At 34.0% G+C, this 232,325-nt stretch overlaps 14 protein-coding genes and 2 long non-coding RNA genes across 17 annotated transcripts; 1 reads left to right on the top strand and 15 right to left on the bottom strand.

Moving 5' to 3' along the window:
* Positions 1 to 557: 557 nt before the first annotated feature.
* On the top strand, positions 558 to 221,764 carry LOC135846624 (kinesin-like protein CG14535). Its single transcript, XM_065365825.1, has 20 exons — positions 558 to 1,133; positions 38,044 to 38,165; positions 49,773 to 49,854; positions 57,269 to 58,059; positions 179,164 to 179,356; positions 201,004 to 201,219; positions 201,307 to 201,400; positions 204,420 to 204,617; positions 211,681 to 211,887; positions 211,995 to 212,133; positions 215,697 to 215,859; positions 216,101 to 216,965; positions 217,047 to 217,186; positions 217,285 to 217,411; positions 217,508 to 217,630; positions 218,383 to 218,606; positions 218,765 to 218,901; positions 220,829 to 221,014; positions 221,140 to 221,252; positions 221,407 to 221,764. The coding sequence occupies exons 2-20, from the start codon at positions 38,050 to 38,052 to the stop codon at positions 221,472 to 221,474; spliced, it is 4,182 nt and encodes a 1,393-aa protein (XP_065221897.1). The 5' UTR covers positions 558 to 1,133; positions 38,044 to 38,049; the 3' UTR covers positions 221,475 to 221,764.
* Positions 14,689 to 16,181, bottom strand: LOC135848320 (uncharacterized). The gene is made up of 8 exons (XM_065368216.1): positions 16,042 to 16,181; positions 15,902 to 15,958; positions 15,679 to 15,777; positions 15,492 to 15,575; positions 15,319 to 15,417; positions 15,185 to 15,226; positions 15,015 to 15,032; positions 14,689 to 14,938 (listed from the first exon to the last, which is right to left on the bottom strand). Exons 1-8 carry the CDS (start codon positions 16,079 to 16,081, stop codon positions 14,775 to 14,777), a joined length of 603 nt encoding a protein of 200 aa, XP_065224288.1. The 5' UTR covers positions 16,082 to 16,181; the 3' UTR covers positions 14,689 to 14,774.
* LOC135848364 (uncharacterized) lies at positions 17,894 to 19,646 on the bottom strand. Its single transcript, XM_065368265.1, has 7 exons — positions 19,619 to 19,646; positions 18,794 to 18,901; positions 18,645 to 18,722; positions 18,460 to 18,558; positions 18,334 to 18,375; positions 18,226 to 18,243; positions 17,894 to 18,110 (listed from the first exon to the last, which is right to left on the bottom strand). Exons 1-7 carry the CDS (start codon positions 19,644 to 19,646, stop codon positions 18,004 to 18,006), a joined length of 480 nt encoding a protein of 159 aa, XP_065224337.1. The 3' UTR covers positions 17,894 to 18,003.
* LOC135847815 (uncharacterized) lies at positions 19,897 to 21,764 on the bottom strand. Its single transcript, XM_065367535.1, has 9 exons — positions 21,672 to 21,764; positions 21,543 to 21,584; positions 21,450 to 21,464; positions 21,223 to 21,321; positions 21,050 to 21,127; positions 20,885 to 20,986; positions 20,756 to 20,797; positions 20,643 to 20,660; positions 19,897 to 20,559 (listed from the first exon to the last, which is right to left on the bottom strand). The coding sequence occupies exons 1-9, from the start codon at positions 21,721 to 21,723 to the stop codon at positions 20,411 to 20,413; spliced, it is 597 nt and encodes a 198-aa protein (XP_065223607.1). The 5' UTR covers positions 21,724 to 21,764; the 3' UTR covers positions 19,897 to 20,410.
* LOC135848002 (uncharacterized) lies at positions 22,493 to 23,960 on the bottom strand. Its single transcript, XM_065367767.1, has 9 exons — positions 23,804 to 23,960; positions 23,658 to 23,702; positions 23,549 to 23,563; positions 23,374 to 23,472; positions 23,211 to 23,282; positions 23,038 to 23,136; positions 22,917 to 22,958; positions 22,800 to 22,817; positions 22,493 to 22,719 (listed from the first exon to the last, which is right to left on the bottom strand). The coding sequence occupies exons 1-9, from the start codon at positions 23,865 to 23,867 to the stop codon at positions 22,589 to 22,591; spliced, it is 585 nt and encodes a 194-aa protein (XP_065223839.1). The 5' UTR covers positions 23,868 to 23,960; the 3' UTR covers positions 22,493 to 22,588.
* Positions 24,315 to 31,535, bottom strand: LOC135847654 (mucin-17-like). Its single transcript, XM_065367287.1, has 10 exons — positions 31,464 to 31,535; positions 31,340 to 31,390; positions 31,241 to 31,255; positions 31,062 to 31,157; positions 30,919 to 30,987; positions 30,714 to 30,812; positions 30,598 to 30,639; positions 26,885 to 30,512; positions 25,058 to 25,315; positions 24,315 to 24,966 (listed from the first exon to the last, which is right to left on the bottom strand). Exons 8-10 carry the CDS (start codon positions 30,312 to 30,314, stop codon positions 24,446 to 24,448), a joined length of 4,209 nt encoding a protein of 1,402 aa, XP_065223359.1. The 5' UTR covers positions 30,315 to 30,512; positions 30,598 to 30,639; positions 30,714 to 30,812; positions 30,919 to 30,987; positions 31,062 to 31,157; positions 31,241 to 31,255; positions 31,340 to 31,390; positions 31,464 to 31,535; the 3' UTR covers positions 24,315 to 24,445.
* LOC135848232 (transcription factor mef2A-like) lies at positions 32,023 to 34,726 on the bottom strand. The gene is made up of 9 exons (XM_065368071.1): positions 34,592 to 34,726; positions 34,476 to 34,514; positions 34,371 to 34,385; positions 34,182 to 34,277; positions 34,018 to 34,095; positions 33,815 to 33,919; positions 33,704 to 33,745; positions 33,604 to 33,621; positions 32,023 to 33,531 (listed from the first exon to the last, which is right to left on the bottom strand). Exons 1-9 carry the CDS (start codon positions 34,635 to 34,637, stop codon positions 32,282 to 32,284), a joined length of 1,689 nt encoding a protein of 562 aa, XP_065224143.1. The 5' UTR covers positions 34,638 to 34,726; the 3' UTR covers positions 32,023 to 32,281.
* On the bottom strand, positions 67,280 to 68,749 carry LOC135848149 (uncharacterized). The gene is made up of 9 exons (XM_065367954.1): positions 68,611 to 68,749; positions 68,451 to 68,495; positions 68,326 to 68,367; positions 68,137 to 68,235; positions 67,980 to 68,060; positions 67,792 to 67,890; positions 67,679 to 67,720; positions 67,558 to 67,575; positions 67,280 to 67,461 (listed from the first exon to the last, which is right to left on the bottom strand). Exons 1-9 carry the CDS (start codon positions 68,666 to 68,668, stop codon positions 67,427 to 67,429), a joined length of 519 nt encoding a protein of 172 aa, XP_065224026.1. The 5' UTR covers positions 68,669 to 68,749; the 3' UTR covers positions 67,280 to 67,426.
* On the bottom strand, positions 114,824 to 116,395 carry LOC135847939 (uncharacterized). The gene is made up of 6 exons (XM_065367680.1): positions 116,175 to 116,395; positions 115,893 to 116,060; positions 115,668 to 115,815; positions 115,449 to 115,560; positions 115,107 to 115,349; positions 114,824 to 115,016 (listed from the first exon to the last, which is right to left on the bottom strand). Exons 1-6 carry the CDS (start codon positions 116,248 to 116,250, stop codon positions 114,891 to 114,893), a joined length of 873 nt encoding a protein of 290 aa, XP_065223752.1. The 5' UTR covers positions 116,251 to 116,395; the 3' UTR covers positions 114,824 to 114,890.
* LOC135848007 (uncharacterized) lies at positions 117,671 to 119,391 on the bottom strand. The gene is made up of 6 exons (XM_065367772.1): positions 119,039 to 119,391; positions 118,757 to 118,924; positions 118,533 to 118,680; positions 118,315 to 118,426; positions 117,986 to 118,228; positions 117,671 to 117,895 (listed from the first exon to the last, which is right to left on the bottom strand). Exons 1-6 carry the CDS (start codon positions 119,112 to 119,114, stop codon positions 117,770 to 117,772), a joined length of 873 nt encoding a protein of 290 aa, XP_065223844.1. The 5' UTR covers positions 119,115 to 119,391; the 3' UTR covers positions 117,671 to 117,769.
* On the bottom strand, positions 120,585 to 125,441 carry LOC135847994 (uncharacterized). The gene is made up of 11 exons (XM_065367758.1): positions 125,259 to 125,441; positions 124,991 to 125,170; positions 124,710 to 124,857; positions 124,489 to 124,597; positions 124,141 to 124,380; positions 123,372 to 124,034; positions 121,621 to 121,788; positions 121,397 to 121,544; positions 121,179 to 121,290; positions 120,850 to 121,092; positions 120,585 to 120,759 (listed from the first exon to the last, which is right to left on the bottom strand). The coding sequence occupies exons 1-6, from the start codon at positions 125,323 to 125,325 to the stop codon at positions 123,900 to 123,902; spliced, it is 879 nt and encodes a 292-aa protein (XP_065223830.1). The 5' UTR covers positions 125,326 to 125,441; the 3' UTR covers positions 120,585 to 120,759; positions 120,850 to 121,092; positions 121,179 to 121,290; positions 121,397 to 121,544; positions 121,621 to 121,788; positions 123,372 to 123,899.
* Positions 136,705 to 139,136, bottom strand: LOC135848443 (uncharacterized). Its single transcript, XR_010559349.1, has 5 exons — positions 138,964 to 139,136; positions 138,695 to 138,862; positions 138,464 to 138,611; positions 136,994 to 137,236; positions 136,705 to 136,904 (listed from the first exon to the last, which is right to left on the bottom strand). It is a non-coding gene; the product is annotated as an uncharacterized LOC135848443 (long non-coding RNA).
* Positions 142,540 to 144,226, bottom strand: LOC135848017 (uncharacterized). Its single transcript, XR_010559296.1, has 5 exons — positions 144,104 to 144,226; positions 143,831 to 144,013; positions 143,358 to 143,511; positions 142,838 to 143,279; positions 142,540 to 142,755 (listed from the first exon to the last, which is right to left on the bottom strand). It is a non-coding gene; the product is annotated as an uncharacterized LOC135848017 (long non-coding RNA).
* Positions 146,311 to 147,850, bottom strand: LOC135848805 (uncharacterized). The gene is made up of 6 exons (XM_065368831.1): positions 147,762 to 147,850; positions 147,489 to 147,674; positions 147,203 to 147,347; positions 147,047 to 147,123; positions 146,687 to 146,964; positions 146,311 to 146,612 (listed from the first exon to the last, which is right to left on the bottom strand). Exons 1-6 carry the CDS (start codon positions 147,826 to 147,828, stop codon positions 146,481 to 146,483), a joined length of 885 nt encoding a protein of 294 aa, XP_065224903.1. The 5' UTR covers positions 147,829 to 147,850; the 3' UTR covers positions 146,311 to 146,480.
* LOC135847993 (uncharacterized) lies at positions 157,926 to 159,658 on the bottom strand. The gene is made up of 6 exons (XM_065367756.1): positions 159,572 to 159,658; positions 159,277 to 159,459; positions 159,044 to 159,191; positions 158,553 to 158,661; positions 158,215 to 158,463; positions 157,926 to 158,126 (listed from the first exon to the last, which is right to left on the bottom strand). The coding sequence occupies exons 1-6, from the start codon at positions 159,636 to 159,638 to the stop codon at positions 157,995 to 157,997; spliced, it is 888 nt and encodes a 295-aa protein (XP_065223828.1). The 5' UTR covers positions 159,639 to 159,658; the 3' UTR covers positions 157,926 to 157,994.
* On the bottom strand, positions 160,743 to 162,982 carry LOC135848613 (uncharacterized). Of its 2 annotated transcripts, XM_065368548.1 has the most exons (3): positions 162,887 to 162,982; positions 162,574 to 162,695; positions 160,743 to 162,418 (listed from the first exon to the last, which is right to left on the bottom strand). In XM_065368548.1, the coding sequence occupies exon 3, from the start codon at positions 162,406 to 162,408 to the stop codon at positions 160,897 to 160,899; it is 1,512 nt and encodes a 503-aa protein (XP_065224620.1). In that variant the 5' UTR covers positions 162,409 to 162,418; positions 162,574 to 162,695; positions 162,887 to 162,982; the 3' UTR covers positions 160,743 to 160,896. The 2 variants fall into 2 exon arrangements, with proteins under 2 accessions (XP_065224620.1, XP_065224619.1); XM_065368547.1 differs by lacking the exon at positions 162,887 to 162,982 and having other exon boundaries at positions 162,574 to 162,877.
* Positions 221,765 to 232,325: the final 10,561 nt, after the last annotated feature.

Genomic DNA, 232,325 nt, shown 5'->3' with positions numbered 1-232,325 from the left:
GCGACTTTATAGTAGTGGTAATTTGGGATGTGTTTTTGTAATGCTAAACGTACATAAGACTGCGTATTAATATACTGTAAGTACACGTGATCGTGATTAATATTTTAAGAAAATCCTCGCCGGCGAGCTTCCTTCATGTACTTATTATTACGATACCTCCCAATTTAATACCCTGGTATGTAAAAAAAAGAAGAGTACGTACTTAGGTATACCTTAAAACAAAGCAAAAGTGAAAAAAATAAGACGAGAACTAGTTTTAATTATTAAACATTTATGTAAATTTTTCTCGCACAGGTTACCTTGATCTGTCAACGAGTTCATTGTTCTGTCAAACTGCATTTAAGTACCGTTTCTCACGTGTGTGATAAGAATCCAGGTGAGGAAAGGAGGGGGGGGGCTTGATGACGAATGCTCAGCGTTTGTGTGGATGAGAAGAGGGAAACGAAAAAGATGAAATAAATTTCTGAAATATTCCCCTCCCTATGCACCTCGTGTTTTTGCTTCTGCTCCTGCAATGGTACTAAAATGCATTACGCTTACGCTTACTGCATCGCGAAGTGTGGAAATGAGAGGAAGGTTGAATGCTATTTTAACTCGAACCGCGATCGCGACCCACCCGACCTTTCTCCCTTTCCATTCAGCAGTCCTTTTTCAGTTTTCTCGCCATAGCGTGAAAAAGTATGGCTACTTAAAGTCAAATGCCAGTCTGCATTACGCGTACCCCCTCGATTCACTTGTCATGTTCCGGTTTACTTAACGTTTTCTTTATTACTTTCCGTTTCGATTGTTTTGTAAAAGTTTTCTTTCTTTTTTTTACGTTTTTCGACTCTGTTTTAAATTATTTTTTCGCGTTTTTTTCTTCGTTTGGTTTGTCGCTCTTTTTTTTTTACCTACTTGTTTCGGTCGTTTGTGTCGTGTGCTTGTTTGTGTGTTGCTTGTATTTTTACTTGTGTGGAATTAACATTAGTTGGGATTTTTTTTAAAATTCAGTGCGGTGTTTTTTTTTCTACATGAATTGCGATGTGTTGCAGGCGATTGTGTTAATTTTAGTACGAGTTTGCATCTTGCTACTTCTGGAGTCGAGTTCCTGAATCCTAGTGATTGACAATGATGTAAAAGAAGTTTAAAATTTGGTGAGTTGGTTTTTTTGATTCTTAGTACCTAATTTAAAAGGTGAAGGGGTTAGCCATTCTGCATAATTATTTTAACGAACGTTATGTTGATTGTTAAATGATGAGAATTTGACGTGTAAATTTGAAAAGAGTAATCTTCATTTCATATTGAGAAATTTATGAAAATATGGGAAATTTAGGGTGGTTCATCGTATACAGGGTGTCCCATAAATGAGGTGTCGAAAAATGAAATTGTCCAATGGTAAAGTTTCACTTTCCAAACTTGGCTTTAAATTTCTCAAAAACAAAATTTCTTAGATAAAGAACTGTATGCTCTGCAGTTCTGTTTTTTTCTTCATTTTTTTTGTGAACTTCTTAATTTTACCCATTAAAAAAATAATAAAAATAGACAAAATTAATTTTCTACCTAACCAAAAATTAAATGCAATTATCTTCTTTTTTTTTTTTTTTTTTTTTTTTTAGAAATTATTTGAAAATATTTTGAGTAACAATTGTTTGGGAAGTTGTCAATAAAACCTACATTGATTGTTTGCGGGGAAAACCTGGCATGTTGAAAATACATGGTGTCTACCAGGTGATCAAAGTCATCATAAAATCATATTTTTGGCCAAGAATTATTGTTGAATTGACCTGTCAGGTTACTGAAAAGGACCATAAATAAATTGGTGAAAAATTGGTATAGGTACTTAATTAAGCAAAATTTTGAAAAATTGCTTACTTGAAATGCCACAAAAATCGAAAAATAAAATGTTCAGTTACAAAAAAAATGGTACAAAATTATTTGTGAAAAATTCCATAAAAATCATTCATCAAAGTTGAATTTGAAATTTTCGTAATTTTACAGTTTAAAAAAGTAGTTCAAAAGTGAAAATCGATTTGTTCATCCAAAGGTCATCAAGATGTCATTTTTTCTTATATTTTCGATTTAATGGACACCTTGAAATATGATAATTTGTTCTAATCAAAGTAAAGAACTAAGATTAAGAATACATAAATTTATATTTCATTATTTCGACCACCGCAGAATCGATAAGCAGCAACTTTAATCCGTTTTAGGAATTTCCTGAGTTTTGCCGATTTTTTACGTTTCGAAAAATTTAATTAAAATAGCCTAAATGACATTCAGAATTGGCAAAATGAGATTGACTGTGAGTAGCATTCTGGGAACCACTTTGATTGATTCCAGTTCAAATCCAATTTTTTTTCGCAATTATCCATCTCTAAAAATATTATCAAAATTTAGCTGGAATTGAGACTTCTAAATGATTCGAAATTGTTATTAACAATTTGGAAGATTGAAAATTTGGCGCAGATCAAATTTTAGCCTTGTTTTTCAACTTCTGGCGCTAAAGTCGATTTTTTGATTTTTGGTGAATTTTTCAAAATCAAAATACTTATGGAACAAAAATGTGAAAAAATCAACATTTTACCATTTGTTTACTTAGAAAGCTTGAATTTGATATTTACCCTAGTTTTGAGCCCCTCTCCTCTTGATTAAAAACAAGTGTACACCGTTTCGAGCATTGTAGAACCGCCAACAGATTTTTGGATGTTTGAAATTTAATTCCCAAAACTTCACATAAGGTAATAAAGTTGTAGGTAATGCTTTGATTTAGGTACATTAAGTAAACTCTAGTTTGAACCTACTGAGTTAACTAGAGATGCTTTTAAGTTGTTATAGAGCACACTTTTCAAATTTCCAACATCCCAACTTCATTATATTATGTAAAAATTTTTGAATGCGTATTTCAAATTTCTAAAATCTGCTGAAGGCTCTAGAATTTCTCAAAACCGTCTGAAACCGATCTCAATCGATTCGATGTAGTGAGTCGAAAATCGGAAACAAAGAATTTTAGATTTCTAGCTCACAATCAGTTTAGTAAAATATCGATTTTTTCACATTTTTGGCTCAATTTGATTCTGACAAATTTGCCTAAATTGAAAAGTAATTGGCTTTGTCCGGGTCAGAAATTTTTCTGCTGATTATGTAATAGGATAAATCCATTGTTTGAGTAGAAATTTGAAAAGTTGTGTTTTGTGTACGCTAAAGCCTTATGAGCTCACAAATTTTTTTTGGAATTTTTCCAAGAATTCTGAACACTCATTTTTCTGATCATTTTATACATTTTTTTTCAAAATCCGTTTGTAGCCTTCTTCAATTTACAAGTTGGGTAAAAGTCCATTTGAGTTGATCTTCTTCATTTTTTTATGTACCTATCTACTTGAGTAAAGTAGTTTATCTCTTGCTTTAGTCAAAACTGAATTTTTTCTTTTTCAGCTTTTTTCCCCTTAAAAAATCAATTTACTTACCCTATTTGATCCCAGAAATATGAAAACCTTCATGGGTCATTCCATGTCAAATCGGCGGATTTTTGCACGATAGGTCTTCGATTTTTTTTTTTTTTTTTTGATCTGACCATATGTAGAGGTCATCAAACAATGACGAATGACGCAAACCGGACATTTTTTATGACAGAGCTATGGGGCTTAAAAGTTTTTCAAAATGGCCAAAAATGTAAAATTTCAGTTGCAAATAGCTCCGGTTGTAAGTGGTATAAAATTTTGAACTTTTTTTTCAAATTGTAGTACTTTGACAGGGAGTGTTGCCGCTTTCAAAAACTTAAAAATACTTATTTAAAAACTTATACTTAATTTAGAAAAAAAATAATAAGTTTGGCACTTATTGCAAAAAAAAAAAAAAAAGGAAAGAAAGAAAACTAAAAAATGAAAATTGTTGCATTTTTGAGATATTTTATCTACCAATGTGTAAACGAACATGTGAAAAATCCCCCCCCCCTAATTTGTAAACGAATTGTCGAGAAATACCATTTTTCGTTCTACAATTTTATGAGTGAAACATAATGAAAAAATTTCGCCGCCGTTTTGAATAAAAGCAGAAATCTAAAAAATGAATATTTTTGCATTTTTGAAATATTTCACCAATGTAGACAGACATAGCAAAATCCCCCCCCCCCCCACCAATTTGTCGATGAATTTTCAAATCTTCTGGTTTGGCATGGAATGACCCCATGCAAAATTTTTTCTGTAAGCCAAAAAAATTACTCAATTTTCATTCAATTTATATTTTAGCTATAGAAAGATAACGTTTTTTTTCAAATACCTACTTACCAAATTTAGTCCCTAATCCAGAATTTGTCCCTTTTTGGTTCCGAAAAGATATTCCTTGAGAACCAAATTTTTGAACCCCCTCCCCCGAATTTTTGAAAAACACCACATCCTCTTTTAGCACCCAAATAGAATTGAGTATTTTTGTGTAATTTTTACATTATCGAAAAAAAGTTCAAATTTGAAATTTTTAACGTGGGAGCGGGGGTGAAGCTGTGGCGAAAGATTGCTGTTCATTTCTCATCGTTTTGTATCAAATGAGATTCAAAAAATTTCAAAATGCTAGAAAGTTTGGCAGGATTCTACGACGTCTCCTGGGTATTGAAGTATTAATCCTTTGAGAATCCTCCCTCCAATTACCTCTACGACGTTGTAAATTTGATAAAAATCTGATTCTATCCAGAATAAGATTCGTATAACTCGCGATTCGAAATATTCCGAAGTAAATACCCGCCACCCTCGAATTATTCCACCAAATCTCTTCCGGATCTCCGCGAATGAAAAATGATTTTTTTCACGCTATATGTCATCGCAGCACCCAGTCCCAGTCAAATCGCCTATATTATGCTGAAGCCAAAATCGCTCATTTCAGCTTTACGTTTCGCAGTTCGAATTGCCGTCTGTCGAACACCATGCGCGGAAATAAATCGTCGACTTCCTCTCCATATTACATATCGTATAAACGTTTAACGTAGACGCAGCCGCCCACCGTACATAGAATGAAAGGAATTACAAATGTGAAAATAAAAAATCCATTAAAAGGCGATCGTATACATATATGAATGTATACGAAAGCAGCTTTGTTTTATGTGTATGTGTGTTATGCCATGTACTATATCTATGTACACTCTTATATGCTATAGGCGCAAATACACGCATGCATACGTTACGTATACAACTACGATGAGAAGACCTGCATAGCACGGGGCAATCTCGCCTGCATTGCATAGTATACACGTTAGGTATATTTTGGCTGCTCATTGGCACGTTTGGAAACGCGTAAACGCAAGTACATTTATGTGTATGGTAACATAGACGTATACGTAGAGTATTCTAATTTCGAGCCATACGTGTTAAAAAATAACCTTTTTACGAGTCATTGGTCTGAGCGAATTTACGATTTCAATACACCCAGCAGTGGGTAAGAGGCGATGTTGTACATAGACACATACATATGGGTAATGGGTGCTACCTACTCATACCTATCTATATGATGTAAATACGAATTTGAATCTTGAAATTGGCTGGCTTTGATGAAGACAAATACCTTAAATTTTTTCAATGGAGGGTGCATGTTTTTTTTCCATTGATACCTTCTCAAGCTGATTTATGTAGAATTCAAAGTATATACTTCAAATAAGTAGCTCATCTGAATTAAACATTTGTCACAAAAACTTTCTCCTTGATGAGTTGATTTTTACCTTCGTCTGAAAAAAAAAATGAAATATTCATATACCTGCCCATGGTACCTACCTACTCATTCGAGTATTTCGATAAATTGCCACCAAACATGGCGATTTTATAGAAAAATACGAAATTGATATCTGCGATGAGAAAAGTACCCGTAATATAATGGTAAAACATCTCGAGCCCTTTTAAGGTACTCGACTTTTGAGTGGAATTGCCTTCCTGTCTCGCTCACTCACCCCACATCATCGTCCAATTTTACACCAACGCCTATACCGCGACGATGAATGAAACAATAGGAATTGCAATTTGGCAAATGTTGATACGTTTTTTCTCTTCTCTCGAGTACTCGACGATAAAAGCTTTCTTTTTAACAAGTAATTTAACCTCGAATATGTACTCGTACTTTGCACGTCGTTCGTCTCGATTTTTAAATAGGAAAATAATAAGCTGGATAATTGCGCGTGTGGATTCCAATTGCTCGGAAAATTTCCCATTATGGCGTTGGAAAAGTTATAAGACTCGATGCTGCTTGCGCAGTAGATGTATCGACTGTTGACAGATACATGTGTTAATGTAATTATGCCAAGATTATTTCGGTCAAGTCTCTATCTACGTATGCATATTCATTGGTTCGTCGAGGTCTTAATCTTCTTATGTACGATCGTGTTGAAATTTTAATACTAGCTGGAGAATTTGATTTGCTCAAGTACGAGGAGATCTGCGTATCAAATCTGTACTGCTGGAGTGTTTTGTGATGTGCGAAGATACGAATTTGACAAATCGTCGCGATAAGAGGTCGCTAATAGTCGGTTTAAATGGTATTTGGCAAAGGTTCTACGTGTGCGATGTAATGTTCTATCGAGAGTAAAATTTTGGCGGATTTTTGATTTTTTTTCTCTGGAGGTATGCGAAGTATTTTTTTTTTCAAAAGTTGTAGTCGATTACAGAATTCGAATGTTTTTTTTTTTTTTAGTGAAGAAATTTAATTTACGAGTAGATACGTGTAACAGGGTGCTGAGCAAGTCATATGTTGTGTTGAAAATGGTGTAAAGCTCCAGAAGTTGACAAAGTCAATCTAAAAATAAAAGCGATTTCAGGACTCGAGAATTTGACTCACAAGAGGATCTATTGAACTGGTACTCTACGATTTGAACAAAATCAAACTAGATTGAAAGAACACATTGACTTAAAATTTCCCTAATCAAAATTTTGGTGCTAAAGTGTATCTGTAAATTTTTGGCGAATTTTTGAAAATTCAAAAAATTGAAAAAAAATTTGTTGTAAGGGAGTTTTTTTAAACGTTTTTATGAAATATTTTTCCAGCAAAGTAAAGCTATGCGAAAAATTTTTCAATCCAACTTCCATCACATCACATGAACATCCACCAATTTTGGGCCATTCTGAAGCTTCCAGCGATTTTTCAATTTTCTCCAGAAATTTCAAATTGCTTGAAAAGGCCAAAAATGAATTTGATGACTTATAACTTGATTGGTAGTTATTGGGCCCCCTTCTACTGTTTTAGGTGGTGACCGTGAAATTCCAGGAGTGTCAGTTCAAAAGTGAATTTTTGACCAATTTTTAAATTCCAGAAAAAGTGGGTCCAATCGAATTTTTAAAAAAGGTTTATATTATAATGGCCGGTTTTCTCAGCAAGATAATCGTCGGTGAGTTTATAAGATCACCTAACTCGAAAACAATCTGAATTTGACCTTTTAGGAGTCTCCTGCGAGTTTTAAAATTTCTCCACGAAAGTTTTAAAACGCTGTAGAAGAATCAAAAATGAATAATCAATTTTGAACTCGCACTCCTATAAGGATTCGAGTCTGTTTTTTTTATGTTCTCAAAATTATTACGAGTACATAGCCTATTTACCCAGATGAAATGAATTCTAGAAAAAAACTACGTGAAAATTACGAACTTTTGACGATGGAAATCAGTTTTCATACCATTCTGGATGAATTATTTATTTTTTAAAAAATCCAGTTTCGTATTTTTGGGCTTCAATTGACCAGTGGACCATAAACAAAATATTTGAATTTTTAGTCGCACTATTGCCCGATTTAAAAATTACCTTTCCCTGGTTCCTAAACGATCAAAAAATTCGCTTGAGCGTCTGAAAATCTGAAAATTTGAAAATCAATGTTATCGACAATTCGACATTGCTTTTCAACGTGAGGATCAAAATATTGAAACATGGTATGACTTAAAAAATATATAAAAACGTGACACGATTTTTCAAAAAGGCAAGACCTACCTAGGTACTCGTAAAGTGACCCGTAAAAAGAAATGTGAAGATCAGTAAATTTTTAGCTCGTGATTAATTTCTCATGTGTTCTCAAAAACGACTGAAAAACTCCCTCCAAAAAAATATATAGTTTTTTTTCTGCCCTTTAATTTGACCTACCATTTGATAAAATTCGGAAAAATGCTCGTAGTACATGAGGTTTGAGATGGGAATATTTAGGCAAAATTTTCACCTAAAACGCTGGCTGAAAAATTTGGAAAGGTTTCCATATCTAAATATTGATCTCTATTTCCCTACACATCTCAGAAATTCCAAAATTTTTGGTCTAATTCTTGGCGATGAGTAAGCATAAATTTTTTTTGTGAAATCAACATCTTTTCGGATAGAAGGGGGGGAAGAATTAGTTGTTCAATTCTGCATACGTACTCTAATTTCCCCGCTTCGAAGAAGAAAATGAAAAAACCTATTTAATTTTTAAGTACCTAGTTCCGAACTAGGCAAAAATGAACTTTGATCTTTTCTAATGTCCTGAACGTGATAATAGGCAACTACATATAAGATCACCTAAACAAAAAAATTTCAACTTGAAAAATTTTCAAATTTTGAACCCCTTTGGTAGGGTCATTTTGTTGTGGTCTCTTAGACATAATTTTTAAAATTGTCTACTCGTATGTATGTACTTGTATGAACTTTTTCAGATCTGTGTTGAGGATCTATCAATTTTTCTCAACTGGGGATACTTACCTTTTTTGTTATTAAAATGTATTCCTTTTCCAATTAAAATATCTTTCCTTTTTTCGTGCTTTATACAGCTTGTTTTTTAAATTTCGAAAAACGTATGTTTTTATTCAAGTTCCACTGTTTGAACTGATACCACATAATTACCTGCCTCATTAAATCTTACACGTAGGTATCGTAATCTAAAAAAGTGCATTTATATGCTAATTTTGAAAATTACTCTCATTGGCGCATTCAACTTATAGTTATATGGGCACTTTTGATTACAAATGTGTAATTGTGAGGTCTGATGTTCTTACATTCGGTGATATTCCCAGTTTCATACCTACTGAATTACGAAGTAGGTATTCAAATTCATGTAGGTAGTATCGCTGCGGAAATAATTAAAAAATTTTTTGGTGCGGAATAAAAAGTATTGTATCATTTGCAAGAAGGGCCAAAAATACATAATGAACTGCAACTGGATGAAGTTTTCCCACGAGTTGATTTTTATAGGCTATTATAGGTAAATTACGCAGTTTTTACAGATGTTTTTATTTCATTTTTTTTCACGAACCACCAAGTATGGAATATTTTTTGAAAACATCATTGAATTTTTTCAGTGTCTGTTGGAAAAAACACGTTCACTTTTTTGCTCAATTTTTGAACACATTTTTTAAAAACTGTGACAGGTAGTATTGGAATTTTTCCAATAATGCGTTCTACTTTTATCGTTTTATAGCTCGAATGATGATTTTTATTTTGTTTGAAAAAATTCGAAAAACCGCTCATTCCGATAGTAATATTGGAATGAAATTCGTAAAATAATCAGCTTTTTTAAATTGAGAATAATCTAGAAATTTAAGCGAAACGTACTACGGCATTTACTTAATTCAATTTATTCGCAATCAACTTGCACATATTCAAAACATCTAAGCTAATTCTTACTTTGTATAGACACTCTAGTGCCATGTACCCCGAGCTGTATCACCACTGTTTTTCCACTTTTCTGCCATATTTTCTGCTTTTGTTAGAGAACACGTATCTTCCAAAATGTGTGGCAAAGCTGAAACAATAATGGGTGATGGGTATTGAATAAGTACATTAGGAATGAAAAATTTTCTACCAAGAAAACGTGATAATAAGTTTTACTTACAAACGAAGTATATATGATCTGTAAATTACCAGAAAAATTTAGTATTTTCAAGCAAGGACAAAGTTAGGCTTAATTAAAGGTTTGTAGATGTATAAATTTTATGAAAGTTTCATTTCATTGAACATCTAGTGTTTATTTATATGGAGCTACCCACTTTTTCAACAAATATAACACTTACCACTGCATTCGCCTGTACGTTCTTTAAAAATTGCTGCATATTCTGAAAATTTTTACCAAAAGAATTAAGAAAACTTACTTATTACAAATTTGGTACCTAGCTACATACCTATTTAAAATAATGATTCGATTTATTTTTGATTAGCTTACTTAGTAGTTGTTTTTGTTTTTCGTCGGTACAGATAGGTTTTAACCACTGAGAAATCTTTTTAAATACAATCTCAGCTGCTAGTTCCATGTCTCGTAGTTCTGAGGAAAGGTCACGTGTAAATATCGTATTATCGGACAGTTGTATAAAATTTAAAATATTGCCTACTTACTTCTTCTGAATATTTCATCCTCTGTATTCATTTTATTGAAAGAATGTAAAGATAAGCTATTCAATATTGACTCAGCTTTTGATTCTGAGATGAACAAAGTACATACCTGTTACATTAGTAAACTTATATTATTTATGAGTGGTTCATTTCAACAATCGTTTTGCTCACTAAATTCATTTTCTGCCAATTGTCCGTAAGGTCTTTGTAGAATATTTTTAAAATTTTCAAATAACTCCAAAGTTGTACTTTTGTAGCAAGTTAATAAATCTAAAACATTGAAAACACTTTAAATTTATTATCGTACGTACATACTAGAAACCAATTAGTACTTGAGTTTGTTATGATTCGTATGTACTTTGAATCGCCTTCGTGTCTATATTTCGTTCTGAATTTTCCTGAAAATTTTCGCTTTGCGATTGATGTATCAACACTGAAATTATTTTCAACTTTAGGTAATAGAATCTCGAGATGTGTGAAATTGACAAATTCTGTACTCACCAATTTGGGTGCCATTTATCGGCACGACAGATTAAATCATCCGAACGACAGAAAAAAAGTGTTTTGCACGACAGATGCTAACGTCCCAAAATCACTTTTTTAACGACGGAAACAGTTTTCAACAATCGCACGACAACAAAAATTGAAGTGCACGCCAAGAAAATCGAATGAACGCCAGTGTATGCCCGACAAATAGAATGAAATGCATCGACGACTTTAGGAAATGAACGACGACATAATGATAATAGCGACGAATTTATTCACAAAATCACAGGCTATAGGTGGATAAATATGGTGAATTTGCCCTCGAGAGCTTCAGGGTTGATATTTGCATGGAAGGTGGGTACTCTTGAGCACCTTCCGTCAGGTAAGTTTCAGACCCCCAGACCCCTCCCCCGTTTTTGAGAAACCCCCCGTTTCTGAAATTACAATAAAAAAATTTTCTCAGCCCCATGTGAACCGATTTTTTCAATTTTTTGGCATGTTGTAAACATCCATAAGAGGTATCCCCACAAAAAATGTCAATTCCCTCCCCCCATATTTTCCCCTCAAAATGGCGTTTTTTAATTTGTTTGCCTGTTTTAGCAATGATCATGATTCAGCACAATTAAGTGTGTTTTTAACCCCTAAAAAACATATATTTTTTTTAAAAAAAAATTTTTGGTGGGCCGTGGTCAAAAATTGAAAAAACCAACAGAGGGGGGTTAAAAATGGATTCTGGTGTAAATTATTGTTTTTGGTAAACGAGGTATCGTTTCCATATGAATCGAACCCCCCGAACACGAATATGACGTCCAATTTCATGTTGCCCTCATCCACACCCCTCCAGTGCCCCTGCCCCCACCTCAATTTTTACTATATTAAGAATTGAGCTATTTTCATAATGTTGGTGTCGTTTCCATATGAAACGAACACCTCGAAAACGAATATAAAGTGCAATTTTATGCTACTCGCATCCACACCCTTCCAGTGCCTCTGCCCCAACTCAATTTTCACTATATTGAAAGTTCAGATATTTTCATAATGTTGGTGTCGTTTCCATATGACTCGAACACCCCGAACACGAATATGAAGTCCAATTTAGGTAATGTTATACGTAGTTCAATGTATGTGTACTGAGCAGGTACCTACATCGCCAAAACTTCAGATATAACTATTCAACAAAGACATGAATGAAACGAAAATGATAAGATATCACTTATTGAAACAAGCGTACCATTCATTATTCGGTAATAGTTGAGTATTTAACTACCACTTTTTTTTTGCAAAAATCGTGTTGAAATGATGTGAATTAGTATCCTGACGAAGAATTTATTCATAATTACTCGGACAAGTTGAAGAATAATGAATAAATTCTTCGTCAGGATGCTAATTCACATCATTTTAACACGATTTTCGCAAAAAAAGATGGTAGTAAGTTGAAGAAAATTGGTAGTTAGATTCCTATAAATCAGGAATTTCATAAGTATCTAACTACCAATTTTCTTCAACTTGTCCGAGTAATTTTGAATAAATTCTTCGTCAGGATACTAATTCATATCATTTTAACACGATTTTCGCAAAAAAAAGTGGTAGTTAAATACTCAACTATTACCCATTATTCACAAATACTGCTCCATTCATGTTCACTAATTCAAACAAGAGGACAAAAATTTGGGGTATCGGGCAATTTAAATAATTTCGTCGGGGTTTCCCATGTTCGTCGTGCATTCCCTTTTTCATGGCGTGAATTTTCTATGCTAGTCGTTCAAGGTCTGTCGTTCAATGCTGTCGTTTTAATGACCAAAACTGTCGTTAAATCCCTGTCGTTCAAAAACACGATTTCGTCGTGGGATTTTTCTGTCGTGCAATTCACTTTTTCTGTCGTTCAATTAAAGTTTTCCCATTAACAAAAGGTAAAGAGTTGAAGAACTAGATGGCATTTCAGATATTGATATTAGGCACGCTTTTGAATGATAACCGAGTCGTTTTGTTAAATTGTGCCACGGATGCGCGAGTTATGTATTATATAGGTACTATTACAATGGGCTATATAATACGTATGGGTTTCAATTACTTTGTTTGTGCGGATGAGGGATAAGGCTGACGTGAATATTTTATGTTGGGCAAAAAATTACAGGTGATTTGGGTTGTTGCGGAGGAATTATGTGTTAATAGTTGAAGAAATTTATGATGATTATAGGTTCACCTTTTCACTTTTGGTATGAATTTTGTTCAAAAATTTTTGTTTGAATTTTTCGAATAGCTCTTATTATAGGATGAGTATAATTCGCTGATTTAGTGATCATTTGAAATTGTAAAGGAAAGAGATGGTATGTCGAGCAGAATTTTGTGATTTCATAAATAAAAAGGACTACTCGGTTCAGTAATTCCTTTGAAAGCTGTTCTGACTATGAAATGAAGTTTCACTTATTCTTCACTCACAGCTCACTCGAGTTTTGAAAATGTTTTGGCTGGGCTCTTTTTTCTTTCAATTATTTTTTTGAAAAAACGTTACTTACCTGTACTTATGCTGAAAAAATAACCAAAGTGAATCATTTGGGAAGTTTTTGTTGAAAAAAAAAATCCATTTTGGTTAATTTTTTTTCTTTTATGCTTTTGTGAGGAAAATTGGAGAAAAACATGTGTACTATAGGTATCCGAGAGGTTTGAATATTGCAAAAATGCTTTCTAAAGCTGAGTCAAAATTTCACTGCCAAATCTGTAATTAAGAAATGGCTGAATCATAGAGTCAGTTTTATTCATTGATTCGGCAATATTAGTTCAATATTTATATTGAGTGATTAAGGAATCAATTACTTATTTCAATTTATTAATTCAGTGATTTTATTGTGACTTCTGATTGATTCGGTGAACATATCATTACGAGTATCTACTGATTCAATATTCAAGGTGATATGTGTGCGATTGAATTTAGAAGTTGTGCGATTGAATTTAGAAGTGACGCCGAATTCGTAATCCAGGGGGTAAAAAATATTCTTGATGTCTGAAATTGGTTTTTCTGGATTTAATCATTTTCAAACTAGAATTGAATTTTCTAAGAAATTTGAATTTTGAAAAAAAAACAATGTGGCCTGGGTGAAGTGAGAGCAAAGCTTTTTTTGAAAATTTATGATTTAGGAACTAAAAAAATATCCTTTTTGGTGTCTGAAATTATTGATTTTTTGGATTTGATGTTTTTCAGACCTAACTTGAAAATTTGTCTGAAATTCGAATTTTGAAAAATACTTAAGAGTAAATTGGGGAAAAAACTCACGAAAATTCACAATCATTCAAGCAATAGGTAACTAAAACGTTATTAATTTTTGATGTGTCAATATAAGTACTCGAACCTACGAGTTCATGTATGTTTTTTACGTGGAATTCTCACAAATCTGGTTTGTGGACGTTTTTTGAATCTTTTTTTAAAACACTTTTTCAGATTCCAACTACAGACTTTCAAAACCTTGAAAGTCTTCTCTCTTTAAGTAAACTCAGTAAAATCCAAAATCCATTTTCAAAAGCTTGTCTGGGCAGATATAATATTGAACATATGAGCTACAAATTTTCTTTAAAAATTCAGAAACAAATATTAGGTATCCACTCGCTTGTGAGAATCATTACGAATGTCTTAATTTCACTCGTTTAAAATTTCACAAAGTGGGAAATTTCCATCGTGGAATTATTTCTTGAAAGCATCGCGTTAAATTTTTTCAATGTCAGTTGAAAAAACACGTTCATTTTCTTACACAATATTTTATATGAACATATTTTTCAAGAACTGTGACAGGTACCAGTGAAAGTTTTCCAATAATGCGCCCTTGTGATATCGTTTATATAGCCTAATTGATGACTTTCATTTTGTTTGAAAAAATTTTAAAAACCGCGCTAATGCATAGCCACGATTTTGTACCGAATAAGGAATAATGACATTTGAAAAACATTTATTTCTACCTAATTAATTTTACATATTATGCTAAACATTTACATTCAAAGCATCGAAACTGTAATCCTCAATTATTTAAAAGTTGGACTTTGTTTTTCAATTCTTTACTTACTTGATCTACATAACCACTGTTTTTCCACTCGGCTAACCTACTCGAGGGTTCATTTTCCGCATAACCTTTTGTCCCTCTTTGTGGACACGTTTTTTCCAAAACCAAAATCATTGGGGAATCTGGAAGAATGATTGATATTGGATGTAATGAGAAATTTTTTACCAAAAAAATTGAAAAATATATTTTATTACTCACTGGTGAGGTAATCATGATCTGTAAATCAATAGAAAAATTTAGTATTTTCTCGGATGGGTAAAAATAGGCTTTATTTAGGTTGACGTTTTAATTTGTAAAAGCTTTACTTTATTAAGGATCTAGATAGTTTATTTATGTAAAGCTACCTACATTTTCCGTATTATACTTACCACCGCATTTAGCTTTATGTTCTTTAAAATTTGCTATATATTCTGAAACATTTTATCAAAGGAATTAGAAGAATTCGTCGCTAATGTACTTATCTAAAATAATGACAGGATTAATTTTTTGATTCGTCGCTAACTTAGCAGCTGGTTTTGTTTTTCGTCGGTGCAGGAAAATTTCAACCGCCGGGAAATAAATATGAATCCGATCTCAGCTGTTCGTTCCATTTCTTGTAGTTCTGAGTGTGAAGCTCGCGTGTAAATAATTGTATTGTAGGTACAACAGTTTTATCAAATTAAAAATATTGCCTACTTCTCCTAAATACTAGATCATCTAAACGTTTTTCATTGGACAAAAGTAAGGATAAAGTTTTCAATCTTGACTCAACGCTTGATTCTGATCATGAAATGAACAAAGTACGAGTACATATTATGTATTACGTAAGTAAGCACATATTTTTTATGAATGTGTCATTTCAACAATCAAGTATTTCACTCACTGAATTCATTTTCTGCTATTTGTCCGTAAGGCCTTTGAAGAATGTTTTTTAAATTTCCAAATAGTTCCAAAGTTACACTTTTGTAGCAGGTCAACAAATCTAGAAGAATCAAAAACTGTTTTATTTGTTATCTTAGTAACTAGGTATGAACCCAGTTACATAGTTTGTTAAGAATATCTACTTCAAACCGCCGTCATATATGTACATACTCGTATTTACCTACCTGTATTTCGTTCTGAATTCTCCTGTAAATTTTCACCTTGCGATTGATGTATTATTACTGAAACATTATTTCCAACTTCAGAATCTCGAGATAGGTATGTGAAATTAACAAATTTTGTAGATACCTACTCAAGTACTCACCAATTAACAAAAGGTAAAGAGTTGAAGAACCACAAGGCATTTTAGATATTATTGATATTAATCGCAGTTTTAAACGATAGCTCAGTCGTTTTTCTATTGATGCCACGCATGCACGAGTTATGTACCTATTATATACCTACCTTTACCTACTAAAACAATGCGCTATAATACGTACATAATTGTGTGTTTCAATTACTCTTTGTGCGAATGAGGGATGAGGATGACGTAACTATTTTCTCTTGTGTAATTGCAATATCTTTTAAAAAATGACAGGTGAAGTTGACTTTAGTGCGAAGGAATCGTGTATTTTTCAGTTGGAAAAATTAATGGTATGTATGGCCTTATACATTCTGGCCGAAATTTTACCAAAACATTGTCATTCAAATGTTTTAAATACGTACTTAATACTAACGCTTCGTTCATTTAATGATAATTTATTGATTTGTTTTTTGTACTTTGTCGCCTAGCTATTGATTTTTATCCTTGAATTTTGTTTTGAGATCTCAAAGGCAAGGATTGATCATTTCCATGCCTGACTATTCCCTAAATTTGTTCCTGAATTTTTGTTTTTCAGTGAGTGAAATAGCCAGTTTTGAGTTGCTTACACTTCGCACCTCGGGTGTAATAAGGTGACATCTCAAAAAAATTGATTTTGATGTTTTTGCATTTTTGGGGCTTGTATGACCCCCCTCAACCAAAAATAACACTTTGAGTTGGGTACATTATCTAGATCATGTAAAAAACCCAAATGGCCTAACTCAAAATCCCAACAACATTGCAAATTGTTTGGAGTTATAAGGTGACATCTCAAAAAACTCCACCTTTTTTGAGCAAATTTCGTACGTATACAAAGTGTTAACAAACAGTTTTGATTGTTTTGAATGTTTGTCAGTTAGAAATAGTCACAAGGAGTGCATTTTTTATTGGTTTGTACCAAATGGAAAACATTTTTTAAATTGATCACTTTTCAGAAAAATGAATTTGCACATATAATGAAATTTTAGTTTTTTGAGAAAAACTCAAAAACTAAGCACTCTAGAAAAAAACTAACGACATAATGTCGATTGAAAATTTAATTCTCTACAACTTTGTTAACATGAAATTTTTTTGGACGCTTCCTTCCGCCTCCATATCAACTTTAATGAAAGGTTCTAACTCAAAATGTTTTCCAAACATTGAAATATTCCCTCTTTAAGATTTTATTTTTCAAAGTGTTCTTATGCTAAATGAAGGTAGGATACCAGATCTTTAAAATGATGTGCTATTCATTCCTCACAATTAATTATAAGTTGATAAAAATAATGAATCAAGTTTTTAAAAAAAAAGAAAATCACTCTCCTGTAAAATTTCACTTTTTTGAGATGTCACCTTATTACTCCCGAGGTGCGACTTAATACTGACAAAATTTCTCCGTAAAGTCAGAGAAAATCACTCAATCAATAACTTTCATCATTACTTACTCAAGCAGTGATTTTATCATGATTATTGATTAGATATAGATACAGATTGCGTCAGTATTTCTGTCGTACTCAATGATTTTTTCTTAAAACTACTTTCGCTGTGAAATTAGATGCATAATAATTTGTTTCAATTTTTTCCCATTTTATCTATTTTTTCCAAAAAACTTCTCGTTTTCAAGTTTATAAAAATTGTTCAGCTGCATTCTCAATGAATGCTGCAACTTTAGCAGTGAAATTTTATAACTGCCGTGTCAATCAGAACTCACTAGAATACCACAATTTTGATCACTTCATTTTCATCAGCGAAATGGCAAAAACTTTCTGATTCGAGTTCGAACTTAAAAGAAAGAAAGAAAACTCATTTTTGAATTGAAAAATGCAAGTTTATCGTGCTCAATTTTTTTTCGTTTTGCTTATGTTACAATTTGTTGGAATTTCCGAAGAAGGGTTATTTCTTCAAATGAAAATATTCATAAGCTGATTCAATTACAAAGTCATCGAATTACTGGTCTATCGAGTCTAATAGATCGTCCTGCAATCCGTGAATACTGCTTTTCCAGGCATATGGAGGTCTGGAATAACATGCTGTCTCCAAAAGCATGATAGAAACTGAAAGAAAAATTTATCATTACCAGTGATGTACCTATTTATAGCTACTTAAACTTACTTATAATATTATCTCTTATTCAAAAAATTCAGTTTAAATTGAAATTGTTTAACTCACTGCTGAGGTAGTCAGGATCTGTAATCAGTTGGGAATATTATTTTCACGTCAGAATAAAATGTACCTAGATACTTTTCTCTTCAATACAATACCTACACCTACACTTACCTCCACATTTATCTCTACCTTTTCTGAAAGCTTCAGTAATTGCTGCCAGATTGACAAAATATAAATAATTTGTAACATTTTAATTATGTAAATTTTGTTTGATAATTATTATTTTGATCGGCGTACTCATTAGTTTCATTAATTTCTCGTCGGTACAATGATAAGTAAGCCATTGTCGAATTGAGCTGATCCCTCTAGCAGCCACTCGTTCTGCTTCTTCCAGCCCTACACAAATTGTAACAGTAAAATATATAGATAGATACTTACGTATTACATAATAAATAGTTCAAACAAAATTTTAAATTGCGTACTTTTTTTGAATAATTTTTGATCTGTTTCATCATTGCAAAAAAAAGAAAAAAAATTTGATCTTGGTTTAACCTTGGATTCTGAAATGAAATACGAATATACTCGTACAAACATTACGTGTTCATCAAGGTTTAAATGTGTTTCAATTTACTGAATTCGTCTTCTCCAAGTTTGACGTAAAGTTTGTCTGACACCTCTCTCAAATTTTCGAATAACTCCAATGTCAGAGTTCTGTAGCAGGCTAACGGATCTATTATTTCTAAAATTTATGAAAGGTGTCGTTTTGATAGATTTTTTTTCTTTTAATCGTATACCTATGGATTTAAATCGAAAATTCTACATACTAATAATTGATTATAATACTTGTATCTACCTTTAGGTTTCCAATCTGTAAAAAAATTTCAAACGTGTTAAAATAGCTTATGTACCTACGAGCATTACGTAATTTTTCTATCTTTTGGGATTAGTACCTACTACCTACTTACATTTGTCTCTAAAAGTTTGCCAGAAACTTTGACTTTGAGATTGATGTATTGTCACTGTAAATGAATTTTTCAAATTTAAAATCTTAAAAATTTACCTACCTATCTACCTACCTACCTACCTACCACACTTTTTTTTACATTTGTTTATACTGGGGGTGTATAATTGCCAGAATTTTTACACCCAGTTTCGAGGAGTTAGTTTAGATTTGGTTTGACAGATTTTTTTAAATACATATCTTTTTGCTTACCTGTCAATACCCAGAGAAAAAAAAACAACAACCGAGTCATTTTAAACACACTGTAATGAATGATTACCTATTCAATTGTTCATTTAAATAAATATGAATTATTATAACACTTGTACGTCTACAGTTGCATGCCTTTGCAGCAATGCGGCGTTTTTTTGAAGGGTATTCCTCCTGTCGTTTATTCGATGAAAAATATGTAGCCTCGCGTAGTTACGTCTCCATTTGTTGCATTAATTGTCGAACTAACGACGTGTTTCACATTTGTTAACATATTGCATCGATATATAGATGGATAGCTTTCATTCGGCTATGCTTTGATGATTTTGTTAATGTGGATGAAAAACAAGGTGGTTTTTTAGATAGCTGTAGAAATGATCCACGAAAAATAAACCTTACACTTGCGTAATTGTCAAGTTGACTACAAGAAGAGTTGAATATTTTGTTGTATTGTGGACAAATTAACAATGCACGTATGATGTAAAAACGAACTTTATTTCAGTTTATAATTTTATTGGGAGAAATCCAAGTTCAAGAAATTTGCTAGGATATTGAAATATGTACGAGAGATTTTCACCAATCTTAATTATTTGCGTATCTAAGTTGAAAAGAAGGTGCAATATCAATTTTTCACCCCACAGATTTGAAAAAAAATGCTTCAAGGATGTTTTTTTACACATTTTTATCGAGTTGGAAAATTTTTTAGGTACAGAAATCTCAAAAAATGTACAAAAAATTCAAACATTATGTTTTTTCCTTTCATTCCATCTGTTTTAAACTGTGCAACTGAACGGTTGAAGTTTTCAAAATTTCTTTCGGGAACTGGTACCTATGTACTTTAGTAGTTCAAAAATTGAAATAACTCCCTTTCTTGACTGTACAGGAATTTTAACTACTCGTATCTAATCTACTGCATGGAAATGATTAAAATTTTTAACGAAATAAGGAAGAAAATACCCCCAAAATTTGGTGTTTTAGTCTATTACAAAATTCAAACACATAAATTTACTAATGTTTTTATAATACGTTAAATAATCATTAGATATGCAGCCTGCTTGATCTAATCCAAGGATTTTTTATATCATGGTTACTGCTATCTTCATTGACAGCCAAAACAGATGCCGAATCGTCTGTATTTGATTTTTCACTTTTATCCATACAAGTCTGCTCCAAAGCTGTGATGGCATCTAGAAGTTGAAATTACCGAATTTTTAAAAAGAATCTTTCAAAATTAATATTTGAGTTTTTATTGAATAGGTAGATTACTTACTATTCAAATAATTCAAATCTGTAGGTACATGTTGAGATGTCAATTATTAATTTTTTACGTTTTATTTTTATTACCATACCTACTTAATACTTAATATGTAGTATACTCTTTACCTCCACATCCAGCGCTACCTTTTCTGAAAGTTTTGATATAATCTGTAAAAAAAATATTTGTAATTGGGCTCATGACTTACTCATTTGAAATTAAAAAATTAAAAAATATTGGTTTTCAAGTACACCTACGTTCTATTCGTTGTTGTTTTTCGTCATCACAATTATTATCCAATAGCCATTGATTTACCTTATTAATAGTTCTGGTACCTATTTCTTCTGCTTGTTTCATCCCTGTACAAAAGAAAATGTGAAAATCAAGCACATTTTACAATTTGAGAAAAATATTTCTCTTACCTTCGGTGAATAATTCGCGAAATGGGCCATGTTTAGTGATTAAAGCCGTAGATTCCGATCGTATCTTAATTTTGTACCCTGTCATAATGCAATGCACATAACAGGTTAGGAAAAAAAATCACAAGTAGCCTACCTAACGAAATAAATCATTATCATCTGATGCCATTACTAACAAAGTTCTTTTTCTTCATCTTGAATGTAATTTTCATCGACCTCTTTTTTTAAATTTCTAAATAATTCCATTGTCACGCCTTTATAACAATCTATAGATCCTGTAAAATTCATAATGATTTTCGTACAAGTACCTACTCATTTTTTTCACTCAATTTAATGCCTTATTAAGTTTTTACGCGGAGAATACGTATTATTGAAAGTTGATTTTAATCCAACGTAACAATACCTCTGGGTGTTATAGCTGAAATAAAGTAATCATTTCATCATTGCGAATGAAAAATTGGTCAAATCACTAGGTAAATACTTATTAAGCACTTACTCTGATAATCCCACGAAAAAATTCCCTCGGACTGATGCAGAGCTGGAATTTTTAAATTGATTAAAAAACTTTTAATTTTTCAAGAATTTCAATGAAATTTGTCTGGTTACTTTAATTTAATTTTCTTACCTGCGAATAATGATAAGAGAGAAAACAATGATAATGAAGTCATGTTATACATTTGAGATGAAGTGTTGGTAGATGAGTAGAATATTCTCAAATGGTGTTCATATGATATGAAGTACCTTATTTACTATTTGTTCATACTTTTTAATAGTCATTCGTTTGCCCTTGTATAGATCATCGATCAAATAACTAATATATCTATCACACATTTTTTGATGTCTGCGCTATATGATGTTGATTGTCATATTTTGTTAGTGATAAAAGTTGAATTATGAAAAAAAAAAACAAAAAAACATCACAAAATATGACAACAGATCAATTTTATTGAATTAAATACCTATGTACATATTTGAATTCAATACTTTGTGGTACGAATACCATCTTTTGTAATTTGTGAAACATTTTTTTTCACAGCTTCATTCTTATTTTCGTCTAAAAAACTTTTTTTGCAGGAATAGGGGGCAGTTTAAAAACTGATCGACTGTATGGGAATTCAAAAAAATGGGCCTTTTGAAAATTATGTTGGTTATCAAACTTCGTGGCAGTAGAAGCTGTGCTATTGGTTAGGTACGACGGATTAGGAATTAGGATGTTCTTATTTCTAACTAGATCATCATCGAATTTTTCACCCAGAAAAATTTAGGAAAATATGAAATTAATACCTAATGGGGTTTTAACTATGGCCAAAAATTATGTTTTTCACCATGCGCGGATCTAACGTAATATCCTTCTATGATAAATCTATAGGTACCTAGATTTGAGATATCAAATGATTTATGGCACCATCATAAAACAAAGCTCCTTTCAGAAATGATCAAATTCAATGAAATGCTAAATGATGTATTCATACATAATTATGTGTAGGTATTATAATTTCTGCTACTTTCGGGAAAAATGTTTACTTAATTCTACATGATAATCTATTTCCTAGCCCACCAATCGGACATATCATTAACGCCATTCCGGGCAAAGAGGGATTTAATATCGCTGTCATTCGAAATTCCTTTTTTCTTTTCTTCTTCACAAGTCGTCGCCAAAGTAGCTACAGCTTCTGAAAGTATAAGTTTTTGTGCTACAAAATGAACCAAGTCCACCTATGCGAGTCATTGAAAATTGAAATAGGTTACTCACTCGCTAGAAATTCAGAATCTGTAAAAAATTTAAATATTTCAAAAAAGTGGTGATAAGTTACCATGATAGGCACTAGTTTAGTACATAGTTTCATTAATTTTTCATTTCAACACATACCCCCGCACCAAGTAATTTGTCTTCTAAAAGTTTGGATAAATTCTATGAAAATTGTTTAGAATAAACAAAGAATATCAATCTCAGGTTTTGAAGTGCTCGAAATTAAAAATAATTCTCATACCATTCACTTTTTCCTGCTTTTCGCTGCTGCAGTCATAGGATAAACATCGATGGACTTTGGTGATCACTTTTAAAGCTATTTCTTCTGCTTGTTTTTTTCCTACCACAGATGCCATGTTTGGATATGACTTTGATATTGATTTTTTCAAATTAAATGAATGAATTTCAACATACCGTTCTCAAATAATTCGCCATCTTCCTTAGCAATAATTTTATAAAATCCGGATCTTGTGACAATTTTGGTCTCTGAAAATTTGATAAATGAAAATAGAAGTTTAATAGAAGCACTGTGTATTTCAAATACAATACGTATTTAGCCAGTAGTTGTGTTATGTACTGAATTCGTTTTCTCCATCTTGAACACAGTATGTTTTGACCACTTGTTTCAAGTTTTCAAATAACCCTATAGTTCTGTCACTGTAGCAAGCCAATGTATCTGCAAAATCAATTTTTATCATGAAAAATGGATCTCAAGGAAGTGTCGCTTGATTAATTCTTTGAAAAATACTCACCTTTAGGTATCCAATCTGTAATATAAACGATAGGCAGTTGTGTTACAATTATAGAAATGAATTGATTTTTAAAATTAAATTGTGAGGGCAATGTGTAAAATCAATTTACCAATGTATCGTTCCCAATGTTTACCCCCATATGATTGATGTAACACTGAAACATTTACATGCAGTTTCCTCCTTCAAAAATTTGATGATTCTTGGAAAGTATGTACTGTATCATCAAAGTCAAAAGTTTTATATGTATCTACTTACTGAGAAATGACAACATCAGAAATGGTAAGGAAAATGTATTCATTTTGTACAAATAAGCGTACATCAGTTAGCTAGACTGGCAATGAAAATTTTTTGAAATGCTGTGAAGTGAATCCGACAGAATTTCATATCATGATAATTCATTTTTTGAAGGAAAAAAGCGGGTTTTTGAATCAATAGGTAAGTATTGTTGTATGATGTGTTGAGCGGTGTGTGTGTGCCATGTTTAATGGTTCTTTTAATGCATATGTTGATAGCTAGCAATGCCATATTTTTGTATAATTAAAATGATTTATGAAAAACTTGTTTGTGAACAAGTATGGAGGAACAATGAGGTGTGTAACTTATGGTAAACGAATTACCAAAAATGTTACTGATAAAAGTACACATTCAAAGATCCTGCTTTGAAACTGATTACTGAATGTTTTACCAACAATGTGAAATGGGTATACTTCTAAAAGTTACTAAGATTCCTCATTTTAAACTCAAGATAAAGAAATTAAGGCTCATATGTATTAACGAGATTTTAATGAATAAGAATAGAATATATGTATGAGTTGACAAACTGCAGATATAAAATCTAAATAGGCATAAAGATTACCAAATATATGTATTTATTGCATCTAGAGGATCGTCTTTATTTTAAATCTCAAGATGACCATCTTCTTCATTTTGAGACTCAATTAATTTTTCAATAGTATTGTGATCAATTGAGTAACCATCATTCAATTCATCTTTTCTACCTTTGATTGTATCTTGGGCTGTAGATTGATTTTGCTGTACATCTTTAGGTCCTTTTGTTTTATTGTCAGGAGTTTTTGAATGAGTCGTCTGTTTGGGAGTTGATTCAGCTTCTAAAGACACATCATCTTGAAGTGTGGGCTGGTTCTTTGAAGAATTTGGGGTTAAGGAGTGATTATTTGATGATGTGGTAGGTATCTGGGCCTTTGATTCATCAGAAACTAGGTTGGTAGGTGTTTCTTGGAGTACATTATTTGGTTCAGGTTCAGAAACTGGGTCAAGTTTTTTAGATTTTTCAGAGGTGGGTAAATCATTCTGAATAAGATGATCCAGTCCTTGACTCACATTTTTTGCTTCATTGGAATTTTCTGAAGATAGTGGTGAGGAAATTGTTTCATTATGATCAATCTTTTGTGTGTCACCTATAATATTAATTGAAGGTGATGAATTGTTATTTTGAGTAGGTAATTATTAAATTTAAATAATCTTTCAATAAAAATCGATCATTCTTACTTGAATCATAGTTGCTATGATCACTTGCATCAGTTATAGGTGTATTAGTGTCTAAGATACCAGCACTGCTTTCAATTCCATTGGCCAAGTTTTCTTGATTGTCTTCTAGACCATCTTTAGGAAAGGAATTTACATTACCAGTTTCAGATAAATTTTCTAAGGCATTGTTGTTTGAAGGGTTGCCTATTGTGTCATCATCAGTTTCATTTTCATTTTTTTCAACATTTGAAGGTGATTCTGATGGTTTATTCTCATTCTCTGTGAGCATAGAATTTAATAACTTATCACTTTGTGGTTCAAGGTTAGTATCACTATCTTTTAAAGATGTCATGCCATCTTAGTCCAGGAAAATTAGATGAAAAAAAAGGGTCATTGGGAAAAATGGGGGAGAAAGCTGAATTTTGGTATACTGGTCCATTTTTTTGTGCTGAACACGAATCCGATGAGTCCCCGGTCGTCCCTGGTGTGCGTTCTCCCCTATTGTGGATCTAAGCCCCCCAAAACCAGTTTTTTGCAATTTTCTCCCCCGCATTGCATTTTAGCGAGAAATCGGTGGTCGGATAAGAATCTACGTCAAATTTCCGATCTAGTGATATATCAACTTTCTTTCTACCCCCAAGGGGGGTGGAACCACAACCATTCAAAAAAGGGGGTTCCCCAAAAAATACATAAGGGCTATAGGCGCCTAAGAGGGATGAAATGGTCCCCAAAAGCGTTTAACATGAAAGGTGGGTACCATAGAGAAACCTCTGCGCAAAAAATTTCAGATCCACACCCCCTCCCCTTTTTGCGGAACCCCCCTTTTTTGAAATTTCAGTAGCACTTTTCTCAGCCCCATTTCAACCGATTTTGAAAATTTTTCTGGAAGTTATGTATATCCTTGATAGGTATCCCCACAAAAATTTTCAACCCACTCCCCTCATATTTACCCCTCAAAATGGTGTAAAAATGTGTCTTAGGGAGGGTTGGGGTAAAATGGGAATTTTGGGGAAAATAACTAAATATTAATGAACAGGGTGTCATTTTCTTATGATTCGATACCGCTGAGCACGAATATGACGTCAGATTTTTTGTTACACTCATCTAGCCCTCTCCAGAGCACTTGGCCCCCTCAAGTTTTACCATTGTTGAAAAGCATTGAAAAGTTGAAAAACGCTATTTTGAGGGGTAAATATGAGGGGAGGGGGTTGAAAATTTTTGTGGGGATACCTATCAAGGATATACATAACTTCCAGAAAAATTTTCAAAATCGGTTGAAATGGGGCTGAGAAAAGTGCTACTGAAATTTCAAAAAAGGGGGGTTCCGCAAAAAGGGGAGGGGGTGTGGATCTGAAATTTTTTGCGCAGAGGTTTCTCTATGGTACCCACCTTTCATGTTAAACGCTTTTGGGGACCATTTCACCCCTCTTAGGCGCCTATAGCCCTTATGTATTTTTTGGGGAACCCCCTTTTTTGAATGGTTGTGGTTCCACCCCCCTTGGGGGTAGAAAGAAAGTTGATATATCACTAGATCGGAAATTTGACGTAGATTCTTATCCGACTACCGATTTCTCGCTAAAATGCAATGCGGGGGAGAAAATTGCAAAAAACTGGTTTTGGGGGGCTTAGATCCACAATAGGGGAGAACGCACACCAGGGACGACCGGGGACTCATCGGATTCGTGTTCAGCACAAAAAAATGGACCAGTATACCAAAATTCAGCTTTCTCCCCCATTTTTCCCAATGGAATGCTATTTTTCCTGGACTATCTTCAGATGTTGAGATTCGTTCTACTAAATTTATTGGTTCTAATGAGGATTGATTAGGTAGTGAAATTAATAAATTACCTATTGAAGTTTCATCAGAGTTTTCTAATCCAAGTTGACCTTCTAGTAAAGAGTTACTTGGTTCAGTTTCTGTGATGATTTCAGGAGTTATAGTTTTCCCCTCAACTTCAGGAAGGTTTTCTAGAGAGTTGTCATTTGTTAAAAGCTCCTGGGTGTGCTTATCTGGGAGAGCATTTGTACTTTGAGGAATACGTTTATCTACAATTTTAACATGTGCATCTGTTTTTCCCCCAACATTTTGTTTTAAAGAATCATCAGTGGAAAGAGTTGAATCGTCCTTAGGGGAATAATCAATTGCTGAGGGCTCTAATTGATCCTTTATAGTAGAAATGGATGAATGATCAGATACTACTTCTTCATTTTGAACTTGGTCTTCCAAATCAAAATTCTTGCCAGAATCATCTGGAAGGTCAGAGTTGGTAGCTAGTAATGCAGATTCATCCTTAAGCTTTTCTTCTGAGGCTTCTGTAATTGTAGACATTGAGTCTGGAATGATTTCCTCATTCTTTACTTGATCTAATGAAGTATTAGTATCTGCACTTGATGGTAATGACTCACTCTTAGATGCTTCTATTGGCAATGAACCAACATCTTTGAGTAATGTAGGTTGTTGCTCAAGCTTTTCTTCAAAAGGCTCCGGGATTGTTGGATTTAAATTCTCAGCTGAATTACTTGAAACCATTTCTTTCTTTGTATCATTTACTATAGATGTATCATCTGTTTGCTTTGCATCAACATTTTCTGCTAGAGTGATTTCTTTATCCTGGACTTGGTCCTCTACTATGCCATCAGTTGGAGATGCAGATTGTTCTTCTAATTTTTCTTTAGAACCTTCTGTAATAGAGGTATCAACATTCTCACTAGGATTAGAAGTATTATCTGAAGTAATTTCCTCATCTTGAACTTGATCCTCTAATATATCATCAATTGGAGATGCTGATTGATTGTCCAGGTTTTTTTCAGAGTCTTTTACAATATCAACATTAGTATTCTCTATAGGAGTGGAAACATTATCTGAAGTAATTTCTTCATCTGGAACATCAGCATCAGTAGTTTCAGTAGGAGTGGAAACATTATCTGAAGTAATTTCTCCATCTTGAACATCAGCATCAGCAGTCTCAGTAGGAGTAGAGGTATTATCTGAAGTAATTTCTTCATTCTGAACTTGACCCTCTGTTATGTTATCAATTGGAGATGCAGATTGATCTTCTAGCTCTTCTTTAGAATCTTTCATAGTACTAGCATCAGTATTCTCAGAAGGAGTAGAAGCATTATCTGAAGTAATTTCTTCATCCTGTGCTGGACTCTCTAATATATTAATTGGAGATGCAGATTGATCTTCCAGCTTTTCTTCAGAATCTTTCATAGTATTAGCAACAGTATTCTCAGTAGGAGTAGAAGCAATATCTGAAATAGTTTCTTCATCTTGAACTTGACCCCCCAATATATTATCATTTGGAGGTACTAATTGATCTTCCAGTTTTTCTTCAGAATCTTTTATAATATTAGCATCGGTATTCTCAATAGGAGTGGAAACATTATCTGAAGTAATTTCTCCATCTTGAACATCAGCATCAGCAGTTTCAGTAGGAGTGGAGGTATTATCTGAAGTACTCTCTTCATCCTGTACTTGATCCTCTATTACGTTATCAATTTGAGATGTAGATTGATTTTCTGCCATCTCTTTAGAATCTTCTTTAATATCAGGATCAGCAGTCTCAGTAGGAGTAGAAGCATTATCTGAAGTAATTTCTTCATTCTGAACTTGACCCTCTGTTATGTTATCAATTGGAGATGCAGATTGATCTTCCAGCTCTTCTTTAGAATCTTTCATAGTACTAGCATCAGTATTCTCAGAAGGAGTAGAAGCATTATCTGAAGTAATTTCTTCATCTTGAACATCAGCATTAGCAGTCTCAGCAGGAGTAGCGGCATTGTCTGAAGTAATTTTTTCATCCTGTACTTGACTCTCTGTTACCTCATTAATTGGAGATGTAGATTGATTTTCTGGCCTTTCTTCAGAATCTTCTTGAACATCAGCATCAGCAGTCTCAGTAGGAGTAGAGGTATTATCTGAAGTAATTTCTTCATCCTGAATTTGACCTTCTATTATATTATCAATTGGAGATATAGATTGATCTTCCAGTTTTCCTATAGAATCTTGTGCAAGAGTGTTATCAATATTCTCACTGGGAGTAAAAACATTATCTGAAGTAATTTCTTCATCCTGTGCTGGACCCTTTAATATATCATTAATTGGAGATGCAGATTGATCTTCCAGCTCTTCTTTAGAATCTTTCATGGTATTAGCATCAGTATTCTCAGTAGGAGTAGAAGCATTATCTGAAGTAATTTCTTCATCTTGAACATCGGCATCAGCAGTCTCAGCAGGAGTAGAAGCATTATCTGAAGTAATTTCTTCATCCTGTACTTGACTCTCTGTTACCTCATTAATTGGAGATGTAGATTGATTTTCTGGCTTTTCTTCAGAATCTTCTTTAATATCAGCATTAGCAATCTCAGTGGGAGTAGAAGCATTATCTGAAGTAATTTCTTCATCTTGAACATCAGCATCAGTGGTCTCAGCAGGAGTAGAGGCATTATCTGAAGTAATTTTTTCATTCTGTACTTGACTCTCTGTTACCTCATTAATTGGAGATGTAGATTGATTTTCTAGCTTTTCTTCAGAATCTTCTTTAATATCAGCATTAGCAGTCTCAGTAGGAGTAGAAGCATTATCTGAAGTAATTTCTTCATCCTGAACTTGACCTTCTGTTATATTATCAATTGGAGATGCGGATTGATCTTCCAGTTTTCCTGTAGAATCTTGTGTAAGAGTATTATCAATATTCTCACTGGAAGTAAAAGCATTATCTGAAGTAATTTCTTTATCCTGTACTAGACTCTCTGACATATCATCAATCGGAGATGCAGGGTTTTCTATGTGATCTTGTGCAAGAGTGGTATCAACATTCTCGCCAGGAGCAGAATTATCTAGAGCAATCCCCTCATCTTGGGCTTGATCCTCTGAGGTTCCAGCAGCTAAAGATGCTACATGGTCTACAAGTCTCTCTTCAGATGTTGTGGGTGTTGAATTAGCATTTTCAACTGGAGTAAGATCATTTTCTGCATTCAATTTTTTTCCCTTGACTTGATTTACTAATTCATCATTAGTTGGTAATATAGACTGATCCTCAATTTGCTCCTCAGTAGAAGGCTCTAAAAGTGCTGGATCAACATTTTCAATTAGAGTAGAATCATGATCTGAAATAATTTCTTCATTCTTTGCTTCATCTAATCTCGCTGCTTCATCAGTTAGTGATGCAGGTTGATCTTCAAATTCATCTTTCAAGTCTTCTATGGGAGCTACAGGTGCTAGATAAGTCATGTTCGCCTCATTTTCAATAATGGGGGATGTGGGTGCTTGCATAATTTCACTGTATTCCACTGTTGTAGGATTCTTTGGTTTGTGAATTCTTTTATGATTTTGAAGAGGTATAGATTGTGGTTCAGAGTAAATTTGACGTATGCCTTTCAACCCCTCTAAAAATAGATTGGTTGGTATCAAAAATTATTTTTTTCAAGTTTGATGTGTTAAATTCAGACTTACTTTCCATAAATTTTTCATCTAAAAAAAAAGTGAATGAGTGATTAGGCGATGATGGTTCATTTTTTATTGATTAATTGTAGTAAATTTTTTTCATTTTACTCACTTTCACATCTTTTCCTTGCATTTTCAAATTCAAATGTAAAGTCTAAAAATGTCAATTTTTTGAATTTTTTGCATCTTTTTAAATACTAAAAACATTGAGAATAATTTTTTTTTCACCTTCTAGTTTTCTTCTTACAACTGATGGGAGTTTTCTACTGAAGCATTTTTGAAATTTTTGTAAAATCAAGTTCCCATGCTTTTGAAGAGCTTTGTATTCTGTAGGATTTCAAAATATAATCAGAATCTTATTTGCATAGGTACCCATCTGCTGAGGTATAGTAATTATTTCACTTCAGTGTGAATGGTTTGAATTTATACTTACTGTCACTAAATCCAGTTCCAGTCTGATATTCACAAATATGGTGGAGGAAGAACTTGCTCTGTACTCCATCTTTAAAATGTTTTGAATGTGATTACTACTTGGAAATTCTTACATAAAATATATTTAAAGAAAAGAACACTCACTGTAGTCATTAATTTCTTTATCTGCACAGTGAGGTCTCAATTTGCTTAAACTTTGAAAATAGTTGTTGCCTTCAATTTGGTAACATGCTACACAACCTTTTCAAGCATTTTTTTTGGCGAATTATTAATATCTATTCAATTACAAAATGTTGAATACCTAATATTTTGCATTACTTTACCTGGTGGGGTCCAAACTGAAAAAAAGTTAACATTATTTAGAAGAAAAATCTTACTCAAGTATCATTTTGTCAGTTAATAACATAAAAGTAATCTCATACTTAGATTATTGATTCCACTGAATGTTACAAACCCTTGAGTAATCTGAGCAACTGCAAAATTGAATATTTTTAACCTCTCAACATATTTGTTCAATTATTAAAAACACCTCTGGAGAAAACTTACTCTGATATACTAAGGCAAAAAATAATGTAAATTTCATCATCTTGAAAGCTTGATAATGCCACATACTGTACTTATTGAGGTGTTCTAATACCTTCTATGTCATATATGGGAAAGCGGTACCTTTGTGAATGAGTTTTATTTTATTACCTATCAATTCTCATGGTTTATGTCAACTGTTCTTCTGTCATTAATGTGCCATAAAGTATTGTTTATGTGTTGAAAATTGGAATTACTTGCATTTTTATAACCAAATGGGGAATCCTTTTTGAAAGGCAAAGAAGTCATCTATGTAACTACTCATTGAATTGGAAACCATTCCTACCTACTGGTATATACTCACTTTTCCAGATAAGGAATGATTTTGATCTGCCATTGGTGCGGAGAAATACTAATCACATGCCTTCATTTTAGTTTTCCAGCGTTTTTTAAAAATGAAAAAGCAGTAATCTGATCAGATTACAATATTTCTTGAATCAAATTTAATGTGACCAGATCACAGTTTTGTTGATATGATTTTCTATTCAAACCTAGACAGATTCAATAATTTTTCATTATGAGACATTTTAAAATTTGAATGATTTGATTGATTCTATATTGCAGTGTCGAAATTTATTTCAAATTCACTCAAATTCAAATGATTTTCAATTTTCATCTTCCTGAGTGACTGATTCAGGTAAAAAATTGAAGTGCAACGATTTGTGCGAGTCTAATATATTTTTTTGGATAATTTATTCAGTTGAATTTCATACATAAATTAATTGTAATTTTTATAGAATTGTTTACATTTCGTGAGTACTCCATATTCATAAATTTTAGAATTAGAACCAATAGGATGTTTGTCCCAAACCTAGATTCAGAGACTGATTCCCAACAGTTGTAGTGGTAGTGCTAGGTGCCTGACCATTTGAAGACACTGTTGGTGTTGCACTTGAATTATTTATTTGATTTCCTTGTGATGTGTTACCAGAGGCGGAGGCTGACAAAACATTTTGTTGATTATTTGGGGAGGTGTTCAGTGATGTGTTACCAGTGGCAGATGCTGACGCAACATTTTGTTGGCTATTTGGGGAGGTGGTTATACCACCGCTATAACCTATTAAACCATTCAGCAACGCTCCAGGATCAGGTAATAATGAAGCTGGGGAATTCGGATCTGCAGTTTGAGGGGTATTGGAAATTGAATTTTGAGAAGGGTTGGGAGGTGGTGTGATACCTCCTTGAGTATTGGGAGAGCCACTTGATAAGCTGCTGGTTGCTTGAGAATTAGTTGAAATATTTTTATCAGGAGGCGGAGTGGTGATTTGGGAAGTATTGTTTGGATCTGTAGGTGTTGTGTTGTTTTTATTGGGGTCAGATTGTGGAGGATTGGTGTTGTTTTTATTGGGGTCAGAAGGTGGAGGATTGTTATCTTTAGACGTATTATTTTGTCCTGTTGATGGTGTTGTGTTATGTTGATTAGAACTTGTAGTCAGTAGGTTATTTCCTCCTGGTGTTGTACTGTTGGGATCTTTGGATGGTGGGTTGCCATTTCCTTTTGTAGTATCAGTGGAGTCTTTTGATGTGGTGGTTTCACTTTGGTTTGCAGGTGGTGGCGAGTTATTGTTTTGAGTTTTATTGTCTGCATCTTTAGGTGGCGGATTGTTGTTTGCTTTTACCGCATCAGCTGAAGTGGATTCTTTAGCTAAGGTTGCACTGCTTTGGCTAGAAGTGGACAATGAACCACTGCCTGGAGTTATATTATTAGAGCTATTAGATGGCTGATTGTTTCCTTTTGCAGTGTCCATAGTATCTTTTAGTTTTGTGTCATTTTGGTTAGTTGGAGGATTGTTTCCTTGAGTTACATTATTGGGATCTTTAGATGTTGCATTGCTGTCTTTGGATGATGTATCACCTGGGGTAGGATTAGCTGGTGGTGGCTTGTTATCTGGAGTAGTATTTGTGGAGTCTTTAGATGGCGTTGGACTCGAAGCAGTTTTAGCTTGATCTTGATTTGTCACACCATTTGCATTAGGAGTTGATGGAGGTATTGGTACATCTGAACTCAGATCTTCGAAATACTTAATGTCATCTATGTAATATAAAATTATGTTAAAAAACATTCAATGGTGTGTCTTGTATTTATTAAGTTTTTCTTTCTTACTTTCCAGGTATTTCACGTCTACGAAAAGAAATAAATGTTCGGGATCATTTTCTTATTGAAATAATGTACCTAATTATGATAGAAATTGTTTACTTCTTACCCCCACACTTCTCTCTGTCTTCATCAAAATGAGTGGTAAAAGCTGCAAAAGTAATGTCAAGAATGATTCTATCTGTCAATTTATTAAAATATGTTTATTAAGATTCATTACTTTTTATATTCGCCTTTTTATCATCATTGAAGGATTTATCGTCAGCTTGACATTTTTTATAAGCTGCAAGTGCAGCGGCGCCTTTAGTCTGCATTTCCGGAAACTCTACACATAAAAGGTTATAGGATGAAAAAATGTACATACTTACTTAAAATTTTTCGAAGTATGCACTGCGGTGAGCATAATGAAAATTTGCTACATACTCTCCTTGTATATGTTTCCTGTGACGTAATGGTTTTCACAAATATTATACACATAATAGGCACGTCTCGGAACAGTTGCTGTAACATTTTTAATACCTATTACATTTCACTACTTCTTAATATGAAAACAATTACCTTGGTAGTTTAATTTTTAGCAGATTTACCAAAATCAGCCTTTTCTGTAGTTGCACAATCTGGCCATATTTTGTTTAAGGCGTCGAAATATTCCAAAGTTGTAGTTTTGTAACAACTTATACATGCTGTGATAAAATTTTTTTCTGATTATTATCCTATTCAGTTTGATTTTGAGTTACTGATTGCCAATAGCAGATTTTGCACATTATCTTTCTTACTTTCAAGGTTGTACACTGCAAAAAAAAAGTACATACACATTTTAAAAAATTCAAAGTCAAGAAATTGATAATTTATTCAACATTATCGCATCGTGATCAACTTACCAGTTGAAACAAAACCAAGACATCGATGTAAATGAATAACTATTGAGAAAATTTTGAATGTTACTCAAATTTTGCAAAATTTACTTAGATCAAGAAAAAATTCGCAGTTCACTTACCCAAAAATATTGAAACGATGCAATATAACGTTGCCATTTCTTTCATCTTTTCGCGTTTCTGATTACTTGTATATCTCAATTATTACAGTGACGGAATGAAATTTGAAGTTTTTTCAATTCAAGTGAAAGGGCAGCAGTTTTCCTGAATAAATTTTCATATAGAATTTTATAGCCAAATTTTCAAAACATGTACCTAGGTACAATTTATTGTTATTCTTTATTACAATCGTTTTCTGACAGGAAAACTAAAATTTATGGAGAAATTGTCTCGTTAAATGATGATTTACAAGCATCTTTGATGTTTATTTCCAATTTATATTGTCGAAAGTTCACGAAAGTTCAGTTTTTCGGAAAGTGGTTCCTAAAATATGGGTTGAAATATGAGAACAAATATTGGAATGAAATTTCATCAATGGCTCAAAATTCGTCTGAATTAAATATTTTCCAAATCATTGAAAAAATTTCAAAATTTTGAGTCTTGAGATCGACCAAATTCTTCAATTCTCTAATCGATTGATTGGAATCACACAGAATCATTTCTAATGAATTGATAGTGAAAGAGAAAGCAGTGACAGATATTTTCATTGTAAATATGAACAATTGAACATATTGTGGAATTTTAAAGTCTTCCTTTCTTTAGCCGTAATTTCATTAAAGAAATTTGAATAAAAATTGCTTATAATATAAAACATCTGAATAAAGTCGAATTCGAATGAGGTTTCGTTACCTATTCAATTAATATGAGAAAATGATTGTTCAAGTTTTCCGAAAAACATACTGAAAACTTTTTCAAGTGAGTATTTAATAAAACATGAAAATATTTGTGATGAATGATTTATTTAGGTATTCATTTACTATTTCATCAGATGAAAATGAACTGAAAAATGTTTGAATAAAAAATTGTATGAGTAGGTAAATAGTCTTTAATGGGTGACCATTTTGAAAGGATGCTTACTGCCAAAACATGAAATTTTCAAAAAATCTTAGGTATTCAGTTTTTCGTTTCTCAGTTTCCTTAGTGCGAATTAGTCCAGTTCAATTTGAAAATAAAGAAGTAAACAATAATTTTAGGACATTTTTATTAACATCGTTTGGAAGAGGAAAACTCTGAGCGAGTACCAGAATTTATACGTATTTTGGAATACGATTTTATGACAATACGCATCCTTTCCACAGTCTTCGTAATTTAGGCGATTATACTGCTGATAAGATCAACATTTTCTGGAGTTATTCCCCACACTGCTTCTGCTACTCCAGTGTTGGGTAACTTATCCCAAAAATTCTGAAACTCCGCTAAAAAAATTGTTGAATAGGTAATCTATGCATTATTTTCTTTCGATTGTTCATTGATGTGTATCATTCTTACCAGTCAAATGGTCTTTACCTGAGAAATATAAATTTAATTTCAATGTTCTATAAAAATTGACGAGTCTTAAAATTGTGAGATGGACCATCATTTGCTTTTTTTGAAAATGAGAGGTGACAAAAATTATGAAATCTTTTTAAAACTTACGAATGGTGAGAAGTTCTGGTCTGCTGTAAAATATTTACCTAAAGGTCCTGTAGGAATTTCAAAAAAGTTTTGTAATTTTGGTTCGAATTCTAAAAAAATTGTTTGCTCTCTAAAAAAAATAAAATGTTGAACATTTTAAAAATTTTATTTCTTTGAATTTTATTGTTAAAAAATGAAAAATTTTGAAGTTTATTAAGATGGTGAGAGGGGGAGGAAGTCAGCTCTCTAACTTGAAATTCTTATCATTTTTTTTTTCATTCTCGTTTTCAACTGTCCTAAAAAGCAAATGATGCCCTTTTGACATGTGGACCTACTTACTTCCGCATTTATCTCTTGCAATTTGGAATTTCTCCCATGCATCTATAATCAGGAGTAATTGTTGAATTTGATAGATTTGTTGTAAATTATCACAATAATCTACATATACAAACCTTTGATGGCGCTTTTTCGACCAAAATCCATGGTTGGTATGGCACATTTTTCAAATTCTTCCAACACTTTTTTTGCTTGGGCTGTCATGATCTTTAAACCTTTATGTTAACAAAGTTGTAAAAAAATAAGCTCTGTCTCAAACATCCATTCTAGGTAATTTGATATGTGGACTCACGATTCTGATACTCTTTTTCATTGTCTTCTTTACATATATGAAACATGTAGTATGAGGTGCTTCCCAGGGCTTCTGTAAAATGAGGCTTTTGGTTGTACTGAAGAATATAATATTCAGGATAATCTTTCATGTCATTTTGCGAATCGACTTACTAAATTTTGTATATTTATTTTTGGCTTCCGCGCAATCGGATTTTAATGAGATGACACCCTTTAAAAAATGTTTATCCGCCGATTTGATGCATGCCACGCAACCCTTTCTTGTGCACATAGAAACCTCGTATGAGTAGGTAAGGTACATTATAAAGTACTCGTAGTTTAATATGGGTAATTACAATTACATTGTATGTTGAGAAATACCTGCTGGGGTAAAATCTGAGAAGAAAAAAACATGTTCGAAGGATTAAAAATTTACATTTTTGTTTCTCGTTTAGCTTAATGTACAACTGCTAAATACCTTTTACAATCTACTTACATGTAGATATCCTTCAAAGCTGCGAAAAATCCTTCTCCGAGTAAAAATTGTGTTGCTGAAATTGAAACATTATGAGTAGAAAATGGCAAAAAAGTACTAAATCCAAATTTCAAACAAACTTACAAAAGGATGCAAAAATTATGATAAATTTATACATATTGAACATCTCCATGATTTAACATCTATTTTCTAATTTAAACTTCACTCCAATAATCGAAGTCGTAAAATAGCTCGTATGCGAAATTACCACTCACACCATAACCGTATTGTACACTGCAGCGTGCAGATCACACGAGTAATTAATTTTTTACGTCGAAAATTTCGCAATTCATGACACAAAGACGAGTCGTAGTCGGGGATTTTTCAAAGCTACCCCTCTTTTTAAAAGCGTGTACCTAGCAGAGACCACATTAAACGCACACTCATTGACGGTGTCCGTACTTTAACTTTAATTAAGAAGATTTTATAATATGTATTTACGATCGAACTCAGCAGGGTTGAAGTTGACTCATACGGTCGTAAAAAGTGTCGAATCGTTTGAAATCCCTAAACAAATGTATTTATATATCTATTGTTTGAATGGGGTGTGCGGCTTTGACTCGATACTATAGGGTCGATTTACACTCTCGCTCGCGTTGACGGAATTATGATACAGATGTAGTTTTTTTTTCAAGGATCAGAATCAGGCGTGAAATTAAGCGTTTGTTTGTCGTAGAAAAGCGTAGGTGATGTAGACTATTAAACCGAATTTGTTGGACAACTAGATGGATTTTACTTGTTAGGGTCGGATTACTTGCATACCTACGTTACTGGTTGAACTTTTTGGTTTATTTGTTTGTTTTGTTTGCGGTGTTGCAGATTTCTATGGAAGCCGTAGAACGCAATTGCCACGTTACCGAGTATCTTCGTTTTAAACGCAGAAGAGTACCTATTCCTGTTTTACCGCCTAGAGTTCCTGTTTGTGTTGAGAAAAAATTTGGGTAAGTTTCTTTTTTGATTTTTAATAAATTTTGGAGTGCTTTTTCGTGTGTTTTTTTAATCGAAATCAACTTGATCGGTTGAAAAATTACCCATTTCGTTTTAAAAATAAAAATAATTAGGCTATGTGTGTGCTTGCTCCATTACTGAAGGGACTGTTGAATGAAAGCTGGAGCCATCAAATTTGAAGTCAAAATAATAGAACTATAAATTTACGCATGAAGATCTCGTTTACGTTTCTGACTATAGAATGCAGAAATTCCAGTAGAATGATAATTAGGGGGGGGGGGGTAATTTTGATCTCATTGAAATCCATTTGAAGGGAAGATGAGATCATATGCCCAAGTATTTTTAGAATACTAAAAATTAGTCTTATTTAAAGATTTTTTAAAACTGAATAATTCAATTATATTTGGGTTATGTGAATTGTAGGAAGGGAAAGAGGAAGGGAGTTGAATGCTTAACATTTTGAAAATCAGCATTCAACTCATTTTTGATCATTTTGTCGTCGCTGACCGCATTGATTCGTTTGATCCTGAAATCAGAAAACCCTTGAAAATCAAACATTACAGAATTCATGAAGGGGGGAGGGGGAGATGTGTGTCCCAAAATTGTTGAAAACGGTGAAAATCCGTCAAATTGAAGTATGTATTATTTTTATTAAGATATATAATTGAGATTTTCTGTTTGAGATTCAGAGTATTTGGATGACCTGGTGAAGGGGAGGGAGGTGCAATGCTCTAAAATTTGGAAAATCCGTATTTCTTGTTTGCTTTTTGGAAGAATGTTTCCGATCAGAAAACAAAAGACGTAAATATTTCATGTAGATTTACGGTGAGAGGGTCCTGGGATTGGCTTTGTGAGGGGGAGGAGCGTAAATCCCCTAAAATGTTGAAAACCAACAAATATTCCTTCGTTTATGATTTTTTTTTTGCATCGAGTTTTTCTTTTCTGAAGATTGACCTCAGAAAGAGGTTACGAAAAATTATCTACTAAAAATTCATTCAAATCAAAAATTTTGTTGACTCGTAAATTGAAATAGATATACTTACCCACTATGTTCGTATTGTTCGTATATTTTGAGCATGGGAGACTACAGGCAGGCAAAAGGGTAGGAGTTCAAATTCTTCAAAATTTTGTAATCAACAATTTTCACTCTTTTCATCACCATTTCGACTTTTTTTGAACCTAGATCAGAAATTACGTGAAAAGCGAACCTCAGAAATTAAAGTTTCATCTTGTAGGAGTTCATTTGAGAAGATTTTTGTGTTGCAAAATTTTCAACGTTCTCAACAAAATTTGTACATAGTAGGTATTTTTAGTTGTTTTTACTTGAATTGCTTTCCAAATTGTGGGGAGTGGACTTGAAACATTATTCAAAATTTTACTTTTTTAGAGCCTTCGGCAAGTTTTCAAAATTTTCCAAAAATCTCCAATCGCTCAAGAGGTATCAAATTGAACTTCTAAAACGCTCAAGAGGGTTCCCAATATAAGCTTTGACCAAATTACTGATTAAAAAAGTTTAGTTTTGGCCTCTTCTAGAGTGATTGGAAGTTTCTGTAGAACATTGGATGATCGTTAGAGGGTCAAAAAAATTTTAAATTGCGATTGTTTTCGAGTGGGGTGATCAAGTGGACTTACCAGACGGTATCTTGCCAAAAAAATTGCTAATTATGTGCTTCATTCATGATCTTGATTTTTGAACTGGCATTTTTTGAATTTTTTCGGTAACCAGCTAAAACGATGAAGAGGACTCCTAATAATCATCGACCAAAATTATGGTTTTCAAAATTCATTTTTGGCACCTTCCAGGATGATTTGAAATTTCTGAAAAAAAATTGAAAGATCTCTGAAGGCTCCAAAATATTTCCAAAAGTATAGTACCTAGTACCTACCTAGTTGTTGATGTGTGGGAGTTGAAGTGAAGGAATTATTCACATTGGTTCATTTTGTTCCAAATAAACTACACAATTTATTGTAAAAGTTTAAAAATCACCTTATTTAACCCTTTGGAGGTTCTCTAGGTTTTCGGGTTAGAAAATTGAAGTGCCTTAATGAGTGTGATAGGGTACCTCGCCCAATTGGCCAAACCACAAAAAAGTCGAGCTTTTGATGAAAAGTTTTATAGGAAAATGAAAGTTTCCAAAAAACACAAATGTGACATTTCCTAAAAAAAAATTGAATGTATGCAGAATTTTTTTTGAAAAAATGAACCAAAAACATGTGTCAAAAACATTGAACAAAAGCACTCTTTCAAAAAATGAAATAAAAATTGAATTGGAAAAAAATAAAAAAACAAGGTTGAAAAAAAGTCATCTGGCAGTTCACAAATTCAGCGAGAATCAAATCTTGTTGGCAAAAATGCCTTTGTTTAAAGCATGAAGAGAAGAAAAATCTATGTCGCTAAGAGAGGATTTTTTATCAAGTCATAAAATCTTTTAGGAAATTGAGCCGAAATATGGGACAAAATTTAGCGAAATTGCGAGCTTTCTCGCAGGAGGTAACTAATTATAAAAACATTTTCGCCTTTATTCACGAGATGTAGCATAGAATTTTCTTTCATTTTGGGAAAAAATGAGTATTTTATCACTTATTGGAGTATAGGAATATGAAGATGAAGATGAAGAGAAATAGTGAACAAAAACACAAATCCACAGCGTAAACTAAATGAAAGACTGAACTCGTAGATGAATTTGGATTTTTATTTAGTATTTTTACCATTTCTCTTCATCTTCATCTTCATATTCCTATACTCCAATAAGTGATAAAATACTCATTTTTTCCCAAAATGAAAGAAAATTCTATGCTACATCTCGTGAATAAAGGCGAAAATGTTTTTATAATTAGTTACCTCCTGCGAGAAAGCTCGCAATTTCGCTAAATTTTGTCCCATATTTCGGCTCAATTTCCTAAAAGATTTTATGACTTGATAAAAAATCCTCTCTTAGCGACATAGATTTTTCTTCTCTTCATGCTTTAAACAAAGGCATTTTTGCCAACAAGATTTGATTCTCGCTGAATTTGTGAACTGCCAGATGACTTTTTTTCAACCTTGTTTTTTTATTTTTTTCCAATTCAATTTTTATTTCATTTTTTGAAAGAGTGCTTTTGTTCAATGTTTTTGACACATGTTTTTGGTTCATTTTTTCAAAAAAAATTCTGCATACATTCAATTTTTTTTTAGGAAATGTCACATTTGTGTTTTTTGGAAACTTTCATTTTCCTATAAAACTTTTCATCAAAAGCTCGACTTTTTTGTGGTTTGGCCAATTGGGCGAGGTACCCTATCACACTCATTAAGGCACTTCAATTTTCTAACCCGAAAACCTAGAGAACCTCCAAAGGGTTAAAACTGATTTAAAATTTTTTAAAAATGACAGAAATCTGTCAAGAATTTAAAAATGAATTTTATGTCTTGAAATCTTGTTTATAGAGGTTTTAGGACATACTCTTTCGATCTGGTTTGTTTTCATTCAAGTCAACGTGTGTCTGTTCAAAAAGTTGCCTTGTTGCATAATTTCATTTTCCTCATCGTAATACGAGAAAGATTCGAGTGAAATCGCTCTGTTTTCCCTCCAAATAAAGTTTTCCACAGAACATCGTTCTCGGTAAAAATCCACAGATAGCGTTATCGGTCCGCAAGAAAAACTTTCCCAGTTACCGTTGAATTTTCCATTTTCCATTCATTTCAATGAAGCATTTTAATATGAAATTCCAATAAGGAATTTTCTCGTGTGCAAGTACATAACTTGGAAAAAAGAGCAAAAAAAATGTACCGGTGCTTGGAAGTTCAATTCGACGAACTGTATGATACGTTGGACTTGATGTACGCTTTTCTTGTATTTTTTTTATTCGTTTAGGATGGTCGTTACTCGAGAGTATAGCGTAAGGCGCAATCGGAAAAACATTTCTGTTCATTATTCCGAATGCGTTCGTTGATTCGAACTACGTTTCGTGTTATCGAAATAACGTAAAACGAAATTCGGATGGTAATTCACTCGTTGCTGGTATAGTATTTCGCACCCTTTTTTTTTTGTTCGCGATAAAAAATATTTAAAATAATCGAATAATCGAAAAATCAATTTGGCAATATCATCTTCGTTCGTTGAGCATTTATTGTGCGGATAGGTATTTCGTTATTCACAATACCTAAGGTATAATGGCACACTACATCTCCTTATTCGTTTCGTCAAAAATAAACGTAGAAAAAAATGCTTCAAGTGCCTTTACATACTACCTATAAGCGAAGCGAAGCGAATGAATAAAGAATAAGAATATAAGAAGGAAAAAAAACAAGGTACTTACCTTTAAACATAGAAATGGAAAATATCAAACGATCCGACAAATTTTTATCTTTACAGTACAGCATTGCTAATTAAACAGCGAGTATTTAAACTGCACAGTTTAATTTAAGAGGGCTTCAAAATAAGGACATTATGGTCGTCCAGGGACATAAGAAGTACTTCGGGGATCGTCCGTAACGAAATTAAGTCGCAACCAGAACAAATTAAAAGTGGAAGAATTTTCCAAATAAAGCGATCCTTGTCGGTGGAAATTGTTTTGAACGTAGGTACAGAGCTTTCCGGTGTCGAGGGCGCGATGCTGTGTAATTTTTATGCCAGAGGCGTACTATTCTTGTAATCAGCAGAATTATTTCGAATGCGGCCATATTTTTCTATATATAGTGTTCGTGTTATTGCTCGAGTTTTCAGTTTGTGTATATAATATACCACGTAGGTCTAACTCGACGTCTCTCATTTCTTCACTCGATGCTACGTCTTTGTGCTTTGACGAAGGTTCGCGAAAAGGTGCGAAAATTTTATTAAACGACGTGAAAAGTTTGAAAGGTCGAAAGCGTATCGTACCGGGTACGTTTCAGGTGATTGAGTAATTAATTTGTCTTCTCGGTGAAGTTGAGCGGTTTGCGGCACGCCGGATTCTACCATCAAAGGGTATTTTATGTAGGCTACTAAGTCCTTTTAATGGTTTTTAAACACCGGCTCGCAATTAATGATACGATGCTTGATTTAAATGGCTGGCTGTTTTGCGCTTTTCCTGGGTGTCCTTAAAGGGAGAATGATGTCTTTTTTCGGGTGTCCGATGAAGCTCGAAAGGAGTCATTTTTTTGCTTTGGTTTGTGCTCGAACCTTTTTGCGTTTATTTATTAATTACGAATATGTGGAAAATGTGTCAAAGTTTTCTAAATTTTTGTGGTTGTATCGAAATATGTACATGTTTTTTGGCACATTGAACACGTTTCTGGTACAAGCAAAAAATGAAAGGGACTCTCCGAGAGAGGAGTTATAAAATTATTAATTCTTTAAATTTTTCAAAACACGTGCTTTTGGACCCCTGAAAATTTTCTGACGATTATTTTCTACGAGAAATGAAAATGGGTCTAGAAAGAGGATCATGAAATCTGCCATTAGGGTGAGAATAGTTGGTAGATTAGTATGTACTTGAAACTCATATCTCAAGTATTTCGCCTCAAACCAATCTAAAAGGATTTAAAACCTGTATAAAATGGACCAACATCACGCCTTTGCGATCACTCCGAATTACACCTCGATCAGCAAATTTTTATCTGCAACAAACCCTCGATTATTTCGCTTTCTCGGTACAACGGCGATAACTCTATACTCTTGACCTATTCCAGATCTGATCAGTGTATACGGAACATATCCTCTGAAAAGCCTTTTAATTCGATTTCTCCATTATTTAAAACGAGTTGGAGCTTTGGAAAAAACCCACATCGCTCCGACGTACGCCACATTCTATCGCCCTTATGCACGTAATAGCTTAGATCTTATATTCAGATTTCTAGATGCGAAAATCCAATCTTAAATCCGAGAAAAAGTGAAGCAGGGTTGTGTAAAGGTCGTAAAAAAACGCATCGTTTAATGTATCCACTATACGTAAACGTATCATTGTAGTCGTCGTCGCTTTTCAGTCAATTCTTTAAAGGCACCTCGTGTATACGAGAAGGAAACAGCGATGAGGGAGAAAAAAAAACCTCGTTTTTAAATAAAGGCTGCGAGATTACCGAGCACGTTGACTTTTCATACACACCGCATACACGCGCCGGCACACGTGTTGATGAATCCGAGATAAAAGCCTACGTATTTATGTAGAATGCAAAAGATGCGTTTGCAGTTCGCATTTTGCAGTCAATAAAGCCGCCCTGAAGTCAGCTCTCGAGAATACGGTATTAAGAAAATCCAAAGGATTCGATTCCACTCGAAAGTCGAAACGAAATTAATTAAAGTTAATCTGATTATAATTACTTGTGTACGATTCCAATTAGCAATTTATAAGCCGCAATTCGTTGCATATTTTGATTACGGTTCGAGAGAGAGAGAAAAAAAACAGTGACAGATGAAAGTAAGGGAAAGGAAAACGGTTGAAATCTGTTCTTTTTTTCCAATCCAGGATATCTGATGGGAAAAAAGAATACCTAAAAAATTAAATAGGGTTTTAGACGAATTTTTTCAACCATTTCTGCGACTATTGTACTGCTAAAACAACTGGTTTTTTTTTTTAGACTTTAGACTTTGGAACTCCTAGCTATATTTATTTAATGGTCTGTCACTTTTTCGTGAGAACAACCTATGTACTTGTACATAGTAGGATAGATATAGTCCGACATATGACAATAGCCCTTATTGCACCCCCCCCCCCGCGATCCTCCGGGACATCTTTTTTCTTAAAGGGGACATCCTAAGGAACATTTTAAAGCAAACTTGCCCAAAAAAAAGTTGGCCCAACTTACAAAATGGCGGCCATTTTGATTGACAGGTCAGCCGAAATCGCAGATTTTGCGTTTCTACATAGGATTTGCACGAAATTTTTCAAACCTTACATCAAAAGATCATGCAAAAATTTATCACCTGTCAAAATTTCAAGTGCTAAAGTGCGTTTTTCGATTTTTGGTGAATTTTTGAAAATCCAATTTAGGCCAAAAATAAAGGAAAAAATCAAAATTTCACCAAATTGACCAAGAAAACTGAAATTTGGGATATATCCTATTTTCCACATGCCAAATCGATTGGAAACGGTTTCAACCCGTTTTGAGTAGTTCTGGAGCCTCCAGCAGATTTTTGAAACTCGAAATTCCCACAAAATTCCATCAAATTGGAGTTGTAAAGCTGAAATTTATTCTAAAAACTAATTTCAATACGCTACGAAGTACTGCAGGTCAATTTCGAGTCGTTTTGGATCCTCCAGCGACTTTTTGAAAATTCCTGAAGCCTCCAGCAGATTTTCGAAACTTTAAATTTTCATTTTCACAAAATTTCATCAAATGAAGATAGAAAGCTGAAATTTACTCTACACTCCAATTTTAATACCCTCTGAAGACGACTTCAGGTGGGAAGTTTCAAAAATCTACTGGAGGCTCCAGTAATTTTCAAAAAAGTAGCTGAGGGCTCTAAAATGACTTGAACCGGCAGGGGGGGGGTGCAATTAATCCTATTGTCATATGCCGGACTAATAGTCTGTATAGTAACTTTTTGAAAATTTTTCCCTCATATTTTCTCAGTTTATTGTAAATTGAAACATTGAAAATTTTGTATTTTTTTATGAGGGGGGGGGGGGGGATTGCAATCGTTGATTTTTTCCAGAACTCGATGAGAACCCTTATAGATAATACCGAAGGCGAAGACGAAAAAGTTCACTAAATTTTTATTCGGCTCCTATTGAAGGTAGAATAAGACTGATTTTTTTTTTTTTTTTGTTTGAAAGCTCTCAACGAGTAGATAGGTAGTGGATGAATTGTAGAAAACTGTAGCGAAGGGAAAATTTCGATTTTCGGAGCTACAAATTTGGCGAAAAGTAGCCCTAAAATCAATATGAAATATATTTTGGAAAAATATATATTTTTTTATAAATTGAATTTTATCCATAAATCGAAAATTTGAATTGATTTAGTCTCATAGGGGCCGAGATGATATCAGATTTGAATTTTGAAAAAACGTTCAAGATATTCCAAATGGAAAAAAAGGTATCTTGATTTCGATTCAGCAGATCATTGAAGATCTAGTCAGTACTCACTCGATATTTAAATTCTTGTTTTGAAATTTGAATGTGACGACGACGAATTTTTCAGACTGTTTTTCAACACTTTTGTCAAAAAAAGTATCCAAAAATTCAGTTTTCCACTTGAATCAAATTTTTTGGATCACAAGTGTAGACAATCTTTGAATGCACGAATCAATTTTGAACATTTCTCAAAATGTTCGAAAGATTCCCGTAAGATTTTTATTTTACCAGGAATTTCAATTCAATGTTCCACAGTTTTTTAGCCATCGAAAAAAATCTACTTGGGTGCCTAAAATTTTGGATTTTGTAATTTATTAAAATTTTCTAGTACCTTTTTGGGAAGTACTGTACGCACCCAGTGAAAAGCCATGAAATCTGCTCAAAATCAATTCCAAAAATCAAATTTGTAGGAAAATTAAAATTGAGAATGAGAATACATATTAATTAGCAGTTTTTTCAAAATAAGTACAAACTTCCAAGAACTGGCCCCTTATTTTCCAGCGATATGATTTTTTTGGGAAGTCTTTTTTCTTTCAACTTCAAAAATCTATTTTAATTTTAGTTTCGAGTGTTTTTTCTTTTGATGATGAAAATCATTATTTTGTAAAAATGGGAGGGAGATATTTATAATCTGTATTGTCATTTCAACGTCTATTCCAAAGCTCCAAATTTTTTCACAATAATTTCTGTCTCAATGTTGAGAAAATTTTCAATAGTTCATGCCCAAAAGGATGAGAACAAATGAGTTCAGATGATTCTTCAAAAAGTAACTTACTTCTTTTTATTTTTTTTCATGTGCATTTGAAGAGTGATATTCCAAAACTCGCTTTGTCCATTTTTATCAAAGTTGGGTTTTCAGTGGTACTTGGTAGATGAAGTATTAACTCACATTCCTACATCATCAACCTACCAAAATGAGGTGTTAAACTCACCTAAATAGCCAATTCACTAAAAATTAAAAAAAAAAATAATGTTTAAAAACGCGCTTTGTCCATTTTTATTGAAATTTTTTTCAGCAGTATTTAGTGGATGAAATGTATACCTACACTCCTACATCATAAATCCACCCAAATAAAGTGCTAAACTCGCCTAAAAAGCCAATTTACCCGTTTAAAGGGAAACTGTTTTCCCTCTCTCCTGAAAAGTTGTGAAAATGGACAAAGCGAGTTTTGGAATATCACTCTTCATTTGTTTTTTTTTTCTAATTTTCAAATGTCATCAGAATTTGTGAAGTATCGTTACTGTTTTTAGTGGAAGGGGAAGGGGGGGGGGTTGTAAATCGAAAATTTGGCTCTAGAAATCAGCTACTTATGAGAATAGGTATATTGCATTTGCATTATTTCGATCTGTCGAATTTTGATCAATTTTTCTATGATTCACTTTCTCTACAAAGCTGAAAAAATTATCAATTATTATATTATCCTTTCCATTGTGAAGGGTTCAAAGTGGAGAAGGGCCGAAACAAGTTTTTGAATCAGACAAAACTATATCGAAAGCACGTAAAAATAATGTATCACTGACCAAAATTTCAGATGCTAAAGTGCATTTTACGATTTTTCGTGAATTTTTGAAAATCTTTGGGTAATAAATGAGGAAAATCAAAACTTTTCTGAATTGATCTAGAGAGCTGAGATGTGTAGATACCTCATTTGTGACCCCTACCCTCCGTTTGAGAGCCTCCTGCAGATTTTTGAATGTTGAAATTCCCCCAAGATTTTACCAAAATGAAGTTGAAAAGCTACGTACAATTTACTATGTAACCTATTTTTAACATACTGAGTTCACTGGAGGTGGTTTCAACTTTCAAGCCGTTTTGTAGCCTCCAGTGACATTTTGGAAATTCCAATTCCCCAAGAAACGCCATAAAATCTGTGAAAATCAACTTTAGCGCGTGTATGCTCTCGATTGGTGCTGGTTGATGACCCACTTCACTGATTACTCACCATTTTTCTAAAATCATAATTTTGCCAGTTTGGATTTTGGAACCATACTTTTGTACTTAATTGAAAAGTTTTAGAATTCTGGAGACTAAGTACAGGTAGGCAACCTGCAAGGAAATTACTTTTGGGCCGGTGGGAATGCACGCTGGACCGGCAATCCGGAGGGCCTGGGTTCGATTCCCAGGCTGGGCACGAATTTTTCGTACGTTAGATGCATTAGAAAACAGGTCAATTATAGGTCGGTAAAAGAAAAGAGACTTCTTCTTATTTGAATTCTGGAGACTCCAAAAGGGCTTGAAACCATCTATAATCGACTCGATATGTTGAAAATAACTTGGGAACTGAATTTCAGCTGTTTACTTTAAACGCAGGGGAACAATGAATTTTTCCAGATAGTACCCTTCTTTTTGAATTCTAATTTCAACTTGATTTCGCGATTTTGCATCCTCCATTGGTGTTCCATTCTTATGTAGTTTTAATCAAAATTTGTCTAGGAATCCGATAATGTTTGAAGCCTCTCATCTCTTCCCTCAACATCTCCCAATTCGTGATCAAAATTATGAAAAATCACAAATTGAATCAGAAGTTGAAAATTGTGATTTTTCCCGGAAAAAATCCGGCCCTTCCTGCTTCTCTGCGACGCTTTCTTTTTCTTACAATATAACATCGTTGTGTTATTGGATGGCTCCGATTCTCATTTACTGATTACGATCCAAAGTACGCTCGTTTTTAATAACGAGCCGTATTTGCGCATCGTGTTCTTCATAGTCTGAGTCCGGGATACGGAAATTTACTTAATTCGAGTCGTTCGGCGTAATGCGAACTCGAAATAAGTTTGCATTTTAAACGCGGTTAAACGTTTTTCGCCACGGATAGTACTCGTATAATTGCGCATTAACCTATCAGAATATTACGAGACGCGATACTGGTCGTAGTATGATTTTGCCCGGACGCGGACGCAGGACGCAGGACGCGCGGTAATCCAATGAGCATATACCTAAGCGAAACTTTAGCGATATATTTTTAAATTCTCCATCTCATCTCCCGAGAGAATAACCCGAGCAGTACTTAGCGTTCTTTGTATCTTACCTCTACGTTGTACTACTAAAGCTGATAAAGTAAACATCGTAGTATAATCAACGATGAAGCTGGATTAGCTTTTGAAAAATTCATTCCAAGTTGGGCGAGTACTATTAAAGATTCTTTGGTTGTTTAACGCTGCGAAAATACAGACTTAGGTATCTCTAAGTTTTAAGGTAGATATTATTACATCTACTTATTCGAGGTAGGTATTTCTAATAACCTCCGCTACTACGTTCTTCGCCATCATCAGCGTGTACACGAATCGTAGAAAAAGTGATAATTAGGAACAGAATGACGTAAATTACTACCCAAAGTAATAAACTCGAAACACGATTGCTCTCGGCGACTGTACCACTTTTCGGCGTACCCCTACCATACCCCTTTCGTTGCCTTCAAAATTCTGCCCGAGCACTTATACTATATTAGTACGCGATACCGTAATTAACCTTAAGAAATAGAGAAAAAAAAATTAGACGGGTAATTCGAGTAAGTAATTTTTCTTTAAACGTCGACTTAATTCGTGTTTTTTGCCTTTTCTTTTTAATACAGAATTTCACGCCCAAATGAAGCCGCAGCACGCCTCCTTTACGAAGACGACGTCGCCGTACAACGACAAACTAACCAAAATTCGGTACGTATATCAACACACAAACACACACAAATGTTACGTTAAAGTAAATAATGACTGGGTGGGTTACCTACGTGAAAAAGAATCAATTTTCGTTACTAATTAGATTTATATTTTGGCAATTACTAATTCTCTGTGGAAAGAAAACAGTGAAAGTTGCTAGAATTTTTTTTATCGTGTAACCCTTGGCCTTTTTTCTTCCCAAGTGGTATCTCCCATTGGTATTAGGGTAGGTATGATTTAAAGCAGATATCGTGGGATCTGCTGCTGGTGGTGGTGAAACGAGCACGAGCACGTTTAACGCACACAAGTCGTATAGTCATCATCCCCAATCATTGGTAGACTACCACTATGCTATGTTGTATGTGTATGTGTACTAAGGGTGGCGCGAAATCGACGATGCACCCTGTGTGTTAGTCATTTTTGCCATGCTATAAATCCACAGCTTGGCCAAGATTTAAATCAAATTTACAACGATTTAGGATTTTCTCGGATATCTATACGCCGGTCTGCTGGCGACTGTCTTATTTTATGGATGGTGATTTTATGGGTGGTATTTTTTGTCACGATACGACAAGTGCTCCGGATACTGCTTTTACTACTTTAATCGGATTCGAGTACGGGATTAATGCGTTTAGATAGATATGAGAATTTAGTATAAGTGTATGGTTTTGTTTTTCGATTCGATTCGATGCCATATGAGTAGGCTGGTCTTGCTCTGAAAGTCGAGGACAAGTGAGTTGAAGATTGAAAGTTGTGAGTATAGTTGCTTATAGGCAAAGCGTGTAATAGACGATTAAATTGTAATCGGATTGGAAAAATTTTTGTGCTGCTGAAAGAAAAACAAAGGGGCGAGGGAGGGAGGACACAGTTGTCAAATTTGAAAAATTGGCAAATTTTGACTGTCAGAAAGCTAAAAAAAAATTTTCAACTTGATAAAGGGACTATTTTGCCGAATTTTTTGGAACTTGAATTGCACATTTTGAAACATTCAAATTCTAAAGTTTTGAAACCAAAGAAAATCAAACTCCTTATTTAAAAAAAAAAAAAAAAAAAAAAAACATTTCTTAGATATTATCTTCTATAAAAATACAAATTTTCGAATGATTTCTTCCTCAGTTCGTTTAGGCCTATTTGTGTTTTTTTTCAAAGTATGACATTTCTAAAAAAAAAACCATCTGTAACCTGTTCTGACAGTACCATAAGTCGGATTACGTTTTTTTTACAGTAGAGGCAAAAATGTAAAAATAAGTCAAAATTTTGAAAAATTGTTTTTTAGCGGATTTTTATTGTTTGACATGTGAACTGTCATGTGACACAGCCACAATACGTAATTTGGCCGAAAAATGTGTTGAAAGCGCATTTTGAAGTTAGTGTCAGTCGAAAATTTGAGCGCTCAAACCTTTTAAAGCATCTGGAGGCGGAACAAAGCATTCTACGGAAAAATTACATCGAGGAAAATTGTACCTAGAGAATTAAATTTCCAATCGACGCAATGTCATTAGTTTTTTTCTAGGAGGCTTAGCTTTCGATATATTTGCAAAAGAAAGTAAAAATCGAAAAAAAATTCAATTTAAAAAAAAATTTTCTCATTTTATTTTATTTTTTTACGTTTTTATAATGCAAACGTGTTCTTATCGTAAATTTAACCTATTCCATGTTATTCTACGTACTTTCAAGTACCAGAATCCATTTTTGAAACGTTATGTACCTTTTCTCGGAAAACATCACATTATCAGTTTTCATAAATTTTTTTCTTTAAAATGCGTTTTTCTCAAAATTTTGTTTTTCAATCCTTCAACTTCAAGAAATGAAAAAAGGTGGGAAAAAATGAGCTAGGAGCCTGGGATTGGTCTCATTCGACTCGATATGATGTCTAGTTTTCAAAATGGCCAAAAAATTGAAAATGAAAAATCCGACTTATGGCCCATATTGTCAGAACAGGTCACAGTCTTTTAAATTCTAAAATTTTAAAAGCAAAAAAATCAAACCCCTCACACAATTTTTTATCACCTATAAAAATACGAATTTTTGAAAGCTTTCGCCCTCCGTTCGTTCGGACCTGTTTGCTTTTTCTCAAACCGGGAATTTCTGAAAAATCATAATTTTAATTTTAAAATTTTGAAATCAAAATACAAATTTTTGAAAGCTTCTGTCCAAATTTCTCACAAGTCATGATGGGCTATAAGAAGACCTACCTACCTATCTATAATATCAACTGGCAGAATTTGTTTTCTCATTTTTCGTTTTATTCGGCAAAATTGGTAAGTATTTTTTTCTCATATCGGTCGGAAAATTTTCGGTTGCACTCCCCCTCCCCAACAAAACCTTCAGTTTCGTCCCTGGTTGTTGAAAAATATGTATTTGACAGAGCTTTACCTGGGAAGTATCCCAACTGGCAAAAAAAAATTCGGACTAGATGAACGGGAATCGATAGGGGGACCCCAAAATACACCACCAACCAACATTTCAGATGCTGAAATTCGTTTTTCGATTTTTGACGAATTTTTAAAACTTCAATTTTGGGTCAAAAATTTGAAAAAATACAAATTCTACCAAATTGACATAGAAAGCTGAAATTTGGTTTGTACCTTACTTTTGACCTCTCAAGTTATTAGACTGTGGTTTCGAATTGTTCTGGAGCCTTCAGCGGATTTTTGCATTCTTCAGTTTTCGAAAAAATGCAGTAAGTAAGTAGGGTTAAAGTCAAAATCAGAGCCTATAAACCCAGATTTGTCATCTTTGTTGGCCATTCGATCGATTCTGGCTTCTGGCACATATTTTCAAAATCTAAATTTTAGATTTGAACTGGCACAAAAAGTCTCTGTTCGTTCCATGATTTCATAGTGCCTTTTGCTTTTTTCAAAGAGACCTTGTAACCATTTTTTTTTCAAACACGAAAACAGCTAAAATTGTCCTAAATAAGTACCATCGATGATTTTCTCTACGAAACTCGCACCCCTTCGTATTATTTTCAAAATCTCGATCCCATCTACGAACTCAAAACGAAACAGCAGATTGAGAAGTCATACAGGAAACGATAGTCGTGTTCGAGTACTTGATAACCGCTCGTAGGGCCTCATTATCGGACAATTTTAAGCCAGCTCTCGTTTAATTTCCAACCAAAAACTCGTCGCGCACTCCTTCATTACGCTGCATCAAATTCGAATCGCGTCTGAAATTCGAAACGGAAACACATTCGAGCCGGGGTAATTCTTTACAAACGTAGCAATATTGCGAGGCTTTTAATTCGGAAATGACATTTTCTTAAAATTCGATCGTCGTAGTACTCGTCGTCATCATCGTCGTCTAAGCTTAAGTGAGAGTCGATTTCGCGTTTTCGCCCTCGCTCGTTATTCGCACCCGTAGAAATTTCCAATATCTCGGCGATGATTATTCGATAAACCAACGCTGCTTAATGTCATGTTACTATCGGTTTTAATAAGAACTAACCGCGCAACCGAAAACGATTCATTAAAGTTGGAAAAAATACACCCTTCGATAGAAGACGTCTCGACTACTACGCGTTCCGAAAAAACCCTCTAATTTGATATTCTTATAGCCAGATTAACACCTTTCTAACGCTGATTTATTAAGCCGACGATTCTTATAAGTGCTTTTTCTGATCGCCTTATATTATGAAAAGTTAACCCGCTTCGTTATTTTTTGGTACGCGAAAAAAAGAAAAAAAAATGTGAAAAATAGGGAGATGTTGGTTGGCTGATATAGGAAATTTTAACACGTCGAGCGATGAGGGATCAAAAGACACGTGTCCGCAGATGTTTTTCGCATATTTGCGAAAAAATCCATTAATTTAGACGTGTCACAATAGTGTCGAGATCATTTTTAAATAGGCTTAAATAGGTCGGAGGGGTGACGTTGTGCATTTACGACAACGAGGAAAGTGCGGTGCGCAAATGCATTATGTAAATTACGTCGTCGTGTCTGAAGTCGATTCGCGTATTGACTATATTTTTTTTCTAACGCGTATGTAAGTATTTCTTTTCGCCATCTCTCCCTTTTTTACTTTGATTGTGTATAAAGGAGAACATCGCGTTGATGATTAGCAATGTATTAGAGTGGCCCTTTCAATTAGCTCGATTGATTTGAGATGGTAGTTTAGTGATGATTGATGATTGATTAAACGTAAACTTTGATGGGACGATTGAAAAGGTTTTAATTTTAACAGAGAAGGAAGATGGTGTTGCAACGATTCGACTTTTTTTTAAATGGATAAGTAGACTGAAAAGGAAGGTCCGCAGAGGATAGAAATGTGTTGAAAAGTTCAAATCTCTGAAATCAATGTAATACTTATCTACTCTACTACATTAATTGAATTAATTCGGTATAAAACTCTTTTTAAGTCAATGTTAGCAACCTTATGATGAGAAAATGACTGTTTTGGCACATTTCATTAAATTCAAGTCAAGGGAATTTTTGTTTCAAAGTTATTTTTCTCCCTATCAACGAGAAAGTTGGGAAACCGTTGACTGTCGAAACAGGAAATCATTCGGTTGGGAACCCTGGAGCAAATTTTGGGGATCACTTTACAAAAATTAGTACTTACCTCATAAATGATGGATTAGGCAACATATTGAACATGCAAAATAAAATCATGTATTTTTACGCACGTCCAGTAAGAGGCATAAAACCCCACTGACCTTGTCCCAGAGTGAAAAAATTCCTGTCGAGTTGAAAACAAGCGATTTGCAAATTTTCAATTGCTCAGTAGAACCCTAAAAGTGGTCTTGGAAATCTCCCCTTCAGAGGTACCTCATAAGCTAAAATTTTTTGTGGGTAACTTTCAACTTGAAATGAAGGTCTCTGTAGTAGGGAGAAGAGTGAGGGGAAGGAGGTGAGGCGTGGGGAGGGAATAATTTGAAATGTTATGGATTCAGGAGTACGTAAGATACCCATATATTGATTATAACGTTTTCGATGTTGTACAACCCAAATTTGACATCCATTCTGCAATTGAAGTGGAGAGAGGGGGCGAGACGTTCCATTTTGCAATTGGAATGGCGAAGCGAGGCGTGTGGAGGGGATAATTTGAAATGCGATGAGTCAGGTGCATTTATTTTTGAATTTTCTATAGGTGATTTGAAGTTTCTTGGAAAAAATTGAAAAACCGCTGGAGGCTCCAGAATGTGCCAAAACTAGTATTTGCCGATGTTTAAAAGTTCAAATTGAAAAATCATTCACATTGGTTCAATTTCCTTGAAATATTTTATTATTGATGATATTTTGATAAATATCCGTGTCTTCTGAAGCTCAATTCCAAAAAATTTTAATTTAATTTTTAAAAAAATAGTTTTAAAAAGTAATGAATTTCATTTCTTTCAAATTTTTTTTCACTTTCGCTCCTTTTTATACCATTTTTTGAAAATGCGTGCTCATCTTGAAAACTCATTTTCCTGGTTCCTGCTTTATTTTCTTGCTCTGGAATTAATTTATAGTGGTTTTGGATCCTTTTGAACTTTCCAACAGATTTTGAGATTTTTTAGTTTCCAAAAATATTTATGGAAAAAGCTTAAATAAAATTCAATTCCTGTAAACTCGAATCAACAAGATTGGGATGGTATTATTTCGTAAAATCCATTAAAAAAAATTGAAAATTTGCGAAAAAATTCGTTTTTTTGATTTAAAACATGGAAAAAAGTTTTGATTGGTGAATTTGACCCATCTGACCCCTATTTTCACGTATCCGTTGAAAAAGTTGAAAAAATCTTTTCACTCAATGACATGAACTCATCACAAAAAAAATCAAAATTCGAAAAAATTCTGAGTGAATTGAAAAAATAAACGAATTTTAAGTTTTTTGCCATGAATGTAATTTTTATTATCAACTTTTCATGAAACACATCAGAAAGAGGTCAAAATAAGACATCTGAATTTTAAACTTTTTTTGATATTGGAATGGAAAATTGAATTTTTTCGAATTTTAATTTTTGTGATGATGAGTTCATTTCATTGAGTGAACGGGTGTCTTCAACTTTTTCAACGGATACGTAAAAAAAGGATGAAATCGGTCAACTTCACCAGTCAAAACATTTTTTCATGTTTTAAATCAAAAAATCTCATTTTTTCCGCAAACTTTCAATTTTTAAAATCGATTTTACGAAATAATGCCATCCCAATTTTTTAATATGTTGTTCAGCATGAAAAGTTGTCCATAATACATATATTTTTTCAGAATTTTTGAGAGTCGGAAAAGTCGGAACAATATGAAAACAACGTTTTGAAACTTTTCGAGCTGATTTTTCGTACAAAAAAAAGTGGCAACACTGATTTTTATGATATCACCAAAAAGCCTTTAAAAACCCCCAACTATTGAAAAAAGTTCCATTTTGATAGGTATCGCGGTTATCGAGTAATCCACTGCTAAAATGGATGATATTTTAGGTTCACTGAAAACTTTGACACCCCCTAGCAGCCTTTAAAAAAGGGCTAGAGGGCTGCGATTTGCGCTATTAATCGTTCTTTTGGAAGGTTTTTCCGCAGGAAAAATTTCAAAAAAATCGCCGACCCCCCCCCTCCCCTTACCACTTCTAGGTTGAATTGATGTGGAATAACCCTTGAGCAAAGTTTTTCAAAATTTGTGTCAACAGTCTGCAGCTCAAATTCATTGGTATTTTTTGATAGGTAATTATAATTAAAATCTTCAAAAATTCGTTGGAGGTTCCACAACCACTTAAAACCACCAGCAAATCGAATTGGGAGATTAAAAATAGTACACGCACCAAATTTCTGCTTCCTATCTCAATTTAATAACATTTTGACTTTTTTCTTGGAAAATAAATCTTAAAATTTTTGAAAATTGGCTAAAATTTGAAAAATAGAATTTTGGCCGGTTACGTATTTTTTAAAGGTATTTTTCAGGTTTGGCTTGATCTAGTTTAAAAATGTCTCCCCTGTTTGAAATATCTTCTTCGTCAGAGAAATGAAGTGACCCTCGTCATAAACTTCTGTTATCAATGTTGATTTTCAATCATCTGCTCTAGAAATAAAAAGAGTCTTCTTTTTCGTATTCTTTTCTTTTGGGGGGTGGAATAGGAGGGGATGGGATGAGAGGGAGGGTAGATAGATCTAAGATCTTAGCAGTCAATACTTTTTCAATTTCTATGGAAATTTCAATCACAATTTTCTCGACACGTGCGATCGGTCATTCAATTTCTATATTTTAACGTGACGCATGACGTGTATTGTGCTGAAATTTTATTTCTGCCAATCAATCGACAGTTTGATTATAGCAATTTTCGCACTTTTACGATTAATAATAGAACAGCGAATCTCGTAAGGTTTACTTTGTTGGTGTACTTCACACACCCATAGTAATCTTTATGTGTATGTACGTACGTACGTGTAGAAAAATAACACACATCATCATCTAATCGACAGTATATTATCAATTTCGCAGATACGTGCACATAAATCACCGACACAAGTTGCCAATTCAGCTGAAGCTCCGTCAACCTCGACCACCGCCACCTCGCCATCATCAGACGATAACGAAAGGAAGACGCAGCAGACGGTAGCTGAAAGCGTACTTAAACTATACGATCCCCTCGACGACGCAGAAAGGCAGGAGAAATTAACTGCAACATCGGATGCATCTCGGTGCCGGTCTACTAATGTAGCCTCGCTTGATGAAAATGCACCACCATCATCTAGTCATCTCGTGAATGGTGTCGCGAACGGCGGCCGTACGTGTAACCGGCCTAATTCATTAAACCGCGGTGACGATGACGCTGACGAGACTCCTCCGCATTCGAACGCGTTCGCGATCCAACAGCCAGCCTGCTACGACACGTCCGCGTATTCATGCCGGCCAGTACCGAGTTTCGAAAAATTTTCTTCAAGTGCGGTGAATTCGACTAGATTCGCGATCGAGCCAATGTACATGGCTCGTAAAATCGATCTAGATATGTTGACAAATGGTGGCGGAGGTGCGGTTGCTCTCGATACCCGTGGTACTAAATTCGCTTCGTCGTATTGTAGATCTGCCTCGGAACGGTGCCCCAACGATGCTCTGCTTCACAGTTTGGATTATCGATTTCGATACGGTTTATCTAGTCTGGAAATATGCTCGAAATACGCGTCCCGGTCCCGATCCACCGACAACGGATTTGCTGCCAAAAGGGAGAAATACGCAGCGTACAGCGATCGGATTACCTATCAGGCATCGACAGCGGCTGCCTTTTTTGCCAGGTAAGGATATTTGATATTAATTTCGAATCGAACGATGCTGCGTGTAATACGCGCTTCCTCGTGTCCGATTATGCGTGTGTATGTGTTACACGTAAGACGACGTACTAATCGATGAGTAATTTATGTAGGTACCTATGCTCGAGTTACTCTCGTTAAATATTTCATCATGTGTGAGTTAAACCGGTTCTCCCACCGTTATGGCGTATTCTTTAAACTAATTATTATTGAGTGAGTGATGAGATGTAAGACGTATAAGAAACAAATGCAGGTACATACGAGTTGAACACATTTGTCGTATGATGAACGAAGGTGCATCGCTCGGTGAGATTCCTAATTTGTGTGCTTACAATGTTGGGCGCCTTTTTAGCGCTGTCAGAGAAGCGTATTCGAGAGTTGTTCGCAGCAAACATTTCAGCCAGCTGAAAACATTGAGAAGAGGATGAGTGCAGGGGGAGAAGGTGAAATTTAAATTTTTCGCTGATTTGACAGCAGTAGATTTATATTTAACGTAAGCAATCGTGTCGAAGACTGACTTTTTAAATCCTATAGAACCATTACACCCATCGATTCCAATCGAGCTGAAATTGAGCTCACTGTAAGAAGATGATCCGTCTGGCTGGCTGGCTTCTTAAGCTCATTGATGCAGCTGTTTGGCCTCTCAAGTTCATTGACCTGTCTATTAGGACTCTTAAGGTCGTTGTGCACTCTTATCTGGCCTCTTGAGGTGATTGACCATCTGTAAGAACTCTCAAGGTCATTGACCTGTGTACCTGACCAACTTCTCAAAATCGTCTGTCTGCCTGTCCGATTATTTGAGATCATGACCATCACTCAAGGTCATTATCCCCCGCTTAGGGTCATTGACCCTCACTCAAGGCCATTATTCCTCGCTTAGGGTCGTTGACCTTTACTTTGGGCCATTACTACCCCCCCCCCTGACTGGCCTCTCAAAGTCTTTATCCTACCTGTTTGGCTTCTCACGGTCGTCTGTCAGCCTATCTGATCTCTCGAGGTTGTCTGAGTGCCTGTCTATCTGTCCAAGGGGTCATTTTTTGTCCATTTTAAGAATGTAAAATCATAAAAATATGACACCTTTAATGCATCAAATTGAAATTTTTGGAACTATTGAACTGAAAAAGAAGTGATCTCGAGAACTTAAATATTCTACCATTTATAGAAATATCTCCTGCTTTTTTGCAAAAATTGTGTTTTTGTCGCAAATTTTTTTGCAAATTTTGCCATTTTGAGAAAATGTGTAAACAATTGTATTTTTTTATGCCAATATTGAATTTTGAAATTCTGAATTTGTGGTTTTTGGTCTTCCAAGATTTTGAAATTTTCTATTTTTTATGATTTTTTTTAAAAAGGGGTCAAGTCTCATCTCCAAAAAAAGTTACAAATCATGGATTTTTTTATGCTTACAATTCTGAGAAATCTTTATGAAATATCAAAAAGTCATTTTTGAGGATCTTACATTATTATAATTGCAATTAATTTTTTCTTCAGTTTCTTAAAAGTCAAACTTTATATCTAAAAGTCTGCAAAAATTCAGGTAGAAATATTTCAGAAATTGGCAATTTTTTTTCGTTTTTAACAGTCTTAACATAATTTTAAGAATTCGTCATAATTTACTTGTACATAGGTAGGTAGGTAGGTAGGTAGGTACCTACTTTAAATATTGGATCTGATTTTTTCATGTTTTTGAAAGTCATGACTTGATAAAATATTAAAATGTCAGCGATTGGTTATTTTTTCAGTTTAGGTATATCTGGTATTTGATCGTGATTTTTTTCAAGACCATCAGAGTTGGACAAAATTAAGTACCTAGAAATATTCAATATGTAATTGAATATTCAATTCACCAGAATGTTGTCAACGTTCTCAAAAGTTAGACCTAATTATGATAAAAATTACATTAGTATAATTTTTTCCAAATTTTTGAAAATCTGACATGACTAATAAAAAAATACATACCTAGGTACCTACCTATTAAATTTTTTTGTTTTTTGTACTCAAGTTTCAACTGTAAAATTGGTTTTAAATTTTTTTTGTTGGAAATTTTTGTTATTTAAAATCATTTTTGAAGTTTGAAAAGGAAATCCCGAAGGCCAAATTTTAAAATTTCTCATCATCTAGAAAATTAGTCAAGTATTATTGAAAATTTTGCAGTTCGTATATTCTTCTCCCCTCATTGAAATGTGCTGTCAAAATTATTCTCTGAGGTTCGTGTGTTATGTGCGATGACCAGAATTTTCAGATTTTTGGAGCCATCTACTCCTCCTTACTCGCCCCATCCTTCTCAAGACCCTGTTACCCTAAACACGACTGAAACGTTTGTTTCAATTTTTTAAATACTAAAATCATTATTCAAAATTTCCTTTCTATGCCCCATAGAAATATTTCCTTATGTCGACCTTACCTGAATTTTTGCATTATACGCTCAAAAAAATTCTCGAGGTCAGAATTTATGGATCAATCAATTTTTATTACATTTTGGCGTGGTTATTAGGGCCCCCATTTTTCAAGCTGAAATTGTATTTTTCAATTTTCACCCAAAATAAACTAATTTAGTTGGAATGATGAAATAGGAACTTCAAAATAAGGGCTATCTTGATGAAGGGTGAGTTTCTGAGGTGATGCAGAATTATGATAACTGCTTGGAAAAAATTTCAAAATCCATTTTTTGCGACTGAAATAGGAGAACGGGGTAGAGAAGTACCTAATTTTCGAAAAAAATTATATCCTCTGTTATCTCCAAATCTGATTACGAGTACCATTTGCTGCTGTGTGGATTCATGGATTGGAATAGAGGTAGAGAGGCTCAGGGCAAGAGTATTTAAGGATTCTAATGGCGAAAAAAATGCCAAAAAACATATTTTTTCAAAAAATTTTAAAAGTAATTCGTCTGCAATCATCTTGAAAAAAAACAACAATAATTTATCTTTTGAAATTAGACAATAGGGAATATATCGCTTTATTTAAACGTGTTTCGGATAATTTGAGATTTTTTTTTTCAATTTTCTAAAATATTAACCTCAGGTAGTCGAAAAATAATAGTGTGACATGGTAAAATTTTCAATCTACTTTCTTTAGGCCATCTTTTTTTAATTTAACTAAATTTGAATTATTATCCATAAAACGCGGCTTATCTGCGAAAAAAAGCTCGTGGTTTTTCTATTCTAGCTGAGCTTTTTTATAGCACCTAAATATTATATAAAGCGAGGAAAAAAATTCAATTCACATTCTCGCCATGGAAACCTCTACAGCCTAAAGAAAGTTCGCCACTGAAGAGAAAATTCGTTAAAATGACGCAAATTATCGTAAAAAATTGTTGCTCGCTGGTTGCACCGCGTATTAGACCGCCTCGTAACGCGTTTAAAATAAGGAAAAATAAATTTTCGCAGATTTTCACCTCGAGTTTTGGTTTCACGTTGAAAAAAAAATAATAAGAAAAAAATCTTATCCGAGCACCTGCACTTTTACAAAAACATTCGGTAAATTTTTTATCTGCAAAAAAGCACGCACCAAACGTCTACATAAATATCGAAATAATTTTCCGTAAAGAATCCCCTTTCGTCTACTCGACGTAGAAAAAATAACTACCGGGAACCAATTGTCTAATTTCCTCGTGTATAGAGAGGAAAAAAAAAGAAGAAAAGCGTATACTACATGGTATCTTGCCACAACACGAGATGATTCGCGAGATAAACAGGGGTAAAAATTGCGTTCACGCGACCCTTCGTTCGCACAGATAATTTTTAGCGACGACGACGGTGTATAAAAATCAAAGGGTTGGTTTTTTTCTCTCTCTCATTCGGTAGATAATGGCGGTGGCGGTGACGACGACATCGTAGGCATCGTCAGGAGACTCGGTCAACTTACTAAGCATTTCATCCCGAGATGCTAAGTACCTTAAGGGATCTCTCTCGTGTGTACGTTTAAGCAAACATTCATATTTACATAATTCACGTTTGTCCGGTTGTCTTATGGTATTCTAGGGGTGACCAACATGTAAGCCTTTTATAAGATAATTTCGCCAGCCCGGCCTTTTCTTTTAATTAAACGAGATTTAGCTTACGTCGTGTCGGTCGTGTCGTCATTGTACGGAATATAAATAGGTAAATCTACCCAGGCTTAAGTATATGTAAAAATAGCATGATTAATTTTGGTTTTTTTTTGCGCGAGCGACGATTTAGGAAGAAAAAATTCTCCAACGATACGTGTGTCAGCTTAATTAACCCTTCCTTCAAATATCAATTTTGAATGAAAGGGGTTTGAAATTTGACAGACGTTGTCTCGTTATATGGTGGCTTCTTTAATGAGCAGAAAAGAGAGAGTATGGTTACAAGACGTCAAACTCGTTGAGCCCCTGTTTGGATCTCAGTGGTATTTTTTGCCTCCATAAGTGAATAAAATCAAGGTGAATAATACTGAACATGAGTTAAGTCGAAATGTTGATCAAACTTCTTCAGTGGGTATCTTATTGAAAACGTGCATTCAATCTGTGAAGGGGAGAGGGGAGGGAGAGGGGAGGGGTTATTAAAAAGTCCAATGCTATATGTATGTTGATCATAGGCAAGTAAAACAAGCTCAAACCTACGTTGGAATATTTGGTTGTTGTACATTTCATAAGTCATTCTCATTATATTTTGGAGTGGGCATTTGATTCATTTTCTGATGATTAATAATTTTTCTCATGAGTCATATATTCAGTTTTTGGCAATTTTCGTCAATTTTATGTCATTTTCAACGATCGTATTGTTGAATTTATTTTCGTGATATTTCATGAGTTTTTACTTCATGTTCGCTGATTTTCATGCAAAATCTGATGATTCAAAAGTTTTACAAAATTTGACGTTTTTCTAGTTCAGTTAATTTTATATCAATTTTATGAATTTTTTTTCATATTTTTTATTCGTAATATTTTTCAATGATTTTCATGCCAATTTTGCCAATTTTTCATCATTTTTAGGACATTTTGCACAGCTTTTTAAAGATATTCTGTTGACCGTTTTTCTTGATTTTTGTGCACTTTTATGTTGATTTTATAGATTTTCTGACAATTTCAAGCAGTTTTGTTTTAACTTTGTGCAATCTTTGCAATTTTTTTCAGTTTTGAATTTTTTTCCAAATTTTTGTTATTTTTAATTTTAATACTTCGTCGTTCTGTTTATGATTTTAAAAAGCTTAGTCTGGCGTGATAATCCGTTTCAGATTTTTAACCTGTCAACTTGCCTGTCTTCGCCTCTTAAAATCATTGACCCGTCTATTCGGCTTCACAAGGTCGTCTGTACCTATTCCTATCTGGCCTCTAAAGGTGATTATGATTACCCTTCTGTCTGATCACTCAAGATCGTCTGTCGGCCTGTTTGTCTTCTTAAGGTCGTTGACCCGTATGTGTGGCTTCTCAAGGTCATCGGTACTCTTAAGGTCGGTGACCTGTTTGTATCTCTAGGTCGACATTATGTCTGCCTGACATCTCGAGGTCATTGACCCGACTGTATGAACCTTCAAGGTCATTGATCTATGTGGCTGACTAGCTTTCCAATATTGCCTGTCTGTCCTCTTGAGGTCATTGACCTGTCTGTCTCGCTTCGCAAGGTCGTCTGTACATACTACTGTCTGGCCTTTTGAGATAATTGAACCATCTGTCTGGCCTCTTGAGGTAATTGCGACCCGTCTATCTGGCTTTTTAAGGTCGTCCTTCTACCATGTTGGCATCTTGAGGTCATTGATCCGTCCGTATGACTTCTCAAGGTTGTCTGTCTACCTGTCTGGACTCTTGAGGTCATTGACCTCTCTGTCTGGCTTCTCAAGGTTGTCTGTCTGCTCTGCTTGTCTGGGCTTATATTTTTTCCAAACGCTTAAAAGTCAGACTTCTCAAGTCAAAAATTGTTGGAATTTTAATCAGACAACGTTGAATGTTGAGTGATGTATTTTTTCCAAATAATTCACAATATGAAAACTCAACATTTTTTTACTGTTCGAAAAGTCATATTTTGTTTGTTGAAAATTTTTGAAACCGGATTTCAATTAAATAGTTTGATCAGTTTCGTCTTTTTTAAAATTTGATTTTTAAAAATATCCTTCATTTCCTTTGAATTTTAACATAAAATCAAACTAATGTCAAAAATGATGACAACGTATTAAATTAGTACATTTTAGTGTAATTTTTATTTTTTTAAAAGATTTATTGATTTTTTCCAAATGCTGGGGAAATCTATTTTTTGAAATTTTAATATGATGACTTTTTCATTTTTTTATTCTGTAGGGGAGGGTGGTACACAGTGAGACATTGGATATAACTTCTAGAGAAATTAATATTTCGGAATGGTGGTTACATTAGTAGGACTGTCTTGTCATGGTGCTCCTACATGACGAACAAAAAAGTTCTGAGTTGAACAGAACTACCTTAAATTTTTGGTTTGTAAAAATTTGCATCAAAAGTAAAATTGTGCAATTTTTTGATTTTTGTGTTGTGAGGAGAATTTTTTTTTTTGAAACCGGTGCTGGGCTAAAATGCAAGTATGAAGCATGTACTTTCATAATATGATGACATTTCCAAAAAATCTCATGTTAAAAAATTTTCACATCGCCTTGAAAATATTTATCACCTTGGTACACAGTGAGACACATGTGGTGGGTACACAGTGAGACACCAATTTAGCATTGGTTTAGATGGTTCGAAAAAAAAAGATCAAAGAATCTGCACTATTTTGGCAAAAGTCATGTCTAAAACAGTAGATAAGGTAATAAAAGGTGAATTGAGTCTCCGGAAAGCAGTTCACACATATGGTATACTCGTTTACAGAGTTTCATTCAATTTCCCTTCAATTTTGACGATATAGATATACAATCATGTTTTAAATGTACTAATTATGTACCTAAGGGTACAATAAACACTTTTCAAATGTATTTAATCATTTTACATTGAGAAAAGAAAAAAAAAAGTTTGTGTCTCAGTGTGTACCACGCCGAGTACACAGTGAGACAATTTTGAAAATTTTTATTTTGGCCATGGAAAAAAATTTTGAAGTCAAATTTTTTTTTTGAAAATACTCTTTAATGCAGAAAAAAAAGCTCTTTCGAATGATATATTTGTACTTACGAAAAAAATTGGTCCATAATTGTCCATTCTGGAGCCAAAACAATTTTAACCGTCTCACTGTGTACCACCCTCCCCTATTTTTTTATCATTTTTAATTCTTGAAACATCTCAAATTTTTCAGTATTCTTATCAAATATTATCATCGTTATGCATTTGTATGTAGATTTTGATTTTTGTTTTCCCTCAAGACGTTCGAATTTCGTAAAATCGACTTAAGCTATCCGATTTAAAATACGATAGGGATCAAAAAGTGTAAATTTTAATGAAAAAAAACCTGCATACAGATCTGAAAATACGAGAGTGGCAGTTACAGTGAGAATCAAAATGTCGCTCAGTGAATTCGACGCCCCCGCATTTCTATTTCTTTGTCAAACTTCGCAACTGTTTGACGAAGTAAAAATACCGACACAAAATGTCCATTTACCACTCCAGTGAATTAAGATATTTAAATGCGACTTGTCATTCGAACAGACAAGGTATTTCAGCTTGGAAAAAAGAAACCACCGATGATATTTTTAACATATCTTTCGCATCGAACCCGTATACCATAAAGACAAAGCATCCCCAGAGGTATCTTGTCAGCAGCGAGTTATACGGTAACGAAAGTGAGGCATTTTTCAAACCAGCCAACGATATCAATCATAAGGTGTCAAGATTTCAGGTGATGAACTTGAAATGCAATTTCAATGCTATACGAGCCAGCGATTCATCATCGGTGTGTACCTACTCTTACTTCGTGCTGTGAAATGCATTTGGGGGATGGGATGTAAACTCTCACGTACGTTGCTAGTGAAAATTTTCAACACGATTTTGTAAGTTTCGATGTTGATAATTAAAAATGTAACGAGAGGAATCGAAATTCACGTGGTAGTGTTTTATTTTGAGCGAAAAAATAAAGAGATAAGTACTCAGTATGGAATATAGCTGATGTGTAAGATTGCCGAAGCGATCGTCATTGTGTGTACGATGACGTATATACAGTAGATATAGGCCTATGTATACAGACGATACATAATTTATATGCATCGTGCCCCCTTTTACTCTACGTTCTTGAGGCCTTTTTGTACATGTACGTATGACAAGCAAAGCCAACAGAAGGGAAAACTTAAAAAGACTTAATCAGATCCGGTACGTGTACGAGGATTAAATTTCAACCGTAAAACAATAATATGTAATGATTCGAACGATTCTCCAGCTTCATCGTCGTCATCGTCGTCGTATTTCTCATCGTACCTACATTGTACTAAGCCGTGATTATTCACAAAAGGAATAAATTGGGATGGAATGCGATATGTTTGGTATACGATGTATATTTTTCTTTTTAATTCGAACGCCGTTTTTGTGTTTATTTTTTCAGATGTGTAAGCATCGACGCGTGCACATTGCATAGGGTTGGTCTTGTTGGTCGATGTGAGATATTCTTGCGGTTTTGTACGGTATGGGTATATTCTGTATAGGTACGTGGTTGTAGGTCTATAGTGATTTGATATGCGAAAAAACACCTATAGTGAGAATGTCTTTGATGACAGAATTGAAAAATTTTTGCGTCTTAATTTCAATGTTTTGTTCTGTAGAATTGAATTCAGCTGAGGTGGAATGACAACGTACGATGAAAATGGTGTAAATTTTTGTCAGTTTGGTGCATTTTGTATATAGTATAGTAGTTTTTTATCTCATTCGAATGTGTAAATTATTGTGTTTCTACCCATCGTACTTTTTCAATCGTTTTCCCCTCATTTTAACCGAATGGGAAAGTACCTACGTTTTGAAAATATATCTGCATCATTGATGCATAAGTTGATGGGTGGGATCGGGAGGGGGAGGGGTCGAAGAAACTTCGGGTTGAAATGATCAGAATTTCTTTACTCAGAAGGTGTAGGTAATGACTGTAATTTCAAAAATTTCTCATTTCGATTTACAATTTTTTTTTTGCAAGTGTTCGTTGTAAAAGATATGAGACGAATTTTGAAACTTTTGAACATTTTTATAGTAAAATTAAATTTTTGGAATGGGGATGGAGTCTTTTAGAAGATGGCTTTCACTTTTCAGGGGTCCTACTACCCCATCTCGAGCTGCTTTAAATGTTTATTTAGGAATGATTAATAATATTCGAATTCTAAAATAATTTATTGGAGTAGTTTTTCCTACAATTAAACAATTAGGTGTTTTCTGACTCGGCGATTGGTAATTTTTTCAACACTCGTGTTATTCAAGGGAACAAAAATTCAGTTGCATGAAATTCTTTCTCTTTTTTCTTCTTTACTTACACGTCTGCTCCAGATTGGTTATTATAGCTGAAGTGTAAAAATTGATTCAAAATGTTCAGTTCTATGGCCTTCTTTTAGGAGCATAAGTAAGTATGTTATTAATAATTCAAATAGGCTACTCACTACCAAGATATTCTGAATCTACAAAAAAAAATCATTTTTTAATAGAAATATGAGTTATTTACTTGAGGAAATGTGATTTTCAATATATTAATTTTTTAAATTTAAAACATATCTTCAGTACCTTCACAAAGAGTGACTGCTTTTCTAAAAACTTGAATGAATTCTGTAAAAATGATTTCGATTCTCAATTTTTGTTGCAGCGCACGAAATCAAAAGAAATATTCGTGTACATACCTTCGACTTGTTGTTGTTTTTCACTGCTGCAATTAGTAGATAAACATCGTTGAATTTTTGTAATCGGTACTGAAGCTATCCGTTCCAACATTTTTTTCCCTAAAATAAAAATAATAGTTTTTATTTTTAAAATGATTCAGGTACCTTATCTAAAGAGAATTTTTTCAAATGAAATGAACCAAGCATACTCCGTTCGATTGTTTTTTTCATTGAAACACCCGGTATGTGTGCCTGATAAAGAAAGCTTTGTTCAGGGTTCACCTTGAATCCTAGAAATGAGATAATACGTAATGTAAGTCTAGGTGTGGTTACTTATAGCGTGTAGTAAGTTGTTGTGCTACTCACTGAATTCATTTTCCTCATGTTTAAAACAATTTTCGCTGACCACTTGTTTTAAATTTTGAAGCAAGTCCAAAGTTCCTGTGCTATAACAATACAATGGATCTGAAAAATTGAATAATAATTATTGCGAAATGAATTTTTTTTTCTCCAAGTTTCATCTTTGTTTAGGTGTGGATAGCTATTTGTGCCTACTTCTTGAGAGCTTGGTTAAAAGCGGCAATTGTGGTGGTTGTGCTAAAATCGAAGAAAAAGGAACTGTTAATTTTTTCTCCCAAAATATCGTATGCTTAAGTCAAAGGTGGATGGTATTAACTTACATTCGAATCGTTCCTTGTATCCAGTGCTCTGTGATTGGTGTAAAACTGAAATATTTGCGTACTTTTTTTGGTGAGAAATGATATCAGAATTAGGTAGCCTACACTAGAAATTTGACGATTTTTGGAAAGTATCGTTCATTTAAAAAAATTTTATACTTACTTGGAAAAACCAAGAAGAGAGATAACCAGGAAATTTTTGTATTCATATTACACATCATGAATATTTGCAAGCTTGCGAGGAATACCTAGTCTTGTTTATCTGATTTCTAATGTTATACTGTGAAAATGAAATGTGTCAGAGCAGGTTTTTATAAAATTTTCTACTGTATTTATTGAGGGGGAAAAAATGAAAGTTTGATGTATTGTGTACCTAACATACTTACCTACGCAGTTACGCAGATAATTATTGATTGAGTGATGTGCGCGGCGTGTATCTTGTTCTGTATTTTTTTGAAAAAAATTGTATTATCGAAATAATTCATTACTATATGTACTACATACATCTGTTGAATGAGGCTAAACGAATGATGGGGTATGCAATTTGCGCGCCTGTACCTTCTCATGATGTTACCGACAAAAAATACAGAGAAATCTGCCGTACAAATAACTTCCTTGGATGTTTTCTTACATTTGTCACGGATGAATACATCATTTGAATTGTTTCTGAACCGAGGATAAAATCATGTAGAAATTACCTCAAAATATTGTAAAAATTGTTCGCAGTCCACCTGAGTGTTCGCTAAATTAATACAAAGATGGTTGAATTGATGTGAAATTTATGGTAAGGCCGAAAATACTCGTATGACTGTGGTTGGGTGGAATAATATAAAAATTGGCTGAAATAGCACCAAAATTCTCAAATGCAAAAAAAAAACATCTTGCGCAGTTCGCAAGATCAACCGACTTTGCTCTAAATAACCCCCAGCAATTTACCAACATTTACTTACCTCAGTAATTTACCAGACATTACCTCAAAATTTACCAATTTACCCAAATTTACCAAAATTTATCAATTTACCAAAATTTACCAATTTACCAAAATTTATCAATTTACCAAAATTTACCAATTTGCTAAAATTTACCAATTTACTAAAATTTACCAATTTACTAAAATTTACCAATTTACTAAAATTTACCAATTTACCAAAATTTACCAATTTAAGTACCAAAATTTACCAATTTACCAAAAATAACCCCAGCAATTTACCAACATTTACCTCAGTAATTTACCAGACATTACCCCACTAATTTACCAATTTTTTATTACCTCATTAATTTACTTCCAAAGGTTGACACAAATTCAACAAAATAAATTACCCCACTAATTTAACAATACCAAAAATTACCACAGCAATTTACTAAAATTTACCAATTTACCAAAAATTACCCCAGTAATTTACCAAAATTTTCAACCAACTTTATTGAAAAACTGAAAATTACCCCAGCAATTTACGAAAATTTAACAATTGGAATACCAATTTACCAAAAATTACGCCATTAATTTACCAAAACGAAAATTACCCAAGCAATTTACCAAAATTTTCGACCAACTTTAATTACGAGTAATTCACCAAAAATAACTAATCATTTTATTTACTAAAAATTAATATTAATTCACCAAAAAAAAAAATTATCAAAAGTTACTGGCTACTTACCAAAAACTTAATGTTTTTTGTTGAAACAAAAATTACACTAGAAAGTTTTGAAAAATTTTGATTTTTTGTGGCAAAAAAATTTTGGACGAATAAAATTAACAAAAAAATCGACAAAAAAATTTCGCCTCTTGACTCGCGCGGGATTTGAACACCCTACCTCCGGCACACCAATCCGCAACCTTCACACCCTACCACCCCGTCTGTTTGTTGGGGGTGAGCCGTTTGCGAGATATAAGGGTTTACACAAATTTCAGCTTATCCATAACGTTGAAACACACATAAACGTTCATGTCTCCTAAACGGCTGAATCGATTTCGGCCAAATTAAAAATTTCTCTAGTTCAGTATCAAAGCAATATTGTGCCATCATCAGTTTCGACTTAAAGTTTGGAGCTTTTGAGTTCAGCGTGACACAAATTTATACATAAATTGATATATAAATAAATATATATGTATTTATATAAACTTATCTCGTTTTGCGTCATACGTCTTATCGTGATCAGCACACTTCAATTCGTCAAGAAAACCCACCCCCACCCAAATTCTCAACCATCATGACAAATACAATACCTTACTTTTCCGTTTCACGGCAAAGTCGGTAAAACAAAATACACAATATTATAAAGCTATAAAAATTCATGTTAAAGGAGAACATATTTTTGGACCAGATTTTAGGGTGGATTTTTCAAAATTATTTTCTGTGAATCATCAAATAATAACATGATAGTTGACCATTAAGATACTCCACTTGGATTTCGGTAATAATTGGATTTTTGGAAAAAGGATGGTCCAAATTTTCCTTGGAAATTTTAGTCACCCAAGATGATTTCTCAATTTTTTTATGTTTTCATTTTCAAGTAAGTAAGCAAAATGGTCAATTGTTGACAGAAACTTGATACTTTTGAAACACGAAATAGGTACCGTAAATTTTTTAATAAGATCGCTTTGAAAATCCGTTTCTATTTTCTTTCGAGTTTCCTGAGCTGAAAAACTACCATTCCAGAGATTTCCAGCTGGGCTCTTCAATTGTATCATTTCCAATTGACCTATATGTAGGTGTAGAATATCGGAAAAGAAGCCAAAATGTTGAAAATGACAAAATTGGCTATTTGCCTGCCTGGTCCTCGGGAACAATAATTTTTCACGTAATAGGTAGGTAATATTCCATTGAATAGAATTGCAGTATTTTTGTTTTTCAAAAATAGAATCTGAGTTTAAAAAAGAGAGGAAGGAGAGTATTTTTCATTTTCGAAAGAAAAATTGAAAAAATTGGTCGAGTAGGTAGTAGGTACCTTTTTGATGCAAGAGAGATTTCCAAAGTTTCTGTAAATTTTCTAAATTTTGGTTCAATGTTTACTGTTGTATTTCTTCATATTTTTTTCAAATGAAAGGGGGGAGGGTCATGAGAAATTTTGCATCCTATAGGCTTCGAAGTGTGGTAAAAATTTTGAAATTTCATCAATCGGATTTTTTCTAGTTATTAAAATTTTTTTTTTTTAGAGAGATTTGTTTCATCTAATTACCCCCTTCGACACCATTTTGAATTTTGATATTCTAAAAGCATCACAATTAGTGTTGCCAACATATTTTTCGTGCACTCTTAAGACTACCCCAAGATCTCGAGAAATTCCCAATTCCAAAAAAATCAAAAAGTCGCAAGAAAATTCAAAAAAATTTCAAAAATTTTCCTTTTTTTATAATTTGGAAAATTTATTTAATTTGAATAAAATTAGTGGGCAATTATCAAAAATCTCAGAGCAGTGTTTAGCTTCGTAAAAATTTTAGTTTTTTGGCATTATTTCTCAAAATTATAATTAAGTATGTTCTTTAATCGATTGGGTATCGAGTTTTTTGTCAATGAGAATTTTTGAAGATCAAATTATTTCACTCGTTACCAGTAAGTTACATATTTCTAGGAAAGGTTTTATTCTTGACAAATTTGAAAATATCGTATTTCAAAATTTTTCAGTTCAAAACTTCCGAAGTTGGTAGCCGGCACTCTTTTCAATCTCATTCAAGAGCTTGGAATTCCCTTTACAACGATACTCATGATGACAAAAAATCCCAAGAATTCCAAGATTTTTCAACCATGGATTTTAAAATTTTCTTCGTTATTTTCACGCATTTAAATAGTCTTACCAAAGTTTAACATCACAGTGTGCTTTTTAAATCATTCGATAAGAAAAAAATCAATATTCTCATATAAGTAAAAATTCTGCATAATAATCTCAAATTCTCCTCCCCCTCCCCAAAATAGGCCTCTAGTTGCCCACACACCAAACAGCTAACACTTGTGTGACCTTTTGAAAGTTGAATACTACATTATAATGAACCACAGTCAATTTTCCTGCAACCCTATCACCTCATCCACTATCCGGGGAAATCCCCCGACGACATTTATCTTACCACGCCAGCATCACGTAGGATCCTAGCCCGAGCGTACTCATCGCCGATTTAGTAACCACCATAGCCACATATTTATTTGGGAAATCGTTGATGTTGCTGCAACGGAAATATACATTATATATAAATCCGAGTTATTCGATTTTTTTATATTTATACCGATGGGAAAAAACCACATACATCTCGTTCTCGATCGATATTCTGCTATCGTGGTTTCATGTCACCCGTTTCTCTAAAACATGGTGTATAAATCAGGTGGTAAATCGAACTCATTCACACATCACACAGCAGACTTCACAACTGGTACTTGAGAACATGACACAGTGCTCGGCGAGAAGATCAAAAGATTGACAGGTCCTTTGATCAATGGATCAATAACGACTTTATCGTTGACAAGATACGAGCCGCGTTGAAAAAAAAATATCACCGGGGAAACCTCTCTTTGTGACAAGTGTTTTATCGAAACAAGATGACAGGGTGATGAGAGAGTACCGCCACCTACATCTACACCTCGTACCTTCACCTTCTCGCCATACACAGATGCGTTGAAAGAAAAAATACGTGTATGAGAAATTGACACTCTCAGCTCCTGTCTTTTTTTCCCTTTCGCGGTGCTTTTTGTTCAGCCGCAGTGTATTGTGTATAAGCTGAAAAACAGCCCCCCGAAAAAAAAGAGAAAGGTAATCGGTGTTTGTAACAAGGGGTTTAAAAGAACAACTTCATTACCTCGTCATTGTACAATATGTATACTTGAAGGTAATTTGATACCGAATATTTGGCATGTTCCATCGTGTGTATTTGGCTTCATATAGGTACATACATACGAGTATATTGGGCGTGTGCGCACCTTGTAGAGTGTATTACATATCGTAGGCCTACTATGTATGTAATGTACTACATGGAAGCCACATAGGCTTATATACCTTCCTGTAATGGACTACGCAATCGACTATTTGTAATTTTTTTCTACTCTTCCGGAGTTCGAATGTACTCGTGATTAAAATGTAATAAGATACCGATTGTATGGATTCGATTGCTACAGCGTGTGTGTATGTGTGTGTTTTTTTTCGTTTCTTGCGACGTTTGGAAAATGTAAATCTGCGCTGGGAAATAAACGAGACTCGATAAATTTATTTAGTTTACAACTCGTCGAGAGAGGTTTTTTTTTGCGAAACGTTGATTTTAGGTGGATTTCCTTCGAGCGAATTCGGTTATTGTCATGTATTGATTTATGGAGAGAAATGAAATGAATGAATTGATGTACTTGTGTGAGGTCGATGAGACTGAAATTCCAGAAAACAGGGCTCGCTGCGTACTCGATTACCTACTGTTTAAGTAACCCAGCCACTAAAATTACCAAAAATAACTTTCATTACTTTTTTTTTTTTTTTTGAAATTTTGGTTATCAAAGTAACTTTTTTAGAAACAATTTTCAACAGTACAATTTTTCCAAATGTTGGCCCGACTTTGCGAAGAAAATAAGAAAAAATGTTGAAAAATATCAACAGTGAGTAGTAAGTGAAAGTGAACACTTTTTCACTTGTTTGGTTATGAAGCTCTGCCTTTTGCTAAAATTGTCAAACTCGATTTTTGCTAAAAAAAAAAAAAAAAAAATAGCAACAAATGCTTTTTTTTTTTCTTTCTTTTTCCATACAGATTTGTCAAAAAGTCACGTTTTGTGCTAACAAATCGTGAATTTCGTGAAAAAGTTCTAGAAAGTCACTCCAAAAAAATGCCCAAAAGTCTCATTTTTTTTGTAGAGATCGTCAAAAATTTCCAAAAAAAAAGGAAATTTTGCAAATTTTGACAGAACATTCCCCCTTTTAGCAAAATTACTGAAAAATTCACTCTTTTCCCCCAAAAGTTAAAATTTGTTGACAAAAAAAGTCTTGCTTTTTACTGAAAAATTGCAAAATAACCCTACTTTTTTGACAAAAATTGAAAAAAAAACACTTTTTTGCCAATAATTGTCAAACAGTTTTGATTTTTGCAAAAATTGCCACAGTTTTTCTTTTTAACAAAAATTCTCAATTTTTAGGAAAATTGCCAAAAAGTTTCGCTTTTTTTTGGCAAAAATTACTTTGAAGCATTGCCTTTTAATAAAATTATTGCCAAAATATCGTTTTCTGCTAAATGTAACAAAATGTCTCGTCTTTTGTCTAATTTACCAAGTCTCATTTTTTTGCCAAAAATTGCTAAAAATTGTAAGTATGTTTTTTTCAAAAAATTCCAAAACCATTTTAAATCAGTGGGTGTGTGTTCAAAACCAAGTAAAAAACCAGTGGTAGTGACAGACACCATTTAAATCAGTGGTAGTGTTCAAACCCAGGTAAAAACGAGTGGTAGTGTTCAAACCCAAGTAAAAAACCAGTGGTGGTGACAGACACCGTTTAAAACAGTTGGTATGTTCAAACCCAAGTAAAAAACTAGTGGTAGTGACAGACACCATTTAAATCAGTGGTAGTGTTCAAACCCAGGTAAAAACGAGTGGTAGTGTTCAAACCCAAGTAAAAAACCAGTGGTGGTGACATACACCGTTTAAAACAGTTGGTATGTTCAAACCCAAGTAAAAAACTAGTGGTAGTGACAGACACCATTTAAATCAGTGGTAGTGTTCAAACCCAAGTAAAAACCAGTGGTAGAGACAAACACCATTCAAATCAGTGGTAGTGTTCAAACCCAAGTAAAAAACCAGTGTTGGTGACAGACACCGTTTAAAACAGTTGGTATGTTCAAACCCAAGTAAAAACACGGTAGAGACAGCCACCATTTTAAATCAGTGTGTGTGTGTTCAATAAACCCAAATAAAAAACAGTGGTAGAGATAGACAGCATTTAAATCAGTAGTAGTGTTCAAACCCAAGTGAAAACTAGTGGTAGAGACTCACGCCATGCCATTAAAATCAGTGAGTGTGTTCAAACGCATTAAAAAAATCAGTGGTAATGACAGATTTTCCCAATGTGTCGCTATTTACAAGAAATTGCAAAAAAAAAATTTTTCTTCAAAAATTTCCCAAAAAAAATCTCTTTTTTTTTCAAATCACAATGTTGCAAAATCAAATTTTTTGATTCTGATTAAAAACGAAAAGTTCTGTTTTTTGGTTACTAGTTGGTTACTTTTTCAAGCTTTTTTGGCTACTAAAGTTACTTTTTTTTGGAAAAAAAATGAGTGCGATAGAGCTCTGAGTAAATCACGTTCTATTTGTTTTTAAAGTATTGGCCAATATAAAACGATTGTGCATACATTGGGGTGGATCGCGAAGAAAAAATGTTGGGGGATTTTGACCAAATTCAGTGGTATGAGTCTTCGAAGAGGAGTCATTTTCGGAAATATTGTGTTTTTTCGTTCTAGCTCATATCCAACCTGCTGTGAAAAAAATAGCCCATTCAAAAAAAATACCTACGAGTATTAGGTAATTGAGATTCGGCGTCGATCTTGGCCAAACATCCAAGACCACGTATTTTAGGGTTCTACGTATTGAGTGGTTAAAAATTTGCAAATCGCGCATTTTTGAGTAAATTTGCGTTTTGAAAATTTTTTCTTCTGTAATATTTTGCATTCATTAAGCCATTACATTGAAAATTGTCATTTCTGAAACGGGGGAAATATTGCAATTATTGCCAATTTCAAAAAGTCGAGAAAATAGCCAAAAAGTTATTAAATTTTTTCGATTTTTTGAGACTAGCTTTAAGGACCAAAAAATTGGCTCCACTGCATCGTACGTATTTTCCCAGTTTCAGAAATTTATGTTTTGCTATGTTCAAAACAGCTTAGGTAAAAGTTATAGCAAAAAAAAACTCAATTTTTTTAAAAATCCCCCCTTTTTGAGGACTCATATATCTCCCTTCCAGGAGCAAGTCTGGAATTTCAATTTTTTCTGAGTGACTCTCAACTCAAAATGAACTGTTCTTGTCAGATGGGACACAAGAAAAACTTTTGGTCACTTTTTCCAATACTCACCTTCCCCCTTCACTTGAAGCACCTGTGGCACTTCTCCCCTACAACAGTTTGAAATTTCAAACACGAGACACTAAAATGAAACTGTCTCAACTGAAAATGGTCAAAATCCGAAAATGTTTTATTCGTTCGCCGCGCCTTAATGCTCATCTGAAAGCGACCAGATGAAAAGAACAAATGGTTCGCGAGCGTGAAAAAATTACTACATCAACCCTGCGCTTCGTTTTCTACCCTTACACCTCGCATATAGAATACGCGACGTTACGTAAGATTCGCCTTTATAGTATATTAAAATTCAACTGAAGCTGGGCTTCTACTACGTTGATATATCTTAATCCGGACACGTAGTACCTGAAGATTAAGTACCAGTCAAAGGGGAGTGAGATTAAACTTAATAAAGTACTAGGCTGATAAGATATAACGCGAACCGAGGTACCGTCAATGTCAAGCCAATTACTGTCACAGTCGTTTCGTTTTCGCTACACACAAACGTCCTGCTCGCCTTCGCCCCCAGCTTATGGCAGCAATACACGCCGATGCTCGATGAGAAGACAGCCTAGCAGCGAAATTTGTTGAAAGCTAAACAAACAGTGCACTGCAGCGGCAGCAGCGCGGCGAAGACTTGGAAACAATTTGCCCATTACTCGGCGAACTTTTGCTAAACAAAATAAACAAACTTAGCGCGCGCGGGTAAAAAGAGAAAAACACAAAATGCATTTGGACTAGGGAATTTCAAAAGTCTTGACAGGTAGCAGGTGATTTATGATTTTCAAAGGGGGAAGAAATGATTCAGTCTAGTTTTCAGGAGTTAAGGTAAACGACTTAGTAAAATACGGTCTCCGTTGAAATTTATCTTTTTTGTCGTTTATACTGAGAACAGCACACAGCACACGGCGGCGGCAAAAGCAAGAAAAAATGCCGACGCGAGGCGTTATAGGTTGGTATAGTAAGTATATACGAGTCGGCAATGAAGGCAGCCGAACGAGTAAGCGAGACAGAAAAGCCAGCCCGAATTCCAAAATCAGCCTTTTCTCCACAATGTAGTAACTCTCGCGAGTTTATAAATTATTTAAATGACTTCTAGGTGTGAATTTTTTATAGCATTCTTGTGATTTCAGTTGTTTTAAATTTGCCAATGCTTCCTTTCCTCCCTCTAGGGCTCATTGTTGTCGTTGTCGTTGCCGTCGTCGTCGTTACCATTTTCTTTGTGACACGATGTGTATATCGCGATGATTTTTCCATTTTATTTTAGCGTGCGTATTTTACATATACGAGATATCCGAAGAGATAAATGTATGTGAATCTGCAAGTTGCCACGCTTTTTCAGCCGAATTTCCTTATCGAAAAAGAAACCGAAGGATTGTCTAAAATTTGGGTATTATTTTCATCATCCGGAGAACTTCCCAAAACTGGACACATCTAGATCGAAAGAGCATGGAAAAAATATCACCAGCCAAAATTTTTGGCGTTGAAGTGTATTTTTCAATTTTTTTGTGAATTTTTGAAAATTTTTGGGCAAAAGATAAGAAAAAATCCAAGTTTTGCCAAAATGCTCTAAGAAGCTGAAATTTGAAATAAACCCTATTATTCAACTCGCCAAATAGATTGGAAACGGTTTCAAAACGTTTCGAGCAGTTCTGGAGCCTCCAGAACATTTTTGAAACTGGGAATTTGCACAAAAAATTGAAATTAGTTCTGCATTCTAATTTCAACATGGTGAGTCGACTGGACGTCGTCAGTTTGAAGCTCCCAGCAGTGACTTTTTAGAAATCCAGGTTTCCAAAAACTTCCATAAAAGCTGTCCAAATCAACTTTAGCACGTATACTTGAGATGGGTGCTTGTTGGTGACCCACTGGTGTTCTAGTTCAAAACTATTTGCAGGTTCCACCCTATTTTTGACTAGCTGGACGGAAATATGGTTTCGAACTGGAACACCTCGATTTTGGAAAATTGGAAAAATAATGTGTTGTCAGTCCAGTAGGTCATTAATAAGCACCAATTGCGAGACTACGTGCTAAAATTGATATGGAAAGTTTTTTGTCGTCTTTTTTTTTTGGAAAACTGGAGTTTCCAAAAAGTCGATGGAGGCTCCAAAATGACTTGAAATCTCCTGCAATTGGCTCGAAATGTCAAAAACGGGTAATAAACTGAATTTCAGATTTTTACGTCAAACGCTGAGGAAACGAATTTTTGAAATTTTCAATTATGAAATCGCAGGATAAAAATACACTTTCATATGGAACGTGCTGGTCTTAGAAAAATGGCGTGTAATCCGTCAAGTGAATCACCGACAAGCACCAATCTCGAGCATGCGTGCTGAAGTTGATTTGGGCAGATTTTATGGAGTTTTTTTTTTTTTTTGAAAAACTGGAATATTTGGGGAAATTATCTAGTTTCAAAAATTATCCGGATCAAATTGGTTCGAAACCCGTTTCCAATCAATTTGGCATGTCAAAATTGAGTATACCCCAAATTTCAGCGTTTCAAGTCAGGAGAAAAGGAAGAAGATGAGTAATCTCTGAATAGAGAATTTCAAAAATTCTTAGAACCACTGCATAGAAATGTTTGGAGATTGGAATTAAATGATAAGGTATGCCCAGTTCCTGGAGTGTGACAAAAAATGATTCAATCACTGATTTTTTTTTTGAGTAAAAGAAAAAAAGGTGAAGATTTTCAATTTCTTGAAAAATTTTTGACCCAGATTTTGGACCTTTTCTATTTCATGTTTATGAAAGAATTTTTCGTGGTCGAATAATGAAGAATTTGATAATTTGAAGGACTTTCAATTCGTTGAAATCATAATTGGCCTGGAATATTTTTAAGCCAGAATTAAAAAATTGAACTTTTATTATATTTTTTCAAAATTTTCAGACATTTTGAGAATCGTTGAAAAAATCTGGTTCCAAATAATTGTCATTTTAAGTACCCCCTAAATTAATTTTAAAATTCATATTCGCCAAAAATTCTTGAATTTTTTATTTTAAAAAATCACTTTTCTACAAATTTTGTATTTTTGCTAAAATAATGCAAAAAAAAACACCGAAAAATCATTTCTATCAGGTCATCGAACTTTCTTCAGAGGTTCTCAAAAGTCAACCTTTCGAAAACTTATCTCGATCAACACTTGAAAATTTAAAAAAATGAACTAAATTTGCAAACTGGAAGCAGTAACTATATGTCAAGCAAAAAAATTACGTTTTGATGCCAAAATTGAACCTTTTTCTAGTTTTTCAAATCGATTTTTAAAAAAATTATCCCAATCAAATCAGTATTTAAAAAACAAAAAAATGAATAAAACTTATCTCACTTAATATTCAAAAATCTAAAAATGTGACTAAATTTAAAAATTGGAAAGAGAATCTGTCTCAAAAAATACCTACTGGCTGCGAACTTGAGCTTTCTAGCCAAAGTCGACTTCTCAAAAAATTATCCTGATCAGTATTTTTTTTTAAAACAGAAAATGAAAATAAATTGCTAATATGACGCACAATCCACCATCAAAAACAGCTCATCAGCCTGTAACTGACCCGGGGTCCTCAAAATCGATTTTCTAAAAATTATGTCGATCAACACTGTCTTGAAATCGAAACGTAAACTTAATTACAAACCTTTTTACAGCATTAATTTTCTGCAAAAAAAACTACAATTTGGGGACAAGACTTGAGTTTTCCGACTTGTCAGGGGTTCTCAAAGTCAACCTTCCAGAATATTATTCCGATAAATATTTCCAAAACCCGAAAATGAAACTCAATTTGGGTACATTTTCATTGTTTCTCATCTTGGACCCAAATTCGATTTTCAAAAATTCACCAAAAATCGAAAAATGTGCCTGTAAAATTTGCCAAAAATGCATGAAAAATTTTAAAAATTGTGCAGCACAACTCAGGATAGGTACAGATATGGTTTCCTATGATGTAGGAGATTCTGGTCAGGTAGGTGCCAAGTACACCTCGGATGCAATTTCAAAAGCAAGTTTGGAAACTCGCAAAATGTCGACTGCAAGTGCTTATCAAATATTTGACCCTCTTTTTTAATCCTAATTTGGACATCTAAATTACCGATGTTCGACTTAACGCCAAACGCATAAAATTTATTTATCCAAAAAGGAGAGAACAAGGGATTTCAACGTACGAGCAACGTATTTCGACATTTCCAACTACAAAAGGGGATTATTAAATTAACCGATCTCCCAGGACCACCCTCAAAGGTTTTCCTTCTTAATAGAAAGTGTATTTTGTGTGCGAGCTTTCAACAAGCTTTTTATTTACTTTCTTATACCTTCGCTTCTTGCACGTTGCTCGTCGTCGTCGTTGTTGCCTCGTGTATAGGACTACAAATCGCAAAGTCCATGCAACAATGTTGCCAAATCAACCATCTGCACTTCTGCAGCAATAACGTTTATAAACAAATCGGAAGCTGAGAGGAAATTTTTCCGTAAAAATACAATAAAAGTCATCTCGCCACGAGCCCGATGCCTCCTGCGTCCTGCACGTCTCTCCGACTTGCAAATTATTAATAGACTGTGGGCGGTTTCGAAGTCGTACAAGTTGCTTTATTACAATCAAAAAGACAAGATTAAACGAAACTTAGCTTCCGGTAACGAATATATTGTCAAACTTCGAGAAAGTTTAATAAACTTTAGATGAACTTTTGATAACTTAAGGCAACAACTCAATTAAAATCGGCAAAACGCGCGCCACATTCCTGAAAAATTAAACAATCTGGAAACACACCAACTTGCGAGTCGTATGCTTATATTTCTATCGCGAAAACCACGCCAAGCTGCCTCACTTTTTAATACTGCGGGGAGTAGTAAAGCTTTATTATAATTATCTTCGAGACGTCGTGTTTTTTATTTCCTATTTCCTTATACTTACTCTCTCACTGCCTCCCCCTGCGTTCTCTTTGTCGCGATGTCTTCTCCTTAACCCCTGGATGGCCCTTTTATTCGAGTATTTTTCTTTAATTTTATGCCCAATGAGACCATATTTTTCGCGCCGTGTTTCCAACTAAGTCGCTCTAACTGAATTTAAACTGGCTTAAATGATTCGCCGAGGAGTACCAGTCATCATCGAGAGAGTTTTTAATGCTCGAGTATATGGATGAAATATTCCATATTTTGAAATATTTTTCCATAAAAATCTGCGTTTGTTTAGGCTATTTTGAAGTTATATACCGATCGTTAAATTAATTTTGAAATAAAACGCGAAAAGCTGGATCGGTTTTTTGATGAGAATGGGCAAATCAACTCAATATGAATTGAAGTGCTTGAAAATTTATAAAATGTCGTTCAATTAATGATCTTCTAAAGAGGATCTAAACCGTCCCTTCTCTGGATTCGACCAATTTCTAGGCAAAGCTTTTGAAAATCATCTGGGATTTGAATAAAAATTGTCAAAATTTGAAATATATTCTCCCTCTCTACCCTCTCCTTTCTAAGAGCAGTATTTCATCGTACGAGAACAATTTTTGGTAATCAAATAATCGGCATCTTTTTTAAAAAGGTATACTATAGCCGATAAAATGTTTTTATTTCGTAGTCGTAAACGATCGAAAGTATATATTTCGATATTGAACGAATTACCGAGGGTCTTTCACACGACAAAAGCTCGAAAAACGCACTAAACCGTGTGTATGAGTGTACGAGATCGTAAAAAAACATGTCAAGATTCGCATATGTCGTCGTTGTAGTATAAGGCGCAATACCCTGCGCCATTTTATGTAATCGCGATAACCATAAACCGCGTCAATGGAAATTTATTGCGAATTGTACAATTGGTCTACGATAAATCTGCGCCACGGCGAGCGTCGTAGGTAGGTACCTACTCGAGTCACGCTATTAAAAAAGCTTCTCGCGTATATGAATAAATGGCCATATATACGAGCAGCAGAGAGATTCACCTACACACATTGTCTCATGTTCTGTGAGCTCTTCGTACGTATACATATGTACATTACATACATGTCTGATGTATAGTATTTTTTTTACGACTTACATATATGTACGATTTTACTGCTTTGGTTTTTAATGAATTCGTTGACGAAGACGATGCAGACATCTTCGCGAAAATACCCCTTCACTTACTCGCTCACTCTTCGTTTGCAGTACAATTATCTTCAAGAAGGGCATTAATTTTCATTTCGTTATACGAATATGTGTACGAATAAGGTAGGTACCTAATACTGATGCAATAACAAAGGCCCTCAGATATTCTACATTCTCTGTTCTCTGTCATCTCGTTTCTGCAAATTCTTCAACGTGTCGGCAAGTTTTCGCGCCACGCTGATGAATAATGATACGTTGAGATTTTACAAGGCTTTGAATTTTGTTAGATTTGACATTCGAGGGGTGTAATGACTCGAGGGTTGCTGTATGGTTAATATTTCACACTTATTGGACTACGAAATGGTTTTACTGCTAATTGTACGTCGTCTTAGATGGCCCTGATATCGATGTGATGGTCTCAAGTGAGATGAGATACGGTAAGCCGGACGATTATATGACAGGTGCAAGGTAAACTTTGGGGAGTATTTATGTCGAAGAGAATGTAATGACAGAGCTAGGTTTGGAAATTATTCTCGAGAAGGGAACCTTTTGAACTGACAGGTGGCATTTTCCGATTTATACGAAGTCAAGCTAGATCGAAAGAGCGTGTCCTAAAACCTCTATGAACAAAATTTCAGGAGCTCGAGTACATTTTTTGATTTTTGGTAAATTTTTGAAAATGTATAAAAAGTTTAAAAAAGCTGTTTTGGGAGCGATTTTTAAACATTCTCGTGAAACATTAATTTATTCGATCAACATGAGTGTACCTATATAATACCTTTAGTTCAACAACTACCAGTTTTTGGCCATTTTGGAGCCTCCATCAATTTTTCAAGTTTTTCCAGAAACTTCTTATCATTTATGGTAGGATCAAAAATTAACTTTAGGACGTATAAACTTTGGTTGGCGATTTCTTTGCACCCTCTCGACCAAAGAAATTTCAGACTTGTTTAGCTCTCACTACAAACAATGAAAAATATACATAGGTATATCCTGTATAGTAGAATAGGGTGTACTTTATTTTGCAAAGTTGGCATTTTGTACCTCCCCCACCCCCCACAAGTTATTACCTCGAGTGAGAAAATAATTCCCAATTTTTCATTTTTTCCCTATCTGTGAAAAAAGTGGTGCCAGTAGCCCCCTAACTTGAAAAAAATCAAAATAGTGAAAAAGTTCTATTCATGAACATTTTTTGTTTCTGCGTCAGAATTTTTTTAAAAGACCCCTTTTCAAAAAAAAAACTTTCCCCGGCCCTTCAAACCATACTCTTGACCTCTTAATGAGGAGCCCCTCAAAGTTGAAAAAATTACAAAAAATGAGAATACGTAAATCAAAATCAGAGAAAATTTGTTGAAAATAACTCATTTTCACATTGGAATTTTCTACATACATGACCCCCTTTTCAAGAAAAAAAAAACATTATTGCCCCTCCCCAAATGATGCTGGCTCTCTTGTATTGAGCCCCCAAATGCGGGAAAAATAAAAAAATATGAAAAATTGATGTCTTTAGAAAATTTTTGAAATTTTTTTATTCATGTACCTACAAAATATTTCTGAATAAGGAAGCACTTTTTCAAAAAAAACTTCAAAGTCGAAAAAATCAACAAAAAAAATAAAAATTGTATAATTACAATCTTTTTGAAAATGCTTCATTTCTGAGCAGAGTACTTTTAGATAACCACTTTTTCAAGAGATACACCCTCTGATCCTCCAAATGATGTTGGTCCCTTTTTATAAAACCCCCAAAATTGAAAAAATGATTTGAAAATTTTTCATCTCTGAGCAGAATTCTAGATAATTATTTTTTCTAGAAAAGCTTTTTCTTAGTCCCCTCCCCTACAATGCTTACCACCTACACAGAGACCTGCAAAATTGAAAAAAAAAAATTTCTCAAATGGAGGTAAAGACGTCTTTTCTGCAAGGAAAGTTTCAAGTCATGGATAGATATGTTTTTTGCTTCAAACCTAAAAATGAAATCTCATTGATAGAGATTCTAAACGGCTTTTTCCAAGTTTTCAATAGTCTTATAGGGTTATTAAAAGATGAAGTCTTCCGTGAAACTTTGACATAATTTTATTACAAGCTCTTGAAAGTCAGACTTGAAATCTAGACATCCATTTAATGTTACTTCAAGGAAAAATGTCAGAAATTGGTCATTTTTCTACAAGTTTTCAAAGGGCTGACTTGATGTGATGGATTCTTCAAAATTTATTCCAGTTCTTCAAAGTTGGACTTTTTTTTTGATGGCTCACCATAGTAACACACTTTGTTTTATTTTCAATTGTTGACTATGGATCATCGCCAGTTACTTATAATTAACTTTAACTTAATTCTAACAAAATCAAAAATACAATCTTTTTCATAACTTTAACAAAAATAGGTAAGTAACTTCTTTTACTTCCCGGTGGTTAGCAGCTTGGTTCCCTCTTCAACCACTTTGCTGCTTGGATGTGCTTCAATGAGTGGTGATTGTCTGGTCTAGTGTTTCTGCCAGCTTGGCTTCCTCTTCATCTGCTTCGCTGCTGGGTTCTTCTTCAATGGTACAATGATTTGCAAGTCAGGGGTAGCATGCCTGGCCCACACATCCTATAGACACTATGTGTCTTTGATAGGCCAGATCTCACTACTAACTAGCTCCTGCTGCGTTTGGATACTTGATCATGCAGTATCGCTTTTGCTTTGCCGGCATGTCTTCACAGTTAATGCTTCACTAGCAAAGACAGAAAATGGTATGCCTCCCTGTCTAAGCAGTTTGGACTGTTCATAGAACCATTCATCTAACATCAGGGCCTGCTTGAGCGGGTCTTGAGCTTCGTTATGTCTGGGACACCTCCACATGATGTGAGGAGTATCTTCAGCTTCTCTAGTGTCACATCTCTAGCAGGTAGAGGAGTCCTTCTTCTTGGGCTTTTCGAATAGGTACTGACCTATGTCCCCATGCTCAGTCAGCAACTGCGTCACATATGTATGTACGTATTGACTACCAGTCTATTACGGAGTCTGTCCCTGATGTTGGGTATAAATCGTTTTGTCTTAAGCGCTCAGGAGTCTGTCCAGTCCACCTGCCATTTATCAATTGCGAGGTTGAGTAAAATACCCTTTTTGCTTCCTCTTAACAGCCTTCAGTGTGGCGGCTGGCAGTAGCGTGTACTGTCGTCGCCAGTCTATCTCCAGTTCAATTGTCACTGTAAAATTGTAAAAATATTTGTTGGCGATGAATTTATTCTCAACTTTTTGAAATGAAGATCGACCAAATCTGAGGATTAAAATTTAGAAGAAAAAATTTACAATGCATCAAATTTCTTTTAATTTATTTGTGTTTCTTTTGAACGTGTTGAAAACTAAGAGTGGCTTCCTTGTAATGATAGAGATTAAAAAGATGAATCCAATAGTTCTCTCAAAAAATGATGTGCTAAAAAGTTGGGATTTCTATCCGTTGAAAAAAATGTTTCCTTTGACTTTCGACCCCGTTTCGAAACTCATAAATTAGGTGCATAATTTACAAAACATTGCACTGCTTTTTCAAGAAAAAGGCCTCCTTTTATAGTATTTCCATCCCTTGTGCGCCTCAACTTGTACTACGAGTATATACCTATTTGTATTGAAATCAAGTCTACAAAATGTTCGATATGCATTTAAGCTATTCCCAATAATAGATCACTGGAGCACGGTAATTAAAAAAAGTAACGCCTATGAGAAGCTATACTACCTACCTATGTGTATAGTAAGATGAGTCGTCTCCTCGACGTTAGTCGCTTCAGCAGTAAAATACATACGCACGTATGTATCTCGATAATTTATTCATATCTCGTAATCTTTGTTTAGCTGGTTAAAGCAATACTACTAACTCGGGCCGGCATAAACATAAAAGGCCTTGGTCGCGCAGCAGTCGAAAACGTACACATAAAGTAACGAAGTCTATAAACAACAACAAGTCTAAATGGATATCGCAGAGATGAAATGCATCACCAAGGCAAAGGGACAGGGTATATCGTACAAACAGACAGAGAGAGGTATACGAGAGAGTAAATGGGAAAAGAAAATAATAAAAATAATGTAAAAGCGAAACACGGGGCTCCGATGTGTGTATGTTGTGTACATCACATAGTACCTACGTACAAAATGAAGGCGAAAGTATAAACGATGAGGGGGTCCAGGGGGGCAAACACCACCGCCACCGTATCGTATCAACGCGTAAAAGTTCACAACGTGTGTTTAGATTTATTTTCTATAAAAGAGCGGAATATAAATTTTTTCTTTAACCGTTTCACGCGATTTTTGGTTGAAATGTATTAAGAAAGTGGGAATGGTAGGAATTTTCACGTATGCTTATCCTAATATGATTTCAACCCCGAATCGTAGGTAGGTACTAGGTAGGTACTCGATGTAAATATGTATTCTTCTCTTATTTTCAATATCAACGTAAGTGTATGTACCTGCAAAAGTGAAATTCTTGTAATGAAACGAAGTGATGTGGAGGATGTGGAATCGCGGATTTAATACCGCAGACCGAATCGCGAATTGAATTTCTGGCGAATTTTATGTAAATTTTTAGCAGCAATTCGCGACCCCGTCGAATAGAAGGTTACGTTTGCTAAAATGCGAACGTGTTGACAGAAGTTAAAAATTGGCGCGAAGTGTTTGTAATCTTTTTAGCGCGTTTCAATGATTTATTTGGGGTGTTAAGTTCGCTGTGGCTCTGGCTGGTGCGGAAAATGTGTCGCTGCGTGCTGTTAAATGCCAACGTAATGGAATTTTTGTTCAATTTACGTAAAACTCTCACGACTGTTTTCACTTTAGGCGAGGGAGAAGCGAGAAAGAAATATTTTTATTAATTTGTCGAGTTGCGTTTTCAAATTTGAAATTTTTAAAGCATTCGGCGTGTTTTGGGGTTAATTTTGCACTTATTTTGGTGTGTGGGTTTTTAATTTCGTCCCAATATTTCAATATTTAATTATTGAAACGGTTGAATTTACCTAAATTTTTGGTTTTCTTAATTGTCTAGTTTTTCTGATGTTCGAAGTGTTTCAATTTTTTTCTAAATTTATGAATCAAATTTTGAATTTGGGTGCAGAAATGATCAGCAGATAAATCACAATTTCCCCTTCTTCTTTGGCCATTTTTAAGGGAATTTTTTCACAAAACGATGCTCAATAAACACTTCTTGCCCCATTTTTCAAACCATTACCTTCTCTACAAAAAAAATAATGCATATATCTTTTTGCCAAACATTGGTCATGCAATCCTGCTTTTAAATTCACATCTCCCTAGATCAGCGAAATATGTTTTTTTCCTCGCATAATTCGATTAGAAAGGGTCAAAGAGGCAGTTTTTTTCCTCCACGTATACGCGATTATTCGGCGAATCAAAACACACGTCCATGAATAAATAGAATTGTGCGTGTGTATAGGTACCTATCATGTTTATTATTTTTTTTCATCGCAACATTGACCTTTGCTTTACATTACTACCAACCGAAACGTAAATAAAAAAGAAAAGCAAAAAATGCAACCGAAAATGGGAGGGCTGCGAATCGGAATCACGATGATTTGTGTATTGCCTACGTCGACATTTAAAAGGAACCACGATGGTGTATGATTAGTCGGCAGGCTGATGTGTTATCACCCATTTGAACACGGTTGCTGGATAATTTGCCTATACGTATTTTCGAAGGGGAGCATAGTACCATAATTTACGCCTATGGAACTGAATGCTCGATAATTTTCACTTTTTCAAGTACAAATAAAGCACGTAGTAGTAGGCCTACGTACTACGTAGGGGAGAAGAACCGCCGACGACGCCTATGGTTGCAAAGAAAATACGCACCAATTTAGGGTGTAGCTTCGCTTGTTAATGAAACCGCGAAATTATATAAGGATGAATTTATTAAGTATTCAATCAGTGGAATTTTTTATTAATTTATGATCATTTTTGACGAGGTCGTTTGATCTTTCAAAAATGTTGTGTGGTGTAGGAAATGAGTTTCTTTTTATTGATTTTTTACTTTCTTGGTTGGATTTTTTTTTTTTGAGGGTACGTAGTTAAGGAGGCCTCTGCTGGGAATACCTATTCTTTTTATACTCGTACTTCTGTTGTTTTGGACTTGCGATGGCTCGTGTATTTATTTAGGATCTTCTCTTAGATGTACGTATTATTTACTCGACTAATAAAGTTTTCGGTTACCCTTTTTTTTTTCGTCCAATCTGCTCGGCTGAATTCGGAACGATACGAGAATACTTGAAATTTTTCAACGTCTGAGACTTTGAAATTGATTTTTGTTGTTGTCAAGTTTTACCACAGGAACGAATTACAATGTAATTACATACGTGAATATTTTGAAAAGTTTCGCGTTATTATATTCTCAATTCCTCCTCCTCTTATTTACATTATATTATGTATTTGCACTCAATTTACTCCATTTTGGAAGTGTCTTCCACGTGACTTTCTTTTTGTATTTTTCTTTGTTCCGAATTTACTCTGATTAAGATGGATGAAATTACAAAAAATTTTATAGGTTTTTTTTTTGGAGGCGTTGAGTCTGAATTTCAATTTACATTGCTAGGGAACGTCCGAACGTCTCGGGGTGTTCGCTTCCAATTTCAACGAAACCATGATTTTTGGAAATAGCATGGTCAGAAACCACCATAACCAAAATTTCAACTGCCCAAATTAATTTTTCGATTTTTGACAAATTTTGAAATTTAGAGAATTAAAAATGAACTAATTTCACCGGTTTATGTTTCTGAAAAAATGCGCACTTATTCAGTAAAAATGATGGAAATCACCCCTCGGATCAAATTTAATTATTTCTGACCATTTTGGAGCCTCCAGCGCGATTTTCGAACTTTTCCAGAATTTTAATGAAAATCGAATTGTGACTCATTCTTGACTTGTTTTAAGGGATTATTCACATTTGATCAGATTTCCAGGTGGACAACTGAAGTGCGTTCAATAAGGATGAATTCTTTATTCAAAAACACATCGAAAATGAGCCACAACTCGTACTCGTTTTTGAACACCTCAAATTGTTTTTCACGCATTCTGGAGAAATTTTAAAATTTTGCAGAAATCGAAAATCGCACTGGGAGGGCTCGTATCCAATTACTTTTTAGGAACCTAAGTTACTAAAGATGCCTACTATTAAAAATAACTTTTGATTACCTACTTTTTTCAAAATTTTGGCTACTAAAGTTACTTTTTTGAAATTTTTCTCAAAATCCAATTTTTTCTAATCTCAATCTTACTTTGTAAAAAAAAACAATAAAAAAATGTCTAAATCCCGCCCTTTTCAAAGTAGCCAAAAATCTTCGTTTCTTGCTAAAAATTTCTAAAAAAATGTAGTTTTTCAAAAAAAAAAAAAAAAAAAAAAAAAAAACGTTTCCCGAAAATATCCCAAAAGTCTCGCTTTTTTGGTAGGAATTGTAAACAGTTGTCAAAAGTAAAAAAAAAAGGGATCACTGCGTTTTCGACAAAAACTGCGGAAAAGTATCACTTTTTTCACCAATAATTGCCAAAAAGTCTTGCTGCAAAAAATTGACAAAACATCTCGCTTTTTAGCAAAATTGCTGAGAAATGACACGTGTTTTCCCCGAAAATTGAGCCTCCAAAAATTACCAAAACGTCCCTTTTTTAAACAAAAAGTTGCAAAATAGCCCAACTTTTGACAAAAATTGTGAAAAACCACTTTCTTGTTTTTTACTAAAATTGTCAAAGTCTTTCTTTTTAACAAAAATTTTCATATTTTGGCAAAATTCTGCTAATTGTAAATGTTGACTTTTTTTTTTCAAAAATTACCCAAAAGTCTCGCATTTTGCCAACAATTCCTAAAACGTCCTGCTTTTTGCAAAAGTTGTTGAAGTCTGGCATTTTGCACTGTTAAAAATTCCTGCTTTTTAGCAAAATTGCCTAAAACTGCTGAGAAACCCTGCCTTTTGCTAAAATTATTGTCGAATCTTGTTTTCTGCCAAAACTAGCAAATAGACTCGTCTTTTGCCTATAAAGTTCCAATTGTCTCATTTTTACCAAAAATTGCCAAAAGTTGAGGTCCATTTCAGTGGCCCCACCCATTATGTGAAATTGGATGAAACCCATGTAGATCGATTGTGCATCGTTAGTGCAGGTTAGTGCAGCTATTCCCGACGTTAGTGCAGACCCCTCTCCCCTTATTTTTAAAAAAAAACGTGGGTGGGGCCACTGAAATGGCTCCCCCACCCATAACGTAAAACTGAATAAAACCCATATAGGTCGATTGTGCATCGTTAGTGCAGGTTAGTGCAGCTATTCCCGACGTTAGTGCAGCCTCCTCTCCCCTTATTTTTGAAAAAAATGTGGGTGGGGCCACTGAAATGGCTCCCCCACCCATAACGTGAATCTGGATGAAACCCACATAGATCGATTGTGCATCGTTAGTGCAGGTTAGTGCAGCTATTTCCGACGTTAGTGCAGCCCCCCTCACCCCTTTTTGAAAAAAAATGTGGGGACGAATCACGAGAAATGATTTACGAAATATGGGCGTGAAAAATTGTTGAAAGCATTAAATTAGTTCGAGGGTTATTTCATGTCAATTCGATAAAAAAAATGCGATTTTGAAAGTCATGTCTTTCGATTTCGCCCCAATTTTTTTACAATACAATGGAGGGGGAACACCCCCACCCCCTATTTTGGGCTAAACTTTCGAAAAAAATCTGGGGCATGTGATATATCGAATTGTATATTTTTGCCGACGCTGAACACGAATATGGCGTTAGATTTTTGATTGGACCCCATGTACGGCCCCCAGCATCTTCCCAAATGGGGAAAAAGTTCAAAATAGGGGTTTGTTTGTGCGACACATGAAATAGTATGTTTTTGGTGACGCTGAACACGAATATGACGTCAGATTTTTGATTGGACCCATCCACGCCCTCCAACAATTTTTTTTGGACTTTTACCAATTGGTGGAGGTTCTGGGAGCCATGGGTGAGGTCAATTTGAAAAACTATGGCTATATTCGTGTTCAGCGAGATTGAAAACATACTCTTTCTTGTGTCACACGAGTGAAATCATTTTTTTAAGGTTACCCCCCTCCTTGTGGAGGTTCTGGGGGCCGTGAATGGGACCTAATCAATAATCTGACGTCATATTCGTGTTCAACGTCACCAAAAACATACTATTTCATGTGTCGCGTTGCACAAACCATTTTTTTGGAATGTGACCTTTTTGTGGGGTGGCCGTGAGGGTGCTAGGGCTTCCGATGAACCAAAATTGAAAAACCAAGGTCATATTCGTGTTCAGCACCTCCGAAAACATAACAGTTATTATACTACATGTTCATACTTTTTTTTTTGAAATTTGGACCCAAATTTGAGGTGGGCAAGCCCCCCCCCCACTGTTAAAATAGCTCATTTTGAAAACAATATAATTATTTTGAAACAGCATAAAAAGTTACATCTACTGTGATTTTTGCGTAATTTTACATGTATTATAGCTCGCACTTACGGCGCCATTTTGAAATTTAAAATTTCATTGAAAGTTCAACTTTCAAATTTTGAAATAGAATTTTTGTGAACTTTTATGAACGTTTTTGAATCAAATTTGGATGCCACTATGAATTGTGAAATTATTTTCGAGTCAATAAGTTTTCTAGCGGAAAAGTTATAAGCCTCTGAAGTGGAATACTTCAGGAAATTACAAAAGCAAAAGAATTAAACCCTCCCCACTGGGCTTTCGAGAGGGCTAAGGGGAAAATCATTGGTGTTTTTTTCAAGTAGTTGGGTGGGTAGGTCATGTGAAAAAAATTCGGAAGACATAAGGTCAAAATCTGGGTCGAATTGAAATGGAATGACCCCTGGACGAGTATACTTGTCCGCGGTACCGAATGGGTTAAGCAGATTTTCAACAAAAAAATTGAGGTTTACTCAAAATTTTATTTTAGAATTTGAGATTTTTTCTATCCCAATTTCAAAAATAAATTTTCGATGTAGGGATACGAAAATTTTCCAAAAAGTTTCTCCAGGTAATTTAAACATAAAATTTTAAGAAACAATAAAAAATGATTGTCTGCACAAGTTGTGACAATCACAAATGTAGAAGTGACATAATTTTCAAATCAAAAAAAAATAAAGATGAATGGTAGGGATTTTTATTTGAAAAAAAATATGTCTATATTTTGGAAATTGAGTTTCAAGTTCGTTCTATGAAAAATATAATTTTTTGTATAAATGAGATTCTATGAATTTTGAAAAAATTTCATGCATATCTAGCTGAGATATACAATAGTTCAAAGAATCTATAATGTGAAACTTACTCACTTGAGTCAAATTTCATTTTGGGATTTTGGGTCCATGTGAGATACCTACTATAGATCTCACCTCAATATACAATAAAATTTCATTCCAAAATTTTGGTGAAAATGGACTGAAAAAAGTTCCAAAATGAAAATTCCATACACTTCTGATGAAAAATAACCAGCAAATCTTATAGACCAGAGTCTGTAGAATTAAGTGAGGATGTTTTCAATCTCGCTGAACACGAATATAGCCATAGTTTTTCAAATTGACCTCACCCATGGCTCCCAGAACCTCCACCAATTGGTAAAAGTCCAAAAAAAAATTGTTGGAGGGCGTGGATGGGTCCAATCAAAAATCTGACGTCATATTCGTGTTCAGCGTCGGCAAAAATATACAATTCGATATATCACATGCCCCAGATTTTTTTCGAAAGTTTAGCCCAAAATAGGGGGTGGGGGTGTTCCCCCTCCATTGTATTGTAAAAAAATTGGGGCGAAATCGAAAGACATGACTTTCAAAATCGCATTTTTTTTATCGAATTGACATGAAATAACCCTCGAACTAATTTAATGCTTTCAACAATTTTTCACGCCCATATTTCGTAAATCATTTCTCGTGATTCGTCCCCACATTTTTTTTCAAAAAGGGGTGAGGGGGGCTGCACTAACGTCGGAAATAGCTGCACTAACCTGCACTAACGATGCACAATCGATCTATGTGGGTTTCATCCAGATTCACGTTATGGGTGGGGGAGCCATTTCAGTGGCCCCACCCACATTTTTTTCAAAAATAAGGGGAGAGGAGGCTGCACTAACGTCGGGAATAGCTGCACTAACCTGCACTAACGATGCACAATCGACCTATATGGGTTTTATTCAGTTTTACGTTATGGGTGGGGGAGCCATTTCAGTGGCCCCACCCACGGTTTTTTTTAAAAATAAGGGGAGAGGGGGCTGCACTAACGTCGGGAATAGCTGCACTAACCTGCACTAACGATGCACAATCGATCTACATGGGTTTCATCCAATTTCACATAATGGGTGGGGCCACTGAAATGGACCTCAAAAGTTGTGCTTTTTTCTGCAAATAATTCCAAAAAGTCTCACTCTGTTCCAAAAATTTGTCCGTATATGTCGCTTTTTTACCAGACTTAAGTTGTCAAAAACTTTATTTTTTGGTAGAAATTGCAAAATTCTCACTCTGTTGCCAGAAATTGTCAAAAAATCTTAATTTTTTTAGTAAAAAAGTTACACCAACAATTTTTTTTAGCAAAAATTGTGAAAAAAATATTTTTGGCACTGATTTCCAAATAGTCCATGCTTTTTAATGGTAAAACTGTACAAGTAAGGTTCTGTCGAGTTCCATTTTAAGATTTTAATTAAAAACGAAAAGTTCTGTTTTTTTAAATGATTTTTTTCTGCATTAAAATTTTTTTCCAATGTTTTTTGGTTGTCAAGTATAGTTATTTTTTTGGAAAAAAAATATATGAGTACGAGCCCTTTGCTAGAAGCTTGAGAGTGCAGGGTATTCTAAACACAATTCATTAAAATATTCATAGATTTCATTCGATTGAAAATGGTTGAAAAAATTATCAAATTGGTTGGTGCTGAATTTCCTAGGCCCTTTTTAATAGAACCTTTTCGCGAAAATTCGATGAAGATGTCAGAACGGTCTGAAAACTGCACCAATCAATTAGGGTGGTTGAAAATAGGGTGAGAACCGAATTATTGCAGTTTTCTGCCTTCATTTGATCAAAATTAGATTTTTCTGGGTGAGACAGGCCGAATTTGAATTTTCAAAAATTCGCCAAGAATCAAAAAATTAAATTCAGCCGCTAAAACTTGGTCTGGAGGTTTATCTTCTGGTCGAGATTAAATTTTTCAACATGTTGATAATGGATAAGTACGTAAATTTAGGTAGGTATCTATTACGCTATTAAAGACTCGTGCAATCGAATTTTCTTACTTTCATCTTCCCTTCCCCTCCCCTTTTTGTGCCCTTTGTATATGTTCCTTCTACTCTCATTTTTCTCCTTCTCACTTTCCCCGTACCCCAGTTGATTTCATTAAATAGAAACCACCGTTGAAATTGAGTCAATTTACCAACTCGTCGAAAAAATTACTTCATTTCGAACAAAATGAAAAAAAAGTAGAAAAGATAGAGAAAAAAATGAAACATGTTGCTCGAATTGGAATTTTTTCTCGAGAAATTCCACCTCGAGCGAATTCATTAACCACGTAGAAAGATACCATTGAAGGAGAAAAAGAAAATTAATAAAATAACTCGACTGTACACCGCGAGTATTTTTTCTCGCCACGTCGAAAGTAAAAATGTTGATGTAAAGTTAACGACGACGAAATTTTCCACCACAAATTAAACTTGTACTTTTTTTCACCTACAAAAGTGCATAAAACGAATGAGATTATACGACTGCGCGACGTCGTATCTACCGGTGAAAATATTTGTTATGTTCAAAGTACCGAAGCGAATCTCGAATTTAGTACTCGTCGAGTAAAACGATCGTTTGAACGTGAACCCCTGTGCTTTGTAGGATACCTCATGTAATACGTGCGCGTGTTCGAATATTTTTTCATCCATTTATTGGTGGTGGGCAATTCGAGTTTTGAATTTTTTTCGTTTTTGAAGGTGAGTTAAATTTTTGATTTTTTTAAAAAAAATTAATTACCTGTAAGTATGCTTTAATAGAAATTTTTTTTTAATTTATTTTTTATTTATTTTTTTAATTCTGTGAGTAAGTATGGTCAACGAACTGAATTTTTTTGTCCAAAAATCCAAATTTGTAGTTTTTTGTCTTTTTTAAATTTTTTTAAAAATAAGGACAATTAAATTCTTTTAGGTAGGTAAATATTTTTTTGTGTTTTTCAAACAGAAAAAAAATAAAAAATTTTATCTCAAAAATTTTCTGCTTGAAAATTTGTTTGTGTAAAAAAATTTGATGAAAAAAAATCATTCGATCATCGTAAATTTTTTCACAGTAGCTTTCAATCTCCTCTCCATCCCCTCCTTTTCAAACTCTTATAAAGTAAGAATATTACAAAAAAAATCCTCTAGCACAATAGCCCCCTTATTCTTATTAAATTTATTCGAAAATCTCTTCAAAATCTTCGCTAACAATGTGAGCAGCTAAAACTTGAATTAAAAATCCGCATTTGCTGCGGCAGATGGGTAGAATTGATAAAGAAATTTCAATGCTGTAAAACGTCATATACGGCTCGGCAGGCTTTTTGTTGTGTTGGGCTTATATTCTCTTTGCTCTGCAGATATAAAAAGACAATGCATAATCCCGGTCTTGGCGTTTTATATAATTACAAAAGTTACCTCGCCGAGTTTACTCGGTACCCTTGCGGTTCATTATGGATGTAAATTCGAGTTTGCATTATGAGTTCATAATGATAAGGTAAAGTCCCTTTGGTGGTGCTTGCGGCGCCCGGACGTGACTTAACTTCTCATAATTTTAATAGGCAGTGACGGAAGAAAGCTTCGGCAATGGAATAAATATCGTGTATATTTTAAGCGGATTAAACGTGTAATGCTAAGTACGAAACCTTGAAAATTTCTTAACCAGATATAATCTACAGTATATAGGGGGAAAATTGAAAAAAATAGGGTACCTGTAAATTTGACGTTTTGTGTAGGTAGGTATGTTTCTTGAAGTTAAACTAACTAGTATAATATCCGAGTCAAAGATACCTACGAGTTTTGTTTGGTTTCGAAAGATGAAAGTAAATAAGGGATGTGGATGATACGGGATGGTTTGTTTTGCTTGAGGATTAATTTAAGTGTCAAATGGGGGAAGTGGAGTCGACGATGAATGCTTAATGTAAGTAGAATGGGTTTCGAAAGATTATCTATAAGATTGTGAAAGAGATTCTAAAGCTATGTTGTGAGATCTAGATTGTTTCGTGTTGTTTATATCTCAAGAACGATTTAATGATTTGATCACTGCAGATCTTGTACAAGTGCCATTATTTTCTCAATTTCTGTCTCGTAAATTTCGTCTCGTTCAAAATTAAAATGAAAAGAAATAATTGTCTTCTGCTTTTGGTTATTTTTGCTTTGAAATTAGTGTCATTTTACTCCCTTCTTCTTTCACAACCCCTCTCCATCCACGAATTCTTATGCAATTCGCTGTCATCTGGACTATATTTTTAAACGCTTAATTACTTCGGTACACTCGAAACAGGCGAATTGGCGAATAAAAAAAAATACAATGCTGGTATTCTTAATGTGCACTGTGCACAATTCAAGATTTGCCACGGTGTACGATAAAGTCTCTATAATATTCGGACGAATAATACTAAGAACAGCGCGAATATCGACGGCGTAAAAATAAAAATTTCGCGCGAAAAACACGAAGCTTTAATTAAAATGCACCCTCGAAAATCTTTAACGAATTTTCTTAACATTCTCAAAGCTTAATGTAAACTGTTGCTTCGACAACGTCGTCGTTCTGTGTGCTGCAGTTTTATTTGTTTAATGCGACTTTTTAATTATTCATATTAATTTTAAGAACCGCCGAAATATTTTAAAAAGGGGCTAGAGATGGCGAGTAGGTGGAGAAGGGGACCGTATGGTGTAAAATATGCGAGCATGAATTGTCGAAAGAAAAGTTATACCGCACGAGAGAAAATTTTACGACAACCAGACGAGAAAGTACTTATCAGACTGGAGAACTGGAAATGTGTACCCTATGGGTTTCAATTTTACGTACAAATAGTCTGCGCTATCGGATAATTAACGAGGCGACACCAACTCTGGCGATTTGGTTTCAGAATTAAACGCATATACCAAGTTATCGAGAAATGGTTTTATTGGCGCGTGTAACGTCGGCCGGTGAAATCATCATGGTCGATAAACTTATCGGATGGCGTTTAAGTAGGAAATATTGCATTTTGATGTTAAAATCGCCAATGGGGTGGAATGTTGGGGATTTAGTGGATATCTGCGTATTAGAGAGAGAGAAAGCGAGCGAGATGTAAGTTGGATGTACCTTTTAGACGAATTTTCCTACGAGTTGAAGATGGTTCTGATTTCTAAGTTTGGCTTGAAGTTCATTAAGAGCAATTAAATTGGTGATATGAGTTTATCTGGCTGGAAAATGTTTGATGAAGATGGAATGAAAATTTTTCAGAAGGATTTGGTAAAAAAATACGAAAATTTTGTGATAGGTACTTGTAGTTCGAGAATTTTCACCAAAAAGGGATAACGAAAGATGTCAGAATTAACAGAAAAATTTGGAGTTTAAACAAAGTTATAGATGGAAAGAGTTTATAAAAATACCTCATCTGCCAAAATTAAATGTGCAGAATTTCATTTTTTGGATTTTGGGCTGTTTTTAAAGATTAAATTGGGGCCAAGTGCAAAAATCTGAATTGTGCCTAATTGGAATAGCAAGTTGAAGTTTGAGATTGGAATTTATTTTTCACTCACTTCCTCTAAAAATTAGAAGTGATTTGGAGCTATTTTCTGCAGCTCTAATTGAGTCTCCAGTAAATGTTTGCAGTTGAAATTTTCGCAATATTTCACCAACCAAGTTATACCCGAAGCTGAAATTTGGTTTGCACCATCAGTTACAATTATTTCTCAGATATACACAGATGTTTCAATAGTTCTGGAACCTCCAGCGACATTTCGAAAATAATTTCAGTTTTCTGATACCTAATGAAATTGAGTATTATGAATTAGTGACAGGTTTTAGAATTCAATCCGCCGGCAGGGTTGAAAATGTAGTTCATACAGAATTTCACTTTTTTAAATTCATCAAAATTCCACTGAGATATTTTTTCATACTCTTTTGATCTAGATTTGTTTGAATCCAAAATTTTCAAGCCATGCAGTTGGTTGCTTTTTGCTTTATCAACATTGAAATGGTTATCCTTGAAGAAAAATTTGCTAAATTCGGGTAAAAATTTGTTAAAAACTGCTCAAAAATGTTCAGATTGCTGTAAATTCTGTGCAGTTTCCTTCTATCGCAAATTTGTCCAGAATCGTCGTGAAAAATCTATTGAAAATTACGGAAAAATTGATAAAATGATACTGAAATTTTGTAAAATGTGTATTCCCCAATTGCTTTGCATGAAAAAAAAAATGTTGAGATGTTTAAAATAATGAGAATCAGTCTATTAAAATTTTGTAAATTATGAAAAAATGCGAAGAAATTTTTTTGTCACAATACTTACCCAATAATATTAGAGACCCTGTAGTAGGTCCCTATTTTTAGGAAACAATTTTCGGATCTGTTGAATTTAACTCGAACTTTCAAATAAGACCACTTTACAGATTCTCTTGATTCCAAAAATCAGAAAAATATTATGCTTAAGGTATCTTATTTGGCTCTTTTTCTCACAGAGAATCTTTTGAACTCTTCGATTCGAACGACACCAAGCTACTCGTAGATCGAAAGAGAGTATCTTAACCCCCTCCCCCTCCCTTCCCAAACCTAAATTTTGGGTCCCAAAGTTGATTTTTGGAAAATTTAAGAAATTCAAAAAAGATGTTTCAAGGACGATTTTCAACATTTTTTGTGAAATTAAATTTTTTTTATCAAAGTGAACTAATATGAATAATTTTTTCAATTCAACCCCCACCCGTGAATAAGAACTAGTTTTGAGCTATTTTGGAGCCTCCAGCGAATTTTCAATTTTCTCCAGAAATTTCAAATCACCATGGAAAAGTCAAAAACCAACTTTATGATTTATTACTAGTCGGTTCTTATTGGGTACCTTTTGATCCATTTTGAGTGGTTACCAAGAAATTCCAGGAGTTGTATACCTTCTTTGAAAATTTGAAGCCAAAAATTTGCCTAAAATGGCAGAGAAAGTGCCCAATAAGCCCCAGCTAAAGTTATGAATCCTAAAATTGATTTCCAGCCTTTCCACAGTGATTTGAAATTTCTGGAAAAAATTGAAAAATCGCTGGAGACTCCAGAGTAGCCCAAAACTAGTACATAGTTGCTGATATTTGGGGGTTGAATTGAAGAAATTGTTCACAATAGTTCACTTCGCTTAAAAAAATCGACATTTCGTGAAAAAGTTTAAAAATCGACCTTGAAACTAATTTTTTGAATTTTTTTTGAACCTTCAAAAAATTTTAAAAGATTTTTTCAGAACTTGACATTTGGGCGGGGGAAGGCTGGGGCATGATTTTTCGATATAGCCCGGTTTCGTTCAAATCGAAGAGTCAAATTCCAGTTCAAAAAGTGCCCTTGTTTGTTGGAGAAAAAAAAAACTTTGAAGTATTTTTATTTTATTTTAATAACGAAAAGTCTGCTTCGAAGATGCTGAAACTGCGAATTATTCAATCCGAAAATCTTTCAAAAACTACCCTCAAAGATCGAATAATTTTCAAAACCACCTCCAGTTTTTTCCTGCCTCATTCGAATCTATATAATAACGTAAACATCTCCAGAAAAACAATTCCCTCTTAAAGACGTTTCCATTTAAGACATTAAAACTTCTTCGAACATGTGCACTGACTGAATGTCTGCATCGACGAACACATATGACAAAACTCTCATACGAATTCCAAGATCCATTAAAAGCGTTAAAAAAAAGCGAAAAGTTTCTCGTAAGTTGGTAAGTAAGTACAATATATATCGCAGATGTGTCGAAAATTTATCCAAGACTAGCAATATTAGGTACAAAAATCACGCTCTCATGCTATGATGGTTGACGCTCGTTAATTTTCAACTTGGATGTGCAATGGGAAAACATTCCGTAGATTTACTCAAACCAGGCACACAATAATAATACCTCTATAATCCCTCTTATTTTACACAGCTGTGCAGATCATACAATATTTAAGAAAAGGTCAGTACCTAATGAAATTAAAGAGGGAAAAAATAATATGTTTTACAGTACCTGGTCTACGTATACATCTGACTATCTGCCCTGTACAGTGTACTGTACATGTTACACAGTTAACTACATACATACAACTTTCATCACGGTGTATAATAACGCTTATCCTCCTATATTGGATATTTTAACATTTCGTTATGGCGAAAAAGCTTCACTAGATTCTCTTGGACCAGAGATGTAGGAAGTGTACGGCAGTATAGCACACATTATACCAGCAATGCAACCAGGCAAAAGCTACAGCTTTTATAAAACTTTTCACCATTTTTGTGTACATAAGTATGACGTTTATTTGGCGAACCTTTTTTCATATACCAAAAGCCTAGCACGCTGTTTAATTATAAAAGTAAAATAATGACGGCTATTTTTGTTGCTTTTTCCAAAACTACCCAAATGGGTTTAAAAACTTTGCCTGGCGCGAATTTATTAATATTTTGAGTTCATTTTACAACTCCAAGTGCGCGATGCGATGCCATGTCCAACGACGCCAACGCTGAATAACCGATGCGATGGGATGCGGCGAAATTATTCTGGTAATTAGGTTTTTTTCTGCGGATGAGACGTCCGCAGCATCTTTTTTTATTAGTTTCCCTCGGTTACTGTTTTAAAATTATTTTCAAATGGGAGTTTAAAAATGTAGGCCGAGTTTTTTTTTCCTGAAGAGGGATTCAAGGGGGTGGGATTTTTCTCTAGATGGTCCAATTTTTCGAATGTTTGAGGATATTTCGAATTGTTCGGGATTTCCATGACGTACCTAACACTTTATTGTATCTCCTCCATTGAAAAAAATCTGAAGAGGGTTTGAAAGCAAACAGCTTCTTAATTCTTCTCGTTATTCGATACAAATGCAGATGCTTATGAATGATACTCGTCGATTTTATGAAAACGACATTTCTATGCTCTCTGGAAAACCGTGTACCGGGTATATTGTACCAATACCTATTCTAGTTTGATATAACTACTTGAAAAAATCAACAATCTGTGAAATGTTTTATCAATATACTCGATGTGGAAAATATTTACAAGTTTAACGATTACGATCCTAAGACGACGAAATCCGTTGCACTTTAAGTACATTTTTAAACACATTTTTCGAGCTTTTTATCGCTTCGTCGATGCTGATGTACCTACTCGTACTTTAGGGTTAGAAAAATTCTCTAGATGGGTCGTCGTACATGTATTACCCTGTTTTGCAAATAAGCTCACGTTGCTTTTAGGTGTACACGAAGTATATACATGTAATGATGATGATGAAGCAATATGTTTCTTTATCAATCATAAACATTTGCCGGCAAGACGTCGCGTAACGCGCAACCCTAATTTAATAGCGAATTTTCGTTATCTCCTAAGAGCAAGGTACGCATACGCGCTGCAATATTGTCGCCCATTTGTGTGTAAGACTTTCTCTCTCGTGTGTAAGTTACGTAGACATTTTAAACTATACGACCAAGCTGCAAATTCGTATCCGTCGACGCACTACAGGCACCTGTAACGTACATTCTGCTTTGTAAACTGCTCCTCGTAGAACTCTTCAGTCGTAGTTGTCATGTTTTTCCGGCGTAATTTCGTAAAAAGGTACGCTTTATGGATGCACAGGATACACTATTGCTACATATGAATAGGTATAATATTCCTGACTGTAATAATTACCGGAGAATAATTCGTTTCGAGTCGAGTACTGTATCTAACACGGAGGTGTAGTGCCTAGTTGCCTACCTTATTCCCCTTGAAGCGGATATTTTTACGGTCGTTTTCTCAATGATGATAGGATGTTGAAGATTGAACTTATCAAACGTCCGAAGCTTGTGACTACCTGAATTAAACTGACACAGTTTTCAATTCCTCACACCCCCTCCCCCTCCGCAGATTGAATCTAATAACGCGGCTTCGCAGCATTCAACCTCCACTCCCCTCTTTCAAGTTGGTTTAAGTTCAGTTATTCGAATACTGCTGACTTCGGAAATTTAAGGGGCTCTAGTTTGAGATAGATATGTAAAATTCCAAATTTCAAGACAAGCGTACAATGTCGAAGTTCAACTTTATATTTGAAAGTTCAATTTTGCGATGAATATTCAATTTTGTGGCCAAAGTTCAAGATTCAAGTAAAATTTTGGCCAACATTTAGGTAAAAGTTCAACTTATATGTAAAAGATCAACTTTCATGTAAAAGTTCAACGTTCAAATACAAGTTCAACTTTTGTGTAAAAGTTCAACTTTCATGTGAAAGCTAAACTTTCCTGTAACGGTTCAACTTCCGTGTAAAAGTTCAAATTTTGCATCAAAGTTCAAATTTTGTGTAAAAGTTGAACTTTTGTGTAAAAGTTCGTGTAAAAGTTCAACTTTTGTGTAAAAGTTCAACTTTTGTGTAAAAGTGTGATGAGCAGATATGCCCTGACTGCCGTAGGTGGTCACTATTGTAACTATTCCTATAGTGGTACTTCATTTTATAATAACTGGTTTAGAGGTAGCGGGGAAAGGTTACGTACGTAAATTACCGCGATCCTGGGTCTGGACCAGGATGGCGAAAAACACCTTCTTCACTACCTGTGCAAGATCTCGAGCTCTTGGTACAGTGGTCAACCGTCTAGACTATTTTAGGCTTCGGCCTCCTTGCACTTTAACCCTAAGTATTACCCGCTTGTTCGGTGTGAATTTGTGTCAATTAACGTAAATGTGATTAAGATTCAATGAATTAGCGCGATTTATGGTATTTTGGATCATCTCTCATTTGTCGACCATGAGAGTATGTACCCAGTTTCAAAATGTATTACGATATAGAGTACAGAATCGTCGTAGGTACATGGACCCCTTAATTGGAGACGATTAACGCGAATAGTTGGGTATGAGTTGGAACACTCTCCACCAATCACATTATCGATGCTTTTATTGCTAATAATGTAGAAGAGTCTCGTAAGTAGAGAACCTTTTCATATATTTTAGATATATTACCTACTTACGAGCAGAGTAAGGATTATAGTTTATGATTAGATAACTTTAATCTGGCCTGAATCTTTAATTTATTCTCATGTGTGCCAGGATTAATCATCCTGAGTAAATTCGTCCCTCGCATAACGTAATCTAGAGCTAATCAGCTATTTTATGATACCGTGTTAATTCACCTTGTGTATTTTAGAATTAATACCTTATGATATTCACGATGTATTATACAGTGCATTGATATTTATTTCATCAATAAACCTCTATAGTATTGTTGTCTCGTAACTAATTTATTGGTTATGGAGTTCAGAAAAAATCTAGTGTGTATAGTGAACCAAAGGTAATTATGGTTGCATAGTAATATGTAATCAGGTATAGGAGATTTCTCACCCCTTAGGAAAGTATTTCATGCCATCATTCTCTAAACCAAACAGTCTCATAATTCCTTCTATTACCTAATAATTCCTTATACCACTATTACAAAAGTTCAACTTTTGTGTAAAAGTTCAACTTTTGTGTAAAAGTTCAACTTTTGTGTAAAAGTTCAACTTTTGTGTAAAAGTTCAACTTTTTTGTAATAGTTCAACTTTTTTGTAATAGTTCAACTTTTATGTGAATCTTCAGCTTTCAAGTACAAGTTCAACTTTCAACTACTAAAATTTTGACTTTCAACTGAAAGTTCAGATAGGAAACATAGTTCAACTTTCGAGTGAAAGTTTGGTTGAGAAAAATTTTAAGATGAAAGTTGATTTTTGAGATGGAAATTCATGTTTTAAGACCAATTTTGAAAAGCAAGGTGGAATTTTCGCTGTCAATGGTTCAATTTTCAAAATTAACTTTTGACATAAGAATTGAACTTTCATTGTAAGAATTGAGCTTTCAAGATGAAAGTTGTTTTTGTCATACTGTTATTCAACGTTTGAGATCAAAGTTGAATCTGAGTGATAAAAATCAAAATTTTGATATGAAAGTTGCATTTTTTTGAAATAAAAATTGATTTATGAGATGAAAGTTCAGATTTCAAGATCAGCTTTGGAAGTAAAAGTTGAACTTCTGAGTTGAATGTTGTACTTTTTTAAATCACATTTTCATGTTTTATTTGAAATCAAAACTTTTCTTATGAAAATTCAGCTTTGGAAATTATTATCAATCTCTTCGAGATAGAGGTTGATTTTTTTGTTATAAAAGTAAAATTTTTGAGAGTGAACTTTTGAGCTGAAGACTGAGCAGACATGTTCTAGTTTCAGGATCAGGTTTCGAGGTGAATGCTGAATTTTTGAGAATTGAGGTACAGTTCAGCTTTTCGATTTGATGGTCAAAAATTTGTGATGGAAGTTGAACTTTGGTATAGATATAATAATTCAACTTTAAACTTTCGAAGTGAAGGCTGAACTTTCGAGCTAAAATTTGAATTTTCAATATGAAAATATAAATTTTGACGTGGCAGTTGAACTTTCTTAAAATGATTGTGGAACCTTTAAAAGGAAAGTTGAACTTTTGTGATGAAGATGGAGCTTTTAAGATAAAAATTTGAGTGTTGACATAAACTTTTGAATGGAAGTTAAATATCGGAGGTGATTTGTTGACTTTTGCGATGAATGTTGAGCTTTCAAGATGGGGAACTTTCCCATTTATGATAGTCAAACTTTTGAAATGGATGTTCAAATTTCATTTTCAACTTTCAAGGTAAAAGTTGATTAAGTTATCCGATTAGATAGGTAGATTTTTGTTATGGAAGTTGAAGTTTTGAGATGAGGCTTCTGCTTTCGAGACAAATTTCTGAGATAAAATCGAAACTTTCGAGATGTAAATTCAAATTTATATGACAATTCAACTTTCTCATATGATGGCTAAACTTTTGTGATAAAAGTAGAATTTTTGAGATAGAGCGTGAATTTTCGAGATATAATGTAAAGTTCTGAGATGAAGGTCGAATTTTTGAGGTGACAGTTGAACTTATAAGCTTTCAGAATGAGAATTTTCAAGCTGGGAGCGCTTTCAAACGCTGGTAGAAATTTTTTTCATTAAAAAAAAAATGTTGGAGCATGTGATTTTATGAACGACATGTTTTTAAGGGTGCCAAACATTAATAAATATGACCTCAATTTTTGTATTGGGCTTCAGCTTCGACCCTTAGAATGGAACATCTGACATGGATTTGATTTTTCAAAGATGAAAAGATCAGGGCAAAAAGCTTCCAAGCTCAAATTTTCAGCAACCGAAGTTGATTCGGGCCCATTTTGAGCGAAAATTGACAATTTTTGTATGAAGTCTTAATCTTTTTTTTTGTCTTACAATCTCGAATGTGTAATTCCGAAATGGATTTTGGAATTATTATTCATTTTGCAGAATAGGGTTTAGAATTTTTTTAAATATTCATCATCCCAAGATCTTATGAAATGTGTACCATACAATTTCATCGTGAATCCAAAAATGAGTTCGAACAGGTTAACATTTAGGTTTCAACATTGGTTAACTTTGACTTATGTTTTTCAGTAGATACAAAAAAAAACACGTGCCCTCCAAATAAGATAAAAAGTCGCAATATATACCTTCTACCAATAATCCTTTCGTTTTTTTTTCGCTCGCTCGTTGCTTAACGAAATATATGGTAGAAAATATAAACGTCAATACATCTTTGAAAAAAATATCCTCGCTATAAACAAACCCGTCCACAAATAATTTCACCCATGTTGACGGAAAAATGAGAAGAAAAATAACGTCAAATATTTTCTCACGAGAGATCCACAGTATCAAATGTACGTCTACCTGCATTTGTAGTACGAACACAGAAAATGAAATTTTTCTCAAATTTACAATCTAGTTTGCAGTTACCTTCAGCAGACAAACAGAGCATCTGAAATTGGCTCAAGTCATTGATGCGAACTTAGATGAAATGTGAAAGTTTTGGGTTGCTATGGTGTACGTGTACGTATAGGTATTCCCAAGTCTTACGTTAGTTTTCCATCATCGTACTACATAATGAAACGAGTCTTATTCTTTTACCGCAAGAATGTCAGTTACGTAGGAGAAAACTCATTTCGCTAGGTTTTCAAGAATAATGATGTATACTCCGTGATGGGATGAGATGAGAATGATTCGATGTTGGCGGAAAAAAGCTAATTTTTCCAGGCGAATTTTCGGCGGAGAAAAAACAGGCACGAACTTTTTTCTCGTAGGTACTCGTAGCATGATAATGATAAGTTTTGTTGTTGTTTATGAAATTACTACCTACTCGCGAAAGTAGCTTTTCATTTGGCAGTCTACACTTGTCAGTTAAATTATTCTCAAATGTGAGTAAGTTACGGAAATGGAAAAAAATTTTCAAATTCGAACTCGTTTGCAATTACGCGAAGACGAAGACGCAGACGACGCGAGGGTACAATATCGAGTCTAATTCTCCATCACGTTTTACACCATGTCTCATAACACGTATCCCATTAAAACACGTAGGTATAGCTGGAGTAAAAATACGAAAATTCGACGTGTTACACGCGCGTCCGTTTGACTATGTTCGTTTGTGTGCATATGCTCCGTTTGCTCGCTCGGTGCTTTTTTTTTAGACAGACACGTACATGTTTTGAGTTGGTTTTAGCGTGAGTCGAACGCGATGGTTGCGAAGAAAGTTGGATACGTGACGAGCAGCTAAATTCGTACCTTACTATTCATGTTGGCATTGATGAACTCGGCGGCGAAATTCTTCTAATTTGTTTCGATCCTCTTTTCGTTCCTTTTTTTTTCACCATCACCAGCCTGTTCATGTTCTTTTTCTCGTCGCGCATTTGCCATCGCCACGTAGCATAAAAAAGTGTATAAGTCAATTTTACAATTTCACAGCGAAAACTTTCCATCAATGTGAAAAGGTCTCGGGGAAATTCTAGGAATTCTCGTCATTCGCTGACTTCATCGTGTTTTATGTGGCCCGGAGCGAGAGGCGGGTTCTGCGCCAGGAGTGGAAATTCGTGCCATGTGCTGTTGTTAATTTCGCTGTTCGAGTGCAATTTGTTTTCTACTCTGAGTATTATTATGTCAATAAATGAGGTTGATTTTTTTATACGTACGAAATAAGTTATGAAGATTGAGTTTTTGGTTTCAAAAATATGTGATCTAATGCATACTTATTGTATTTTTCTTTGTTTCAGGTGAGTACAAATTTTCGCTTTGAATGGATTAGAATGCATTTCTTTATGAGAATGAAATGAGTAAGTACCTACCTAATTTAATTTCATGATCTATAGAGGAAGCTCATGCGAGTTGCTTGAAAAGAACTTATAATATGTACAACAAGGGAACCTTTTCAACTGGTATACTCTCTGATTTGAACGAATCAAAGCTACGAGGTAGTTCGAAAGAGCATGTATGCAGGGCTTGTTCTCGACTACTTTTCATGTAACTAAATTACTAAGGTTACTAAAATAAAGTTCGATTACTTTTTAATAATTTTGTATCACTTACTTACTCGAGTTACTTTATTTTTAATTTTCAAAAGTGCAAAGTTTTCCAAACGTTGGCCTCACATCTGAAAGAAAAAAAATCAACTAGTGAATCGTTTGAGATTGTAATACTTACCTCATTTTTTTTCAACTGGCTACACCTGCCTTTAACTACAATTGTTGAAGTCTCGCTTTCTACCAAAAACACCAAAACATCTAACCTTTTATCAACATTGGCAAAAAGTCTCATTTCATGTCAAAAATTGCTTAACGTTATCACCTCTTCTCAAAAAATCCCAAAAAGTCTTGCTTTTTGTTACAAAAAATTTCACATCTTCGACAACGATTGTGAAAAAATTTCACTTTTTTGCCAATAATTTCCAAAAAGACTAGGTAGCTTTGCGCTAAAACGTTCAAACCTGCTTATTGTCAAAAAAAATTTCCATCTTTTAAACTGAAATTCCCAAAAAGACTCACTGTTTTGCTAAAAATTGCTAAAAAGTTCTGCTTTTTTTATCAAATTTTTTTAACATGCCTGACCTTTATTTAAGTTACCTATTAATGTTTTGTTTTCAAAGAAAAATAACAAAAACTTTCGTTTTTTACCTATTTGTCATGGTTGCAAGTCTTACAATTTTCACTTTCTAACAAAAAATAGTTATCTAAAGTTTTTATTATTAATTGCTGATTGTCAAAAAATTGCAAAAAGGTCTCTTCTTTGACTAAAAGGTAACAAAATCTTACTTTTTAACCTGAAAATGCCCCAAATTTTCACTGTTTCACAAAAGTTTCTGATAACCCTCACTTTTGTGGTTCCAAATAGGCTGCTCTTTGCTGAAATTGTCGGTTTTGATTTCAAAAATAGCAAAAAGTTTCGCCTCTAGTCAGAAATCACCAAAAAGTCTTGTTTTTACCACAGATTGCTAAAAATGTCCTCCTTTTGGTAAAAAGTTCCCAAATAGCTCCCAAAAAATTTCACTTATGTATTTCCGAAAAATTGCCAAAAAGCCTTGCCTTTTGCTATTTTTAACAGAAATGGCCAAAAATTTTCACGTTCTTACCTTACCAAAAATTTCCAGTAAATGCCATTTTTTTGCCAAAAATTGATATAAAACTCTGTCTATTGCTAAAATTGTCCACGTCTGTCTTTCTGCCCAGGATAAAAAATTTCACTTTTTTCCCAAAATTTGTCCAAGTCTATTTTTGTAGCTAAAGCTGCCATTCAAGCTCTTTATCAAAAATCGCACGAAGCATCACTATTTTGCCAATAATTTACAAAAAGTCATATTTTTTGCTTGTTTTCAGTCTCGATCATATTTTTCTATGATTTTTTTCTGAAAATTAGTCACTTTTTCGATCTTTTTTAGTTACTAAGGCTACTTTTTTTTTCAATTTCAAGGTCTAAATTTCATTTTTGAATTTTTGGCAAATTTTTGAAAATTTAAAACATTAAAAAAATTGTTTTAAGGGTGGTTTTTAAACATTTTTACGTATGAAACGTGACAATTGTTTTGAGCGAAATGAACCAATGTTCAAAATGCTCTCAAATTAAATCCCACTTATCAACAACTACTAGTTCTGAGCCATCCTGGAGCTTCCAGCGAACTTTGAATTTTTTTCAAGAATTTCAAATCACTCTAGAAAGTCCAAAAATGGAAATTTAGTTCCTGTAACTTGGATTTATGCTTCTCAAGCACACTCTTGATCGCTTTAAGTGATTATCACAAAATTCCTGGAGCACCTGTTCAAAAATTTGACCAATTATTCTTAAAATTCTAAAAAAACGAAAAATTCAAATTTTCAAGAAAGGCATGAACAAACTCCTGGAATCTTGTGGTAACTTCCTAAAACGGTCGAGAGAGTATCCAATAATCACTTAGCAAAGTTATATGTCGGAGTATTGTTTATTGTTGGCCTTCGCAGAATGAAGTGAAGTTCCTGGAGAAAATTGGAAAACCTCCGGAGGCTCCAAAATGGTCCAAAATTAATAGAAGTTGATGTGTGAGAATTGAACTGAAAAAATTATTCACACTTGTTCACTCTGTTCAAGAACGAAATGCAAAAATCGCCCTTAGAATAGCTCATTTATTAACCCAGATTTTTTCAATGTTCAAAAATTTTCCAAAAATGAACTTCAGCTCTTGATTGGTTTCGTTCAAATCCGAGAGTGCCAGTTCAAAATATTACCTTGTTGGCCTACTACAGCCTTTCAAAAAATTGATTAAAATATTTCTGATGATCTCTCATTGATCGATCAACTCTGCTGTCGATATCATCTACAAATTGTGCCAGCTTCACGGAGAAAGTTTTGTGAATATTCCAGGAATTCGTTAGTCATTCGTTGACTTCATCGTTTCTCGGTTTGTCTGCGCTGCGTTGTGTTTTGAAAACACAGCGACGACGACGACGATGCTTTCGACTTAAATTAAAAATACTCTTTTATAGCTATAATTTAGCCGGCTTCTGTGTCACTTCACGTGATAATGCGCTATTAACATGGAATAAGAGCTCGTGAAAACGGTACCCTCTCGTACCCGATGCTCTCCCTCTCTTTTCAGAGATACTATAACACAATACGCTCTGGTGCACTATAAGAAAACTTTTTCAAAAAAAAACAACGTCGGCTCGATGTGTTTTCTCTACCATCATCGTCACTCCGCCCGCTCACCCTTCCCTCAAATGGCACGAAAGCCGACCGGTGTTGACTGCAATTACGAAAAGAGCGTAGGTACTACTTTTGATGTATCGCGCATTATTCGAATTAAATACGACTAAATACATATAGTGCATGCTTCTATGTAGGTGGTAGGTGCATAGAACCCAGAAGAAACATAGTCGTTTGAAAGCCAAAGGGACGACTCATCGTCATCGCCCAAAAGGGACGTTCCATTGTCCGCGATCCACTGAGAGGAAAAACACCGACGATGATTTCTTTAATAATAATGAAACTAGTTATTTTTTTTCGCTTTACCACCCTTTCTCAGTCCTTTCGCACTTCACCCTTGTGTATCGCCGCATCGCTCGTTCGCGAATATAACGGAGAAAAAATATCGCGTGTTTTGATAAAGTCGTTAGATACGGCGCATTTAACACAGCCCAGTAGGTTGTTATCGCATTTAGGATATTTTTATTACCCGCCACCCTCTACCCACCCCCACAGACGGTCAGGTATATATGGTTTTTTCCCCGAACGACGGATAAACGTTTTTTTTTCTTTCTAGTAGCATTTAATTGGCAACCGTTAGAGTATTTTTTTTCCTACTTCAGTGTCTTAATTCGAAAATTTTTCATTTTTAACTCGGCTGTTGGTTTCGATGTCCTGGGTGTGCGAGTATATATCCTCTCGCTCTCGGATCCCCTCTGCCTTGGCGGCGACGACGACGGTCGCTAGAGCGGCGCTTTTATTGTATTATTTTTTCTCCTCGTTTAATTTTTATTGCACGCGTTAAAAAACAACAAACCATAAATTTCCTCGTTTGCATAAATTAGTCGTCGCTGTCGCGTGTGTTTTTTTTTCTTTCGCTTTTTTTTTTTTGGTACACTGACGTGTCTCTCCAGTGCTCGGCGTGGAGAGCTCGAACGTTCGTAGTGGTTCGTTTCTCTCCTCCCTCGCGATCTTGTCGTCGTGTCGGTGTTAAATTAAAGAGAAGCAGAAGACGATTTAATTAATTAGTATTTGACGAGTGAGTCGAACTACTCGTTACCAGATGCGGTACACGAGATACTCGAATTTGAATTCTTCGAATAGTCTCGCTCGTCATAAGTATATTTTAATGGTGAAATGAAACCATTCTCAGCGTACTGTAGTATTTATAATTATTGCACAACTGTTGCATTCCCACCGATTGCCAATTCCTTCCGCGATCAAGGTCTCAGGCTCACGCCACGAAAAATAATTCTTAGTGAAATGTCAATTTTTAGCTTGATTTTTTTTAGGGGGGGAAATTAAGTTTTGTGCTCTCGTATATTTATTGGAATTTTTAGTGCTGTATAAAAAATTTGTTTTATGCCCCCAGAAACCAATTTTCATTGTTTAAACGTGCTAATTTTTCACGCCTTTCCCCAACCATCAGAATTTGATGAAAAAATTTATTCAGCTTTGATTTGATAGCAATTTGAAAAGTTTCAAGTTCAAGTGACCTTAAAATCGAAAGCTATACCTGTCGATGGGAGGAGGAGGTGAAAAATCAAGATGAAGGTATGTGCCTGCATAAATAATGAGGTCAGAAACAATCAGTAGGAAACGAGATGTTTTTATACAAGGTAATGGTTTACAATTGTGTAATTTTTTACAAAATAAAAATTCTAAAATTGAAATTAATTAATGCATAATCGATCTTATCAGCTAAAAAAGTGTAAAAAAATCAACAACAAAATTGGAACAATAAATTCATAAACTTTATTTGGTACAAATAATAAGAGACGGAACCCAGAGATTGCAATCACATAACCCAAACCAGCTAGAACCCATCGAGGTAGCAGGTACTTTGAAAACTTGCCTTGGAAAATTTTCAGCAGTAACCCATAAATTTTATTTCACTATCGGATGTAAAATTTCACGTCCGATCGAATGCCGCAAACAATTTTTGAATCCGACCACCCCTTCTCCCTCAAATTGAGAACTTTTGTGGGTAAAGTAGCTTGAGGAAAGGTGAAAAGCATAAAAAAATGGGAAAATTTTAAAATTAAGGACCGTTGACTACGTAATCTGATTCAGAATTTAACGCTCTTTCCAAGGGTGATATTAGTTTTCAGATCAGATCAACCATTCTTGTGAAATTCACGAGTTTACGTAATATTTTTGAAAAACCATAACACAAGGTAATACTTCAATTTTCTGGGTAAGTATGGTTTTTGGCTCTAAGTAACAATGTTCTTCTCATTTTTAATCGTCAGTGTTGCTCTTGTAGTCAAACGTAAACAAATATTTTATCTTGGGACTAGATAAAACTGGTTCAGATAATATGCAGAATTGCAGAATGTAAAAATATCAATGAAATTCAATCACAGTTTGGCCCTTTTTTACTATTTGGAGTCAGTTTGGCCCTAAAAATCAACACATTGGCCCTTTTTCAAAATTTTAGAATCAGTTTGGCCCTAAAAATCGACACTGGCCCTTTTATCATTTTCGCATTTTTCACCAAAACAGATTGGCCCTTCTTCCAAAACACCATCGACGTATTTTGTGCATATTTAATGTTTTTAAAAATATAAACGTTGAAAACTTAACTTACTTGTTTTATGTGAATCAATGATAAAAAATAAATTGATTAGAACTATGAACAATAGAACCCTTTTTTGAAGCATTTTTACATAAAAGTTTTGTAGAAAATTTTGCTCATGAGTAAGCTTTTCTATGCCTCTTTTTAGAGAATCGAGTACCTATTGTAGGACACGTCTAATGAAAGTAAAACAAATTTCGCTGGCAGAATTTTGCGATGTTAAACTATTTTTGATGATGACTTGTCGAAAATACGAGTAATTATCGTCAAAACATAACATGTACTTACTCCATTTTTTTTTTATTACCATTTCCAAAAATCATGGTATGTATGTTTGTACTTGCTAATTACCTCAGTACGGTGATTGCCAATGACATTGGTACTGTCCTTCGCTGAAAAAAAAGAACTCCAACTGATGGGTACAAGGAAAGAATCAGATAAGTCACTTTTTTAAACGTTTGTGTTACGACGTTTTAAAGTATCAGAATGCTCCAACTTTGAAGTGAATTTGAATTGCATAAAAGTAATGACTGGAAATATATCACACAACATCCCACAAACCACAAACACAACCTGAGGCAGTATGGGAAAAAATCGAAAGATACGTAAGTTACGAGTTGAAAAATCACTCTTTTCGTGAAAAAAATCGATAAATTAGTGTCTTGCAACAAATTGGATTGAATTTGGTGAAAATCGATTTTATGACATATGTAAAAATGAAAATTTTTTGCATTTTAAATTGTTATTGACGTTTAAATTTTCTTCCTTTTGCCTCAGATTTGGTCTCAGCTCATTTCTTTGCGTTCCTCTATTTTTTAAAGGTCATTTTTATTAGAAAAAAAAACCATTTTTTCGAAATCTAAATGGATTACATTTTTTTACTCTTCAGTATGAATTCAATTCAACCCTGAACTCATTTTTGAGTTCTTTCCCTGTACCCTTCAACTATGGTCCGTCGAAACTCCGTTCGTTCGAGTTTTTCATCTAATCATCAGCATTTTTTTGAAATAAGGCAGTGTTTGGGTTGCACATTTTAGAGGATGGATTCCCCCCTCCAAAAAAAAATGTCAGAGGATTCAATCAAGAAGACCTTCTATTTAAATGGGAAATCCATCTCCACCTCCACCCCACCAGATATTTTTTTCAGCTTCGAAAAGACTTATCAATTTTTTTCGTTTTTTGAAGCTAACAATTATTATGACTAGAAAATTGGCACCACTGTATTTCGAAGTATTTCCTCTTCCTCAGTTTCAGAAATGATACTTTTCGATGATCCGACTAAGTATCATCTGACGTGAAATATTTTAGAAGGAAATGATTTCAAAACAAGAATTTTCCCTGAAATAAGCGATTTGTAAATTTTCAACCACTCAGTGGAATCCTAAAAGTATATAGGGTGTTTCATATCATGTGGATGATGATCGTGGTTTGTGGCTGATCAGAGAAGACCATGCAACTATAACATATCTGAAAAAACGTGTTGAAAAATTGATATAGTACGTAGTTTTTACCTGTTTCCTTAAAAAACGTTGAATAGTTTTCCTCTTTACTTGTCAAACGAATGCATAAAGTAGATATAATTTTATTGCAATTTAATAACACATGTAATTTTATTTTCTTACAGAAAATGCCCATTGTATGTTTAGAATAAAGAATAAGTTTCTGTGTATCCTTTTCCCAAATAAACAGGTTGGTTTTGGGTATGAAGAGGTGCTACAGTTTCTAACAAAGTTCCATTTATGCTGATCAATGATTGGAAAGCTTTCAACTGCAGAGAACAGTACACAGATTCGAATTTTATGTTATAGACTCTAGAATGATGTCATCTAAATTCTATAATTATTAGCCATGTACTTACTTGAGATTTTGTCAAAAGAGGATATATACCGGCGGTTTGAATTTGAATAACATTTGGATATTCGATACCAGTCTCGAGGTCTAAATAAGAGCCATAAAAGGCGTAATATTCATTAATTATGAATATGATATTGAACCAAGCGTAGAGTAGAATCTCGGGTGCGAAGTATATTCCAAATCCAGGAATTCTAAAAAGCAGCAGGGCGATTTGAGGCAGAATAAAAAATATATTGTACACTGGGCCCTGCAAATCATCGAATTATTGTACGTAAAGTACCTACATATATAATATAAGTCCAGTAAAACACCATAAGTAATTAATTATAGTTTAATTGTTGCTTACGTGTGTGATCATGTAATTTACTAAAACCACCCCATCTCCTGGATGTTTGAGTCCTTCTTCGAAGGATCCATATTCAGTTTTGTAGTAATGCAAAGCGATTGATAGTGGCGATCTTTGGAAATATTTGTAGTTTTTAGATATCATTATATTTTTATGTGTTGCATTGAAGGGAATAGGTAGGTATTAGGTAATTATGTTCATCATATTGCCAATGATTACCCTTTTCCATCTATTTGATTAAAGCTTCTTCCATTCGGATCTTGAGAGACATAAGCTCGTAGCTTATGAAAACTGTACAATTCTCCACAGAGTACTCCTCCGTAAATTTTTCCCCCACTAATTGCTACGGGGTTACCATAAGCTTCAACTGGAAATAATATTATACGGATATTTTTTTTTTCGATGAAAAATGTAGCATTATCTTTTTTGGCCTATTCAACTTACACGCATATCCAGTATTTATGACAAAAAGCGGACCAAATACCCCATCTCTTAAATTGACTGGAGTTGATACGTTGGCAGGGATGGCATTTTTAGTTATAATATTTATTGGACTGTATGCTTTGTAGGGTGGAGGTGTTGATGGAAAATATGGACATGACTCCTGCGGTTCTGAAGTAAAAAATACGATTACATGAAAATATGAATGACATAAAATGCATACATAGACGTATTTTGTGCGTATTTAATGGTTTTAAAAATTAAAATGTTGAAAACTTAACTTACTTGTTTTATGTGAATCAATGATGAAAAACAAATTGATTAGAACAACTATGAACAATAAGACACATTTTTGAAGCATTTTTGCATAAAAGTTTGATGAAAATTTAGCTCGTGAGTGAGCTTTTCTGTGTCTCTTTTGGGGGAATCGTGGATCGTAGGACACGTCTAATGAAAATAAAACAAATTTTGTTGGCAGAATTTTACGATGTTAAACAATTTTTGATGGTTAACTGTCGAAAATAATTATCGTCAAAACGTGTACTCCAATTTTTTTTTATTACCATTTCCAAAAATCATGCTATGTATGTATGTACCTACTTGCTAATTACCCTAGTACGGTGATTGTCAATGACATTGGTACTGCCCTTCGCTGAAAAAGAGAACTCCAACTGAGGGGTACAAGGAAAGAACCAGATAAGTCACTTTTTTAAACTTTTGTGTTATGGCGTTTTAAAGTATCAGAATGCTCCAACTTTGTAGTGAAATTGAATTTCAAAAGTAATGACTGGAAATATATCACACAACATCCCACAAACACAAAACACAATACGAGCCATCAGAAAAAAAATCGAGAGATGCGTAAGTTATCAGTTGAAAAGTCACTCTTTTCGTGAAAAAATCGAAAAATTAGTGTTTTGCAACAACTTGAATTGAATTTGATGAAAATCGATTTTCAAGATGACATGATAATAAAAAATTTTTGCATTCTGAATATGTAGTTATTGATGTTTAAATTTTCTTCCTTTTGCCTCAGATTTGGTTTCGTTTCATTTCTTTGCGTTCCTCTATTTTTAAAGGCCATTTTTATTAGAAAAAATCAAATTTTTTCAAAATCTTCATGGACTACATTTTTTTTTTACTCTTCAGTGTGAATTTAATTCAACACTGAACTGATTGTTTGAGTTCTTTCCCTGTACCCTTCAACTGGTCCGTAGAAACTCCGTTCGTTCGGGCTTTTCATGTAAGTAATCATCAGAATTTTTTGGAAAAAAAACTGCGTATGGGTTGCACACTTTAGAGAATAAACCCCTCCCCCAAGTCAGAGGATTTGGTCAAGAGAAAAGGCCTTCATTTTGAGTGGGAAGTCCACCAGATATTTTTTCAGCTCCAGAAACACTTATCAAATTTTTTCGTTTTTTGAAGTCAACAATTATGACTAGAAAATTGGCACCACTGTGTTTCGAAGTATTTCCTCATCCTCAGTTTCAGAAATGATACTTTTCGATGATCCGACTAAGTATCATCTGACGTGAAATATTTTAGAAGGAAATGATTTCAAAACAAGGATTTTCCCTGAAATAAGCGATTTGTAAATTTTCAACCACTGAGTGGAATCCTAAAAGTACATAATTATATAGGGTGTTTCATAGATGATTTATCTGTCTGAAATTTCTCCATGTGGATGATGATCGTGGTTTGTGGCTGATCAGAGAAGACCATGCAACATAAAATATCTGAAAAAACGTGTTCAAAAATTGATATGTAGTTTTTACCTGTTTCCCTTGAAAATCGTTGAATAGTTTTCCTCTTTACTTGTCAAACGAATGCACAAAGTAGATATAATTTTATTGCAATTACAGAAAATGTCCATTGAATGTTTAGATTAAAGAATAAGTTTCCGTGTATCCTTTTCCCAAATAAACAGGTTGGTTTTGAGTGTGAAGAGGTGCTACAGTTTCTAACAAAGTGCCATTTATGCTGATCAATGATTGGAAAGCTTTCAACTGCAGAGAACAGTACACAGATTCGAATTTTATGTTATAGACTGTAGAATAATTTCATCTAAATTCTATAATTATTAGCCCTGTACTTACTTGAGATTTTGTCAAAAGAGGATATATACCAGCGGTTTGAATTTGAATAACGTTTGGATATTCAATACCAGTCTCGAGGTCTAAATAAGAGCCATAAAAGGCGTAGTATTCGTTAATTATGAATATGATATTGAACCAAGCGTAGAGTAAAATCGCAGGTGCGAAGTATATTCCAAATCCAGGAATTCTAAAAAGCAGCAGGGCAATTTGAGGCAGAATAAAAAATATATTGTACACTGGGCCCTGCAAATCATCGGATTATTATACGTAAAGTACCTATATAAGCCCAGTAAAACACCATACGTAATTATAATTTAATTGTTGCGTACGTGTGTGATCATGTAATTCACTAAAAGCACCCCATCTCCTGGATGTTTGAGTCCTTCTTCGAAGGATCCATATTCAGCTTTGTAGTAATGCAAAGCGATTGATAGCGGCGATCTTTGGAAATATTTGTAGTTTTTAGATATTATATTTTTATATGTGTTATATTGAAGCGAATAGGTAGGTATTAGGTAATTATGTTCATCATATTGCCAATGATTACCCTTTTCCATCGATTTGATTAAAGCTTCTTCCATTCGGATCTTGAGAGACATAAGCTCGTAGTTTATGAAATTTGTACTCGTTTCCACAGAGTACTCCTCCGTAAATTATCGCCGCTGGAATATCTGCAGGGGTACTATAAGCTTCAACTGGAAATGATATTATACGGATTTTTTTTTTTCGGTGAAAAATGTAGTATTATCTTTTTTGGCTTATTCAACTTACACGCATATCCAGTATTTATAACAAAAAGCGGACCAAGTACCCCATCTCTTAAATTGACTGGAGTTGATACGTTGGCTGGGATGACATTTTTAGTTATAATATTTATGGGACTATATGCTTTGTACGGTGGAGGTGTTGATGGAAAATATGGACATGACTCCTGCGGTTCTGAAGTAAAAAATACGATTACATGAAAATATGAATGACATAAAATGCATACATAGACGTATTTTGTGCGTATTTAATGGTTTTAAAAATTAAAATGTTGAAAACTTAACTTACTTGTTTTATGTGAATCAATGATGAAAAACAAATTGATTAGAACAACTATGAACAATAAGACACATTTTTGAAGCATTTTTGCATAAAAGTTTGATGAAAATTTAGCTCGTGAGTGAGCTTTTCTGTGTCTCTTTTGGGGGAATCGTGGATCGTAGGACACGTCTAATGAAAATAAAACAAATTTTGTTGGCAGAATTTTACGATGTTAAACAATTTTTGATGGTTAACTGTCGAAAATAATTATCGTCAAAACGTGTACTCCAATTTTTTTTTATTACCATTTCCAAAAATCATGCTATGTATGTATGTACCTACTTGCTAATTACCCTAGTACGGTGATTGTCAATGACATTGGTACTGCCCTTCGCTGAAAAAGAGAACTCCAACTGAGGGGTACAAGGAAAGAACCAGATAAGTCACTTTTTTAAACTTTTGTGTTATGGCGTTTTAAAGTATCAGAATGCTCCAACTTTGTAGTGAAATTGAATTTCAAAAGTAATGACTGGAAATATATCACACAACATCCCACAAACACAAAACACAATACGAGCCATCAGAAAAAAAATCGAGAGATGCGTAAGTTATCAGTTGAAAAGTCACTCTTTTCGTGAAAAAATCGAAAAATTAGTGTTTTGCAACAACTTGAATTGAATTTGATGAAAATCGATTTTCAAGATGACATGATAATAAAAAATTTTTGCATTCTGAATATGTAGTTATTGATGTTTAAATTTTCTTCCTTTTGCCTCAGATTTGGTTTCGTTTCATTTCTTTGCGTTCCTCTATTTTTAAAGGCCATTTTTATTAGAAAAAATCAAATTTTTTCAAAATCTTCATGGACTACATTTTTTTTTTACTCTTCAGTGTGAATTTAATTCAACACTGAACTGATTGTTTGAGTTCTTTCCCTGTACCCTTCAACTGGTCCGTAGAAACTCCGTTCGTTCGGGCTTTTCATGTAAGTAATCATCAGAATTTTTTGGAAAAAAAACTGCGTATGGGTTGCACACTTTAGAGAATAAACCCCTCCCCCAAGTCAGAGGATTTGGTCAAGAGAAAAGGCCTTCATTTTGAGTGGGAAGTCCACCAGATATTTTTTCAGCTCCAGAAACACTTATCAAATTTTTTCGTTTTTTGAAGTCAACAATTATGACTAGAAAATTGGCACCACTGTGTTTCGAAGTATTTCCTCATCCTCAGTTTCAGAAATGATACTTTTCGATGATCCGACTAAGTATCATCTGACGTGAAATATTTTAGAAGGAAATGATTTCAAAACAAGGATTTTCCCTGAAATAAGCGATTTGTAAATTTTCAACCACTGAGTGGAATCCTAAAAGTACATAATTATATAGGGTGTTTCATAGATGATTTATCTGTCTGAAATTTCTCCATGTGGATGATGATCGTGGTTTGTGGCTGATCAGAGAAGACCATGCAACATAAAATATCTGAAAAAACGTGTTCAAAAATTGATATGTAGTTTTTACCTGTTTCCCTTGAAAATCGTTGAATAGTTTTCCTCTTTACTTGTCAAACGAATGCACAAAGTAGATATAATTTTATTGCAATTACAGAAAATGTCCATTGAATGTTTAGATTAAAGAATAAGTTTCCGTGTATCCTTTTCCCAAATAAACAGGTTGGTTTTGAGTGTGAAGAGGTGCTACAGTTTCTAACAAAGTGCCATTTATGCTGATCAATGATTGGAAAGCTTTCAACTGCAGAGAACAGTACACAGATTCGAATTTTATGTTATAGACTGTAGAATAATTTCATCTAAATTCTATAATTATTAGCCCTGTACTTACTTGAGATTTTGTCAAAAGAGGATATATACCAGCGGTTTGAATTTGAATAACGTTTGGATATTCAATACCAGTCTCGAGGTCTAAATAAGAGCCATAAAAGGCGTAGTATTCGTTAATTATGAATATGATATTGAACCAAGCGTAGAGTAAAATCGCAGGTGCGAAGTATATTCCAAATCCAGGAATTCTAAAAAGCAGCAGGGCAATTTGAGGCAGAATAAAAAATATATTGTACACTGGGCCCTGCAAATCATCGGATTATTATACGTAAAGTACCTATATAAGCCCAGTAAAACACCATACGTAATTATAATTTAATTGTTGCGTACGTGTGTGATCATGTAATTCACTAAAAGCACCCCATCTCCTGGATGTTTGAGTCCTTCTTCGAAGGATCCATATTCAGCTTTGTAGTAATGCAAAGCGATTGATAGCGGCGATCTTTGGAAATATTTGTAGTTTTTAGATATTATATTTTTATATGTGTTATATTGAAGCGAATAGGTAGGTATTAGGTAATTATGTTCATCATATTGCCAATGATTACCCTTTTCCATCGATTTGATTAAAGCTTCTTCCATTCGGATCTTGAGAGACATAAGCTCGTAGTTTATGAAATTTGTACTCGTTTCCACAGAGTACTCCTCCGTAAATTATCGCCGCTGGAATATCTGCAGGGGTACTATAAGCTTCAACTGGAAATGATATTATACGGATTTTTTTTTTTCGGTGAAAAATGTAGTATTATCTTTTTTGGCTTATTCAACTTACACGCATATCCAGTATTTATAACAAAAAGCGGACCAAGTACCCCATCTCTTAAATTGACTGGAGTTGATACGTTGGCTGGGATGACATTTTTAGTTATAATATTTATGGGACTATATGCTTTGTACGGTGGAGGTGTTGATGGAAAATATGGACATGACTCCTGCGGTTCTGAAGTAAAAAATACGATTGCATGAAAACGTGAATGATATAAAATATAACTACATACCCACGTACTACACCTTTAAAAAGCACAATATTCGGAGTACTCTGAGCCCATCTAATTTTTGCATATTTTGCAATATTTCAACCTTGAATGCGAAATTTCGTAATTCACCTATGTTTGCGCATGTTTCCTGTTTCTCGACGCGCATTTTGTGCATATTGAATGCTTTTAAAAATAAAAATGTTGAAAAGTTAACTTACTTGTTTTATGTGAATCACCGATAAAAAACAAATTGATTAGAAATATGAACAATAAGACACCTTTTTGAAGCATTTTTGCATAAAAGTTTGAGGAAAATTTAGCTCGTGGGTGAGCTTTTCTGTGCCTCTTTTTGAGGAATCGAGTATTCGTAGCACACGTCTGTCTGATGAAAGTAAAAAAATTTTGTTGGCAGAATTTTGCGATGTTTAACAATTTTTGATGTTGACTTGCCGAAAATAATTATCGTCAAAACATGTACTCTAAATTTTTCATTACCATTTCCACAAATTATGCTATGCATGTATGTACTTCGGTAATTACCCTAGTTCGGTGATTGTCAATGGCATTGATACTGCCCTTCGCTGAAAAAAAGAGAACTCTAACTGAGGGGTATCAAGAAAGAAACACATAAGTCATTTTTTTAAAAATTTTGTGTTACGACGTTTTGAAGTATCAGAATGCTCCAACTTGGCAGTGAATTTTAATTTTATAAAAGTAATGACTGGAAATATATCACACAACATCCCACAAACACAAAACACAATCCGAGCCAGCAGAAAAAAAATCGAGAGATACGTCAGTTACGAGTTGAAAAGTCACTCTTTTCGTGAAAAAATCGAGGAAAAAATCGAAAAATTAGTATCTTGCAACAACTTGAATTGAATTTGATGAAAATCGATTTTCAAGATGACGTGATAATAAAAAAATTTTACATTCTGAATAGTTATTGATGTTTAAATTTTCTTCCTTTTGCCTCAGATTTGGTTTCGGCTCATTTCTTTGCGTTCCTCTTGGAAAATCTAAATGGACGACATTTTTCCACTCGTCAGTGTGAATTTAATTCAACCCTGAACTCATTTTTGAGTTCGTTCGAGGTTTTTGTTTGGATTGTACGTTTCAGGGGGCGGATTCGCCAACACCCCCCCCCGGATTTTATCAACAGAGACCTTCATTTTGAGTAGAAAGTCCACCAGATATTTTTTTCAGCTCTGGAAAGACTTCTCATTTTTTTTTTTTCGTTTTTTGAAGCTATTTCCTCATCCTCACTTTTTCAGAAACGATATTTTTCGATGATCTGACCATCATCTAATGTGAAATATTTAGGAAGGAAATGATTTCAGAACAAGAATTTTCCCTAAAATAAGCTATTTGTAATTTTTCAACCGCTCAGTGAAACCTTATAAGTATACAGGGTATTTCATAAGTGATCTATTTGTCAACAATTTTTCCATATGAATGATGATTGTGGTGTGTGGCTGATCAGAGAGCACCATACAACATGAAATAAATATATGAAAAAACGTGTTCAAAAATTGATGGTTTTTACCTGTTTCCCTTGAAAATCGTTGAAAGTTTTCCTCTTTATGAATTATATTTCGTAAAAATTTTTTTCTCTACATTTATTGTTGTTTTCCATCCTGGAATGTTATTTACAAAGTTGAGAAAAGTTATACTCAAGAGAATTTTATGTCTTAGAAAGTTCAGTGTAGAAAAAAATTCCTTATTCCCATCAAAATCATCTAAAATTCATTCAAAAAATGTTTAAATTCACATTTTTATTCGTATTAGGCCTATATTGTTTCATAAATTTTGAAGAATTTTAATGAAAATTTTTTTTTTTGATTTTTGTTCTGGAATGATTTTTATGACTGTTGAATTTCTAAGAAAGTTACTTTACCTATTGTTCATTTCTAAATAAAGAGTAAAGACTATGTCTATCTAAAAAGTAAAATGGAAAGAAAAAAAAACACAAAAGAAAAATTTTCATGTCAGGAACATTAGAAACTGTCTCCATGTAACCTGATAACATCATTAAAAATGTGGAATTTTTTAATATTGTCATTCACTGCCCTGATTAGAAAAGATGGAATTTCCCATAAAGCTTTTGATCAGCTATATAAATCTTTCTTTTTCCTGTCTCCTGAATAGGTTGTCTACTGACTAGTGTTCCTCCATGCACATTCTTCAGACTCAGGAAAGATTCCTCAAACTGTACGAACAGAAAATTGTTTGAATTTCAAATTAAAAAAAAAAAAGTTCAATTGCTAAAAATTGATGTACGTAATATGTGCCCATTTGACTAATTCGACTCATACCTGAGATTCGCTGATGGTATACACAGTTCTATCAGCTAATATAGCAATTGCACAAGGGTATTGTTTTCCAGTCGACAAATCTATGTACGATCCATAATAAGCGTAGTATCCGTACAAAACGGATAACTTATTGAAAGATGCATAAACAACGATTGCTGGTAAGGTTATATGTGAATTAGGCTTCCGAAGCAAAGGAAACAACGATTTGAATGGGAAAAATAGAGGACTTCTCGTGGGAGCCTGTACCGATCAATGCAAATTAATCATTATAGTGCATAACACATGTTAAATGACAATAATTTTGTAAAAAAGAAACGATATAATTATACTTAGTTGAAAAATACTTACGAAACCAATTTGAAAATATTGGATAACCAAACCATCAGAATGATTGAGAGATTCGTTAAATGATCCATAAGCCTGATTGAAGTAAATCAAGCCCAGAGTCAGTGGTGATCTGTAAAAAAGGTACAGTTTTTAGGCAAATTTCTTGGTTGAATCACCGCTATGCTTCAGCATATTTTCTCGTAATGAAGGCCCTATGCCATTAATGACCATTTTTCTTATACCCTTTTCCATCAATTTGTGTGTAACTTGAAATTTCTGGATGGTCACTGGTGTAGAAAACAACTTTGTAGAATATGTAGGTTTTATCACATAGTACACCTCCGTGTGTTTGTATTGTAGAATGGTCAACATCGTACGAGTAAGCTTCGACTGAAATTCAAACATTATGTGAGACAATTTGTAATATTTTTCTCCCTAGAGCTATACGTTGTGTAGGTAGCTTAATTGTTTTTTTGACTCTATAATATGTGGGATAGAAATTAGAGGTATGAAACTTTCTCACGAGCATATCCTGTATTTACAACTTTTAGTGGCGTTAATATTCCATTTTCTATGATTAGAGACGAATTCACGTGGATTTTGGTGGCTGTTTTGGTGATCACATTGATTGGGGAGCGTCTGTTGTGAGGTGTAGGTGCAAGCTTACTCTTAGACGAAAACACATCACATGCCGAAGGTGGAGCTTTGAAAAAAAAATTCTAAATTATCACTCCGTAGTTGGCTATTTTCAAAATTTAAAAACCACTCGAACGTAATTAAACCACACTTACTAGAAATTGCAAGAAAATGATCAAACAATGAAACAAATACGAAAATGAACACAACTTTGGGCAACATTTTCAAATACTTACTCGTGTATTAAAATTACGTTGAATTGATTTTTTTGAAATTTTACAATTTTACTTTTCATTTGCATCGTTGGTGTGTCATAAAAGCGGAAAACTGATTATCAACAAAATACAAATATGTGAAAGTGGTGGAAGATATGGGTTACTGGGTAGTGCTGGTTTCTTGGAATTGAAGTCATTTTTCATACACTCTTTTCGACTGTTATGCTGACAATGAATTTGAATTTATGTTGTTTGAATAGTTTTTCATAAATACTTGTCATAGGTACATATTTAAAAGTAATTTCTCATCAGTGGTTTGTGTTTAAAATTAAAAAAAATTTAAAACCAAAGGAATTTATGATCAAGTACGTATACCTATCTACTTTACTAAATGTTTATTAGTACGAGTCGAAAATTAATCTTTCACTCATTTTTAGTCTCAATTTGAGAATAATTATTTCAAGACGAACAGAACTCTCCATTTGTAAAATTGAAGAAGCTGCTCATGACTCCTTCAGTTTTAAATATAAACTGTCTTATGAGGGAATATTTTTTATTTTTATGACAGAATGGAACCAGAAAACTATATTTATTTGTAAATTATTAGAATCATTTTTCGAACCACTGCTCACTCAATATTTGAAGAAAAAAACAACTTATTCATTCGAGGACAAAGTACTGATGTAGTCGTTTTAAATCAGCAGGATGTACTTTCGGTTTTACTACCTAATATCTATTAGGTAGGTATACCTGTTGAAGAAAAATTGGTTAAAAAAATTAGAGATAAGAAACCAGAATTGCCTTTGTGAGAATATTCTTACTTTATGCCTGTTACCGTAATATAATAAATCACTACTTCAAAGGGGAGAACTAAGAAATACTCCGAGGAGAATAACTTACCTGGCTAGCTCAGCAGGACGGCGTTATAAGAATAGACCACAAGTTGTGGATTAAATCGACACATTTGCATACACAAAAGGCATTTAATCCGATTAAACAGTGTCCCATTGGACGATTAACACAAAATAAGAACAGATTAACATAATTCAAACAAGATTATCACCATGATTAACACGATTCACAGATTACAACGTATGTTGGTCTGAGAATTAATATATCAGTGCATCCGAGCACTTCTTTAACACGGAAGTCCATCTCTCCGGCCGAAAGAAACAGAACTACGCCAATCCACACGCTCGTAGCTGCGTCTAGGGTGCAGCTCCGAGTAGGACAACGCAGTGTTACCATAGGGAGTAATACATAATAGTACACACAGGCAGGTTAGGCATATGAGGATATAACATATGCCCCTCCGAGATTAGCTTTGATGATGAGCTTCTTCATCGGAGACAATTACGGATACATTATATACCACATATGAGCTAGAACCTGACTATGAGTAATATCATGGGTATATACTTCTGCCCCCCGTATTTTCTACGATGAGAAAATTACGAGAGAGACAAAAGTGTGTTAAATTTAGAAGTGTGACGTTAAGCGCTATTCATAACGCCGTATTGCACCAATTGGCCACCAGTAACTGGCACCCTAAGGCACCAAATCACCGACGCACCAACCAATAACAATACATTGCATTATGAACGCATACTAAACGACACAAAGACAGGATCAAAAGAGAGTTGAAGAGACTCCGGCAGGTAACACCATGTTTTGATCATAAATGGATCGAAAACAAGGGAGGGAGTGTGGAAGGCGAGTTCTTCCCTTCTCTGAACATAATAGTTCGTGGAAGGGGGGAAGGGGAGCTGTTTGTCATATACCATGATATGAAAAAACAGACGATGTTAAAAAGGGAAAGTTTTGGAGAGCCTAGGCTAAAAGTGCTAATTGTTGGGAAAAAGCTTGCACAAATGGCAACTGCTATCATAAGCAAGGAATAGCAATAACACAAATGGTTATTTGGGTTCAGAATTATCACAATGGATATTTTGAACAGACAAGGTACAACTTAAAAAGATAACACAACTTAAATTCTAACAAGTACTCAATTCCAATTTTCATTAATTCGTTTGTTCGTGTAGCTTTTTGATCGTTAAAAACCAGCTGTTGATTTGATATTCCACTGTATTGACGATTAAAAGGTTAAATATGATTATCAACTGGATCACAAAAAGAACATCCAGACTATGCAGGTGTGATACAATAACACAAGAAAAATTGTTTTTAAAAAAAAAAAAAAGAAAAAATAAAAAATTTACAGTGAGCAATCTATGTGTTACAATGCACAGAAATAAATAACAGTGGAAAGTTACATCAATAAATAATAAATACAATGTTTAGAATCAATCTTGAAAACAATAACAAAAAATACAAAAAAAAAAAAATGTTAATAAATTTACAAAGAAACATAGCATGATTACGTGTGTGAGAAAGAGAGCTTATTATAAAGCATTCTCGTTTGTAGCATTTGGTACTTGTAGAAATTGATTTTCAGAATCGAAAATACTTCTCAACAATTGATTATAATTTGAATTTTAGCATCAAAATTTCAAATTTGAACAACTGTAGGTTGTGAAGTTGTGTTCTTGGGATATTCTTGAGTATCATAACTCGTAAATATTCGATGAAAGAGGCGGGGGAAGATACATATGGGCGTGATAGTAACCATCATGTAGATTTTCTTATCTTGTTGAATCACGAATCAGCAACTTGGTGAATCTTGGTTGATAGTGGTTGGGAAAAATAAATGCCTTTTAGGGGAAAAAAGATTCACCTTATTTACTGATTTTGCTTGTTGAAATTGGAGCTGAAAAATTTCAATCTTCCAATCTCAAGGTCTGGTAATTTGATGAAAATTTACCCTTTCATCGGAAGGTAATTAAACTGAAGTTGAAAAATTTCAATCTTCAATTCTCTGAATTGAATGTGTGTTGGGACATGCAGCACATCTGTAGTTGGTAAGGTAAATTTATGATTAAAAAAAAAAAAAAATGGGAAGAATGCATTCATCATAGAATGGATTTTTGAAGAAGTTTTAGGGAAGGGTATTTTTAATTTCCAACTCGTCATGTTTTGAGAATTTGGTCTCTTCACATGGTTGAAGTATTGGAAATTCACTCTACTCTGGGCCAAAAAGCAACTAATTGTGCAAGTTTGACACCTGGATACCACATATGCGGGGCATACGTTGTATCAGGTGCATTTGTAGAGTGGTTTTTCAAAAAAAAAAAATTCTGTTTTGAATTCATTTTTGGGGAATTTTACTAACATTTTTCTCCAAGTTATTAGGATCAATAGCTTGAGGGGGAGAGGGGGTGGATGTTTTTGCCCCTGTTGATGGTTATATTCTCTCCAATCAATTCGAAAGAAAAAATTCACCATGGAATTTATTTTCAAATGAAATTGTTTGGAATTTTGGAAAACTACTGTCTGATTTTTTCAGCTGAGAAAATCTACCCTATCTTGGTTTTGAAATTTGGGAATAGGTATTGTGTTGTACCTATTTTGGCTGAAAGTAAGGTATTTTGGAGCATACGTTACATCCACCATTGGTAGGCTAAATTCTCTCTCAAAAATTAATAGAATTCATTATCGAATCAATTTTTTGAGAAAAGAATTTTGTGGGGGATTTCTGTAAGGTGAAAAGTTGCTTGTTTTGGAAATTATTTGAGTATAATAACTTGTAAATTTCAAAACGAGAGAGCAATGTGGTGTTGGTGGTTTTAGTGCCACTGCTTTCACTTCTCAGGAGTGTTATTGTTTATTTTCAGATTTCAACACGTTTCAATTTGGATAAAAATGTCTACGTGATATTATTCATCGTGTGTACATTTTCCATCTTGTTGAAATGAGAATCAGCAGTTTGGTGAATTTTTCGAGATACAATAAATACATATCTTTTCAAAATTCAACCAGTCTGTTGATTTGTCTTGTTGGATTGGGTATTGAAAAATTTCAATTTTCCCACTCAACAACTGACTGATGCGTGTTTTACCCTGTCTCTGTGAAAACAATGGGGACATTGAATTTGAAAAATTTCGAATTTCAATTTTTGGATATGACGTAGGGAGTTGAATTAAATTCACTATGGAATCAATTCTTTTGGGAATGGTTTGGGACAGGGTTATTTTCTTCAGAGAAATTACCTCACTTGGAACCAAAATGCAACTATGTGCCATTTTAGTCCCCTTTGAGTACCACATATCGGGGCATATGTTATACTGTTTGTTTTCGTAAGGTAGTCTCTCCAAAAAAAAAAAAATCAATAAATTCAGTATCGAATCTATTTTTGAAAGTTTTGGGAAAATGTCATATAGTGAAAATTCAGGATGGTAGGAATTTTGGCCTATCTTGGTTTGAATTTTGAAAATCAGTATTGAAATTCTATTCTTACCTGCTTGGAGTGGACACAAACTTCCTTGAAAAAATTTCTCGAAAAATTTCACAATGGAATTATTTTTCAAGATGGGCTATTTCAGTTCTATTGGAATCAATGGCAGGGGGGAGGGGGAAGTCCTTGCCCCTGCTGAGGGTGTTTCTTAGCTAAGTGGAATTTTTGAGCAAAGATTATAAGTCAAAAATTTGTCAAAAATTGCATAATCGCAAGTTAATGAGCCTTTTTGAGTGTAAACTCTCCTAGGAAACTCCACCCTAATTTGATGTTGGATTTAAATGACACTGAAACATTTCAGTTATCAATTTTGAGCACTCTGCTGTTCATGGTTTGGGACACATGTTATCTTGGTTACTTGGATAAATTTTCCAAAAAACCAAAAAAAAAAAAAAAAAGGAAAAAAGGAAGAAAAAAATGCATTCAGTATCGAATTGCATTTTTTTCAAATTGCAAAATTTTGAAATGATTTCTCCCAACCTATTAAAATTAATAGTTTGAGATCGTGGAAAATACTCTTACTCCATTTGACAACATTGTCACCTGGTTTGGAATTTTAATGTGGAAAATTTTGGTTCCAAAATTTTCACTGGTTTGGGAAAAATTCACTTGAAGTAATTTTCTAAGACTTGGCTTTTTGAAAATTTTCAAGTAAATTTTTAACTCGTAGTTATTTGAGTATTTGGAAAAACCTTTGGTACAAAAATTGCTCAAGATTGAGCACTTTCTGGTGGAATTCCTATTCTCAATTTGGGTGCTCGTAAATTTCAACCACTGTGTTGCAAAAAAATAGTGTCATTTCGGCTCAGTGGTTGAACTGGGGTGAGAAATGGATTAAGGGTCTTTCGCACTATTGGCTTCAGATACCTTGGTAGGGCTGAGGTGTGTGACAGAGAGCTTGCACCCCTCACAGAGATGATCGAGGATTTCAGTCATTTCTGAAATCTAACAGAGAAGGTGATGGGGGGGGGGTCAGTCAGACAGAATTCTTGCGAAAATAATAAAATATTACCGGAAATGCGTGAAAAAAGCAATACTAGGGATAAATAATATGTCTGTCAAGTTGGCGTTGGGAGCCTCGTTGACACGTTTACGTTAACACTTTGATTTTATATTTTAAAAGCATAAAATAACGATTGTACTCACCAAGTATCAGGAACTTCAGGTATCAGGAACTGTCAGCTCACATTAGAAATTAAAAAACGACAACGATTATACATACGCGAACGACACATTCTATTGTTAGAAGAAAAAAAAAAAAATCACGTCACTTGAAAAAAAAAACTTAAGATTTCCAAAAACTGGAAAACTTCAAAAGAAATCAGCATAATAAACATTTTTCACAAAAGGAAAAAAAAATGATTATGCTTTCTTACAAATAGCATCAAAAGTAAGAAGGAACACATGTATAATAACAGTGTAGGTAAAACAATTTCAAATAAAAGGAATAAAAATTATCCAACATTGGATTTGATACAAGCAGGAACACAAAAGAAATGATCGGAGAGCTCATAGCAGAATCGCTTGTTGGCTCGTGTGCTTATCACACTCACCCTACCCCGCACCTTCTAACAAACTGCCAAGACAGATGTCTCAGTGCCAGGATGGCGGCAAAATGCATAATGCGGCCTGTGCTGACGAGCTAGTCGCTGGAACACAAAGGACTACGTAGTTGTAAAATTACAACTGCGTAGTACCAGGGTTTCTCAACTTGGGGTAAAATTTGGAATTTTCAGAATTTTTGAAAAATGACAAATGCATTTTTGACTCAAATTTTCTGAAAATTGTGAATTTTTGAACAATTTTGGACACAAAATCATATTTGATGACGCATTATTCGTTGATGGGGGAAAACATTATTCAAGATTGAATAAATGTTTTTTGGAGTTAAAATTGGTGTTTTTGAGAGGTCTGAAAAATGACAATGCATTATTTTTGGCTCAGATTTCCCAAAAATTACGAATCATGGGAAAAAATACTCTTCAACATTGAATAAGTATTTTTGACTTGGAAACTTGCATTTTCTGGGTATTTGAAAAATGACCATGCATTTTTGATTCAAATTTCCCAAAAATTGTGAATTTTTGAACAATTTTGGACTCAAAATCATATTTGAAACCAAATTACTCGTTTTCATGGGAAAAAATACCATTCAACATTGAATTGGTATTTTTTGGGCACAAAACTTGCGTTTTTGAGACATTTGAAAAATGACTATGCATTCTTGGCTCAAATTTTCTCAAAATTGCAAAGTTTTTGGGCGGTTTCGAATGCAAAATTACATTTCACATTGAATTGTTCAAATTTGGGGGGAAAAATATTGTTCAAAATTGAAATAATATTTTTGAGGTAAAAATTCACACTTTTGAGATATCTGAAAAATGACAATGCAATTTTGGCTCAAATTTTCTCAAAATTGTGAATTTTTGAACAATTTTGGAGTCAAAATCATATTCGAGACCAAATCATTCGTTTGAAGGATGGGAAATTGCTAAAAATGGAATCTATTGATTATTATAAGTCAATAGATTACTCATCTGTTGAAAATGACCATTTATTATAAAATAGGTATTTATTGAACAACATGGGGAAGCTTATTATAGCTAAAAATGACAGTGCATTCTCAACTATTTACAAGGCAGTGGTGACTGTGGTTTCCATTTGTTGTTCTATGGAGTCTGTAGGGGTGTCAAAATTGACATTTGCCCCAGCTGACATCGATGGAGTGGGGATGCTGTTATTCACAGTATCGTGAGTTTGAGCAACGGAAGTTGTGGGAGATTGTACAGTGGGGGTGTTAGTAACAACACTCACCCCTGTTGAGGTACTTGGTTCTTGGTCCCAAACTGGCTCTGGGTGAATTTCAACCTGAATTTCAAGTTGATTTTCAGCTGGGGGTGTGACAGGATCGTCATCACTTTAGGATGTAGGACAGGGTTTATTTTGGAGGGGTTTCTTCATCCTCGGATTCCTCTGATGAACTGCTTTCACTATCGGAAGCATGAATTGGCTCCAGCCCATGTTTATTAAAAATTAGAGCAATGGGATTTGAGGTAGGAGGGGGGTGAGATGGGATTTTCACATGGAATTTTTCTCTGGATTGCTCAGGTTTTGCAGTATTCACAGATTCCTGAGCATCAGAGTTAGAATTCTTGGTTTCTGACTGACCAAACTTCTTTTTAGGGGTAAGGGTGATTAAAACATCATGTTCGTTGATGTTTCCACCTAACATTTTCCTAAACTGACGTTGAAGGGCAGCCATATCAGGGAGTTCAACTTCCTTGGAACCATTGTTATTATAAACTGGGGTTCCAAATTGTTGGTAGCTAGTCTTGGAGTAAGCTGGACCTGAGAACACAATAGGTACCTCGTTTTCTGGGTCAACATCATCGTTGGAAAAAAATTCCAATTTACTGATGAGTTTTTCCACAGATTGGCCATCTTCCTTAAGGTAAATTCTATACTCTAAAGGGGCTTTGCTCACCAGAAGATCGACTATGCATTCTTCAATGGCATATTTTTGTTTCATGAGGGTTTTAGCCCAACGAATCATTTGGTCAGCCATTTCTTTAGGACCTGAGGGGGATCGGAATCGTAATTCGCATTCCCTAAGTGCAGCATTCTGATGGGCTTTGTCCCAATAAAAATCAAAAAATTTCTGGATAAGCATATTGTAAGAAATCACATTCTCTACTTTGCTTCTCCAGGTGTCGGCATTTTTCGCTTTCACTGCTCCGATGAACAAGAATATTTTGTGAGCTTCCACAACATTCAAGTTCTCGAAGTATTTTTCAAATTGTGAAACGAATTCGTGGGGGAAAAATTTCCTAGACTCATCATAAAAAATACCTGCACTTTTCAGGGAGGCTGAATCAAATGGCATGGTTTTGGACTTTGGCGCATTAATAGCATTGCTGCAATTGTGAGAGCCACCAAATTGGGCTTTTTTCACTTTTGCCAGCTCCGAAGCCATCACCTGGCAGTCTGCCACGTGTTGATCCATTTTGGCATTCCTATCTTCCCTATCTTTGCGAAATTCGCGTGCAGTATTCGCAGCGAGTTCGCGGGCTTCTGAGGCTGTATTAGTGGCTAGGGTGACATGTTCCTCGGCTGTTTTGACAAGATTGTCAGCCCAGGAACTGCATTTTTGTTCAAATTTCTTGAACTGGTTGTGGGTTTTTTTAATTGCTTTGGTATTAGCAGTCAATACCTTAGCAACCACCTCCTTGTCCTTCTCTAATTCGCGAATGTACTTGTCATGTACAGCCTGGCCTGCCCTAACTTTCTTAATCATCTGCACCTGCGATGACCACGTGTCCTTGAATAATCCCAGAAGTGGATCGTTAGTATCAACGTCTTCTGGCAATTCTGGGAATTCTAGATCAGTAGTATCAGTGATCAAAGAATTCATTTGTTGTAATTGTTGGTCAGATTGTGCATTCGATTCAGGAATTACGTTTTTAATGGGCTTAATGTGGAGTGGGAGGGAGGTTTTAGCTAAATTAGTGGATTCAGAGTCGTCAGCATCGACCTCCTCTAAATCCTCTCCATCCACCTCAGAATCAAGTGGAGAAACTGGAGAATTATCCCATTTTTTGAAAAATGAGGTGTAGGAAAATGGGCTTAAATTAGCAACAATTTCAGCCTCTTGGGTGGTAGGATCGTTAGTATTCTGTTCACAAATGGAATTAGAATCACGATCCTGTGAATTATTTACATAGTTTGGGCAAGACTTTTTGTGTCTACCTAATACACAGAGACAGTGGTAGAATCTGGTTTTTGAACCAGTACTACTTTGGGTCTGAATAGGCATTTTGGGAAAAATTGACACGAGACAAAATTCACAAAAAGACACAAAAAATAAAATGCGGAAATATGCACAGTATTTAAAAGCAAAAATGAGCTAAGCAAAAAATAAATATGCACAATTTGAAGTAAATTGAAAAGCACTAATAGCAAAAACACACGTAGTGATTACCTGGAATAAATTCAGCACACGGGGCACACGAGATACACGGCAAAAAAACAACTACTGAGTTAAGGCGCAAAGTGATGAAATAAAAAGGGCGCGGCTGCATCAACAGCACAACTGGCTTGATGCGGTCGCGTCCGTTGGTGTAGGGAGGGTGAGGTAGCTCTAACAGGCCGTTGTGGTGTGATACAGCGGCTTGCAACGTGGTTAGCTAGCTATGAAACGTCCGTTGTTGTTAGGGTGGGGTGCGGCAGATACAACAGCACAATATGGCGTAAAGTAGCTACTGCAACGTGATTGGCTCGCGACTTCGCGCTCTTTCTATAACCTTCACGCTGTTTTTGGTACCAAAATTGGCGCGATCCTATGCTGGGAGGTGGCAGGGGTAGCGGAGGTATAGATTGCACCACGTTTTTGCGGCTTTAAGTAGGTTTTGACTATGCAAACCTACCTAAAACTGACGAGCACGTTTTCACATTCTCTATGACCTTCACGCTGTTTTTGCAACCAAAATTGGCGCTATCCTGCGTTGGGTGGTGGCAGGGGTAGCAGAGGTATAGAGGGACCACGTTTTCACGTTTTTAAGTAGGTTTTGACTATGCAAACCTACCTAAAATAGATCGAAGATGAAAAGAAAAAGATACTCATTTTTCAGTTAGAATCAACTTTATTTGAGTTTGAAATATTTACACACGATGGTATAAAATATCTATTATGATATTACATATGATGATGTGAATATCTGAGTAAGGTTAATATATAATAATATCAACTCTCACACTGACTAAAAATAAATTATACCTAATTTTATTGTCCTTACGAGGGGACAAACACAAATGGTTTTTTCAGTGGGAAATTTCCGCTCTTTGTTGCAATTTCACACACAATGGTGTGAAATTTCAACTGGGAATGGAAATTTAAAGGCAGATGACGAGTGTAAGTCACCAATCTGTCTTTTTCGAAGATTATTGGGCGCCAATGTGAGAATATTCTTACTTTATGCCTGTTACCGTAATATAATAAATCACTACTTCAAAGGGGAGAACTAAGAAATACTCCGAGGAGAATAACTTACCTGGCTAGCTCAGCAGGACGGCGTTATAAGAATAGACCACAAGTTGTGGATTAAATCGACACATTTGCATACACAAAAGGCATTTAATCCGATTAAACAGTGTCCCATTGGACGATTAACACAAAATAAGAACAGATTAACATAATTCAAACAAGATTATCACCATGATTAACACGATTCACAGATTACAACGTATGTTGGTCTGAGAATTAATATATCAGTGCATCCGAGCACTTCTTTAACACGGAAGTCCATCTCTCCGGCCGAAAGAAACAGAACTACGCCGATCCACACGCTCGTAGCTGCGTCTAGGGTGCAGCTCCGAGTAGGACAACGCAGTGTTACCATAGGGAGTAATACATAATAGTACACACAGGCAGGTTAGGCATATGAGGATATAACACCTTGAATATAAAGATAGGTGTATTCGAGATATGCGAATGTTGGTGAAAAACATGAATTTTTAAAAAGCTTCAATGTGACATTGAACTTACAGAAAGTGATAGGTAACATAATTACTTATTTTTAGATATTGTTTATCGGTATTGAAAATCCTTACAAGCATAAAATGTGGTAATTTGTAAATATACGTGATCATAGGTGTACAAAGCAGGTATAAGTAAGATACCTACCTAATATTTATGAAGATTCAAGTTCATTTAAAGAAATTGATACAACCTTTAAATTGTAATTCAGTTTGGTTTTTAAGAGAATAAGTTACCAAACTTGTTTTTCAACGTGGAAGAATTCGATTTTTGCTCAGAAATTTTCATCAGTGGTACCATTTTATCAAAAAATTTGGAGGGGAAATTGATTTCGAGTAGTAAAACAGAGAAACACGTGTTTTGAGACGAAAAGTCAAGATAAATGATTCGGCATTTTTCATTATAAGCATTTCGTCTTTGAAACATTTTTTCTCAAATCATATACCTTGTATTGATGACAGTGATACCAACTTACCCATAATGATTTTTTCAAAAAGACAAACGATAGCACAAAGTATAACTTTATTGAAATTTTATAACGCAGATAAATTTAATTCAGAAAATACCTATCGAATGTTTAGAATAAAGAGTAAGTTTCTGTGTATCCTTTTCCCAAATAAACAGGCTGGTTTTGGGTGTGAAGAGGTGCTACAGTTTCTAACAAAGTGCCATTTATGCTGATCAATGTTTGGAAAGCTTTCAACTGCAGAGAAAAGTACACAAATTTGAATTTATTGTTATAGGATTTAGAATAATTCCATCAAAAGTTCTAATTATTAGCCCAGTACTTACTTGAGATTTGGTCAAAAGAGGATAAATACCGACGGTTTGAATTTGAATAACATTTGGATATTCGATACCAGTCTCGAGCTCTAAATAAGAGCCATAGAAAGCGTAGTATTCTGTGATTATAAAAATGATATTGAACCAAGCGTAGAGTAGAATCTCGGGTGGAAAGTATATTCCAAATCCAGGAATTCTAAACAGCAGCAGAGCGATTTGAGGAAGAATAAAAAGTATGTTGTACACTGGGCCCTGCATGTGAATCATCAAATTATTACATATGCATACGTAAAGTAATAACTAATAAGCCTATAGTAAAAAATCGTAACTATAGTGTCATTTTTGCTTACGTGTGTGATCAGGGTCGTGCTAGATTCACCGACTCCCAGTCCAAAAGAGTCGATTCATGATTCTCATTCTTTTCATGACTCTTCAATCCCGCTCACTCTCTCAACGTCTTTCGCTTGATAAGTTGATTGATAAATGATGATTGATTAATTAATTATACTTTACCAGCACTAATATCAATTTTATTGGGTGTTACTAGTGTTTTTACTTTTTATTGAATGAATTTGTATCATTATTTCTATTCAAAATTCCTTCATTGGTCGATTTTGAAAAAACTATAACTGTTATAAACACTAAACAGGGCTCGGATTTTTTCCCCGCAAAATTAGTGGGACTGGCATAATTTTTTCGTCCCATATTGATTTTCTTTGTAAAACAATACCCATATCGTTGGAGAATAAATATTTTTACGTTTTAGGGCATATTTTGGCATTTTTTAGGGAATATTTCAGCGTCTATTTAGGGTTTTTTAGGGAAAAAATATTTGAGCTCTGATTATAAAATAGTTGTTCTTGTTCCTGGAAATAATTTCCAGAAGTTCCAACAATTACCTAATTCAACGAAATGGTAAATGGGTTTCAGTTTTCAACTCCAAACTCGTAATTCATGATTGTAGGAAAGATTATTGATTATTCAGCTATAGATTAAATTTTAAAATTTTCAGTTTTGTACCAAGACGTAAGTCGAATTTGTTGGAGCTCGAAATTGATTCCATTTTTTGGGAATCCGTTCAAAGTTTTGAAGTTGGATTGGTTTTTCTTTCAAAATTAAAAATAAAATTTCTCTTTAAATTGATCATAATTTTCTTTTCAAAAACAATTAAATTAAAATTGAATTAATTATACAGTGGTGTAGGAAGTTGGTATGGGACACAATGACAGAACTTGGAAAATTTTTCATTCAAAATATAAATATGAAACCGAATGAGTGAAAACTGACTGAAGTGAAAAGTGATGATTTGATGAACGACTGACTGATTCATTTCAAGTTTGGACTGGGAGTCGGTGAATCCAGCACGACCCGTAATGCAAAGCGATTGTTAATGGCGATCTTTGAAAATATTTTTAATTCAACATTATATTTTTATTGTTGCATAGAAACGAAATTATGTCCATCATATTGCCAACTTACCCTTTTCCGTCTACTAGATTATAGCTTCTTCCATTCGGATCTTGAGAGATATAAGCTCGTAGCTTATGAAACCGGTAAAATTCTCCACAGAGTACTCCTCCGTAAATTATTCCTCCACTAATTGCTACAGGGTTACCATAGGCCTCAACTGAAAATAATATTTTAATAGTGAATTTCTTTTCGATGGAAAACCTTTTACCTATTTCGACTCATCCGACTCATTCGACTTACACGCATATCCAGTATTTATGACAAATAGGGGACCAAATACCCCATTTCTTAAATTAACTGGAGTTGATACGTTAGCTGGGATCACATCTTTGGTTATAATGTTTATGGGACTGTATGCTTTGTACGACGGAGGTTTTGATGGAAAATATGGACATGACTCCGCCGGTTCTGAAGTAAAAAATACGAATGTCCGAATTTCGAAAATGTGAACAATGTTTATCTACTTATAAGTACTTATGTAAATAATAGTGTTGAAAAAAACAACTCACTCGTTTTATGTGAATCAATGCCAGAAAGTAAATGAATTAGAGCGAAGAACAAGACACTTTTTTGAAACATTATAGCGTTAAAGTCCAAAATACTTCTAGTTCGTGTATGAGCTTTTCACCGTTTTTATAAAAAAAAAAATTCATGGAGATCGAGTGTTGTATGACGTCTGATAAGAGCAAACGCGAAGGAATTTTTCGATGTTGAACAATTTTAAAAGTCGAATTTTCGAAGATAACAATAACAACAGAAATTTGTAGGTACCTTTTTTTATTACCATTTGTAAAAATCGCGCCATGCTCCTAGCAACTTACCTACATGTATACTCTACGTGATTACCAGTGCCATGTGACATTGATAATGCTAATGTTCGGCTTGGGAAAATTCCACTTTGAAAATCGAACAAAGATCTATCGAGATCTTTAGAGAAATTGATACGACCTGTAAATTGTACCTAATTAGTTTTTTGTGTTTTTTTTTTTTTTTTTTTTTTTTTTGAGAGAGAGAGAATAAGTTGCCAAAGTTGATTTTTAACATGCAACATTCGATTCTTTGCTCGGAAATTTTTACTATAGTTTCTACCTACCTTCTCGTCAACAAAATTTGGAGAGGAAATTGATTTTGTATTGTCAAGCTTTTTCAAAAAGACAAACGAATGTACAAAGTACAATTATTTTATTGAAATTTAATAACATAAGTAATTTTATTTTATACAAAAAATGTCTTATGAGTGTTCAAAATAAAGAATACGTTTCTGTGTATCCTTTCCCCAAATAAATAGGTTGGTTTCGGGTGTGAAGGGGCGCTACAGTTTCCAACAAGGTACCATTTATACTGCGCAATGTTTGGAAAGCTTTCAACTGTAGAGAAAAATACACAGATTTGTAGGTATTCATTGTTATGTAGGGTATAAATAGGCCGTGGAATAATTTCACGAAAAATAAAATTACTTCTGTATCTACTTACTTGAGATTTGGTCAAAAGAGGATAAATACCGGCGGTTTGAATTTGAATAACATTTGGATATTCAATACCACTCTCGAGGTCTAAATAAGAGCCATAAAAAGCGTAATATTCCGTGATTGCAAATATGATATTGAAGCAAGCGTAGATTATAATCTCGGGTGCGAAATATATTCCAAATTTAGGAATTCTAAAAAGCAGCAGGGCGATTTGAGGTATAATAAATAATATATTGTACACTGGGCCCTGTAAATCAGCGAATTATCACACGTAGGTATAGAGTAAGTACATATATGTAAGCCTAGTAAACAATCATAATTATAGTGTAAATTGTTGCTTACGTATGTGATCATGTAATTTACTAAAACCACCCCATCTCCTGGATGTTTAAGGGCTTCTTGAAAAGATGCATATTCAGCTTTATAGTAATGCAAAGCGATTGACAGTGGCGATCTTTGGAAATTTTTGTAACTCTTACGTATTATTTGTTGCATGGGAACGAATTTGTAATCATGTTTATTATCATGCCAACTTACCCTTTCCCATCTTGTAAATTATAGCTTCTTCCATTCGGATCTTGAGAAATATATGCTCGTAGTTTATGAAACCTGTACAATTTTCCACAGAGTACTCCTCCGTAAATTATTCCCCCATCAAGTGTTGCAGGATTACCATAAGCTTCGACTGGAAAATATTTTAATACGGAATTTATTTTCGATGAAATATATTTTACCTACCTGTTTTGACGACTCATTCGACTTACACGCATATCCAGTATTTATGACAAAAAGTGGACCAAATATCCCATTTCTTAAATTGACTGGGGTTGATACGTTGGCTGGGATGACATTTTTAGTTATAATATTTATGGGACTGTATGCTTTGTACGGTGGAGGTGTTGATGGGAAATATGGACATGACTCTGGTGGTTCTGAATTATAAAATACGAATACCTGAATTACGAAAATGTGAAAAAAATTTCTAGTACATACTTACTTATGCTTGTAAAAATAGTAACTATGCTTAAAAAAATCAACTTACTCGTTTTATGTGAATCGATGGTAGAAAATGAATAAATTAGAGCGAAGAACAAGACACTTTTTTGAAACATTATTGCGTTGAAGTTTAAAGCAGCCTACTTAATAGTTCGCGAGTGAGCTTTCCATTGTTTTAAAAAAGAAAACTTTTTTTTTATGGAAATCGAGTGTTGTATTACGTCTGATAAGTGGAAACGTGGGGGGATTTTTGCGGTTTTGAACGATTTTAAAAGTTATAGGTAAATTTTCGAAGATAACAAGAACTGAAATGCGAACCTTTTTTTATTGCTATTTTTAAAAATCGCGTGATTGCCAGTGCCATGTGACATTGGTAATGATGTGCTTTGAAGAAATGTCACCGTGAAAATAGTACAAACTTCTATTGAAGTGATTTTTCCTTCCAGAAATACCCAAAGATACGGAAAAAAGCTTTAAAAAATGTCCCTAATTTTTCAATAAGTCAGTTTTCTATTTCAAAGTGCAGAACTGAAACAATTCTGAAAAGTGGAGGCCATGCAGGAAAATGAAATTAGAATATCCTTGTTTGAATCTAAAGAAAGTCAACGTGATAGAAGCAGAGAGAAGGAAAGCGAAAACATCTCAGTTTAAACCTATGACTTCCCATATTTTTTCCTCTGATATTGGGATTGCCTGTTAAATCATCATCAGTCAAAATTTCCGAAGCAAAGGTGCAGTTTTTGGATTTTTGGCGAAATTTAAATTGCATTTTTGAACTAAAACAAAAATGGATTTAAAAAATCGAAATCTAATACAGCTGAAATTGAAATCAGATGTACCTATACCATATTTTTGAATCCTCTAATCTATTGAAAACAGCTTTTGCACGTATGATCTCGATTGATGCTGGTTTTTCCAAAATCGGCGTCTGCAGTTCAAATACATATTTTGTTCAGTAATTTCATTGAGAATTTAAAAAATTGGTCACATATTGTCTTGATGCTTCATTTTTGATTTTGACACATCAGCGGGTGACCCACGACCCAATATAATAAGTAATACTTACTTACTTAATTTGAATAATGAAATGAGCTTGTAATGAAAATAAATTAATCAATATTTTTTTGTTTTTGTTTCAGGTGAGTACGATTTTTGGCCTTTACTTGTCAAAAATGTGCATATACGAGTAGAATGAGTGCTGCATGAGAATGGGTGAGTCGTTTCATTTTATTATTTATGAAGGGATCTCATACCAATTTATGGAGCTGAACTATTACCTTCAGCTAAACACTTATCTTCTCACAAACCAACCTTCAAATATGAGATTTAGATCGTTTTGACATTTCATTGGAGTTTCAATATCAGATTGTTGATTCTATGACGAGATAATTTGAACCTTTTTTAGTGGTATAGCTGACGAAGTAGGAAAAAATTCATCACGGGACGGGACCATGCAAATTTCAGATTAGGTACTCGTACCTCCTCAATTTTATTTTTTGAATTTTGCCTACTAGTCATATCAAAATTTAATGACACAGGTAAAATTTATGTTAATTTTTGGCAATCAGTTCTAGAAAGTAAATGTTTGTTCACTTGTTGAAATGAGTTTCGAGACAGATGTAAGACAGTAAAATCTTTATTGCTAAATAATGAAACTGTAAACACACATTTTTGAAAAATAATTTTTCAAATACCTCTACCTAATTAAAAAAGAGTAAATATTCCACCCAGCCCTTTGGCTTTATAAATTGGTCTCTTGCCAACTTTTTGAATAGGTTGTCGATTAATTAGTTTTCCTCCATGAATATTTTTCACTTTTAAGAATGAATTTTCGAACTGAAAAAAATCAAATTTGAAAAAAAATATCAGCCTGAAAATTTTAAAATCAAAGTCGTATAATGTTTAGATAGGTAGGTACCTGTTCTTTGCCAAGTCCATAAACAATCCTATCAGCCAATATGGTAATCGCACATTCGTATTGTTTGCCAGTCTCGAAATCAATGTAAGATCCATAATAAGCGTAGTACCCGAATAGAAATGGTAATCTATCGAACCATGCATAAGCGAGGGCTGAAGGAACGATCGCCTGTGATCCTGGTTCTATGAGTAATAAGTCTGTCAAGAGTTGGACGGGAGCGAATAAAACATTATACACATCGGCCTGCGAAAATTAATACGAGAGATTCATTTGTATTACTTAATTTAAATGTAAGTAGAGTTATCAAGCCCGAATCAACATAAAAGCACTTTCATAATCAAGCAGAAAGTCTTCCTGGAGCACACCATCACGATGTTTGAGAGATTCTTCAAATGTGCCGTACTCTTTTTTGTAGTAGATTAAATTCAAAGTCAAAGGTGATCTACAAAATAAGATCGTATTTTACTAAAAAAAAAACACACAATTTTGGGTACTTTTTTTTAGTGAAAATTTTTCGCACCCTTTGCCATCTATTTGTGAGTAGCTTGAATTGTTAGGATCATCACTGACGATGAACCTTATTTTATAAAAAAGGTACTCATTGCCGCATAGTACTCCACCAAATGTTGTTACATGGGTACGAAATAAAGCTGGTAGAGTATCAAAACCTTCAACTGAAATATTTTATTTGTTTATAAGTTGTCTTACTGTACGGATTAAGTACATAATATGATATTTTGTGCTTCGAATTTGCATTTTGGGGGGGGGGACAATAAGGAGTAAAATGCTGTTTGTGGAGATCTACGTAAGTATAGCTCAATCTTGATTGAAAGAGATTTGTGTTTAGTTATGGCTTTAATCAAAGAGTGATTCAAATTGGTGAAAATAGTGAGCAAAAAAATTGAATCTCGATTTCCTTTAAAATTTTTGAGCATCAAATTAATTTTGAAAGATTAAGTACATAATAATCTTTTAAAAATTGAATTTACTTACGTGAATATCCGCTATTTTTAACTGTAAATGGAATAAGCAGTGGGTTTTTTAGAATTACAGGCGAATTTGTCTCAACTTCAATGGCATCCTTGGTGATAACATTGATCGGTGAAGGTGTAGGATACGATACATTTTTCGATGAAAACAGTTCACACGATGATGGTGGCATATGCCATCTCGAAGCTTAAAAAATAGTGCCTCTCGAATTAATAGGTATTTAGCTAGGAAAATTGCTACAAGTTTCAAGAAAAATTTTACATGAATCCTACTTACCAACATTTCTTACAGCGTTGCTAAAAAAAAAAGTGGCGAGTAACGTTAAAGCAGTTTTATGCAACATTTTAAACTTGCGCTTATTAAGTTACCTACTGATGGGACTGACTTTTGAAAGTGTTTTTTTTGTGCAGTTAGGTGGGTTATGTAATATGTAATGCTCGTTTTACATGAAAATAAACCACAAGCAAAACAGATTAGCTATCATTAACCAATATCATGAAAACGATGTTGTGGTTATGTGACTGATGGCCTTTTCTACGACGAATATTTATCGAATTTCAATTTTGAAATGAAAATTCATTTGTAGTCGCTAAAAAAGCTCGAATTTTTTGAATTTTGGTACGTGTCATTTGATAATTATTATCGTTCTGGTCAGCCTATCAAGTTCAAAGTTCATGACTTTGGTTAGTCATTGTTATATTTATAGTCGCTTTAAGAAGCCTAAAATTTCAGCAGGCTTGGGTACTTTACATATTAACAGGTTTTCGACTTTTGTATTGTCTGTTTAAAAAAAAAAAATCATCGCAAAAAGTACATTTCTATGGTTTTAAGATATTTCGATGGAATTTTGGAAAAGTTATGACGTCAATTTTACATGTTAGGGTTTTTCAAAATGGTGTTCTTTATGAGTTTTTTCATTTGAGTTCTTGAAAATTGAAAAATTATTCATTTTTAAGCTAAATTGGAGTCGGCGTCTGTTGAGATATTTTTAATGGCGTATCACGAAAATGATTTTTGGCCAGATGCAACAATTTTTATGGAGAATGATTTTCCCAAAAAATGTTTTTTTGATTTTTTAGAGATCCTACATATACTGATAAGGAAATGGTTGGGAGAGCTCCTTGCCGATTTGATAAAAACTCTGTCTGTGTAGTGTGCTCATTGCTCAGTGAAGAAGATCGTGCCTTGATTTGTCCAACGTGAGTCTGATTTGGTAATTTAATGGATAAGGGACAAGGGTGCTCAAATCTCCAAAAACCCAACTTCTAATGATTTTGTTTTCTAATTAAAGACGTTACTCTTCCAGAATTTACTTTCAAAGTGAACTAAATTTCAACTTGTATCTCTGTCAAACATTTTGCCTGGTAATGAAACAAAAATTCAAACTATGTACTTGAATGTAATTTGAGTTGCTGACTCCAAAAAGTGAAGGGACAATGTTCTATGTTTAGTATTCGAGATTTTAAGTAATGGTAAGAACAGATCGGTTAAATTTCGAAAAAATCATAAAAAACGTTCTTTTATAGTCCATTTTCAGAATTATTGAAGGAGCTATGATTGATTAAAATTTCCATGGTGCTTCAGCACCTTTAATTTGAGACATTGGCAAGAACGTGACATTTTTGCAGAGCACATGAGTTCTATATTCATCAGTTGCTTGAACTCAAAATTAAAGGTGCTAGAGAATTTTTAAAAAACTTAAAGTATTTACCTACTTACTCGTAAATTTTTCATTTGAATTTTCAATTAATTTGAGCGTTTTTAATTTTAGTTTAGGCAAAATAAAGGCTAATCAACTTGTAGAACTTTGAATAGGCACTCTACAAAAAAGGTTATGCTCATGTTTTGCCTATCTTCAAAATTGAAGGGGCCTTGATTAATTGAAATTCTCATACTCTGGCTCCTTCAATTTCAAACATGAGAAAAAATGAACATGACTTTTTTGTGGAACATTTCATGTTCTGAAAGTTAAGTTGCATTCATTTTGTCTAAACTCAGCATTGAAGGCCGCGCTTGAATTTTTTGAAAATTCAAAAATTATTAGAAATTTGACGCACTTGTAAATTTTTGAAACTTTGGGTGCTCCTCAAAAAAACTGTTTTCGGGTTTTTCCTAAACTCTCAAAAAAATTCCCTCTTTACTTTTTAGGTATTTTTATTAGAATTTTTTTTAATGGGTCAAAATATCCACTACTCGATATTGAGTGGATGAGTAGTTACTAGTTAGGTATGCATATTTAAATTCTGAAAATTCTCTCTCGAAAATTCGAAAAGAATTTCACTTCAAAATATTTCCAAAATTTATAACTCAGACAAAACGTGAGTAAAAATTCACTTGCAATACTTTACATGGATTTTGGACAATTTCAAGAGAATTTTTTTAGTGATTTTTTCAGAATTGAAATACTTTTCTCCGACTAATCAGGAAATCAAAATGAAGGAATGGACTTTAGAGAAATACCTGAAAGTTTTACTAACATAAAGCACGATTCAGCAACTTTTTATTTGATTTCTATGATGTACAAAACTTATCTATGCATGTGGTATGGCATTTGATACGGATGGAAAAATTATTTTCGCGACTTTTAGCTTAGAAATTGTGTTGTAAGTAAAAATTATTCATCCATTTAAAAAAATGTAAAAAGTCGATGAAGTTAAAATAGAGGTAACTGTTGACCTACTCCAATAGCTTGAATCAAATCTCTTTTACCGAAAGGCTTAAGAGGCAGTACATTTTCCAATACTCCTCCATCTTTGTTCTCCAAATACAGGAAGAAATCTTTAAACTGTTGAACAATATTTCAAGTTGAATAAAAATTGATAAAAAATTCAGAAAAGTGCTCTGTATTCACAGTTTTACCTGTCTTTCGCTTATTGTATGGAAAAATTTATCTGTAGATGTCATGGCAATCGCACTTTCGTATTGTTTTCCTGCTTCTAAATCTAAATATGCTGAGAAAAAAGCGTAGTAGGTACCGATGAAGGGGAAAATATCGAACCATGCGTAGGACAGGGCTGCAGGTAGAATCAGATGCGAACCGGCTTTTTTGAAGAACTTGCGCAGAAATTCGAGAGGATACATTATAGGATTGTCAATAGGAAGCTGTGACAATAAATGCGAACTGCCGTGAACTGGTTCTATAAGTTGAGTTGTAGTACAAATTGTGAACATTTAAAATGAAACTTACAAAACGAAATGGGAAGAATTGAATAACTATACCGTTGCGATGATTCAGAGCGTTTGCAAAACTTCCGTACTTGATATTGTAGTATTCTACGGATACAGTCAAAGGAGCTCTGTTGCAAAGAACACATTTTTCTCGAATAAGTATAAAAATTGGGTGATTTTTCAAGTAAGCAGATGATCGATGCATACCCTTGTCCATCTACTGTATAGTAGCTTCTACTGGTGAGATTTTTGCTCACAAAAAATTGAATTTGGTGAAATGCATAAAATTCTCCGCATAATGTTCCACCAAATGTTCCAGCTGTTGTTGGAGGTGGATTTCCTTGAATCACGACTAAAATTCAAAAATTGTTTATTAATTTATGGATGTTTTGAGAAGAAACCATTTTCAGAAAATTTGACTGCTCTGGTTTAACTTAATCTAGTGTGCAGAATTCTATTTTATAAAAAATTTCCAAAAATTATATTCTCTTACAAGCGTATCCGGTATTCTTGACTATTAATGGTCCAAGCAGCTCATTTCTTTGAACCAGAAGCGAGGACGTATTGACTAGAATGGCTTTTGATGTGTCCACATTTGTCGGAGCAGGCGTAGGATAGGGAAGAGGTTTTGTTCGTTTGATCATATCACATGTTGAAATCGAAGATTTGGATTTCCCAGCTTCAAAAATTATACAAAATTAAAACTTACAATTGGCAAATACCTAGATGGAAATTCATGCTTAAAAGTTGAAAAAATATAACGTACCAAAATGTCCTAGACAATTACTGGCGAAGTAAATGAGAGAAAACGTAAGCAAAGCTTTACGCAACATTTTGAAATATGTACTACAAGCTAGTCGTAAATTTTTTTAGTGTCTGGTTCGGTTCGAACGTGTTCTTTTCTTTTATACTCGGCCGATTTGGCCCAAAATTATGAACCAATTATCAACTATCGCCTATAAAAAAAGCTGTTAGGGGTACTGATAAACCTATGCTGAAGGACGAACTGAAAGAAAATTATCAGTGCGAAGTATGTAGTAATAAGAATTTCCTATTGCAAACTTTTCTTCCCCCCTCCCAAATACAATTTTTCAATGTCAAGAATCTATACATTGTATCAGTCTACATTTCACTTCATGTGCCCCCTTTTTTCATTTCACTTTTTTAACATGAAATTCATTTCAGTTTTCACCTCAAAACATATTATTTATCGATTATCTAATTTCACTTTTGAGCTCTTCTTCTTTAACCCTCATTTTATCTCCACTTTTTTCAGTACACAATTCATATCTAATCCACGACTATAAAGACATGTTCTTTATGTCGATTCATGCTTCACTATCCACTTTTTTGGATGTTAAATACAGAATGAGCAAAATCAAATGCAGAATTTTAGACCTAAGGGAGATTACAGATTTTTAGAGAAGGTGGGAGAATTGAAGAAGGGTAGAATCCTAAGTGAACTTTTATACATTACGAGTTGATTTTGAACTTGAGATTGGTCGATCTGAGTAGGTAAGCCTAATTCCTTTTCATAAATAATGAAAAAAAAATTAAATAAATTACCTCGTATCACTTATCATGTGAGGTTACTATTTGTATGCGTTTTTTTATCGTTTTACAATGTCGTTTTATGTTTAAAAAAATGAATAGGTGCGAAATGAAAAAAAAAAAAAATGGTTACCAACCAGTCAACCACTACTACGAATATTTAAGTATTCCCAATCAATTCTTAGAAAGGAACAAAAAAAATCATAAAGCCAACGTTTATTAGTACCTACTTCTACTTATTTTTGGATTTTTTTTTATCTTTGTAGTACTTATAGCGTTCCTTTCGCATTATAAAGATAGGTAAGTAAGGAGATTACAAAATATTACGTAATCATTTGAAAACGCCTAATATATTATTTTTCAGTCGACGTGTAGTTGTTTTATCTTTTTTTGAACTTGACCATTTAAAACTATCTATCAACTATTTTTCACGAAGCAGCTTCGATCAATTAATTTCAATTCATGAAATTTAAATTACGATTTGATGGAAAATGGCAATCGAATATGAAGTCAACATTACAGCGATAGCCTTACAAAAATTATGATAGCATTTTTTTAATACTTAGGTAAATTATTCATCTGTCTTAAGTCATGATTAAATTAAAACAAAGGTAATTGCTGGCCTACTCCAATAGCCTTGATTAGGCCTCTTTTACCGAAAGGCTGAAGAGGTAGCGTATTATCCAACATTTCATCATCTTTGTTCCGTAAAAACAAGAAGAATTGTTCAAACTATAAGTAGACAAAAATTTCACTTGAATAACATTTTGGTTGAAAAATTCATTTTGAGGTAATTCGCAGTTTTGTGACCTACCTGCCGTTTGCTCAGTACACGAAAAATTTGATTTGTTGTCATGGCAATCGCACTTTCGTATTGTTTTCCTGTCTCCAAATCTATGTAAGCTGAGTAAAAAGTATAGTAAGTTTTGATGAATGGGAAAACATCAAACCACGCAAAAGTTAAAGCTGCAGGTAGGATAATCTTTGATCCTGGTTTGCGAAGAAATTTACGCAATGATTGGAGAGGATAGAATAGAGGATTGTCGAAAGGAAGCTGTAAAATGAATACAGACTCTGGTTTAATCATTCGCCCTCAAAGATTGTATCTGATCAGATCCGGACATTCCAAGGATACAATCTGACCTAACCAGATCTAACCAGATCAAATTTTTGATTGGATTAAATTTTATTCAAACTTGATTAGATCTGACCCAATCTGATCTGATTAAACATCAACTGGTCTATGATCTGATTTAATCATTTTCCTTGGGCTTTGAAAACGTTATAATTATCATTAATCACAAAAATAGGTAGGTAGGTACTTACAAAGCGAAGTGGAGAGAATTGAATAACTATACCATTGCGATATTTTAGAGCATTTTTAAAGCTTCCATACTTAATGTTGAAATACTCTATTGATAAAGTTAGGGGAGATCTGCAAAAATATGTTTCTCTTGAGTACAAAAGATGATACTAACATTTAGTTCTTTTAGGTACATGTATAAGCAGAATAATTTTTCATACCCCTTTCCATCTATTGTATAGTAACTTCTACTTGTGGTATTTTTGCTCACGAAAAATTGGACCTGATGAAAAGCATAAAATTTACCGCATAATATTCCACCAAATGTACCGGAGGTAGTTGGTGGTGGATTTGCTTGAACTACGACTGAAATTTATTTTGTTTGAAGAAAAAAAATACCCTATACTTATTTCACACATTTTTCTTCCATTATTAATAGAATTACATGTTTTCAATTTCTTACAAGCATTTCCAGTATTCTTCACTATTAATGGTCCGAGCACCTCATTCCTTTGGATCAGAATTGAAGATACGTTCACTAATATGGCCTTTTTCGTGTCCACATTTGTAGGAGCAAAAGTAGGATAGGGCAGAGGTTTGGTTCGTTTGATCATATCGCATGTTGAAATCGAAGACGTTTTGAATTTATCAACTTAAAAAATTGTCAAAAAGTAGTACCCAAATTAGCTAAGTATAATAAGTAGGTATCGGGAAATTTTCACTAAATACTTTAAAAATATTCTTACTCAAACATTCCATAAAATCACCCGTAAAGGAAATGAATAAGAAAGTAAGCAAAACTTTTCGCAACATTTTATCCGACTGATTGTGAAGTTATTTGTACCTAAGTATCTAGTTCTGTTGGAACTTTTTTTTTCTATTTATAGGTTGCCTACGTATTTATATGGCCAGTTTTTTCGCAAAATTTTGAAATAATCATCGACTATCGCCATTAAAAAAAAACCATCAGTTGTAATGTACTGATAACCCAGTGGTCAGTGATACGAACTGAAGGAAAATTATCGGTGACCAGAAACTTCAAGTTGCTGGATTTTTTTTGTGAGTTGTAGTAGGTACATATTCGATCCCTTTGACTTTGCAAATAAATGAGCAAAATCGTCAATTGGTGGTAGTTCGAGCAAAAAATTAAAAATTTTCTGACAATTTTATTTTAGTCAACTTGGAAAAAATTCAGAATATTTAAAGAATAGGTAAACAAGACAACTTAAAGAAGAAACAATATTCTTAAAATCACAAAAAAAAATCAAAACAAAGGTAATTGTTGGCCTACTCCAACGGCTTTGAGAAGGATCCTTTCACCGAAAGGCTGCAGAGGAAGCGTATTATCCATTATTTTACCATTTTTGTTTCGCAAGTACAAGAAGAACTGTCCAAACTGCAAAAAATAAAATTTTAAGGGTCAATTTTAAAAATTTAGTGGGTCAAATGAAACACAAAGAAGATTGATATTTTTTCAAGTAACCTGACGTTTGCTCAGTGTGTAAAAAAATGGTTTTTTCGTTCCGGCAATCGCACTTTGGTATTGTTTTCCAGTCTCCAAATCTACGTAAGCTGAGTAAAAATTGTAATAGGTTTCGCTGAGAAGGAAAGTATCGAACCATGCGTAAGACATAGCTGCAGGTAAGATGAGTTTTGATCCTGGTTTTCGGAGAAATTTACGCATTGATTGGAGAGGATAGAGCAGAGGATTGTCTACAGGAAGCTGCAAAGACAGATACCAACTGTCGTAGATTCTTGCTCTTTGTAAACGTGCTTAGAAAATAGTAGATAGGTACCTACATTATTTAAAGAAATACTTACGAAACGAAATAGAGAGAATTGAAGAACAATTCCATTGCGATATTTGAGAGCATTTTTAAAACTTCCGTACTTGATGTTGAAGAATTCCACTGATACAGTTAGAGGAGCTCTATCGAAGAAGATATTAATTCTCTTACTTAATTATGAAAAATTATTTGTCTTTCGAGCAGTTGAGAATATTTCATACCCTTCTCCATCTACTGTATAGGAGCTTCTGCCTGTAAGGTTCTTACTCACGAAAAATTGAACTTGATGGAATACGTAAAATTCTCCGCATAACATTCCACCAAATGTGCTGGTAGTGGTTAGTGGTGGATTCGCTCGAATCACGACTGAAATTTAGAGTATAATCATGATCTTCAAATCATTATGTAGGTCTACTGAAAATTTCGAAGTCTCTTACGCGCACTTCCGGTATTCATAACTAATACAGGTCCTAATATTTCATTTCTTTGGTACAGAAGTGAGGATGTGTTGACCAATATAGCTGTTTTCGTATCAATATTTGTCGGAGCAAGCGTAGGATATGGTAACGGTTTCGTGCGTTTAATCATATCGCAGGTTGAAATTGAAGATTTGAATTCTTCGGCTTGAAAAATCATCCGAAATATCCGTAATTATTTATTAGCGAACGTCTACAGATTCTCATATATGAGTATGTACTAAGAATTTTGAAATATGACTTACCAAAACATTCTTCGAGAAAATTACTGCTAAAGTAAATGAGAAAGAAAGTAAGCGAAGATTTGCGCAACATTTTAAATATGACCAGTCGTAAAGCTAGGCACTCGGTATCTAGTTCTGTTGAAACTTTTTGTTTTATTTTTATACCTATATGGCCCATGTTGCACAGAATTATGACCTACCTATCTTCTACCATTACAAAAACCATCAAGAGTATTGATAAACTTGTAGTGAGGTGTGAATACCTGGAAGGAAAATTTTTATAAATGCAAAAAAGTGATCAAGTATTTTTTTTCATTTTAAAAATTTTCTGTAGGTAAGTTTTTAATCACTTTTTGATAATTTTTCAATCTTTTTTTTTTTTGCAAATTTTTATAGTTTTTGGGACATTTTTGGTGATTTTTTGTGACGTAGGAACGTTGGCATAGTTTAATGAAATCAGCGGGATTCTTTTCCGATTTTCAAAAGTATTACAAAACATCATCAAATTATTTTTTGAATATTTCATCGATTATTGGTAAATTGCAGGTGATTTTCAGTAAATTACTAGCAATATCAAGTAGATTATCCGTAATTTTGGGTAAATCACTGGTAATTTGTTAATTATTGGTAATGTTTGGTAAATTACTGATAATTTTTGGTAAATTACTGATAATTTTTGGTAAATTACTGGTAATTTTTGGTAAATTACTGGTAATTTTTGGTAAGTAACTGGTAATTTTTGGTGAATTACTGGTAATTTCTGCTAAATTACTTGTAATTTTTGGTAAATTACTGGTAATTTTTGGTAAATTAGTGGTATTTTCTGGTAAGGGACTGGTAATTTCTGGTGAATTACTGGTAATTTCTGGTGAATTACTGGTAATTTCTGGTGAATTACTGGTAATTTCTGGTGAATTACTGGTAATTTCTGGTGAATTACTGGTAATTTTTGGTAATCCCGGTAATTTGTGGTAAGCTGCTGATAAATTACTAGATTATGACATTTCATCAATTTTTTCGATATTTTGTACCCATTGTTTTTATGATTTTTTTCATTTTTTCGATGGAATTTTCGCCAATTTTTTTGACGATTTTAATCAACTTTGATAGTAATATAATATTTTAATTATTATTTTTTTGGTGGTTTAAATAGTCTTCTGAGACGTTTTCGATATTTTTTCCATTTAATTTTCTTAATACCTAGACCTACTCCCCTCATTCAACATTGTCTGGCAGGTGAATATTTTTCATAAGTTTGTTTGTTTTCTTGTTTTTTTGAAGTTGTGACGTTATTATCACTAGCGGAACATAGCTCATTTCATTTATCGATTTTTTTTGGTATTTCATACTCGTATTTGAGATTTTTAACCTTGGATTTGCGGTATAGGTACCCTTTTATAGTTTTCTAGTCGCAAGGTATGCAACTCATCAAACATAAATGTATGCAAAGAGTTTTCTGCAATTTAAAGAATTCGAGACCATCGCTGAATGTTGATACGGTTTACTTACTTGATCAAAATAAAATATGAAATCGACATTTTAGTCAACTTTATAAAAAAAAGTGAATGTTCGTGGAAGCAAAACAACATTTGACTTAGGTATAATAAATTATGAATACGTGATCAAATTAAAATAATGCTAATTGTTGCGTTAGTCTATTAGCTTTAATAAGGTCTCTTTCTCCAAAAGGCTGAAGCGGCAGCACGTTTTCCAATACTTCTCCATCTTTGTTTCGCAAATACAAGAAAAAAGCTTCAAACTGTAGAAAAATGTTTTTAAAACTTTGGTTTAAAAATTCCAAGTAGGTACCTACCTATGTTATTGCTTCACATTTTTACCACTTACTTGACGTTTGCTTATAAAACTATAAAATATTTTTGGCGTTCCTGCAATCACACTTTCGTATTGATGGCGAGTTTTTAAATCTACGTAAGCTGAGAAGAAAGCGTAGTAAGTTTCGATGAAGGGAGCAGCATCAAACCATCCGTAGGCCAGAAATCCTGGTAGGATGAGTTTCGATCCTGGTTCACGAAGAAATTTGCGTAGAAATTCTAGAGGATAGAATAGAGGATTGTCGAAAGGAAGCTGTAAAGACGAATATGAACTGCTGTAGATGTTTCCGCGAATATGTCTTACAAATCATTGAAAAATCCAAAAATACCCACAAAAGAAATTGAGTTGTATTCAATAACTATGCCATTACGATAATTGAGAGCTTTTTCGAAAGTTTCATACTTGGTGTTGTAATATTCTATAGAAACGCTTAAAGGAGCTCTATTGAGAAACATTTTGTAGGTAGTATGAAGGATGGTGATATTTTGTGTAGGAAAATGATTCATACCGTGTACTTACCCTTTGCCATCTAGTGTATACAGGCTCCTACTATTGAGGTCTTTGCTGACGAAAAATTGGAATTGGTGGAATGCGTAATGCTCGCCGCATAATATTCCGCCGAATGTACTGAAGCTAGTTGGTGGTGGATTTGCTCGAATTACGACTGAAATTCACAAATTATTGCTTCAAATTTTGAAGGAAAAACACCGCGTCAGTGCCTCAGAGGACGTCTACTCTATTTTAAAAAATTATTGAAGGAATTCCAATCCCTTACAAGAATATCCGGTATTTTCAACTATTACTGGTGTAAACAACGAGGCTCTTATGACCAGGGGTGAAGATGTGTTGACTTGAACGGCTTCATCTGTTTTCACATCTGTTGGGGCAAGCGTAGGGTACGGTAAGGGTTTTGTGCGTTTGATCAAATCGCACATTGAAATTGAAGATTTGAATTTGTCGGCTTGAAAATTAATTCGAAATTGGTGATTACTTCAGGGTGAGTACATCTTAAAATGTTCATTGAAAAATTGACTTACCGAAACATCCCAGAAAATTACTGGAAATGCAGATGAAATACAACGTGAGCAACGATATACGCAACATTGAAACAGCTAGTCGTAAAGTTACTTGATATCTGGTTCTTTTTAAACATTTCCTTTTCTAATAATATCTAGACCTACCTATGTGGCCGTTTTTTTTGCTTGAATTACCTACCCACAGCTGTAAAAATTATCAGTGGCAATGATAAAGTGGAAAATTATCAACGAGGCTGAAAAGTAAAAATTTCCTATCGTAAAACTCAATTTCCTTTCAAAAAAAATAATTTTTCATTCAAAAATGAAATTTTATCGTACTTAAAAATGATTCGAGTGTATTGATTAAAAATCAGATAGGTACCTACTTATTTTCAATAATTATTCAAATAATCAGTGAATGGTGAATTTTTTCCTGTACCTATAATTCATTTAGATCGCAATTAGACTTGAGTTTTTTGTATCTTCAGTTCTTCGCGTTCTCTTTTCCTCCAATTCTCTTTAAAAATTCTGCTTTATTTCATAAATTTTTTATCCAGAACTATTTCAATTTTTGAGTGGCTCTTAATTTGGTCATGATTGTGCTGACATGAATCTGAACTATAGATCAAGGTAGAAAGCAAGCTAAGGCTTCTAAAACTAAAATTTATAATGCTGAAATTCATTTTTAAATTTTTGACAAATTTTTAAAAATTTGAAAAGTCCAAAAATTGGCATTTTTCAATTTTTTAAAAGTAAATTATGTTTTTTTTCCTCTCAAACAAAACGAATCTGTGTAAAATAATTATTTCATTTTTACCTCCAATTCAAAACCAAACATTTTTGAGTAATTCCGGCGCCTGTAACGAGTTTTTAATTTTCTTTTGGAATTTCAAATTGCATTGGAAAGGTTGAAATTGTAAACCTTGAGCCCTTATAACTTCTATCAAAGCTAATGAGAGGTTTTCACAAACTTTCATGTACATACTTACATATTTCACTTCAAGTAAGTACATACCTTACCCAACTACGAATTTTCAATTAACAGAATTCAATATTTCTGAAGAGAAAGAGAATTAATGAACTTCTTTGAGGCTGTGGAACTGCTCAAAAATCATTGTTTCTGAGTGGGAGAGTTGATTTGGAAAGTTATTCGTGCTGCTTCATTTTTTGAAAATTCTGAAAACTTTATTTTCTTGCAAATTTTTGTTTATCTTTTAACGATGGTGTTTTGTACTAAAAATATAAAATAAAAAGATAAAAAAGGTTATAAAACTCGAAGCCAAGTAGGTACATTTATGTACTTTCGAACTTGAAAAAATTTTCAATCAATTCTTAGAAAAGTGCCAAAAAAAAAACTATATTTTAGTTTTTGTCGCAAGATATGCAAATCATCAAACATAGGTACTATGTATGTATAAAAACTTTAACTCCTCGCAATTTTTTTAAAATCTTTTTACGATGTCGCTTTGTACTGTCTAAAAATAAAAAATGAAAGATAAAAAATTACCTTTCAAACATTTAAAGCCAAGTACTTTCGAACTTAAAAAAAAAATGTCAATCAATTCTTAGAAAAGCGCAAAAAAGGAAAAATTACAAATCAACTTTTTTGGTAGTTGGTATCTTTTACGTGTTTTTGGAAAATTCTCTTTCTGTGTAATTTGCAATGGTCGTTTTGCTTGATAAGGATAAGGAACTTACCTTTATTACATCATTACATCATTGGAAAATGTGTGAAGAAATTGTTTAGTTGTTTGGTCGTTTTTTTTAGTAGGTACCTACCTGCTTGCACGGTTTAAAATATTACCATTGGTCAGTAATAATCATTTTATTCTTACCCTGTTTCGATCGATCGATTGATTGATTGATTGATTGATTGCAGATGTATTTTTTGAAAAACAATTTTCATTTCAAAAGGTGATTTTTAAAAAAGGTAGATTTCTCGGGAAAATGAAGAAAAAGAAATCGTGAAGCATATCTCTCATCAATTGATCGTGATTAATTTTTGAGACTATCTTAAGCAAAAAATAGAATTTTTATCTTAATCGGTTGTGATGAAAAAGTGAAATGTTTTCAATCAAACCCTTTTTGAGAAAGGAAGTAAGTAACCCTTTTTTGAGGCTGAATGTGAAATTATGTGTCTATTGTAATAATATGATAGGCAACCCATCAAACTTGGGTGTACTTACAGTAGGTATCAGTTAAGCCTTCGTAGAACTAACTAATAAAATTTTAGTATTGGCCTGAAGTTCTGACGGTGTTTGAATTGCACAGGGCTAAATCGAAACAGCATGCAAAAATGCATCACCAGCCCAATTTTTAAAATTGAATTTGGGCCAAAAATGAAAGAAAATCAAAATTATACATTATACATTTAACTTGTAAGTTGAAATTTGGTATGTGCTGTGTTTTCGAGCTCTTGAATGGATTAAAAACAGTTTAGAACTATTTCGAGCACTTTTTGGAGCCTCCAACTCTGTCAGATTTTTGAAATTTGAAATTTCCGAAAAATGTTACCCAATTTAGGTAAAAGTCCTTTCGCCAAACTTTCGCCAGGATGAGGCATTATCCAATGGTTTTTCACGTTTGTTCGGCAGTTTTTTTTTGAAGAGAGAATTTGATTCTGAGGCTGAGGAGAGCTAATTAGATGCGAGGGTGCGAAGGCAGTTTTGGGATACTCTTTCTGTGTATTTGATTTCTCAAGCAATAAGCATGTAAATGAAATTAGAAAAGAATGTAAGATAACAGAACTTGAATTGGTACTTTATTCGTTAATAATTACGTCATGATCATTTCTTTTGTAAGTACTTGATTAAAGCAAAGTCAAGGATTGTACAATTCCAGGAACTTTGAGAAGTTCTCTGTTATTGAATGGATTAAGTGCCTGTGTACTATTCAGCGTTCCACCTTTGGAATTTTCCATAATTGCAAACGAATCTAAAAACTGTAAAATATTTCATTTTGTAAAAGAGATCCAATTTGAACTACCTACCTACTTACTCGTTTATTTAAAAAGCATTTATAATTCTTACTTGAGCTTCGCTGATTGGAAAAATTGTCCTGGACAAGATATTAATCACTCCTTGATATTGTGTTACCGTCCCACTCTCATCAAGATCTTTATAAGATCCCAACATAGCGTTATATGAGAACAGAAAAGGTAATCTATCGAAAAACGCGTAAATGAGAAGTCCTGGAATGGGGATCTGCGTGCCTGCTTTTCGAACAATATATTTTAACACCAATCGAACGAGGAAAAATAAGGGATTGGGATATTTAGTCTGCAAATAAGAAAATAGATTGTAGATATATTTTTTTAAGCTTATTGTTCATTGTAATCGAATCGAAACTCCAATGAAGAGATACTTACAAAACCGAAGGGAAAATCTGCAACAACCAATCCACCGCGATGCTCTCGAGCTTCTTCGTATGTGCCATATTTTTTGTTGAAGTAAATCAGACTTGCAGTTATTGGTGTTCTGTAAAAAAAAGACAAGGTTTTTGAAGTCGAGAATTAAAGAATCGTTGAAACTGGGCGAATTGACGAAAAATCCAAAGAACATTTAAAAACACATCACCTGACTGATTGAGTGTTTGTTTTGATTTTTTTGTAAAATATAAAAAAATTAGGAAGCTAAAATTTAGTTTAGTGATTTCGAACCGCTGTGAAGCCTTTAGTAGATTTTTGGATTCGCTCATTCCCAAAATGAATCAAATTAAAAATTCACCAAAAATCGAACAACGAACATTTTCTCCTGAAATTCTGTCTGGGAATATGTTTTTAAATAATCTTTCAATTTTTTCTCCATTGTGCAACATTTTTTATAGGTAGGTAAGTAGGTAGGTTATGTGTAGACTTACCCTTTTCCATCAACTGTGTGGAAACTTCTACCCTTTGGATCTGGGTTTACGTAAAATCGCACTCTATAAAAAAGGAATGTTTCATTACATAATACTCCGCCATATGCTGCACCGGTATTAGGCACCTCAGGATTTCCAATAACTTCAACTGAAATATTATCATGATTAAAATCCATCTTTTCGCCAGTATGAAAACCTTGAGTATTGAAATGAATAGTAAATATTGTTCTTACGGTAATATCCAGAATTCTGAACTATGAATGGAGATAATAGAGCATTCTGTATAACCAGAGGGAATTTCGTGAGAATATGTTTAGCACGTTTTGTTTCCACATTCGTAGGTGAAAGTGTATCATAAGGGACGTCATTTTTTGTTAACAGATCACACATCGAACTAAACTCATCGCCTTTAAAAGCTTAAAAAGAGATCACAAAATTAGTACATATTTTTGTAAAATATCCGCTATTATTATTAGAAGTGAACCACTTCAAAGAAATTATAGCCAACGAAGTTCAAATCAAACTTACCAGAAATGCTTAAAAAATTACTAGAAAAATAAATGAAGAGGTAAGTTAGTGAAAGTTTGCAAAACATTGTTACCAAATGACGAAAAAGTTAACACTAATTCTCGACGCTATCCTTTTTTACATTTATACTTTTTGTAATGTTCGAGCTTTCAGAATTTCAAAAAATTATTTATCGCGAATTGATAAAAAGGTCAACGCTTGTCAGCGATGCGGGTGGCAATGGTGGCACGTTTGAACGAATCGATAGGGAGGAGACGAAACTTCATTTTACTGTTGAAAATTTATCTACAATTCAATTCTCATTGGTATTTTAAAAAAGGGTAGAAACAAAAAAATCTTGATTTTTGCAAATTTCACGAGACAAGTTTCTAGACCCCCTGCTCGTATTTTCTTGAAGTAAGGCTAAAATGTGCTTATGGAATTTTGGTATGGAAGAGGTCTTATTGTGATGAAAAGATGCATCCTTGAATATTTCGAAAAATTTGAACATAATGGTCTCTCGAAATCAAAAAACTATTCAAAATGAGCCCTTTTAGTCTATTTTAAATGTTTTGATTTGCATTTAAAAAGGTTTTCGACCTCAAAAAACTTTCCATCCAGGTATCTACTCAAAAGGAGGTGACAGGTGACTCAGAGCCAAATAGATAAGTGCTGCTTTGAAAATTCGAGCGACGAGTTACCGAAAAAAGAACCACCAACTATACAATCATTACATTTCACATGTCTCTATGACCAATTTTGTAAAATTCTGAAAATTCTTAAAATAGACGAAGAAAATGATAAAATTGAATGAAATCGACAGATACTTGTTTTAAAACAAAATTGTTCAATGATTAGGTACAAAAACCGATAAAGAAAATCTTCCTTTCGATTATCGAGAAGTCTTTGACCTGCTGAATGAACTTACTATTTTATAAAAACATGGTTACCTTTCTTTTACGTTTGTTCATTGTTGGTAGGTAAGTACGTAAAAATGTCAATTGCTTGAAAATTGAAAAAAACAATGAATAGGTCAACTTTGCTTGTAAACAAAAACAAACATTCGTAAATGATCGATTTTTAGGGTTCAGTGAAAAGTACTGCTGCTAGATGAAATATTTTCATTGACATTTTCTATCCTATTCATGTTTGACCGGTTAAACATCTTGAAAATTGGTGATCGTTTATTTCTAAACAAATAATTTCATTTTTACAGGTCATATTTTCGAATAAATCTTCGTATCTTACACATCTACATAAAAAAATACATCTATCTTATAATTAATAAAATACACAAATACCATACAGTAACTAAAGTAAATTCAGTAAAATCGCCAACTGCGCGTTCAGGTGAGGCTCCAACGACGACGATAACGAGACATTGAAATTGAAACGCAATTTCGATCGAACAAAGGTAAAAAATTCGAATTTTTCATCAAAGTTTCGTAATTTTTAGGAAAATACAATTTCAAGAATTCAGCGCAGCATGTTTGATTATATTTACTGGTCCAAAAATTTATTGTAAGTCGACTCAATATAGTTTCTATAAATTCTTGTAAATCAGCATCGCTCGGATTCGGTAGATGAACGCGGAGAACTTCACTAATGTAGTCGAGATGATATCTTGCATATAGTACCAGATAAACTCCGTGTTCTAAAAACAATTCTTTTCTGCGTTCTGCCGAAGCATACGACAAAACCGAAGTCGAAAATTCGGCGTACCATTCATTGAAAAATTTCTGGATAATTACGCCTTTATCTTGGCTCAAGAAAGCATTTTTCTGGTGATCGTAAGCTGAATTCCAAATATTCATTAACCAAATACTGCGCGTTTGACGATCTTCACGGTCAGCATTTTTCATCAAATCTTCTATCAGAATAATAAATTGCTCGTCGTCGATCCAATCCTTGACATGAGTCCATACTGACAATGCCAACTGTGGGTCGCGATATTCCATCAATTTGCATATAAAATCGACCGGAATGGAAGACAGCATCGTAGTGAGCTGATTCTCGTTCATCGTTACCGCTAATTTTTTCGGATGCACTTCACGGAGTGATGAATTTGATTGAATGAGTTGGATAGCGATTTCTATTTTATTTTGATTGCTTAAACGTCGGAAAAAGTATTCGATCGACCACCAGTAATACTTGACACCGGAACGTGTAAGCATTACCTCCTCTACAGAAGTAGCGTTTCGAAGCGTCGGTAATTTATTCATTTGCTTGGTCAATGTACACAACCAATAATAAACCAGAGGTCTGGTATAGAATTGGACTTTCTTGGTGAAATTTTTCATCAACTGTAAGAGGCCCGCATCCGGAGATTCGCATAAATCGATCAGTACATCTTTCAAAGAGAAATGGGAAGCGATTTCAAATTTTTGAGTTTTATCGATGTCAGCGATCGATACGAATTTTCGAGCACTTTTTCTATAATCGATCGTACCGTTCGAATACCACGAGCAGCATTTCAAATGAGAACGGAACATGTTAAGGTTAACCGAATACAGTATTTCGTACGCCATGTGATCTTTCCATTCGTTCATTTCTTTTCCGACTTGTTGGCACGATTTCTGGATACATTCTGCAACTGATCTGGGCAACTGTAAGGCATCCAATGAGTTCTTTACGTCGATGAAAAATGTGGTATTAAGATCGCCAACCAGCTCGCCGTCTTTGTTCTTTCTGGTAGTAGATCGCAACCGTACACCAACCTTTTCGGTTACTTTATCGCGAAATAAGACATGTTTCCATAATGATAACGCTATGTTCAAGGAGCAGATTCTTTTCAACTTCGGTGGGTGTCCATTGAACAACGATCGAAGGCTTTGTCCATCTGGCGAGGTTGAATCCATTTTGAGTAATCTGAAAATGAAACCGTTCAAGGTTCAAGAGTTATTACGTAAGAATAAGACGATATCCTCCTGCATTCAAGCGTTCGGTTAGTTCGGTATATCTAATAAGTAATAACATGGGTCATCACAGAATGGTATATTAATGTATGATTCATTTCAACTCACCGAAGAATGTAAATAACGATCTGGATCGACTTTTAATATTACTCGTATATTCGGTTACAAACACTGACGAAGACAGATTTCTTTACACGACTGGGAAGTTCGAATCATTCACGATGAACAAGCTGAAATAATAATTCATTCGTTACTTGTCAGTATTTTCATATCACAGACACAGACTTTGCACATGCTGCACATGCACAAACGATCACTGTAGACACATCAGTCATCATCACACACAATCATGACACAAACGACCAAACGAAAAACTTTCTATTTTCATACACTACTACAACACACACACACACACACATACTTCATGTAAGAAAACTGCGGAGAAACTCGATTCTTCGCCTTTTTCAGCAGCACCACTTCCTGGAATAGAATAGAATTATCAGCTCAATCAGCTGTTTAGGTTGCTAGTCGTGATGGTCGTGATAAAACAAAAAGAAGCCATTACTAGCCCCTCTCTTGAACGAAATGTTGCCTATTCTGCAGTTCACGGCGCCGATAGCTCTTGTTCATCATTACTTATGAATGTCAATTGCCAGGTGATCGTGACCATTTTATTGTTAGATAAAAATATTGGGATGAGGCATTATAGTTTCGAATTTTATCATGAGTTCAAGGTACAGGGTGCCCAGAAATATCGTGAACCCCTAAAAAAGTTTTCTGCTAAATATTTCGGTTGGTCTCAGTGAATGATAATAATGATAGCACATGATTGGTTGTACTATCTTCCTTCAATTTAATTCAACTCCCAAACATCAACAACAAATAGTTTTGGGCCATTCCAAAGCCTCCAGCAATGTTTCAATTTCTTAGAGAAACTTCAAATCGTTTGAAAGGCTAAACATGAACTTTGGCCCCGTATAATTTTGGTCTGGGCTTATTAAGCGATCTCTCGATCTTTTCGGTGGTTATCGTACAATATTCCTGGAGTACCAGTTCAAATTCAAAAGTGAATTTTTGACCAACTTTGAATAAATTCCAGAAAATGTGAAAAAATCTAAATTGAAAAAAAAACGTAGCAGCGCAGAAATTTCAAAATCAAAACCCTATGGGAAGGGTCAAAAGGTCAAACTAAGTTTGTTTACCAAACGATATCTTACCAAAAAAACCACCCGTTGTACAACTTTTTTGAAAAATTGATTTTTTTAATTTTCTGGAATTTTCAAATTTGCCAAAAATTCATTTTTTAACTCATTTTCATACCTACCCGTGAAATTTCGTGGTGACTAACTAAAACACTATAAATAGAGGGTGCTCAATAAATACCTACCGATCATAGTTATACGTTTTGAAATTCATTTTGTCCCTTCTAGAGCGATTTGGAATTTTTGAAAAAAATTGAAAAAATCACTACAGGAGGTTTTAGAAATAATGCGTGCGAGTTAAAATTGAAAAATTATTCACATTGGTTCACTTTTCTCAAAAAAATGTATTTTTCACGAAAAAGTTTTGAAATTGCTTTTCGAACAGCTTTATTTAATTTTTTGAATTTTCAAAAATTCGCCGAAAAACCAAAAAAAAAGTGCTTTCCGGCTTGAAATTTTGGTTGTGGGGGTTTTAAGACACATGGGTATTTTTCAATCTCATCTCCTTCTTCGAGCAAAGAAACTTTGGATGGTCAAACATTGCTTGTAATTGAAGTTTTTGGGATGAAACTCAAGCTAAAAATGTCCTTGGACTGAATCCACTAAAATCTAGTCAAAGAATCAAATGCTGATAAGTTATGCAAAACATCAAATTGGGAAATGAAGGTATGTATGTATAAGAACCGGGCGGGGGGGGGTAAATTACTCTAAAATGCGTTCTTTTTGCGATTATTTTGCCATTCAGACACATCTGACCGGTCACTCGGTCAGGCTGCAGACGATTTCAGCATAGAGCTCAAGCTTACAAGGGAACCTCTTGAGGTGTCACACTCCGATTTGAACGAGACCGCGATTTTTGGAAAGAGCATAGTCTAAAACCCCCAAAACCAAATTTTCAGCTGCCCAAGTTCATTTTTTGATTTTTGGCGAATTTTTGAAAATTCAAAATTGACTGTTTTTGGCGATTTATGCTTTTTTTTAAAAAGTGCGTACTTGATCAATAAAAATGGTCAAAATAAGTCCCGAAACTAATATTAATTACCCAAATCCAAATTTCACCATTTTAAGCCAGTCTGGAGCCTCCAGCGCGATTTTTCAATTTCTTCAGAATTTTGAATTTGCTCCAGAAACCGTGAATACATAAATGAAGTTGGGCAGCTAAAAAATCGAGTTGTATATTACACTCGACCTGTTTAACGAGTTTATCCACATTTGAGCCGATTTTGAGAGTGACACCTCAAAAGTGTCTTTTTGACCAGCTTTTTTCAAAATTAAAAAATCCTAAAAATCAAAAGTTTCCCGTTTGTGTGGAAAATTTTGAAATTCACGCGAATCGCTGTATTTTGTCCAAAACTAACCCCCCCCCCCAAATCAAAATTTCACAATTTCCAGCCATTCTGGAGCCTCCAGTGCGATTTTTCAATTTCTCCAGAATTTTGAATTTGCTCCAGAAGGCGTGAATATGCAGTTGGGCTGCTAAAAATTGAGTTGTGTATTACGTATACTCGACCTGTTTAACGAGTTTATCCACATTTGAGCCGATTTTGAGAGTGACATCTCAAGAGTGGTTCTTTGAGTTGTCACTCTCGTTTCTAAACGGCTGGAAATGGTAGAATTTGCGCTCCGAGGGTTAGTTCTTGAAGAAATACAGCGATTCGCGCAAAATCCAAAAATTTCCTCACAAACGGTTATCTTTTGATTTTTAGGATTTTTCAATTTTGAAAAAAGCTGCTCAAAAAACCACTCTTGAGGTGTCACTTTCAAAATCGGCTCAAATGTAGATAAACTCATTAAACAGGTCGAGTATAATACACAACTCGATTTTTAGCTGCCCAACTGCATATTCACGCCTTCTGGAGCAAATTCAAAATTCTGGAGAAATTGAAATATCGCACTGGAGGCTCCAGATTGGCTGGAAATGGTGTAATTAGGATTTGGGTAATTAATATTAGTTTTGGGACTTATTTTGACCATTTTTATTGATCAAGTACGTACTTTTTTAAAAAAAGCATAAATCGCCAAAAACAGTCAATTTTGAATTTTCAAATTTCGCCAAAAATCGAAAAATGAACTTGGGCAGCTGAAAATTTGGTTTTGGGGGTTTAGACTATGCTCTTTCCAAAAATCGTGGTCCCGTTCGAATCGGAGTGTGACACCTCAAGAGGTTCCCTTGTTAGTTTGAATCAAGCTGAAGACCTGGACCGGATGATCATGTGTGATCGAGCAATAAGTCAACTTGATCAAAGAAATATTCGTGATTTAAAACCCTCCTTGGAGAAGAGACTTTATTTTACTCGGGTTTTATAACTTTCTTGGTTACCTACTTTTCAATTACTTTATCCTTTTTTCAAGCTTTTTTGGTTGCTAAGGGGTGGTTTTTTATGTAGTTGGTGTGAGACCGATACAAAAACACTATTTTGAAGCTAAAAGAACATTTAATTTAGTTCTTTTTGAATCCTAAAATTTGAAATAATTATAAATTTTCGGAATTTTATTTTGATTTTGAAAATTTGTAATTTTTCAATTTTTGTATTGGAATGAAATGCTCGGTGTTGTTCATTTTGACGATCTTTTATTAAAATTTTGTCGTCGTGATGTGGCAATTTTTCCTCGTGAGATGACCTTATGGAATTTTCATAATTTTTAGAGTTTTAATTAATTTTTTCTTGAATTGAGAGAAATTGAAATTTTGATTTTGATGCCATGGTCAATGGTCTGTTCACATTTAAGTTGAAATTGATTCGAATGAAACGAACAAGTTTGCAAGGTAGAAAACACAGAACAGAAGAGAACATATTTCACATTGATACCCGTTGACTTTTCAGCATCAATAACATTAAAATAAATGATGCAACTTGCTAAATTTATTGCTGTACTCACGCGCGAGTTTATATACTAACTAGTACTAATAATATAAGTCAAGGAATGAGAAAAATTCAACGATAGGCAGATGAAAAATGTTTTTAAAAAAAATAGTTTTCGTTTATTGCTCAACAAATAATTTCATTTTTACAGGGCATAATCTCGAATAAATTTTCGTATCTTACATACCTAAGTATCAACATAGAAAAATATATTTTTGTCACAATTAATAAAGTACATACACAGATACAGTATCTACAGTAAATTACGTGGAACCGCCAAATGCACGTTCGCATGAGGCCCCAAGTACGAAACATTTGAAATTGGATCGCGATTTCTATCGAACCGAGGTAAAAAATTTGGATTTTTCATTAAAGTTTCGTAATTATTGGGAAAATATGACTTCAAGAATTCAGCGCAGCGTGTTTCATTATGTTCGATGTACCTAGCATTTCTTGAAGTTCGACTCAACACAGCTTGTATAAATTCTTCTACATCAGCATCGCTCGGATTCGGTAGACAAACGCGGAGAATTTTACTGACGTAGTCGCGCTCAGATTCGGCATATTGCACAAGAAAATATCCGTGATATAAAAACAATTCTTTTCTGCGTTCTGCCGAAGCGTACGATAAAACCGAAGTCGAAAATTCGGTATAGCATCCATTGAAAAATGTCTCGATGATTACGCTTTTATCTTGGCTCAAGAAAACATTTTTCTGATGATCGTAAGCTGAATTCCAAATTTTCATTGAACAAATACTGCGCATTTGACGATTGTCATAGTCGTACGAGTAATAATTTTTCATCAAATTTTTCATCAAAATAATAAACTGTTCGTCGATGATCCAATCCTTGACACGAGTCCATACTGACAATGCCAACTGTGGGTCGTGGTATTCCATCAATTTGCAAATAAAATCGACCGGAATGGAAGACAGCATCGCAGTGAGCTGATTCTCGTTCATCGTTACCGCCAATTCTTTCGGATGCACTTCGCGAAATAATGATCTTGATTGAATGAGTTGGATAGCGATTGCACTTTGATTTTCATCGCTTAAACGTCGGAAAAAGTATTCGATCGACCACCAATAATACTTGACACTGCAACGTGTAAGCATTAGAACATCTACGGAAGCGGCATTAGAAGCAGCATTTTGAACCATCGGTAATTCATTTATTTGCTTGGTCAATTTACACAACCAATAATAAACAAGAGGTTTGCTATAGAATTGGATTTTTTTGGTGAAACTTTCCATCAACTGTAAGAGGGCCGCATCCGGAGATTCGCATAAATCGATCAGTACATCCTCCAAACAGAAATGGGAAGCGATTTCGAATTGTTTAGTTTTATCGATGTCAGCAATCGATACAAATTTTCGAGCACTTTCTTTATAATCGATCGTACCGTTCGAATACCACGTGCAGCATTTCAAATGAGATAGGGACATGTTAACCTTAACCGAAGGTAGTATTTCATTCCTCATGAGATCTTTCCATTTGTTCATTTCATTTCCGACTTGTTGGCACGATTTCCGGATACACTCTGCAATTGATCTGGGCAATTTCAAGGCATTCAATGATTTCTTTACGTCGATGGAAAATATTGAATTGAGATCGCCACCCAGTTCTCCGTCTGTCTCATTTCTGGTATTAGATTCCAACGGCAACGAGAACCGATAGACAACTTTTTCGGTGACTTTATCGCAAAATAAGACATATTTCCATAATGATAACGCTATCTTCAAAGAGCAGCTTCTTTTCAACGTCGGCGGATGTCCATTGAACAACGATCGAAGGCTTCGTCCATCTGACGAGGTTGAATCCATTTTGAGTAATCTGAAAATAAAACCGTTCAAGAATTATTGCGTAAGAATATAAGAAGATATCCTTCTGCGAATTTTGAATGAGTATCTAAGCGTTCGGTTTGTTCGATATCTAATAATCTGGGTATTTGGGTAATCACAGAATAGTACCTATATTAGTGTATGATTCAATTCATAAATTCAACTCACCAAAGAATGTAAATAACGATCTGGATCGACTTTTAATATTATATTCGGCTACAAACACCGACGAAGACACATTATTTTTTTACACGACTGCGAAGTTTGAATCATCTGCGTTGAACAAGCTAAATGCTAAAATAATTTCGTTATCAGTCGTAATCACAGACTTTGAAGTTGGACTTTGCTGTGCACATGAAATGAACACGCACATCGCACAATGGCACAAATATCACACACACGAGCACACGACACTCACTAACGACCAAAATTTTACACACACAGTCACACACACACATATGACTGGCAGTATTAACACACACATACAAGTAGGAAAAGAACGCGATACATACTTCACCGTTATCAGCAGCGCTGCCTGGCTGTCCGTGGTGACGCGCGCATCCAACGTTTGGTAGACCGTCGGTAGTGCACAGAGAGCCATTGGCCACGGAACTTCCGTGGGCCCCGTCGACCGTATATAATGGACGAATAATTCAACGGTGAAAAAAAGACAAAATGTGACGGCTAGATTTTGGATGCAGAATCCAGGAAACCTTCTGCTCATGCGCCAAACATGACGCTTACGGTGCTGGTGGAGAGAGAGACGGTTCACTGGTTCAACCCACGTTCAACCAGTAAACCGTCTCTCTCTCCACCAGCACCGTAAGCGTCATGTTTGGCGCATGAGCAGAAGGTTTCCTGGATTCTGCATCCAAAATCTAGCCGTCATTTCCTGCGATTTGAATTATTCGTCCATTATATACGGTCGACGGTGGGCCCTTACATGTACCTCACCGAACGTTGGAAGGTTATTCGTGACAAAAAGTGGTACCCTACCTTCCCTTGAACGAAATGTTGCCTATTTTTTCTGCAGTTCACGGCGCTGATAGATTTTGGTTATGAATGTCAGGTGACCGTTTTGATTAAAAATCTTAGGACGGGGTAATTATAGGTACATAATTATGTAGTTTCAAATTTCACCCTACTTGAAATAATACAATATTCTAAAGTACGTAGGTGAGCGTAAGAATAATTCCTTCAATTCAACTCCCAAACATCGCACAGTCACTCGGATTGCGAGAAAAGGCGCGCAAGGCATTTACAGCAAAACTATGACCATATCAAAAATTGAAAGTAGTGATTTCGTAGTAATTTTCAACGAGGAATTCGAATCAGATGTCCTTTTTTTTAGTTTTTTTTTCGACAGACCCCTTAAAGGGAGGGGGGGGGGCAAAATCAAATTTTGTAAAAATGAAAAAAAAATTGAGTGATATGTCAAAATGTATGTTTTTGGATCAAGAAACACGAATCTGAGGTCCTTTTTACCCTCAGACCCCATGGGGAGGTGCTACCAAAATCAAATTTTGTAAAAATAAAAAAAATCGACTGATATGTCAAAATATAGGTTTTTTGGGCCGAGGAACACGAATCTGAGGCCCTTTCTTCCCTCAGACCCCTCGGGGGCCCTTGGATAAGTGCTACCATTCTTAAGATATCTCGTCTCATTTTAACTAAATGTAACGTGAAATAATTGTAAGTGAATAGCCATATGTTGTTTCATTGAACTCCCTTCGAAACCGCGATTGCGTGAAAATGTATGTTGAAGTGTGTAGAATTTGGGCGTGGTTAGTTACTTTGCGATTAGGTGCGTTTTTTCAAGTTATGATAAAAAATAACCGACGATATCGGGTCGAATGATTGAAAAACTGCCTAATAAAACCCCTCAACCAAAATATCTAAATTTTGATAATCTACTCAAATTTTTGTGATTTTTTCAAAATTTGATTTCGGTAACGCCTCGCCTAGGGGCCGAATGAAAAAAAAGTACCTCAGATTCGTGTTTCTCGACCCAGAAACCCTATATTTTACCATATCACTCGATTTTTTTTTATTTTCACAAAATTTGATTTTGGTAGCACCTCCCCAAGGGCCCCCAACTGGTCTGAGGGGAAAAAAGACCTCAGATTTGGGTCTCTTGACCCAAAAAACCTATTATTTTGACCAGTGCTGTGAGAACGAACGAAAACGGGAACGGGAACGCATAAAGAACGCAACTTTTCAAATTTCCTTCAAAGAACGAACGGATAATCACACAAATCCTCTTGAAGAACGTTCTTACTGAGAACGAGAACATTAAATTTGTGAGAACGAGAACAGGAATGGGAACGGAGTGCTAATTTGGCATTCTTAGATGTTCTTTCAGGGTTCTCAAATTACCTCCCAAAACTCTGAAAAATAGGAAAAAATATGCTTTTTCCACAAACTTTTAGTAGTTTTTGGGTACAATAGAAGAAAATGAAAAAAATTTCCATCAAAAATGGCTTCGCTTGTACCACAGAACCCTATTGGGAACGGGAATGGGAACACAGGAATGTAAATTTTGGAAATTTGATTGAGAATGAGAACGGGAACGGGAACGCTTCTGCTTATGAAGCATAAGAACTAGGAACAGGAACGAGGTGTTAGATTTTTGGGAGTGATAAGGAACAAAGAACGGCGTTCTTTATTGTGAGAACAAAGAACGGGAACGGGAACGAGCACTTCCGCGTTCTCACAGCACTGATTTTGATTTGACATATCACTCAATTTTCTTCATTTTTGAAAATTTGATTTTGGTAGCACCTCTCCAAGGGCCCCCAAAGGGTCTGAGGGAAAAAAGGACCTCAGGTCCTCAGATTCGTGTTTCTCGACCCAAAAAAACCTATAATTTGACATTATCACTCGATTTTTTTTTCATTTTTACAAAATTTGATTTTGGTACCCCCCTTTCCCGTTCAAAGGGTTTAGCGAAAAAAAGGGCATCGGATTCGAATTCCTCGTTGAAAATTACTACGAAATTACTACTTTCAACTCTTGATATGGTCATAGTTTTGTTGTAAAACGCCATGCGCGCCATCCGAGTCACTGAGCATCGAGAACAAATAGTTATGGTCCATTTCAAAGCCTTCCCTCCAGCGATTTTTCAATTTCTTAGAGGACCTTCGAATCGCTTTAGAAGGGCCAAACATGAACTTAAGCTCCTATAATTTTGGTCTGTGCCTATTGGACATCCTCTCGATCTTTTAGGTGGTTATCGTAAAATTCCTATAGAGTGTCAGATTACCCGACTCAAAAACAATCTCAATCAGTACCGGTGTCAGGATTTTTCTTTGGAGGGGGATAATTGGGTCAGAACCAAACAATTTTGCCGTCTCATTTTGGGGGGGGGTAAAATTAAGCTTCTCGGAGAGCAGAAATCAAATAAATACAGTGGCATAGTCAGAATTTCCTCAAGGAGGAGGCAAAACCAGATTTTTAGGCATGAAAAATCGAAATTAGGTGTGGTGATTATATTACGAAAATGAAGGTAAAATTACTGCTCGAGCGAAGCGAGAGCGAAAATTTTTAGAAAAAATGGGTCCAAACAACAAAAAAAACCGTTCACTTTTGCATGTTTTATTTCAAATTTTTGTTCGCAAGGGAGGGCAATGGCCCCCTTCACTCCCTGGCCACGCCACTGAATAAATATGTTATTTATTTATTTAATTTTTAAAAAGGAGGGACATCATGTGACTGAAATTTGCCTGCAAAGTATTATTCAAAGTAAATCGTGTACAAATATACCTATATAATGTGGGCTTGAGAAGAAAAAGGCTCCTTCTTCTCAAAAAATATGAAAAAAAATGAACATTGGTTTGTAATCGGCATCCATCTCAGTGAAACAAGAGCGCAAAAATGCTTGGAAAATTCCCACTTTATAGCATCAAAATTTTTTCCAAAAAAACTGGCCTCTTGGGGGGGGGGATTATCACCCAAATCCCCCCCCTTAAAACCGGCACTGATCTCAATTTGACCTTTTTGAAGTCTTCAAGTAAATATCAAATTTTTCAGAAATTTTAAAATCAAAACCCTCCTGGAAGGGTCAAAAGGTCAAACTAACAATTCGATTGTTTTCAAGACGAGTGATCTAGTAGATACACCAAAACGATACCTCGCCAAAAAATCGTTCGTTGTACACCTTTCTTTGAAAATTTGATTTTTCCCCCCACTTTTTCTAGAATTTTCAAATTGATCAAAAATTCACTTTTTAACTCATACCTATAGAATTTCCTGGTAGGTATAGGTAACTACATAAAAACCTAAAACACTGTTAGAGGGTGCTCACTGCTCAATAAGTACCGATCAAAGTTATACATACCTACATAGGTTTTGAAGTTCATTTTTATCCCAATGTCCCTTCTAGAGCGATTTGAAATTTTTTGAGAAAACTAAGAAATCACTACAGCAGGTTTCAAATGTAGCTGCTTCTGCCTCTCGTTAGTCGTACTAATAAATAAGAAAATTTTCAATGACCATTTTTTCAACCTCACCTCCTTCCCCGAGCAAAGAAACTTTGGATGGCCAAACTTTACTTGTAACTGTAATTTTTTGACGTGAAATTGAAGATGAAAAATTCCTTGAATTAGGTAAATTCACTAAAATCTAGTTAAAAAATCGAATTCTGATAAGTGTGCGAAATGTTGTTGCCCCTTCACGACATCAAAAGGGCCATGAAAAGATCTATCAGCATACCTGAAATTCCCAATTCGATGTTTTTTTTCTTAGAAATTTCAAGGGCATTTCTTTTAGAAAAAAAACGAGGCTATTTCCATTTCGCTTACCGTATTCACTTTCGCTCTGGTTTGTCCTTCTCTTGCCACCTTATCGATACTTTGAAAATCAATTTCGATACGTGTTAGTTTTACGCGAAAAAAAGGGGAAGTTGTTAGAAAGAAGTGAAAAATATTCATATCCTTCCCCGAGGGTGTTCTCGTTATGGAAATCTGATTGAGATTCCGTTTATCTAATTTGTATCGGAAATTCGTATGAAAGCCGGACGATTTCTGCGGTCTTGACGCTTTCTATCGTTTTGAAATTCCAATATCGCAAGTCTATAATACCTACTGTAGTTAAATCCAAGTTCAAGGCTGGCTATATAATTTTCAAAGTCTAAACCATTATCGCAAGTTAAGTGTCGGTAGTTATCAAAGCACTCGTAGGTATAATGGTTCATGTTAGCAAACTTTCCACCAGTAGCAAAATATGTACCACCATAAGCATCGAACTTTGCCATGCCATACAATAGGGGATCGAAGTACGAAATGGTGCGGACCTGAGCGCCAAATGCGTCTCCTAAAAATGAATTGTCAATCGAACCCCTTTCTCGCGTCAAAACGGGAAAAAAATTGTTTATCGAATGTCGAACATTAGTAATTGGTCGCAGATGGTTGTAGTTTTGTACATTCGTATATTTTGGAAAACACAATCCCCATATTAATACTCGTGCTTCTCGATGCGCAGTTAATAATTTTCTTCGGTTGTGTTTTTTTTTCTCCACTCTCCGCCTTAATCTTTTTCCAGCTAGGTACCATAATTTACGGACAAAACGTGCTCGTATCGAAGGCCCCTTACTTTGCCAATCCCTTTATAATTCCTGCAAACGAGGCAGGAGACGACCAAGTGCACTTTTCAATCTACAAGACTCCGGATACGATTTGCTCGACATCGTTTTGATTTCACTTTCAATTTAGAATCAATCGAGTGAAATGTGATTTCCGATGATAATTTACCTGAAATATCATTTTTTTCGTGAATGATTTTCCAGCTTTAAGTACCTACCAATAGAACGTGATTTGTCGATGGTGGTGTTTATTCGATGGATTTTTTTGCCAAACGGTAGGGAGTTAGCTAAAGTAAGAACATTCTTACGTAAGCAGAATTTTGGTAGTTTGAATGCTCCCTCAATGTGGAAATAGATACCGGAAAAATGAAGTGTTTTGCCTCGAGGCTTCAAAATCACACTCCCCTCTAAAAAAATGCTAACGATGCTCTTGGAAATCGAATCATTTATGTAAATGGTCCAGATTTTGTTCACTCTGTATGTGTGTGTTTTTTCCTAGACGAGTAAAAATGATACACGAGTTAGATTAATTGATTGATTCATACGTTACACTATGTGTGATATAAACCATGTATCATAATTTATTCTAAACATCGTAAATCCTACCCAGATTACACCGAAACGCAATAACCGACGTAATACGTTTACAATAGGTCATTGTAATCCTTCATTTAATTATTTGCGCTTCACGGAACGCACATGTGGATTGGATGGTACCGTATTTCTGCGCCAGGAGCCATGATACGGAGTCGAGTAAAAATTCATAAGCGCTGGGACTCGACTAAATGGCTAAATTATTCGAATCTCAGGTAGAAATTAAGGGGTTCTCGAGGTTATAACTACCTGCAAAAAAGTATGTTTGTCCGAGCCCAGTTGAAACGGTGTAATGGAGTTTAAATTATATAGTGTACTATCGCAGCCCTTCGCTCTTTATTTTAATTTCATAACATGTAAAATTGGAGCAGGAGGTTGTCTAAATTCAAATTCTATTTAGTACTCTGTTAAAGAACGTATCAAAAATTCACTCGAGCCCAAATGTGTGTGTATGATTTACCTACCTTTATTCTAGAAATATTCACGTTTAAGGATAATTTTTCGGTCATTTTTACCTGTAAACGTGGTTACGATGGGTAATGTCTTCAAATATGTACTTGAAGTATGCGAATATATTTACATCAACTTGTCGTCTAGTATCTCAAGTGCCTACTTAGTTCCTTTAAAAGTTGACTTATGCAAATTATAATGCACTGGTGTATGATGAATTGCCCTAAAGTGTATCGTGCAAGGTGTCAGTGGGTGAATTTTGATGTATTAGTGTAGGGATAAGTTACCAACCTATTCAAATACTTTTTTCCTTTTTTTTTTTTTTTTTTTTTTTTTTTTTATTTTTTTTTTTTATTTGCTTGGACATTACGTACAGTGTTCTTAAAAATAAGTAGGAAGAAAATGTGTTTGGATAAACGAGTGAATTTCTTGATTTTAACATTTCCTCCGGCATGAGTGGTTCAAACTTCTGCTCTAACTTAATCAGAACTTACTTGAAAATATTTCTTGTACCTAATGAAAAAGTTTGAAAAAAATTTTCCACTTTCTGCATCGATTCGTTTTTTTTTTTTTTTTTTTTTTTTTTTTGTATCAAATATAGAAAATGAAAAGTGATTTAGTACAATAATAGATCAATGGAAATTCAAACACCACCATCTCATGTTCATAGGGAGGGAGAGAAAAGAAGAGGATTGAGTTACTTCTAGCTCTGTCAAAGTGTAACAGCTTTGAATGAAAAAATATACATTTTTTTAAAATTGAAAATTGTTTTAAATTAGTTTCCTGAATCATTATTTTTCAGTTTTTTGATTTTTTGAGTTCTACTTCAGACCACTTTTGATCAAAAACTTTAAAATTTCAGATAATGACAAATTTTTGAGTGGACATTACCTACTCGACAATTGATAACTCTCTGAATAACGAATACCTAATTTAATAAAAAGGTCATTGGCCTGTCTGTCTGGCTTATTGAGGTCACTGACCTATCTGTCTAGCCTCTGGAGGTTGCATGCATGCATGTCAGGTACCATATCTCAAGGTTGTCTGTCTGCCTGTGTAGCCTCTTAAGGTCGTTGGCCAGTCATGTATGGCCCCCTAAGGTCGTCTGTCTTCCTATCTGGCCTACAAAGGTCATTGACCTACCTGCCTAGCATCTTATAGTCGTCTGTCTGTTTGTCTATGTGTCTTGCCTCCTAAGGTCATTGACCCGACTTCCTGTCTGGTTTCTCAAAGTCATTGGCTCGTCTGTCTGGCTTCTTGAGGTCATTGACCTACCTGTCTAGCCTCTCATGGGCGTCTAACTTGCTCCTTAAGGTCATTGACCCGTCTCTCTGGCTTCCCAACGTCGTCTGTCTTCTGTCTGGCCTTTCAAGGTTGGCTATACATACATTAGTAGAGCTATCGTTTCAGTAGCTCTGCCATACCCTTCTGAAGCTGGTAGGGCCAGCGAAGTCTATCTGTTTATTGACAGTTAATTACTTTTTTCAGAGCTGCAAAGTGATTTTTATTCATTTAAAAACTAGGAAACGGAATAATTTTCTATCAAGCAAAAATTTTGAATTTTTTGATAAATTTTTGATGTTTTTTTTTCTTAGTTTTTTGGAGAGGAAGGGAGGGGTGTCTTTTTTTTCAGTAGTTCGCTTTTATTTTTCGATGTTTCAATAGCAGCACTGCACCTACGACGTATCAAAACAACAACCATTGAAGTATCATTTTTCAATTTTTTTCCAATTTGTGAGTTTTAAAAATGATACTATTTTTTTTCAGGAATACCTAAGTATTTGAAAATCGTATATTTAAGCTCTTTTTCAGATTTCTGTTTTTCAAATTTCATCGTATTTTTATCCAAAATTATAAAAATGAAGAGTGATATTCCAAAACTCGCTTTGTCCATTTTCACAACTTTTCAGGAAAGAGGAAAAACAGTTTCCCTTTAAATGGGTAAATTGCCTTTTTGGGCAACTTTAGCACTTTATTTGGGTGGATTTATGATGTAGGAGTGTAGGTATACACTTTATCCACTATATACTGCTGAAAAAAACTTCAATAAAAATGGACGAAGCGCGTTTTGGAACATTATTTTTTAAAAATTTTTAGTTAATTGGCTATTTAGGTGAGTTTAACACCTCATTTTGGTAGGTTGATGATGTAGGAATGTGAGTTAATACTTCATCTACCAGGTACTGCTGAAAACCCAACTTCGATAAAAATGGACAAAGCGAGTTTTGGAATATCACTCTTCAAATGTTTGTTCTTAATTTTTTTTTCTATACCTATAAATTTCAATTTTTGTTGAAATAATTTTTCAGAAACTTAATCAATTTTAAATTGTTTCATTTTTTGAGAGTTTTTCGTTTGTTGATTTCAAGTAATATTTTTCATTTTCCAAATTTCTATTTTTTTCTGTTCATTTTTAAATTTAATAGAAGATACGTAATACCTATTTAACTATTTTCAATTTTTTTTGTTGACATTTCAATGTAATAATGTGTAAGGTTATGCCAATTGATTTTTTTATTCTTTTTATAAAATTTTATTATGTGAAATACACCTTCCCTATCCCCCTCTCTCAAAAACTTTATCGTAATTGAGACTGAAACTAAAACAATTTTAGTTTTTCATTTCTCCATTTTTTTTAGTTTTTTTCCAATTCTCATATTTTTACATTGTCACATAATAATCAGTTGATATGATAATAGTGATTTTTCTGATAAATTCATTTGGCTGATATAAATTTTGAAAAATCAAAATTAGAAAGAATGGTCTACGCAATTTTGGTCATTAGCAAATTTTCAAAAAATATTCGCCTCTTCACGAACACATGTGTCTTTTTATTCGGTGTAAAAAAGGGTAAATCTTAGCGAGTCTCCCTGTACTTCGTTTAATCGGACAATCGGCGGGAGTATTTTGAAAGGTGGTGCGACTTTCACGATAATCTGGGAAAGCTGAAATACCTCTTTTAAAATTGCATTCCCTTTCGACGATTTAATCCGGCGAGAGAAACGCGCATTAAAAGACCGTACAGCTCGTGAAAGAATGCCATTCAAATGATAAACATTGCGACCGATTGATTACGCCAGATGAGGAGGAGGGTGAAATGATGCAGTCGAAGCGAGTAACTTTGTAGAATGAAAAAAGAATAAATATGTAAGTAAATCACTGCACAGTGCACCTGAGAAACACCGGGTGAAGTGTTCCGATACTTATCCTATCGCCATTAAGTAAGTCGATTCGCATTTCGCATTCCAAGGAGGACTCGGGTAGAAGTGATTTGCGATTGCGGGTGGTTTCGGTTGAAAGTGAGGAAACACCATCTCCAAGTACGATAGAGTGAGGTGACGGGTCATGCTAAACAATTCGCAACTCGAAACGAAACCCATTAACGTGGTTCGAATTAAAACAAATTATAAAAAGAAGTTTTCACTATGGTTCGAGTTGAAAACGATGTCATCGTAATTTAAAGGTTTTCTTAAAGCACCACACGCTCGAAAAGACTTAGGCAGACGAAAAAAGGAAAAGGGAAACGATGCGAATTTGGGGATAGATGGTACATTTTTAACGGGTTTGTTTTAAAAGTTACGATTCACGTTCACGACAGATACCGAACGCCACATATTACCAAGTTTAACTCAAATGTCCTCATCTTTTTTCCACGGCGTGTTTGGTTCGCCGTAAAAAGGGGGATAAATTCGCCATTTTCTTAGTCCGCTTTTCGCCGTCACCGTGTACTTCTCGATATACCGCCGGAAAGGAGATAGACCGAGGCGGAAAGGAGGCGAAGAAGAGGATAAGGAAAAAAACACTTCTGCGAATGCAGTTTACAGAAAACTAGTCAGTCATTTTCATTTATTTTGCGAATCAGAAACGTGTGAAATTGGAAAATCCCGAGTGTTTTTCAACGCGTTGTTCGAGAATTCGCGCTTCTTCGTTTCGGCACCTTTTTTCCCTCTCGGTTCGATGTGCTGCGTGGTGTCGTTTCGAATGATGCCGAAAATACTGCCTAGTGCCTACCTACTCGACCCGTATTTCCTGTTGTCTGGTTTTGTATATGCTTTTGTCGTTTATTACGGAAATTTAAGTTTTATTTGCATTAAACACCCTACAACAGTGGTGAATTTCCACCCCGACTGAATCTAATGTAGGGTGATTTTTTTTTGATTTTTGCAGAGCGTCTCAGAAGTTAAAGCTGAATTCGTCGCCACATAGGAGAAGAAGACGAGGCTCCGGGGCTGAAGATGGAGCCTCGGCTGGAACCAAAAATATCGGCGGGTTTTCCAACCTGCTGCATCGCAGTCCGCCTCCGGTACCGTCCGCTTTACTTAGGAAGATCGGTCAAAAAGAAGCCACCGGAATTGGAAAGGTAAGAGACTAATTCCAAGTATACAAAATTCAAACCAAAGGATGAAGTCGAGTACTTAGATTTCTCTCAAGTTTTTTTACGAGCTCCTTTTGATCAGTTGAGCTAGTTGAGTAACAAGGAATCATTTTCAGGGAGGGAAGCTCGAAATTTCATAGCGTTAACGATTTATTGTGGCACTGCCAAACTTTGAAGGATTATTTTTCAAGGCTCGTTTGAGCCTAGAGCAAGTTTCTTTCCGTGATTTTTAAGAGAATACTTGATTGAAAATTTGAAATCAGTAATTTAAATGTGAAAAGTTTGAATTCAAAAATATTTGAAGTTGAAGCTCGATTTTTCATAATACTGAAGAAACTTTTTTAATCCCTTTACAACCGAACTAATCTTCAAAACTGGGTGTCATCGTCGAGGAGGGGTGCACAGGGGCTTCCAATTGTGATAAAAATTCTAAAAAAAAAGTTTTAGGTCAAATTCTTTTGATCTCTCCATTCTGAAAAAAAGAACGAAAATTATGAAAAAATATGGAGTGACATACCTATCAGTTCTCACAGATTCTTTTTTTTTGGTAATTTTCAAAACAAGAAATCAGCAGACTTAAAATTAACACATATCTATAAACAAAAACAAAAAGTGAAATGTGTAGTCGTCAAATATGAAAAAAATTAAAGCTGCCAAAAAAACCATAAGTACTCAAATTCTCTGAAGTTGAATAAAACATTTTTGTAAACGTATTCATTAAAACAATTTTTAAATTTGTAAAATTGAAAGAAGCCCAAAAATCGAATAAAATGTCTGTATATATAATTTTGATAGTGGCAAAAAATTGATGAGAAATGCAGTCTAAATTGTGTTACATTTTCTTGACAAGATTTTGTTTTTAGAGAAAATCTGTCAAATTTTTTCAAAGGAACGTCTGTTTTTTATTTATAAAAAGATTAGTTTTTGTTATTTAAAAATAATTTTAGTTTTTTTAGTGAGAATAAAATGTCAGTTTTTTAGTGAAAAAAGTGTTTTTTTTTGTGAAAAAATGTTAGTTTTTCTAGTGATAAAAATGTTAGTTTTTCTAGTGAAAAAAATGTTAGTTTTTCTAGTGAAAAATTTTTAGTTTTTCTAGTGAAAAAATGTTAGTTTTTCTAGTGAAAAAATGTCGGTTTTTCTAGTGAGAAAAGTTTGTTTTTTATTGGTAAAAAATGTTGGGGTTTTCATGTATAGTGAAAAAATGTTAGTTATTTTAAATGAAACAATTATTGTTGCTTTTTTAGTGAGATAATGCTAGTTTTTAGTGAAAAAAAGTTGGATTTTTTATTTTTAGTGAAAAAATGTTACTGTAGTTTTTCTAGTGAAAAAATGTTAGTTTTTCTAGTGACAAAATGTTAGTTTTTCTAGTGAAAAAATGTCAGTTTTTCTAGTGAGAAAAGTTTGTTTTTATTGGTAAAAAATGTTGGGGTTTTCATGTATAGTGAAAAAATGTTAGTTATTTTAAATGAAACAATTATTGTTGCTTTTTTAGTGAAATAATGCTGGTTTTTAGTTTAAAAAAGTTTGATTTTTAATTTTTAGTGAAAAAATGTTGGTTTTTTTAGTGAAAAAAATGTTAGTTTTTTTAGTGAAAAAATGTTCGTTTTTCTAGTGAAAAAATGTGAGTTTTTTGTGAAAAAAAAGTTTGTTTTTACTTTTTTTTAGTGAAAAATGTTGAGGGTTTTCATGTTTAGTGAAAAAGTGTTAGTTTTTTTCAGTGAAAAAATGTTAGTTTTTTTAAGTGAAACAATTATTGTTGGTTTATTTAGTGGAATAATGCAAGTTTTTAGTGAAAAAAGTTCGTTGTTAGTGAAAAATGAGAGTTTTTTCAGTGAAAAAAATGTTAGTTTTTTTTTCAAGTGAAACAAAATAATGTTGTTTTTTTAGTGAAAAAATGCAAAAAAGGTCGTTTTTTAGTGAAAAAATGTTGGGTTCTTCATGTGTAGTGAAAAAAATGTGAGTTTTTTCAAACTAATGTTAGTTTTTTAGTGAAAAAATGCGAGTTTTTAGTGAAACAAAGTTTTTTTTACTGAAAAAATGTTGGGTTTTTCATGTTTAGTAAAAAAAAATGTTGGTTTTTAGGTGAAAAAAATGTTGGTTTTTTCAAGTGAAACAATTGATGTTGGTTTTTTTAGTGAAAAAAATGTTGGTTTTTTTCAGTGAAAACCCATCTGTATGCCTGTTTTAGTGAGATTCTGTCAGTCTTTTTCAGTGAAAAACTGTCATTTTTCCAGTAAAAGAACAGTTGATTTTTTATGGTAAAAACGGTTACCTAGTTTTTAAGTGCAAAAAAATTTTTTTTCAAGTGAAAAGCATTCATCCTCTGTTGTGAAAAACCGTCAGCTTTTTTTTAATGAAAAATTTGTAGCAGCTGTTTTTTGAAAAAATGGTCAAACAATAATTTCAAGAGATAAACCAAAATTTTGATGCTTTCATTTTTCAAAAATTTGTTGAAAATCAAAAAATCATCCAAGGCAATAAAAATGTTTGCTATGGATAGTATTTTGTAACACGAACTATACTTCCCCAAACTCCAATTTTCGTTTAAATTGGAATCAACAACATCTGATGATGATGTGCTCATCTTGTATAAATAATACCAACCTTAAACAGCCCCCTCTCCTTCTACCTCTTAAATCATAATACATAATTTGCAAAAAATAAAGTGAAAGTCCGCAAATACAATATATCTTTCAACTTTTTTATGGGAAGTGATTAGTGAATCATTTGAGGTTTTTAGAAATTCTCCAAAAATCAAAAAAAGTTCTTCGCGGTTTCTCAAAGATTCGTTTTGAATTCCAGAATCATCTGCGTTAGTTCTTCAATGTCCATTGTCCATAGTGAAAAATTTGTTCTGTCTGTTGTGATTGCGGTACCTCCCTTCTCTGGGAATATTATTATACGTCATCTACAGACTGTATTCTGATAAAAAATAACTTCTATGTGGTACCTACAATAAAAGCATAATTTCACGACTCGGATCACTGCACTAAAAAACATTCTTACAACAGAAACAGAAGTATCCCCAATAAAATCGTAACCTGCACCTGATCGTGTCATAGTACGTAAGTATAAAAGCCTATCAACGATCATTCGGACCTCAGATGTGTTGCAACCAAGAATGAGTATGTATAAGTACAGCAGTGAACGACGAAAAGTATACCTACATGTACTGGGCAAGAGGATATAAGGGGAAAGTTGGCCAGGCGTAATCATCCCTTCGCAATCCCAGAAGAATAACCGTTCGAACTTAAGTTAGCCGGAAACACAGCTCAGTCTTATTGATTCTTACAGTTGATAACAACGATGGTCGCCGAATAAAGATAAATGTTTTTCGTTTTCTTCAGTAAAGCCGGATTTACGCCGTAAACGAATAAATCAAAGTTAAAACTCGAGTAAAAAATACACGCTGTGGCGATTGTTTCAACATTAATCAGCAGATTATCCGAATCGCGGGCGACGAAAAAAATTTCTCATTGAAAAGAAAAAAGCAAAAAAAAAAAATATAATGTAAGGTAAGCCTATACAGCTAGATTTGAGAGACTCTGTAGGTGGCCATTGGTTGAACGAAGGCGTCGTTAATATATTCCGGTACCTTTCGTACTATAATTCACTACGTCGAATTAAAATCATATCAAAATATGATCCGAAATGGCGATATTATTAGGGTCCGTTGGGCTATAGGGTTGCGTGTACCGTAACATTTGCATGCAACCAGTAAAGCACAGACACGAATCAATTTCACGGAGCTGCTGGAGCAGCGTTTTGATAGGCTCTTGTAATTTTTGTCAAAAAAAAAAAAAAAAAAACTTTTTCAACCTTTTGTACGTACGTCGCTTGCATGACGTGTAGCGCGAATAAGTAATTTACATTACACGCGAGATACGACGCAATAACACGCTTTATGTTTTTAACATTCGTATTTTTCTTTAATGACGTTGCAACGCGTTGCATCGCCCATCCTAATTTCACTGTTTACCATACCAATCTATCCGCAATGGCTCATTTCGCGCGAGTTATTCGGGTTAAAAGCTGTTTTATGGCTTATTTGTTTTAAATCTGGAACGCATAAATGAAAAATTCGACTAGCGTGTCAGTTTTCACGACCCCATGACCAGGGATTCAATCCCTTCCTTGCTGAAATCGTCGTCTCAGTCAGTAAAGTGGCAGTTGGAAATTGAGCTAACAAGGGAACCTTTCGATCAACGATTTCTCCCCCCCCCCAGGACATGAGGACACATATCTAGTGTAGTTTCCACAAAAAAAATCAGCTGCAGCTTCGAATTTTTAAAAATTAGTCAAGAAAATAAATTGATGGAAAAAATCCAATGATTAGTTACGCTGGGAAATTGGACCACGAAAAGTACACTTTGTTTTACTCTTGTCGAAAGTGGCTCTCAATGTAAGTGGGTCAACTTAATGTCAAAATTGGTCTTTTAAATAATATGATTGTATAATTCAATTGTGATCAAAATGTGTTTTTATGAAAATACAAACTTACTGATTGGACGTTCGATTTTGTTCATCTGTCATGTGTTTTAATGCAATTCTTGCCATATAGTTATGTACTTATATTATGTACTTAGAAAAACTGTTGGTTTTTCACTTGAAAATAAAATAATGTCAGTTCTGTTTTTCACTAAAAAAATTTCAGATTTTCATCAGAATAACTGCAAGTTTTTTATTTAAGGAAGACCTCCCAGTATTTCACTAAAAAAAGGTCACCAAATCACAGAAAATTCATGTTTGACTGTCTGGTGACTTCTTGTTGAATGATTCGCCAAGCAAAAAGCTTCTCCGTTTTTCACTGAAAAAACTGGCAGTTTTCGATTTGAAAACCATCATTTTTCCACTAAAAAAAGTTTATCACAATTTTTCACTAAAAAAGTTTATTACAATTTTTCACTAAAAAAGTTTATCACAATTTTTCACTAAAAAAGTTGATAAGAATTGGTCACTAAAAAGTAGATCACAATTTTTCACTAAAAATTTTTATCACAGAGGTACTCAGAATTTTTCACTAAAAAAGTTGATCACAATTTTTCACTAAAAAAAGCACAAATAAGCATTTTTTTTCACTGAAAAGAACGGTACGTTTTTCAATGCAAAAAATTGCCAGTTTTTTTTACCAAAAAAGCTGCTGGTTTTTCACAAAAAGAGGAGTAGTTTTCACCAAAAAAAACTCTAATCAAGAGCTTTTCACTAAAAAAAGTGTATTACAATTTTTCACAAAAAAAAACTACTTAATAAGCATTTTTTTTCACTGAAAAGAACGGTAAGTTTTTCAATAAAGAATTGCCAGTTTTTTTTACCAAAAAAGCTGCTGTTTTTTCACAAAAAGATGAGTAGTTTTCACTAAAAAAAAAACACCAATCAAGAGCTTTTCACTAAAAAACTGAAAAAATTAAAAGGTTTTCACTTGAAAAAAATGGTCAGTTTTTCACCAAAAAAAGTGTCAGTTTTTCACTAAAAAAGTTGATCACAATTTTTCACTAAAAAAAAGTGCATTACAATTTTTCACTAAAAAAAACTAGGTACCTAATAAAGCATTTTTTTCAATGAATAGAACGATAAGTTTTTCAATAAAAAATTGCCAGTTTTTTTTACCAAAACAGCTGCTGGTTTTTCACAAAAAGAGGAGTAGTTTTCACTAAAAAACTGAAAAAATTGAAAGGTTTTCACTTGAAAAAAATGACCAGGTTTTCACTACAAAAAACGTGACCGTTTTTCACTGAAAACACAGGCAGTTTTTCACTAAAAAAACTTTGACAGTTTTTCACTAAAAAAACTTTGACAGTTTTTCACCAAAAACACGAGCAGTTTACTCTAAAAAATGGCAGTTTTTCACTAAAAAAAATTGTCAGTCTTTCACTTAAAAATACTGACAGTTTTTTCACTAAAACAATTTACAGTTTCTCACTTGAAAAACCTGACAGTTTTTCACAAAAAAAGCGGTCAGTTCTACACTAAAAAAAACTTATTATTTTTCACTAAAAAAACTACCGATATTTGACCACTGAAAAACTGATAGCTTTTCACTAAAAAGTACACTAGAAACTCGTTCATTTTTGTTTTTTAGATTTACTAAATATCAACTTTTTAAAACTAAAATCAACTTTTTTTTTGCAATCATACATTGGCTTAACGTTTAAAAAAGTCTCTCTGAAAGAAAAACTTATAACATGGATATCTACGTTTTTTACTTGAAAAATGATCATAAAATCTCCAAAGCTTGACAAAATTTGCTCGAAAATGGATTATTTAATGTGTATTAAAAGATTCACCATCTACAACGATCAAACGAAATTTCCGTCGTCGAATTTCGCTTTTCATTCTTAATGAATTTTAACACTTGAATTTGTCTCGTTTTCCTTAAAAAAAAAAAGATTTGATGCCTCGGTTTAAAATTTAAGCCAGATGAAGTGAATGGAATGAAGAGGGGCGAAGATGAATTGATTTTTATGTCAGAAGTACTGGATAACATATTCTATAAAATTTGATTGAGTCATTTCCAAGTTACGATTTAGAGGGGAGGTAGGGGGAAGGAAGGAAGAAAAAAAGATTACAGACCTTAAGGAAGAAGAGGATGATGTGCGACGCGAATATTGTCGCTCGATAATCATTCTGCTTTCCTCTTGCTTCTGATATGTAGACAGCTGATTCATCGAAGCTGGAAGCTCTACATCTTCCATGCACAGACCACAGATACGTGCGATCGAAGGTGTATTTTTTGCGTCGGGAAATTTCGAACCTAAGTTACCTTTCACGTCACGTCGTCGTCGTATCGTCGATAAAAACGAGGAGAGAAAAAATCTCAGTTTTGAAATTATTTCGTCCAATTTTCGAGACACTCGCACCGTGTAGGTGTAGGTACACACTGTGTACCCACTCTCTGTTATTCGGTACGCGAAAAAAAACACAGCAACTCGAAGGCGTTATGTGATTGATGCGTTACGCATTTGGAAGCCAGAGGGGTCGGTATATAGTTGGAAATTTCTGCAATGCAACATCTGTGTTCTGTAAGAAGGATTTCGTATTACGACGATGGCGTGGATTTCGTTAAGACGTAAGAAAAGTTTTATATTACTATAAGTTAAGGAGTAAAAAAAAGCCGCAAAAATGGCTAGGCGTATACGGGAGATGTGCCGATCTGAGCCTCATAATTGGAATTGTAAGCTTTGACTGGAATACTGATGCTGCGAAGAAGGCAATGGCACTTTTACCAACACACCGCGTCGTGCTGTAGCCAGGCTTTCGAAAATAATATCTGGAAAGCCGGTGTGCTATACCATATCGGGAAGTAGTATTGGCGAAGTTACGCGACTTGAATATTTGATCAGGTCGAAGGATAAAAAATACTCTCGAATAGAGAAAACATAGACCAAATAATGGGGTGCTTTTTCCTGCAGCCAAATTTTTTTTCTTTAATGAATGTAAAACAATTTTTTACCGCGGACTATATTAAGAAAGAATTCTTCGAAGATGTTTTGCATATCCATAATATGTACACGCGTAGTTAACATACCGTTCATCTGCACCTCTCCCCCTCTCTCACCTGCTAGTCATCCCTAATCGCAGCTTGTTGTTCTCTTCGGTCTTCAAGCATATTGGAAACTGTTGCTGGGTGTAAAATCGTATAAATCAACACCAGTTGGCAACACTTGTAAACTTTACAAGAAAGAGAACTTTCGTAATGAATTTTTAGCAGTCGAGCGACGCGAACAAGCGAGAAATTAGCGTGTTTTTCCCTTCACTTTTGCCTACGCCTCATACCGCAAAATTTATAATTTTTCATCTTTCGACTGAAAAGGCTCGTTGTTTTTTTTTTTCTCTTTTAACGGCGTTTATTAAAAATACCAAAAAATATGTTTTTAATTTGAATGGAAGAAAAAAAAGATGTACGTAATAGATTTACCCTCAGCTTTTGTGCCAGTGGTAATGAAAACAATGAAAGTTTTAGATACACATTGGTCACCCTACCGAACAACAGTCTTTTATTCCCATCGTCACTTGGTCTTGTTATTCCCCGACGAAATCCTCTCCCTTTAAATAAGGAAAATGATGTATAAGTAAAGTAATAACGGTGGCGCTCCTTTACGCTTCGCTGACTCTTTAACTCATATTTTGTTAATAATTTTTTCTCTTTTGTTTCGTTGGCGATATAATTGTTGGATTTCGTTCCACCGTCGTGGCCATAAATCTTGCTGAGATGCCGGATTAATGTTTGGGTATTGTACGTAGTTGTGTGGTCTTTTGCTTCATGTGAAGAAAAGAAATCAGTTTTTCGGAATTATTGGACATTTAGTCGTGGAACGTATTTAATTTGCGACATTTTTGATTTCACTTTCCACTACAATTAATTGTTTTTTTGTTTTTTTACCAGTATACTTTACATGTGTACATATTTTCAAAGCCCCTCATCTGAATTGTTCTTTTTTCAACAAATTCCAGAAGGGCTTAAGGCTTATTGTTCTCCAAAAAATGTCTCAAAATCTGTGTTTTTTGTCAGAGGTTGCCAAATCCCCCTCCCCCCTTCAGCTGAAATAGTGAAGTCTCGTTTTTTTCAACAATTACCAAAAACGGAAAAGCCTTGCTTTTTTACGAAAAAATTGCGGAAAAGTTTCTTTTTTTTTGACAAAAATTGTTACCTAGGTATTTGCCAAAAAGTCATGATTTTTCTTTAAAAAATGTCAAAGTCTGGCTTTTTGTCAAAAAATGCAAAAAAGGTTTGTCTTTTGCTTTTTTTTCTCTCTTGTCCAGTCAGCAATACTAACTACATAATTATTTAAATTCCCTTCTTGTCCCAATATTCGAGGAACTTCATCCCCTCGTCATCAATTGTCCGGTCCAGTTTGTCTGCGTCGAAGTCACCATATAATTGACACCTGAAAAAGTGTCTGTCAACTTGTACCTCGCCACATCCGCATAGAACGTCATCAGCCAAGTGCCATCTGTATCGGTTGGATTTCAAGCGTGTTGTTCCGCTTCGAATTCTATTCAGAATTTTCCAGAGGCTGTACTTTAGTTGGTTGCCTTGGGGCAATGATTCGCTCATAGTATTGTTCCTTGATGCTGTGTTCCAGATTTGACAGCATTCAACTTTGGCAGGAGCACTTATTTCATTCACTGTTCTCAGAAAACTGTGTCTGGTTATTAGTCTGCTCTCTGGTAATTCTTTGTAGCCATGCATGGGGTGTATGGGGTAGTGTGTTGCTTCAGTTTTTTCTGCTCTGGCAGCCACCATCCTACATACCTCCAGTGGTGCAATCCCTGCGAGACAATGTAGAGCTGTGAGTGGAGTTGGTCAGAGACATCCTGTCACCAATCAACAGGCTTCATTCAGGGGGCACATCTACTTTTTTAGCATGCGCTAATCGTCCCCATGCCGGGCAGGCGTATTCTGCAACTGAGTAACACAGCGCTAATGCTGATGTACACAGGACCTGTGGTTTAGCTCCCCATCTGCTACCCATCGACATTTTAGTTTAACATAGACTGCTACTCATAAGCAAAATAACTCCACTGGTTATGTCGCCAACTCTGAGTAATGAACAAACGCAACAGCGCATGTGTCAACAACTGATGATGTAAGTGTGTGTGTGTGTGTGTACATACATATGTGTATGTATATTGCTGATAGTAGTTGAGTTATGCATGTGCTGTTGCCTTTGTTTATTACTCAGAGTTGGCGACAAAATCAGCGGAGTTATTTTGTGTATGAGTAGAGCGGTCTAGGTTAAACTAAAATGTCGATGCTGCCACCTACCAGCTTTTGGATCAGGTTTGTTCTAGCAGTCACTTTCATTTTGGTTTTTTCACATTGTTGCTGGTAGGTGAGTGATCTATCCAGTGTCACTCCTAGATATTTGGGGTTCCCCATTGGATGTTGAGCTGTCTCTTAGCCTCATGGTTTCACAAGTGGGAACGAACGGGGTTCTGTCTTGGATGGATTTGGCCTAAGGTGGTTGGCTCTATAGTATTCGTCTAGTTCTTCTATTGCCTGACTCAGTGTGTCTTCCACCTCTACAAATGTGTCACACTATGCTGTGAGTGTCAAGTCGTCTGCATAAAGGAAGCGACGTGCAGGACCTTTAATTGGTTGGTCGTTGGTGTAGATATTAAAAAGGACAGGTGATGGGACACTTCCCTGTGGCAGTGTGGCAAGCCGTTCTTTTGCCTTCTCCAAGTGCTAATAAAAGTGTCACGTCTCTTTTTTGCCAAAATCACAAAACTGGCGTATTATTCTCTAAAAGTTTTATTGTTTTACTAAAAATTGTTAAAGTCTCATATCTTCATTTTTTTAAAAAGATTGCTAAATGTGTCAAAATCTCGCGTTCTGCCAAAAATAGGTAAACAAAAAGCCCAGTTTTTTGCCACAAATAAAAAATTGTGGCCTTTTTGCAAAAAATTCCAAAAAAGTACATTTTTTTCAAATATTGCTAAATTAGTGACATTTGCTCTCCAAGAAAAGTTTTAAATCACAGATATGTTTTTCGCTCAAGTGAACTCAATAACTACTTGTATTTGAAGTTCCAAGTAAATAGAAAAATCTTAGCTCAATATTAGAATGTGCTTTTCAAATTTTTGACATTATTTTAGCAAAATCATAAATTTTTTTCCAATGCAAATTAGAAACTTCAGAAATTGACCACTTTTTTCAAAGTTTTTGATAGTCTGACATATGTAATGTCAAAAATTCATAGGTTTTTTTTTCGTTTTTTAAATTCAGAAAGAACATTTTGAATTCAGATTAAAACTAATAAACTTTTCCCCCAATTCTTAAAGTATTTGAAACACTGGCTTAATGTTGAGAATTTATCGGCAATTTTTTCGAAATTCATGAATGTCAAATAAAATATCGTGATTCACTCAATGCTTTTTCAAAATTTATTCAACTTTTTTCAGTTTTTGAAAGTCTGACAAGTCTGACATAATGTTGGTAGCTATCTGAGCTATCACTATTGTGTCAGAAAAAAATGTGTAATTTCTGACATAGCTAGGTAAATTTGTCAGAAATTTGTCATTTTTTTCAGGTTTTAAACATCCAGAATAAATTTTATGAATTAGGTAGGTGCGAAATAGTCTTACTTCTTCACTTTAGACAAAAATAGCCAAAAAATGTCACTTTGTTGCCCATAAGAAACCAAAAACCTCTGAAAAATGTCTCGCTTTCTTACCTAAAAAACTTGTAAATACAACTTCAGCGACATTTGAATGGGTTTTCTCGGCTAATATTTTCAATATAGCTACCTACTTAAGGTAATATTCAATTCTTTTGAATTCACGGTACCGACCATAGATGAAAAATATGCAACAAGAGCCGAAGAAACGTTCGAAATACTGGAGAGAAAAAAACGTGCCTCGTCGAAGCCATAATTCGCCTATACCTTCGTAGGTACCTACCTTTCGCGCTTATTAATTAAGAGCCCTAAATTACGATTAAAATTTCGCAGGCTGGGAAAAAATCAATTTTTAAAAGAATATTTCGCGTTGAATAATAAGTAGGTAACGGTCGGAGTTCGCTCGCAAAAGCTGCCATATTCTTTTTCGGAAATAAATTTTTTACTAATTAAAAGCGTAAGCCTATATAGAAGTACACAGAAACGAACAACATAGTAAATCTGGACGCCAAATTGAGGTTGGAGGAGGGAGAGAGGAGGGAGAGAGGAGTGATGGTAAATATTGAACGAAGAGTAAGTAAAGGGGGTTAAGAACTTTGTACACGTTGCTTTGGTTTAAGGGTGTGAATTAAAAGCGTCGAGTCTAGCGGCGGCGATAGAATGATTTAATGGTATAGCGCCAGATTGCCCGAGTCAGAGAAGATACATTCGCGTCCGTATCGTAGGCCTACTATCTCTTTTTTGCGGAAAATTTCGCCTACAGGATTTCTTCATCGATATAAGGGATTACCAAAATTAATCAAAAACCAAAGGGTCGTGTCCTTTCGCAAATGTACAGTCGTATCAAACGCGTTCTCATATAGTGAGACGTTTATAGAATGATCTATCTTCAGATCTTGTGCAAAACGAGACCCCAGTTGGAGGTATTTTTCTCTCACCCGTACCTACTCGGATGGCATTATTTTGCGAAACACTGTCAAAACGTCTCAAGAACTCACAGATAAGTAACCCTCTTGCAATTGGTAATGCAGATGTTGATGTTGCTGTTTCTAACTCACTTTGATTTATTACCCGATGCAATACATACCCCTTTTTTTGGATAACGAAGGAAGAGGGAGGAGGGGGTCGAAGGCCGCCTAGATAGTTTTGAAAATATCTTTTGAATCGTTTCGCCGTGCAGTTTTTTTTCCTCTCTGCGAGCTTTTTCCTATGTCGCTTTCATTTTGCCCTTTAAAACTCATTTTTCAATATAGCACGTGCTGAAAAAACAATTAATCACAATAAACGTTTATAATCGTGTACAATATGTTGCCGCGTAATTAAATTTCCGTTTTCCGTTAGATACGTGTAAAGTCGTGTACGTTACGTACCTAACACATAGTTTTATAGGTGGACATGGTTTAATTCCAGTCGAGATAAAATTTCATTTAATCTGCTTTAAACGATTTACCTACGATTTTTTTTTTTTAGTAAAAAGCGCGAATAAATATTTTTTTTTAGTTCTTTGTAATACAGCAATAGAAAGAGTAGGTAGCCTAGGTACCTATACGAGTTGAAGGAATGAAATGTACTTTTTTCAAAAATCCGGTTTAAAATTCAGATTTGGTAGATTCAAGATATAATAGGTATCAAACTAATCATGAACAGGGCACGTATCTATTATCTACCCACTGAATTTTTATCAAAAAAGTAACTTTAGCAACCACAGAAATTTAAAAAATTGATCAAAAAAATTATAAAGCGTAGGCAAAACATTTTAATATACCCAGGAAAAAATCTCAAAATAAAAAATAAAAAAATTGAACCAACTTTTATGTATCTACTTGAGTAAAAAAAAAATGCATAAAACAAAATATTTCATTCAAAATAGCACCATAATGAAATAGCACTTTTTAGCAATAATTCGCCAAAAATGAGACTTTTTCGTAATAGGTACATATAGATTTTTTTGTAAAAAAAACACTTTTTTCAACTTTTTGGTAGTTTTTGTTAAAACAGTAAAATTTTTGTTAATTTCAAGCAAAAAGACAAGATTTGAAAAATTGTTGAAAAAAGTGACTTTTTGAAATTTTTTGAAAAGAGGCACAATTTTCAACAAAAATGACCGATTCCTCACATTTTGGTAAAAGCAAAAAATCAGTTGTTTTTATGTCAGACTTTCGAAAACTTTGAAAATATCGCCAATTTTTGACATTTCTTTAGCAAAAAACATATCCTTAATCTAAAACTTTCATTGAAGAGGAGACTTCACTCCCATTTTTGGCAAAATCAGTGGCGTAGCCAAGGGGGGGGGCGAAGGGGGCCATGCCCCCCCCCTTACGAGCGAAAATTTGAAAGAAAACATGCAAAAATGGACGTTTTTTTGTTATTTGGACCCATTTTTTCTAAAAATTTTTGCTCTCGCTTCGCTCGAGCAGTACCTTTGCCTTTATTTTCATAAATTCACCACACATCACAACAGGTTTCCAGAAAATTACCTCTCATATCGATTTTTCATACCTAAAAATCTGGTTTTGCCCCCTCCTTGAGAAAATCCTGGCTACGCCACTGGGCAAAATTGTTGAAAAATTTTCATTTTTGTCAAAATTCCTCCAAAAAGGATTTATTTTTTTCCTCAACTGATAAAAAAGTCATATTTTTCCAAAATCAGGTGCCTTGCAATTGATAGTACCAGGTACTTTTTTTTTCTGCCAAAATTGCCAAAAAAGTTCTTTTTTTTTCAAAGTTGTCAGGAAGTCCCAGTTTTTGACAAAATTATCAGACAGTCTTATTTTCTGTCTATGACTCAGACTGCCATAAAAAGTCCTGTTTTTTTTTGCCAAAAATGACAAAAAGTATCACATTTGTTTACCAGAACTGCTGAGTTCTGTTCTTCTTTCATCATCTCTTTAATCAAGCTTTCTTCATGTAGGTAAGTACATAATTTTCCGTTCTCTTCTTGCAGACTTTGTTTTTTTTTCTTTCATTTTTTAAATCTTTTTTGAGAAACATCTTGACCCCAAAAAGTTCTGGATTGAATAAATTTAAACCCTTCTTTCCCTAAATTGAAACATTTGAAAAAATATCCTACCAAAATACCCGTTTTTCTCATACTTTAACATTACTAAAATTTAATCAACTTTTGACAATTTTCAGCCATTTTTACGTTCATTTCACAGTTTTGTGATTCATCATGAGTAATTATTGGTAAATCTGTTTCCAATTTCTTGATACTTGATCACTTTTGCGATATATTACTTGACCATTTTCATGGTAATTTAACACATTTTCAATCAGTTTTTGCAAAAATTGCTCAATTTTGTGCTAATTTTTCTGTAATTTATGCTATTTTATTTTTCAATAATTGAGAGGTTAGTTTGACAAAGAGACAAAGATAATATTTTCTACAATTTTGACAAATTTTCATGAAATTTCAAGAATATTCAATCAATTTTATAATAATCCAGTCGAGTTTTTTCAGATTTTATACAAATTTCTAGACTTCACATTAAGTGTTGCTCATTTTTTTATGCGTTTTTGTGTCATTTTAATGAGTTATAGGTACTTGTGATGATGTTTTAAACAATTGTTTCAAGTATTTTCATGGCATTTCAACAAATTGTTGAGCAATTTAGTCAAAACTTTGCTCGGTTATGCTAATTTTTCTGACAATTTACAATGATTTTCATCTACTAGGAAGTCAATTTAGCAACTTTTATTACCTATATCATTTACTTTCTGCATTTTTGATGATCCAAATTTTGAGACATTTGGTCGTTTCCTAAACAAAAATTATCAAATTTTGATTGTCGATGAATTCGAGGAGAAAACGGCGAATGGAATTTAGAGATCTTCATATTTGTGATAAAGCACTAAATTCGCCTGATACCTGATTTAATTTAAGATTATCGTTCTGTGAGTATACAAAGTTCTCAAAAAATCCCCAAAAGAGGGCGAGTCATTGATGTTATCGCAGTTGAGAGGGAGGTGGGGTGTCTAGTCATTTTCTCGTTTTGCAATTACATACATCTCCACCTCCAATATAGTACATTGTAAAGTACTGCAGGAAACAACTCAATACAAAGTTCACACCTACTACGCGTACATTCATATCACTTTCGCTTTCACATTTCACATTCAAATGTCGTAGCCTCGGCATATCATAAAGAAAACACAATCGTCTAAAAGGCTAAAGGGATAACCAATCGCACCACCCTCTCGGAAATGATTTCACATCGAAAGTGAAATCAAAGCGACCTTAATTTCACTAACATCTCGTCTAGTTCGGGGCTAGTGCCATTCAAAATGCAAGTAAATGCTCATGAAGTACACAAGCTATTGAGTAAAAAAAAAAACACAACACGAGACTATTTCAATACGAAGTAAACGAGTGAGGGTAACGAAAAAAAAAGTAAAAAGAATACATCCTCAAAGAGAAAGAAAACTCGAGAGAGAGGTGAGGTGAAAAGGGAAAGAAAAAACGATGATTGATATCACGCATGCCGCTGGGGAAAGAATTTGCAAAAAAAAAAATCGCTGCGAAAAAAGCTTGCTGGTGAGATTGATTCGATAAAAACGAACCTTACGTATATGTACGATAGATGGAAGCTTTTGATGAAAATTACTTATAAAGAGAGATGGAGAGTGAAATAGGAAGGAAATGCTTGGCAAGTATACATATTGGAAGTACATATACATAATACACGGAGAGACTTTCTGTGTGTTCTGTTGATATGAATCCATCGTCGATGTCAGGGTGAGTTTTTTCACTGGTGGGTATTATGTGTCAATTTAATTTATGGAGTGAAAAACCGTGGGAGAGACGAGTTGTTATTCATAACGTTAACGTGTTTCTTACGGTTTAATTATAAGTTGAACGTTTGCGAGTAATACGATTAAAAGTTTGTAATTAGTTTTACTCGCTCGTATTACCTATGTATACTTTTCATGGTACATAGAGAAATACTGGAAAATGTTTCGATTGCTTCGAAGTCTCGCACGCATATGCGCTGCCTAACTTGCTTGGTCTGGTCTGGCAAACACGTCAACGTCTCTCTGCAATTCTACAGTTTCATATTCACCCCCAAATATAACGAGTTGACGAGCTATACTACGACATATTACTATGTTTCACGTCGTATCTATATAATACTACAATGGAACGCAGATAGGTTAGGTATAGGTACCTATCTCTACCTACCTATACACGTAATACAACGTATATGTCCTGACCAGAGATAAATAAAGGGATAAATATTACAGATACACACCAACACACATACGCAGTGACTCGAGCGACGCAGCATGTGAGATGATGACGAGAAGAGAAGCGAAGGGAATTATTATTCCAAAAACGTTTTACGTTTGGTCAACGTTAATGTGGCCACAACGCATCAAACTTAGCAATAAAACTTGGCCAACATAAGGCAAATCCCTGGCGAATTAACCCTAATTTCTGCAGCGCCGCGTGCCGGATCCGGCTCGGGCTCGGCCTCGGCCAGCCACATACTCGTATACGCGGAGACAATGCGGGATTAAGCCCTATTTTCGAAACCAGCTACGGGTTAATTGGGAACGTCGTTATACGGGTGGGTAATGTCCCTTCTCGTCTACCGGCGAATACAGGTGTTAAACGCTGGACCATTCGTAGGCCGCGGACCCGAATGGCGAACACGATTTATAAACGTCCGACTTGCTTCAACTTCGCATATTTCAACGTTCAGACGGATTTTTTTTTCACCGTCGTTTTATCTCTGTCTTTCTGCGCGAGACCAGACCAGAAGACCGTGTTTTGGTGTGAATTGTGGTCGGATGCGAACTGTGCAGAGAAGAACCTCATCGTTGTGTGTATATCTAAACTTGCTTTGTTTGCATATCGTGCAGACTTGTTTATTGATCTGGTCAGCAGGCTTTGAAAAATGGCAGATGTTGGTTGAAAAACGAACTTACTCTGAAACGTATACTTACAATGGTATGTACTTTTGGTGTTTTTGAAACAAATAACGTGAGCTGAGACTATACACTACAGAGTGTTTCATTCGATTCAAAATGTAGAACATTCGCCTAGAAATACAGCCGCTCAAACACACGTGTGAATTAGTTTGCCATCGTAAAATATGAAGGGGCAATGTTCAGGGAAATTTTTGGAAGAGGGTATATTTTATATTTTAAACGTGTTTATTCAAGGGTGACCACATCAGATGTACGACTCCAATTTATACAAAAATTGTGGTTTAAAAAGTCACAATTAATCAAAATCTGTTTTTTTTTTTAATTTTTGAAATATTTTTCAAAATTGAAAGCTCGAAAGCTCTTGTTTTTTTTACCTGAAACGACCGTTTTCTCTCTCAAAAACAATAGTTCTTTAATTTCGAATAACTGACTGTTCGCTAAAAAATGAAACTGATCATATTTGAAAACCAAACTTTTTTAATTTATAAAACTGACACTTTTATTGCCGAAAAAAATCAAGCTGTTCACTTGAAAAAAACATCTTGCGCAGTTCGCAAGATTAACCGACTTTGCTACAAAAATTTACCGATTTACCAAAAATAACCCCAGCAATTTATAACATTTACCTCAGTAATTTACCAGACATTACCCCAAAATTGACCAATTTACCAAAATTTACAAATTTACCAAAATTTATTAATTTACCAAAATTTACCAATTTTATAAAATTTACCAATTTACCAAAAATTACCAATTTACCAAAAATTACCAATTTACTAAAATTCACCAATTTACCAAATTTCCAAAGTTTGCCAAAATTTACCAATATACCAAAATTTACCCAATACACCAAAATTCACCAATTTACCAATTTTCCAAAATTTACCAAAAGTCCAAAATTTATTAATTTACCACAATTTATTAATTTACCAAAATTTACCAATTTTACAAAATTTACCAATTTACCAATTTTCCAAAATTTGCCAAAATTTACCAATATACCAAAATTTACCAATACACCAAAATTCACCAATTTACCAATTTTCCAAAATTTGCCAAAATTTACTAATATACCAAAATTTACCAATACACCAAAATTTACCAATTTACCTAAATTTACCAATTTTCCAAAATTCACCAATTTACCAAAATTTGCCAATATACCAAAATTTACCAATTTACCAACATTTACCAATTTACAAAAATTTACCAATTTACCAAAAATAACTCCAACAATTTACCAACATTTACCTCAGTAATTTACCAGACATTACCCACTAATTTACCAATTTTCCAATTTACCAAAAATTACCCCAGCAATTTACCAACATTTACTTCAGTAATTTACCAGACATTTTCTCACTAATTTACCAATTTTTTACCGACTTTTTTAATTACCCCAGTAATTTACTGCCAAAGGTTTTTACCAATTTACCAAAATTTACCAATTTACCAAAATTTACCAATTTACCAAAAATAACCCCAACAATTTACCAACATTTACCGCAGTAATTTACCAGACATTACCCCACTAATTTACCAATTTTTTATTACCCCAGTAAGTTACTTCCAAAGGTTGACACCAATTCAACAAAATAAATTACCCCACTAATTTAACAATACCAAAAATTACCACAGCAATTTACTAAAATTTACCAATTTACCAAAAATTACCCCAGTAATTTACCAACATTTTCAACCAACTTTATTGAAAAACTGAAAATTACCCCAGCAATTTACGAAAATTTACCAATTGGAATACCAATTTACCAAAAATTACGCCATTAATTTACCAAAACAAAAATTACCCAAGCAATTTACCAAAATTTTCGACCAACTTTAATTACGAGTAATTCACCAAAAATAACTGATCATATTTCACTAATAAAAACAAGTTTTTCACAAGAAGAAAAAAACAATAATTTTTCACTTATAAACCAACTGTTTTTCAGTGAAAAGCCCAACTGTTTTTTTCCTAAACTAAAAAAACTGGGACATTTTTTGTATAAAAAACAATTGTTTTTCACTTTAAAAAAAAACAGAAGTTTTTCACTAAAAAACCAGCAGTTTTTTCACTAAAACAACAACAGTTTTTCATTAATAAAAGAGCAGCAGTTTTTCACTAAAAAAAAATATTAATATTTTTCACTTTACAAGCGAACTGTTTTTCAGTGAAAACCCCAATCGTTTTATCCTGGAAATTTTTTAGCTAAAAAACCTACTGATTTTCAAAAAAAAACAACAGTTTTTCACTAAAAAGAACTTTTTTGCTTTTTAAAAAAACATTAAGTAATATTTTTCACTTAACAACCCACCTGTTTTTCACTGAAACCCCCAATAGTTTTTTACCAAACTAAAAAAAAACTGGACATTTTTGCTAAAAAAAAAAAACAATTGTTCTTCACTTATAAAAAACATCAGTTTTTCACTAAAAAAATGACATTTTTTCACTGTAAGAAGACTATGACGACCTTAAATTTTACATCGAAAAAGCAGGATTGTACAAAAAAAAGACACCATTTCACTTAATAAACAATGCGATAGTGTTTCACTGGGGCTTAAAAAACTGACTTTTTTATTTAGAAAACCTACAGCTTTGAGCTAAAAAAAACTGTCAATTTTTCACTAGAATCGTCCTTTTTTATTAAAAATAACTTCTTTTATCTTATTAAAAACTGCCCATTTTTCACTGAAAAAATCTAACTTTTTTTTACTAAAAAGAAAACTGAACATTTTTCTTACTCGAGTTTTCACTGAGTGTTTCACGAAAAAGACTGTTTTTTTAGTAAAACAATTGATTTCTTTCCAAAAACTTGAACTTTTGATATTTTTCCTCATTTTTCACTCACTTTATTTTGTGCTAAATACCTCATATTTATGTACTTGGTTTTCTTGAGAGCAAAATGTTCTGAACATGAAATACATATTTCCAAAAGCTTGAAAAATATCTCGACGGTTTTTTAAAAATTTTAAATTTTTATTTGTTTATTTCAATGAATTTTTGAAGTATAGTCAGGTACACTCATCTGTAATATTTAAAAATCTTGAACCAAAGTCTGAATTTAACTTTCAACCAGACACACACACAAAAAAAAATGAAAAACATAAGTTTTGGAATTATAGGAATACAAAAATAAATGAATGAATAAAAGATGGAGAAATTTAGTCGATCGATCATTATAAATTTTTCAAAATTTACATTGTACAGTTTTGGGCTTGTTTCTTGTGAAAATATGTAAGTTACAGTGAAAATGAGCTGTTGTCAAGAAAATTCGTGTTCCTAGAGTTGAATTTGAGAAAAATTGCTCATCGTCAGTCGCTTATTTTGGAATTTTTTAGATTTACAAACGATGCAGGATCTGCTTTCTATTTTCCAAGTCCAAATTATGCAATGTTTTTTTCTTAATCCGTAAAATTGAATTTTTTTTGAAAGGAAGAGGGGGTGGTTTCTGTATGTAGATAGACTGAGTCAATCTCAATCATGCAGTTCTGGAAAAACTATAAAAATCAACATTGAAAAAAATGAACTTTGTCATTTTTATGGGTCCTTGAAAATGAGGATGGATGGAGGTGACATGAGAAATGAGTTGAATGAAAATAATTTTTAGTGTGTCGTTTTTCCAAATTAATTACTTGTCAGAACCGTCTCACTTTTCAAAACTGGCCTAGTTTTTGATTATTTGTGATTCTGATTACTTGATGAAATCTATATACTCTCGAATCATTATTTTTAATTACTTGTGAAGAGTTCGAAAATCTTTCATCCTTACTTATTAATATCGGAAAACGTACCTATAAAATGTATACTTACGAGACAGCCATAAAAATGCTAAATGCGTAGCCATTATTAAGGAAAAGCTTGCAAATACTCGTAAAAGAGTAATATTTAATAAAACGTACCGCCGCCGCCATTGCCATAATATAAACCGATTAATTATCCAAAAAGCTAAACGTATTATGGGAGCTATTACAAAGGATATATTTTTTTAATAAAGTGGCGCTCGGGTTTTACACACAGCCAAGCAAGTTCAAAGTTCAAAAGGAAGTTAAGTTTTCTGTGGTGTTAAACGTCTGAGGGTTGAAGGTCTCGCGACGATGAGACGAGACGGCGGAGGCTTAAACAACATAAGGCAGAGAACGTTTTCGATGATAATAGTTCGAAGAATCCGCAGATTTCATGGTAAACGGCTTTATCGTCGTTAAAGGGTAGGTAGACAGGCAAGCGAGATACATCTCGTGGAAATTGTTAGGGAGGTATATAAGCTCCGACGACTCGGTTCCCACTTTTATACTCGCGGGTGTCATCCATATGGAGGATTATCTTTTTATACGTCTCTCGCTTTTGGGCAAAACGAATTTACGACTGTTACGAGCTTTTCATTTAACTTTATATTAAAGTTGAAACGTTTAAAGTTTATATTTTTACCAATTTATCGCCAACAGATTATCATTTTTTCAAATCTAACGCCAATTGTAGGTACCGGTTTTGTCGCCTTAGGTCTTATTAAATTTCAACTTTTGCTATGATTTAGTGCTTTAATAATAGCGTGTGCTTTTTTGTCCCCTTGTATGTACCTACAGGTGAAAGTTATGCTCAAAGTGTGCGTTGACTCGAGCAGTACCGGAGAAGATGCCATCTCGCCTGTTTTCTCGATGGATAAGAAACGTAAACAGATCACCCTTTATGAGCCTGTTAATTCTAATGCTCATAACGATACACCGGAGGAAAGAAAATGCGCTGTGTCTGCTCCGAAAATGTTCGCCTTTGACGCGTTGTTTTCCGACGATGATCCTTTGGTAAGCTGCTGTTCTTTTATATTTTTTAAGCGTTATTTGGGGCTTTTCACTTGCTATAATCTATGTTCATCTCGCTGTTATTTACAGGTGGAAATATGCGGAAATGCGTTAACCGATGTTATTCATGCTGTGATTAATGGAAACGATGGGTGTATTTTTTGTTTCGGTAATGCTAAATTAGGTAAGAAATATTAACATTATAAGAATACATTTTGCTTGTTGATTTTTGACTAATTGTAATTAAGCCAAATTTTTCTATTCGCAAGAGTAAAATTTTGTTGAAAAAGTGGGTGTTATTCCAACTATGAGAAAAAATTTCGGTTTGCGAAAAGTATCCGAAAATATAATTCAACTGTTCAATTTTATTTTTCAACGATTTTTTGACAATTCAAATTCGACTCATTCTCCATCAAAAATTCAAAATTTGGTCAAATTGTGGTGAAATGCTGAAATGTGGGTTTACCCCATTTTGACCCCCCCCCCCCACCATAAATCGATGGTTGATGAGTTCGAACTGTTCTGGATCGATTTTTGGATTTTTCAGTGTTAGAAAAAAATGTCATAAACCGGTTCGAAATGAAATTTAGCATCTACATATAAACTCAGATTTGCCTACTATTTTAGTCACCTTCTTGATGCCTACGTTTGAAGACAAATTTCTACAGTACTGCTTCCATCACTTCAAATTCACAATCTCAATTGTGTGTTTTGTCTTTGAGAACTGAAATTAAATACCTAGTCTACTTATTTGCTAGAAGTTTCAGAATAGTCCAAAAGAACTACTAATCCATTTTGAGGGTCAAAATAGGATAGCTCTGAATGAAATTTCAGGTTTTTATGTGACGCTCTCAGAACGGTGGAGTGTTCCTCATTTTTCAAAAAATGTGAACTGAAGAACGTATTGGATTTGAAAGCGTAGAAAAAAATTCTTGCCTAAATTCACCAAAAAGGTCAGAAAGATACATCCTAGATAATCTATAAGCTGAATTTCATTTTGACCTTTTTATTACAATTTTTTGTACTTGACTAAAAATTTCAAGAATTTTTTGGAGACTCCAGTATGGCTCGAAACCCTTACCAATCAATTTGGTAGGTCAAAAAGGGCTTCCTTAATCTGATCAAATTTTGATTTTTTTGATATTTAAAAAGAGCCAAATTTGAGTTCTGAAAAATTTGTCAAAAAATCAAAGTGAAACTCAGCTCCTGAAATTTGAGTGCAGATGGTGTATTTTTGGATGCTCTTTCAATTTTTTTTATCTGGTCCAAATATTTTTCTGCTAACTACTTGCTATTTTTCTAATGAATGACTGATCACTTTTGAACACCGATGGATTTCGGACCTCAAAATGCTGTTTAGAAAGTTGAAGCACCCTACACTTACCCCCTCGTCCCACTGAATTGAAACCAAAATGGGGAAAAAAATCATTTATAAGGAGATTGATGTATCGCTTAGGTCTCCTGTTCGGAAATAAGAACAGCTTTGTAGACGGTTAAAATTAACTTCTTGGGCTGAAAATTTCAGAATTACATTTTTTTTTGATTTCGGTTTTGGGATCAACAAACCTTAATATAATTAAACATTTTCACTGAAGCTAAAACTTCAAGTGCAGAAGTTTATTTTTTGATTTCTGGCGAATTATTAAACATTTTCTGGTCCAATGAGAAGGAAAAAACCAAAATTTCGCCAAACTGACCTAGAAAGCTGAAATTTGGTCGGATTTTCGAATGAATTCTTAGTTTTTTGTTTTTTTTTTCAAAAATAATCCCTGGAGAAAATTTTGGATTTGAATTGGCACAAAATTATTTTGGAAATATGTTCCTAATTCGATCGAATGGGCCCTAAAGAATGATAAATCCGAGTTTATAGGTGCTGAATTTCATTTTCATCCCTTACTTACTGCTTTTTTTTTTTTTTTTTTTTGAAAACTGGGATCCTCAAAAATTTACTGGAGGCTCCTAAAAAGTTTGAAATCACCGACAATCACAGAGCATTCGAGAAGGGGAGCAAAAGAAGGGCCTGTGGTGAAAGAAAAATCTGTTTTTTTTTTTTACTTCTTAAAACACAAATTTTTGAAAGCTTTTGCCCTCGTGTCGCCCAGGCTTGTTTTTTCTTTTTTAAAACAAAAATTTCCAACAAAAAAAATATCGTTCAATTTTTAAAATTTTGAAGTAAAAAAATGAAGTACTTATTGGATCTGTTCTCCTTTCTTTTTCAAAGTTAACTTCGTAAAAAAAAATATTTCAAATTCTGAACTTTTAAAAGCCAATAAATAAACTCCTTGCTTAAAAAAGCATCTTTTTCAGTCTTCTAAAATTGAAAATTTTCAAAAGTTTCGCCTTCACTTCGCTCGGACCTGTCCTGTTTTTTTAATCCACTTCCTTAAAAAACATCGTTTTTAGACCTTTCGAATTCAAATTTTCAAAAACTTTCGCCCATGCTTCGCTTGGGCCAATTTGTTTCTTGTTTTAAAATAAAAGAATTCGTATTTGAGCCCCCAAAAATTCAGAACAGAAAATTAAGATTTTTATAAGTTATAATTATCAATATGATTTCAATTGGTAAAATTAGTATTTTTTCCCTATGTCATTCGGAAAATTTTCAGTCGAATCCCCTCCCTTCTCCCCTATTAGTTTCGTCCCTACAAATGGAGCCAAATTATATTTGTCTCGGGCCTATATTGGCTCTTAACGATCCTGACCATTCAACTTGGGAAGTTGAAAATAGGGTACAAACCGATTTTCAGTTTCCTATGTCAATTTGGTGTTTTATTTATTTTTTCACTTTTGGTCCCGATTTGTATTTTCAAAAATTTACCAAAAATGTAAATTGAATTTCAGCACCTGAAATTTTGGCAGGTGGTGTATTTTGATATTCTATTTATCTATTCTCTTTTGTTCTGTTCAACATTTTTTATACCAATTAGGATACTTTCTTTGTATAAGTACAAAATTGGCCACCCTAACTAAAATGTACTTACTCATGGTCAAAATTTCCAATTTTTTGCATGGTAAAATTCTATTGCTTGGATTAAACCTCAATTTTTATGTTCGTTCCTATCAAATTCTCTATAAATTTCAGGAAAATAATTAAGAACTCATTTCATTGACCCCTTCCATTTCACTTCGATTTTTTTTCACCATTTCTTAGTCCTTTTTTTGGTTGGTATTCTTCTAAAACATATTGTTTTATTGTTTTGCAGGCAAAACCAAAACAATGATCGGATCATCGGAATCAGCAGCCACTCTGGGCGTGATACCTTGCGCCATCACGTGGCTCTATCGCGCGGTCAACGAACAAAAACAGAAAACTGGTGCTAGATTTTCGGTTCGCGTATCAGCGGTTGAAATTACAGCCGCTTCGCAACAAATCAAAGACCTTCTAACCGATTACGCTTCGGGTAAGTAAATCGAACCTTATCTCTATAGTAGGACGTAAATATTGAACCATAGCGAGATGTCGAAGAATTGCCAGTTTTCGATGTATAAATTCACCGCTGTGTATACTGTGTATAGTCTATATAACCAAAGTTTGGACTGGCAAAACACTCGTCTTCGTTGTGGAAAACTTTTCCCCGAAGGTGTAAAACTTATAGCCTTTGTAATCTACGTTTTACACGCGCAGCCTTTAAAGCAAAAGTAGGTATATATCTGCGAAGATGAGAAAATTCCGAGTCGAGATAGTTGTAGTTTACTTTTGTTAAGCGCCGAGATGATACGAATAAATTTAAAATTCAGAAAAGATTCCACCTTGGTAGTCGAGTACAATTATAAACGGGCTCACACAGCATAGGCATAGGGCAGGTACATATACGAGTAGGCTATAAGAAAACACCACAGTGTATAAATCTTGTCAATGGTTGTTGAGGTGCTTGAAAAGTACAAGGATACTACGTAACAAGAAGAGAGGACCCGCACTCGTCCTATTATCTCACGTTCACGTAGTGTAGGACGACGTAGTAGGTAGGTGTATAAAATGACAACAATACAAAGACAAGGTAGAAATATATATGTATACTCAGGACTAAACGAGTAGGTATATAAGGTAAACTGTTAAAAAGAAGAATAGCAAACAATGTATGTACATGTAGGCAGCATAAGTGTGCACTGTGTAATGATAATGGTACCATAAATAACTTAAAACAAAGAGCCCCGTTTACCGGATTGTAATTAGCCTAATGTGAATCACATGTTATGTCGAGTACCTTCGTACGTTTTTTTTTCTCCTGCTCGTTTTGTTTTCTTGCCCGACTTGGCAAACGTTTGTGTAAAATTTAAGCTTTTTAGTAACCGCAACTAAGAACATTACGACTAACGAACGTCAGCCGAGCTTTTTATTATGGTTGTCGAGTCGTTTAGTTGGATCCTATTCTTATACATAGTGGTGGTTGGTGCGTGGTATCTTATGCCTATGTTTTATAAGTACCTACCTATGTAGGCACTTTTGCATAAAATGAGCTCGTTAACAGGATACAAGGACCGTACATATTTGACCGTATTTAATATTTAAATGATCAATAAATGGCCGAATTGGTCAAAAGTTATCAATTTTTGGTCGTTTTATTATGGAATACGTAGAATTTTGGGTTTCAAGTTTTGAAAATGCAGAAGCCAGCAGTTTGAAAGTTATATCAATTTAGGGTGGATCATGAAAAAAAATCAAAAAAAAAATGTTGGGGGACTTTCAAGTTCAAAATTATTCAGAAGAAATCGTGACAGAAGATAAATTTTCTAAACAAATCTTAGTTTTTTCTCTCTAGCCCCTACCCAACCAATTTTGCGAAAAATAGTCAAAAATATAATTTCTAAAACTGTGGAAATATTTTGGAAGATAGTGGTACCACTGGTACCTACCAATTTTCTGACCATGATTGCCAATTTCAAAAAATTGAAGAAATACCCAAAAACGTAAAATTTTTTGGCATTTTGTAATTTGCAATAATGACCGAAAAATTGGCACTACTGCATTCCAAAATATTTTTGCATTTTTAGAAATGATATTTTTCGATGAAAATATGTATTTTTATTACAAATTATGAGGAAGAGGCAGTTTTTTTTTTAAGAAGATAGAAATTCAGGAAACCCAACACTGCAGTGTTCAAAATCCTGCAAAACTTTTGAAAAAGTTCTTTGCACAAGAGCTGCATTTTGATTTGATCGAGATTTTTTTGGACATCCTGCAACTCAATTTTTTTTTGTTAAATCAATGAAATTTTTTAATAAATCTCGACTAAAATCTAATATTAAATTGATTGATGTGAATTTCAATTTTTTTTGGTTGGTTTTAATATTGGTGAGGGTTGTGAAATCCAATCTCAAGCGAATAAATTTTCTCCGAATTTAAATTCTAAATCAAATTGAATTATTAGTCGGAAAATTTTCTATGAATTTCAATTTCAAATTGAATCGAATCTCAACTGAGTACATTTTTTGCGAATTTTCAGTTTAACTTCATATTGAACCGAATTTTTATTTGCTAAATTCATTGTGAATTTAAATTTCGGTTTCAAATTAAGTCGGAAGATATGTATGTTCAGAGAATTTCGTTTTTCAGTTACCAATCAAATCAAATTTTTACTAAATAGCTGCACAATTTTGGTCAATTTTGATTTTAATTTCAAATCAAATCGAATCTCAACTGAATAAACTTTTTGTGAGTTTTGATTTTAATGCATCCACCAACCCTTCCCATCCACTCCAAAACTCAATTAACCCACCCAACCCCCAACATTTTGATCATATAGAAGGACCCATTTCTAATTTCATCACAATGTTGAATGATCTTCAAATCAATCCCAAAACTCTCATCCAAAAAACAATATTATACCCCCCTTGGCTTCTAAAACCTCCTCAAGTCAACCTACAGCTTATTAACTACCCAAAAAATAGCCACTCTCCATTAGTAATAAAACAGAACTATCTTGAACTCTTATCAGAATACAAAAAATTCAATCTTTGCTTTACAGATGGATCAAAAATACCAACACTTCACACATGGATATGCATACTCTATAAATGATAAAATTTCAAATTTTAAAATCCATAACTGTTCTTCAATCTACACTGCCGAACTCACAGCTATTTTCCACTGTCTCTGTGACATACTCACTTATGAATCAGAAAATAAGTCCTTCTTAATTCAAAGTGATTCCCTCAGCTCACTAACTGCTATCCAAAATCTTTTTTCCGATCACCTTCTAATTCAAAATATTCATAAAACTCTATTTGACTTACAAAATTCAAACTTCTTCATACAGTTTATGTATGTACATTGTACCCAGCCACGTTGGAATCTTAGGAAATGAAATTGTAGATGTTAATGCAAAATCTGCCACCATCCTTTCTCCCCTTATATTTATCACAACTGACGACCTCAAATCTATCTTCACCCAAAGCACACTTAAGAAATGGCAAAACTTTTGGTCCCTCCAAACCACAAACAAGCTCTTTCAACATAAAAAATTAGTCCATCCTTGGAAAAACCTCTCCCACTTAAACAGACTTGAAGAAATCATTATAACCAGACTGAGAATTGGCCACACAAAAATCACACATAATCACCTCTATGAAAAGGCCCCAAAACCCACATGTCAATTCTGCCTCTCAGAACTTATATCTGTCCAACACTTACTATTTCAATGTCCCTCCTTACATCAACACAGACTGTCCCTACAAATAGATGAAAGATCCCTATTCATACCAGACGACCCTTCCGAAATTAAAAAATTCTTAGACCTAATTAAAAAACTTGACCTTACCAACTCGATTTAAATCTCATACGACGGGTGTAATAATCAAGTAATTACAAACACCCAAAAAAAAAAAAAAAATTAATAGATACCTACATATTATATTAAATCAAATTCATAATCTGGTGCATTTTTCATTGGTTTCTATTCCTGATTTCAAATCTTTTCGAATTTTTATCTAACGAACAAATTTTTGTTGAATTTTATTTTCAAATTAAATCAATTTTTCCGCATGATGAACTTTTTGTGGATCTTATAATTTTATATTCGAATTCATCATTTTCAATTTCGATGAGTTTTTATTTCAATTTTACAATTTTACATTGTATCAAATTTCAGTTGTAAAATAAAATTGTCAGCCAAATTGAGAAAAAATTAGCAAAAATTGTTCAAATTGTCGTAAAAACTTGTTAAAATGTCATAAAAAGAGTAATTGAAAATCACTATGTAAAAATTTACAAAATATTGTAAAATTCTAGAAAAATTTAATTTTCTAAAATAAGTATCTATCAAAAAATGTTTAGAAATTTGCAACAAAAAAAATAAAATTGAACAAAATGTTACAGAAATTTCAAATTGAACTCAGGTTTGAAAAATTTATCAAATAAGTATTGATGAAATATTATTACCTATAGTTGAACGAAATGTTGTAGAAACTGCTTCAAATATCAAATTGTCATGAAAATATTTAAAATGTTAAATTGATGAAATATCGAGCAAAATTTTTGAGTGCTGAATCGTCTGAGTATTATTGAAAATAAGTACCTACATGTTGGGTATTGAAAATTACAAAAAAAAAATGATTAGGTAAATGTTATCAAAACGGAACGAAATTTTGCAAAAATCAATAAAAATTCAGTATCTGAAATCTGGAAAAAATTACCAGGTAATGAATGAAAAAAGTTGACACTCTCTAAAAGTTGCTAAAGGGTTCGCAAAACTTGTACAAAAAATTATCAGAACTGATGCGTATTATCTCAAGGGGAGATGATTAAATCTGATCAGATTTGGTCAGATCGAATCAGGTCTCCAATATTGGACCTGATCAGGTCTGATACAATCAATTCTCCTCTAATGAATTTGATCAGGTCGGAACAAGTGTAATACGATTGAAACTTTGACTTGGCCACATTTGACCAGATCTGTGCAAATCTGATCAAGTGATCAGGCTATATTGGATCCAAGAAATGTGTGGATCTGATCAGATCCGACCATTTCTTGCTGGATCGAACTACCCACGTAAATTAATAAACAGAAAGGGACTTCCAACAGCAGAAAAGTTTTATGAACTGAAAAAAGAAACATGAAAAAATCATTACAAAATACCTCCGTTCCTAGGTAAAATTTTAAGCACTGAATTTAATTTTAAAATTTTTAAGAATTTTTTGAAAATTCAGAGGCTTATTTCCTACTTATTGTAAAATGAAAATTTGATGAAATCGAAATAGGAAGCTGAAATTTGGTGTGCATTAGTATACCCTATTTCAGCTTTTCAAGTTGATTTGTGGTGGTTTTGAGCCTGTCGGGGCATTTAGATGTTTCCAGCGAATTTTTGGATTGAATAAATTTCTGAAGAAAATGTTTGGTTTGATCCATTATAAATGAATTCTGAAAACTTCTACTTGAATCAATCGAAAATATCTCAAAAATCGTGCTAAATTTCATTTTGCACCTTTCTATGGCGATTTTGTCAAAACTTATACAAGCACATACGAAAACCTACTGAAAGCTCCACTAGCTCCAGAATTGCTTGGAACTATCAGCAATCGATTTCAAGAAGTTGAAGGTGAAGTACAAATCTAATTGAAGCTTTCCACTTCAGTTTGGTCAAATTTTTATTCTCCCACAAAGATCCTATAAATTTTCAAAAATTTGTCAATAATCAAAAAATGGAATTCGGCTCCTGAAATGTCTTTGGCTTTTTCTCTGTCCAGTTCAAAAATTATTCTGGTGCTTGAATATCTACTTACTTAAAAATTTTTTTTATTAGGTAAGTACTGGAAAACTATTCAATTTGAAAAATCTTTTGTGCTCGAAAAATGATGAATTTTGATAAAATATACATAGATAGGTAATAATTTTGAAAAACTTATCAAAAAGCAAAATTATTGAAAGGATAAGAAATGTTATGTTTAACCTCATACAGTCGAACCAACTGAGAATATGTATGTCTCATAGATGACTTTTTTTTCAAAATCTCTATAGTTACGAGCTCTAGTAGCAATTCTATACACACTCTCTCAAAATTAGGCCTCACTCTCTTTCATCTTCATCCTCTTCCGATAATGATGCTTTACAAGTCGTCGATTCGCGTATAATTACGAGAACAGAATTCCGCAATCCGTGCGTTAAATACCGTAACGTAAACATAAGTAATGCGAAAAAGTTATAATAAAGTAGTAGCTTTCAATTAGGAAATAAACGTCGACGTCTGGAAAGCTTTTTAATTACTTAGTTACGTTAATCAGAACGCACACCGGAAACATTATTAAAGCTGCTAATGCTGATGAGCTTAAATACACACAGCACTCTATACCTTTACCTACCTGCTGTAGTGCTGTACAAGTGTAGGTATAGTACGAGGGCGAACTCAAGCTCCTCTCTACATATATATCCAGGAAGAAGAGCACAGCACACAGAGGATTCGTCGTTAAAACACGTAGCATACTTGTCGCGTGATCGGTAGTTGGGTAGACGAGGGGGCAGGATGGGGGGACGAAGAGCTGTACTATCGAAGGTTGAAAATTCATTAAGAAACGAGAATCGAAATTCGCTACACTGTTCGCATATGTTATAGACAAGCGTACGTAGGTACGACTAATGCAACATCAACTATAACGAATGCTCGAATGAATAATGCTATACGTATGCATGGGGATTTTAATATGAGTAAGCATACATATTTATCACGTAGCAGCATTTTCTTTTGCACACGAGACTGAAACAAGTCGTATAAGGTCGTTGAAAAGAAAAATATTAACCGTAAATAGGCATTTGTGGAAGTAAAAAAAAAAAAATAAGGGAAATATTAGGAATTTAAAACTTGTAAATCTCACCACTCCTATACGTTCTGGAGGATCATAGAATAGATATAGGAGGGTGAAAGTTGAACCGAGACCATGTATTTTGAAATATAATCTGTTCGTTTTTAAGATGCAAATCACAGGGAGGTATCACACCCTATACCTCAAAAGCACAATTTTGATGAGAATTTTTTTATCGTATATTATTATTATTCGTGTTTTACGAAGATTTTCCATTTCCATGTTGTGAAAGCATTTAGTGATCTTAAATTTTCTTGAAGTGTGAATTTATATGGAAGTTTGGAATTTTATTAGAACTTTGTTCGAGTTGGTGTGGAAGCTTTTAAAGAGTTTCGTAACATTTGCGCAATTGAAAGGATGTTTAAATGAAGCGAATGGAGCGTCTTATAAGCGAATAATGCGAATAGTTTGACACTGAAAGTTAAGAGATATTTTCAGGAAATATGGGTCCGGATTAGTTTTTTCTCTTTCGAATATGTCAGTAAATTACGATATAGTTTTTTGAACATCATTCCCCCCCCCCAAATAATAATTCTTTCTTTACTGATCTGTTTCTTACTCATTCAAACCAATAATTTTAGCTCTTGTGAGCAGGCACCCTTCATATTTCCCTTGAAATATAGTCTGTGATTATTATCCATGCCTAAGTTCCTACGTTTTTCTCATTTCAGATAACGAACAATCGCCCGGAGTGTACCTCAAAGATGATCCAGTTCTGGGATCAAATTTACAAAATAGAAGCGAACTCAGGGCACCGTTACCAGAAAAAGCAGCCTTCTATTTGGACGCTGCTCAAAACGAACGATCAACCAGCGAAGAATCGCATTTTCTATTCACGTTGCATGTTTACCAATACAATGTTGCTAATAAAGGCACAGGTGAGTGGGGTGTTATCCTCTTTAAACTCAGACATTCATAAGTACATAGCTTTAAGAGGTGTGGACGAATTTAAAATTTTGATGCGAAATTTCTTATATGTATTTAGTGGCCGGTGGTCGAAGTCGACTTTATTTGATCGACTTGGCCGGTAACGATCGCTCCAAATCGACCGGTTCGTTGTCTGTGTCAAATCTGGGGAACGTATTGTTGGCAATTTTCAACGGCCAAAAGCATCTACCAAGCAGGTACGCATATGCCTGTCTTTCTATATCATTCTTAATTCTATTCATACCAGGTGTTCCGTTCCAAGGGTCGAATGATTTGCCTGGCAGTACAGCAACCCACCGTACACAATTGTTAATGGGCTTACCGATTCTAGAAATTGAAGGGGCGTGTAGATCTGAAAAAATTCCACTACGAAAGGTTTTTCCCCGAGACCGATTTTTTAAATTGATTTTTTGCATTTTCCCTCAATTTTCGAACAGAAGAATCGATTTTCTGAGCCAATCAAGTACATACATATATATTTGCTTGCGACCAGACATGTCAACTATGCTTGGCATATACACTGAAAAGTGAACAAAATTTTAAAATTGGCATAATTTCTGTTCTAAATCACTTATCAACATTTTATTTGCAGATTCAATCTAATATTGAAAAAATCTATGTGTTGAAAAAAGTAGTCAGATTTTTAGGCTAAATTTTGGAGAAAAATTTTGAAAATGGAGTCAAAGTAATTTGAATTTTAAGAAAGTTAAGACACCACAAGAAAGCTTGAACAGCATAAAAATTTTTGACGTTTTCAATTTTTCCATAGACCAATAAAATACTGAAAAATTTAGAGTCAAATTTGTTGTTGTGCACACTCAGGTTCGATGTATTTACATACATCTCCACCAGCACATCACATTCTACTCACTACAAATTGACTATAGACCCTGCGTTCGTCCTCGCGCCTTGATTTCTAAGCCATGCGCCCTCTGGTGGAAGTTTCTGAAAACTCATAGTTGACTTGTATAGTAAAATTAACCCATGACTTGTCAACTATAGTTGAGAAGTTGGTCAGTCCACTTGCATAGTAAAATTAACCCATTCATTAGTTGACAAGTCTGGATACTAATACCTATATATATATATCCTATTCTACAATAAAAATGAGTAGGAAAAAGGTAGATGGGGAGAGTTAAATTTCCAATCAGTTCTGTGAATCTTGAGATATTTTTTATTTCAATTTCGAACGTCAACTTTCCATCTTCTTAAGCGAATATCTCAAAAACTATAGGCTTCTTGGGAGAAAAAATTAATTGAACCTTTTTAATAGAAAATTTACGGTCTACAATTTATTCTTTTTTTTTTTGGTGGAAATTCAAGTGATTTCTTAAGCAAATGAAACACCCTGAAGAGAAAACGAATAACTAGAAATTGAATTGTAAAGTCTAACAAATTTGGTACCTGAAGTTCAATTGTTTATTCTTTTGAAGTTTATTTTTTGCACTGATAAAAGATGGAAATTTGAGTTGAAATTTGAATTACAAAATATCTCAAAAAATTGATAAGTTTCCCAGGTATAAACTTTTTTTGATAGAGTACTTTATGCTGTACAATTTTCATTTCTATTCATTTTTTTCGCACGACTCTCAGTCTCTGCTCAATCTTAAATGAAATTGATGCTATGATTTTTTTTAAAATAAAGTTTGTTTACTTATATGTTTTCATTTTTTTTTTTTTTTTTTTTTTTTGTAAAATATAACGAAAACATTGGAACAAAAAAATCAATTTTCAAAACCAACAGGACCTTCAAAAAAATGAATAGAAATGAAACTCTGGGGGAAAAGTTCAATTTTTTCTTACGAGGGTTCTTTTGAACTGACACTCTCCGATTTGAACAAAACCAAGCTACATCGAAAAGGCATGTCCTAAAACCCCCGTAATCAAAATTTCAAACCTTGAAGTCCAATTTTGAATTTAAAAAAAATTTTTGAAAATGTTTAAAAATTAAAAAAAAAACTGTCATGGGCGATTTTTAAACGTTTTCATAAAATATAATGTTTTTTGGGCAAAATGAACTAATGTGAATAATTCCGTCAATTGATCATCTCCCACACATCAACAACTATACTAGTTTTAGGACATTCTGGAGCCTCCGGCGATTTTTTAAAATTTTCTCTAGAAACTTCAAATCACTCTAGAAAGGTCAAAAATAATCTTTAGGTCCCATAACTTTGGTCAGTGCTTATTAGTCACCCTCTAAAGTGTTTTAGGTGATTACTGCAAAATTCCAGGGTTACCAGTTCAAAAGTGAATTTTAGACCAAATTTGTAAATTCTAGAAAAAGTGAAAAAAATCAAATTTTCAAAGAAGTCACATAATGAGCTGTTTTTTTTGGCAAGATATTGTCTGGTTTGTCCACCCGATTACTCTACTCAAAAACAATCTTAGTTTGACCTTTTTGAAGCTTCTAGCAGATTTTTCAGTTTTCTCCAGAAACTTTTAATCACTCTGGAAAGGCCAAAAATGAATTTTATGACCTATAACTTTAATCAGCGCTCATTATTGGGCACTCTCTAGATTTTCTTTGGTGGTTACCGCGGAACTCCAGGGATCCTAGTTCGAAAGTAAAATTTTTTACCAAGTTGAATTTTTGAAAATTTTTAAAAATCGTCAATAATCCAAAGATGAACTTCAGGAGCTGAAATTTGGGTAATGGGGTTATGGAACATGCTCTTTCAATCTAGTTTGGTTTTGTCCTAATCGGATAGTAGGTACCATTTCAAAAAACTCCTTTGTTTGGAAATAGGAAGTTCATTTTGTGTGGTGATAAAACATTATAAGTGAAATTGGAATATTGAAATGTGAAGTGAGCTATGAAAAATCTCAAAAACTATGATTCCTAAGTTGAAAAATCACTTGAACCTACCAATAGGAACTTTCCCATTTTCCCATTTCATTTCTATAATATGCATTTTTTCGTAGAACTCTTTGTTCAATGTTCACCCTCAAAAATTTTTTTTTGACAAAAATTCTGTTTTTGTTTTTTAATACCTAAAATTTGTTTTATGAAAATGAAATTTTGGTGCATGAAATTTCTTAGTGCTGGGGCATTTTGCCCCGGGTCAGCGTTTTCCAGAGAGCCTGTGTTTTTTATAAAAGTTTGTAGACTTAATTTTTAAAAGAGAGTATGCATTCATCATTTTTGAAGGGAAAATGGAAACTTTATGGAACAAAAACTATGAAATTTTGCTTCAACTTTCGAAAATGTTTTCATTTTCGACGTAAGTACCTAACTCATTTGAGAAAATTTCTTCTCGAAAGGCCTTTTTTTACAAAAAATTTCCCCGATAGCTAATTTTTTTTTTTTTGAAAACAAACTGATCAATTTTTTGGGAGGAAGAGACTTTTTTATAGCGAAAAATTTGCGGGAAAATTCAGTTTTGTGAGTAACTCATTTTCCACCTCAATTTTTGAAAAAAAAAACATACTTACATTAGAGGAAGGAGGGGATGTGAAAAATTTTCTGGAGGTCCTTGTTTTTTGGCCCGGATCCACATTGGATCTCGGTGGCAATGACATTGAAAAATTAACACCAATGCGTCATCATCCCATCCCTTCAATTTCTGAAACCAGCAAACCAATTCACACTCGTGTCATACAGGCTGCTCCCCTACCAGGAGGATTATTCGACTCCTCGTACAGAACACCCTGTATATACAACGATGCCTACTCCGACAGTCCTAAATTCCGGAAGGTACCGTCGAGGTTTATTCAATTGATAGCGAATTAATGTTCGTTTATAAATTCACTTCCGCAGAGATCACAAGATCACGCAAGTGTTGAAAGAATGTCTGAGCTCGTTAACATGCCATGCGGCGATGATAGCTCATGTTTCGCCGTCGGTGCAACATTACCACGAAACATTGGCCACGGTACAGATGGCATCGCGCATACACAGGATAAGAAGACGTAAAATAAAGGTTATTAAACACACAGTACATACCTACCTTATAGTCTAAATCGAATATCAATTAATCGACGTATTGGTACCTGTACGTTGCCTCGATTCGGTATTCAGTTAGTATAGTGTCCTAGGTACCTTACCTATACATAGAGATTCGTATTACGTACGTAGATAATGACCACGTTTCCAAGCTAAACGGTCGAATGTAAATTATAATGTACACTCATGTAGACGTATGTACTCGTGTAATGTTGTAGTTTATCGGTGTTTCGAACGGCATCAACACAACAGTCGACGAAAACGGACGTCTAACCAGCAGCTCGGATTTCGATCCATCCAGCAGCGAGCAATCAGCTGACACGGTCATCTACGTCGGCCCCAGCGACGAAACCGATGGCGAACACCCTCCGGTACACATTCCAAACCTCAACTCAGCCGATAACCGTGGCTTGATCAGTAAAGTGCTTCGCGAATCCGCCGAATCCGGTGAATTTCTACGATCGAGTTCGAAAATACCTCAAATTTCAAAATCAGTTCCAGCGTCTCCTCAAAAACTCGCCAAAACCGAAACCACTAAGACGGCTTTGAACTTAGCATCGCGAAAACACCACCTTAAGGCGGGTTTCCATAGCGCCCATTCGTCTCCAGTTCGGACCCCGAAGACATCCTGCGAACCGGTCAAACTGAGCGAAGAAAGGTGGATCGATGGTCCTCGTATCTCCAAGTCTAAAATAGCCGAAGCGAGAAATGTACACATGATGAAAAAAGAAGGCCAGAAATCCTCGTCGTGGAGTAAGAAAGAAACCTGGGTCGATGGACCGATGAAGAAACCAGTCACCGAACCAGCGTACGGTTTCATGGATAGCCATAAGAAGAACATGATTCGAAAATGGGTCGAAAATCAATCCTATCAAATGCAATATCGAAGTATGAAATGCCCCTCGGGTGAAACCGAACAACAAAATATACCGCAGTATAAAAGTCTGACCGTTTTCAAAACCTGTGATAATGCTGAAGAGGCCGTCGATATGGATTGTCGAGGGCAAGGCAGTGGACAAGAAGAAGATGATAGCGAAGAGCCCATTATCAATGGTCATATTAGCGAAGAAACCTATTGCAAGAGTAAGATTTGTTTTTTAAGTGGTATTTTTATAATTAAAAAAGGGAAGAGGTGTTGATTTGTGGGGATTTTTCTGATTTTAGGGGCGTATTTGATAGAAAATCATCAAAGAATTGAGACCAGATGTGACGAAAATGATCAAGAAGACGAGGATATTGAAATCGAAATTATCGAAGTGGAAGAACCAGAGGAACCAGTTCCAATGCAAGACTCCTGTTTACAGGTGAATTTTGTTTATATTTTATTTATTTTTCAGTTTGGCATCGTGGAATTTGTACTCGTAATTAATCACTAATATTTTTGGTCAAAATGAAAATTCAGGTTACCGAAGAAGATATTGCTCTTTGTATGGGAAGTCTTGAAAATCCATTACCCGAAGTTGATCAAGAAGAGCATCCATTAAGGGTTCTCAGTCAAGAGAACATGACCGTCGTTTCAACATTTACTGGTACGTAAATCTAATAGGTACCTCTACCTACCTATTTTTTTTTTTTTTTTTTTTTTTTTTGGTGCAAGATTTTCCAAAATTGACCTATTTTTCCAGATTCCATGTCAGTTGCTAACGATTTAGACAGAATATTCCCAAGATCTCGCTGGTATCTCAATCATAATTCCGTTCAACAAAAATACTCGTCGATTCGAGATAACATCAAATTTAATGAAAAAGGTAAACGTTCGTCATTTTTTCCTCCTTTGTATTTTTATTTTTTATTTCTTCAAATCGCCTTAATATAACGTTGTACATTTTACCAACAAATAACGACGATGCTCGAATGTCAATCATATTCGTTATTTTTTACCAATTACGTTTGCAGTTTGGCATTTTTCCTCAATTTAAAATTTATAATTGCGTTTTCCAAGTCGAAGGTTATAAGTCGGCGTCCGTTTAATTGGTCCTTGGCGTAAACTTCAATTAATGACCGGCTGAAAAATTCTATTCGTTTTGAAATGATAATAAGTGCTTAATGGTATTCGTAGATATTATTTTATTCTTCGCGAAAATATCACCGGTCGTAATTAACGAACGGTGTTTAATTGACGTTGAAAGCAGAAGCAGGCTCCGATATTTTAGTTTGAATAAATTAAATGGGTGGGTCCGGTGGGTGTAATTGTGTTGATAATAATTAATAAGTTTATTCAAAGGGGGATGAAAAAATGTATTTTTTTTTCAAAATGCAATCAACATTATGAAGTGATGAGATTCTTATTAAAAATTTCATTCGTTTCTTTTGGATGAATTTTTGAAAATAGTGAAATGAGTTTTCGATCTTTTTATAAAAATGAACCTATTCGGTATTATATTTTATCTCGATCAATTTAAAAAAGAAATCTCATTTTGTACTTCGCCTATACCTATTTCTTGAAAAAAACTCCAACTTCGAATTAACCTCGTTCGATGTGTTTTTTTTCTCTCAACAGAAACCAAATCAGCTCTATCTCGACTCGACGAATCGCATCACGAGAACAAGTTCAATATGAATTCGTGCTTTTCGAAGCATTTAAACGGTACCGATACGCTGCGTGCTGTTTCACGCTGCCAATCGTTGATATTTTCCGAACTGTGCAATCCAGCTGAGAATAATTTACGTAATACTAACGATTTTGAGAACAGCAGTATAGCCAGCGAACCTGCCTATCTCGCTGTAAGTTCGTAAATAATTTTTCGTCGTGTTCGTGTACTAAAAATAAAATAAAATTGAGAAGTACGATCGAATTTATGTGGGTGTAGGTACCTACCTACCTACCTACTGCTGTAATGTGGTACAATATTGAGAAAGATTTTGTGTGTTATTTATTACAGAACGTTACCGGAAACGATAGATTGTGCGAGAATTGCAAAGTTAGCTTGACATCAATACAATATGATTCTCAGCGGAATACTTATTGGTCTCATCAGGACGATTTGAGTTTAGGAAAGTTGCAATCATATAGGCATATGTAAGTAGAAAACGTAATCTGCATGTATAATTTTTATGTAGATAGATATAGCTTTGTATACCTAGAGACCTGTATAATCAAGTGAAGGAACGATTTTTTAGAATTATTATTCAAAATAATTAATATGTAATTACAATTGATGAGTTTTTAATTTTGTGATGAGGTGAAATAAGTAGATATCAGTTTAGTTCAGTTAACTTTTTGATTTGACGAAAGATTTTTTTTGTGGATCTACGAGTTTGGAACGTATTGTTTGATGCTTCTATTTTGTTTCGTTTTTGCTTTGGAACGTTGCTTTTTGTTACTTACTCAAGATGTAGTTTTCAGGTTTTTTTTCCAAATACGTAATTTTTTAGATTATGACTTGTGAGAGATCGCAAAGTTTAAGATTTTTTACTGTTGAAAAACTTACAATGCTCATTGATCCATTTTTCATAAATTTAAAAAAAAAATTCCCGAATTTCGATTCCACATTTTTTAAATGCACGATTTATTTTAATTTTAAATCAAAACTTCACATTTTTTTAATTGAGTATTTTTTTTTATAACAAAAATTGAGAGTTCAAAAGCTAGCAATAATTTTTTTTTTTGACAGAGATTTTTTCAATTATTGTAAAAGACACTGTCGAGCTACAACTTTACAATTTTAAAAATTTTCATTAAATTTCTTTCAAGTTTCGGTGTAAAATTTTCAAAAATTCACACTTTTTTATTTTACAATTTTAAAATATCTGTTTCAATTTCAATGTTCAAGTTAAGAATTTTTCATTTGAAAAGCTTACAATTTTTCAAGTAGAAAAATGGTGTATTGTTTTCAGATTTCAAGTTTACAATATTTCAATACTTGCAATTTTTTTGCTTTCAAAAGATTACAAAAGTCTATTTTAAATCAATATTTTTATAATTTTCAATTTCAAAATTATCAATTTTTTAGCAAGTTTTTTCATGTTCCAAGTTGACGATTTTAATTCGCTTTTTTTTAAAGTCAAGAATTCAAAAAAAATTACATTTTTTTACTTTTCAAGGTTTTTTGGAAAAATTGTTCAATCTTCAAATTCATCAACTTCTGAGTAGATTGCTAAGAATTGACCATTTTTCAAATTCCAAGTTGACAATTTTTAAAATAGGTATTCACAATTTTTTTAAATATCATAATTTTGAAAAATGTTTAAAATTGAGAAAAACTTATTTTTAATTTTTAAATATCTCACAATTCTATTTCGATGGAAAAAAGTATTTCTATTTTAGATTTGGAATGCTCAATGGAGAACGATTCTAATTTAGTCGAATTAAATTTGGACATTCCCTAGATGCAATTTGGAAATCTAATCAGATCTGATCAGATTAGAGTTTTGATCGGATTAGATCTATTCAAACAGGATCAGATCCGATAAGAAAGACCAAATTGGATACGGTCCGATCTTTATAAACCTGATTTAGATCAATCTGTTCGGCTTTTAGACTCGATCAGATGCAATAATTTCAACGTGGGAGATTATTAATTAATTTCTTAAAATTATACAATTTTTATTTTCATTTTTGGATTTTATTTTTTACAATTATTTTATTCAAATTTAAATTTTATTAGATTCCACGAAATTTAATTTTTTTTCACCTGTTGAAAGTTCTGAAATTATTGGTGAGTAATCTTGAGGTTTTTTTTCAATTTGGAGGATTTTTTACCACTATAAAACATTTATAAAGCTCAAAAAGTTTTTGACTGCAAAAAGTTCACAAATTTATTTCAAAAGTTTTACAAAATTTCAGATTTTAGGCTGATTTTCTATTGTTGTTATTAGGTATCTATTATTATTTTTCAAAAAAAAAAAAAAAAAAAAAAAAAAGATACCTACCTATTCAAGCAACATTACGTGCTACCAATTTTTACTCTTGCATTTTTACATCAGCTCACGTTTTTTCCTTTCAGGAAAAACATAATGAATTTAAGGCATCCGGACGGCGCTTCTAACCCAAATTTACAAGAAATGGAAGGAAACTCGAAATTAACCAACGGAAATGGTAAAACCACCGCCGAAAATGATTCGGAAGAAGAGGACGAATCAGCTGTGCCACTTCCTTTAACCTCGAAATTATTAACGCTCAGTCGAGAGGGGTAATTAATCATACCTTGCGTATCTTATACTTACGTTGGTTGCTTCATTTTGTCAGCATTTTAACCGCAGTGTGATTTAATATACTCGTACTTACCCTTCTATCGCGGTATTTTCCTAATTACAGATTAGAAAACAGACTTTTCACGAAACACTGTGATAGTTCAGAATTTACCAATGGCACCGTAGACCAAAGATTCTGTAATGGGATAAAAAAGAACGATTTATTTTCTCATAAAGGTAAACCCAGTCTTATAAATAATTCCAGTTTACGAATTCAACTCGAATATTGAATTTCCGGTCTGAACGACGACTTTTTTCCAAAAGGAAAAAAAATCGTCGTCGAACATTTTATACGTTGAGTTCACCTAATGTATGATTTTCGTTATTCTAGGTCAGTTTTCCAAAGCGAACGTTAAAAAATTACAAACGTACCGAGTGGAATTGAAGAATAAAAAATAATCTCGGAAAAGTTTACACAATCCCGAATCAAATCCAGTTCCAGTCGCTAAAATTACCACGCTTTTGTGTCATGGCGTGAATTTACAAATACATACTACTATGTACTTATGTATTCGTCATCGAAAGTTTTTGCTATTATAATACAATTTGTATGGAATATTTTTCTTAATTTTTTCCCTCTCTTTCTTATTTATATATTTTGGTATATATTTTTGTTATATTACATTTTGATTTTTTTATGCGCTTGTTAACTTATTTTTATTTCTAGGAATAAATTTTTTTCCAATTTTTCCGCCGGTTATTTTGTCTTAGGTTGTACGATTTGCTTGAATGGCGTGTTTTTGCAACTTGAAAAGCACACGGTTTCCTTTGCGGAAGACAAAAGGTAAATCGCTGCGGCGGATGTTTCCCCAAGAGAGTTTTTACGTACAAGATGCCGCAAATAGTTACGACCGCCCGCATTCGTCTTTTTTTCCCCCTTTATTGTTGGTTTTATTCGAAATAAATTAGCGAAACGAGCAACAACACCATTGTTGCAATTGGAACGTTTCCGCAAGTCGTCCTATACTCCTCTCATAATGATACCTAATTATCTGGCGTGTTTCACTGGCACACGTTTACAAGTATGTTGGTGGTTTGGAGAAGTCGACTTGTGTCCCAAAGCGAGAGCCAATTTTTACAGGTGTAAAGAGATAATTTTAAATGGCTCGGGATTGGTGAAAGTTACTTACGAGGATAGCTTAATTTGTACGATGCTGGAGATAAAAGCTCGGTTACTTTTTTTTGGCTGTAAATAATTGTTCGAAAATGATTAAAATACCTATTTGAGGAATCTGTAAAAAAAAAAAAAAAAAAAAAAAAAACGAAGTAGGTACTGTTTATTCAGCGATCTCTAACTAGTCGAAGTCTGTAAAAAATTTATTAATTTTATAAGCTCTAAATATTTTTTTTGAAAAAAACAGCCACTGCCAATTTTAATCTTGTTGCTAATATTATCATTTATTTACAGAATTTATTTTTTTCAATAAATAAAAGAATTTTACTCAAAAAAGAGAGTATGACACCTGATCTACCTGGAAAATAAGAACAGATTCCCAATAGGTGCCTATTCATTTATATTATCAATAAACTAGGTAAAATAACAACACCTGCTCACCTTCACATCGAGCAATAAATTATTAAATACATAAAAAGCCAACTTCGAGATACCTTATTAGAATTTTTCGGCGTTTTTTTTTCTATTTTTTTTTTTTTTTTTTTTTTTTTTTAATAATAATAAAAATAATAAATGTGATAGAAAAACGTTTTGAAAAAATCGAAATTTACTTCGACGACGACGAAAAAGCCATAATAACTATACGAGTAAAAAGAGAAGAAATGATATTAGACTTTTGCGAATCCACTTTTCCACCGCAAAAGTTAAAATGAAACCAAGTTTTATCGTTTGCACGGTAAACAATATCAAAATTTTGCGAATATTACGAAACTCTTGGGCTAAAACTTACACGGTTCACTTACCACGTCCGTTCATTTCAGCCATAACCGATCAATTGCCAATATCATTGTTTTGGCAGTAATGATGAAAAATAACCTTATAAAGAGGTCCCCTTCTTATACAAGAAGGGTATTTCTTTCATTAAAGTTTACTATAAGTATCTATGTTTAAAAGCATCATCGAAACTTGTTGCTCGTCTTATAGGTAAGTACGTAGATATTTAGTTCGCAAATATTCGAATATTAAAAACTTGAGATTTTTATATACTCGAATTATCCATTAAACAAAATAGATAGGTACGTTAAAATAAAATGGAACTCGAAGAATACCGATTCATTTTTATTCGGCAAGTACCTTATATTCTCTATTCATCGTGATACACAACAATATCAGCTTCTGTAGGCTTGATCCTCTAACCCCCATTCAATTCGTTTAACGATATATAGCAGAAAAAATGTAAAGAAACTCGATTAGCATGAAATGGCGTTTATTTCGCACGCAGGTAAAGACATACCGAAGCCAAAGCCAAAAAAAATAAGAGAACCGATATTACTTTCTATGCAAAACGTACCTACCTACGCATATATTTGTATAAATGGAGAAAACGTTCTTTCTTGTTTGGAAAATCGCGCTAGAGAAGTAAAAAAGAAAAAGAGTGAGGGAAAAAAAAGAGCAACATAAGTATCAACGATATAGAAAACATTGTCCTCCATATAAAGAGGCAGTAAAATGGGAAATATATACCAGAAATCCATCGTAAAAAAAGACGAATTTTAATGTCTAAATTATCTTGGCAACTTTCTTTTCTTTTTGAAAACTAAATCTGTTTTTAAATTAATGTCGTTTTCCTCTTTGTTCCATTTCGTTTTGTCAGATTATTTTTTGAAGCGGTTCTCTTTTTTTTTTTTATTAATGTTCAATTTTCTTACACCCTTTTTTTCTATACGCCCCTCTTGTTATTCTACCCTGCTCTTTTTTCTTCGTTTTTTATTCGAAGCTACCGAATATTTTGCTATGAAAATTTACTGCATTGAAAGCTTTTTACTTCTTTTTCATTGTTTCGGTATTTGAGGTCACGTTTTGCTACCGTAAAAGCCTCCATTTTTTTTTTTTTTGCATCGAAGGGCGATTTTATTTTTTTATTTTTTTGTTTGCATGATTTAGGAAATTGCTATATGTTCTTTATATCGTGCGACTCGAATTGGAATATTCGAAAGATACATGGTGCCCTGTAGAACGCGAGGCGAGTAAAATTTATAAGGTACTATTTTTTGCATGCCAATTTATATTTCGTCGTTTTAGAAAAATATTTACCGAAGGCAGCCGAGCTCTGGGTTGGAAAATGCGATGCTTTTTGCGAGTTTACTGAGTATGGAAATATGTGTGTTTGGAGTTTGCTTATTCAAGTACCTGCGTTGAAGTTGTTTCAGTATTATTATTAATAAATTCAATTTACTTATTCGGATGAGTTTTTTTTTCAATTTTTTTTACAAAATTTTGAAAGAATTTTTTTTTTGATTTTAAATTTAAATCAATTTAAACTTAACTTTTTGCTCCATATTCACGAAATTTCTTCGTACACATATATTTTTACCAATTTCAAATCACGTTTTATCGCGTTGAAAAATTTAAAAATATGTTTCCAATGAGAATTATTCTAATATAGGTACTTACCTAGTAAATCTTTTTTTAAAATCAGAAATGAGAAAATGTCACCAACAATAATTTTTCACTCTCGATTTTCTTCTGGGAGCTCTTGAAATTATGAAAATTATACATTTCTGACAAGGAAACCATCTTTCAACTATCGATTCTGGTACAACTCATCAAAAAAAGTCAGCTATCCACTCGAAAATCAAGAGGCCCACTTCCAGAACTGATCAAACGTCTAGGTATCACTTTCGAGGTTCGACTTTGATACCAATTCTTGAATACAGTATTTTTGAAGGATAAAACATTTTCAGAAACAAAAACTGAGAGCCCTTAGTTTGTTGTACGAAAAATATAACATTCACTTGAATCTTCTATCTTGTATTTTTAAAGCCTCACAAACGGACGTGAGATGAACCTTTCAAGTTTGACAGTTTCGTAAGACATCATAAACGTGAGAAAATTTTGAGACCCTCCCCTTCCCTGCCCTTTGGGATTAGAGTGGAAATTGAGGTTATTTTACCAGACCATCAAAATAAGGAACTTGTGAAAAAATATTAAGTAGAATCAGAAGACCTGACTTCATTTTTGGTTCAAATTCACGCGGATTTGTGAATCTTGCAGTATTTACGGCAAACTGGTTATGCAATTCTATTAACATGTCGTTGATGTCGTATTTGTATTCATACAAAATTACTTATAGTCGGGGAGCCCACTTGAAGATAAATTGCGCCCCCCCACCCGTCAATCCTCCGGGACAGTTTTTTTCTTAAAGGGGAAGTCCCAAGGAACATTTCTAGCCCTTGTACTAAAAAAAAATAGTGGCCCTACGTACAAAATGGCGGCTATTTTGATTGACTGGTCAGCCGAAATCGCAGATTTTGCGTTCCAACATAGGACTTGCACAAAAGTAGATTGAAAGATCAAGCAAAAATTTATCACCTGTCATAATTTCAAGGGCTAAAGTGCGTTTTTCGATTTTTGGCGAATTTTTAAAAATCAAATTTAGGTTAAAAATGAGGGAAAAAATCAAAATTTTACCAAATTGACCAAGAAAGCTGAAATTTGGGATACGCCCTATTTTCGACATGCCAAATCGATTGGAAACTGTTTCAAAGCGTTTTGAGCAGTTCATGGAGCCTCCATCAGATTTTTGAAACTCGAAATTCCCACAAAATTTCATCAAAATGGAGTTGGAAAGCTGAAATTTAATTTATTCTGCAAACTAATTTCAATACCCTACGAAGTCAACTGCAGGGGAATTTCAAGTCGTTTTGGAGCCCCCAGCGACTTTTTGAAAATTACTGGAGCCTCCATCAGATTTTTAAAACTTTAAATTTTCACAAAATTTCATCAAATGGAGATGGAAAGCTGAAATTTACTCTACAGTCCAATTTAAACACCCTCTGAAGACGACTTCAGGTGGGTTCAAATCATTTTGGAGCCTCCAGCGACCTCTTGAAAATTATTGGAGCCTTCAGTACATTTTTGAAACTTGAAATTACCGCAACATTTTACCAAATGGAGTTGGCAAGCTCAAATTTACTTCGCAAACTTATTTCAATACGATATGAAGTCGCCTACATGGTGGTTTCAAATGGTTTAAAATGGTTTTGAAGCTTCCAGCTACTTCTTGGAAATATCAATTTTCCAAAAAACACCACACGACCTCTCAAAAAGTGGCTGGAGGCTCTAAAACGACTTGAAGTCCACCAGCAGACGACTTCGTAGCGTATTAAAATTAGTTTGCAGAATACATTTTGACTTTCCATCTCCGTTTGATGAAATTTTTAGGAAATTTAAAGTTTCAAAAATCTACTGGAGGCTCCAGTAATTTTCAAAAAATCGCTAGATGCTCCAAAACGACTTGAAATCCTCCTGTAGTTGACTTTGTAGCGTATTGAAATTAGTTTGCAGAATAAATTAAATTTCAGCTTTCCAACTCCATTTTGGTGAAATTTTGTGGGAATTTCGAGTTTCAAAAATCTGCTGGAGGCTCCAGAACTGCTAAAAGCGGTTTGAAACAGTTTCCAATCGATTTGGCATGTCGAAAATAGGGTGTATCCCAAATGTCAGCTTTCTTGGTCAATTTGGTGAAATTTTGATTTTTCCCCTCATTTTTGGCCTAAATTTGATTTTCAAAAATTCGCCAAAAATCGAAAAACGCACTTTAGCTTTTGACAGGTGATAAATTTTTGCTTGATCTTTCGATCTACTTTTGTATAGTTTGAAAATTTTTGTGCAAGTCTTATGTTGGAACGCAAAATCTGCGATTTCGGCTGACTTGTCAATCAAAATGGCCGCCATTTTGTATGTAGGGCCACTTTTTTTTTGAGTACAAGGGCTAGAAATGTTCCTTAGGACTCCCTCTTTAAGAAAAAAGTTGTCCCGGAGGATCGACGGGGGGGCGTGCAATTTATCCTTATTCCTTGAGTGGGCTCCCCGACTATTACAAACTCGAATTAAAAATGAAATCGGATATTTGATTTTGCTCAAATGACTTTGACACATTTTCAACATGTTTTTTGTGATATTTTGACATAACGAGGTGCTAGACACTGAAAAGCTCATTGGAGGGAATTTTCAAACATCTTCTCAGCAAATCAAATAGAGAAAAAAGAAAAACTGAAGTCTATATCGTGGAAAGTGAGAAAACTCTGAGATATCTTGCTTGTACGCGAGTCTTTGATTTGAAATGGCAGTTATTATCACGTAAAATGGGGGTGTTTTCTCGGTAAATGTCGAATAAAGGTAACATTTAAGCTTCAAGTTAGATACGAGTTGGTATTACCCTTTTGCAAAATATTAGGGTGAAGTGTATAACGAGTAAATTGATGCGATCGTATGTTCAATTTCGAAGCATGTAGGTTTCTGCGATGAAATATTCCTACAATTCGATAACACGACCAATTTTTCATCCATATCATTAAGAGCTTTGATAACACACGATATACGAACTCACGAGTCGTTTGTTATTTACACCCGAACAACGATGCAATTTTTGATACATTACGTACTACGTAGGATATTTTCAAGTGTAGTGTAGGTACCTACGAGTTGCAAGATGAAAAATGAAAGTAAAAAGCAAACCGCAATTAATGATTTAATCCGACGAAATGTTTCAATAATATCTTAAGAAACACCCTGCTTGAAACGAAACGATAGTAGCATTCTCTGCGCGAGTCGAAAGTGATGAAGGTGATAAGTGCAGCCCTTCAGATCTAAATTATTCATTCCATTAACCATAGATATACAGGACGTGAAAGCTCGAATGGAGCCGTAGAATGTGAAGCGAGGCACCTTCATCGAGGGGCGAAATATATTCATTACTTTATCTGCTAATAAGAGTCGATTTATAACTGACAAATTTTACTCCTTGAAACATGTATATCATTTAAAAAGGCGACTAAATGCTCATATGGTGGTACAATACTCTCTCACACCACGACGGTACAAAAAATTCTATAATCTCCATCCATTATATCTACGACGTGAAAACGTTAAAGAAACTTTTTCCCCCTTTTGTTGAAATCGTAGAAAATATACGAAGGTAGAGAGAGTAGCTAGAGCTAGCAATACTTTAAAGTGAACCATAAATACCACACGATGATTATACATTTCATTTACACTCCAACCGACGCCAAAAACTTTTTCGGAGCTCGTGGTGTGATAATCGTAGACGATAAATTTAGTCCGATGATCGGAATCGGTTACTTTTTGATGTGTTTCGTACTATAGGAGTAAAAAAAACGGATTTCGAGAGAAAAAAGATAAACAGAGAGGGTGCAAATGCAAATATCCATAGAACAGCTTTGCTTTGCATTAATCATTACCGAAGATATAAAGTTGTCAGTTTGATCCAAATTTCGAAAAACGATCACGTAATATTCTTGGAGGAATTTGAGAACAGAGATTAGGCTACCAAAGTTCCATCTCGAATTTTATTCAGATTCGTATAAGCTGATAAACTTTCTCATTTGGCTGATTGAAGGTTCGTGTTCATCTCAATTGAATTCGAATTCGATGAATGAGGAACAAAGTTGATTGATTGGGGTTAAAGTTGAAATTAGAGATGAAATTTAAAAAAAAAAACAGATTTGGTTAACCTTGAAAATTTGATTGGATTTGGATAAATTTTCCAGCTTTACCAAGCCCAACCAAAATTTTTAAAAATTTAAAAATTTAAAAAAAAAGCTTTGTAAGGAGAAAATTTTTTATCGAAATCAATTTGAATATTTCTTATTTTCCTTTTGAAGACTTTCTTGACCGTGTTTAATCATTATTCTCTGAAGATAGCATTATACCTAATTTAGATCCAAAATAAACGAAACACCAACTCTTTTTATTGGTACGTCTCGCTACGTCATAAGTTCCTTTTAAAAAAGGGATAATCACGTATATCGAACTCCGATCCTGCTGCTTAGACGCGTCAAATTGGCTAAAAATTATACAATTTACAGATCGAGTAAACGTCTACGCTTTATTTTCTGTCACAGAGCATTAATCTAATGGAAAAAGCGTGTTATTGCTGTAAAAATAATTAATTATGATAGCAGGCTACAACCATATCCCCTGAAAGGTTAATTAATTATACGATTGCCCGTAAAGCAAGAAAACGGATCACGAATTAACCCTTTTGCAGGGTGTATGTTGATAAAAGGCCTTATAACTTATCGGTTCTTTGGCTATAGCATAGAATAAAGAGGGGGCATAAAGCATATTCATTACAAAAAAAAAGATTCGTTTGATTTGGAAGCTGTATGATATTGTAGTGAAATGAAGAATACGTTACAGGACTATACAGTACATGAAACCCCTACCGAGAAGAGCTTATGCAAATACAAAGCACAAAGTGGGGTATCGGCGATAGGATGGAATATTTAAATTTTCATAAGCCCATTTCCCAAACATTTAAGTTTATTTTACGTTTCGTTTCAATTTCTACACGTTGCCTATAGACAGACGCCTGCCTGCAACTGCCATACTATTGCCAGTGCCAGTGGACTAATTCATATTTTTTTTTAGCGGATTTCCAAAGAGGGTTGCAGATTTCAAGGATATTGAATTATTCATGCGGTTTGTTACGCCATTGATACGGAATCTTGGGCAAGATAGGAGTTGGAGCTCGATTATGTGATCATTTTGTGTAGATAATAATTTTTGATGATTATTTACTTATTTTCGGTGGTGATTTTAACTTAATCATATTTTGTTAAGCTGTGCGTGGGAGTTGACGTCTTGTTAAGGATTAATAAAATATTGGTAGATATTGTTCGAAGATAAAGAAATCAGAGAGGATATGATTTAGAAAAAAAAAAGCAAATCAGTTGGATTCATCATCAGCAAAAAAATCGAATGGATTTTCCACTTTTTGGGTAAGAATACCTACTTGCCGAAAAAAAAAATCCCCTTCCTATTCTAGTATGAATTTTTCATCATATTTTTATACTCACATAAAAAATGAAAACGTTAAAGGGCTTATTTTTAATTCGCTTTATACGTTTAAGTTTTTGAAAAATTCAAAAAAAATATTCATAAAAAGGGAGAAATAACGATACAACTTCAAATGAAAGCGCACTGAGTTTTTCAGTAGGGGGTTTAAAATATCATCTGGTGTGATGATTCAAAGGAGATGTTTCGTTTTAAATTTCAATTATTTATATCTTCAATCTTCATCAATTATTCGAATTTCGAAGAAAAAGAAATCATTAACGAATATTTTTAATAAGCAGAATATAGGTATGGTATAGGTACTTTCGCCTCGAAAGTTTTTTCTCGTTAGGTGAAGAAATTCTGCCGAAAAAACGAGCTTTCTCTAGTGAGAATAAAATTTACACACACATAAAGCAAACATTCCGTTACTGCAAATATTATTCGAACGAATTGTCGGTTACTCGGCTTGTTTTCCTGTAATTTGTGTACGCCGCGAACGTGGTTGTCATCTCACACAGCGACTCTTTTCGATGGTGAAAATCTTCAGGGAAATATGATATTCAAAATAACGAAAGAAACTTACCGCGGATTTTTTTTCTCTAGGCTTGATTTTTATAGTGTTAGGAAATCGAATTTTTTTTTCGTCAGGTGTAACTATATTTTCGTGTTTGGTGACTGTTTTTCTCTTTCTTTTTTCGTTGATTTCTTCTCTCGTTTCGTTGAAAAAATATCTGTAGGCTTCCATTTTGTCTGAGTAAGGTACTATAAAATGGAGAAAAATAAAATGCAGTGAAAGAGAGGGGTGAATTTTTTGAGAGATGTCTGAAAGAAGAAAAGTGCGAGTCACTTAAGCTAGTGAGACTTTGCCAAAATCTTAGTTCAACACGTCGGAATGTTTTTTGAGGCCAACGCGATCGAAGGATCTGTCCAAAATTTTTATCTCACTAACCCAACACTGACATGATATGCATCGTGGGATTACTAGCAAAGGTCTCCGTTTCCCTGCTGATAAAACAGTCGCCAGTAATTTCCATCAAAAAAGACGTGTATTCCCTGATGTAACTCAGCAACTGTATGGGACTCGAATCAAAAATGTTCAGCACTATAAATTCCTTGGGTTACATTTTGACAAAAAATAGATCAAGCAACGCCATAAACCTACTAAAAAAAACTCAGCCATACTGCCCGGGGAGCAGACAGAAAATCTTTGCTAAAAATATATGTCAGCCACCTGCAATCAATAATGAGCTATGGATTTATTGTTTACAATACAGCTTCAAAAATGTCTCAAATGAAATTAAATTCAATCACCATTTCACCAACCATACATTACATCTATCATTAAGAGTGTTCCAAACCAGCCCTATAATGAAGCTTACTGAAGAATCTGGAATTTCTCTACAAGAAAGAAGAAACTATTTAGCTAATTTAGCTCTAAAACAATATGTACATAATATGTCAAAATCGCCAATAATACTATAGTCATATAAGTCATTTCAAAACGTTCCACTCTCATTTTCAACACAAACAGGTAGGTATAACACATACATGGTGCACAGAAATATCAAGTACCCCTAAAAAAGTTTTCTACTAAAATACTTCGGTTGGCCACAGTAAATGATAATAATGATAGCACATTATTGGTTGTTGGACTGGAGAGATAACATTCCACCAATCATATGCATCTATTTCACGTTGCCAACCTACATTTTTAATGAAAAACTTTCTTTGGGGTACTCGATACTTCTGGGCACCCTGTACAAACCATTTGGATACAGAACAAAAGAGCTCATAGTTACACTGAGACTTAACTTGACCCACTTGACAATGTATTTGCCGCTTTTCCGTCAAATCGCACCTTTTTTCACTGGAACTGCCACTTAAGAAGGGCAGAAAAATGGCAGTAAATTGCAGGTAAAAAAAAAACACCTGCTAGAATTGGCTACTTTTATAAAAATCAGCCTCTTAACCTGCCGACCCCAACATGGTGACAATTGTTTCAAACTGGTTTCTTCTTGCAATTGCTCTGCAGGAACGAGTGATAGGGTAGTAACTACTCCTGGTACACATGCGCGTATGCATAGTATGCTCTGCCATTCATTTGCCATGTGGAGAAGGTTGCCCACTTTTTTATTTTAAGGGGCAGAATTTTAAAAAAAAATTGTACAGGCCAGAAGCTCGAAATTTTTTGCCCCTTAAATAAGTTAAATTAAAAAGATAGGCAAATTGCTGTGCACGAGCAAGTTGGACATGGACACACAATTGTCAGTGAG

The sequence above is a fragment of the Planococcus citri genome, chromosome 5, assembly GCF_950023065.1.
Source record: "Planococcus citri chromosome 5, ihPlaCitr1.1, whole genome shotgun sequence".
Taxonomy (NCBI): Eukaryota; Metazoa; Arthropoda; class Insecta; order Hemiptera; family Pseudococcidae; genus Planococcus; species Planococcus citri.
The sequence above is the reverse complement of the archived record's forward strand: the minus strand, read 5'-3'. Positions and strand labels throughout refer to the sequence as shown.

What these genes read in the sequence shown, in the direction of transcription:
- LOC135848320 (XM_065368216.1), bottom strand. Translation starts at nt 16,081, where the DNA reads ATGCCTTGTGGTTCTTCAACTCTTTACCTTTTGTTAATTG. An exon ending in TCTTTACCTTTTGTTAATTG is followed by an intron (nt 15,959 to 16,041) that starts GTGAGTACTTGA and finishes ATAATGTTTCAG; the next exon opens with TAATAATACATCAATCGCAA. An exon ending in AAAACAAAACCAGCTGCTAA is followed by an intron (nt 15,227 to 15,318) that starts GTTAGCGACGAA and finishes AAAATGTTTCAG; the next exon opens with AATATATAGCAAATTTTAAA.
- LOC135848364 (XM_065368265.1), bottom strand. Translation starts at nt 19,646, where the DNA reads ATGTTAACAAATGTGAAACACGTCGTTA. An exon ending in AAATGTGAAACACGTCGTTA is followed by an intron (nt 18,902 to 19,618) that starts GTTCGACAATTA and finishes CATAAATTTTAG; the next exon opens with AAATAATAGATCCGTTAGCC. An exon ending in TCAAAAATTATTCAAAAAAA is followed by an intron (nt 18,559 to 18,644) that starts GTACGCAATTTA and finishes CAATTTGTGTAG; the next exon opens with GGCTGGAAGAAGCAGAACGA.
- LOC135847815 (XM_065367535.1), bottom strand. Translation starts at nt 21,723, where the DNA reads ATGTATAACATGACTTCATTATCATTGTTTTCTCTCTTATCATTATTC. An exon ending in TCGCGAATTATTCACCGAAG is followed by an intron (nt 20,987 to 21,049) that starts GTAAGAGAAATA and finishes TCTTTTGTACAG; the next exon opens with GGATGAAACAAGCAGAAGAA. An exon ending in AAAACAACAACGAATAGAAC is followed by an intron (nt 20,798 to 20,884) that starts GTAGGTGTACTT and finishes TTTTTTTTACAG; the next exon opens with ATTATATCAAAACTTTCAGA.
- LOC135848002 (XM_065367767.1), bottom strand. Translation starts at nt 23,867, where the DNA reads ATGTACGCTTATTTGTACAAAATGAATACATTTTCCTTACCATTTCTG. An exon ending in TGGCGAATTATTTGAGAACG is followed by an intron (nt 23,137 to 23,210) that starts GTATGTTGAAAT and finishes CATCTGTGGTAG; the next exon opens with GAAAAAAACAAGCAGAAGAA. An exon ending in AAAGCAGGAAAAAGTGAATG is followed by an intron (nt 22,959 to 23,037) that starts GTATGAGAATTA and finishes CAATTTTCATAG; the next exon opens with AATTTATCCAAACTTTTAGA.
- LOC135847654 (XM_065367287.1), bottom strand. Translation starts at nt 30,314, where the DNA reads ATGCAAGCACCCACATCCCCCATTATTGAAAATGAGGCGAACATGACT. An exon ending in CTCTGATGAAACTTCAATAG is followed by an intron (nt 25,316 to 26,884) that starts GTAATTTATTAA and finishes CTATGCTCACAG; the next exon opens with AGAATGAGAATAAACCATCA. An exon ending in TCATAGCAACTATGATTCAA is followed by an intron (nt 24,967 to 25,057) that starts GTAAGAATGATC and finishes TTAATATTATAG; the next exon opens with GTGACACACAAAAGATTGAT.
- LOC135848232 (XM_065368071.1), bottom strand. Translation starts at nt 34,637, where the DNA reads ATGAAAGAAATGGCAACGTTATATTGCATCGTTTCAATATTTTTGG. An exon ending in TACAGAAAAGGCTGATTTTG is followed by an intron (nt 34,096 to 34,181) that starts GTAAATCTGCTA and finishes AAAATGTTACAG; the next exon opens with CAACTGTTCCGAGACGTGCC. An exon ending in AGGAAACATATACAAGGAGA is followed by an intron (nt 33,920 to 34,017) that starts GTATGTAGCAAA and finishes TTTTATGTGTAG; the next exon opens with AGTTTCCGGAAATGCAGACT.
- LOC135846624 (XM_065365825.1), top strand. Translation starts at nt 38,050, where the DNA reads ATGGAAGCCGTAGAACGCAATTGCCACGTTACCGAGTATCTTCGTTTT. An exon ending in TGCAAGACTCCTGTTTACAG is followed by an intron (nt 217,187 to 217,284) that starts GTGAATTTTGTT and finishes ATGAAAATTCAG; the next exon opens with GTTACCGAAGAAGATATTGC. An exon ending in GCGAACCTGCCTATCTCGCT is followed by an intron (nt 218,607 to 218,764) that starts GTAAGTTCGTAA and finishes TATTTATTACAG; the next exon opens with AACGTTACCGGAAACGATAG.
- LOC135848149 (XM_065367954.1), bottom strand. Translation starts at nt 68,668, where the DNA reads ATGATGTGTAATATGAATACAAAAATTTCCTGGTTATCTCTCTTCTTG. An exon ending in TCTCTTCTTGGTTTTTCCAA is followed by an intron (nt 68,496 to 68,610) that starts GTAAGTATAAAA and finishes CAAATATTTCAG; the next exon opens with TTTTACACCAATCACAGAGC. An exon ending in ATACAAGGAACGATTCGAAT is followed by an intron (nt 68,368 to 68,450) that starts GTAAGTTAATAC and finishes CTTCGATTTTAG; the next exon opens with CACAACCACCACAATTGCCG.
- LOC135847939 (XM_065367680.1), bottom strand. Translation starts at nt 116,250, where the DNA reads ATGCTTCAAAAATGTGTCTTATTGTTCATAGTTGTTCTAATCAATTTG. An exon ending in AATCAAATAGATGGAAAAGG is followed by an intron (nt 115,561 to 115,667) that starts GTAATCATTGGC and finishes ATATTTCCAAAG; the next exon opens with ATCGCCACTATCAATCGCTT. An exon ending in TAAATTACATGATCACACAC is followed by an intron (nt 115,350 to 115,448) that starts GTAAGCAACAAT and finishes GATGATTTGCAG; the next exon opens with GGCCCAGTGTACAATATATT.
- LOC135848007 (XM_065367772.1), bottom strand. Translation starts at nt 119,114, where the DNA reads ATGCTTCAAAAATGTGTCTTATTGTTCATAGTTGTTCTAATCAATTTG. An exon ending in TATAAATACTGGATATGCGT is followed by an intron (nt 118,681 to 118,756) that starts GTAAGTTGAATA and finishes TATCATTTCCAG; the next exon opens with TTGAAGCTTATAGTACCCCT. An exon ending in AATCAAATCGATGGAAAAGG is followed by an intron (nt 118,427 to 118,532) that starts GTAATCATTGGC and finishes ATATTTCCAAAG; the next exon opens with ATCGCCGCTATCAATCGCTT.
- LOC135847994 (XM_065367758.1), bottom strand. Translation starts at nt 125,325, where the DNA reads ATGTTGCCCAAAGTTGTGTTCATTTTCGTATTTGTTTCATTGTTTGAT. An exon ending in TCATTTTCTTGCAATTTCTA is followed by an intron (nt 125,171 to 125,258) that starts GTAAGTGTGGTT and finishes TTTTTTTCAAAG; the next exon opens with CTCCACCTTCGGCATGTGAT. An exon ending in TGTAAATACAGGATATGCTC is followed by an intron (nt 124,858 to 124,990) that starts GTGAGAAAGTTT and finishes TTTGAATTTCAG; the next exon opens with TCGAAGCTTACTCGTACGAT.
- LOC135848805 (XM_065368831.1), bottom strand. Translation starts at nt 147,828, where the DNA reads ATGTTGCGTAAAGCTTTGCTTACGTTTTCTCTCATTTACTTCGCCAGT. An exon ending in TAATTGTCTAGGACATTTTG is followed by an intron (nt 147,675 to 147,761) that starts GTACGTTATATT and finishes TAATTTTTGAAG; the next exon opens with CTGGGAAATCCAAATCTTCG. An exon ending in TATACAGTAGATGGACAAGG is followed by an intron (nt 147,124 to 147,202) that starts GTATGCATCGAT and finishes TCTTTGCAACAG; the next exon opens with AGCTCCTTTGACTGTATCCG.
- LOC135847993 (XM_065367756.1), bottom strand. Translation starts at nt 159,638, where the DNA reads ATGTTTTGCAAACTTTCACTAACTTACCTCTTCATTTATTTTTCTAGT. An exon ending in CACACAGTTGATGGAAAAGG is followed by an intron (nt 158,662 to 159,043) that starts GTAAGTCTACAC and finishes TTTTTTTTACAG; the next exon opens with AACACCAATAACTGCAAGTC. An exon ending in TTCCAATCAGCGAAGCTCAA is followed by an intron (nt 158,127 to 158,214) that starts GTAAGAATTATA and finishes AATATTTTACAG; the next exon opens with TTTTTAGATTCGTTTGCAAT.
- LOC135848613 (XM_065368548.1), bottom strand. Translation starts at nt 162,408, where the DNA reads ATGGATTCAACCTCGCCAGATGGACAAAGCCTTCGATCGTTGTTCAAT.